The following is a 267,421-nucleotide window of genomic DNA, read 5'->3' as shown; positions in this document are numbered from 1 at the left end:
TTGATGACTACAGCAGCATTGCAAAGAGGCCAACTGACTGGTGACTATGGAGTGATCACCACAGACAGACTATCCTATACTGGAAGCCTTTAATGTGGGTTTGCCGGTTACACTGCAATGAAACACAACATTCAAGTCTTCTCCTGTAATTTCTTAATCATTACTAATCCCAGCTGCCCAACTGTCATCTGAGTGATCCTGGTCACACACCAATTACCTCCTAAGGCTTCATTCCCACACAGCTGTAAAACATGGTCGAACGCCTCTCTGGAAACAAGATGACCAAGAAGATCAAATAGCAGCAGAGCAAGTCTTTAGCAGCGCTCCCGTAGTGAAACATGGAAAAATCTTGACAGAAGAAAAGATACTCTTTAAGATCTGCCAAACATAACACTGCCTTGTAAGATTAGCAAAATGAAGGTCTGGCAGCCAGAAATCACATAAATCATGGTGTTTCAGATCCAATTTCAAACAATAGACAACATGCCTTGCCAACAGCTCTTCAGTGGCACTGCAGTGATTATGTGCTGTGCAGCAAGGGTAGCTACCAAGGTACGAGCCATTAGTGGTAACATTTCCATACAAGTTACCACGGTGGTTATCCATTTCAGTGCCATGGTAACTTACCAGTGTGCAATATTTGTATTTATAATTGTTCAAATCCATTGTGTTTGCATACTGCAGTCTGCCAATGGTTAAGGTTTCTTATGACATGTTGATACTGTGGTTTCTTACAGTATCCTTCAAGGCTATAAACTACCTTCCAAGAATTTGTGGGATAAATACATAAATGCAGAGCAACTGTAGTCAATTTATTTTGCGTTTTATCCCAATCATTCCCTTTGTTTGCTAAATATCTGTGCATCGATAATTATGCTTCATTACACTTCGCTTTTACTATGGTAATATAAGGGATGGTTGTGAGCATAAGGATATAGCTTCAGTATAGCCAAGCATACACACAGCTGCATACTGCAGAGCTGTATAGAGTGGGGCCACAGAGCAGCCTGTCTGACCTCCCCTTAGAGACTAGCCACACCAGGACGATCTCAGTGCTTGAGGGCTGTGGCCAGCTGAAGGAAATCAGAGCACTTCCCTAGCTCTGGTTTAAGGAATGATGATTAGATAACCAGATTGTAAGGCTGCATGAGTGTGCCCGTGTGCATCCCAGCTCTATTAGCATGAGAACATTTTGTCTCCTGAAAAATACCCACTGTCCTATTATTTCCCATCATACGATTATTTGAGGAATAAATAATAAAGATTTTCCCAGTTACACACAACCTGTCCCTAAATTATTATTTGTCAATTACGAGACCAGTGTTTTCAACATGCAAAGTCACATTTTTGACACAGAATGTGATTTGAGTTGGTGTCAGCATCTGTCAATAGATAAATCTGTGACTTAGCTGGGACTGGAGACCAGTGAAGGGAAAATTAGAACAAAGTATATTTCAACACAATATAACTTCTTTACAGTATGACATTTTAAAAAAAGGTATTTTGAAAATGCAGGGTTTGTGTCAGTTTCATTTAAATGATAGATAGGCCCTTTGAAAGTACAGGTCAAAGTGAATTTCAAACTTTCACTCAGGAGCTGAAGGCTGGGCTGCTCTGAGCTGCTCTGAGGCTGAGCTGCTCTGGGACAGTCAATTCTTTCATTTTCTTTGTATCCCTGTACTTTACTGTAGTGAGACAATTTTATCAGGGAGCTGTATACGTATTTATCTGTAGCATTTCTGCTTTGTAAAATGCCTCAGTTTTACAAGTGAAGTTACATGAGATGAGGAGGCTGTGTGGTCCAGTGGTTAAAGACAAGGACTTGTAACCAGGATGTCCCCGGTTCAAATCCCACCTCAGCCACTGACTCATTGTGACCCTGAGCAAGTCACTTAACCCCCTTGTGCTCTGTCTTTCGGGTGAGACGTAGTTGTAAGTGACTCTGCAGCTGATGCATAATTCATACACCCTAGTCTCTGTAAGTCGCCTTGGACAAAGGCGTCTGCTAAATAAATAATAATAATAAAAAATAAATAATAATAAGTTTTAAAAAAAAGTTCACTTCTATTAAAAAAACATGCAACCAAAATAGTTGTGCTGTATGCACTTTTCCAGAAGAGGTTTCTGCTACTTCAGCTATTTAAAAAAAAAAAAAAACATCCCTTTGAAGAAATACAATTTTGAAAAAGCAAACAACCCAACAAAACATCATGCACCCTACAAAGCCATACTTGCTTGCGGCTCCATTTTAAATTGCACCAATATATACCCCCACCTGATTAACCACGAGCAATCCTCCCCAATACTATCAGTTAACTCACAGTTGACTGTATAACAGATTTTACTTTCAGTGCCTAATGATACTAATTAACCTTTTGAAAAGCTGACATAGGGGTTGTGTCTGAATACTTGATGACCAAACATTACTTAACATCCATTTTAAAACAGCACACAGGTTTACAGTTTCAAACGTTTTGTATTGAATCTGGGCAGACTTTGGTATTCATGAGAAAAGTTTCTGTTTTTATATTCTAAAGCTGTGAACAATTCCAACATAAAAATAGCAATATATTTAATGAAAATAGTAATAACAATAATAAAAAAAAATACAGAAACAAAACCCAAAGTTAAATATGCCTAAAAATAAACCCTTACATTCTTGTTTCAATGCATATCAGTAAGTAGAAAATATATCTTAAAAAAATATAAAAGGTTAATTAGAATGTATGATTGTCAACAGTTGAAAATGAACGACTCAAAGGCTTCCAATGGGTCTGAAAGCAATTGAACTTCCTTCCATCTACTTGAAATAGAAGTGTTTTTTTTTTTGACATGAAAAGTTTCTTAAGATGATTTATATTCTTGTTAACAGTTTAAAAAGTCAATTTTGTTCATTGTTTATTATTGTGTTTTAAATAGGTCTCTTCATTTAAAATAATGTCTTACTTGTCATTAGCATAACCATATTCTTACCAGTTCCTTTTTAATGTTACACCTAGTGGCCTCGAATTCCTCCATTCTTCCATTCTCTAAATCCATTTTCTTTGTTACAGGTACATCCCACCAGAGCCTTACCATAAAATTGTATGTTGCCCATTGGAAACTGTGTTGGGCCAGGTGGGGTCCAATTACCTGTAACATAGGAAGTGATCAGGCAAAGAATCAATGCACTGAATAGGCTTCATCTGAAAATACGGTCAACAAAACTGTAAGGGACTTGTGATAAAGTTGTTATGCTATATGTTGTTGGTATTACACCTTAAAGTTGTTTAAAAAAAAAAAAAAAAAAAAGTTTAATGGATACCAAAACTAGATGTAATGAGACCTGGCTTTAATAAAACAAATTAAAAAGTCTTTGGAAAGCGTTTTATGATTTGGGCCCACAGCACGATATCATAACTGCACAGTGAGCTGTTGTCATACACACATCTATACAACCACACCATATAAATATTTATCCACACAGGCATGGTGTCTGTTATTAATATTAATCATAAATTAAGTCTCAGACAGTGAGTGCTGTGTTTCTAAGCCTCTTATGACTATTAAGTCCAGACTGAACTCAGTTCCATTAACACTGACTGGCTACTGCAGCTCTGGTGTGTTCAAAGCAGGATCTAGGAGAAGCATCTGGTTTCCATAACAGATTTCTTCTAAAGCACACATCTGGTTTGCAGAAATCAGAAGGCAACACTTAAGAGCTAATTGCAGTCTGTGAGATCCATGCACTCTAACACAATCAAATAGAATCCACTTGGCCCTTTTGATGGGTTCCCGATACAAATAAATGAGAGAATATACACCTTACATAAAAAGCATTAGTAATTTGAACTTTGATTTTACAATTTTTTTTTACAATTGAAAGTCGCTCTGGATAAGGGCGTCTGCTAAGAAATAATTAATAAATAATAATTATACAAATACCTCTATCTGAACAGCCCCCTGCTGGTAACCTTCTGTGTTGCATGCAATGCTGTTCTGCCCCATTGTCATTTAGAAAATGTGCTAACGACTTTCAGCCCTCTAACTCTAAATAGCTGGCTGGGAAGCTTCTAGAAAATCACAGTTTTGCATGGTGGATGCATCAACCCTAGCATATATTGGGGCTGTCTCATACACTGATGTATTATATAGTTAAAGATGCGGTGGGAAGTTTCTGGATTAGAAATGCTATATTAACACCTTAACAGTGATTGGTCTGTTCAACTTCCCTTGTTTTAGAAATCCATTTTAATTCCACCTTGACGTGTTTTTATGACTCATCAGATTCATCCAGCAATTCAAACATTCAATATTACATTCTGAGGCTCTCTTCACAGCTTCCCTCTGCGTTTTTTTCAGGATGAGACTGGAACATTCCTGCATGCATCCTGTAATGTCCATTAAAGACAAACGTTGTCCCTTTGAGTAACTTCCAGAATAGTGTTATGTGATCTTTCAAGGCTGATCTAAAAGATGACCCTCCATTGACACTATTAAGGATCATTGGTTAAGGCCAAGCATGAGGCTGTGTGGTCCAGTGGTTAAAGAAATGGGCTTGTAACCAGCAGGTCCCTGGTTCAAATCCCACCTCAGCCACTGACTCATTGTGTGCCCCTGAGCAAGTCACTTGACCTCCTTGTGCTCCGTCTTTCGGGTGAGACATAGTTGTAAGTGACTCTGCAGCTGATGCATAGTTCACACACCCTAGTCTCTGTAAGTCGCCTTGGATAAAGGCGCCTGCTAAGTAAACAAATAATAATGTCAAGCTTAGCTTCTCTGGTCCTACACATCACAAATTGGGTTGACGTCTGGTCCCATAACTGGAATACTTTACTTCTCAATTCACACTGCATGATCATTTTGGAATGGCAATCATGTGGTTTCAAAATGTGTTGCCTGCACATTATTTATGTAGTATGGATAAGACAGGTCAGGTTTTTTTCTCAACCGTCTATTTTGTTACAATTCTCTCAGGCTGATACTCAGCCAAGGCAATTTAATGCATTTACCGAAGCAGTTCATGTAATTCTGTTATTTAATCTCAGCATGGCTGTCCGTTTTAGAAACACAGCACAGCACACCCTCGCTGTAACAACCTTCATTAGAACAAACCTGGCCCCTGGACCCCAAATAATAATAAAAAAGATAATATTAACACACACTGTCAACATCCTGGTCTTTACACACGGGAGCACCTCCAGAGTGAAGTCTACTCTTTTGTCTTAATAAAAATTGTGTGCTGTGTAACTGCCTCCAAAACGAAAATCATTTCATGTTTTAATTCTTTAACGAATAGGATAAAGCAAAGGCAGAATAATGCATACAAGAGACAAACAGTTACATGTTATTCTACATTTATTCACAATGGCATCTCATTAACTTACTCCAACAGTGTATCGTTCATTTAGATTGTCCTTTTGCTATAACAAACCCCTCAATATAACGGGCTTGGACCCCAACAGGTTTGTTATAGCGAAGTTGTACTGTATCTCTATTAAAGCCTTGGCTGTATCTTTTATCTTTGGTTAGCTGTGTGTAGTAGCACTAGATTGTTTTTTCTTTGGATCTTTTAACTTGGGGCTTACTGAAACCTAAATATAAACCGTGGTTTGGATGAACATCATGGTGGACGTCATGTGTATATTTAAAAGCTATAACCATGATAACTGGGAAACTTGAACTAAGACCATGCTGCTGCATTCAAGAAAACCATGGTGTTGTGATATGGGGGCATGCTGGGACATGACTGCTCACCAAGGTACACAAACAAGGATTTTAATATCTGGTCTGGTCTGGAACATTCACGCCAGGTTCACATACATGCTATTATGGTGTACCACAATGTTGTCTTACCTTTTTCATAAGGGTCAACTAATCGTTATTAATGCAACTGTCTGATATCAAGCTCTAGAAGTGGCCTGTGCAGTCCTTCATCTTATGTCTGAAAATGCAGTAGTAAATGCACACATCTTTCATTTAAATGAATTTTAAGTGCTCATTTATTTTACCCCGCGATTTTCTCTCCCAATTTAGAACATTTAATTAGGTTCCCCTTACCTCAGGCTCAGGTGAATTGACGGGCAGTGGGCATCCTCTGATCCCATGAACAAGCCAATTGCTTCTTTACACAAGTCAGTGAGCTACTGTAGCACCAGGAGAAACAGTCCTTGCAGTTTTGCCTACCTAACCCGCAGGAGCACCAAAGCCAATGAAAATCTCCCTCTGGAATCCCCATAGCAGAACCTCTGGAAACACAGCCAACTCAGTTATTCAGATTCCCTTAAGCGTGTTTTGAGATGACAGACATTAATTCATAATGATGAATTGCAATACATGATTTATTGTCTTTTCTACAAGTTGTGAGAATCTACTAATGCTCTGATAACAATTAAAGCATTAGTAGATTAGTAGAATTTGAACATTACAGTGACCTCCACCTACTCTTTATGTTGGAATAACAAGGGATTTTACTGTAGCCACACCACATTGCAGAGAGCAAGGGTTGCTATTTATAGCAACGTTAGGAGAGACGACTTCAATGAGCAATCTAATGTTATAGAATGTCCTGAATCTCGTGAGCAAACATAACCCTTTTTACAGGACCCTTATAGATGTTTTCCATAGTAAACTGTAAAGTAAAAGCATGGTAAAGACCACGGAGGTATAGTAAATCAAATAACAAATTAGACAAACCATGTGAAAAGCATAAGGGAAACTGCAAAATTACAGTGCAGATTTACTGGGGACATAGAGTTAATAAAATAAATCTAGTAAGCTGTACTTAGTAATATTATGTATAAAAGAAGCAGACATTATGGTAAATGTATTTAATTTTTTAATACGAACTCCCTTTTTGAAACACAAGCAGGTTTTTAGCCTTGGTCTAACTGATCTATAGCAAGTTGTGACAACTCCAGACTTGAGGGAAAACCATGAGTTCAGTGGGAACCATTCTTTTACTAGCATTTGAAAATAATTTCTTTTAAACTGTCCCAGGAGATCAAATTTCATCCTCAGAGGGCTTGGTCTGAACAATATCCTAGCAACTGAAGATAAAAAAAAAAACATGACAAGTGTTCTTTTTTTGTCTCCTCCATACTGGAAACCCATTCCAATTCTACAATTCACAAGATCTAAAGCTTTATGAGAAATTCCAACTGCCTCTAACATATTGCTTACAGTTGATTCATCCCGCCAGCTGTGAGATACTGTTTTTAGATAAATTATTCAGAAACTGTTTGAGAAAGATCCAACAACCAGAAACCTCCACCAGGATCCCTTCAAGGCTCCACAATCACTCTGAAAAAACGTTTTTCCTGCAAGGAGATTCATGTTTGTTTATGTTTTGGGTGCATGTTTCCATGGAGACCTTGAATTCTCAGACCCCAAATAAATACCATATTTAAAAAAATAAAAAAAGGACAATAACTCTAGCAAGTCTTTTGATTTATAGTTGTTTTGTCTTTTACTTTAATTTCATAGCATTTAAGTGAAGAGCTGCAATAATTTGATTGATTGTGACAATGCCCATCATCTCTCAGGAAGATAGCTATGAATGCCTTCATTGTTTTCTTCAGATAATCCAGCAGGGAATATACTGTGTATCAATATAGTGGCTAACACAGGTTTTCATTGTCTTAAGCCTGTCTTTTCTTAAGCAGGATGCCGAAGCACAGAGGCACCGAGGCTATGGAGCGCCGAGGCACGAAGCCACCGATGTCGGGGAGCACTTGAACACCGAGGGCGCCGAGACACAGAGGCGTCGAGGTTTTAGTGCACCGAGGCACTGAGGACCCAAGGACTCGAGGGTACCACGGGCGTCGAGGCCTAGACACTGGGGCGCCGAAGCACCAAGCACCAAGTACCGAGGGAAAAGCACCAAGGTACTGGGATGTGTGTCTGTGTCTGGGCTGCTTGCAGTCACACAAACAGGAACAGTGAGCAGCTTGCCACTGTGTGGAGTGTAGCCTACAGACAGTTGCAGTGCAGTCACATAACCAGTGCAGCGCGAAGCTTGCAGTGGAATGGAGCACCTAAGATGGCATCTGGACTGAGTGTAGCACACGGCTGGTGCTGCGTGCAGCTTGCTGCGGGGTGGCACAGCCTACAGATATAAAATGCTCAGCAAATACCTGACAAGCAGGCATATCCCAAAAGTATTCTTTGCCGATCATCTTCGAATTGAAAGGGTACTAAGTGTTCACCCAAAACTATTAATAGATCTATAAGCATAATATTGTGCATACACACATTGACTGGATTTGCTGTGTTAGACAAACACTCTGCTTGTTTCACTGATATGAATTAGGCCTTGATGCTAAGGAACTATCTGCTCTTTGGATGACCCTAGACCCTATTAGTTCTGTCACATTGACTTTCATACCAGTACAAATAGATAAAAAAAAGAATATGCCTAAGCCATGCCTTTACCATACCATTGTATACACAGCAGGCAAGAACTACAGTATTCATGGCTGAGACAGCGCAAAAGCTAAGAATGAAGTGGTTCAGCCAGTCATGAACAGAAATGGTCCAGATTACAATTAGTGAAATTGTTGTATTTGCTACAATAGATTTGCATGACAAGAAACCCATCTCTGGAATGTCATACAGGTAGACTGTCCCAAACTCCTTTGGGGATTTTATTAGCTAAAGCATGTGGCTGAGTGAATACCACAGCCCATACAAAATCCATTCTCTTCTGGCTACAGTTTTCTTGTTGTATTTCCCTCGAGTACTATTCAGTGGGAAAGCTCTAACCTTGTGTCTTTGTGTTGAACTGCACTGTGGTTATTTTGGGAAAAAATGACAGAATATAAAAATATTACTGAGCAGTAGTTTTGAAACTTACTGATACAAATACTGTAGGTAGAGAACATAAGTGGACTTGATTATTATAAATTGGCCTGAATTAAATCTAAATTATAGCTCCGTCACAGCTATTATACAGTATAGCTGTATGAATTCAGGCCCCAGTCTCTAATGGCATAGTAAACATCTTTTACTACACTGTGGATAACTGCACGTCTTATTAGGCCTATAAACGTGTTTAATGTGTTGAAAGCCGTAATTTGAGATACACACATATTTCATAAGATGATGCTGCTGCTTCCTAGTCCCTAATCAGCTCCTTTGCTTAAGTTCAACCCCATCTCCGTGGTCTAGCTGCAGTCAGACTATTTAACCTGCAGCATAGGTACCAGGATGTGGCAGTCTATCTTTATTGATGTATTTGAATGTAAAAAAAAAAACAAGTGAAGAACCAAAAGACCTGAACATCACAATACAAAGGAGAGCTGTTATGCTGTTATTTGTGTTAAGAAAATGGATTTTAAAGTATTAGTTAACACGCCTTTAACAGACCACATCTCTTTGATATGGGGCAGTTCATATCAGGGAGAGCACTACACCTTTTCTGTAAGAATCTGGTGTATACTAAGAAAAAACATGTTAGAAGGAATAACTAAGGTGCACACACACTACCCTAACACGCAATGGAATACATTAATAAATACAGAATGAGTTGGATCATCAACACCTTCAATGTCCTCTGCTAAGGGACAATGGTCACCCAATTAATGTCACAATGATCTGTACCATTGGTAGAATGTTGTGGTCAAGTCTTAATGTTTTGATATACAAGTGTCACAATAGTGTACACCATAGCTGTACTAATGTGCTACAATATCAATATTTCTTACAAATCCTTTGTCATTGCTGGTAATGTTGCTGCACGTGCTGTTTTAGGGTAATCTTGGTATAAGGGTTCAGTACCATGGATCTCAGAACTAGCATAAAAATGAGCGCTCAGTACTGGAGATCTGAGAGGTTTGTTTTTTCAATTGCATGCAGGAGCACATTAAATTGTGCAGATGGAAATTTAATTTGATGCAGTCTGGTTCTTCTTGGGACAAGACAGCATGGTTTGGATTCAATTGCTGATGAAAATGTAAACGCAGAGCGCGTGGAAAATTGCTCACTCTGAATCTTGGGTTATACTTTCACCATCCTGTAATGGCCCCGATGATCACTGGAAAAGAGTTGCAAGTGCCAAACTGCAGTCTGACAGTCTGTTTGAATCAACTTTCCTCTGTTTATTTAATCCCCCTGAGCAAATCCATTCAAACTTGGGATGGGTTACATCTGGAAAAATCCCTTGATGCAATTAAATGTATTGCACAGGAAGGAAATAAAAATATTCTTTTTATTGTAGCCAATATTAAAAAAAAAAAAAAAAACTGGGAATAGATTTTAGGAGCTGAAATTACATAGCATGTACAAGCCTTTTTTTATTCGTAGTTTTTTAATTCATAGAGTTGCAGAAAGGCAAGAGTCTATTGCCATCAGCAAACAGCAATCCATATTTCACCAAAATGTATTATGCACATCACACAAGTGTTATTTATCTAATATCTAGATAACCCATGTAAGACAATAGTTCGACAGCTAAATGTAGGTTGTTGACCAAGATTAAACACATTATAATGCTTAATCTGGTTGCATAATCTGGTTGTTATGTGATTTGTATATTATCTAACCACTAATGTTGGTCATCTTGCTTGGATGGTTAAAACAAACAACTTCAACCTTAAAATGTCGGTCCGTCATTATCCTAGTCAGATCCTCTTTTGTTTCCTGGTGAGGGAAATGAGACTCAGTCCAAGTTGATTGGCTGGCAAAAATGGTCTTTCCACATTGCTTTGATAGAGGAAATTACCTAATCAATGTCTAATGAGTAGGTGGTAATTGCAGGCAGAATGGAACTCCCTCAATTATTATACTAATAAAATCTTGGCTATGGTTCTTAGAGGCTCAGAGACAAGCTCCACCTTCAATTAACCATCATGTGCTATACTGTATTCTCCTTTACTTGTCTTGTTTCATTTCATGCATCCTCCACCTCCAAACCACCTTCTCTTTCCAGGCAGGGGGGCTGGCATCTTTACACCATTATATAGCCAGTCAAACTGTACTCCAGCTGACACATCAGCAATGAAGAGGTTAGACCAAGCCCTCCAGGGAATGACAAATGCCAAAAGTGTTCTGTGTTTCTATTCTTCCTGGCAGTACAAGTAAATTCAATCCAACTGATCTAATAACATATCCAGAACCCATTTCACATCTTTGTTATTCTGTCAATTAAAATAATATTGGAGGTTGATGAAGGAATATATACATTGGAATTGCACAAAACCTTTGTTTAATGTTACAGGTTTTATTTAGATTGCAGATAGAACCATTTAATCTTGTTTTCCAAACCAGTTTAATTGTGCAGATGTAATTATTGAATTAAAGTATTACAGATTCATCTATGGTATAACAGATTCATGTATACTGATAGTTTTTAGTTTTTTGTATATACGTAATGTAATATGTATCTAAAAATATTGATTTCAAGCAGATTTAAATAAGCTTTATTTTCAGTGCATTTCTTCCATTCCCCAGACTAGTCCTTGGCGTCATTTTCCCAGGTTTTCTTTCCTCAAGACAGCTGCTCTGGTTCCTATTCCTTTTGCCCTGTTTGCGAATGTCTCTCATTTTGTTAAAGAACACCCTGCAGCTGAATCTGTGCTTCCAACCATGATCGCTATGGAACTGAAGAGAGACAAGGTTTTCAAAAAACCTTCCACAAGCATTGCACCTGTACTCAGCTGGAAGCATCCATTGTGCATGGGATATGCGACTGCCGTAGTTTACTTTAGAAGTACTAAACTATACTTTGTAAGTAATTAACTATAAACTGGATGACTAAGCTGTTTACCAGCAACAAACACATACACTTTTACAAGTTAGTACCTTCTCTTTGTCAGGTCTGTGTCCCACACAGGGCTCTCTACAAAGCTTAGCCTTCACACAGACACAGACCACTCATTTTGACCTGCTTAAATACTTGCTTCCTAATTACAGGCAGGTGTACTTAATTACATTAGTTAATTACCAGGTGATTCTGGCTCAATAAAACAATGGTCAATTAACCCTTTAGGGTCCGAGCTATTTTTGCCTGTTTTTTACAGTCATTAGATTTGTGGCTATAACTCTTTAACTATAAAGGTTCACCTGATCTGATTGAGATCAGTCAATTAAATGGGACTTTATCAAGCAAAATCATCTCATAGGAATGGACCAGCAGGTACCTACTAGCCTCCCAACAGGTAGAGTAGGTCTGGATCAAGCGCTTTAATGGACGTCGGATGTAATAGAGGGTGCTAAAATGTGGTGTTGAAATAATAGTAAAAATGACTTTAATAGTAACACAGTTAGGTTGAGATTAGGTTTAGGGGTAGAGATTAGGTTAGTTGTAGACATTAGGTTTAGGGATACAGGGTAGATTTAAGGGTTAGTAGGCTAGTGAAATGAATAAGCATACAATAGCAGTGGCACTGGAGCAATTTTTAAAGTTGGGGTGCTGAAAGTCATTGAACAAAACTGTAACCCCTGTATATGACAGAAGCCATACAAAGCCAAAGGGGTGCTTCCGCACCCCCAACACCCCTAGTTCAAGCGCCCTTGTACACTAAGCTTTCATAAAAATGTGAAATAGTCTGAAACTCACCCTGTTCAATACAGATAACAAAAACCACAGAAAAAGCGAGATGCTTTTTAGAAAAGAAAACATTATTTATTTTTTGTAAAAATTATTTTAGCATAGCCAGCTTAAATTTGACAGCGTACAATGAAACTTCAACATGTAGGGAACATGGAAGAAAAATTTGCACAACTTGGATAATAAATAAGAAATTAAAGCCAAACATACAAACGGGACCAAAAGCAACCAAAAAAAAAACGACTAATTGAAAGTGCAAAAGAAAACAAAAACAAACAAAAAAAAACATTCAAATTATTCATCCCAGGCACCCTGATCATGTGGCACGATGGGGCTGTTCAATGTGGCTTGAATGGTCCTTGTGCCTTCGATGTCTCTTATTTTGTAACGACTTTGTGTGAAAAGGTTTGTTTACTGCACCGAGGTAGGTCTGTCTTCAGAGCATTCAAGGCTATCTCCGAGGTACGACACAGGCCCGGTTTCTGGGATGGAACCGCATAACATTAACATTTTGATTGGTCCTTGTCTGTCAGAGAAATATGACATCACCACAAGCTTGGAGAGAGAGAGAGAGAGAGAGAGAGAGAGAGAGAGAGAGAGAGAGAGAGAGAGAGAGATTTTGCTGTACTAATATAACAAACTATGGGTGGCTATTACTTTATATAAATGATCATGTTATACATGTAAGAATTGGCTTTCTGTGGTGATGTACTTTTTTCTTTCAAATAGCAGATATATTATAGAATATAGCATATATAATCATTTGCGTATTTTAATTGCAAATATATATCCTGCCCACTATTACAGTGCTGTTACAGGATACATTCATTTATCTCTAATGTAATCACAGTTTCACATATAGACTGCCCTGTTGTCAATGTCCTAAATTCTGGGACACTTTGCTGTTCTGAATTCCACTGAGTTTATGGGATGTTCTGCTCTTACAGATGACAGCCCAGTTTCTAGGTCATGCTCAGTTTACCATAAAATGTACACCAGAATGTGAATTTATTTAAGAGTAACCCTTAGTACATGAATCAAAGTTAATGTATTTTTTTACTCTCCACAATTTCCTTTAAGAAGAAACAGAAATCTAATTTAAATGTTTAAAAAAAGCTTATTTCTTTATTAAAATGAAGAAACTACACTGCACTGAAATATATAGATGAAAATGCAGGTGTTTTCCTTTATTAAAGGTTAATATTAAAACACATTTTTGAGAAGGAACATGATATTCCAAGAAACCTGTCACACGCATAAACAACAACCACAACAACAACAACAACAACAACAAAAATACAATAGAGGCCTATATCAGCTCTTTCACTTGGGTTTTAAGGGACCAGTGCCCTTCAACAACTTAACATGAATATTATTGTATTGTGTTGGTCAAATAGTCGTTATCTATTCAGAGTTTAAATGTGATGTTTAAACAGTTGGACTATGCAAATACAAAGGAAAAAATAAATACATTGTACAATAGTAATGATCGCATCTAGTGAGAGATTACAGACATTCTTGTGCAAAGTCCAAGTAATATGTAAAAATGTGCCCCTTATCCACTAACTGTATCATCCTTCCCACTTGGAAACATCTACACTGGCCATAAAAGGGTTGACTGCAAGAGTGATAGAATGACACAAGTTAATTGTATCAACCTGTATGACCTACGTAATGCCTAGATTGATACTTTGTTGTAGTTGATACTTCTAACAACCCATATGCAGTTGATAGAATGCCACAGGTTAAATGTATCAACGTGTGCCACCTAATAACTGTCTAGATTGATACTTTGTTACAATACATACTTCTTATAGTCCACAGATGGAAATGCCTGACATTCTAAACAGCTTGACATTATAAAGAGGCTTGGTAGTTTTTGATGTATATTCCTAACAATACTACTTGCCTTCAAATGTAATAATAAAAATAAAAAAATAAAATCGATTAATAGCAATATTGACTTAATCAGCCTTTCTTTTTTTCTCCAGCAAATGATGCACAGCACAAAAGGCGATGTGCTAATTGACTAGTACGGCGCTCTAACAGGTTCATTGCACCAGATTTACATAGTGCCCTTTTTAATTCAAATATGTAATTTGTCCCCCATATTGTTCCTTTGTACATTTTTAAAACTGGCATGACCTAGAAACTGAGCTGTCATCTGTAAGAGAACATTCCAAAAACTGAGCTGAACTCAGAACAGCAGACTGGCCCAGAATTCAGGACGTTATCTGAAAACCAAAGTGGCCCAGAATTTGGGATGTTATCTGAAAACCAATCTCCTATCTCCTAATATGGTCAGCTGCCGGAAATACACAAGTAGGACCTTGTTTTAAAGGTCTGAATCTCCTCTTTCCAATGACATATCACACTGTCTCTCACAGTGCCTGAGTAAGGTTGCTGGCAGGATATTTAACATTGGGCATTGGGCAGACCCTAAAAGGTTAAACAATTAACCTTTAATCAATTAAAAATGTGGCAGTGTTAAAACAGCCACAAAACACCTTCCACAGTGTGCAGGGCCTCTGCCCTGTAACAGTAGATGCTATAGACACCCTGCCAAAACAGTCTGTACTTTATTTTGCATCTCTCATAAGAGGAGGCTAAAAGAAATTAACTTGCTTCCTGAAAATATTCAGAAGAAAAGATATAAAAAAACATTTATCCGAGCTGGCATACACATTTATTTGAATGCAGGAGTCTTCAGCTGTCAAAATTCTCTCATCAGTTTTCCAGCTTTACAGCTAATAAAATAAATCTTACCTAATACTAATTGCTTTGTTTTTGTAGGCCTCACTTTCCATATATACAGTAAAACATGCACACATTATAAAGGTGCATTCGACTTTTTAATGGTATTTTATTTGAAGTGATTTATAGTGATTTATTGATTGCTCTTTGCTGATACGGCAATGCTATCACTTCCGGTCAACTTCAAGAGCTCACATGAATGAATATAGTCAGCACTGAAATATGTGTAGTGTTTTTTTAGCTGTGTTTTTGGGGACAGCATTTCCCTGTGTCTGATCAAGGGCCCCAGTACTTTTGGCACAAAAACTGCTCTGCAGTTCTACCTAGCGGAGGCCAATTAGCACTGAACTGACTTATTCCTGGTGGACTGTCCAATCATTACAGTAGCTGTATCTTTCACCAGTCTTATTTTTAAAGTAGACACTCCACCAGTATTGTAATTTTGTATGTATTTGTAGTTATTAAAGAATAAACAAGTATGGGAATACAAAAGGAACAGCCACTTGCAATCTTCCCTAACCTAAAGGAAAATGTAAAGATCAAGGCACAAAATTGATAGCTGTAGCAAAAAATGTAATATGAAATGATTAGGCTGTTTGGACCAGTATCTCGTCTTCTAGTCCATCAGTCTTGAGTAATTATATGGCAAATTCTCTGTCTGGGCCTGTATACTGTTTTATTATTATTATTATTATAAATGACCTGCTCTGTGCAGTTTGACATACAGTAGACTTCAAATCGTAAGCTGCTGGTCCTACAGGAAGTAAACACCAATCTGGCGCATTTCCAATCTCATTCCAGGAGTTTTTAATTGTAAACATAACATCCATCCAGTGTTTTGTCTCCTAAGGAAATTTCAATTAATCAAATTGAAAGGATATAGGGTATATATCAGAGCTGCAATTACATTCATAATGTGTTGTGACTACTGCTATTGACACCGTTTGTTTAGTGTTAGTCCGTTTTGTATGTCTGTTTATTTTGGCGCAAGTGCCGTGTCCTGTTTTGTGTACCGTTTAAAACCTTTTTATTTGTTAATAAACGCTGAGTGCAGCCATTGCACTCAGCTCATCACAACCACTGTCTCTGTATTCCTTCCTGCTTCCGGTCTGACGCCACCCACTCTGGCCGTCTTTGCGACAATGTTGCACTTACATTTTTGCATATGTCTGTAGAACTACTTCTTCAATTGTCATGAAACTTGGTATTGACATTATTTATGATACGTTATTGAGAATATCAGATCATGGGCAATTATGTGGGTGTCTGTCTGTCTGTACATTCGTCCATCTGTACATCACACTTACATATTTGCATATATCTGAAGATCTGTTCGGCAATTGTCATGAAATTTGGCATTAACATTATTTGGCATACGTTATTGAGAGTATCATCCTGGGATATAGAGATATATGTCTGTCTGTTCATCCATCCGACCAGGATTCAAACCAGTGAGCTGGTCTTTGCGGAGTCTTTTGTAACCTACAAAACCAACAAAAAGCCCAATTATTTATAGAGCTTTTTTGTGTTGTGTTGCTAAAAAGTACAAAAAAAAATTAAAATTAGAATCACATCCACATAATTTTCTTTTGGAAACAATTGTACAGTTTGTCCTGGAAGCTACACAGTCTAGGCATGCCATGCTTGCTTGGTATGTTTTCTTAAACTTGAGGGCCTGTGAACTTACATTAGCGAGTTTATTTAAGGATTCCATTAGACAGCATCAGATTTTTTTCAGTCTCCTCATGCCTACAGCAGGAAATCACTGTTGAGAATTGATATAATCTGCTACTTGTTATTATTTTTCCTCTTTCTGGTTGCCATGGAGGGGAAAAACACACAAAAACAGACAAACACCAGCAGCTGGTTGTCATAGTAACAGACCTTGAAAATTGTTGTATGACAATAGTGATAGAATGGCAACAGGATGTGGCTAAAGCCTTGCTTTTTTTTTTAGCTTGTGAAAGCACCAATCTGAAATTTGCAAGATATGATTTCACTGTACTAAACTGTCATTATAATCTTTTAACACATTTGTGGGGCATTTATTCCAAGTTTTTACTCCAGTCTTTAATTAACTCTTATTTTTGAAAGCCGAAAAACAACTAAGTAATATAATTTAACTTTGCATTCTCAAATTGCGCAGTCTGAAGTAAATACTTGAAATTGTGAAAGGGTACTACTGTGTCTCAATTCCAAAGGCCAGTACTTTCTCTGACATAATCCTATTACACACACCATCCTCACAGAAGACCATGCTCCCAGTTTATTATAGTACCAACCCTCCCTATTAGAAAACTATTCAAAACGGACCTTTCTACACATGCTATGCAATGTTTTGGAGACAAGCCAAACTGTCTGCTTCATAGATGATTAGTTAAATGCCTTCAGACTTGAAGTCTGCAAGCCTTAATGAACTTCTACTACTGGCACTGATTGACTAAATGTTTTGCATCACCTAGAATTTTAGGATGTTGACATAATAATAATTAAAAAAAACTATATGAACATAATTTAAATATTTTATTAAACATCATGTAATCAAAGAAACTACAAAATTATATACCGAAAGCCATAATAGTAGTACAGTATTTCCTGTTAGATTTCGAAATCTCAAATTAAATTTTTTGTCAGTTTTTCATTAAGTATATTGAAAACTACGGTATGTAATTCAATATGTTAATGTAACATTATTCAGCAGGTTTCATTCAACATTCAATGAAGCAAAATTAGTTAATTCTATAGTGTGATGTAAAACTTTTGGCCACAGCTGTACATCCTCTTCAACAGGAGCTAGGGTGCTGAGTATCTCTGGGCAGTTTCCAGAGGGTTCTACAGTTGTCTGTGTCTGTCTTCTCTCCAGTAGGCTCAGCTTTAGGCAGTCTCCTACAGCTTTTTTAAAAAAATACTAACCCACAGTGGAAAGATTTTCAAATGTGTATGTACTAATTGGATCCCAATGGTATTAAACAATGCAGACAGATGTAGAGGGTAGCAGTGTGGAGTAGTGGTTAGGGCTCTGGACTCTTGACCGGAGGGTCATGGGTTCAATCCCAGGTGGGGGACACTGCTGCTGTACACTTGAGCAAGGTACTTTATCTAGATTGCTCCAGTAAAAACCCAAACTGTATAAATGGGTAATTGTATGTAAAAATAATGTCATATCTTGGAACAATTGTAAGGGCGTCTGCTAAGAAATGAATAACAGATAACATATTGCAGTATCATGTCAGTACATGTGGACGACAGTAGCGGTGCATTTTCTCATGAATCAGCTGTGCCGCCATTGCTATTTTTCTAATGTTTCTTATTATGCTTCTTCAGAGTAATACACCATTATTTAATGCTAGGTATATTTAAAAACTTTAAACTATGATCCAGTGGTTCTCAAACTTTGCTCAGGGGGAAATTCTGGAAATGTCTATTTTGTAAAACAAGGAAATATGTTGCAGTGGGAGACATGCCTTGTGGTACTTACAGACAATATACTGTTTGTGATTGGTCTGTTTCTCGGTTTTCAGTTTCTGGTCCCTATTCAAAATGGTTTTTAAAAAGAGCCCCACCCCCCCTGCAATAAATAATTAAATAAATAAATAAATAGTTTGACCGCTGAAGAAAAGGAAGCAGCCGATTCAGAAACCTCCTCTACAAAATGATTGAAGCATTTCATTCTCCTGCCCCATAGGAGCCTGTGCTTATTACTAATTGCTGTTTTTATTCACCAGCAATTTAGTGTAATGTCCCTGAGCAAGGGGGTAGTGAATCACAAAATTCCAGCATTTATCAAATTGATGAAAACCAGCTTCAGCCATTTCCTTGTTCATAATGATGTTAGCAAATTGAGAATTTAAATCAAAAGGAATACAGATCCTTAGCTTATGACTTACAGAGCATGGTCAAGGAACATTTCCATTCTTGTGTTTTTTAAAGCTAAGAGCCAATACAGCCTCCCTCCTATTCCTTACATGTGCATGTACTGTATCATACATACAGTAATTACTAGGTAACTACTAAGGTATTTCTATACAATACTATTACATTTGTACAGATATGATACTGACACCTCAAGGTTCTCAAAACAACAGGTTCTCCTCAATAAAGTGTGAGTTTATAACGCGCATTGACAAAAGACATGACTGAAAGATGTGTCTAATTTTAAAAGTAAAGTAGCTTCAGGTGTTATTTTTACACTCCCCTTACTATTTAATGATATATGCAAATTTTCGGCATGGTCATGTTGAAAAGTCATGATTTGGATGGAATGAGGAAGGCTGTTTAATCCTGTTACTTAGGATACTTCAGACAAGCTCAAAGCAGCTCAAAGTCAGGTAATGGCAGCTTTAGAAAAAAAATGAATTACTCAGTATGGGAGACCACCCTTATAAAGTTTACTATGGTAAATTTGCACAGTAATTTGGGAGTTTTCCTGTGCTTTCCCCGTGGTTATACTAGACATTTACCATATACATATGTGCTGTATCATATCGCTATGGGCTTTACAATACTTACATGTGCTTTACCGTGCTTTCACAATCCTTTATTACACTTTGCTGTGCTTTTACTACTACTCAGAATGATTGAAAACACAGTAAACAACAGGAAGGAAAAAAAAACTATTAAAATGACATTTGAAGCTATTTAATCTACACATTTTTTTTTTTTTTTTAGCACAACTAAAATATTAAGTAATGGATGAACAATGTATGATATCACAATTCACTCACCAAGAACAAAGTTAATATGCAATAAATGTGTGGCTAATTTAAAGTAGTTTACCAAATTTGCATACTAATGAACTGTACACTACAGTAGTTTTATTGACAGAAAAGGGAAACGTGACATCTAAAGAAACAGTTTTGTAACATACCACAGAAGCTGCTTTGCACGGTGCTTCAACAATTTATATAACTTTCATATATGTTGTTTTTTTGTTTTGTTTTCAGTTTGTGGTAACATTTCATCTGTGTTCAGAGAAATGCATTGTTTGATTGCTCTTGAAAGTTGGAAAGTTTTTTTCTCCAAGGGCCTATTATATCAAAACACAGCCCTTGGTGGAAGCAGTTGCAATATAGATATATAGATAATATAGAATATAGTTGCAACACTGGTGTCCTGGCAAATTCCCAAGAGTCCCCATTCCTCCAGCTCCATAAGTCATCTGTTTCCTGATGTACATGTGGACAGTACAATGTGTGCTCCTTTGCTGCAACATCTTACACATCTTCCAGTATATTTAAGAAGGATAGATCTACTGCCAGAGGTTCGAGATTTACCAGTAGTTTGACAAAATTTATAAGCTGTATTGTGATCAAGGTTAACAGCCCTGTGACTCTACATCTTATTTTAACAAACTTCTGGAGCATTGGTTGAGTTTTGGCCCTCTGGGATGAGTGCCATTGTGAGCTATTTAAACTACGACCTGCACAAACTTGTTTTCCTTGGAAGACACCTCTCAAAAAGTCCCATGTATTGATCTGTACTGATACAGAGCCCTTTGTGTCCATAGCTTGTTTTGAATCTCCTCCAGAACATTGAGTTATTACCTCAGTTCTTCCACAACTGCTTTGCTGGGAGCCCTGACTGTTCAAGTATTCCATAATTTTCCCACTTCTGGTATTTAGGCCAAGGCCAGGGAGCGTAGCTAGGTTACCGGGAGGTATACATCAACATTCCAAACGCAGACATGCATCAGTCTGAATAATACCCTTTCATAGTGTCAAGGAACAAAATATATGAATTCATTCTCAACAATTTACTGTAGGTTTGGAAAATAGCTTTAAAGTAAAGGGGTGGATAGTGGCTGGATTGGCTGTGTTGGTTATTGAGCTTCCACCATAGGAAATTTGAAATGTGGGGACAATTTTGAGACACTCAATCATTTTGAGGCCAGAAAATGAGGTACTCCAAGAATAAAAAGCTATGCAAATAAATGAATGTTTACCAGAGTTGGTTTTAATTGGAGACTTCGAAAATCAATATATATACGTGTGTGTGTATGTGTGTGTATGTGTGTGTGTAATAATCTAATAGCAAATCCTGTTTAATGTTAATGGTTACTATTTATAAATGCATTAGTAACCATTTTGGTTGGCTAGTAGTACTTAGTAGTGATTGAAGCTAAGAAAATAGTTCCATAAAGTGTCTCCACCATACACACCCATTCATTATATAGGTCTCAAATGTGCAGTTTTGAAAAAAAAAGTTTTATTGCAAACATGTATTTTTAATTTTAAAACATAATATCTGGGGCTGCAGAAGGTTATAAAGAAAGCTCTGTTTACAAGCCATGCTTTTACATCGTCTTGCACTTCCTGGGTCATTTCTAGGTTCTTTCCAGCCAGTATCCAATCACCTGCTTCCCCTATGGACTGATGCTTTCAGCCAATATCACGCTTTGATCCAGAAGACACTGCTAAGTGAAAATGGCTCAGAAAGTTGAAGTGCAAACAGATGACCCAAGAATAAAGCATAGAAACTGAGATCCTCCTTTAACCCAAAATAAATGTGTACTATAAAGTGTTTCTTTCAAAACTGCACATGGGTAACATGTATGGAATTATTGTGTTAGCTACACAATCATTTTGATAGTTGATGAAACTGAGATGTGATGTGTTGAACTGGATGATGGCACATACATTGTAAAAAAGTATAATTAAATTGTGATGTAAGGCTATCTGGGGCTAAAAGTGTAACTATATGGTTATATTGACATCTACATTTACTTCCACAATCCTATAACTGAACGTTAAAAGTTACAGATACATTACAGTTATTGTGTCCAGAATTGTACAGTACAATTTATTGCAGAAGGTAATGGATGCATTATTTTGGCCTCTGGTGTGACTTCTTTTAACCTGCAAGAGACTGCTGTAAATCTTTCTTTAAATATATTTTATTGAATTTAGATTATAGGTACGTGACATAGCTAGGGTTGCGATAACTTGATTTTCTGAAGTATCTCCAAAAACCTTTTTTTTCAAATATGATTCAGAATGGTCTCAAAGCGCACTGCTTGCATCACAGGAATCAGTAACTTTGATCTATGAGGATTTAATGGAAAAACCCTCTGGATGTTATGAAGCAGGGGAAATAAACTGTTGGAAAGTTCGGGTGAGACGTAGTTGTAAGTGACTGCAGCTGATGCATAGTTCACACACCCTAGTCTCTGTAAGTTGCCTTGGATAAAGGCGTCTGCTAAATAAACAAATAATAATAAACTGTGTACTGTACTCATCTGTACTTTTCATTTCATGCAATTTCCCCCTCTCCACCTCCTCAACCACAATCCATTCCATTCTCTTCCTCGGGACGGAAAGCTGGAACCTTCCCTCCAGCCAGTCACTCTGTACCTCAGTTCAATTCTCAGCAATGAAGAGGAGAGGCCAAGTCTCCTAGGGAAAGAGAATCTAGGCCAAGAAAGTATTCAGTATTTTGTATTCAATTGGTAAATTACAATTTTTAAAAAAACGGATCTCTTTACTTGTCTTTGTGCCTCTTTGAAATAAATATTGGCAGAGAGCTCCCCCCTTTGTAGTGATTTAAAAGGGAGACACTTATAACTGGTTCCGTGGTATAAAGGGCCACCTTATAAAGGAGGAGCACTTTATTAGTCAAAGAGAGCCCTTATAACATTTACCTAAGGCACAGCAAATTCTGATAAAGCATAGTGAAAGCATGATAAAGCATAGGCAAACATGGGTGATGAGGAGGAAGCATAATGTTACTATTGTCAGAAAAGACAACATGGGATTTACGTCATTCTGGATGACCCTATTAGTTGAATTAGAGCATCTGTTGTGCCATGTGTCCTCTTTGTATTACATTTGTAAGAGTTGCAGTATGGTGTTGAGTTTGAAATGATTGACGGTCAAAGGTCAGTCACCAATGGGTGTTTCTGGGGTCATTCACTTGAGGATAGTTGCTTAAAAGAGCTTACCTCATAATTCAGGAAGTAATTAAAGCACCACTCCCACATCAAAAGGTCCATGTTTGTTGCCATGGCAGCAGCAAAGCAAACGAACAGGTGGTTTAAAACCTGCAGGCCAGAACTGTTAATATGGAGTTATTAAGACTTACTTGAAGTGAACTTCAGCCAATACAAACACACACCCCACTCCTAGCTGGAGTAAGCATTGATTTTAATTGATTTCACCCCGATCTATGTTCTTGTGGTCATATAAACCAGTGGCATTTAGGAACTGAACTGTCAAAATAGGATTTGCCCCTTTTTATACCCATTTCCATTGTTAATTTGCATTGCTAATGCTTACAAACAAAGTTTAGAACATGTTCACTCACACACAAGTTTTATAATTCTGGTATTTTTATTTTATAATTTTTATGCACCAAAATTGATGGGAGGGCGCATCATGTTGCCATCAATAAAGCACAAATACTACATCGCATGGTATGGTAGACATTGAAAATGGCCCAAGTAGAAAAACCTCACTTATCAGCAGTTCCCATACAACGACAGATTTAAAAAAATACTGTGCTTTTAAGTTTCTGTCCTTGGTATACTTTAAATTTGTGTATTCTCTTGTCAAAATGCAGCTATGCGGTGTGCGTGTGCCCCACCATGGCTTGGTGACAGTGGGCTCTGTACTCAAACTGTTTTCCATAAATTCGGTGTTAGCCAAGCCCGGATTAACCAATGTACACTAGGTGCACTTGCACAGTGCACCCTGCTCAAAGGGGGCCACGGCCACTGATAATGAAAAAAACCACAATATGCATTCAAGCACCTTTCCGTTTGTCCTTCCTGCTGTAGTTTAGTTATGCACGGGAAAATAAAAACGATGGCACTTATACAGTATATAAATATTTTATTCAGAACAAGCTGAAACAGGGGGCGCCCTCCTAGAGACGTCTGAAACAAAATAGGTGTGCCTGATGCTGATGCACACGGTGTTCTTTTACAAAACTCGTCGTCAGATCCAGCAACATGGCAAGTAATGAATGAAAATGTCCGAAAGTACTGGATTGATAAGGGCCCTTCCCTCTGCCAGAACCACAAGGTAGATTTAAAAGCATATGAACGGCAGTACACACGGGGCGATCAGTCTTACAGTCGCTATGTGTCAAAAGATATTTGCAGTCGAAAGTTAATAAATGGAGAAACAGTTACACGAGAGTGGCTTTTGTATTCCCCTTCAACTGCTGCTATGTTCTGTTTTGTGTGCAAACTTTTTTCAGACAAGAAGCATGCTTTTTGCGATGGATTCAGTGATTGGGCCCATTCTACTTCCCGGATTACAGAGCACGAGAATAGCATTCACCACCGATCTGCCATGATCACTTACGTTAATTGATGTCAAGTTAATCAGAGTATTGATACTCAACTGTCACTTCAGTTTCAAAGTGAGAAACAGTACTGGCGAGAGGTGCTAAAGCAAGTTGTGGAGGTAATTAAATAAAGAGGGCCCACGTTTTGTGGTGATGATGAAATAATTGGATCTGTTCATAACAGGAATTTTTGGGGAACTTTGGAGCTGATTTCCAAATTCGTAACTTCCTCGCAAGTCATATTGAGAAGTTTGGTAATGGAGGGTGTGGCAATCCATCAAATATTTCCTCCACTGTGTGCGACGAGTTGGATTGCCGTGGTCAGACCTATGACAATGCTGCCAATATGTCTGGAAAATATTCTGGTTTTCAGGCACGTATTAAACAGATTAATTCTTTAGCGATTATGTGCCTTGTGCCGTGCATTCTCTGAATCTCGTTGGCAACCACATTGCCCAGTGCTGCCTGCAAACGGTGAATTTTTTTGGCTTCCTCCAACGACTCTATGCCTTTTCTGCTGGCTCAACGCACCACTGGAAGATCCTTACAGAGGGACTTAATGAAAATTTAAATAATTGTATTTTGGTACTAAAATCTTTTTCTTGCACTCCTTGGTCCTGCCACGTTAAATCCACAAAAGCCCTCTGTTACAATTACAACAATATACGAGAAGCTCTGGATAAAGTCAGTGAAGACACCACTGAATATTGTGCGACACAAACAGAAGCTCAGTTCCTGCGAGCGAAAATGGACCTTCATGGCAGAGCTATGGAATTGTATCCTTCAGCGATTTCAGTCAACAAGGACCTTGGTTCTGCTGTGCAGCTCCTGGAGTCACAGGTGGTTTTGTATCATAACTCAGGGATCAGTTTGATGAAATGGAAGCATGTGCAAAGTCCAAAGCAACAACTGTATCGCAGGCTTACTACAGTGAAACACATCGTGAGCCAAGACGTAAACAGCAGGCAAGTGAAACCAATACACCGAATGCAGATCTGCGGGGTCATCCATGGCTAGTAACCCAGGGCTACACAAAGGAATCCCAAAATGCTGCCAAGTCTTTGGTGTTCAAAGGAGTTCCCCTGCTTGATAATCTAAGACATGATAAGGCAATTGATGTCTCTGTTTTTTAAAAGTTTAGCCAATAGTCTTGAAAAGCAGATGGGGTGCTTACATTCCATGTTGACCCAGTCTGACAGAAGTACAGCTGACTATGAGATGTTTATAGAGAACATTAAAATCTTGCAACCAGCAAATTGGCCTCAAAGATGCAAAACCAGATATGGTGAAGAAAAAAATTCACCAGCTTGGTAATTTATTTCAGGTAAATACTACCCATGCATGCATAAGTATGAGGGAATATATTGCAAATGTACAACAAATGGATAATAATGCACCTGGAATTCCAGACAAACTTAAACCTCTCCTAAAAGCAATAAATACACTTGTGGTGTCAACAGCAGACTGTGAAAGGGGATTCAGCCACATGAATATTATCCACAGTGGAAATCGCGCTTCTATGGAATTGGAAAGCTTGTTAGCCTTGCTTTTTACAAAATGCAAAATATCAATTCAGCTATACTACTATTGTCCAGCTGTCAGCAGACAGCTGGACAATAGTAGTATAGTTGAACTGATATTTTCAACAAAATTATTTTATTGTTATGCATTTATATAAACAACTTACAACTTACTGCAATTTCAATTGTGTTTCTTTACAAATTCCTTCATGTACCGGGCTTCAAATCAGACTACTACTTCTACTACTGGTACCATGAAGAAAAAAATAATAATACTACGAGTACAACTGTACAATTACTACGAATATATGATAAGAATAAAACTGTTGGATATATAGGGATGTTCAATAACTCTGATCTATAGATTTTACAAGTCCAACCTTTATTTTACAACAGGAGGTCAGGATGGTAACTTTTTATCAAAACAAGACCTGTGTTGTAATGAGACAGCCCATCTCTAGTATGTCCAATAGGAATGCATGTATTTATTTCCAGTCTTTTGGATTGTTTCCAAGTCGCGTCTGGTATGGATTGACATGCAGCGGGTCTGTATTTTTTGGATCCTCTCAGGAAAAGGGCTGTTGCTTCTCTATTGGGCTGTCCTGGATCAAATACAAATAGTAAAGAGAAAATACTGTTCAAAACTGGAGAAACTAAGATGAGTCTGTTTTTGTGTACAAGCTAATACCTTTTCAGCATACAGTTATATTAGGTTTGTTTATGCTACTTGTAACAGGGCGAGGAGCCCTGTACATGTAATTTATTTATTTATAGAACGGGGTACCCCTCCGCCCCTGTGCAATTTATTATTTTGTATTTGTTTTGTGGTGTTATTATTATTATTGTTATCGTTATTGTTATTATTTATTTATTTATAAATATGACGTCAGAACCATGTTTTGTTATTATTTTGTATTGCTTTGCAGCGTGGATCCACATTAATAACCTCGTGCAGGTGACCATCTCCCGAGTTAATTAACTGTTAATTAATTGGGAGATGGTCACCTGTATATAAGCCTGCAGTTCTCCGTGCTCTAGGTGGGTGTACAGAGGAGAACGGGAGAATGGGAGAATGGGAGAACGGACAGGATCATTGACAGCATTTGCCCAGCCTGAAGTGTTTGAGATTTTGTTTTGTTTAGAACTTTATTTTCACTCTGTGATTTTTTTTTTTGTTAATTTTATTTATTTTGGTTTGTTAATAATAAATGGCGCTGCAGCGCCTTTACACCGCAGTGTTTTTGAGTTTGTTTTTCTTCCTGCATTCTGGTCTGACTTCACCGCTTAGCCATCCTGTCACAGTACTGTACAATCTGCTGCACCCCAATAATATCCCTTCATGCCAGTCTTTCTGATTACAGCATCCCTGCCCTTGGAGAATCATCTTGTACAGTCATGTTTAATACAGGGAACCAGCCCTTGCTGGAATGATCAAATATTTACTTCAAGCCAAAGCCCTTATGACGTCATAGTTTAATTACTACCTCAAAATGGTTTGGTTCTAGACAAAAGACAAGCGGATGAATTACTCAGTTCCCTTGTTCTACATCTACATGCAGGTCAGTAAAAGCTTGCCTCACCCTGTCCGCAGGCGTTTCTACAACAGAAGATAATAAAACATCAATGGAGGCTTTATGTGTCTTTTTAAGTGTCTATCTAAACTGTATCTTGGAAAAAGCTCATTTGCTGGTTCAAACAAGATACTTGAAGCATCAGTGATGCTCTTTGAACTGAACAGTAAGTACTGCTTGCTTGGTGTTTTGCAAAGTGCTTGGCTGGAGGTGGTTTCATATTATATTGTATTATGCAGTATAATGGCAGAATGGAGGACAATAAACCTTCCCTGCAGCTGCTGGAACAGGCCCTGCTCGAGTTTGGTTTTGAATTATTTTGGTCATTTTTACTGTATGTTGCAAAAAGTCTCAATATTTTATTAATAATAATACACAGCGGTCCTGATATCACTGTCGTTCCTTTGAATGAAGGTTCTTGCGTTTCAATTGACTTAATAACTTAATTAATAAATAAATGTGGTAACCAAACAGAAGTTAATTCGTACCATTGCAGCATCCCATGTCCACTGCCCTTGGTATATAATCATTGTAATGATGTTGTAGTACCACAGCTGTACTACTGAAGATTATTCACTAAAGGATCTTTTAGGCTTCTCTGGTTGTTCATTAGTTTCACATTTTTTAAATACGCAGTACTTTACAAAACACAGAAAAGTATTCAATCAATCAATCTTTATTTTATATAGTGCCTTTCATAGTGGACCACCATCACAAAGTACTTTACAAGATGCAGTAACAACAAGAAAATCCATAATACTTTAAATACAGAGAGATGCATAATACATGATATATAGTAAAGAACAATGCATAATACATTAAATACTGAAAAATGCATAATACATGATATAGAAGCATAATACATGAAATAGTAGCAACAACACAGCAGCTAATAGCAGATATCAGGCTTAAAGAGCATGGAAAGCAAGAGAGAACAGGTGGGTCTTGAGAGTTGATTTAAGTGAGCGACTGTGGGAGCTTGCACAGTTTGCATTCAACTTTTTCTTTGGTCCCAAACAGCAGAGGGGTTTCGAGAAATTTCTTTCAATACAGCTTATGCTATACAACGCTTTGTTGTTGAGATGGTGAATGAAGAAATTTGCCTCTGGTTAACACAAGTGTTAGCGTATATTTTGTATGTTTCAAACATATTCTACCATAGCACTTCTCTTACACGGTCTTGTACACTAGGTATTAAGTACATATTTTATGAAGCACTACAACTGCTATAGGTACCGCCCCAGTGCTTTTTATAATATACCCTGCTATAGAGTTGCTACGTATAACGATTTGGTTGGATTTGAATACAATAACTTTTGTTTAAGTAATATGCATTATACAAATAAAAAGATCGAATTGTGCATGTGAGTGATATTTAACGTATGCCTTATTGTATTCACACATTGTCAAACAATTTGTTAACAGAAAAAAATAATAATAATAATAAATACATTGCGTGAATGGAGTCTGACGAATCTTTGAAGGTTTAAAACAATCTTCGAATTCCTAGCTACCGAACAAGTCTTCGTTCTGATCTGATGAGGAAACTGATCCTGATCTGTTCCATTGTCCATAGGTCTTGCCAGCCATCTCATCCATTCTCCCTGCTTGGCCTTGGAAATGGCCTTTACACACCTCATCCTCTCCTCCTGCTTTTGCACCTCATTGACTACCAGCTTCCTCCTTTGAGCTGGGGTTGCCTTGTGCCATATAGGAGGAGCTGAACTGAGACCAAGACCCCCTCTTCCATGCTAAACTTGCCCCATAATATCACTGATTCGAAGGGTAGCCTTTGCATCTTCCATGGCTTTCTTTGCCAACAACTTTCTTCCAGTTTTCAACACAGGTGCTGCCTCCCTTACGCATTTGTCGCGTGAATCTACTAATGTCATTTCCAGTCAGACCTTGGCACACTTAAACTCCTCGGTTAGAGCAGAGACTGGTAGCTGCAGTATTCCTTTACCGTAAAGTCCCACTCTGCTGAGGCAGCGTGGAACTCCCAATCATTTCTTGACGTATTAACTGATTAAAGCTTCCAGCTTCTCAACTATTGTCAAAGAAACCTCGTACACAGTCAGTGGCCACAGCAGCCTTGGCAGTAGACCAAACCGAAAGCACCAGAGTTTCAGTTTGCCCGATATAGCACTGCTGTCTATGCTGTCTATAGTTATCAAAGCGTTTCTTTGTTTGACTAACTAATCGCACGAATAAGGTTTATGGACCCCAATTACATAATTTTTATATTTGTATTCACTATTATTAGATACTGTAGATCATCTTTATCAGTACTGATGTTTAAAATTGGCTGTCACTGGCGGTTTGTTTAATAACAGGGAGATTAATTAGAGGCTAAGGCACATTTGGCTATTAGGCTTAATTGATAAACATGCCTTGCACGCTACACTTCAGGTACTCTAGAATTGTGTTTTGTTTGGACTTATAGGCAGTCATTGCCAACTAGCCCTGCGGTGCATGTCTATGTTGTTTAATTGATGTGCATAGTAGGGTTGGCAGAGCGCCAGGTTTGCTGGCTCTGGCTCCGGTAGCTCAGCTCCAGCTCCAGGCTGGCTCTACAGCTGAAAGAGACCCCCTGCTCCAGCTCCTGGCTAGCTCTACAGCTGAAAGAGACCCCCTGCTCCAGCTCCTCGCTGGCTCTACAGCTGAAAGAGACCCCCTGCTCCAGCTCCTCGCTGGCTCTACAGCTGAAAGAGACCCCCTGCTCCAGCTCCAGGCTGGCTCTACAGCTGAAAGAGACCCCTTGCTCCAGCTCCTGGCTGGCTCTACAGCTGAAAGAGACCCCCTGCTCCAGCTCCTGGCTAGCTCTACAGCTGAAAGAGACCCCCTGCTCCAGCTCCTCGCTGGCTCTACAGCTGAAAGAGACCCCCTGCTCCAGCTCCTCGCTGGCTCTACAGCTGAAAGAGACCCCCTGCTCCAGCTCCTCGCTGGCTCTACAGCTGAAAGAGACCCCCTGCTCCAGCTCCAGGCTGGCTCTACAGCTGAAAGAGACCCCCTGCTCCAGCTCCTGGCTAGCTCTACAGCTGAAAGAAACCCCCTGCTCCAGCTCCTGGCTGGCTCTACAGCTGAAAGAGACCCCCTGCTCCAGCTCCTGGCTGGCTCTACAGCTGAAAGAAACCCCCTGCTCCAGCTCCTGGCTGGCTCTACAGCTGAAAGAAACCCCCTGCTCCAGCTCCTGGCTGGCTCCAGCAACCCCTGCTCCGGCTCCGGAGCCGCTCAGCCAAAAAATAGTGCAAACAAGGATGGTATTATTATTTATAAAGTTTTTTTTTTTTTTAATTGATGTTGCTTGGCTACAAATATTCCAAGATGATTAAATGTGTTTTTGAGTAAAAGAGATAAGAATATAGAACTCAGGTTTTAAAGCTTCAATGTTTTATTTCCTTGTGCAAGTTTTTTAGGTATCTGTTTGACGAAATCAACATATTTACAACATAAAAAACATCTGTTTAACCGTTCAAACATAACAAAGTAGAAAATAGTATAACACATAAAGAGAAACAAAAAAACAGTGACATATATTTCTGTTAAAAGTTAGGGGTAAGAATATTAAATATTAGCGAAAGGAACATATTTATATGAGATTATTAATTGGAAATATTAACACAACATATTAAACATAAACATTTTTTACATTTAGTTTGACCTATTATTTTTGTACACTTGTGTGTTCAATTATGGTGCCTTCTAGCAGTTACTCCCTTTGTCTGACACTGAGTGACTTTTTCCAGTTTCCCCTTCCTCAGTCCTTACTCAAGGATAGGTTATGGTTTATCAGAATCATTTTTTCAACATTTGCAGAATTCAGTCTTGTTCTCCGATCCGTAATTAGGTCCCCTGCTTTGGAGAACAGTCTTTCATTTTCCACTGATGTTGTACGAACACAAAAGAAATGATGTGACAGCTGTGCCAACAAAGGCAGTGAATCTTTGCAATTATCCCAATAAGCCAAAGGGCAGGAGTCCAAAGGCTCCCTCTTCTAAGCTGCATACACAGCTTATTTTTGCTCATTGTTTTAAACCGTGGATCGAGGAAGGTTGATCTCTGACAAGGTCTTTCTCTAAGCTTGATAACCTTGTTGAGATTTGACTCAAAAGATATTCTTTCACCTTCAAGCCAGATTCAGATTTAGTTTCAAGCTTTCCAAGTTCTCTGCGAATTCCAACCACTTTATGGACAATAAAAGATGCAGCTGGATACTTTGCTCCAGAGAGAGTTGTGGTGGCTTCCTGGAATGGCTTGAGCATCTCACACACTTCTTCTAGGAGTATCTTATGTTCAGCAGTAATGTTTAGTGCTGGTCTCTTCAGTTTCACAGCTGCAATCTCAAATTGTTCTGCTTGCTGGGCCACTTTTTCAATCATTGGCAAGCTTGAGTTCCATCTTGTAACACAGTCCCTTTAAATTTTCTGTGGTTCAGATCCAGTTTCAGTCAGATACACCTTAGCATAAGCATGCCAAGCACTCAGAGACATCTTAAAAAGGGTAGCTATGGACCGACATCTTCCAGTCAATGAAGATATTTTTTTTTACTGAAACTTGCTTTCCTTCCCTAGGAAAAATAATTTGCTGTAAGCAGAGGTGTAAGCTGTGTGCCAAACAAGAGCGGCGTTTCAACTTCAAGAGACTGCAGCACGTACAACACTGTCAGTGACAGCACATACCACTTGCTTTAAGTTAAAGGAGTCCAGCACATTCTGCACAGAGGAGGCAATTCCCAGTACGGGACTCAAAGTGGCATGTCATTGCAAGAAACTGCTTCTGATTTTTGGTAAAGGTCCAGAGATCAAAAGTAATGGCAGCATGTGATATAGACAACAGTCATGTTTTAAAATACCCACAATGCCTGAGTATGCATTGCTCAACAATGTTCCGGAAACTGTTTATCTTGAGGTATCCTGGACAAAGCAGTTCAGGACCTTTCTGAAAAGATTAAAGTTCCAATCAAACACTTTCTACAAAATCTCTTATGCAAAATGAAAGTTAGAAAATTATCCTTTAAAAACAATGCTTCAATATGATGCTTAGAATAGTTTTATGCAATATAACTATGCTTAACAATAATTGAATTACTATTGCAAAGCTTTGTAAATTTTATATTAAAATGTTAAATGTGATGATAAAATATTCAATAACTGTCTAGTTCTATACTTCTAAAAAAACAAAAGAGATAGTAAACTTTTGAAAAATCTTAAGTAATATGTAACTTGTCTCCTCTTTATATTGACAAACACAGTGTTGTGTTGTATTTTTCAGTTGGTTTACTTTTACTAATGTACAATGTTTAGAGTCAGATTTCATTCCTTTTAAAGATTTTTAAAATGAAATAAAAACTTGAATATGCTTTTATATTAAGTTTCTATACAGTATTGTGTAAAAAAAACAGTTATGTGCAGTTTTGCATAGCCTAACACAACTCAAAGTCACAGATGGGTGTCTGAGCTAAACGGCAAAAGACAGGAAATAAGCAGAGATAGTGTGAGATGGGGGAGGTAACTGAGACAAGATGGATGCGCCCTGCTAGGTACAACGTGGTATGCAACCCCACTTTCCCCTACAGAGGCAGCAGTGTGGAGTAGTGGTTAGGGCTCTGTACTCTTGACTGGAGGGTCGTGGGTTCAATCCCAGGTGGGGGACACTGCTACTGTACCCCTGAGCAAGGTACTTTACCTAGATTGCTCCAGTAAAAACCCAACTGTATAAATGGGTAATTGTATGTAAAAATATAAAAAAATGTGATATCTTGTAACAACTGTAAGTTGCCCTGGATAAGGGTGTCTGCTAAGCAATAAATAATAATGCCCAATGATAGAGTGGAAACCCCTATCATTGGACAGAAGTAAGACAAATGGGAGTGGAGTCAACAATTGTTTACAAAGGTATAAATATCAAACATCGTTAAGTTTTGTCAGTCTTTCCATCTCTTTCGAATTGACTACATGGAGTGCTTTCTAATACAAACATATGTACTGAGGCCTGGCCCAAAGTCAGTTTAAATCATGTGCTTATATGACTGTATGGTATACTTTTCTTGTATAGAAAGTGTTTTTGAATCAAAAAACATTTGTCAGCTTAATTTCTTTCACTACAGTTTTTGTTCTGATGACATTTTCAAACTCCCAAAAGGCATTCCAAAAAGATATTTTAGCTGAGGTCGCAGTATCCAGCAGAAGTTGTACACAGCGATGGAGGTAAGCTCTTCTGTATACCTGCAACCTTACTGTACATCACTACTACCGAGAATCATGTTTACATGCATTTAGATTAAAGTATTCACAGAAAAAGAAAGGCAGAAATCCAGAGCAGTACTGTACTGCGACTGCTTTACTTGCAAAGAAACAAAAAACGACAACTTCCATGTTCCAAAAGTCCACTGAAAATAGTGGAGCACGATGCACATTACATTTTGACCTGACAGAGGCGTTTGTTTGCGCAAATACACCTATTGAAAAATTGGACAACCCAAAGTTACCTAAATTCTTCAGACTGAGTGTAGGAAGTGGTGGAGTGCTTCCTTCATCAGCCCAGCTGAGTGAGACATGAATATTTACCTAAAGACGTTGCCAGTATCACAAGCAGAAGATTGTGGAATTGGTAAAACAGTCTGGTTGCTTGTCAGTGGTCGCTGACGAGTCGACTGATGGATAAAATCAGTATGGGTTACACATTGTATTTGTTTTGCAAGACCTAAATGGTGAACATACATCTGACATAAAACTTAAATCACTCCTCGCAGATACACTTTACCTACAGGCTGTTAATTACAACACCGGGTGCGTTCACGGAGATTATTCTGCGCAGATTGACCAATTTATCAATAAAATCTGTCAGATTCTGCGCAGAATGATCTCCATGAACGCACCCATGTTTCACAAGCTGTTATAAAGTGCTTGAATAACTCTGACGTTGACTTTGATGATGCCAGTGCATTTATCTATATATTTGATGTTTTTTAAAAAAAAATAATCTGTACACATAATTTAGCTATAAAATATTTCCGTGCACATTCCGCTTAATATAATAGTAGTTTACCCGTTTTATAAAGAAAATGTCCGCGATCATCACAGGGTCACATTAAACGTGGTTGAAAACTGCATATTATTATATTAAATTATGTATATGTATTGTGGGCTACAGTTTAATTCAGTGGAAAATGTGCAAATGCAAAACACGTTCTATCAGTTAATAAAGGCGTATTTACTTTTTTTTCACTTCTATACTAGATTTATAACTTTCTCTATAGTGCTATTGTGGATTTGGCACTGAATCAAAAACAGCAAAGATTATTTTTTTATTAACTTATTTTTATTTTATTTTATGCATATAAAACTTAATTCTTAATTCACCGTACTGATTCGCATTCAAGAAAGACACTGAAGTTTCAGTAGAATCTAACTGCAGATCATAGGGGCTGTGCAGGAGAGCTCTACTGACTCGCGGTTACTTTGACTTCCTTCCTCTGATTGAAATAAGAGGTTGGGTCATAATTTCTTAGCAAGTTTACACTGTTATTGGTATTTTCGGCTTCGTTTTTTACAGGGTCGTGTGCAGAATAAGCCTCTCCCTTGTTTCCTCTCGTGTGCAAAATACTTCTGTACTATAAATAAGAGAGAACTGATCATTTGTAATTTACAGTTCGGCTTGTGAGGCGTGGCTTTTAAAACAGGTGACAGCATCATTGCTACTGTAGTACTACAAAGAGGAATTACCTGCACACATACAAACAATTTGCAAATATGCCCAAGTGTCCAAAATGCGATAAGGAAGTCTATTTTGGTAAGACAAATGTTTATTTTGTTTTCCTTTTAGCATTTAAACTAGTATTTAAAAATGATGAAGTATGTGTTGTGTAGTGTTTAGTAGCATGCTTATCTCAAGCAACGTTAAGTTAACCTTTAATATAAGATATACTCCACATATAACGAACTAATGTTTATACTTTTTATATCAATAAATATACATAATATATGATATAAGCAGAACTCTACACACTATATAGTTAAGTATCGTTTCTGACTCGATTTATTGGAATTTGATTTTCTTTTTTTATGTTTACCTCGTTATGTATTTCAAAATGTCATTTTTTATGGCTTTATATTATCCTGCTATTCGTGGTTTTGTTTTCAATACAGGTAATTGGTGTACAGTATTTGTAAAACATGATGGACTTTATACAGCATGCATAGGACTGTTGTTTATCATCAAAACTTCTAAGAATTTTTGCAACAGTACAGAGCACGTTTCTGGAATGTGGTGGGCTGTTCATCGTAAACAAGGCAATAATAGCAGCTATGCATTTCATTAAACCACTGCTTCAGACTTCTGAAAATTATTTTGTCAGATTTTAAAAATAAGTAAGATCTTCTTTATTTCATTGTGATTAAAATGACAAGCTATTTGCTTTTGCATCAGTTCAAACACAAGTTAACATAAAACATGATGACCCTTGTACCTGCCATGAACTGGTTTAGATTTGTGTCCAGCTTGCTTATAATGTGTAGTGCAATCTCCGGCTGTACGAAATACATTTAGCCCATACTGTACTTTCCTAACCCTGATTTCCCCTTTTTTGTGCATTTGCGTTTGTACTTTTATTTTTTATTTTTTTAACAGAAATTGAGTATTGGCTAATCTTTAAGTGCCAACGCCTTTTTTTTTGTGTACTTTGGATTTAAACTGCGTATGTTTATTTTACTGTTATTTATATTGCATTTCTATCGTAATAAGACAGTACAGGACAGACAGAGCATGTGTGCAGATTGTTTTTGTGACCGTTCTTTTTTTCAAATTATTCAAGTTAGGTATTTATGGCAACTGTTTTTTTTTTCTATTTTTCATTGGATCTTATTATTCAAAATACATTCCTATATTATGTTCATAGCAGAATAAAATCTGTTCCCCAGTTACCAAAAACAAAAATAAAATCATTATGTTAACTCACATCCTTTAGCTGCAAACATTGCTGTGTGTGTGTGGTAGCACAGCAGGTTAAACAGGGACTGCAAAGATCACAACATAGACAGCTCTGTTCTCCAGGGAATATAACTGAGAGGAAATGGGCTAATATGAAAGATAAACAGAAGCTCTTGAGGATAATTGCTTGATAATCCTCCTAATATCATACGTTTCAGTTTCCAGACAGTAGTTTTGCTTTTTTTTATTTTTACTTTGAAGATAAAACATCTTAGTCATAATAAACCTAACTTTGTGATGATTAACCTGATCCTTATTTTGGTTTAAAAATTACTCTATATATTAAAGTGTAATTACATACTTATTGTTATTGTTTTGTAAATGGGTCCACTTAAAAGCATTAGCAATCAAGGCTGGATAAGACCTATTAAATGTTCAAAGCCCCAACTACATGTTTGCAGATGCTGACTATAGAGTGAGTGCCATGTGTTTTTTTTTTAAACAGTTAGACTTACTTCAGCAGTATCACAGCTTCAAACACCATTGATTATATTATCCTCCGCAATTTGATCCAACAGCAAAAAATTAAAATATACACAATTGCAAAGCTTTTAGAATTACAAAAATGAAAATTAATTATCATTGTTGTTACTAGGGTGAACATTGTTGTTTAAATAACAGATGGACACCTGCACGCTCCTAGTGCACACTCAAAAAGGAGAAGTGGTCTTCAGAAGAGAACTTCTGGTTGAATCATTTTAAAATCTAGTAACTAAATAAGTCTATTTCATTTGTGGCAAGGTATTAAATCTGTATTCGTCTGAAAATTAAGTTGTGTGTGACATCTGTGGGTCAAAAGTTGAAAACATTTGAGGCACCAATTATGACATCTGGCACTCACTCAGCCTGTGCTTAGAATGCTTTAATCATTCTCCTCAAGATGCTAATGAAACGCGACTTCCTTTCAGTTTACTTTAAGCCATGAAACTAGGGCTCATGGAAGTGGATGTATTGCAAAGCACGGGTGATTGAAGCCTCATTAATGTAAAAGCACCATCTTTCCACTGCCCTGACATTGACACTCCACCCAACCCCAAGGGAGAGTGAACTCTTTTGTAGGAAGAAGGGAGTTCCATAGTTCATATACTGTATCTCTTTACTAAGGCGTTTTATCAATATGCAAGTGTATCTTATGATTTATTTCTAACTTGATGTGCACGCCTTACCCTAGCACTATATACACAGAAACGGGTATGTAAAATCTTACCACACAGGCAGGAAGTGACAAAACAATAAATCAGTAACACATTGAAAACATGTTCAAGAAACAGTGTAAAGAAAAGGTGAGCAACTGTTTAACTAGCAAATACAAAGTGACGCCCAAGGCAAAGTTTGAAGTAATTCTAAGTTTTGCTGCAGTCCTCACAAAAGCTGTACCCTGACGTTATCTTTATTAGAGGCCATTTTAAATAATATAAACAAACACAGTGGTTGAAGATTGATAGCATTCATATCTAGAAAGGGTGTGTGGCAATTCAGATTTCTTCCAAAGATACTGCAGATTGTTTTATGGATGGGTGTGCCTCATAATGGCATATGTCAAACCCCTACCCATATACTACATTTATTTTGGAAAAACATAGCCTTAGGATTCCCACACATTCCCCTTACTAAAGACCTTATCAAATTCCCAGCAAACCAGAGAAACCACTCCCTGTATCAAACCACCAAAGCTGACACCCTTATCACATAAGATCAGTGGCTAGCTCCATATCCATTTATTTTTGAATTCTCAGACAATAATATTCATACACAAATTGCAATGAACAAATATATGTCAGCAGAATACATCCTGTGATTTTAACAGTAGCGTTTAGAATTTTGTAATTGCCAACAGAAATGCTTTCCTGAGCCGATAAGTAGGTTTTTATAGCTGATTTTTTTTGACATTATAATCTGCAAAGGGTTCTTGAGGGATAGTCCCTGGAACTCAATTCCAAAAGGTTTTGGGGATCGATTCTGTTAATTTTTTCAAAATTAGAACTTGAAGACTTATTTATATAGTTTGGCCTTTGCAATTGCCAAGGCCTCTATCTCTTAATTTTATTAGTGTAGTTTTTTTTTTACTCAATATCTACAGTGCTCGGAGGTGTATCTCACACACGAAGAGCTTTATAAGTCTTTTTTTTAATTATTGTTGTTGCCAAGCTTCACAATAATTTAGATGATACTTTTCATTTGGAAAGCTAACTTTGGGGGTGGCATGAATAATCAAATGTGTGGGAGTGTTGCAGATAAAATATTGTGCATTTTATTTGTAATCTATATTCTTATTTTGTGTTTAATCGTACAGCTGAGAAAGTCACCTCCCTTGGCAAAGACTGGCACAGACCTTGTTTAAAATGTGAGAAATGCAGCAAGACCCTGTCATCTGGCTCCCATGCAGAGGTAAGATTTGTACAGGTTTGTAAACTAACACTGGGGGTGATGTTTCAATGTCTCAGTGCATCAGATCATTTGATTAATCACTGATGGTCAGCCTGTGTACTCACACTATCATGCACCCCACCCAAGGTCTCATCTGAAATGTTTTAGTGTGTGTAGTTTTGACAAGAAATATGAATAAAGACGCCTATTTACAAAGCTTTAACTAATGAGTATTCTTAAGTGTTTTTTTCAAAGTATTACTTCTACAAATAAAATTATGTTTGATTTTCAGACCACCATTCACGAATGTTGTTGGCTTTTTGACAACACTCTAGAACATTTTCATGGATGATAACTCATGTTAAAGCTTTGTGAATATGGTCCTTTGTTTCAGGAGATAATTGACCAAAATAAAGAACTGATTAGTAGTAAGGTGCAGTCTTTATGAAGCCTTGGATTAAGAAACAGTTTTCATACACCTATAAACATTCAACATCTGTGATAATGAATCTTGAGTTATGGTGACATTTGTCAATGAATTGTATTTCTTTTAGTGTTGCTAAATCTAATCTACCACCATTGAGTGTTTCATAATTATGGATGAAAGACATGCATAGTTGGCCAAAAATGTACTTTTGCCTTTGCAGCGAGAGGGAAAACCTTACTGTCACAGGCCATGTTATGCTACCCTGTTTGGACCTAAAGGTTGGTTGTTTTTTATTCTCTTAATTATGGAAGGGAAGATATTAAACATTAAACAAAATGCAGTATCCATTGCAGGTGTCAGGTGTTTTGAGCCAAATGCTGCAACATTTTACTGAAACTTGCTGCCCTTAAAACATGCAGGATGGAAGTGTCTGGAAGTTATTTGCTTCTGATTATGGTTTGAATGGAAGGATTCCTGTAGTAATGTGGCAATAAGGCTAGGAAAGTGTGCCACCATTAATGAATCACCCTATGTGATACAAATGACCATGCAGTCCTTTTCAGCTGTGTCACTAACTTCAGATTATAACCAGGACAGGTGGCAAGCTATATATAGACATGGTTTAATCTACTGCTGTCTGATCCTCTGTTATCACACATAGTGATAGTGATATGATGGGCCATGCTCGCATGCCACACTCGGATACTGTAATCCTTTTCACACACAATATTCCTTAAGTTCGTAATTCGTTATTCACATCTAGGTAATGCACACTTCTAGATAATAATGCTCCTTGTTGCCTTCAAAATAAGCACTACGTTTTAACCCTGTAAACCATTACTTTTTTGTATATATAAAAAGCCTACCTTTTTTCTAATTGTAGCCAATAAAATATTTAAGTTTAATGTAAAAAAACAAAACAAAAAACTAAAGGTATTTCAAATCAGCATTTGGTAGTTGCCTTCAAACTGACTGGACCATATGTCATCAGTTTATTTCTTATTTTAGTCACTGAATTTTCCCTTATAGGCATGTAGATCTCTGTCTGATATATAATATATACGTATCTTGTTGTGCTGCAATCTCAGAATGTATTGTCTAAACATGAAAGAAGCAGCTAAATTCTCCATTTTCTTTTCTTCCTTTTCTTCATAGGGTTTGGACATGGAGGAACTGAAAGCCACACCTTCAAATAAATTAGAGTTAAGGTAAATGCTTTGTACCATTGGCAGTGATTTTAAGGGTGTACATTCTAAACCACAAATAAAAAACAAAACAAAAAGAACAATAGTGATTCATGCTAAAAATTACCAACAACAATTACTGTACAAGAATTATACAGAGCCTCAGGTTCTGATGCATGTATGGAAATTGCGTAAGTTATGCCGTGTTTTCATAGGCTTATCTTTTACCAACATACTGTAACATAACATATGTAGAACAATATAAGAACACTAGTATTTTGAAACATAACCACAGTACTACAATGATCTGTTTCTTCATTTTAACCTACTTCAAGAATCCCTCTGCATTGGGCCACATATTAAATATATTGTAAAATAAATAAATACAAATATACCAACACAGGCATTTCCAAGAATAAAAGGCATTCTTTTATAAATAAAGTAACTATTGCCTAGATTATTAAATTACTTGGGTATAACTGGAAAGTATTATCCTATGCACAGTATGAATCACATGTATTAAACAGTTGTACAGTATTTGTATGCCTACAAAATTATATATATATATATATATATATATATATATATATATATATATATATATATATATATATATATATATATATATATATATATTTCAGTGTATCAGTAATGTAGTTGTCATGTCATATGCCAATCTAGCAACCATCTGGCACACATTTATACAGTGAAACTATTAAATCGATCATGCACAGTTAAACCACAAATGTAGCAAACACATTGCATAAATGTCATATGACTGATTAATTTGTTATGCAAATAGAATGACATGTATTGGGGAATGGAAAACTCACTATTCCTGTTGCAAATCAGTTTAAGTCATGATAGGCAATACGGCAGCCCATGGTGGCTGTATTACTTACTGAATCCTTGAAGTTCAACTGATAGAGGATATGTGTACAGTTCGCTATTAATTCTGTATTTGTCTTTCTTTTGTCTAGGTCATACACATAAACCAGCACTGGTAGAAAGAAGGCAACACGCAGCCATCATTTTATTTACTTCTTTAAATATGTTAGCTGCACAATTGGGTTGAAATGTTTGCATTAAAGGTTCTGTTTTTAAAAACTGCTCTATTTTTTTTTTTTAACCAGATATCAGTGTGCAAAAGGGAGGGAGAATGGGCCATACCAAGCACACAGCACCACACATTTTGTCTGTAGGTCCAGTATGCTGTATGCTGATTTTAAAAAGCACCAGAAAACAAAACCCGACACATATGGAATACATTCCACCCTACAAAGACAGTTTTGTGTGGAAGAACATACTGTACAATGATCACTTTATCAAACTAAGCACCACAATCAGCATTTGTGCCAGAATAATTGTTTGTTTGTTTTTTTATTGTTTTGGAATACACACGCAATGCTTACAAAGGGGATTTTTTTTCCCTGAATCACAAAATATAAGAGCTGCCCATGTGACCTAAGGGTGCGGTTTGTTTAGACAAAGACAACTTGCTTCAAACAGGTGCTAGCAGTTCTGTTTGGTATTGCGTGTGAAAGAAAGGAAAACAAGTTCCAATGTGTTTTGCATTTGGCATAATAATGACTATAATTTAAGGCGCTCACAGTGGAACCTTGTTTTTTAGTTAGAATCTTGCTTTTCCCACATTGTAATCAAAGGATCGTCAGGTTGGTCCATTACATAACAAAGGAATGTGTCCCTCTCCAACCTGGTAGTAAGATCAAATGATCAGCATTGAGTCTTGAATATGTTCACAGATCACAGGATAGGGCTGATTGTACCTTCCATATGATACATGTTTATAGCAGCCTTCAGGCATTCAAAAACACACTACAAACCATAAAGCTCATCACACCTAGTGGATAAAGGGGTTTTAGTCTGGTTTTTTTAAATGTCATGCTTCAAAATATAGGTTTCCAGTGCAGCAGTCGAACTAAAAACTCTTTAATTACCAACATTCACAAAACTGACTGGATATCTACTTTACTATTAGAGAATGTCCAAGTGTTACAACTAAGGCCAGCCTATGACCAATGTGTCACCATTTCTGAATCCCAGACAACAGTGCAGAAACCCATTAGAGGTAAAGGTCAGAAAACTGTGTTTTTTGGCCTCGCACCCTGAATAATCAGTGTTTAAAAACAATAAAGTGTCTAGTTAATAATGCTTTTTTTTATAACTATTTGTAAACCCACAAAAAATGAGTCGCACCTCACTCACTCAACATGCTCTCCAGGTGCATATATAATATAGCAGGCCCAGTCACATCAATTAGACCTAACTGGATTAACCATTTGATTAGTGCAGGTAATAAGAAAAAGTGAATCAAACACTCAGGTTTCTCTGCAAAACAATGGAAACTGGAGGTCACTTTTTTATCCTGATTTTTTAAATAAATACCTTTAACTGTTGTTATTATTTCAAAAATGATACACCTAAAATGGTTGCTAACACTTCCTATTTTTAGAAATACTAACATTCAATGTATTCAATCAATTCATTTTGCAGTTTAGATTAAACCACTAATAATGTTATTATGTTAAAAAAACAACTAAAGACTTAAAATGTAAGAAGCTCTTTTGATAACGTCTCACAGTATAAATGACCCCGGTGACTGTCAGCACAGCTTTAAGTGCTAAACCTGACGACACAAACCACAGAGTTTCAGTAGTTCTATAAATTATTATTATTTGTTTAATGTAAACCCCTAAGCTCTGAGGGCTTCCATTTCTTTCCTTTGTTATTTTTTAAAAAACTGGAACAACCATAAATATAAAATTGTTCAGCAGCCTCTCCCTGTGGGAGTTCCAGACGTGCCATGGTGCTTTGGACGTCATGGTAATGGGCCACAACACAGGTCAACATATTGACAGCTGTCCTGCAACTGTGGCATACTACAAAGCTCTATTGTCTGCATGCATTTTTCACCTTCAGCAACCAAAAATATGGGAAGCTAGCCACTGAAGGGAGAACTACAGTTTGCGTCAGATTGGAAAGCCTTAAAATATCTGCCCACCCTGAAAATATGAGGGCCTCAGTTTTTTCTTTTTTTCTGAATTCAGTGTGGTGTGAGCCTCTATATCACTGCCTCTTAACTATTTGCAGGAAATTTAAAATGCCACAATGTTGTATTGTGCACATTTAAGTTAGCGATAAATGGATGGCACACACGTAAAAGGGGGGCATTTAAAAATATGTGTGGTATGTAGAATTTGTTTTAGGTGATAACATCTTAGATGGATTTGCCATTGACAAAGTCCCACAATGTAGTACTAAGTATTTTAGAATGCATGTTTCTGATGAAGCTTTAAGCAGGGAGGGTGTGAATAGAATATGTAGTTGCATATTCGCTGGCGTTAAAAGATCTTTAGAAACAACTGTGGCACTGCTTAGGAGGGGTGTGAAATTAAATCTCTGAGATTAAAACAGATTAATCAAATGATATGCCAAACATTAATGCGAGTCAGAGTTGCTTTATTAAAAAAAAAAATCACGTGTTATGAAAAAAACATCCGATCCAAGAATTGGATTAACTTTAACTTCCTAGAGATTTTGATAAATTACTGTACTCCCTTATAGAGTAAGCCAAGAACACATTTTGCATTGTGAAAAGGTCTAGTTTCCTGATTAGTTAGCCATTTTAAAACTTAAATAGGGTATTAGAAGAAACCTTTAAATAAGTTAAACCTTTTCACTTTGCCAAACAATGCTCCAGTCAGATCACAACCACAACTTGGTACAGCCAGGACTCAAACCTTTGCTCCACTGACTGCATGACTCATCCTGCATTCTATATAGCAATGCCTTTACTAGGTGAGCCCTTGATTTTTGTGGGGCTCTACATCACAGATAAAGATAATTGGAACAGCTGTTTAGAAGTCATAATGCCCCAGGCAACTTACAACATAGTCTAGAAATTATGAAAACCAAGCAAGAGAACAGTAAAGCTATACTTTTTACACACATATTGCAGTTCAGGAGTTTTGAGGTCTAAAATACCATGGCCTGATACGGTTTTGTCTATAGAAATGTACGCAGCTATTATAAATATGTGGACATTGATTTACACTGACAAAGGGTTATTCAAATGAGTGGGGAATTGAATGAAAACAAGCCAGGAGTTCAAAGATGATAGAATGCAAACTACAATAAACCCTTTGCTGCTTGTGACTTTTGGCCGTGTAACAACTGAGATGATGTTATTTTCACAAACAGGACAACCAGAGAGTGCATTCAAACAAGTGTCATGCTTCTAAACCCTAAATGCAAATGTCAGATTATGCAATTCAAATATATACATTTTTTTCAACTTATTTTTGCCTGTCAAAGTCAAGTGTTAAAATATCAATTCCTTGGTAATTTTACCTGGATTGTGAAATTGTTCCACCCTTTCAACACTAACTGTTATTAACCAACTAGCTGCTTACCTTATTGAGTGACGTGATTAGCAGTCTATAATATGCTTTCACATGTTTGCTTTAACATGATTTTCTGCATATGTTTGAACCAGGATACCAGGATGAATAAAGCCTGGTAATTATACCATAGAAATGCTAGGGTGCTTGCTACACATAAGGAAACAGAGTTTCAAAAACCCTGGTTAACACCCTGATTTGAATGGTGAGGTTTATAATGAAAGAACTGTGGTATGCATAATAAAAGGGGCCACACACCAGCATACTTACAGCAGAATCCACATTTCTTTCAAGCATTACCGTGTGTATATTGGCTTGGCACGCAGTTTTGTAACTCATTTATCAGGAGACTGCTAAATTAGCCATAGCCCTCACAGACAGCGGGATGAGATGGGCAAATAATTCTGGCTCTAATGTTTTCAGTGCAACCTACCTAGTTGTTATGTACTGAGTGATGGCAACAGGACCTGTGAGGAAACTCAACCACAATGCTGCACAACCAGCCAAGTAAAATACAGGTGGTCAATTCACCTGGTGAGAAGTACTCTGACAATATAGAAGTACTCTGAGAATTTAACATCTTCTGTTTAAATATTTCCCTAACCTAATCTTATGAATAGTAAAAATAACTAGCATTTCCTTTCTCTAAACTTAGGAACAACTAAAATACAAATATTTCAATCTCTTCATCCTTGATGTAAATCATTTTCTAATAGAGATAGTGTCTACTGTGTGCCATGACCCTGACTTGTTAGCCCTTTCGCTTTTGTCTCGGGATAAATAAATCCTGTCGCAGTCAACTACCAGATGTTAGAGTCATCATTGATGGAAAATCATACTTAAAAATATAGATTTCATTAATACTGCAAAGTACAATCTTCCTTTTTTTTCAAAGATTTTCACTCACTTTATGAATTAATTTGTGTAGAGACACATAACAAAGTTAACTGTCTGTTTGTACATGCACACTTTCAGGCTGTACATGTTTATGACATGGCATCATGCTGGTTGCTTTAACCACAAGGCTACAAAGACTTTGCATGATCACTACAGTCTTTGTTATAATGCAGGGCAAACTTATATTGTACAGCTTAAATAAATAAAATGCAAATGATTAACCCTTAAGCATTTGTCACCTTGAATTATTGTATTGTTTTACATGTGTATAGTTTAACCCCCCCTCCCCCCAAATAAATAAATAAATAAATAAATAAAAAAGCCTTTGAATATTCACCTTTTGTTGGAAAACTTAAAAGTTTTACCTTCTAAAAGTCTTACCTTCTAAACACTTAGACACTCTCTCAGCCAATCGGGTTCTGAGTGCTTATTATGTTCTATAGTAGTTAACGACTGTTCTGAAAGGAAGTTGGCTGTAACTTGTCACATCTGGGCTTTCTTTGAGATGTAATTGTTTCAGTTGATGCTTGTGTGTTCAAGTATGAATTACCAATTAAGGATAGGCAGAATTTGTGCAATGATGTAAAATAGTTTCATTTATTTTGTATTAGTTGTCATGGTTTGTTTGGTTTTTTGACAGTTTTATTTTAGTCAATCGTTTCTTAAAATGAGTAATGCAGGAAGTGAAACACAGTAAGCTTCAGGGTGCAGTATTGCAAAATTCAGTGAAGGGAAAAGCATTTCTTAAAAACAAAGAATGTTCCAGAGGAAACTGTGGCTTCTCCTTTAAGTTACGAATGCAACTCCATTACACCAAACTCCCCCAAATTATCTTACAGAATTTTTTTTTTTTTTTAAATGTCACTGAAAACAATTTAAAATGCTAACTCATTTACCTCTTAAGCACTACTTTATGACTACCCCACCCTTCCCTTTGTGTTTATTTCTCTGCTTGTTTTTATGCTGATATTTCAATTACACCTCTCAGCAGTTCTTTCCTATGTTGTAGTATTATTATTATTTGTTTATTTAGCAGACGCCTTTGTCCAAGGTGCCTTACAGAGACTAGGGTGTGTGAACTATGCATCAGCTGCAGAGTCACTTACAATTACGTCTCACCCGAAAGACGGAGCACAAGGAGGTTAAGTGACTTGCTCAGGGTCACACAATGAGTCAGTGGCTGAGGGGGATTTGAACCGGGTACCTCCTGGTTACATTTTCTTTAACCACTGGACCACACTGCCTCCTCCAAAAGTACAAAAGTCATTCTACTAGTTTGGCTTGCAAGCAGGCTATGTAACCTACAGCAAGGGTACCAGGAGGTTGCAGTTTATCTGTAGCATTATAGATAGCATAATATTGGAAATAATATAAAGTATTGGTCACTCATTTAATTTCCCAGAAGAAACAATAGCAGACCAGTGTGGTTCCGTTCTGCCATGAATCATACCATTGTAACAATCTTTGTTACTATCTTGGTACAGAATAATTACTTTGCCATTGTAACGCCACTACAGTGCTGCTGAAGATCACTTGCAAATGGTTGCTAAAAAGTGACCCCCATCAAGTGGTGTTGGCTGCTGTCCGGTAAGAGCTAAAAAAAAATAGATAACTCGTCCCGTTGTGATGTATTGCTGTATATACTAGAAGGTATACATTTTTATCTCCTAGCTCAAATCCTAGCTCAAGAAGGTACTATACAACAGCTATATAACATATCCACATCCCCCTATATAAACAGAAGTAGCATTACAGGTACCTCCCATTTAGTTAGAGATGCATACAAAATGCACTAGAAAAAAAACCGTAGGAACTGCAGGAAATGTGCGGTGTGTTTTTCAGTGTTTACTGTAACCTGTGCTACAGTTGGTTTAGTCTCACTCCCTTTTTTGCAGTGAATGGCAGCATACCTGAGTGTTTTCCTCAGCACATTTATCTTAACCTGCATGACTGTGTCATCTTGTGTTGATGTTGGCAGAGGCTTGCTTGTTCCAGTGCCTGGTTTCATTGTAGCTCCCTTATCTTCGTAATGTTGCCAAGGACATTGTGTGTTTATATTTAAAGAAAAAAAAAAGGTATGTGAGTGAGGCCTCAATTAGAAATGAGATAAATGATTGGTATTATGCCTTTTACATTATGACTTTTATATTTCAATTAAAACTTTTTATACAAAATGATACACATTTTAACATGCAATTAATTCTGTCTTGAACCCCAAATTATTTTTTTATTAGTTTTTTTTGAGAAAATGGAAGGGGGTTACCAAGAAAAAAAAAAACAACACAAAATGAGAACCAAATAACCAAATAAAGTAATAAAATCAGTGACTGTTGAACACTTTTTTGTATTTCTCATTTTTGTCCCATTCACATGGAATTTTCTCTTTAAAAAAAAAAAGGTTTTTATACTACGGCTTGTCAACCTTATCAAACTAAGCAGCCATTTCCATAGTCCTAGTAATGTGAAGGAGTCTGTTTCCTGGTAACCTGTTTACAATACAGTTTGAACAATTCTGTCTTTCTGGACAAAGCCAAGGGATACTGTGGAGGAGTAAATAATAACCCTTTTTATGAATAATAAATATACAGCAATACATCTCAAGAATATTTCATTAAAACATGTGGAAAAAAAAATATTTCGGTGCCCAGGAATCTTGTGTTTCATCAGTATGATGACGAATGGCCGTGCATCCCAATATTTGGTCATAATAAGCCTCTGCCAACATATTCATGGCATAAAACTGTAACCACTCAAAGCATAAAAGCTGCTTATAAAACAGCAAGACTAAGAGGAGCGATCTCATTGGCTAACAAGTGTTCCAATCTGTGTCACCATACCACCACAGCTTGGAACTTTCATAACCTCTATATCTGATTCATTTTACAACCAATCACAATGGGAGGGGTGAGTTAATAAACACTCCAGGGTCTTGAAATATGGTCCAAAGTCCACAGACCTAGACTGGTTCACTTGGCTTCACCTCATGTCGAACGCCACCTGAGGCATGCCTGTTATGTGTTATTGCTTTTATATCCTTGCCACAAAGACAGCAGTTATGGTACTACAGAAGAGGCAGCCCAATATTTAGACATTTTGATATTTGTCTATTTCTTTCTTTCTCTCCTTCAACCTGTTAAAGTTTATCACGCTTTTCCTACATACTTGAACTATACCTTTACCATACTTCTCTATGGTTTATTGTGCATGTCTATGTGTTGCCATAGTTTCTCTACGTTTATTGCTGTGTTTACTACTTGCTTTGCTGTTACCATGGTATATTTTGATAGGGTGTTTTGCTTTCTTTCACAAGGGCTGATATTCTGATCAATGTTATGTTAGCCTTTACAGCACAACAGCTAAAGCTTCTTGAGAGAAGGACATTCCACAAACCTGCCCCACCTTTAAAAGCCTATCAAATTAGCACATGTCAGAAATGTTCAGAGCCATCAGTTCAGAAGCTTGCCGCAAGACATTTCCATTTGCTATCCTACATCTCTGTATAAAAGATGACTTCAGATCCTGCCTAGGAAATTTCCATTTTAAAAGTACTCATTATTAGGAGTATGTATAAAAATGAACAGGAAGTTCAATGAAATATTTTATGAAAGGGTATAAAAACGCAAGTTAAGGTAGAATAAGTATGGTCTACAAAATATTTCCCTCACCTAAATTCATGTAATTTGGTTTCCAAATGCTGTGTTTATTGTTTTGTTTTCTGTTTTTCATTACATCCCTAAATCTTTTGTTTTTTATTGAGCATGGATCATAGCAATATTTTCTCTACCAAAAACCATTAAAACATGCTTCTAGTTAGGAAAGGCATTCTGTTTCATAAATGTGAGGCTAAATGTAAGAGATTGAGATGTAAGAGGTTTGATTATTAGTCTCACCTTCAACACCTGTGAGAGCTTCCCTGTAATGAAAAAAAAAGTAACCAGATGATAATCATTAAGTCTGTTATGCAAACTGTTGACTTTGTATTGACATAGTAGGTTGATAATAGAGCTTTGCATAAAACTTCCAGTGACATTAACACTGCAGGCCTACGACTGGTTTATGTCCAAGCAATTTCTTTTTTAATCATTTTAAAACCGTGTACAGAGGGCTCCCGAGTGGCGCATCCAGTAAAGGAGCTCCTCGCAGGATGTGCCCTATAGTCTGGAGATCGCAGGTTCGAGTCCAGGCTATGTCACAGCTGACCGTGACCGAGAGTTCCTAGGGGGCGGCGCACAATTGGCTGAGCGCTGCCCGGGTAGGGAGGGCTTAGGTCGGCAGGGGAATCCACGGCTCACCACGCATCAGCGACCCCTGTGGCCGATAGGGCGCCTGTGGCTCTGCAGCGGAGCCGCCAGATCTGTGTTGTCCTCCGGCACTATAGGTCTGGTGGCATTGCTGTGGATCTGCAGTGCGAAAAATGACGGCTTGGAAGGAGCACGTTTCGGAGGACGCGTGTTCCAGCCTCCGTTTCCCGAGTCGGCGGGGGGTTTCGAGCGGTGAGCCGGGGATACAGATAATAATTGGGCATGCTAAATTTGGGTGAAAACCGGGGTAAAAATAATTGGCGACGACTAAATTTATAAAAAAAAACAAAAAAAAAACCGTGTACAGAATCATGAATCACTCTCAAACTCTCAAATGCTATGTTTAAATGAGTTAGCCCTTAAAGCCACTTCTTTGTAGAACATTTGAGACCTGGTGATGAATGTAATAGGTTTCTTTCAAACCCTTCCTGGCTTGTACTTGTACTATAATTGACTCTTCAGCCAGCTGGAGAATAAGTAACAGCACGTCCTGCAATAAAACCTAATACTGGCTCTTCTGAAATGGATATTTCTGATTACTCTAATATTTTTACAAGCAGTCGAGTCCCGGCATGTCTGGCAGATTATAGACCCACTGAAGATGATATGCTACATTAGCTTTAGGTGTAAACATGGTGCACAGGTGTGATAGTTATCATACCATTACTTAACTGATGCCCTTATCCAGGGCGACTTACAATTATTACAAGATATCACATTATTTTTACATACAATTATCCATTTATACAGTTGAGTTTTTACTGGAGCAATCTAGGTAAATTACCTTGCTCAAGGGTACAGCAGCAGTGTCCCCCACCTGGGATTGAACCAACGGCCCTCCGGTCAAGAGTCCAGAGCCCTAACCACTACTCTACACTGCTGCCCTCACATTAATGTTACTTTACACTTCCACTAACAAAATTGCAGCACTTCCTTTCAAGCATCTAATATTGCAATGATACTATGACACTGACATTTATGGTTTTTCATTCACTGCGCGAGCATTTCGGAGCAACCTACAGAACCTGTGAAATATAATTAGGGCTTAGAAGACAGTTACATCATTTGACTGCCTGTTGGTAGTCCCAAACTTCATTAAAACAAACAGTAGTTATATTATTTGGACACTAATTGCGTGCTATACAGACATGCCCAAATATATATTATATATTACAGACTATCAGTCATGGTAACCCCCTTCCATAATTACAACATAGTGTAGTGAACCTGTACCTATACGATACCATGATACTGTAATACATTTACCAGTTAGTCAACCCAAGAGAAAAAGCATTTCAGGAAAATATATACTCATGCATTACACAAAGTGGATGTAGAATTTTTATTGTGATACCTTAAAGATGATAAATCATAAGAAAAGCAAAAACAAAATTCTCCACATTCTTTCTGTCATACTGGTACAATTACAACATGCTATACAATAGGTGAAGGTGTGGCGCATTCCTAATGAAATATCCAATAACTCTCAATCTGGCCCCTTGGCAACATTATGAATATGTTTTGGCTGATCGGGGTTCTGGCTGTCCTGTCATAGCCTGTTTCTGAAGCTATGTGTGATGTGATGTCTACATTGATTAAATCTGAGTTGGTACCAGAACCTAATCGATTTCTTCTAATCCATTGTTGATTAATTGGGCCTAAAAAATGCTAAAAAGTGCAACTGTGCAATTGTATCCCTCAGCATCCCACTCAAAGTGGGAACAGTCTCTCATCATCCACCTCATCATCCTCCCTTTTCAAGGGAGTCCAACTTTAAATGACATCATATCTTTGAATATCACTGTAGCTCATAAAGAAATAAATATTTACAGTTTTGTCCTCAGAAAATATGTAATAACTTTAACCGCACTTGCTAATGCTATTACTGTACTTGCAGGAAAAGGAATGGGTACCAAGAACGGCCTGGCAAAACTACCTACCAATATTTCCTCTTAATAATTTGTCCTGAAATAAAAGTTGGCATGTCTGTTTGATGCTTCTAATTCATAAGAGAATGTGCCAACCTACTGAATATAAAAGACAATAAATGTAATTTACCAGACACGTATGTACTTATCCACATGGAAACAAATCTATGAGAATGATATATCTCTTTATTCATTATTATTTATTTATATTTCATGCAGAGAGGTAGGCAGAGGATTTCTATGATGAATAACTGTTAGCTGCCTCTCGTGGTGACCACTTTTCCTTGCTTTTCCATTGCAGAACAATGTCTTGGAGCAGTCTACCAACATGACTGTCCTCACCACTGTGGCTCCTGCTTGAAGTGCACCCACTATCGCGCCTCTTTTTAATACTGTTAGCTCCCATAGCTGTAGGGATCATATACAGTATCACATTACATTATCAACCTAACTTGCATCTGTATTTCAAGACGAATTCAGTGAGGTAGACAGGACCTAAAAGAAGTGGCCAGACATACCAGGTATCTATAATATCTGTAACATATAAGCTGGAATTGTGTCACATACATTTAAATATGGTCACTTACAGTATGAGGAAAAACTCAGCATGAATTAACAATTGATTTAAACCCCCCAAAAATGTAATTATAAAATGATAAATAATTACAAAAATGTGCTCCACCCCAATATAAGGCGTATGTCCTATTACTGTCTCTATGCGTTATCTTTAGACTGATGTCTTACATAGATTTTTTACTTTTCATTTGAAACAAAAAGTGGATCTGTATTTCATTTATGTAATTGAAAATCCATGGCACTTCTTATTATTTATGGGTCCTAGTTTCTCACTCTACATTTGACAAGCACTAAGATTATTAAATACATCTGGATTATGTCTCGTATACACAGATGGCATGCATTTAAAAATAGTCCCAATAACTGCCGATTGGGGGAGCTGCAGTTCATATGGTAAAGAGCTTAGGTTTCTGAAGTTAAATCAAACTTTCCTTTAATGCTCGATTAAAGAATAAGTAGCAAAGTTCTTTTCAAAATGGCAGCTCTATTGTTACTCTTTAAGCTATATGGTTTTAGAAAATATATCATTTTCTTTCATGAGTTATTTCACTCCGTATTTTGTTTAAATATCCACTAGGGGGGTATTTCAGACAGGGGGTTACAGTACCACCTGCGGTTACAGACTGGGACTCCACTGTAAAAAACATTGGCTATCTGACTACTGCAACAGTAACTGTATGCTTCAACAAGGGCTTTAAAAACAACAGCTTCTGGTATTTTGTACCATGCTGCATAAAAAGAACATCATGTATTTCCTGTTAATGCCTGCTTGGGACACTTTAGCAGTCCTTTCTTTATGATTTCCGAAAGCTCCTCTACTTGATTGTTTAAAAAATGCAGTCCATGAATATTCCCATTCAAAGCCAATTCAGAAAATAAAACGCCAGCACTAGCAGCCATTTTTCTCAAGCAGAGTTTATGTAAACTGGATTTTAATGTATTTTGTTTGTTATATTTGGCATAGTTATATTGGAGGGAACATTCATATCTGGCATATAAAGAAGTATAACTGAACAGAAACCCCCCACCCACTTCCTTTAAAAACTGGCCAAGTCTAAACAGTTTCAATCAATAGCGAAAAGGAGGATTCAAAAACCATGAGCCTGTTGTTGCGAAATTAAAACTTTACTGGGTGAGCCAAAGCAGAAACTCTGTCAATTCTCTGTACCACGTTATTTGATTCGGATACCATGTAGCATTTATAACACTGTAAAAACATGTGCATAATCCTTCATAAACACTTTAAAAACCCACATAAAATATAGGTATTAATACAAAAAATTGCCAAATGTCTTGTCATAACATTTTCTATTACAATGCTACAAAATTGTATTAATGAATAATAGTTTTCTATAAATACAATGGTAAGTGTTAATGGTTGAGTCACAGACATACATTTGAAATGCTGAATTTTCAATGACACTGAATTTGGTTTGTAAAAAATGTTGTGTATTATGAAGCTTTATGAAGGTGTTATGAATGCTATATATTGTCTGATTCAAATAAATAACTGACAACTGTGAATGAAAAAATACAGTGAAAGTGCAGTAAATTGTACAAACATCATTAGAGCAATGGAAGCGCAGTTTAAATAAACTGCACCTTTAGTGTGTTTTTCCTAAACTAGTGGTTGTCAACCTTTTCTGGGCTGTGGACACACTTGGTGTTCAGGACTTAATGTAGGACTTTCCCTATCAACCACTACCAGCAAGTAAGCAGAAATCCATATTGATACCGCAAACTATACAAGTATGGTGATCACCTGATAAAGAACCACACGGTGTGCAGGGTGGGACATGCAGTCAGGGGAGCGAAAGTTTGCATCCTGGATATGCAAAGTGTTCACTAGCGATTCCAAAGGGAGCATTGGCTCTGACGGGTCAGGCAGGCATTCCGGTAGCCACCTCACTGCGATACAGCAGCCCCTAATGGCTTGACATCCGTTGAGCTCACCTGCAGGACTGACCTCAGTCTTTCAAGGACCGGGAGCTCGCCACCATCCACTGTGAGGCTGCTGGGTATAAAGAGGTAATCGGCTTGGCGTGGGATCGGAGGACCCCCATTGACCTTCAGCTCTGCTGAGGCTGTGAGAAGGGAACATAATTGGACATTCTTAATTGGGGAGAAAAAGGGAGGGGGGGAATTGGTCACCCGAAAAATGAAATGCTATTAATGGTGCCTTTGTTACGAATACAATATTTTATATTGTGTGGCCTCATCATTTTGGTACAATTGGGTTAAAATGACTAAATAAGTCATTTTGATAGATGTTGATGAACATGTGTTGTTTTAAATTGTATTATTATTATTTTTTTTGGTATTGAATGTTACATCATATTTTTAGTTAATCTTAGCAAAACTTTTCCTTGCTCATATTTTACTTTATATAAAGTAGCTTATCAGGTTTCTTCCAGATTTCTGGCAAAATATCCCTTCATTCTCAGCTTACTGGTGCACCCCCACGGTTTATGAAATATTGGCAGGGCATAATATTTTAGGGTTGTAAATTGACATTTGGAGGTTGTATCAATTTCTTCAGTTACAGAGGTTTTTTTTATATTGCAACCATATGGTAAGAACTCATTAGTGTTTTTTAAAGTTAGTCAAAGCTTACAAAGGTTCAACCAATTCCATTATATATGGATTCTCCATTTTTCATTAAAGATAAATAACAAACTGCTTTCAGGCTGCAGGTTGTTTTATTAGATACTGTACGGAATGGTTAACGCAGGAAATGAGCTTCCACTTAGTATCCTTAAGTAATAAAAGCTGGAAACTTCCACAGCACAGTGTACAGTTATAATTCTATAGCATAATGGTATAATTCTAAAGCAGATCTGTGGAGAGTAAACCAGCCCTCCAAGCCCCGAGCCTTGTTAAATAAGTAATACCTGGACATGGGGCTGCGGTGATACTGGAGTGTAGCAGACTGGAATATTACTGGCTTCTTTCTGGTTTAGAGAATCATTTTGGTTTAAAACAGAAAGTCAAGCTCTCCCTGCCATTGCCTAAACATAATGTTTTTTTTTCAATATAAACTGAGATTATGTCACATAAATTGAAATATGGTCACATTCAGCATGAGGAAAAAGTCAACATGAATAAACAACTGATTTAAATCCCCCCAAAAACTTGATTATAAAATTGTATCTAATTGCAGGAAGTTCATTTCTATTACTGAAACTCTACGTTTCCAAAGTAATGTTCTCATTTGTCTTTGTCTTTGAGCCATACCTCATCGTAGATCAAGATGAAATGCCACACTGCTGTCCCATATCTAGCACTGCCCACCTAAACTCACACTCTTTGAAGGTTGCACTGTGTTGTTGGCCAGCTTGTTAAAGTGATGGATGGATTCCCACTGAAGTATCCTTCTCTGAAAGCCAAGTTGATCTGCCCAGGCTCTCTTACCTAAGCCCTCTGTCTCACCATATCTCTTGTTCTAGTGCTGTGATGAAAACCACTAGGTATACCATTGGAATATCATAAGAAAGCCTAACAGAACTACCGGATCAGAACCAGTAATGGCAACACGGTCTGCTAATGGTTCTGTTTCTTCAGGGTAATACACTGGTATTATAATGGTATCCTAACCCAATGGTAGCTTTCTTGCATAGGGTTTATATTAGAACTGCTTTTAGTATAACTAACTGCCTCTGAACGAATAGTACCACAGCAGCAAAGTTTTCATATTTTGAGTGATACCACAATGGTAAGAACCAATACACATTGGTAATCTATTGCATGATCATGTAACAATTCTCTATGGACATTTAAATATGCCACATCATTTGTAAAAAAAAAAAAAAAGAGAAGAAGAATCAATATATCATAGGAACACTCAATGTACATTGTTAGTGGTAATTGACCATGTTTAAAATCAACTAAAACACAGAGTTAACGAACTAGCTATCCAAGACAAACAACACATTACTCCAAAACAATAGAATCACTGTCAGTCTGATCCAGAGATGTATGTAAACTATTGGTCTTACTGTGATGTTTATGAGAAACAAGAATTGTATTTGGAAATGGAAACTCATGGTAATGAACATTAGGCATATAACTATTGCATATTCCGCTAAGTAAAACCAAATGATCCCATTTTGAAAACATAGTTGTGAATTAAGTGAATGGTAATGGTGAGCAGAATTTAGGCCCAGCGACAAATAAAACCATTACAGTACAGTATATCAGGTGACATATAGATGGTGTAAAAGAACTTCACCCTCTCGGGTTCGTTGTCCCTTTAAAAACACGACCCAGGACACTGAAATGGATTTTCTTGCGCGGTTGCGCTAATTTTTAATGAAGACAAGAATGAAACAGAAACAAACACACAAAATAAACGCCTAGCTCTGTATGAGCACTAACTAACAGACAGGAACACCCTGACTAACACGGGACAGCTACGCTGTTTCCCCGTCCTTACAAAACACACTGATTTGATACAGCACTTACTCTTTAACTCACGACTGCCAGGAAGCAGAGCACACCTTTCTGCCTCCTTCTCCCTCAGCAGCCCCGAATAATCTGACTGCCTGTCCTTTATACCCTGCACCCGGTTCTAATTTAATAATAATCTCCAGGTGCAGGGGCCCATTAAGATAGAAACAATTAACAAAACACAAAACAATTAAACAATAAACCAACATGCATTTTCACATTTTTTTTTTTTTCTTCAGGGAGGCTTTAACCCCTCCCTGCTATCTCACACATCCCCCCCCCCAAAAGTGTGTAACACTGACGGCCATTCCACGGCCACCTCCTCCCTTAAAACACAACCACCCACCTTCGAGTCCACAAATGTCAATTTTCGCCCTTTTCCACGGGCGAACTCGAGGGTGGATCGGTCCACGTCCCGGCCCAGCCAGGTAGGGACCGCGCACCGGCGACGAGGGACCCCACCGGTTTGTCAGGGGCGACCGGAGCGACAACCTGGGCACTGGAGGTTGCAGCAGCGGGCAGAGGTCTGCAGCTGGGGCCCGGTGCAGCGACGTCCAATCACCCAGGGGGATCGAAGTAGTGACCAGGGGGAGCTCAAGCGACATCTGGGAGCAGCGCAGTGACGTCTTGGTGCTTGGGAGGAGCGGAGCAGGGAACCAGGTGCCAAACTGTGACCGGTTCTGCAGACTCCTGGGCTCCAGGTCTAGCGAAGAGAGGTCCAGGCCAACCAGCAGGGTGTCCAGGAACAAGGGGCGCAGGACTGCACACAGTGGCGCCGGACTGGACCGCAGGGGTGGTGGTCGGGGCTGTGGTGGAGGTGGGCTCTTCACCTCCTCCCCCTCTAACTCAGGCGATGGCAGCTCCTCCCCCTCTGGTTCGTGCGGCAGCAACTCCTCCCCACTGGGCTCTGGCAGTGGCAGCTCCTCTCCCTCTGGCGGCGGCAGCTCCTCCCCTCTGGGCTCTGGCAGCGGCAGCTCCTCCCCCTCTGGGCTCTGGCAGCGGCAGCTCCTCCCCCTCTGGGCTCTGGCAGCGGCAGCTCCTCCCCCTCTGGGCTCTGGCAGCGGCAGCTCCTCTCCCTATGGCTTGGGCGGCAGCAGCTCCTCCCCCTCTGGCTCGGATGGTGGCAGCTCCTCCCCCTCTGGCTCGGGCGGCGGCAACTCTTCCCCCTCTGGTTTGGGAGATTGCGGAGTTACCCATGCCTGCTCTCACTTCTGGAGCAGCAGGTCTAGCTCTGTGGGCTCCGGATCCGGTAGCCCTAACTCCTGTCTCCACCTCTGTCTGCTTTGATCTTCTCGATCAGTTCTTTAAAATCCATTTTACTGGGTCATAGGGGCGCCCACACACGCTGCCACCAAATGTAAAAGAACTCACCCACTCGGGTTCGTTGCCCCTTTAAAAATAGACCCAACACGACAGAAATGGATTTTAAGCGCTGGTGCGCTGTTTTTAATTCACCCAGAAATCAAACAAAACACACAAAATAAACACCTAGCTCTGTACGAGCACTAACTAACACACAGGAACACCCTGACTAACACTGGACAGCTACGCTGTTTCCCCGTCCTTACAAAACACACTGGTTTGATACAGCACTTACTCTTTAACTCCCGACTGCCAGGAAGCAGAGCACACCTTTCTGCCTCCTTCTCCTCAGCAGCCCCGAATAATCTGACTGCCTGTCCTTTATACCCTGCACCCGGTTCTAATTTAATAATAATCTCCAGGTGCAGGGGCCCATTAAGCTAGAAACAATTAACAAAACTGATTAACAATTAACAAAACAATTAAACAATAAACCAACGTGCATTTTCACATGTTTTTTTTTTTTTTTTTTTCTTCAGGGAGGCTTTAACCCCCTCCCTGCTATCTCACAATGGATACATTTCTGACAATATGAACCTTTAAAAACCATCGTATTCTTGTTTATTCTAGAGGAAGCAACACCCATGTATACCTAGTCAGAGTTTAAAAGCATAATCAGATACTTGTTTTGGCAACTCTGTTATATCTTCTTTCCAAGTACAACTGGGAGTTGTTCAGAGACAGAGTGTTCCAATTTGCTTTTCAAAACCAGGGAGTGGATTTGTAAAAATATATATTTCTAGGCCTGCATGAAAAAGAATGTGGGTGACTCCCTTGAAATGTGATAGAAATTATAGGCCTGCTAATTATACATGATTGAGATAGGATCTGGGCCTGCATAATATTATGCAGTGCTGTTGCTAAGGTTATAACCCTCTCTTGTGTTGAAGCACGGAAGTGCAAGCAGTGCAGCCCTATTTACATCCCAGCTACTAGCTACAACAGCTCTGGAGCCAGGTCTGTTTCAAGACAAATAAAAATAAGATGTTTAAGGCTTATTGACCTACCTAAATGAGAGCAGAGCAGTTTTTCTGGCTCAACAATTCTTCTTACCCCCAAACAAACACAGAAGGGTGACCTGGAAGACAGCAGCACTGTACAGCTACGGCGAAAAAGTTTTGCATCACTTAGTATTTTAGGATTGAGACATACTTTAAAAAAAAAAAAAAACTATATGAACATAATTTAGATCTTTCATTTAACACCATGTAATCAAAGAACCTACAAAATGATATCGCAAAAGTCTACCAGAAGCCATAATAGTAGTACAGTATTTCATGTTAGATTCTGAAATGTCACATTTTTCAATGTTTGACAGTTTTTTGTCAAGTGTATGGAAAACTACAAAGCGGTATGTAATTCAATAACTTAACGTAGCATTATTCAGCAGGTTTCATTAGATTTTATGAAGAAAAATGTGTTAATTCTATAGGGTGATGCAAACCTTTGGCCATAGCTGTACATCCAGGCCTGGAGCTCACAAGTTTAAATTGGGGCCTAAATCATAGACAGAATGGCCTGTACAAATTCAGTTGTTTGTTATCCAAGATACCAGATGGTATCCATCTAAAAAGAGATATTTAAATCAAAGACAATGATCCTTACAAACATATCGTGCAACTATAATGGGTGGACATAAGGAGTGACATTTTTAGTTGCTGCACTTTATGAAATCGTTTTCAACTGTTTAGAGTGGGTTTATTAATGTTTAACCTAAGGAAAAAAAAACCCTACCCCAGAAACAACACATTCACATCACCACAGAGATAAAATAAAATAAAACCATACACTTACATTTGCAATAATAAAACCGTCAGATAGTGAAGTACACACAAACTCGGCCAAGAATTTAGATAAGACACAGCTCATTGCCAGTAGCATTTCAAACCTAGGTGAAACCTGCTTTAAATTTGTAATGCAGTAGCTCAGAAGGTAAGTCAGTTGTCTGCCAGAGACATCGTACAGAAAAAATGCATGCAATGCAAAGTTCTGTTCAACTTCACATAAATGCTTGCCCTGAACAGTCAGAAAGATTTGAAAAATGTTAGCATTATTTACTGTGCTTTCACATTGTTCTTCAATAATACATTGCAATACATTTTGCTATGCAAAACATGAAAATGTAACAACTGTGGTACCACTCTATGACTGATACTGCTGTGGCTGCCCTTGCATAACCACTGCCCCTTAGTACAGAAGGCAATAGATTATTATTTATTATTATTAATATTATTATTACTATTTGTTTATTTAGCAGACGCCTTTATCCAAGACGACTTACAGAATCTAGGGTTAGTGAACTGTGCATCAGCTGCAGTCACTTACAACAAAGTCTCACCCAAAAGATGGAGCACAAGGAGGTTAAGTGGCTACACAGTCCTATTGACTTGTTTTAAGCTCTTAAACAGTTGCAGATTTCAACTTAACTCTAAAATGTTACAAATAACTTGAAATATGCAAATTTGTAAGAGCTGAAAACAATTAAAAATATCTAATTAAGCTAATTATTAGTTCAATTAAGGGCTTAGTTAAGTAATTCAGAGTTCAGTTGGAATATAAACCAGAAGACACAGGGGTCCCAGAGGACCAGGGTTGAAAACCACAGCTCTATATATAGCTTTTTTTGGATCCCCTTTGCTGCTCAGAGCACTATTCACATTTAGTATGGGTTTCAGCCCTAAGTGTTTACCAAAAGCTCAATTGAACTGTGGACGAGTACCAGAAGCAAAAGGCAGCCAGACAGAAAAATGGCCACTTTATGAGACCAAAGTCCATGCTGAGCAATTCCTTAGGAAATACTGCCATCTTGTGGTTCTTACTTGGATTTGTTCTCAGGGCAAAATCATTTGAAGCATTTGACAACAGAGTTAATCAATTAGATGATCTGAACAGGGCATTTACATTACAAGATGTAGGCCAGACATATTAGCTTATGAATCATGGATTCGCTTGAATAAACAGGTTATAGATGTAAGTTTTATAACCAACTAACTAAAACAAACTAATCAAGCACACACTTTGTGCTTGAATGCAAGTTCTTTTGATATTATTAGATGATTAATACATACTTACATTTTTAAGTCAACTGTGAGTCCCTTCACAAGGCCACTGGGGTCAATATGTGAGCCGGTCTGACGCATGACTTAATTTATGCAAATAGAACCACCAAGTTGTATTCTGTAATATAAAAAAGCTGCATCTCCCCTTTGCAACTCGGTTTCAAATACAAAATAGATAATTGTTTGCCTTTGACCTCCTTGTGGAATGCAGGGATATTACACCAGGCTTCTCGTGAAGGTTGTCCCACAAAGGACCAGCTTGTAGCCAATCACGTCTCCACCTATGACCTATGCACCCAGCTGTTCATCTTGAATTATTAATGTTAGGAGATCTAAAAGTGCATTTCCAAAGGCATGAGGCAGAAATAAAATATTAGCAAAATGTACATGAACAAAGTATGCCTTTAATTCTTTATGAATAGAGGTCTTTGTTATTTGATTTACATACCAGATTGCAGGCCTTTCTGGTAGTTGATGACCATGAATAAATATCAACAGCATGTACAGAATAGTATAGCTTAAGAACTTGCAATTAAATGTTAATTCACAACTTGATAAGCAATTCTCCAGTATGTAAAAGTGTAACATACAGACTGATGGATGAACGGAAAGACACCTCCCTATATCCTCAGAATCTGCTATTATTAACTTATGCTAAATAATGTCAATGCCAAGTTTCATGACAAGTGTAGATGCAGCTCTCCAGATAGATGGAAGAAAGTGAAGTTGTTACATACAGCCGCCTCCCCTAAATCCCCATTGCAGGGATTTCCTTCCCAGCACGGGATATTAAAATACCAATATTTCATAATGTATCCTTAAATAGGTTTAGATTTAACAGCCTCTCCATTTTGGAGTTAATTGAGCTAAATCTGTCTCAGGAGCCCTTCATTGAACAGCTCTGTTTAGTAAAATATCGGTTTTACTTCCATAAGGAAACAAATAACTCCAAAACATTACGAGACTTTACAAGAGCTGTCAGAGACGGCTTACTGTCCATCTGGCATGTTTACTGTCAAAGAATGAACATGGAGCCAGAGTGTGGTGGACTTATTCTGCTTTAGACGTAGATGCGTATGTGTGCGCCTCCGCTATCTCAGCTTTGCCAGCTTACAAAATGTGGTGTATAAAGGTAATTTCCAGACACATTAACACATGAACAAATTGTACTTTAAAGTAATTCTGAGACATAGCTAGGGAAACAATCTATCATTCATTTTCAGGTAAAAGAAAAACCATTAGGAAAAGACAGGCAGACAAACATTTTTGCTAATGCCTTCAACCAGTGTAAAACTATTTAAAAGAAAATATATGGCATCTGACATTGGTGGTTGAATAAACATCAAGAGCAATACATTTTCTGATTTTTAATAGAAAGTGTTTTTTGTTGTTGTTTAAAACACAATTGAAACAAATCAAAAATATTGAAACAAATAAGTTACACTGTAATAAATGCACTGACAAATAACTTCTACGCCAACATTAGTGTATCTTTGCTTCTTATCAAAACAATATATAAAATGTGAATAATATAGATTTATATATAACTTTCTGTGTTCAAATCCTTCACAACTGTACAGGAAGCAAGTGCAAGCTTAGCGTTCATTATTATTATTTTTTGTGTGTATATATATATATATATATATATATATATATATATATATATTACAGCGTACAAAAATGTTGTCACAGCGCCATTTGGCGATCCGAAATGTTAAATCTTTAGTCGTTACAAATACAAAAAGAGACAGTAAGGCAGTTTCTTTTTTTTTTTTTTTTTAAATGGCTCTGTGTTTCAATAAAGGGAGTTTGCAGGGGGGTGGTGCTGGGCATCTTTTCCAAAAGGCACCCATGGAGACAAACACACTGTGCATAGACATTAGGCAAGAACAGAAAATACTTTGTGCCGTTTCATTTGGCTCTGACCCTCGCCCACTGCAGCTGACCTAAATTCCGGGAATTATAAATAAATAGGGGATGATTTAAGGAAACTCCTGTTTAGGTTACTATAGAAATTAACCTAGAATAGGCTAGTGGGGTTAGAGCTGTACAGTGGAGGTTCAACATTGTTTGTGACTAGAACAAGCAAGAGCCCTGGAAAACAGATCTATACTATAAAAGCATGCTTTTATAAAAAGCTCTTATATTGGGTCATTAAATTTGGCCTGCAACAATACAGCTGTAGCATTACACATGGATTGCTAGAGATTTTTTTTTTTTTTAATTTACAAACATTTTCTATCTACTGTAAATGCAATATGAAAATCATAAAATGATAATTTAAATAATTAAAACTAGAAAATAGTTTCTTTACACATATTGTTAATGTACAAAATGATGTGACTGCCTAGTTGAATGTTTGGTTCATATTATACGTGCACCTCTATAGATGTCCTATTCTGCATCATTCACAACGAGCAAATGTGGACTTTGAGCTGGGGTTCCTAATACGCAGTGGGGATAAAGGAATCCTTGTTACAAATACTAAACGTTTTGTACATATATATGCACATGAGATACGTGACCCTGTTATTGATACAAATCCAGGGAGACTTAAGAAGTGCTGCCAAATCATACAACAGCTAGAGTGGTTAAAAGTAGGCCAATGAGGCTACAATGGGCCACATTTCATTGTCACCTACATAATTAAAATAAGTTTAAAATTTCTGATCAATGTTTGCATATTAAAGCAAAATAAATTCCACAGTATTTTATAATTAAGACATGTTACGTTGTTTCCAGTGGTAAGGAGAGGCCTTTATTAAGCTTCACTGGTCAGTGGGCCCGAAGCCTTACTAAATTAAGAAGGTACTTGCTAAAGCCAAAGTGAGCTTCCAGATGTCTTGCCAACAATGTCTATATAATTAACCTTTTAGTACATAGTTCTGAATTTGTCTTTGTGTGTTGTCCTTGTTTGGGTTATTTTATTTTGTTCTGTGAAATTAGGCTACTCACTGTCCTTTATATTGCACAGCCTACCTTTCTCATTATACTCCCTGACCCATTTTTATAAAATAAACAAAAACAGCCATCTGTTAGAAAAATAGCCGCTTGCTTGATTTATACAATAATAATTATAACAATAATAACAACAATATTAATAATAATTCATAAGAACAGTAATAACAGTATTGATTATAAAACAACATTTCGAACTTGATTGTCTTGTATAGAAAAAAGCATTAAAAACAGCCAAGGCATTGATAGTGAAAAAAGGGAACAAACTGCACTTTGCAGTACTTAATCATTTTCTTTGTTTTGAAATCTGCAATGAAGTTTCTGATGAAAGCAAAAAACAAACAAAAAAAACTCTGCCCAGAAAAATTAGTTCTGCTCGGTCCGGTTTCTGAAACAACTGGGAAAAATAAAACACAGGGATGACATTGGCAAAGACTGACTAACCCCTGAGGTGGCAATCCTCGAACCAGCACCCGCTCTTTCCGATGAAGGAGGCGATGTCTCCACGCCAAAGTCAGACCACTGTGCCAAGGACTGGACATCTGAGTGAAGTGGCACGGGAGGGGGTAATCCTTTCCTTGCTTGGAAATACATTTGTCTTTGATAGGGTTTGTGCATGTTACGAAGACAGACAGATGAAGCTGTAAATTTAAGGCTGAACTGCAAAGTCTGTGGTGTGCTTTCTGATATTAGTGACCAACTGTAAAATTTGAGGGAACAGGTTGAAAGAAGAAGTAGTGGCTAAATTATTTACCCCCCCCCCTCAAAACCTGGGCACAAATACTGTAAAAGTTTGGCATAGATAAATGAACAAAGAAAGTATCCAGTTGATAACCCCTAAAATGGGAGTGGGGGCGGGGAGTGTGCTTCCTTTGTGAGGAAACAAGAAAAATCACGTTAGGTCCAGTGTCTTTGTGTGTTTTTTTTTTTTTCTCTCCCGCTACACACTGCTATCCTTTTCTTGTCTGGTTTCCCAGGTTACAGGTGACACCTTCCCCCTCAGTGCCAGTCTTTATCGTCCTTATCCTCCCCCTCCTCCTCCTCAGAATCTGCGTTGCTGCTGCTGCTACTGCTGATGCTGCTGCTGCTGCTGCTGCTATCATCCTCTTGTGCGCCGTTTCTTTGAGCTGCCTCTGCTCTGGCCACTGCTGCTTTCTCCTCCTCCTCTGCTATTTTCTGCCTCAACGCGGCCGCCTTCTTCTCCTGCTCCGAGTGGCTCTTCATGTGGGCGCTGCGGCTCTTCACCTTGTAGAACACCCTGGGAAATGAGAGCAATCGTTAATAACATTCCAGGCACTGAAGGCAAAGCTCATCTACATAATATTTAGATAAGCTAGGCCATTGTTACAGCCACTAACTGCTTTTCAGCCTCCCACTAGAACTGACAAGCATGAATGGGTATGGAGTTAGCCCTCTAGCCCCAGAAACACAGCACAGCAAGGAGTATTTAACTCCAGGACACCCACCTGCCACATTTTTTGCACGGAAAGATGCTGTCCTGGTCCTGCACTTGGTTGACGGCCCCTGTCTTTCTCTTGTCTGTGGGGGGCGGGTCTGAGCGTGGTTTGGGAGGTGGAGGTGGCAGCCTCGTTCTGGGGGGTGGTTCTTTTTTCTTCTCCATGTTCAGCACCTCCTGACTCCTCATGACCAGGACTTCACTAGCCTGAAGAAAATTAATGAAATGCTTTTAACTTATTCAGCACTGTAGACCATGTAGGTAATATCCACTCAAAAATGATAGTTCACTATTGCAGTACAGGACAGGTCTCTGGGTATATTCCTTTCGTTTTGTTACTTTAAGGTTTAATAACAATTCTTAATTCCTAAAAGCTTTTTTCCCCCCAGACTATTTTGTTTTATGTTGTAACACAGTAGGTTAATTTTCTGCTGAACCCACCTGAGCCCTAAGCTCACATTCTATGTGGCACATTGAAAACTATGTGGGGAAAGCTTGGCTGAGTTGAAGTGAAAACAAAGACGAGTGGGATATTTCTTTTATAGTTACTATTTCTTTACACTAGAGGGCAGTATTCACTAGGAAAGAAAAGAGCCAACCTAATGGTTTTTACAACTACAGTCTTATAGCTCATACAGAGAGGTCTTATCTTTTTTACTCACATTTTCATTAGCCGGTAGTGTATGCGTTACCCTTGCAAGGGTTGAGTCCTGCATACTGTTTGCTGGGTCCTCCCACTGCTTGCTGTTGACTTCCTCTTCCTGTCTAGGAGTTTCCCTCGAAGTGGGACCATATCGCTGGGAGCTCTGTGGGACAAACATGACAAGGTTTTTACTATTAATATTTAACTTTAGCTATATAGGCAACATACATATACCCCTCCACAGATTTAAATAACACATTACAGGTAACAATTGGTCACTATAACTACGTTCTGTGTATGTGGAATAGCTTCACATCAACGTCCTTGCAAATTCGACTTACATCCTTCAGTTAAAGTTTCATTCATTGGGTGTTTTGGACACTTCCTTTCTATTCCTCCCTCAACAGGGATCCTGTTCTCTTTATTGAGAGATGGTATGCAGTCTGTCCATTTGTAACAACTTGAACTAAGAAAACCAGTGCACACATACAGACTTTTTAAAAGTCTTTAAGGTGCTTTGACTGAATTCAGAAGATGTGTGTAATGTACGCTAGATCAGCAAATATGTCTTTATATTAGTAAGCATCAGCGCCACCTAGCACACAGCAGTGTATTTATTCCCAGCAAAACTAAAGGAAACTTGTTTGCTAATTGGTAGATCGCTAAAAGATGCTGGCTCTTACTTCAATAAAGAAACTTTGGCTGACCTAACCTAGGTTATATATATATATCCTGAACTCAGGTGAAACACAGTATTTGAGGAATTACAACTAAAACTGCAAACATCATAAACTGATTAGGGGAATGTAATAAAAAATAAAATCTGAAGCAACTTATCTGAAAGGCCTACAGGTTTGGAGTAGATTTGTGAACACTTAAGACAGCTATCATGTTCACCATGTACAGTGTGACAGACAGAGACACTTTCAGTGCATAAGGGTCCACCATAAAAACAAAAACTGTCCAAAACGAACCTTCACATTGATTTCAGCATCATCCTGTGTGTCTCTTCCATCCAGGATATCCGAGTCCCCGAAAATGAGTGTCCCATTCCGGCCAATCTTCACCTGCTTCTTATAGGTGTAGTAAAACTCCACACACTGCACCACTGTCTTAGTCCTCACCTGGGCAACAAAGAATTGCCATTAAAAGTCTTGCATGTTGTTTGATAGCACAGTCTTGAGATTAAAAAAGACTGAGAGTCATCAGTATCACAAGTGTCCCTCTGTGTCGTCAAGTATGATGGAACAGGAATACTGGGAATTAACATGGGTCATAAAGAGAACCTGTATTTTTTGACTGACTCTACCCCTTAAAGGAATTATCCTAAACCACACTTACCAGCTTCTGCACCAGGAAGAAATCCTTCTTATAAGCTGAGATTCCATTATTGAAATTCCACTTCTCTGAAGATGTCCACTTGTCTGACCCTAACAAGAGGGGGATCACAATTAATCTAACTGGACTGTTCTGTGTAAGGACAACTGTCCTGAAGAGACAGTGTCAATCTATTATATTTGCAACTGCCTGCAATTATGCAAGGTGTCTTTAGTGCCAGCTCCTTAAAGGTGTTGTCATTGTATAGACTAAGGTGAGACTAACAATCTAATTATTCTTCTGTTAAGAATTAAACCTGTGTTGCCCTTCAAATACATTCAAATATAATTGTACTTTAATGTAGATTTAATAAGGTTGCATTCATTTCTATGAATTTATTCAACATGTGGACAACAACTTCACTTTTTAGTTTAAACCAAACTCTGCTGTGGCACCAAATCAGAAACCTCTTAAGGTAAACTTTCCCCTGTGATAGTCATCTAACAGCTTTCACAAAGCTTTCATCTATAGGCTCACTCTTTTATCCCAACCTTGGAACTACAGTGAACGAAAGTAATTTCAGACTGTTATCTGTGAGGGGTCTAAGTAAAATTAGCTTTTGTGTCCTGGTGGACAGTAATCTATATCACAGAGCCACCAATAAGTTCCTGACAAGCCAATGGCTGCATTGGCACAGACGCTAAACTAGCCTGTGATCCTTTTAAAGATTTGATTTATGCTAGACAGGGTCAAGGCATCCAGTGCGCTTGAGGATAAGCTCACACTGCGTCTGCCTGAGCAGTGCGTGTCTGTAAATACACAAAGACTATCATGCCACTAATTAGGCATTTCTCCTCTGCACAAAATGTTCCAAAGTAATCATTTCAACGTATAGTACCTGCATAGTGATAGTCTGCAAGAGGGTGGTTCTTCTGGAAAATTGGCTTCTTTAGCAGCAGCAGCGCCAGGGCTCCCTAAACAACAACAAAATATTCATGATCGGGGCCTGGCGACACTGAGAAACTGTTTTCAAAGTCTCACAAGAGAAATATGAACCAAAACACACACAACTTCTTCAAAATAGACTTTTCTTTTTTGGTATTTTTCAAAAATCTTTTGACACCTGCTTGTGCAGAACACTAGCATTACAAATATGTCTTTGTAAACTAGACAGCACTCTCTCATGAATAACCTGGACTGGATTACTAGTTTATTATGTGTGCTTTTCTCTCAAGAGATTTTCAACTCTTGATTTGATCAGCCTAAACCCAGCCCAGATAAGTCAAAGCTAGATTTATTTATTTTTTGGAGTATTTGACAGTACTAGGGAATCCCCCTGAATTGCAACAACCACCCGCGCATATTTTTTGCCTCACTGTCTTTTTATTAAACTGTGACCTATTTTTCAGTTGTATAAAAAACTACTGGCCTTAGACTTCCCATGGAAACAATATATGTCCACAGTTACGTCCAACACCAAGTGCTCTAGTCACAAGCTGACTGGCCGGTGTCGAAAGCCACAGCAAGGGACTGCTCCCTGGCACAATCCTGGTTGGCTAAAACAATTGTGATTCTAAAGGAGAGCTGTACACTATTTATCGAGCATTTCAATTTAAAGCACCAAGAGAGGATGTGCATAGCTTAGTGGGGATGTGCTTTGCCTAATAAGGGCTTAACCCATATAGACTCAAGGAAACAGGCCACCAGGTTTGTAGACTCTATCACATAAAACAAAAACATGGGTAGATTTAATGAACCTTTTTGTCTGCTGCATTAAGTCGGTCTACAATCTGTAGGATAAAAAACAGATTATGGTAGATTTGTACTGGAAGTGGAAGTGTTGTAATAAAAAAATAAAAAGCGTGCTACTATAACATGGGGAAGCAGGCAGTAATATTTTAGAGCAAGCCGGACCCAAAACAGAACATTGCTTATCAATGTCTGTGTATGAATTATGAGGAGGAGTTTTTTTTTTAATTTTTTTTTTTTTACTAATTTCGTAACAGGACTCTCCTCACACTGACATTTAGTTCCCAGCATGCGCTTCACCCCTTCTGCATTCCAGTCAAAGTATGCACTTCTTCATACAAGGAGTGAGGAGTTTGAAAACATACAGACTTTTGCCAAACCAAACAGATTCTGACAGAGTGCCACTTGTTTAGAGGTTCATTAAAACAGCGTACAGCACGTTCTGAGGTCAAAATACCATCAAGGAAATGCTAACGGTTTTTGCTACGAGGTTAGATACTTGATTACGCTACAATTTTAAAAGGACAAAGAGTACTTAGACAGCTATCCCATTTCACTGCACTATACAATTAGGTTTGTGTGTGTTTAAAATCAGCTAGTGCCTATGAGAATATCCTAATATGTTGAACTCTCAAGAACGGATTCATACTGGTACTGAAAAGTCAGTTGCTGGCGCACATTGCTCACCAGGATGTCCCCTTTAGACTCGTGCAGACAGTGCAGAGCCAGCTCCTGATTGGTCCCTCCTCCACAAAGCGCACTGGAGCAGGCCAGGCTCATCAAGCTCCTCACTGTGAAGAGAGGAAGGAACACGGGCAGAACCGTCAGAGTATGCACACTGGAACACTGCACTGCTTCTTTCAACATTCTGATTGGAAAATCTTTCATTTTTATGAGGATAAATAAAGTACTATATTGCAGTAAATAAATGGACTCTGTGCCCCACCCCAAGTACAAATATTTCCATACATTGCTGTTAATACATTACATATAAAAAACAAGTGACAAGGAAGCAACCTCCACAAGGATTTGCATCTTGTTTTGTCTTTTTAGCATTGAGTTTGTTGTGCTTGGTATTTTTTTGCAGGGTTTTTCCTTACTGGTGTCCTGGTGCGATTGCTTGGTCTCCAGCTCTTGCAGGGGTTTCCAAACCAAGTCTGCCTTGTGCTCGTCCTGCTGTGCCTGCAACCGCTCCCTCAGCTCTGGGATTTCTGCCTGGTAACGATGGCCTATGTTTATCCGTCTGGGGAAAAAAGAAATAAATGAATAATTATACAAGGCCAAGAGAATGCATTATCCCCAAAGCCAAAGTTTTTTTTTTTTAAGCAGCAGACCATGTAAAGTATCGGGATTAGATTTTCAAACAAAACATAATGATGTACTCAAGCACTAAGTGCAAACAGGCTGAGTGAAATGGAGCTATTTATTTTGTAATAACGCTGGCATGAATAAGGGCAGCAGTGTGGAGTAATGGTTAGGACTTGACCGGAGGGTTGTGGGTTCAATCCCAGGTGGAGGACACTGCTGTACCCTTGAGCAAGGTACTTTACCTAGATTGCTCCAGTAAAAACCCAACTGTATAAATGGGTAATTGTATGTAAAAATAATGTGGTATCTTGTAACAATTGTAAGTCGCCCAGGATAAGGGCGTCTGCTAAGAAATAAATAATAATAATGAATAAACAGGGCAAGCAATAAACATGGCAAAGCCAGTGGGGCAGCAATAGAGGGATTAACATTCAGAACCATGTCCCCCCACAAAGAAATACCTGCTCCTTAAAGAGGAAGTCATTTTGAATTAAAAATGTTTTACTGTTCTCTTACATTTTCATAATGTCATAATGTAGGCTATATTAGTATACATCTGCACCACCGCCAAAAAAATAAATAAATAAATAAAAATAAAATTACAGAAAAGTTGTTCCCCCAAAGTGAAAGACCACTAATTGCAAGCATAATAAAAGCGCTTTCTGGTTGTAGCCAGTGCATTTAGCCAGTTGCTTTACAAATTAATTGAATCAATTACTGCTAAGAAACACATATTTTTTTTCAAATAATGAATATTTACAAAACAAGTATGTATAATGATTTTATTTCCATTACTCAAGCAATTATATATATTTTTTTGTAAAAGCGCTGATAATCTGTGCAAAAAACCTTGCAATTTAGTTTGTTCAATGACTAAAAGACACTTACGGCTCTATGCTGACGGGGGTGGCATCACCCATAAGAGGAAGGACAGGAGGAGTGATTTCGGAACTGTCTGTAAACACAAAACAACCACAGACTTAGGAGAGCCGTCAATGGCATTGCGCATAACCCAGGAGCACCAACGAACTCCAACACACTGTCCTGTAAAACTACGTACTAAGAGGATGTGGTACAAGTGTTGAAATACAACTCTGCTTCTGATCTCTTTCATGAACACATTCTGAAGTATAAAATACATGCAAAACCTTCAAAGGAGGGCCAGTAATAATAATACTAGTGCCAATAAGAGTTTATTTTTAAAACCTTGGTTAGCACTTCTTTAAATGTCTGCTGTTTGTACTGTACTGTGCACTGTGCAACTCAGCAGTGCACCACTTGCAGAAATGTATGACATCTCATTTTGAGTTTCTTAGGAGAATAAACACATAAATAAAAATGGAGGACGGAGATGGAAACAGGTTTCGTTTATTAAAAGTAGTGATGGATATGTAGAAATATTTAAAAGAAACTACTGTAGTACCATTTTTTGACAAACTATTGTTACGGATTAAACAAAAGTTTTCAAAAGTATTAAAAAAAACTGATCTACATCACTCTTTCAGTTCATTTGTCAATACCCGTCAAATAACTCATGAATTCAAGCTATTTTTGAAATTACTATCAATGTATTGAACATCTTGTCTCTTCTAAGTACTCAAGAATGATCTATACACACTATCCTTCCAAATATTGGTCATATATCACAATGCTGTCCCAGTTTGAGATGGAGGGTAGTGTACAGGGCAGTTGGCCACTTTACTCAGCAAACACACACTTCGAAGGTGGAGGTACCAGATAATGTGCAAGCATAACGATTCATAAAGTGCTGTAGCCAAAAACTGCTTACAATTATAAAATGTATTGGAATCCTCATACCAACAGTGATGGACTTTATGTGGGATCAGGTGGACAGACACATGATACAGGACTTGCTAGAATACTGTTTTCTGCGAATGGAAAAGTAACGGAAATGGAAGCACCGCAGTGGCCAACTGACTTTTTATAAACCGCATAATAAAGTAAACCCAAAAAGGAGTAGGAGAAGGGCTGCTTACTGGATCTGAGCAGGCTGCGTGTGACAGACTTTGGGGTGGCAGGAGTCGGGGCTGGGAGGCTGTTGGAAGTGGCAGAGGAGCGGATGGTGCTGAAGTAGAGTCCGGAGCCCTCCCGCACAGGGCTGAGAATGGGCGGGGGAGTGTAAGGGGGCATGCTAAAGGGGTTGTCAGCCAGCCGCACAGGAGAGCGCAGGTGGCTCTGGTAGGGGGTGATGGTGGAGTAGACGGGCGGAGGTATGAAGGTGCCCGGCTTGGGAGGGGGGATGAAGAGGGGTTCCGGCCGAGGGCGTCGCTTTGACTTGACGCATGCTTTTGCTTCCTCCTCATTTGTTCCTTCTTCATCCTGGTAAAAAATGTAAAAAATAGTTTATCTAACTATATGTACAGTTTTTTTTAATTTTTTTTATTAAGAATCATTTTGTAATATACTGTCCCAAGTCTGTAACTTAACTGTGGAACAGTTCTGGAACCCAATGGTAAAGGTCTTTCCAAGCCTGTAACTCATTGGTCCCATTGTGGAACGGACTGTGGAAACCATTGTGGAGGCAGGTAGAGAATGTAATCTTTCTTAGTATGCTTCTGGTACATTTTTTTTTCAGTTTTTTTTATTTCTGTTATAAGAATAGTATGAAAAAATGTATAAATAAAATAATAAATGCAGACAGCAACATTTCATGCTATAGTACACTGGTAAAACAAATGTTAAATTTGCAAATCAAGAAGCTAAAGATCTCTGAAGCCACTATGAACAGCAGGCCTTGACTACCAAGATCCTCAGCTTTTGGACATATTCCAGTCATTTTCGTGCGCATGCAACCAACCTCACACATTCAGATAGAATGAAATGCCAGCATACGGGTGAAGGGCTGGAGTGAAGTAATATTTGTTGTGTTATGCACGGCTGAGGTGTGGCTTTCATTTAGTTCTGAGAGAACAAAAGGTGTTGAAAAAGAAGAAATGTAAAGCCTTATTTTGGCTTTGAAACCAGGTTTAATCATCACAGATTTTAACACAGACAATATTAGGAAAGCAACATGACTAACTTTCCAGAAAATGTTATTGTGTAATTCCCAGATATACAGTGCCTTGCGAAAGTATTCGGCCCCCTTGAACTTTGCGACCTTTTGCCACATTTCAGGCTTCAAACATAAAGTTATGAAACTGTAATTTTTTGTGAAGAATCAACAACAAGTGGGACACAATCATGAAGTGGAACGAAATTTATTGGATATTTCAAACTTTTTTAACAAATAAAAAACTGAAAAATTGGGCGTGCAAAATTATTCAGCCCCTTTACTTTCAGTGCAGCAAACTCTCTCCAGAAGTTCAGTGAGGATCTCTGAATGATCCAATGTTGACCTAAATGACTAATGATGATAAATAGAATCCACCTGTGTGTAATCAAGTCTCCGTATAAATGCACCTGCACTGTGATAGTCTCAGAGGTCCGTTTAAAGCGCAGAGAGCATCATGAAGAGCAAGGAACACACCAGGCAGGTCCAAGATACTGTTGTGGAGAAGTTTAAAGCCGGATTTGGATACAAAAAGATTTCCCAAGCTTTAAACATCCCAAGGAGCACTGTGCAAGCGATAATATTGAAATGGAAGGAGTATCAGACCACTGCAAATCTACCAAGACCTGGCCGTCCCTCTAAACTTTCAGCTCATACAAGGAGAAGACTGATCAGAAATGCAGCCAAGAGGCCCATGATCACTCTGGATGAACTGCAGAGATCTACAGCTGAGGTGGGAGACTCTGTCCATAGGACAACAATCAGTCGTATACTGCACAAATCTGGCCTTTATGGAAGAGTGGCAAGAAGAAAGCCATTTCTTAAAGATATCCATAAAAAGTGTCGTTTACAGTTTGCCACAAGCCACCTGGGAGACACACCAAACATGTGGAAGAAGGTGCTCTGGTCAGATGAAACCAAAATCGAACTTTTTGGCAACAATGCAAAACGTTATGTTTGGCGTAAAAGCAACACAGCTCATCACCCTGAACACACCATCCCCACTGTCAAACATGGTGGTGGCAGCATCATGGTTTGGGCCTGCTTTTCTTCAGCAGGGACAGGGAAGATGGTTAAAATTGATGGGAAGATGGATGGAGCCAAATACAGGACCATTCTGGAAGAAAACCTGATGGAGTCTGCAACAGACCTGAGACTGGGACGGAGATTTGTCTTCCAACAAGACAATGATCCAAAACATAAAGCAAAATCTACAATGGAATGGTTCACAAATAAACATATCCAGGTGTTAGAATGGCCAAGTCAAAGTCCAGACCTGAATCCAATCGAGAATCTGTGGGAAGAACTGAAAACTGCTGTTCACAAATGCTCTCCATCCAACCTCACTGAGCTCGAGCTGTTTTGCAAGGAGGAATGGGCAAAAATTTCAGTCTCTCGATGTGCAAAACTGATAGAGACATACCCCAAGCGACTTACAGCTGTAATCGCAGCAAAAGGTGGCGCTACAAAGTATTAACTTAAGGGGGCTGAATAATTTTGCACGCCCAATTTTTCAGTTTTTTATTTGTTAAAAAAGTTTGAAATATCCAATAAATGTCGTTCCACTTTATGATTGTGTCCCACTTGTTGTTGATTCTTCACAAAAAATTACAGTTTCATATCTTTATGTTTGAAGCCTGAAATGTGGCAAAAGGTCGCAAAGTTCAAGGGGGCCGAATACTTTCACAAGGCACTGTAGGTACATTTCTCTTGTTGCTTTGAAACAGGGACACTAAGTGCAGCAACATTTTTCAATCCAGAATACTGGTTTCGCCTGGTGGAAATGGCTCACCTGGTTTGTGCTCTCTGAGAAAGAATTGCGAAGGGATCTCCTGCGGGTGACGATGACAGAGGCCTTCTGTTCGAGCGGCGCTCTATCCAGGGGCCCTGCTCTCTGGCTCCATCCCTCCCCCTCTGCCTGCTCCCTGCCGGGGGATAGCCGGTCCACTCGCCTCACGGGCACGGACACTGGTATCACCAGCGGGACCAGACCCTCCTCCCGCGGACGCTTGGCACTGACCGAGTCTCCCTCTGCTGGGGCCTTCTCCTCAGCCCCCTGCAAACAACAACAACAGAAAGATATGGGATTGTGTTTTAAAGGACCACTTGGTATGGGAATGAAACATCAAAGATATCTTAACTGATGTATTGTTGTTTAGTTTCACTCTGTATAGTTTTCCATTTCATTCATCACATCCTCAATATGGCTCTCAAAACAAACACGCAAGTGCATCAGGTACAATGGAGTTTAATAATTAATCTGTCAACCTACAACATTCTGCCCCTAGCACATGTAAGAAATAACATGGTATTGTGTTATGTCTTACATAGGGCCAGGTTATTGGGTTTACTCCAAGGGCTACTATTTGGAGTCTACCCAGTCAACAACAAAGCACACCCAGGGCATAACCGAAGGGGGAAGTCATATCAGAATGAATGGTTTGTAAACATAAAATTGATACGTGAAATAGATCTGTATCATCAAGGTTAAAACAATGTGGCAGTAAAAAGTTTCAATTCTACTAGACACCACCTTTAATGGAACTTTATTGAGAAAAATCTGACAATACAGTAGTGTAGCAACTAACTATAAATACAAGTGTGTGGTCTGTGTCATTGATGTACTGCAACCAGGGGTTAAAACGATGTGGCAGTGTAAGAGTTTACTGGACAGTGCCAGTAATGGAACTTAACTAAGAAAGTCAATGAATACAGCTGGGTACCAAACTATAACTCAAAAGAGACTGCAGAAACTTAAAAAGTTACGTGCCCTCAATATGGCTGCCACATTAGGTCAGAGGTCAATGTCTTGGTCAGCTATGAATTTAGCATGCAGGGTTCTTATTAATGGTGCAAGACAGTTTTGATCTGTTCAAGATTTTGCCGATTCAGTAAAACTGAATTGAAGGTTAACAAACCAATAAAACAGAATCCGTCAGAAGAACAGGAAATGCGATTGTATCATTCACAGAAATACAGAAGCAATAAAATACAGTCATTTGGATATTACACTGCACTAAGCATTACAGATTTTTCATGCATTGTCTAATGGCAGTCTGTTGTAAGTAGATTTTGCCCAAGGAGTTTTAAAGTTGCAAGATACTAGTACAGTAGCTGCAGTAGTGGCAGATTTGGAAATACATATAGATCCCCCCCCCAGAGATGCTTGATGATAACATTGTGTAATAATTGAATGCTTAAACTACTAATATCTTTATCATAGTTGTTATTTGGGACTTCTGGACCCACTATGATAAGGAAGCACCTAAGTACAAAGATAATACTAAAATATGTAATTGTGGCAGGGCCCTGCGCGTGTAAATAATGTACTGTTGTGTAGATGTATAGTTTAAAAAATATTGAAAGTGTGTACTAGATATGGCGGGGTTTTGCAGTTGTAAAAAAAAGTTGAAAAGTTTTTAATTTAAGTTTGGCTGGGACAGGGTTAAACCCATCTCTGCCAAATCCATGTGCGGAATGTGGCTGGAGCTTAATTGGCTAAGTGATGATCAATTAAGCCCAGCCACATGGTATAAAAAAGGAGCTGGAAAGCCAGTTCTTTTGGTTCTAATTCCAGTAAGCATGCAGCCTCACAACTGTGTGGAGAATCAGGGTGAGTGAACTATGTAGGGATTAATTTAGGGGGCTTAGATCCCACAACAGTTTATTTTAGTGTGTCAGAGAGCAGGTTCCGGAGCAGGACCGCTCTTTTAGTGGGAGCAGTGCTAAGCCAGTGGTTTGGCAAGCTTTTGTTTTTAGCTGTTTTCTCACTGTTTTGCATTTTTTGAGCTATTATTTTGATTACATTGTGTATGTTCTCCTGCACTAGGGCGATCATTGCTGGTACCCTAGTGGCAGCCACCTGTCACTGCAATTCTGTGTATTTGAATAAAACCTGGACGCCTGAGTGGCGTTGTCAACTGCATCCCTCTGTCTCTCTCATCATTCTGCGACACCCACAACAGAAGTAGCAGGTACTAAGACCCCCTGTTAGTCATATACTGAAGAAAAAAAAAAAAATACTCACAATGACCTACATCCTCAGAGTTTACATGTGACCAAGAAGAAATGTATCCTGATTTGGTTAATTGTGCAATTGAATGTCCTTATCATTCTGAGAAACACACAGGAAGTTGCTGTGACTTGGTGAATGTGCAGTGTCTAAATTGCTTGTATTTGTGCATATCCTACAACATGAATGATTGGCCTGGGAAATTCCAAAGTAAGTTAATTTAGCTTTTGTTAAATTTTCACTTTTTTAAGGAATGATTTTGCACAGCTATGTAAAAGGGCAGTAACATGAAGTGTTACTTACCTGTGTGCATTTTTAGTCTGTGGCATCAACTCCATTTCACAATATGACTCATCTATTCTTATACTGTTGGTTCCAAGCCAAGCTGTGATGATTTTCTGACACTTCTTTTTTTAAAGCAATTGTAGCTAACAAAATAATTCCTAATTTTTTCCACACCCCATGCATATGTTTTCTTCATATAGGTCTCAAATGGGAAGTTTTACAAAACATAAAACTAGCCATTTAAAATTATACTAGGTTAAAGAGTTCTCTGTTTGCAGGCCATGATTTCAGATATGGCATTTTCATGGCCATTCACCTGAAGTGTAATTCTCATCCCCCTTCAAGGCCTTCTTTCCCTCGGTAACCAATCAAATAACCGATATGCTTTTCAGCCAGTCCGATACTTTGACCCTGAAGACACTGCTGAGGTGAAATGACCTAGGAAGTGCAAGTACAACTGTTCTCCTGGAAAGCACAGCAGAGATCTGTCTTTAAGCTAGTGTGTTACCAGATGTCATGTTTAAAAGTGAAAATACATATACTTTCATATGCAATTTCAGACCTGTATAGTAACCGGAAGTTCACAACAGGAAGGATTTCTGAAAGCATTTTGCTCGCTACAACTCCATTCTGAAATCAAACGAATAATCTCATTTACTATACATACTGTAAACGTACTGTATCACCAGTGCCTTGCTTGGATAGATATATTGACAGTGTGAAATATACCATGCCAAAATCGTCTCGATTTTCAAAATTATATTAAACACACACTGGAATTTACATAAAATCCTGTTATACAATTTTGTATTGGTCCTACGTTTACTTGCTTGTTCGAAGAACTCCCATTTAAAATGTGCTCAAATTAGCTCTTTTCATCATTGCAACGAGCCTCTGCTACAACGGAGTTCAGAATGCTGCTTTAAACAGCAAGCTTTTGATTGTAAGGATGCATATGCGTAGGAGTTGAAGTCTGTTTCTATACAGTCATAACTGAAATGGGATAAGATTTGCAGAGTTTGAAGTTGCCTGCTGCTTTGGGTGCTCCACGGGTTTAGGGTGAAAACAAACCACTGCATTCCCTAGTTCATCTCAATTATGAGTTTCATAAAGAATAAAGAGCGAGTTGTGCGTACAATTGAAAGTTGTTGTTTTTCCGTAAACCTGTGCATTTTGCTACTGCGGAAATTACCTGACACTAATGTAAGAGTATACATCACTGTGGCAGGGCAGGAGCCCTAAGCATGAAGAGGGTTTTTTATGTAACTGTATATTTTAAATAGTGTGTATTTATTGTAATTAATTAATGAAGTACCTGACGCTCCTGGGAGAGCCTGTCTGCTGTGTGTGATTACCAGGTATGGCATCTAATCAGCAGGTACGTGTGTTCCAGCGGGGCGTCGGGTATAAAAAGGTTCTATTTATTCACCTCAGGGTTGCTGCAAAGCCAGCTAAAGAAACTGAAATTCGCCAATGTGTGTGCGTGAGCGCAAGTGAGAGAGAGGGAACCAGAACCAGGGTTGGATACCAAAGAGTGAGTAATCAAGTCCCAACAGCCAATAGCCGGTTAGATCCCACCAAAGTTTTTGTACACTGTGTTGTATGTACTCTGTGCGCTACCATTGCTAGTAGTGTCACGTGAGCTGTTCAGTGTGTTGATATGTAAATAAATCCTGTTCACCTGCAGGGCACATCAACTTCAACCTCCGTCTCGATCTCCTGCCTATAACTCAGCAGCGAATGCACGCACTCACATGGCAGACGACTACTCTGTCACAAGCATTAATACCCTGCATCTTTCTAAACAAGGGGTTTAGGAGAGCTCCCTAATAAAAGCTGAATCTCAAAACCATAATTGTGTAAATATAGTAATTGTTACAGCTCTGTATAATGTTATTTAAAAACAGGATTCATTTATCTGACTTCTTACATATGCGCCTTACTCTGATCCCACCGCAGTCAGATACGCTACGGACTACTGTATTACCATCCCTTAATAATATGAACACAGTAACATTAAATCAAAAGTTAAGACATGACTTACCTGATTGATTCTGACAGCCCTCAGTAAGGATAACTGTGGCTTCATACTTAGTCTGGGTGTTCAAATGTCTAAGGCCATTTTCTTTTCAGGTTTCAAAAATTGTTTGTTAATGAAAGGTGCTGGTGCTAGTACTGGCAGTCCTACATACCCTAACTTAAACCACTTGTTTTTTTTTTAAAAAATGCATCCGAAGAAGTGAAAAGCTGAAGGTGAAAGTTTTTGAACGAACAAAAAAAATTAAAGAACATTATTGAGTCTATCACATCTGTTAAATTACTCTGTGTAGACCTAATAAATGTAATAATGATGCTAAACTAACTTAACAGCCAAATGCAAAAGTACTAAAAGAAAATTAACTGTTTGAGGTCCCAAACCACTGTGAAACTGGAATAAGCAGTAAACTAGGCGAAGCTACAAAACAAGTAAAAAAGTAGTCGCTCCGCCTCTTCTTCTAACTTGGCAGGACCTCTCGATAACCTGCTTATCCCTAGCGCCTCGTTTGTTAAACTGGTAACATTTTTCATGAAACACCATTAGAGCTGAGATTTAACACAAGATTTAAACTAAATGCAGGGGGTATTTTTTGATCCACCTAACATTGCTGCAGTGAAATTAGGTTCTTTGAAAATCAGGTGTATACATTTTAGAGTGAATGTACTAAAATCCACCACTGTTTAGATAATTAATATAGGAATGAAAGACAATTCTTAAAACATATGACAAAATATAAATAGGACACACCTTTACCAACAAATGGTTGGACGGACTGACGGTATTCGTCATTGCACTGACTTGCATTATTCTCTGGATGCAAGCCAAAAAGGCAGGCACACACAAGTTAGTTCCTATGTTGACACCCACCACTTGAGTACAGAAAGAAGAACTAAAACATGAAGCTTGTGAGAGACAACAAGTTCTGCCAGTTTTAGCAGGGCACTGGCACGGGGAGCCCTAGTAATCTGATACATTTTTTTTCTGAAATGCTTTTAAAGCATTCACTCTGGTCTTAAGTGCACAATATACTCCTGGAAAGGCATGCACTTTTAATAAAGGCATGATTGATAAAAACACAAACATTTCACCAATTAAGTAGAAACACTGTACACAGAACACAGGTGTCCGTTTCTTTGGTTTCTCACCCATTATTCTAGGGCAGGTGCTCCTGTAGATTACCTTTAACTTTTATAAAACTGCACACCTGTGAAACAGGCCTAATAAAGAAAAAGGGGAGTCTATTTAAAAACAGCAAGCACACCGGTAAACTAATCTAATATATAAATACGCATAGCAATGCTCGTTTTCATTTTTCAGCACACGAAACAACTACCCAAGACTGGCAGTCTTTCTGTAAACTTACTAGATAGAAGTTGATACACCATGCATTCTGTCAACACTAACAACATTGGTGCTTTAACAGTGCTATGATGAACATGGATTCAAATGAATATTCACGTACTATTTCATTTTTAATGAGGAACTGGTATTTTTGTGAACAAAAACAAAGCATTCCTGAAGGTATGGGGCAGGGCGCCTCTGATAGAATGGTTTGTAAAAAGGAACTAAAAAGAATAAACAAGCAGTGGTTGTAAAATCATAGATGCACTGTACAGTGAACACAATCTCTTTACAAATGTGCATTGTCCAGTTGGAAACTTAAGTTCCGTATTACAGACTTCCTGCATTAAGAGAACAGCGAACCTTACCACAAGACAGAAGACAATTTATACTGTATTATTACCTTTGCAGTAAATAGTTGTGTATATGTGTAGGCTACACTATAGTAACTTAGTGTAGTAACTTGTATTAAAATGAATTGCAGAAAGCTAACTGAACTATGCCCTGAGGAAAGGTATGTGCAATCCTTGTTCTTTGGTTTAGGTACAATAGTGAGTACACTATATATGACTTCGTAAGAAACATGCTACTGTAAATAGGATGTGTTCATGCCTCTGAAGGCTCATGGACAGAACACACAGCTTTCTAGCACCATTTGTGGCACCAGCAATGGACATGCCTTTTTAGTAACAGCATAAACAAATAGATTTATCATAAAAATCACCTGTTCTGCATTCCACATGCCCGATTTTATTTCAAACTATTCATTCTGTATCTTCCCCATACAATTCAGAGACCACGGAAATGAATCACTGCTACGTTTCTGATAATGCAGGAAGTATACACAAATGGGTTAATTTTTTAATGTGCAATAACTATAGCCAAACATGTAAAGTATACAGCAGCCAGATATCATGGACTGGTTAAAAGCAGTGAACCTTGGAGAATGGGGCTTGAATGCAAAGCTACAGGAAGCACTTGCACATATGCTGCACCTTAAGCAAATATAATACCATTTAAAAAAGTAAGTAAAAGTTATTTTAGTAAAGAAACTGAATTCAAGACACACTTCATACTCTAAAGGCCTCAGAGCAAGCATTTAGTGTACTCCTGTAGGATTCCTTTACAATTAGCACTTTTTCAATAAATTGTATTCCTCTCACACACACACACACATACATCAGCTGTTGTTATGGCTGTGGCACAGCCAAGTGCCAACCAGGAGTTGTATTTTCAAAAGGATTTATAGAACTGTGAGAATCAATTTGTGGGTAGTATTTTATTTTAGTATAGATAGTACAGGTTAAGTGCCCTGTGATCTTAGAGCACTTAAAAGCAGGTGTTCTGGAACTGTACTTGTTGCCTCAACAGCTACTACGGTATATTCTCCTAAAGGCATGGGATTAGATTGAGATCACAGGTGAAAATGTTAAATCTGTTTTTAAGAGCTTGGAACATTCAAAGAATTAAAGATGGGTTAACGTCTGAATTCACAATTTATCCAAAACATAATACAAAACTGAATGTACCGGGCTCATATAATATGCGACAACATTAAGAAAAAAAAACTAATTCTCATATCTAGTAATAAAAAATAAAATAAAAAACATGAGACATTACGCACCTACAGTATATACCAAATATTACAGATCAAAAAATGGAAATTAATAGTTTAATGAAAACTGTATTAGAGGTAATTAAGACCTAGATATTATAAGTTAAGCAAATGAGGTCTTAGTATCATTGTAAAATATATTGCCAAGTATAATCAAAATTGGACAAATGATTTTCCAGATATATGCAACAAATGTATTGGACTTTGGTGAACGTTTAAGGTATTGTCATGCCCATCACGGATTTGGTGTAATAAAAATGGTTTCAGCATAAATCCAGTAATGCTGTATCTATACTGTGCCCGTTTGTTCATTGATAACTAGGCAGTAACACAGGAGAACTACTCATGCCAGCGACCACATACTGTATCTTACAATTTTTGTAAAACCTTTAACCAACAGCTGCTGTTTATGAAGTATTCTGTTTGTGCATATTTATGATCTACCCTATTCCTCTTGGTTTCAAAATGAAATTCCAAACATTTTCAAGTACAGATCTGTGCTTTAATGCTTTATAAGGACGAAAGGCCAGGAGACTGGACAAGAAACAACTGGTATGAGCTAACACAGTATAACAGGTAAACAGAAAGGTGGGACAGAAAAATAAACAAAAATAGCAAAGAAAGAAAGAAAGAAAGAAAGAAAAAATGTCACCTTTACTGCTGGAGGGGGAATGGACTCCATCTCAGAAGCTTTCTGGGCCAAAGTGTGCAGATTAACCTCCTGGGAAACCCTTCTCTTTCTCCTTGTACTCTGGATGACTCCAGTGAGAGCTCCTGTGGCGTCTTCTGTCTTGGGAGCCACTTTTGCCTTGAGAGCCCCGTTTTGGGCAGCAGCAGCAGTACTGGAAGCCTGAGAACCGGGGGCTGTCTTGCTCCACGGGATCAGGAACAGATTCCCTGGCTGCTCTCCCTGGAAGGCTGCTGCTGGAGGGGCGCTCTCCTTGGAGAGCCGCCGAGACCTCCTGGGCTGAGGGTGGTGGTGGGCAGCTAGCTCTGTCTGCTGGGAGCCTCCTAGATACATCTGGAGTTCAGGGTTTAAGCTGCTTTGTTGGAACTGGCCTGGGGGCCCTTGTTGGTGGGACTGAGATCCTAAAGACTGGGACGTTAGCTGCTGCTGCTGCTGAAGGTGATTCTGGTAGAAACTTTCCATTATTTGTTGATTCTGTTGTTGTTGCAATTGTTGTTGTTGCATTATTTGTTCTTGCTGTTGAAGCTGGTGTTGTGTTTTAGGCTGACCACCAAAGCCCATGTTGGAAACAGTTCTGTTAGGCTGGAAGACCTGAAAGTAACCAGGTGGCAGCTGTTGCTTCTGTTGCCCGAAAGCCAGCTGAAAAGGCTGCAGGACCACCGCTGGTTGTGGGGGTGCTGGCCCTTGCTTCTGCCCGTGACGGAAGGCCTGAATCTGGGCTTGCTGCCTGGCCAAGGCCTGCTGCTGCTGCTGCTCCCATTCCACATTCCTGCTTTGAGCAGTCTCCCGGTAGGCCTCAGCTGCAGGGTTTTGAGTCTGTTTCTCCTGCCCTCTTTTGGGCTGCTGTTGAGGTTCTTGGCCTAGTTTGGAGTAAACCTGACTGCCATAACCAGGGACGTTCATATCCAAGTTGTTGCCCACATAGACAGAATAGTTCTGTCCCCAAACTCCGGGGACACCCCCTTGAGGCCAGTTAGCGTTGCCTTGCTCCGGAATCCCCCATTTCATAGGGACCGTCTGCTGGTAGTGCCCCCGAGCCCGGTCCCCCTTTTCTGGGCTAAATATCACAGAGGAGAGGTACCTCGGGGCTTCCGAACCGGATAGGGTTTCTCCATCGCTTTGGGTTGGTTCTTGAACCTGAGTCCCCAGGCTGTAATAAGGCACCTCCAGGGGTTGTGGGGGCTGTGGGCCACTCTGCTCATTGAAGAATGAGATGCGCTTGCCTGTCCTCTTGGCTGTTGCTTTTTGTTGGGGCGTCAGGTTCATGGCGAGAAAACACACACTAACAAAAACTCAAATTTAGGTCCTCACAACAAAATCCTCTATATTTGTGACCAACAGTATAAAAATGGCCTGATAAACTAAGGAAATCCACAGGCTGTCCTCCCCACCCCTGGGACCAAAGAAGGTAGGATCAAAAAAGAGGATGAAGTACAGATGGTAAAGGATTCAACAACCCCCTTTCAGACTTCTGTGGGGCTCCATAGCCACTTTGTGGTTGAGGGATTGAGACCTCTGGCGTCAGTCATGCCCTCCATTCATCAATTTGAACCTGAAAAAAAATAAAGCATGAAAAAGGAGGTTAATCTGCAGTTAAGATTACAGCATTGGTGGTCTCCTGTCTTGCATTAATGTTACTGTATGGTTTGTATACTGTACTGAAATGTCAAATGGTTTGAGAAAATACTTAATCAAATAATATTTAACAAAAAATCCTAATGTTACCAAATGATTTACAATAACGCTTTAAGCTTGTATTACATCAAAACAAACAATACTGTTTCAGTTATTAAAATGCAAGTCAGTTCAATATATTCCTGATTCTGCTGGAATATAGAGCTGTCTGTTTTTTAATTATCTCTCTGTTTATATGTGTGTGTGTGAAACAAACATATTACTTCGTCACTGTTCTTTTGTAATTTCTATACTGTAGATATGACACTCAATAATCTGTGCTACTGAAGGTCCTTAGCAAGTTTCATTACAATTCAACAAGCAGTTCTCCAAACGGACAAAAACCCTCCATTTACCCAGAGATTACGATACATTCAATACAGAAAGTTATTTGTAAGTTTTGTCGCAGAAATACGGAGTTACTGCCACCATAGGCATCCTCCGTACATGAAATTCTCTAGAGGGCACATTACAGTACATACATACAGACTCCACCACTATATCACTAGGGATATGCATGCAGCTGGGGATATTAACTACTGAACCACAATTAATTTAAGCTCCTCCAGGAAAGAGCTGCTGTGTTCCTGATACAATTGGCTGAATGAAGATCAAAATGTAGAAACAAATAAACAGAAAACATAATTATCTGGTCGTAGCTGTAACAATAGTATATGTACAATACATCTTAACAATATACTGGTACCACTTGAGACTTTCATAATATTTACTGGTTTAGTAGTGGGCATTCCTCGTTTTCCCACCGCACTATACCCGTGCCATCGTACTTGTCTTATCTCACGTTCTGTTGGCATTCTAATGCATACTGCTAGAGAAACAGCCACAGAAGGCTGACACAAAAAACACTGAAATCTGATTCCGGTTCTAATCATTTGCTTTGCAAACCACAATCCCTCCCTCTTCTTCTAGATCAGTCATATTCGACTTGCAAGGTCAGGCCAATTATGTATTGCAGAGTCACACAATAAAACCCTTAACGGGCACATGCACGCATTTAAATCACACATACATGCAGTACGTGCAGCAGAAACACGCATATAAACAGATACACGCATGCATGCAGCTACAAACTTGTGTCGTGTTATGCATACTGTAGCCACACTTGACAGCTACATTTGTTTACCTGTACACAAACGCACGCAAGCAAGCTTGCACATACAAATCTCAAAATAGTTGGCCTCTAGTAGCCCTGTCGGATAATACAAGCAATAAACACAAATGCTCGGCTGTCAGATTACATACATGTACAGTGATCTTTCGGCGTTGCATAAGACTACCCAGTCCAAATATTGAAGGAAAAATCGTGAGGTAGCTGACAGTGTTAAGTCTTGTACAAGGGACTTTCCCAAATATGACTTATGTAAAAAGTACTATCCTGTACTTGTAACGGAATATGTTCCCCGCCTCACGGACAGAAAATACAAACAAAAACACTGCTAAAATTCAGAATTTAAATGCACAGTATTATTTAAAATAGTAGATCTGATCGTGCACTCAATCTCAGTGGTAAACCTCTTTGGATAAAAAAAGGCCCAATTTTATAACTACTAATTAGGGAAGTTTGTTGCAACCCTTTGACACACAGGAGAGAATAATGTGGAATAATATACCATGTTGAATTGCAATCAATTTCAACCCTGATGATCTAATCTCGAACGAGTGTCAGCTTCTGATGAAAGAACAGGAGGCTGTAGCAATTAGCAAATTAACAAACAAGAGACATATGCATTATTTTATTAAATATTCCCCAGTTCCTATAACCAGTCAGCTCAGCGCTACTGTGAGATCCCTTTGTTGCAAAGGGATTATCTTGTTACAAAGTACTCTAATGTAAATCGCAAGACCCTGCAGCAACCGTGCAATAAAGCGCGTGGTGTGTGCAATCATGGCGTTTAGTTTACAGTTGCACTCTAGCGCTCCGTCCTTTAAAACACAGAAGCAACAGAAGTACAAAACATGCAAGACATTCGATAATCAAATTATGCTTGCAATGTACACAACTGACCTCCAGATCCTGTTACGTGGCAAATGTCAGGGGCAACGGTTCTTGCAACTTTGCTTCCACGTCCAACTGCTTTATCAAATGCTAAATAATAGCAAAGGGAAGGTTTGAAATCAATATGAGATCTTCATTATTTGTACGCCTCCCTTCTTCTGCCTCCCTGTGAACTGCACTAAAAAGCACTCCACGAATCCACTTTGTAATCCAAAAATGACTGCATACATTGCCAACGTTGACTCATGGTTTGGTGACGTCACACATTTTTTTTAAAGATAAAAGATCCTTATGCGCCTTGCAAATCGGCAGCGAAAGAAAGAAGTAAAAAAAAAAAAAAAGTGGGTTAGCTTGCTTCGGCGTTGCATGTTACTGCCTCCAGATTGCACAACGGTGAAACCAGCTCTGCAACTTCCCCTATGTTCACACTCACACTCACACTCTCACTCTCACTCTCACTCTCTCTCTCTCTCAAAGTCTTGTGATCCATCGCAGTCTGATCGCCACACCTACTTCCACAACCATATTAGGCGCATCCCATCCATGTGGACGCCTGTAAATTACAGTGTAGTATCCCTTCCGGGAAATTCCACAGTCCATGGGGCCACCGGGTGGTGTTACGCTTTGAAAAAAGGTGCGGGGTTTGCATTTTTAAAGCGGTACACACACCGTTTTGTAAGTTGAATTCATCATCAAACATAAATACAGCACAATAATCCTACAGTAAATGACAATATATAGCTACGTTTTATTTCTGAAAAAAAAAATACAAGCTGTATACTATTCAAAACGTGCAGCATTAATTTACTGATAAGAGACTGTAATGCAACAACCTACTAAGAAACAGCTTACTTACCTATACTGGACTCCTCCAACGTTCTCAGAACTTTTAGCTGTAGAGACACAAACTTTATCATTGTGCCACTCAGGGGTGAAATTCTGCCGGTACTCACCGGTACTCAGTACCGGGACTTATTTTGATGCTGGTACTGGGTAATCTGCTTATAATCACTGCCTGTTGATTGGCCGAGCTTTCATTTTGGCATGAGTCACAAATCTCTACCCATTTCGCTTTGTGTCAGTGGCCTCTATACTCAAAAGTGTCGGTACCAAAATGTCTTAATAAGGGACGTTTAAGGAAGGTTTAAGGAATATTTGCAATACACAAACACCCCTTTCCACACTCCAACTATTTAAAAGACAAAAATACTGCAGGTTTTTGCAATACCGGCGATTGACAAAATTCTGACGGTTTTGCTTGTTATCGCCTCATTAACTGGTCATTTAGGAGTTTGAAGTGATACACAAAAGTTTTAGTAATGTTTAAGGAGACTTCATTTTAGCCTAGAGGCGCGCATGACATGTGTGCCTCTATTCTATCTAAGATAAACAACATGTGAAATGAAATGACAACTCTTCCTCTGCTGACTTACAGATTGTGTGAATCGGTTTTCGTTTGCTTTTCCCTGGGAGGAACATCATCTGCCTGTTACTCCCTGTCAATTATACATTTTCTTTTCACTGATTGAATCCTAAATTGACTGATTGTACCGACGGATTTAAGATGAATGTGTGCTCACCGAATTCCCTTATTTTAGGGGATTTTGTTTGTGTATTGCTTCGATTTTCCGACAAAGTGCTAAAAAAATTTGTTTGGTAAAATGTTTACCACAACACTGAAATACTGACACTTTTGAGTATAGAGGCCAGTGTTCATTCGTTGATCAATGAGAGAAGACCTTAGCAGTGCAACGTGAAAACAGCAGTATGGAGTCATTTTGATTATTATGAAGTAATAATTATTTTCTTTCGTGCGGCGGAGAAACTATATTAAATATTCAAAACGAACATTGCTGCACATGAATTTGAAGGCAAAAAGCCACATCAGTGTTCTCCATAAATTACATAGTTGATAAATATTAGAAATAATTATCATAACGCGTTTTGCCTTGCACCGATTTACCACATTTTGCATGAATGTTTCTAAAATGGTAAGTGATGTGTGGGACAGTAGGGATTAACATTAAATAAAACAGGATCAAAGTGCTGCTTCAGATTTTGGTAAGCGAGTCAGAATCGGGATACAGATGTAGGTGTGCTTCACGCTTTTCAAACACTGGCCCAACTTGCAAGGTACATGTTAAGTATAGTGATCAATGTTTTGTTTTGTTGTGATCCTGTTATTTTCTGTTATGAGGACTGTAAAAAACAAAAACCAAAACAGTGAGGTGTTTTTTCTTTGTACAAAGCCCCCTTTTCTAAAACATTTTGAAGAGTTTATTTAAGTTAAACATGAGTTTTCACTTTTTTGAAAAAAAAGGCATAAGTAAACCACAGTAATGATATTACTTTATGAAAATGTGTCTTTTACCACTTTGTTTACTGTACAGAAACCATAATACCAGGGATACTTTTTTTTTTTTTTTTTTTTAAGTCTACTTTTATACTGTTTCTGCCTGGAAAATATTTTTATGGAATAGATCACAGTAATTAATCTATGCAGAAACACAACCGAGCAACACACAGAATATATTATTGTAGGATAAGTAATAAGTAAAAAATACATGCAAGAAACAGGCATATATGTTCTAATCCAAGGCTATTATTGTAGCATGGCCAGGTCCTGTTGTAGGGGAGTACCCAGGGTCTGGAAAGAATGGGGATGATTGCTGAGAATACTATGGAGATTAAAATGGTCTAGTCAAGTACATCATTAGTAGTAGTAGTGCCTGTTACATAAAAAACTGAGGGGTATTTTAGTCCCTATTGTGCATTGTTTGACTTAGACCTTTTTGTATCATTTTTTCATAGCACAGTTGTTTTTTTTTATACCATTTTTTATAATATCATCCCTTTTTTAGGATATCTTGAAACAAAACTCCCTCTCTACAGCAGTTACTGCATAGTGTAATATTTCTTAATGCTTGTCATTTAAGGTTTAACTGAAGTGTTATATTACAGTACATGACAGAGATACAATGGATAAAGAAGATACAATGCTTTCAGTATTTTCAGCGTCCTTGTTTATGGTGAATTGGTTAATTAATCAGTTATTTTTAAGGCTTATTTTGTATTCATAAATGTATCATGTACCGATATGTATACATTTTTAAAGTATGTATTAATTGGCACTCAAACTGTCTCCATTTTTAAAATGTTTACACCTGGCTGTGTATGAGTACCTGCACTTGTTTGTTGAGAATTTCACCCCTGGTGCCACTAAACCAATATAGGCATCCTCCAGCTAACAGCTGCTAGGGACTTAAAAAAATACCAAATTCAACAATTGACCAGAAAGCAAAACATAAAAACACACATTAAAACAGCGAATACCCATCAAATGGTATTTTGCCCTACTGATTTTAGAGGCTGGTGTTTTTAACCTGGGGTTCAAATATATACCTACTGCTTAAACGTTAATTAGTAGCCTTTTTGTTAATAAATACAACAATAAATACTTGCTTGTCTTGATTGATGTTTTGTGTTATTTGCAACCTTCAAACCATTTAATCCACCACTAGAAAAAATAACCTTTAATAGATCATTCACATGCTTCTCTTGCATAAAATGGTCAAGCTACACGAAATCCTAGTCAGCAGTTTATCTTAACCTACTGTGACATCTTTTGTGAGTGTTCACCCCAATTGGTAAGGCTATTTGCAAAACAATGGGGGAAGCTGTTTAGTGTTGTTTATAGGTAGGTTGCAGTGGTTCAGTGGTGTTGAGTACAGTGAATATTACTTGCAGCCGATAATGTAGGAGATATTCCAGTAGCTAGGTTGAACTGTGTAGTTTCAGTCAAGCCAATACTGGTCCAGGCCCTTGCAGGTTTTTTCAGAATGAAACCACAGTGGACAGTGAAACCACGAGCAGTGGACCTCGTGTCTCCACATTTTTTGCACAAAAAGCCACATTATGTTTATTTGTGTGTCTGCAAACAGACGCTTTTCTATCTGCATGTAAATCATTGCTGTATATTTGAATTTATTATTATTATTAGTAGTAGTCCTAGTCGTAGTAGTCGTATGTATTTCTTAGCAGACGGCCTTACCCAGGGCGACTTACAGTTGTATACAAAAAATACATATCAAGAATGACAGTACATTTAATGAGCAAAATAACATTTTGTGAAAAAATGACGCTATGTATTTACTTGGTGCATCTCCTAAACTTTAATTTTCATATTAACGCAGTACGTACTGAAAAATACAAGTCTGTTTCCTGTTTCCTTTTTTTTTTTTTTTACAAGTGAAGTATGATCGCCCACACTGGCTCTGACCGCACCGAAGTACCACAATGCGAAATCCTCACCTTAGTTCTATTCAACAATATAACAAGTCTTTCAAGTTACAATCTATGAGATTAATGATTTAAAACTGCACGGCGGTACGTTTTTGCAAGCATCCAATACCGCTTAAGCAAACTGTCCAATTGATTCATAACCACTGTAACCTAACTGCTTTCTGCAGCACAACAAACTTAAACAATTTTGCAAACACACAATACAGCACTGCTCACTGCTTAAAAAAAATAGTGACGCCAAAACGGCCTTTAGTTCAAATCAGCCGAACCTGCAAGACACCATGTAAAAAATGACAGAACTCGGTCTAGCTCGATCGCTGGACGCATAGAAACGAAACCATGAAGAGTGATACAAGTACATAGTGATACTAGGACTGCATCTCCACCCTTGGCTCACGCATACATTGCTATTTCCTTTTTTCTCAATGTACACTCATTTTTGCAAACACTTGAACATACTCGACTGCACTCTGACACATGGAGAGAACCACGAGGGACAGTTTTTTGTTGGCTGTGATATGTATTTCTTGTCTGTCGCTTGTTGTGGAAAGAAAGTAAAATCAGCTGCTCTTGTCAATTACGCAGTACATTTAATTGAACCCCTCCACGTAACAAAAAGCAACACACTGCCCGAAAGATCACGCACAACATTTAACGTGAAATAAACATTGCATTGCAGTTTCCAACAGATATCTCGCTAAAGAATGTTAACACACTACCTTAATTCCACCTCTGGTCGACGTAAAGTTTACTCCACGAAGTTTTCTACAAACAACAAAACTTTCTTTCCTTTTTTTTCTGGAGTCGTCACTTCCTAGTGTGTCTGCCCATGCAATCCAGTGTGTGAATATTGAACTGTAAATTAACCACACCTCTGACGTCAAGATTCAGGGGGATTTTCTTTCTTATTTGTCTTTGCTATCATTTTTTCCTCCCATTTCTAATTCTAACTTTACTGCGTGCACTTGGATTGTCTTTATTTACTCCTGCCAGAAAATGCAAACAGCAGCAGTGGGCTTATATTTTTACTTGGCGTCATTTCTTTACACGAGCGTTTATATCCATTAAAAAACTGCTTGTAAAAACATAGCCACAGAGAAGATTTCCTCCTGTACAAATATATTCTGTCCTAAGTACTTTAATAAACTGCAGTATAATGTGTTTTTGTTCTCAGAATGTTTGCGTGCATGTATAAATAATGCTCTATATATTATTTGTATACAGGGGGAAGTCAAATGGTCCTAATCTGGTTTCGGTTAGGTTTTAGGTAATTTTTATCTCGGTTTGGTGCAAATGGGAGTACAGCAGATATGATTTGCAAAATGTGTTGGGGGAGTACCTCCACGGGGATTATGGAGGTATGACACAGGCCCGGTTTTTGGGATGGAACCGCATAACAGTCTCGCGTTTTGATTGGTCCATGTCTGTCACATGAATACGTCGTCACACGAGTGGAAAAGCGTGCAGGCATTTTTAACATTGTGATCAGATAGAGAGTGATCTGCTTTCCACAACCTTACCATTAAAATATAATGTGGTATTACACTGTACTGATATAACAAACTATGGGTGATTACTTTATATAAATTATCATATTATGCACGAATGTAAGAATTGGCTTTCTGTGGTGGTGTACTTTTTTCTTTCAAGTAGCATATATCTATAATCGTTTTTGCGATATATTTTAATATAAAACATATACGCTATTGCAGTTTTGTTACAGGATACATTAGTTTATCTCTAATGTAATCACAGTTTTACATATAGACTGCCCCTGTTTTCATTTACGTCGCAAATTCTGGGCCGCTTTACTTTTCAGATAATGTCCCAAATTCTGGGCCGATTTGGTTTGCAGATAACATCCCAAATTCTGTGCCGCTTTGGTTTTTAGATAACGTCCCAAATTCTGGGCCGCTTTGGTTTTTAGATAACGTCCCAAATTCTGGGCCGCTTTGGTTTTTAGATAACGTCCCAAATTCTGGGCCGCTTTGATAACATCCCAATTTCTGGGCTGCTCTGGTTTTCAGATAACGTTCCGAATTCTGCATTTTCGAATTCAGGCCAGTTTTTGAGATATTCTGCTTAGCTGACAGCCGAGTTTCTAAGTCATGCATGCACAGACCATAAACGGGACCGTTAATTCATTTAAGAGTACATGAATCAAAGTTAATGTATTTTTTACTCTCCTCAGAAAACATTTAGGAACATGGTATTCCAAAAAAAAAAAAAGGTCATCTCATTTGCTTATGTAATGTCCATCAATATATAGTGAGGCATAGGGGTTTATCAGAACTTCTGGGTTTAAGAGACCAGTGCCCTTCAACAACTTCAAATAAATCCTATTGTATTGTATTAGTCAGCATTTCCCTTATCGCTTCCTGATCATTTATACTGTAGGTCAGGGGTTTTCAACCTTTTTTTGAAACTGTACCCCTTCTATCTGGAGGTTTCAGCTCGAGTACCCCTTTACAATTTTCGCTCAACTGAACGGTACCTCAGTTACAATAAAATGGAGAATAATCTGATGACCCCCCCCCCCGTTTATTTAATAAATCTGGGTGACAAACTGCTGGTTTAGGACAGAACAACAAACAGTAAGCTTAATTCTTAAAACTTTTAACTACAAGTATTTGGATGCACAGAATTAAAAAGACAAGTATTGGGCTAGGAGCACACCTATTTTTTTGTAACTTTGACGGCCTTTTGTAAAAGTTTGAAGGCCTTTTGATACCCAGCATACACTGCAATACCCAGCAAAGTTATACACTGATATTCTGATAGCACAGCAATTCAAATGAAGTTTGTAATTGGTTGTGTTCCTCAAATACACAATAAAAAGTGATATTTATAGGGTATAGTTATACAGCGATACAGTGGTTTCGGACATCTAAGAACAGGTACTGCGAGCATCTGGATTCATACCCAGAGGTACTCTGTAGCCTCCTGGGACATTCACAGCTTGTTTGACACCCTCTTGTAGTTGCCCATTTCTGCATATAAAGCAAAATGCTGTTTGTCAATCTCTCTTTTTTCTTATAAATCAGTCTTTGCAAGAATCATTCCAAAAACACTGAATCAGTTAGGCACTACCAGTCTGACACTACAGGCCTTTAAATTGCAGTACCAATTTGCAAGTTGCTAAGTGGTTGCGTTCCTCAAATTTGCACTGCAAAGTGATATCTTAAAGAATAGGGTATATAGTGCTTTTTTCCGATACACTCAGGCTGATACTGTGATCACAAAACACTTGGAATGGACTTAAATTGGTGCTTCTGTACTCTCTTTAGATGCACAACAATCTTAGCTAAAGAAAATGGGTTCCTTCGAGTTCGTAAGACCCACGACCACCATTAGCTGAGCCTTACCCCGATGGTGTTTTTATAATGGGATTTGCCATAGGGAAGGGGGTGGTCTCTTATCGTACCCGTATCTCCACGACCCCTGGGCCAACAAACTCAGAAGGACATTCTTTGCGTGCACAAGAGTCTTAGCTAAAGAAATACATCAGCCACGGGTTCAAACGCCACCCCACCTCCAGATGGTGGGCGTTGCCCCAAAGGGGTTTTATAATGGGATTTCCCATAGAGATTTTTCAGGGTGCTGTATCTCGGGTTCCGGGGGTCCCCAAGACTTGAAAATCAGTATGGAGGTCCACCTTGGAGCCCCTGTCGATCCCTCCAAGTGACGTGTCCCCAGCTAGAAAGGACACCAGTTTAGACTTTTTTTGCCAACCTGGAGCTCAAAAGCTATTGGAAATGCAACCTTGACATGCCATCATGCTGAAAATGTGAAAATTTGTTGAAAATGTAGCATTTGAAAACGGGTGGCTCCCTGTGAAAGAGGGCCCCCAGACATGACCCTAGGAAGTTCAACCCGGTTTCTAGGTCCCGGGGTCATAGAGATATGACCCCGAAAAGGGTAGTTTTTGGACATTTTTGACAGGGTGTATCTCGGGTTCTGTAGGGGTTAGGAACTTGATTTTTTTTTTGCGTTGGGGCCCCATGGGGCCCCACACAAGGAGTCACCATTTTCATGGTTCAAATGCCAGGACGGGTTGGCAAAGTGAATTTTTTCGTCATGACATGAGTTTTTGGGTGAACCACCACACCTTTTTAGGGGGTGGTTTGGGGTGCTCCCCTGAGTCTATATCACTTTGAATGGTGGTTCTACGTGCTCGGGTTCGAGAGATATGCCTGAAAATGTGTTTTATAACACTGCCATAGACATGAATGGGGCTGAATACCCTAAAATATATTTTGCAAAGAATTGCTACGGTGGGTGTATGCGTGCAGGGGTTGCATGGTGGTGTGTGCGTGCAGGGGTTGCATGGTGGTGTGTGCGTGCAGGGGTTGCATGGTGGGTGTATGCGTGCAGGGGTTGCATGGTGGGTGTATGCGTGCAGGGGTTGCATGGTGGTACACGTGTGTGGAGGGGAATTGGAGTTCAGGTTTTGCGCACAAGAGGGGCGGGGAAAAGACTGGGAAGGGTAGGGTAAAAGAAAAATTACTACAATCATTTATTTTCACTTTCGACTCCCAGTCTCCTTTCCCTCACTTTATGATTTTATTTTGTGATTATTTAATTATTGTCAAAATAAACGGCCTTCATCTACTCACAGTTGCAGTCTCATTCCTGTCCAAAAAGAACCTGAAACACTACAATATACTGATGGACGTTACATAAGAAAACGAGATGTCCTTTTTTCGGAATACCATGTTCCTTCCCAAAAATGTGTTTTAATATTAGCCTTTAATAAAGGAAAACGACTGCTTAAATTAATTTTCATGTATCTATTTCAGTGCAATGTAGTTTCTTACATTTTTGTTTTTTTCATTAAAAAAAAAGATTTCTGGGGAGAGTAAAAAATACATGAACTTTGATTAATGTACTAAGGGTTACTCTCAAATGAATTCACGATCCAGTTTATGGTAAACTGTACATGCATGACTTAGAAACTCGGCTGTCAGCTGATTCCCCAAAACTGGGCTGAATTCGGAAATGCAAAGCGGCCCAGAATTTGGGATGTTATCTAAAAACCAAGGCTGCCCAGAATTTGGGACGTAAATGAAAACAGGGGCAGTCTATATGTAAAACTGTGATTACATTAGAGATAAACTAATGTATCCTGTAACAAAACTGCAATAGCGTATATGTTTTATATTAAAATATATCGCAAAAACGATTATAGATATATGCTACTTGAAAGAAAAAAGTACACCACCACAGAACGCCAATTCTTACATTCGTGCATAACATGATAATTTATATAAAGTAATCACCCATAGTTTGTTATATCAGTACAGCGTAATACCACATTATATTTTAATGGTAAGGTTGTGGAAAGCAGATCACTCTCTCTCTGATCACAATGTTAAAAATGCCTGCACGCTTTTCCACTCGTGTGACGACGTATTCATGTGACAGACATGGACCAATCAAAACGCGAGACTGTTATGCGGTTCCATCCCAAAAACCGGGCCTGTGTCATACCTCGGATTATGTGTTCGAAAAGGGTCCACAATGGGGGGTTTCCAATACATAGCGGAGGTTTTTTTTTTCAAATGGATAGGCTATATATCCTGAAAAAGATGAGGGATGTTGCACTGTAAATTAACATTTTAAAGCAGCAGGATTTACGACATGGTATAGATGGACTTCTCCAAAGCAAAATGCTGCCTGAAATGAGCTTGTATCCAGTGTTCAGAAGCAGTCTTTGGAGACAAACGGACGTGTGTCTAGGAAGGGCTGTAATTACATGCAAGTCCTGACCAGACTCTTAAATAGCTTTTTTTATATAAGGCGGTAGCTGTTACACGATGTCCATTTACATATTTTTGTTTGTTTATTGTTTTTGTTACGCTTTTTTTAAAACACAATTATTTAATACAAATGATAATGAGGATGGTAATTGTACAACAATATTATCGAGAAACAGTCGGTCACTTTGTGCTGTAGTTGAGGTAAAACTGTTTACTGACACTGTCGAGTCAATAAACTTAGCAGGTGGATGTGGCACCGATTTATGGACAATGATTGTCACCATGGTTTGTAAAGGACACTGTAGCAGAAACCACAGCCACGTTTTATTGCAATAAAAATATGGGCTGCATTACAAACATTAGAACACAACATGTAGCAGAAGACAGCCTTTTCATTGGGCCAGGCTTGTTTTTTTTCTTCCAACGCAGCAATGGAGAATGACTAACTGACTTTATCATCACATCAGGAAACAGTGAGAACGTGAATAGCATTTAGTTCGGCGTGGAATCAGCAGACCACGGGGAAGGTGAGAGAGAAAACCACTGTATGCAGGGAAGTCTCACGCATTCAGCGTGACTGGGACTAACATATTAGCATGTTATCTCATTCTCTCACGCATTCCTAAACTCATCTCACGCATTATGAGTAAAAACAAACAAACAAAAAAAAACATCTATCTATCTATCTAAGTTTAGACCCTCAGGAATAAGAATGAAGAGGCCTGCTCTGCGGAGCTGCTGCAAAATATGAAGAAAAAAAAAAAGAAATCACTATTTTAATGATGTCAACATTTTTGTAATTATATATATATATATATATATATATATATATATATATATATATATATATATATATATATATACTGAAAATCAATAAAAAATAAGTCATATTTTTGCAAGCAAATAAGTTTTCTTTGATTTCAACTTTGTTTTAAATCACAGATATACATGGTTTACAAGACGTGTCAATGAAAAAATAAAATTACATCAACTTGTATACTAAATAGAACACTTTTTAGGCCTTTTCCAATGTTTAGCCATTAGAGCGCTTCATGACTTCATAAATTCTTCTTTTAAACACTATAGATGTGCTTGTTTTGAACAGCAAGCATTTGTAAAGACATTTTTTAACTAGAAATGGTAGCTTTTGTGAACAAAAACAAAGCATACCCGGTAGCATAATCCAAAGGTTGTTGCTGGTTTAAAAATGAAATATTTCACTGTTCATGCACCTAATTCAATTTACTTCTATTCTATATAGCTTTAATATATTAAGTTATGAGCATTTATTTTTTATTGTATATCTCACATGGTGTGCAATTCTGAGTTCTGGTTGCTAAATATAATCAGAGATAACACTATCCCATATCATTGCAGTAGTTCCTTTCTATAAATTATTATAAATTAAAGATAATTCCCATTAATTTATTGTAAAAATAAAGAGGCTTTATTTGTTACTTTGTTATTTTCATGCCTCAGTAGACAGGGACATATGTGTAGGTTATTTGAATCTGATTATTCAGTCACTATTGCTCTTGTACTGTAGATTGTGCTCCAATGAGATTCGACCACACATCTGAATTTCCTGCACATAAACATGCAACAGTGCATTTCATGTTGGCCTTCGCGCAATCACAGCTAGTAAGGCACTTGCTTACTAGACATAAACAGCTTTTTGGTTTGCATCCTTTGGCTTTGCATCTTTCAGCAACATGACAGGGGTTAGTTTTCCATTGATAATAGTTCGCCCATAAGATGTTGGATCAGGGTAATGAGGAAAAGGTTTCTGACCCTGTTTGCTTACAGCTATCCAATTAAGACTATGCAGCAAGTGTAATGAAAATCCTCTGTAGGTGTCAGATTTAAAACAAAGTTGAAATTAAATTTTGACATTATTATTATTATTATTATTATTATTATTATTATTATTATTATTATTATTATTATTATTTTGTAGTAGTTGTAGTCATTATTTGTATCATATTAATAACATGCATGTGAAAATATTATCACATTAAGTGTTTCCTATACAATATTAAGCAGTGTGCATTTTAAACTGGTTCGATTAAAAACCTGGACCGCTGGGTGTCCCCAAGCGCCAGAAACGAGAGGCCCTGCCTTAAGCAATGACAGCACACCAGCTGGAAAGTCTCACTCTTTGGCCTGGAAATCTTTCTCTATGGGATAGTCAACACTTGGCATCTCTGTGCATGTCACATGGGATTTAGCTTCTGTCTGGGGTATACGATGTCTAACCAACATATAATGATTAAATATTGACTTATTTCTCGTATATGTCCTGTTTCTTTTTTTTAACGTGGTATTCAAGTAACAAAATATAGCTGTTGTGCGTTGCCACACTTCTGTATTAGATCACAACTGCAATACCTGTACAAACCACCCAGCTGACGCGCATATGACATTGTGGAATACTGGCCTTGGTACAGCTGAAGAGCGCCCTACAGCAGGCCTCTGACGGAGCTGGAAAATCAGCACGCAGAAAACATTTCCGCGTCTTGCGAAAATGACACAGATTCGAAAAGTGGTATTGAATTCCCGTCCAGGTAGGAGGTTTTCACTTGCTTAGTTAGCTAAAGTCAAGTTTTGATTAAAATATTACGTACACAGTAGTATCTGCAGACGTACAATGTCGATATGGCATCAATATTATTTATCCCAGCAGAAAAAAACGAACAAACAAACAAACAAACAAACAAAAAAATGTAAATATTAGCAGATAAAATAAAAATAAAAATCCATTGAATTGTGAAGTGGCTTGTTTTCCAAATTGAAGCAGTATTTGTATTACCTTTGTGGAGCACACGCGGTATATTTGCCTTCACCTATCGCGATTAAAAAAAGAAACAAAAAAAACAGCATAACCAGTTCAAGAAAAGTGCTTCTCCAGTCCCCGCCGGCTATAACTTATCCCAGAGTGTATTGGTCGGTTATAGATATATATAAAAAAAATCCAATGTCACGTTCAAAAAAAAAAAAAAAAAAAAGTATTTATGTATTGTTATTCATACAGTGCAGTATTTTTTTTTTTTTTTTTTTTTATCAATGTGTCTCAACATGTGTGTTTTTTTTAAAGGGAAAAATGGGGAACCTGTTCCAGAAAATTTCCGAGTTGAGGAGGCATGCTTGCCAGCTGACCTTAACCCAGGACATGTGCAGGTCAGAACGCTTTACCTCTCTGTGGATCCCTACATGGTCAGTATAGTTTGCTTCAAATTACACTTAATTAATTTTACTGTTCCTTACCTTTTATTACATTTAAAATCATTCCAGATGGTTGTTTTTGCAATTACTGAAATACTGTGCTTTTTTTTTTTTTGACAAGTTTGTGCATAACAGATGTGTTAACTGCCTGCTGTGGTTGTAGAAGTTAGGGCCAGCACCATCTAGTGATCAGCTGTTCTTTTGTACTACTGGCATACATATCAGAGTACTAGGTGGTGCTGGCACTTACGAATATGAAGACACTTCGGCTGACCTAGCTATGTTACATACCGTATGTTTATGGTAGGCAAGTAGAAACGAGAAACAACGCAGTGCTGGTTAACACAAAAAAATATTAAAATGTATTTTAAATCTTTAAGCAAAGCTGCAGTTTCCACTGGTGAAAACAATGGAGATCAGGTAGCAGCATTCAGCCCTGTTTCATATTCCATCTGTGGCCAGCTGTGTTAAAACGATTGTGTTGGCAGATGGTTTAAGCTGATATGAAGTCATCTGCTTATAGAAGCTGGTAACCCCCAGAACTATTCATTTGCAGTATAAGTGAACGGGGAAGGCATTTTCAATAAGCAAGGAGTCGACAAAGTGTCCAATAAACATTCACGACAGCAGTAAGAAACCGCTGGTTTTAGAAAAAATGTTGTTGAACAATTACACTGACTGGCTATTTGAATTGCAGGACCGTTCCATGACATTTTAAATATGTTACATTGGTTGAGTCATCAATATCAAACTACTGGCAAACCCAAGACTTTTTGATCTGCGACTGTATTACGATAGACTTTTATGTAGGGGCCCAGTATCTTAAAATGTAACATTTGTTTTGTAGCACAGGAAAATTCTACAGTAGTTGCAGGAAACAACAAACGTTCTGAACATTTCTGTAAACTAGTCATTATATATTTTGTATTAGATAATACTGCTATACATTCTCTCCAGCTGTTTGTGAAGTTGCGCTCTAGCTGGTTAGCGGTGAAGAGTATGCAGATTTAATGGTAAAGCTACATGCATCACACAATCATGTTCAATTTTACACTACATATAACTATTTAAAACTGTATATACTCCTTGTTGTCTGTTTATGCTTAGTCTGAACTTGTTGCAAGTAGGTGGTTAGACATTCTTAAAACTTAGTTCACCTTAAAGGTAAATACCTTTTTAAATATGTAAAAAAATGATCCCACTACAGACATAATTCTGAAAGCACTTGTAGAAACAAGGAGGAGGAGAACATACTGTATAACCTGTAATAGCCAGAAAAACAACAACATTGTATTTGTTTCACAGCGCTGCCGAATGAATGAGGACACAGGAACTGACTACCTGTCACCATGGCAACTGTCTGAAGTTGTGGAAGGAGGAGGTGTTGGGATAGTGGAGGACAGCAGGCACGATTCATTCACAGAGGGAGACACCGTGGCCTCCTTTTCCTGGCCGTGGCAAACCCAGGCAGTTTTGGAGGGGAAACTACTACAGAAGGTTCAGTAAAAGTTACCAGTTTTTAGAAGTCTGTTGCAAAATTGATGTTTATCTGTGGTTGAATTGGTTTAGCTCATTCCAATCCCCACTTCCTAACAAAAGTGAATGTTGAAAAAGACCTGAACATCCCCTTCCCTAGCCTGATTGGCTTCCCTATACATTCTGCTAAAACAATGTCTCTCCTTTCTAATCTGCTTATGGTAGATACTGTGGCTAGGCACACTTGAGTACAGCCGCCCCCAATGAGAGTGCAAAGCATGTGGGCTGTTAAACAGATTGTCTGATCTTAGATTTTACATAAATTACAACAGGATAACACCAAGCAACTGAAAGCAACAAAACTGTGGAAGACCACTTGAAGAAATTAACATGGTAATTAATAGATATCAGTAACATAGTAATAGATGCCAGTGTATGCTGGTTCAAACCATTGTAATATATCTGGATCTGTATGTCAAGCTATGAGAACGTTCCCACTGTGGTACAATGGTTCAGAACATTGTAGCTGCTAACTACTGTTATTAAATTTAATTTGGTAAGGGCATGAATATAGTGTGACTCAAACTGGTGATCCTTAGTTTTTATCGAAATGTGTTACTCATATAGACAGATTGAAAGCACGGCCATGAGCAGTCTGAAAATTATTTTAGTTCATTTCAAGAGAAACTCTTTTATACTTCAACCTTTTTTCAAATAAAATACATCGATTTTTATTGTTGTTTGTTCGTGTTTACCTTCCTCTTTTGTAATGTTTATACTGTGAATAGCCTAATTAAAGAGAGCTTGTTAACTTAAAAATAAGATATTTTTTAATGAATTGTTAAACAGTTTTCATACACTTTTCAGTGGTGTATAATTGAAATTTTTGTTGTATATGCCACAGAAAAAAATGAAATGTCCTCATGTTTCAGCTGGACCCCCAATTGGTAGATGGGCGCCACTCCTATTTTTTGGGTGCAGTGGGCATGCCTGGGCTTACAGCACTACTGGGAGTAAGAGAGAAAGGTCACGTGACTCCAGGAGCCAATCAGACCATGGTTGTCAGCGGTGCTGCTGGAGCTTGTGGTTCCCTGGCCGGTCAGGTAAAAAGGATTCCTTATTTATCTATTTTTAAATATACAGAGGACTGAGTGGTTTCCTGAAGAGTTAAAGGCATGTGCTAGGCAGATAAAATTGCACGTCTGAGTGAAGACCTATGGTAAATCTGGCCCTTTTAGTTTAACCCTTCTTCAATAAATGTTTGCTAGGGCCGTTTAATATTATTTACATTCTAAAGTACTTGCCACTTTACTTTTCTCCATTTCTTTGCTCCCCCTCTCAGATCGGCAGGTTGGATGGCTGCTCCAAGGTGGTGGGAATCTGTGGCTCTGATGAGAAGTGTCAGGTCCTGGTGTCAGAGCTCGGGTTCAATAGCGCTATCAACTACAAACGGCAGGATGTGGCTGCCAGGCTTAGGGAGAGCTGTCCAACAGGAGTGGATGTTTACTTTGACAATGTTGGTGGATCGATCAGCGACACTGTGATAGCACAGGTAAAAAGAAACTGCTTCATGGTAACAATTGTTAAAAAAAAAAGAAAAAAATAATCATAAACACTTTGTCTCACAGAGTCCCAGTTCAAATCGGTTAGATTTCGTCCTCCAGCTGATCGAAACAATTTTCAGGCTAAATGTTTATTCAGTTTATTCAGTATCACTATACTGTTGTACTACTAATACTACAGAAAACCATTTGGTAACTTACAGCGACCTCAGAAAGACTGCTTCGGATTACACCGTCTAAATAACAGCTGATGGATATTACAAGCCGTCTTTGTGGGCTGCTTTGTAAAGTTGCAGTTTGTCATAAGGTCGGACTCTTGGCATCACAAAGAGCTTTCATTGTATTACGGGAGTGCACATTTAAATAAGTGCTTCCCAAATGTGCTGACTGGAGTGTGTTTGATTGACTGCCCTGAAGAGTTATTCCATGGTGTTCTCTAGATGACTGAAGGTGGTCATGTGATCCTATGCGGCCAGATCTCTCAGTACAACAAGGACGTGCCCTACCCCCCTCCATTGCCCGCCAGCACACAGGAAGTGCTTCACACCAAGCACATCACCAGGTACATCATACAACCCTACGATACAGTAGCCTGGTAACTTTAGAACGCAGACTGGGTTGTCCGTCATTGCAGTGAGATGCAGTAGTATACAGGTTGGTTCAAAATGTGTTCTTTGCTTGTGCTTTATAGGTCGGTTTGTAATATGCAAATACATCCTTGTACGAAACCACTTCCTTTGCTGTAGCACAGTTTTACTTTAATGGTCTAGCTGCATTCAGGCTGAAATGAAGGTTGAATTTTTTTAACACAGTAAAAAGCAGCCTTTATTTATCCTTTTTTTCTACAGGGAGAGGTTTACAGTGCTGAATTACACAGAGAAACATGAAGCAGGGATGCTACAGCTGAGCCAGTGGGTCAGAGAAGGGAAGCTGAAGGTACGAAATGTTGGACCACAACATGTCTGCATTGGACCACACTATCATCTTAGCGCACTAATGTGTTAATTCAACACACTGCATAGGCCTAAAGAAGTCTGCTGTTATCTTTTCTTTAGGTCTTGGAGACTGTGGTGAAAGGGTTGGATAACATGGGTGGTAAGTAAGGGTTTTGAGCTCTGAACATAGTTTGATAAATACTTCTACTTTATTAGTCTTCCCTTTTGGGCTTCTAATTTAAATGGACAATTCAGTGTGCCAGGGCAGGGCTCTTTTACCTCTAGTCTATTTCTGCTTTAGTTATCTGGGGATATTTGTGTCAATCTATGTATTTAGTTGACAAGTTCATTCAAAACAATGCAAATGAAACTGCACTAAACACAATTTTAAAATACCATTTATTTTGTGTATAAAGTAAAAAGAATATATATCGGTATATATTAGTCAGTCAAAAACAAACTGAGCTTTAATTGGGTATACCATCAATGGTAGCAAGAATTGTAGAAGAAAGAAAGACCATTTATCATTCTCATTGATTTAATTCTGTTTCTTTGCAGTGGCTTTCCACTCCATGATGAAAGGGGGTAATGTGGGGAAGCAGATAGTGCATGTGTCCGAGTAATGCGGCAGCACCCCCTTGTGGTGATGTGGAGACAGTTCATCTGACCAATGTGATTAACGTGATCCCTAGTATGGTCCAGATTTGTGAATCTTTTCTGCAAAATACTGAGCCCCAGTGCCTTTCAGGTGGACGGTATTATTATCTGAATAATGCCAATTTGTTTCCTATACTCTGTCATTGTCACTTCCAATTTGCTGTATCTGCCTGGTAGTCTCACTTCCTTTCACTCCCTATCCCTTTTTGCATTTAGCGTCAGTCTCATCTAATCAAGATGCTTTTTATTGTCTCTTCATTTTCACTCCTACTCCCTCCACTCTCAACCTGACGTGGTGCAATTTTTTAAAATCTCATTTTGATGCACAGTAACATGAAACAACTCTGACTACAGGTCTACAGACTAAGGTGTGTGCACTATGCATCAGCTGCAGAGTCACTTACAACTACGTCTCACCCGAAAGACGGAGCACAAGGAGGTTAAGTGACTTGCTCAGGGTCACACAATGAGTCAGTGGCTGAGGTGGGATTTGAACCGGGGACCTCCTGGTTATAAGCCTGTTTCTTTAACCACTGGACCACACAGCCTCCTACTGTTCTCACACTAGTTAATTCATAAGAATTAACATAACATTCTAACACACAATTTAAGAAACAACCTGTACCAAGCTTTTAAAATCCATTTCTTACCTGTTAATCACTGATCCGTTGTATTTCATAGATGCAGACATTTATTTCAAAGACAGTACCTGCTACTTCCTGGTAACTATCACTTCATTTGCTGTGGTTGAAGATCATTCCAGTGGTCTCACTGCAGTCAGACCATGTGACCCATTGCAAGGTATCAGGATGCAGCAGTTTATCAAGTGTTGTATATTAGCATTTTCTGAATTAGTCCAAATAAATAAATTATGTGATGATCCAAATCTGGGTTGGTTAGGTAGATACAATTTGCTCGTTGCTATTTCTGAAACCAATGCTTATTTTAACAACACATCATTATATATATAAAAAAGGAGTATTTTATCAGTTTTGTTGATGGCAAGTGTAAACCATGATGAGTTAACTGTCAAACTGAATACATTATTAAAACCTGTGACTAATAACCAACTCTACTGTGAATGATGCCGATAGGCTTGTTGCCAATTATATATGTAAGCTACAGCCACACAAGCACTGTATTACCAGCCTATGACACAACATTAAATAAAAGATTATGGTGCTGCCACATGTCCTTTGTAATGGGTATGGCAGTGACAGGTTTTTTTTTTTTTTACTGAATTCAAGCCCATGTAATATCGTGATAGACCAATGAGGAAACATGTCTAAAACAATAAACCATTTGGTTGGGGCCATGGCTTGTCTTTAATGCATTGAAAGTTTGAAACACTAAATATGCTGTGGCAGGAACGGCTGAGTGGTCTGACGTCACGGCAGAAGAAGGGACAACAAAAACAAAAAGGTATTGTGCAGTGGCGCGGGCGCCGTTTTATTTAATGAATTCAAAAAAATAAATAAAATATTTAAACAGAAAACAGTCGCTCACAGAGCAAAATAAATAGTTAAACAAAACAAAATCACGAACACAAAATAATAACTGCAACACAGGTCAGGCTGGGCAGATTGCCTTCACTGTTCCTATGTTTACTTTCTCTCTCGTTTCTCCGTGACTCCTCTCGCACACTCTCCTTATGACACCCACCCTGAACTGGAGAACTGCAGGCTTTTTATATTCAGGTGACCATCTCCCGATTAGCAACTAAATTAATCACTTAATTAATTCGGGAGATGGCCACCTTCTGCACGAGTATTTTTCATTACACCTGGCAGAGGACGAGCACCGATCTCGCCTCTGCCAGGACACGTTTTAAAAATAAACAAAACAATAACAAACATACGGCGCTCGCCGTCATGCATACAACAATCAAAATAAACAAACACAAAATAACACAGGAGCGGAGGGGGAACCCTCGTTCTAAAAATAAACAAATCAATGTACAGGGCTGCTCGCCCTGTTACATATCCCCCCCCTTGTGCAACGCACACATGGCCCCAACGGCCACCTCCCCCCTCAGTCTCAAAGTCCCGGACGAGGGGGAAGAGAGTTGCTTCTGGGGGGTGGCCATGGTGGAATCTCCGGCACCCCCCAATTCTTCGTGGCCGGCAGCTCCCTCTTCTGGGGCTCCCTCCACACTCTCTCCTGCCGCGAAATTGCGGCTGGGGGAGCTGGTCTCCTGACCTTCCCCCTCCTCTTCATGGCCAGCAGTTCCCCTCCGTGGGGCTCTGACCACACAAACTCCTGCCGCGAAAGTGCGGCTGGGGGAGCTGGTCTCCTGACCTCCCCCCCTTTCTTGATGGCCGGCAGCTCCCCTCCGTGGGGCTCCGACCACATGACCTCTGGCCGCGAAAGTGCGGCTGGGGGAGCTGGTCTCCTGACCTCCCCCCCTTTCTTGATGGCCGGCAGCTCCCCTCCATGGGGCTCCGACCACAGTGTAGGGACCCCAGGTGAAGCAGGATCCCTGGCGACCCCAGGCGACGGCAGCGGACCCTCGGGAGGCGACGGCAGCGGCAGCGGACCCTCGGGAGGCGACGGCAGCGGACCCTCGGGAGGCGACGGCAGCGGACCCTCGGGAGGCGACGGCAGCGGACCCTCGGGAGGCGACGGCAGCGGACCCTCGGGAGGCGACGGCAGCGGACCCTCGGGAGGCAACGCAGGACCGGCAGCAACCCTAGGAGACGCAAGGGAGACACAGGCGACCCAAGGCGATGCTGACGGCGGGAGGGGAGCCCCTGGCCATGAAGGCGGCAGCAGGAGCTCCACTTCTCCCAATGGTGGTGGTGGAGGTAGAGGTAGCTCCTGCTCCTCTCCTCCTGACAGTAAAGGCGGCAGGGGCTCCTCCTCTTCTGGCGGCCAAGGCGGCAGGGCTTCCTCCCCTTCAGGCGGCCAAGGCGGACGGGCTTCCTCCCCTTCAGGCGGCCAAGGCGGCAGGGCTTCCTCCCCTTCAGGCGGCCAAGGCGGCAGGGCTTCCTCCCCTTCAGGCGGCCAAGGCGGCAGGGCTTCCTCCCCTTCAGGCGGCCAAGGCGGCAGGGCTTCCTCCCCTTCAGGCGGCCAAGGCGGCAGGGCTTCCTCCCCTTCAGGCTGCGAAGGCGGCCAAGGCGGCAGGGCTTCCTCCCCTTCAGGCTGCGAAGGCGGCAGGGCTTCCTCCCCTTCAGGCTGCGAAGGCGGCAGGGCTTCCTCCCCTTCAGGCTGCGAAGGCGGCAGGGCTTCCTCCCCTTCAGGCTGCGAAGGCGGCAGGGCTTCCTCCCCTTCAGGCTCCGAAGGCGGCAGGGCTTCCTCCCCTTCAGGCTCCGAAGGCGGCAGGGCTTCCTCCCCTTCAGGCTGCGAAGGCGGCAGGGCTTCCTCCCCTTCAGGCTGCGAAGGCGGCAGGGCTTCCTCCCCTTCAGGCTGCGAAGGCGGCAGGGCTTCCTCCCCTTCAGGCTGCGAAGGCGGCAGGGCTTCCTCCCCTTCAGGCTGCGAAGGCGGCAGGGCTTCCTCCCCTTCAGGCTGCGAAGGCGGCAGGGCTTCCTCCCCTTCAGGCTGCGAAGGCGGCAGGGCTTCCTCCCCTTCAGGCTGCGAAGGCGGCAGGGGCTCCTCCCCTTCTGGCAGCCAAGGCGGCTCCTCCCCTTCTGGCAGCCAAGGCGGCTCCTCCCCTTCTGGCAGCCAAGGCGGCTCCTCCCCTTCTGGCAGCCAAGGCGGCTCCTCCCCTTCTGGCAGCCAAGGCGGCTCCTCCCCTTCTGGCAGCCAAGGCGGCAGGGGCGCCTCCCCTTCTGGCTGCAACAGGGAAACCAGCAGGCATGTTCCCTCTGCTGGCAGTGGTGGAAGCGGAACCAGCAGGCATGCTCCCTCTGCTGGTGGTGGTGGTGGTGGGGGGAGCGACCTGTCGTCCTCCCACGGAGACGGAGGTGGCACCAGCAGGTATTCTCCCTCTGCAGGCGGAGGTGGGAGCGACTCACAGTCCTCCCAGGGCGGTGGAGGTGGAACCAGCAGGAATGCTCCCTCTGCTGGCGGAGGTGGGAGCGGCTCACAGTCCTCCCACGGAGACGGAGGTAGCACCAGCAGGTATTCTCCCTCTGCTGGCGGAGGTGGGAGCGACTCACAGTCCTCCCATGGAGATGGAGGTGGAACCAGCAGGAATGCTCCCTCTGCTGGCGGAGGTGGGAGCGACTCACAGTCCTCCCATGGAGATGGAGGCGGCACCAGCAGGTATTCCCCCTCTGCTGGCAGGTACCTGGGCTGTGGACCTTCGGCCTTCCCCTTCTTGGGCCGTGGACGCACCGACTCCCCCCTCTCGGGCCGTGGACGCACCGACTCCCCCCTCTCGGGACGTGGACGCACCGACTCCCCCCTCTCGGGACGTGGACGCACCGACTCCCCCCTCTCGGGACGTGGACGCACCGACTCCCCCCTCTCGGGACGTGGACGCACCGACTCCCCCCTTTTAGGCGCAGGACGTTCGGGCTCCTCCCTTTTAGGCGCAGGACGTTCGGGCTCCTCCCTTTTAGGCGCAGGACGTTCGGGCTCCTCCCTTTTAGGCGCAGGACGTTCGGGCTCCTCCCTTTTAGGCGCAGGACGATCGGGCTCCTCCCACTCAGGCGCAGGACGTTCGGGCTCCTCCCACTCAGGCGCAGGACGTTCGGGCTCCTCCCTTTTAGGCGCAGGACGTTCGGGCTCCTCCCACTCAGGCGCAGGACGTTCCAACTCCTCCCTCTTGTCTCCCCTCCAGCAGCTGTAATCCCAGTCTTCAGGGAGGGGGCAATTAACTGGGAAATGCCCCCGCTCCCCACAGATGCAGCAACAACTCAGCTGGCTTATGCTATGGAGGAGGGCTTCCCAGCTCATCTCCTCCTGTGCCTGCTCTTGTTGCTGCAGCGGCTGCTGTCTCCTCATCCTCCTTCTTCCTCCCATCTTCCTTCCTCCCATCCTCCTCTTCACTCTCCACACAATCAAAAAAACGAAAAAAAAAATGAAAAAAAATGCAGTACCCTACTTCTGCCTGCGTCCTGGAGGCGCTGCGATCCCACGCAGGACACCACGTGTGGCAGGAACGGCTGAGTGGTCTGACGTCACGGCAGAAGAAGGGACAACAAAAACAAAAAGGTATTGTGCAGTGGCGCGGGCGCCGTTTTATTTAATGAATTCAAAAAAATAAATAAAATATTTAAACAGAAAACAGTCGCTCACAGAGCAAAATAAATAGTTAAACAAAACAAAATCACGAACACAAAATAATAACTGCAACACAGGTCAGGCTGGGCAGATTGCCTTCACTGTTCCTATGTTTACTTTCTCTCTCGTTTCTCCGTGACTCCTCTCGCACACTCTCCTTATGACACCCACCCTGAACTGGAGAACTGCAGGCTTTTTATATTCAGGTGACCATCTCCCGATTAGCAACTAAATTAATCACTTAATTAATTCGGGAGATGGCCACCTTCTGCACGAGTATTTTTCATTACACCTGGCAGAGGACGAGCACCGATCTCGCCTCTGCCAGGACACGTTTTAAAAATAAACAAAACAATAACAAACATACGGCGCTCGCCGTCATGCATACAACAATCAAAATAAACAAACACAAAATAACACAGGAGCGGAGGGGGAACCCTCGTTCTAAAAATAAACAAATCAATGTACAGGGCTGCTCGCCCTGTTACATATGCCAATATGAATATTCTGCTTGAAAAGGAATGCATTTCAAAACACCACTGAACACAAATTTTTAAAAAAATTGTTTTAATTAAATTCTGATTCACAGCACTGCATAACCTCACAGTTTAAAATACACACAGTGGAGTATTAATTAAAAAGAAAACATTCCTTTAACATCCTTATCAGTAAGGGGACCATACCTTTAGTATAACAGCTGGGTTGAGCCAAGGCACTAGAAGCAAGAGTACCAGACATTACCTAGCAGCATCTGGTTACTCAAGCCCTTCCTAACCAAGTTATTTATATTATCGACAGCAGCAGAAAGAAGAATACATAGAAGAGAGATGCAACACAACACTTGGAGGGGAAATAGTAGGGACAGTGAAATTGTTTAAACATATATGTGTACCAATATTATTATTTATTTCTTAGCAGACGCCCTTATCCAGGGCGACTTACAATTGTTACAACATATCACATTATACATTATTTCACATCATACAGATATCACATTATTTTTACATACAATTACCCATTTATACAGTTGGGTTTTTACTGGAGCAATCTAGGTAAAGTACCTTGCTCAAGGGTACAACAGCAGTGTCCCCCACTGGGGATTGAACCCACAACCCTCTGGTCAAGAGTCCAGAGCCCTAACCACTACTCCACACTGCTGCCCTCAGAGGCAGAGACAGTAAATGGCGAGCGAGTGAGTAGATGTTTGCTTATAGTTGGATTACCTTATTGTTAGATACGTTGAACAATGAAGTCTTTTCATTTTGAAAATATGTATATATATGTTATATTCACTTTCAGTAAATCCCCACAGTTGTCATTAATGTTGGGGAGGAAATTCCTTTTTTAGGGTCCAATGCACACTTTGTGGTAAACATAACTGCTTTAAATATGTACTTATCTTCTCCAAACCATTAACAGACTCCTAGCCTCATACTGACCTTTCAGCATTCGGGTATAATCCTGCAATTTAATGTATTTTCACTCTCCCCTAAAGTACAGTAATGCCTGTTCAGGAGGCTTGCCAAGGCTGCTAACCACCAGGGGGCACCAAAGATATCCTACTGAACAGTTTACTGCTGGGGCAAACATTGTTATTTAAAACAATTCTCCCTATAAGACTATTTGTCAAAGTAATTATGCAATAATATACAAAATACATTTTTATCTGGTTATTTAATATAACACATTCTACTGTATGGCAGTGTTTTTCTTGATAGCAGTACACTGCTATAATGTACAGCTATGGCCAAACGTTTTGCATCACCTAGAATTTTAGGATTGAGAAAAAAAAATCTATCTATATATATACAGTACTTTCTGTTGTTGTTTTGCATGCTACAAACTCTGAAAAAGGGATTTAAATGACTGCTAGTAAACTATAATGCAACCACGTTAAAGTGAACTCTTTGGTATTTACGATGAATAAGGATATGATTGTCACGGAGGTCACAAAAATCGTGAATTTGAACAAGTCAGTGAAATCGTGGAAATTGATGTAAAAACACATTTGGTTAGGCACTGCATTTATTTCCTTTAAAATACATATATGTGAGTGGCTGTATTGTTTGGTTGTGTATGCACACAGCATTTACATGTAGCTCTGTATGTCAACGAATGAGATTTGTATTAGCTGAGCGATCATGTAGATGAACAGATCATATGTTACTGTAAACTCTCGGTTGTGATCTTTACATACATACACCGCTTGTTAATTTATTATTTTAAACAAAGTGGGCTTGCATCTTTAAAAAATATTAATGAAATTCCTTGAAACTTTTTTCATACAATGTAGCTAGTGTACCCAAGTAGTCAGTTGACAATAAACACTTGCTTTCTCTAAAACTAAACATTGCTAGAACAAAATACTTCAGATTGCCGTTGAAGATCTTTTTTTTTATTTCCTGCAAACTGTAGATAAAACGAGGGGTTTATCTGTTTCTGGACTTTTTTCAGATCTTTGTGATGCCCCGTTTCTTGCTGCCTGTGTGATTTGGCCGGTAAAATGTCTGTGTGGCCGGTGGACTTTTCGATCCACTAGCCATGGTGGCTAGTGCATGGAAAAGTTAATTTCAAACCCTGTAACATTATTCAGCAGGTTTCATTCAACTTTATGAAGCAAAATTAGTTAATTGTATAAGGTGATGCAAAACTTTTGGCCATAGCTGTATATTGTTTTTCAGACAAAGATTGATATTCTAACATTGAAAAATCAGGTTCGTTTCAGCACTAGTTATAGTTCTTGTTGTGCAAGGCCAGAAGAAAAGTGAAACTGAAAACCAGAGTGATTTGGCAAGTTATAGGTATGCTGCACTTTTAAATACAATTATAATTAAATATAAAAAAGTTCATTTATATTGTACAGTCCTTCACTTTCCAGATTTCATTAAATCATAGCAGCTCCTACATATGCAGTTTCATTGTAAGGGTACATTGTGCTAGTAGCAGAAACAGGTCAGGTCACCTTGCCATGTTACGCCAAGTCCTGATATCTATACCTTTCCACCAGGTTCTCACCAGTCCTCACCTCTAACCACCAAGTCCAAACGGCCTCCCAGTCCTCTTAACTGCAGTCTTCTTTCCTGTCCTCCACGCTAAACACAAAATGACTGCATTGCCACCAGGCCCCATATTTAGCTGGCCAGTCTTCAAGTCATCTAATTAAATCCACAATTATGCATAGGGTTTCTGATTTTAGGGTTAAACCAGATGTTACCCCAAAATTGTTAATATATATAAAAAAAAAATCTCTACAATTTAATAATACCGTATATCCTCAAATTAATCCACCCTTGAATAAACGCTGCACTCAGTTATCAGTTTTGTAATAGACACCACCCTCGAGTAAACGGTCCACTCAACAAAAAACAAATAGAGGAAACAGATTTGCAAAAGGTTGTGACCCTCAAACCGTGCTAACTTCCAATAAACGCCACCGCTGAAAAGAAGGTCGCCACCCTCGAACCGTGCTACTTCCAAAACCGTGTAACTCCATAAATATGTAAAGCCTTTTATTATGCGTTTTTCGCATATATCAAATTCCACTAACAATAAATACTTTGTATATTGCAACAGGTTGCCAACATTTGTAGAGCAAAATAGGTTTTATGGGTGTGATTCACCAAATATTTTGGTCGCAAATATTTATGGCTTTACAGCAAGTGCCAACCTTGAATAAAAGCATCAGCTGTTTTAGGCAGTTTTACACAGATGCATTTATTTTAATTTGAAGAGATACGGTAAGTAAAATGAAAGTTTGGTGTTTTATTTGCTAACAGTTTTTTTTTTTTTAAATTGATACAAACTCAAATTCTTGTGTGTGATTAAAAAAGCCCGATTTAAGCCCATTTTTAAAAAGAAACTTAATGTGTAAAATTGTCGTAAATATGCAGTACGACACACAACCACCACAAAGTAGTCCATACTGTTGTGCTTACAGGCACATTTGGTCTCAAACATATCACCTGTTGGGCCTCAAAGATTTCAGAATTCCCAGATCAGCATGATTCCCTGTAAATCACATAATTCCACATGTGCTACAAATTCTCATATATAAAACACAATAAAAAACAGGGTCTTCTTTATCATTCCTGTAGAGTAAGGAGTCCAACGGACACAAATCCCTTTACAAATTGAAATATGTGCGTCTTGTAAGATTGAGAATTAAATTGACAGACAAAATCTATCAAGATGGCTGGCTGCTCTTGATGAATTGCCGGAGACGTGGAGGGTGGCAGGTCCAGGCATATCGGATCAGCAGGAGCCCCAAAACAAGGGCCCATGTGCGCAGGGGGGACAGCAGGCAGGCGGTGGTTCCGTAGGTCTCCAGTAGAAAGTAGCAGGAGTATGTCTGCCAGAGTAAGAGTGCCAACATGACCACGTTCACCATCAACGACTGCACCCTACCCGCCCTCCGGAAATGAGTCCGGAAACAGTTCCCCTGGCAACGCAGATACATGCTCCAGCAGAGGTAGCAGGTCAGAGGGATGTTAAAGAAGACTAACTAGGATGGAAAACAAACTCACTTTTAGATTAGTTTGTTCACCATACTAGATTATGTTATTCTTTTTGCAATCGGTGAAACCAACGAGCCACATTCAAATCATACGTCAACTACCGACTGTTGCCTGGTTACCTACTTATAGTACAGTTAGAAAGAGACTCAAAATCTCTTCCTGGACAATGCAGTGGAATAAGCAAGCAATAGGGCTTTATAGTTCATACAAAAAACATTTAAAGAAAACTGACTTAAAACCATACAAATATAACACTGAAATCATGTTTTATGCTATTAATAAGGAATGACTCTGGAAGTTATTTTGTCATTCCTCATTATTTGTTGCATAAAACAGATAGCTTATTTAAAACAAAAAAACAAACAACCTAAAAGGTTACAGTTTTATACGGTAATCACAACTGATTTCTTGGTGACTGCCATGCGTACACTGTTTTATCAGAAAACATATTTTGTTGATTGCCTAGCACTTTAAATGTACCAGATTCTAATTGATTTACACTGCATCACAGTATTTAACTTGGGCCCCTTAAAAACTTACTCACCTGTAGAACACCCACTACAAACGTCAAGCTTCCTTCATGCAAGTGTCCTTCAATAAACACCCCGAAAGCAAAACAGGCCCCACTGTGACCGTCAATCATCTCTCCAATGAACCAGGGACCTGAAATGGAAGAACATTCAATCCCAGCCAAGTTGTTTATTTATACAATTACACAATAAGCAGTACATGCCAAACCCATATTATCCTAGTATAAATCATCATGATACATTTATTAAATATAGTGCTTTCATAATACATACATAAATAATAATAACAATGAAAACATTTCTAACTTATTTTAAAGAACTGCAAAACAATATACAATATATTACTTTTGCTACTATTTCCTGGTCAGTCCTTTTCACTTTCTATTAAGTCTTTCTTTGGTTTCTGCCCAAAATGATAACACATTTGCCAGTTAATCCTTGATGTTAAAATGATAGTCTATTATGAATGAACTACTGTACTTACACATGTGAACAGTATCAACAAAACGTGTTACACTACACTTTTTTTTTTTCTAATATCAGAAGTTTAAGAAAACTAAATCTTTGTAACGAGGCGAAGGAGATCCAGTCTGTGCATGGTTGTCCAACACTCTTATCACAGCTATTTTATAATGGGGAGATGCAAGGGTAAAATAAAGAAGCATGTGCACTGATGTTCTGATTCACTTCAGCAATCTCCCTGCCATTGAATTCCAAGGTTATAGAGTTGTATTTAATCTCACCAAAGGCAGTGCAGAGAGTGAAGAGCAGGCTGGAGTAGTACAATGTGTTGGTTTTACAAAAAAGGTGTAGAGACAGCCTTGCCTGGCAGGCAAACCCTGAGGAATCTAAAAAACAAACAAAAACACCACAAGATAGGAATTCATTCAGGAGATAGGATATAATGTACAAGGAAAAATACTCTGATAGAACAATGTAGATTTATCCATAAATTCAAAACACTAATGCTAGAACTTATGGCAAGCAATTGTTTTGACAAGAACTGAGAATTGTCTTCAGTAGTTTGAATTGAAAATGCATTTTTGTTATTTGGTGGGTGAAGTTTTGACATGCTACGTAAGACAGTAAAGGTTTAAGCATTTAACAGTAAACAAAAATAAAACCCTAAAATGGCACAGTATTTATCCAAAATGATACTGAAATGTTTTGAGCGAGTCTTTTATTGATTTTTAATACATTGTAATTGAATACTGCATCTATAACTTTACATATTCACAACAGGGTCAGGCTAAAGAGTTTCCAAACCACATTCATCTAATTGCAAACGTAAGCATGATGTGTTTGTGGTGTTATGTGCAAAATGCTGCTAGTGGTTTGAGTTCAGCTGAAGATTGAGGAAACGAGCATTTGGAAAACTATGTTCCATATTTCCATACATTTCGGTCACGTTTAATTTTTCATTTGTTGCAAAATGGCATAGCAGAAGCAGAAAACACAACAGTTACACTTGCAGAGTTAAATGTGAACTGTAACCAGCTCAGCTACTTGCATTGTGCTTTTCAATGTGTAGTCCGGAAACTATTAACAACTTCCTCAGAACAACAACATGGCAGTATTAAAAAAATGACTGTTCCTCTTAAAACTGTTGTGTACCTTAATGTCATTTCTTTTAGTATTCCTATAAAGGGGGGCTTTTTCACAAACACACAGCACACTATGTAGCCAGGTTATCCATAAACACAGAGTAAGGACCCCATTCCTGTACAGAGAGCTGAGAGAGAACCTGTCCTTACCTTTTAGTGCAGGTGGTCCCAGGTAACGAAAGGTAACAATCAAACCTAGGTTAACCAGTACCAGGAACACAAAGGTGACTCTAGCCTGAATACAAACAGAAGCATAACATAAATTCTATGACACAGGGATTACTTATTACAGGATGTATATCTTGGTCATTTAGTCCTGTAAAACTAAAGCAGGACTGAAAGAGAACTTCAGACCTTGTGTCAATGTCTTTGCAACAAGTAAGGTTTATCTGCTCTTGGGTTTACACTACAGTGCTTATTTCAAACAGAAAGACAGACTCTGCCTCTGGCTTCTCTTGACTGACTCATCGATTTTTTAAAAGAATACAAGACCGTTTACCAAGGTCTTTCACAAAAATTGTGCAAACCTCATTAAGTGTAAGAAAAAAATTAAAATCAATAAAAATCATTACTCACACTTCATAGTTATGTGACTTTGCCCACTCACCTAAAATAGTTAATAATCTGGACATTTTACATGGTAAGTTACTGTGGTAAAAGACAGAGAGGCTCTTACCAGAATGTAGTGGTCAGTCAGGAGGATGAAGGACTGCAGGAACCCGAAGCCCAGAGACGCATCATTTTCCAGGGTGAATTCATGGTGTCTCACTGCTGACCTGCCAGCAGCATCCTAGGAAAGAGGGAGGAGAGGGGGCACGACAAAGTCTGTTCTGAAAATCCTAGAAAGCAGGGCAGGGGATACTTTATTGTATAATTTTATTTACATTACTGCACCATTACAAGCAACTTGGATCCTTCAGTCTTACATTTCCAGACGTGAAGGAGGTTTTTACAATCTTGCCCCGACTTGCATTAAACTGTGTTTACCTCAACTTTGACCTCAATGTTGTGAAGTCCTTTCGTATATCTCATAGGGTCCCATTTAAGGGTGAAAAGAGGTCCTTTCACAGGCCGTGCTTCCCCCAAGAGCTTCCCGTCAATATGCACATAGACAGCAGTGATCTGGGCTGCCGAGAAGGCTAGAATCCTGCCAGGTTTAAAGTTACAGAAAGTGTCACATACATGTGATGTAGTTACACACAAAACGAACTTTCAGGAAAATGTAAAATTACAGGTACCCGCTGGGAGATATTATAGCTAGTAGTGCTGCACGAACAGATTTTTCTGATTGATCTCTCCACAGAAACCAGGTGCTGATAATCAGGTGAGGGCAATTGATGTTGATTAGGCTGAGTTACCATTCCAAGTGAAGAAACTTTTACTGCTTTTCTTGAGACTGTGGAGAACAGCAACCAAAGCTGTTTCTTAATTTGTTTTACTTGGAATGGTAAATCAGCTCAATCAACAGCGATCACCTTATTGTGAGAACCTGATTTCAGCTCTAATAGCTAGCTAGCGGACTAAACTAATTTGATTCTGATACATGCTGTAAACATCAAGTTTTACACCTCAAGTTAAGTAGTTCTCTCTCTTATATGTTCGTAAAACTGTAAATGTGACAGGCTATTCCTTTGCCGAACGAGGACGGGAGCTTCCAAGGGGCGGAGCACAATTGAATCGAGCGTCGCCCGGGGGGAGGGAGGGTTAGGTCGGTCAGGGTGTCCTTGGCTCACCGCGCACCAGCGACCCCTGTAGTCTGGCTGGGCGCCTGCAGGCTTGCCTGTAAGCTGCCCGAGACCTGTGTTCTCCTCCGACGCTGTAGCTCTTGGGTGGCTGCATGGTGAGTCTGCAGTGTGAAAAAAAGCGGTCGGCTTGACGGCACACGCTTCGGAGGACAGCGTGTGTTCATCTTCGCCCTCCCGAGTCAGCGCAGGGGTGGTAGCGGTGAGCCGACCGTAATAAAATAATTGGTCTTTCCAAATTGGGAGAAAATAATAAAAAATAATTGGCAACGACTAAATTAAAAAAAAAAAAAAAACTGTAAATGTGACAATTCTGTGTGTAACAGACGGCAGGAACCTCCCCATATCCACATATTCTTTAAGTAAGTTTCACACTTGAATTAGCCATGTTCTGGATGTGAGGCTGCTTTTTAAACAGCAGGTACCTGATGTGCGTGGAGCTCTGGATCCTTCCTAGGGGCTCGACCGCTGGGTTGGTATATTTTGCTGCCTTGGGATTGGTGATCAGGACAGCCGGCCACTCTTCAAAACTCAGGTCTGAGAAGCTCAGGAGGTCGTGATCAAACGCCAGGACACGAAATCTATGAGAATCAACACAATCATGCTCCATTGACATTTACATTGAGGATGAAATGAATCACATTGTCCGATAAATCTGACAGTTTTATGATAAGCTCCCATGTATTTAAGGAGTAATAACCAAGGCTTTAAAACAATCTCACCTTTAACTATAACAACTTTCTTGCCTAAAAAATGTTCTGTAAAATCTGGGAAGTACATTTTTATTGAAATGGGTGAAGTCTATTTATCCTGTCCACAGCATTGCAGGTTCACTCCCTGTGCAGCATTATTTAATGTTACCCCCCCTCCTCAAGTTTTAATGAATAAAATGTACTGATCATTTGTGCTGCACTTCTGTTGCATTGCACTTCAATAGGTCACAGAGAAAGCAAATGATTATTTAGGCTGCTATAGTACAAGACCTATGTGCAGCTAAACGAGTTTCATGTTTCTGGTGGGGTCCTAATACCTGTTACACAGATGAAACTGGTCTCACCTTCTGCTGTCCTTCCAATCAGCGAGCTCTAGCTCCAGAGTACCCTGTGGATGCCGGCTGTGCAGCACTGGCATCAGCCCTCCAAGAGTGTGCAGGTGCCCACACAGGTAAGCCACTGCTGAGCTGGGAGGGCAATACGAGAAGGTGTTAAGTCCGAGGAGACTTACTTTGATACACCACCACCAATATTACGGCACAGAATTATTCTACTGCATTGCCCAATTGATTAATGACTTAAAACCATGTGAAGAATATTTAAAACAGTGATTGTGCTGAAAAAGGCGCATGTCCAGCTTGGTAGCGCCTGCAGTTCCACCAGTTTAGAGTTGGGGACTCTATAGTGTTTCTTTTTTTTTCCAATTCAAGAGTGGGTGAAATCATAAAATTTGCTCATAATATCTTAATTTTTACAGTAATAAAAACATTTTAATGTTTGTGTACATAGGGTGAGAAAATGTTTCTATAGTTTGAAGTGGACCTAATTAAGCTGACAGAAAAACCTGGAATGCTGCTATGCAATCTTCAGGTATTGCGAGGCTTAAACTGATTTGATTGCAAAAGCCTGTGCATGCTATGATAAATGCTGTGATAAATGCAAGGTTACACCAAATTTTAATAAAGTGCATCAGTACTTATAATCTAGGCTTTTCTTTAATAAATAGATTTTTATATCAGACTAATAGTTAAAAAATATCAGTTGTCATTGAAAGTATTAATTTGACTAGTAGCAGTACATTCAGACATTTAAATTATAAATAGAGTATCTTAACCCATAAGGTGTTCTACTGGGCTCTACTGTATCTGGGGATAGGTAGGTTGAAAGTGTGTATAGCAATGTGTGTGCGTGTGAACACACTGTATGCTTACCTCATTATTTGCCGTATCCCTGGGAACGGGGAGATAATGGTGGATGTTGTATAATGGCCAAACCAAATAGACTGGTTACTATTAAGGCTCTTGGACTCTAGAATTGACAGCTCGTCCATTCGAGTCTGAAACAGAACAAAAACCCTTCACTGTTTTATAAAATCACAACTTGCTGCTTAATTTTGGACAGGAAATGAGTAGACAAATCAGTCCTGACCTGAATCTGTGATGGGAATTCACCTTTGATTTATGATTTATTTATAAAAAATATCAAAACATACAGTTCTGAACAACACAGGATAAAGCACATGTATTGTTTGTTGTAGAGACTGCAGGGTGTTCTGTAACACTTTCAATCCTAACTATATAAAGCCTGATTAAAAACAGCTTCTACCTGGTCTAAAATGCCAAAGAAATTAAACGGTCTCTTGGGTCCAGGGGTGAGGGTGGCATCAACACAGATGAAAGAGTAACTCCCAAAGGGAGTTTGATGAATGTAGTGGAAGGAGCCCTCTTTCTTGGTGGCTGAATATTTCCTGCAAATCCAATACAGACAGACATACTGCAGGTATTCAACACAGCAGACCAGGTAACCAGGTAACCAAGCCCTGTCATGGGTAATCAACAATATCATTTTTATATGATATATTTCCATGGAACTATTTAATTAGGTATAGTAGAGTTTAATGTGTTCATGTTTAGTGCAAACAGAGTTCAGATCACCTCGGCTAGGATCAAATTTATGCATTAAAAATATTTATTATTTTGTGTATTTCAGCCCCACGGTAAGTATATATTTAAAAAGTTGTTTGGTTGTACTATAGTACTGTATATTAAAAAAAACAACTAAATGTCAGTGTATACAGTAAGTTTTACTTCTGTGATTAGGCAAAGTAAAAAAAATGCTTTACCTGTAATAATTGTTGACACTTTCAAGAGATATTATATTGAAGGCATCTAAAAAAGAGACAAAACACGTTACATTGGTATTGAAGTAAAGAATAAACCGAGTACAGTTCAGGGAAGCGCTGTTTTCAAAACTCTACACCAAGCAAGGTTAATAAGCTTAAGGAGCACATCTTCAATTATTCACATTAGCCATATCTGGAGGGTGGGGGTGTTACAAAAAAACCCAAAAAAAACAGCAACTTGAACACTCTGCTTCTCTGACATGGAGTTGAGAGAGAGAGCCTTGTGATGCCTAGCTTTTAATTTGTAGGTGGCCTAAAAGAAGCAATCCAATATGAAATCATTGGCTGTGCTGAGATTTAAACCTGACTGTCAGACCATAACTTAAACCAACAGACCAGTGCTCCAAACTGAAGAGGGTGATATTTGTAACAAAAACAACTGTTGAGGACACAAGGCAATACCACGATTACCCAAATATTTCAAATGATACAGACCTTCCTATTTCCCTATTACAAAAAAGCATTGATTATTGAGTCAACACTTAATCAGTCATGTAGGTCACAAAGGTTTACAGGTTAGGAAATTTCCCCCCTGAATGCATTACATGTTTTCACTGGCCGCCATTTTGGACCAACGTGCACTGCCCTTGAGGCACTGGGGTTAGGAGAGAGGTGTAGCCTGCATTACCGTGGTTCCCCCTTATGTCTATCCACTTGGTTCTCTCCAGCACCCTCGACCTCTTCAGGATGTTGTGGTAGGCCTGCCACTCCACCTCATACTGCTGGGATCCAAGCTTACTTGACGTCTTTGCGTCTGTCAGGTCCCCTGATGAGGAAAAAAAACAGAGCCATAAAAGCAAAAAAAACAAACAAACAAAAAAATACTGCTTCAGTATTTTTGTGCTTATTAACACATTTATACACTCACACAATTTGTTTTTGCATTTTGGCTTGCCATACTGTGGAGCTCCATGAGATGTGGCTCAGGAGCCATTAGTTGGAAAGCACTCACCAAGCTTGTTTAAAGGGATCATTGACATATGGGTTCGAGAACCCCCCTTGGTTTACATTCTTTCAGGCTACCCTGAGTTTGCCTTATGAGGTGGCTGCCACTATCTACAAGACAAACATTAAGGTCTGGTTTCACAGACCCTGATTAGCTCTAACCTTGAGCCCCTTTCACACTGGCATGCTCTACCTGGGTCGGACCCTAACTGGGTCACGGCCCAGTGTCATGCGGGTTGGCTACGTGATTTCACACCGCTTTTTGAAGAAACAGGGTCGACCTGGGTGACACAAGCAAGTACACAATGCGTGTACGCAATGCCCCAGAAGCAGCAACGTTCACAGGACCACCTTTTCATCTGTTCAGTTTCTCTGGATTGAATCATCGGCCCAAATGTAGATTAGAGCAAATATTTCTTCATCTCTGCTGCAATCTGTCTCATGGTGTATCTCAATCAACAGAAATATGGCTAAACAGAATAAACAGAAACGTTCCTTGCGGAAGTGAAACCTTCACGCAGGCGTGGCTGTTATTTAGTCCGCTTAAGAACCCCCATCATGCATTTTGTCTCGTTAGACCCGGGTCAGACCCAGGTATGTCGTTTCACACTACGCGGGACTGTGACCCGGGTAGCCAGAACCCAGGTCAGGAGCACCATGCGAAAGGGGCTTTGGACTACTCAGTGTTAATTTAGGTAAGGTAATCCCAGATTACAACTAATCAGGGTTTGTGAAACTATCCGTAAGACTCCCACTGCATAGCAGTTTGAGTTTAAGAAACACATGAGAATGTGTTTCTTACATACATATAAAAGGATGAGCTGGGCAACAGCTTGTCAGCTCATTATGTCAGAGCAGTACTTTGTGCTTTTAGTGTTGATAGTTTCATTGTGACACCAACAGCTTTGCTTTTTATTTATTTTGTATGTTTAATTGATTGAATCTATTTTTAATAAACTATCCAGGTGAAATGAAAGCAATTGCAACACTGAGTAAGACTTGTAAACTGTGGTGCCTTGAATCTAGTCCAAGTACAGTACCAGATAAAATGTTTTAAAATGAAAACATGCTACTTTAAAAAGTGCACATTAAGACCTATATAGTGAATGGAAGTGCATAACGGGTAAGATTTATATAGTTAGCTACTACTAACACACCTTACAACGCACCTGTTGCCAGAACAAGGGCTGGTTTAATGACATCTATAGTTTCCGAGCAAAATTCCTCAAAGTCGGTAATTCTCCTGGGGTCTTGAAAGCGGCTGATGTGTATGTCGGACACCTGTTAAAAAAAAAACAGAATAGGTACGATTCACGCATTCATTGTGATTAGCACCACTAAAGTGGGTGCCACAATGTGCGTGGAGAATCCACCCTTGTGCCATTGCAATAAGCTTTTAGCAGCACAGGAATCAATCAATCAATATTTATTTTATATAGCGCCTTTCATAGCAGACCACCATCACAAAGCACTTTACAAGATAGTGAGGAACAATGCATAATACTAATACATTAAATACAGTGAAATACAGGGTATAGTACATTAAATACAACAGTAAAAAAAAACAATGCAGATACATTAAATAAAAGGCTAGGATGTGAATTCTAAACTGGATGCGTGTGTCAAGCAGAATTATACGAATAAGATGGAGTGAAAACCCTGAAATAGCAATTTAGACAACAGCTTTGAGCGCATTAAAAGCAAGAGAGAACAAGTGGGTCTTGAGAGTTTATTTTAAGCGAGCGATTGTGGGAGCTGCACACACTAAAGGCTTAGCTGGGAGAGTGTTCCAGAGTCGGGGCCATGAAGCTGAAAGAGCGCTCTACGAGTGTGGTGCACTTTTCCTTGGGTATAACAATCAGGCTGCATGACATTTTTTGCACTTCATGGATATGGGACAAACGTCCATTGGTATTTTTACAAAATGAATAATGTACTAGTTGTACGCGGAAATGACGAAAGCAGGCGTGTATGGGTGCGTTGTTAAATTCATCGGTGATCTCCATCGCGGAGTCGGAAGTGATCACTTGGTGCTCATCGGTGTGGGGAATTTAACAAACGTTTGGTGAATCAACATAGCTGATAATAATACTAAAGGTTGCTGCTGCGGCATGCAAGGCTGTGGTTGACCTGTGCGAGCTGAAAGCTTATTGGGACGAAGGTTTAGTTATCTTTAACCGACTAATTAGGAGCTAGCTTGTTGTTACATTAAAATGTAGAAAGCAGCTAGCCTGCAACTGTAAATATTTATAAATATGAATAAATTAATGGATACACTCAAATACAGTTCGCCCACTTTTCGCAACTTTCTGTTCTCCGTCTCTCATATCAATTCTTGTACGTCACCAGCTCAGTCGGCTACTCTGGATAAGTTGGCAAATGTGATATTGTTTATCAATATGTTTATTAATGTTATTATATACTTATTAAAAATACACAACTGCATACCCATTTTCAAAAGATTTGGGCGTCTCTGAATCTACAATTACATTGATAATAGTATCTCCGTACAAGGCAAACTTCCACAGTGGTAGTGGCCATTTTGGTTTTGCTACAGTTCACCGACTCTCGACCCTGGTGAATCAGCAGCTTCAGCTGTGACACACCGGTGAATTTAACATCAGTTCGTTGAACAATTCCTGGTGAATTTAACAACTGTTTCGTGAATCCGCTTTACATCGGTGCATGGAGCGGTGCATTTAACAACGCACCCTATTGTGGCACAATCACAGCCCTGCCTAACCCCCACAAACTCACAAGTACAAATCGCTTCGACACATTGCTTCATCCAATAATAAACAGAACCCATTCATATCGACCACTATACAATACAATGTTGCATACTATCTTAGGTGTGTATTTCAATAGAGATCACTATTTGTCAGTCCTTTCAACTTGACAAAAATAAAATAAAACAGGGTAAATCTATACAATATCTTATATGTAGATTTACCTGCACAAACCAAAATATGTTATCCATCTCCGCTCCAGGATATGGGTGGGTGTTGTAAAAGATATCCCCATGATGATTCCTATCATTGGAATTGCTGTTGTTAATGCTTCTTTTGGGGTGCTTTGCGGTGTTGTAGTTTTCCAGAACCAAGGCGATTACCAAACCTGCGACCACCAACCCAATGAAGATCTTGAGCATTTTGACTGACTGACTGACAGACAGGAGAGGGACTTGAAGCATAGGAAACGTTTCAATTGATTGGGCATTCCCGTTTCCCTGAACAAATCAAGGATAATAAAAAGAATAGGACAGACTCCCATAATCCTGTGCGTTTTAAATCACAGGCGCCATTATTGGAGCCCATTAGTGTGTAGAGGTCACACGGAAAATATATGATAAAATGCAAATATATAATTATATATATTTGTAGGCTATATTATCTGATATATTATCGTGCATATATTTGTAAATTAATACTAAAAAAGCATAATACTACACAACTCGAATGTTTCTCTATTTACTAAAAAAAAAAAAAAAAAAAGATGTCTCCTTCCTCAAGACACTTCCACGACTGTTTAATCTTGCCACACTGCCGCAAAACGTCGCAAACTGTCTCCCTTACAGCAGTCAGTCGTAATCGTTTGGTAGCGCAAAGTACGGTAGAGCGAAAGATGGCGGAAGGTGAAGAAACAGCAGTTCGGCAGCTGAGGATGGTATGTGAAGCTGGTTTTGCATTTTTTTAAATTTACAAACTAGTTACATTTCACCTGCATCGTTTTCACTACGAGAACTTAATAGACATCTGTCGTGTACCTGTGTGGTGTTATTTTGTGGTACGCGTTAGAAAGCGGTACACACTCTGATAATCCAATGTGATTGTTTATTTATGTACAGAGGGGTTTTGTCAAACTTGCCGTGTGTTATCAATTATGAAATGATTTATTAATAACTTATTGAAGTTTCCTTTTTATTTATACAAGTAAACATTACTTGTTCAACCCTCTTTAGCTGTCAAATAAGTAATAGCTATAGCTTCTAATATTAATACTGTATACTAATACTATACATGTTTTTGACCAAGTTCGTATATTCTGCAAAATAGATAAACCTTTTTGTTTTTCAAGCCAAACAATTTTTCTTTTCATATGAAAAACATTACACTGCCTTGTTTTTCAACCCTTTTGAGAGTTTTTTTTTTTTTTTTTTTTTTTTGTGCTTTTTTTAAAATGTTTTATGATTCTGCTTCAATCCTGTCGACTGTCATTGGTTGTCAATAAAACTGAAATAGCTGTGGTACTACTGTGGGGAACAGTATCGGTAATAATTAGGAAAATGTCATATATATTACATTTAAATGTTTTATATTTGTGTCTACGTTCTAAGTCGTATTGTAATTTATCAATTAATCTTTGTTCAGTAAAACAGTTAGCATAGTTTTAATCGCTGAAGAGCTTCCAATTCAAATGGAAAAGATTGTATTTCTCTGTATTTATACGATGCTGAAGTTGGGCTCTTATTCGCATTCCAGCTTCTTATTCGCGTCTCGCAAATGTAACACACATTGAATAAGTAACTGGGGTATTTCAGGGGTTAAATCGCTTTGGGCCACTTATTGCAAAGTTGATTCTCTGAGGGGACGTGATCCATATGTATTCTTCCCTGTCTAACAATTTGTTTTCCTTTTTTTTAATCTTGTCTAATAATCAATTTTTAAGAAATGCAACCTATTTTAACCAACTGAGTTCAATGTCTTTCCCATTTAAGTACACTGCTATGCAAAGGTCTTAGATATGTTGCATGTTTCTACTCTGATGCGTTATGAGCATCACCAATTTACTCGAAGCCTCCACTAGTGTTTTCTAGGAGAGACATTGAGTAAAATAGCTCGCATCACTCGATTTTCAAGGTGTGGTATCTGATGCATAATCAACAAGTACAGAAAATCTGTAATTGACAAACCCAGTACTGGAAGACCCAAAAAGCTGTCTAACAAGGATGAGCAATACTTTAAGATAATATTTTAATCAAAACTTTACATGACTTTGCATAGCACTTAGATTTGCATTATCTTTAGTGAATACAACTATATTGTCATTTTTCCAAACAGTATATTATAGGTAGCTTACCCTTTCCCGCAACTGAACTTTCGACAGCGACAACTCCAGTTGATAATTGTGTTGAATATATATATCTCTTTCATACATGTATGTGGATTTATTATTAATTGACTTGCTGCCCACATCGCAACCAAGATATGTAGAATATCTCTTTCATACATGTATAGGCCTAATCAATCTACATACCATGTCGCAACCAAAAATGCGTTGCATACTGGAGTGCTCAGAGAAGCGTTTCACCCACGTGGATTTGCTTACACTTATATAGTACATTACTAAGGCCCTACCCATTTCATGGACGTGAAAAACGTGACACAGACCGTGAAATTCATTCTTTACCGTGAAAATTGTCTAATTTTGTGTACTTTTACCCAGCGCTTCAAAAAGCAACTTTACAGAATGACTACACTAGGATAACTTCTGATAAAGCTCAAAGCTGGTTATTTTCAGATTTTTCTTCCCATTACTGCAGTACCTCTACTAATGATTTCCATTACACGAGAGTAGATGTTAAACTTCATGCTGATTTGAACTCAGCTCTCGCCAAGATAAGCACCAACTAAGACATAGCTTTACAGTAAACTAATGTGATCCATCTGTGTCTCCATCCAGACCTGCCGATTTAGCTACAATGCTCCAAACAATTTAAGAGATATTCTGAGATTTAATAAAGGATCCCTCAATCCTACAAGTATCTAGTCTGTAGTAGAGAATGTGAGGCAGGTGAGTAATTAATAAGAAGTGGTGGTGCTGTCTCAGTACAGGGCATTGGGGGATTGCCATGTTCATATAATTTTCATGACAAATGTTTTCATGGAATGGCCCACCTGGTCCCAGTGGATTAATAAATTAATGTAGTTGAACCTGCCGCCTTTCCCTTTCAGAAGTGGCAGGAATCTCCGGTCTGTGGTCCTGAGCTGTACCGCTACCTAGCGGAGCAGGTGCCCCGGATCTATTGCACTAGTGAGAAGACTAAGGGACTATCTGAGGAGGAGGAGGAGATGGTGGGGACCACCTTGCTGCGGCCCCTGGAGTGGTATCTGTTTGGAGAGGACCCCCAGCTCGGCCTGGAGAAGCTGCAACAGGGCAGCGGCTCCTCTCAGCTCTGTGGCAGAGTCTTCAAAGAGGGAGAGACCACTTACACTTGCAGGTGAGTCACCCTGGGGATCTGCTAAATTGAAGTATAGGGTAATTCAAGTGGGGAGAGTGTTGATACATAAACCACATGTGATGGACAAAAGGGTTCCAGAGTATCATGTGTGAAAAAAAGAGCTCTTGCCCACGTGATGAGCATAAACATCATTGACATAAAGGTTTGATCACCTTCCCTTGGTCTACTTGACCTGGAATGACTGTAAAAGGGTGCTGTACTCTTCAAGAAGTGTTTAGACTATGAGCATTCTATCTTATTAAATCCATCTCGGGTGTTGACAGTAAGTGTCACATTGCAGTCTAATCCAACACCTCTACAAACTGGCATTCTGTATAATTCTGCATCATTTTTGGGTCCAGACCAAATCCTTATTGAATTGAATGGTTTCATACCCTCTAAAATCTGGAACCTTTCCATTCTGGCAAGATTTTTAAGTCTCTTCTACTTAAAATCAGTGTAAATCTGACTGCTTCATGTAATTTTTCTTTTCTATGTTTAAAACTAGTATGAAAAACTAAATCAAAGGCAAGATGTTGCATATATACTTGCATGTCCCACGGGCGCCATTCTCAACTTTGCAGTTGTTAAATAACTGCAAATAAATGTGTAAATATCCACACTACGAGCTATCTCTTCAAAGAAAATAGGCAGGTTATAAAAAAAGCTGAATGTTTACCAAAATCAACACAAAAAGAGGTACTGTAAGTGAAAAATTCAAAAACGCAAGGCAAACCGTTTGACATTCTGAAGAGAAAAGATGCCTACTTAAAAACAAAACTGAAAACCTGAATGCCAGCAGAAAGTGCTTGAATCCATTATGCAGGTACAGTACGAACAGGTGAACATCTTTCTGTGGGAATGGTTTAAACAGGCTTCTTCTAATAACAGGTAAAGATTTTGCTGAGGCATTACATTGTTTTATTATACTGTGTATGTAAAGTTGTTTTTGTAAAGCGTTGAAATAATTTTGTCATTTGACCTCTTTTTATATACATTATTAAGTTTTTTACAGTAACTCTGTAATCCAGCACACTGTCTAATCCGGCACAATTTCAGTCCCTAGCGACATCAGATTGTGCAGGTTTTACTGCATAAGGAGTTTGCGATATCGGACAACAATTGTTTGATAATTCCTTGTCATCCTTCCAATTGGATATGCAGTCTTATTTAACATTAATCTATATGTCCTGGATGAAAGCCATTCGAGTTTTAATCGGTCTGTATCATTGTGTACATTCTAATATCTGTAAAAACTAGTGTTGCAATTAAACAAGCATTGCTTGATGGCTTTCTGGTTTTCCATTGCTGCATGTGCAGTGTGTATCTAAAGCTTGGTGCAATTCCCCATAGTCACTTCAACAAACAGAAGCAGCTGGTAAAGAAGCATAGAGAAGCCACTTTTTTAACATTACCTGCTGTCATTAATAAGCTTGTGTCCTGTTTATTGTCTTTTAAATTAGACATTTCATCTAATATTTTCTTAGGACAAAGCATTTGTTTTGGCTGTCCTCTAAATAACAGTGACTGATGACTAGTATTACAGTTTGTTACACTTATTGACTAATGACAAGCCCATGATATTTTTGATTATAGAACTAATACACTACAATAGTTTGGTCATCAAAATGGGCTTGATAGTAGTTGATATTAACTTTACATGTTTATGCAATAACCCTTTTGTTTTTGGATACTGGGGAAATATTTGTGAGTACACAGTTCTAACTGCACTCTCCTGTCTTATATTACAGGGACTGTGCTATTGATCCCACATGTGTGCTTTGCATGGACTGTTTCCAAAACAGTGTTCATAGGAACCATCGCTACAAGGTAAGATTGCTGTCCATGGTGCAGCCAATTCTTCTTGTGGCTTTAATTGGTATTAAATATATAGCAAAATAAACATGTCTGTGTTACTGTAAATATTTTGTCTGTTATACTCCAGGAATGTTTTTTTACTCTTATTCGTTCTGTATTCAGCCTGGTCCTCTAATGGAATACATATGCTTAGTGAAATCTTTGCTTTTAAATGGCGTCATTCCAAAACACTAACTGTACCTAGCCTCTCCCTGGATTTTCTCATTTCCTGCACTCATGACTCGGGTCAGTCATCGCTGCTACTACAACTATTAATACCTCATAAACCATTTTGGCTTGCAACTTAATGTTTGGTACACAGATGTGCTCATTGGTGCACAGTCACATTACTGGTGTTGTCCAGCAAAAATATAACCTTTTCACTGTCACATTATTTAAATCAGTGGACACCCTAATCCTATCAATGATACAGATCTATTTCATATATCCATTTTACAAACCATTGGCTCTGATATGACAATACACTTGGATTATGCCCCCAGGGATTTTGTTCCCAAACACGCCCATCAGTTAATTTTGTTTCTAATTAATTTTCTTGTATTGTAGTGTTGCTTTGTTTTAGATTTTTACTTTTTTTCATCTTCAATAATTGGATATACATTTTATTTAGTTTGTGTTTTAAGCTGTGGCACAGGAATGGTTCTGCTGACTATCATCGTATTGAATAATTAAATATGCAAAATAAAAATAATTGATAAAAAAAAAGAAACTTGACGGAGTAGAGAACTACAAAAGAACCAATTGAATGGAAAGGGTTAAAGCCTGGCACATTGTAATCATTTATGCATTTAATGTTGTCTAATGAATCCTAAAAACTCTTTGGATCCCCCCTTGTGATTGACTCCCTCGCTAAAAGCACTTGTGTTTTATTTCCTCCCCTAGATGCATTCGTCTTCTGGGGGCGGTTTCTGTGACTGTGGTGATATGGAGGCCTGGAAAACAGGGCCGTCATGTAAGAAACACGAACCTGGAGCAGAAGGAGATACGGACATGGTGAGAGAGTAGAGGAAATGGGGGACGTGTGTGAGTACATATATATGCAAACATATTCTCCAACCCCCAGGCTTCAGCTGTATTTTTCTCTTGGGTAAACATATGAGACCCGTTGCTCTCTTTTATACTTCAAGGGAACAGACTATTTATTCTCTGGGAAAATGCTGACACGTAAACAACATCTGAAAGTGATTGAGATCCAGAAAGCTGTGGAAGAAAAAAGGCCAAGAAAAACTGGGCTGTGAGTAAGTCCAGCCAACTTTTGGTTGTGGCGTCAAATTAACTGGTTAGTGACCCATGTAGGTAGCTTCCCGGTAAGACTTGATAACTAGGAATCATTACTGTGTAATCACAAAAATGAACGCATGTGCGTATACTTGAGTATACACTGTTTTCTGGGGAACATGTTCTTGCTCCTTTGGTTTCTTGTATTAGCCAGTGCCCCCATAGCTGAAAATAAGTGCAAGACGCGATCAAATTAGGTGATTTTCTGATAGATATTCACTTTTTTCTTTTTCACACAATTTTCTAAAATGAGTACATGTGCTTGAATGCAGAGTTATCAGCATAACAACATATGTTCTTATTTGCTTAATTATAAGGTAGAATCCAGTATTTCTCCTCGGGTCTGTCCAGAATATACTATTATACCAGGTTGCAGCTGCTTTCATAAAATTGTCTGGGCTTGGTTCAACTCACAACACATTAACCCTCAAGAATGATATCCGCAAAAACACAATTTGTGGGGAGTACAAAAATGTACTGCATTTCATTATACAGTATATAAGTTTCCTTTATTCTCACTTTGTTCAGTTTTCAGTTGTTTAGAAATCCCAAGAGATGTTTCATTACCTGGAAATTCTGACACCCAGAGAATTAAAGCAGTATCATTTAGTAACCTTGTCCAATACTTAGTTGAAGACTACCGCTCAGTAGTACATTTATATTGTCTGATATACTTTTGAGAACCACTGATTTAGCAGATGCTTTTATCCAAAGCGACTTACAGAGTAGTGGTGAACTATGCAATCAACAACTGCTGCTGCAGAGTCACTACAATAGGACCTCAGTTCTACATCTCATCTGAAGGACCCCTATACCAAACATCCTTACCTACTGAGAATGCACTTCACCAGCTGCTGCCCTTTGTGCTTTTCCTCTTACTAAATACATCAGTCAGCCACTCAAGATATGATCTCCAGAGCGCCCATTTAGCAAACATCTAACCTGTTTACCCCAGAGAGAGGGAAGCTTGTCTATGTGCCTTCTTTCCATAAACTGCAGGTGTCTCTTTTGAATTGAACCAGACTGCTCTCCATCTCCCACTAATCTCATTGCCACGCTAAGGTCAGAGCACAATTGAGCGCTAATAAGCACTAATAAGTATTGAAAGGGTCACGCAATAAGACAGGCAAAGCTTTTAATGTATTTATCTTTGTTTTCTTGTGTTAAAATATGTTTGTGTGTATAATGTATCTAAACACAAGTACACAAATTGTATATGCTTCCAGATTTGTTTAACCTTTTTCAGAAACTTATAGCCAATTAGCTTTAATTGACTTAATCCTACTAGGATCATCAAGCGGTAATGCCTAGTGGTTAAAGAAAATATTAGTAATAGTACATTAGATCGAGTTTTAAACATACTGGTAGACTTCTGCATTTGAAGGCACACTTAATGTCTTGACTGAAATGAGACTCTCGGTTCACTTTTCCTGGTCAACAGTAAAAACAGTATTCTGGCTCAAGGGATGCAATGAATGTATCTTCCTCTTCCCAGTAGTGTTTGGGGGATACGTGCTTAGAGAAAGTACATGTACAGCCTCTCCCATTTCTTATCTGTGTATACTACCAGGTCATGGCTCAAAGACAGAACATAATACCTACATGTGGACTCAAATCACCCGTTGAGCATGTGGTAGCCTTGCATGTATATTTGTTATATCCATACAGAACTGCACTTTGTTTTACCCCAAGCTCCCTGTGACAGAACACACAGGGAAATAGTTTTCCTGGAAGTAGAGAGGAAGTGTGATAAAATGGTTATTACTACATTCTTGGGATTTCTTTGGCATCCTGCCAAGAGAACTAGTATATACACTGGTATGAAAACCAGATGTTTTCTTTTCCCATTGAAAACTTTTTTTGAAAAAGTTATTTTTGTCTTGATATTACTTGTAGGTATCTATGCAAAACATACAACATAAGATTATAATAACATAATTTCATTTGCTCTTGTAAGTAGGAATTGATGGAAACTCACAACCATTTTGTAATCAATACTGTATATAAAAATTAGAAGTAAAAGGCATTAAAAAAATTATGGGGAAAAAATGTGGTTGAAGATGCCATGCAGTTTATCAAATAGTAATAAACAAAACTGTGAAGTCACGGTTTTTGTCATTGGCAATAATCTACAGTTAAAACTAGGACTGTAACAAAGGGTACATTTTGGCCTTAAGGTTCAGAACACATTACTGAACAAAGGTTCGAACCTTTGATGGTACTCATTTTGCATAATTTCCTGGTGACGTCACCATAGCTACTAGTTTTATATTTGATTGAAAATCCTATTATCCTAAAGGTAATCTATATAAATGGAATAAAACATTCCTATATATATATATATATATATATATATATATATATATATATATATATATATATAGAACAGTAATCATGTTTTTATAATTAATTAAAAAAAAATACACGTTTATGTAATCGATGCTGCTTGTGATATATACAGTAAGCTTGCATTGCAGCAGCACCTTATTGCAGCCAATTAAAAGAACTGCAGTTGACTTAGGCAAAACAAAGCTTTATTTAACAGTCACTTTTTTCCCATTGTTATCTGGTACAGTTTGCTCCACAGCCATGGAACTTATCAAGCAACACTTATTTGGCACTACTTCCATGTAAGGCTGCAAAAATATCTTTTAATAGTTTAGACATTTACACAGTGCTGTTCTCGTACAATGGTGCTCCCTTGTGGGTTGTGATGGGTTGTGTTTGTGTGCGGTGCAGGGAGCAGAGAGCCAGCTGGAGGACGGCCTGATGGAGAGAGCACGAATGCTGTTCCAGGTGCTGTTCAAATATACTGTTGACATGCTGGTGTGGGAGGAGGGACAGGAGCTGCCTGCCGAGCTGCAGCCCAGGTACACTGAAACATGCTTCATCCCGCAACCTGTTTTATTAGTATTATTACTGGATCCCCTTTATTGTGTTAAAAAGTCCTTTGGTTCTTAATGTGCTGTTGCTTGACCATTGGAGTGAGGTTCAACTGCACATTTGAAGTGATTAAGTATCAGGAAGCAGCAGCACTTTTTCTTTTGAAATATCTGCAAATCGAAGTATACAAAATCTATAGGGTTCCCAATTTGAAATTGAACACATACGACACTGCAAAATGTATGCATGACCTCCAGCATTTAAAATTCAGAGGAGGTGTTTAATTTTTTTTCTCTATTTAGGCATATTAAGCTTTAAGACCGCAAGACATACAGGTTGTAACCCACATTTTAACAAATAACATTTAAAAGTAAACACTGACAAGTGGGGCACTGCGGTACGGTATTTGGTATTGTTCATTGCAGTTTAACATTTTCGTAGATCTCAGAACGATCTCTCGGAAGACTACATTTTGTAAAAACTGAAACAAAATGACTTTGTACAAACACAGGTAAACAGATTAATTTTTTTCCCCCAATGATGGATGTCCAGAGTTTTATTTTGTGTTTCTCATTCTGCCGTGTAGTGTGAAAGAAGACACTTATTACTGTGTGCTGTACAATGATGAACACCATTCCTATGACCATGTGATCTACACCCTCCAGAGGTCAGTTCAGTGTGACCTGGGGGAGGCACAGACCCATACCAACCTCATAGACAAAGAGGTGAGTGAGCAAGCAGAGGGGTGACACAGCAAGCTGTGCAGGACCTCTGTGCTAGGAAAACAAGGCTTGGTTTGTGGTACTGTGATTAGAAAGTGCATGTGTTAGTAAAAGAATCTTGAAACTCGTTTAAAAAAACAACTTCAATTTCAAGCAGTCTAATGCAATCTAGTTCAAAATATTTTACAACAATTTTGTCAATGTATCATACCATAAGTATCCACAGCAGCGGTCATTACTTGTAATTGATCTTGTCTTTTGTGAAGTGCCCTTGACTTCAGATCTGGTCAGTTTTTTAGCATGTCATGACAGTAATGCTTAATGTGGCCCTTACAGGTTTAACAACATTCTAGCAGGGAGTGTATGGAGGTTTTATGGCTGAGCTCTTATTCATGTGAGCAGACCCCAGAGCATGCAAAATTCCACTCAAGCCACACTTCAATAAATACATATTACCTTTCCTTCAGGGTCGCAGAGCTGTGAAAAGGGGGACTTTGCAGGCCTGTCAGGAGGCAAAGCAAGCCATCCAGGTGAGTAAAAATATAAATTAAAAACTTTGATCTTGCTGAACCTGTTTTTGTCTGTATGATCTCAATTATGTGTTGTACAGTTCAATAGCATCTAAAAGACTGGTTTATATACAGTACTATCTGTTAGAATACCCCGTGTCTGTTTATCCCTGATTTACTCGGGCTGTTCTGATGCTTTTTGGGTGGGAATTGCAGCTGCTTCGAGGGTAAGAGGCAGGACGTCATGTGGTGCAGAGAATATGAACACCTGGTTTCTGCCCTTTTGTTTACAGTCCAATTCAGAACACATCTCCCTGCAGCCTCTGCGAGTGGAGATTCTGCACTCCGCTGTCATGGCTCACCAGAGCTTTGCCCTGCGTCTTGGGACCTGGTTCCAGCAAGTTGTCAACTATTCAGGTCTGCTCTGTTTTGTAGATGAATTTGTCTATTTATAACGAAGTATTATTTTTTTCCTATATTGGTGAAGTCCCATTATAATCTAAAATCTCAATAAGTAATCCCTCAAGTGATTGAATAAGAATATGCGTACTTCATAGAATAAAAATATTGCATCATTTGATTTTATTCTTTAGCATAATCTTGGAGGGTTCTGAGTAATGCACAGAGGGTTTAGGATATATCAAAACATGAAGTTCTCCCTCCGATGAACACTTCATCAAATTAACTTTTTCAAAAAACATCCCTATTATAAGTAATTAAATAATTTCAGTGTCTAATACAGAAGTAAAGTCATTTGAACAAGCAGCCTGCCATGTTGAGTGGAGTTCTATTTCCTAGATCACTTTACTGATCTTCAATGTTTAGGTCTTTCACTTTGATTTTGTGTATATATATATATATATATATATGTGTGTGTATATATATATATATATATATATATATATATATATATATATATATATATATATATATATATATATATATATATATATGTATATGTGTGTGTATATATATGTATATATATATATATATATATATATATATATATATATGTATATATATGTATATATATATATATTCTGTTTGTCAGTATTTCAACTCTTCTCTCTCTTATACTTGAACTTGTGCTGTATATACAATGTCAAATTCTGTTCAACCATCCAAATGATGGTTTGGGTTAATGTTTGAACTTGACTTTTTTGTTTTTATGAATCCCACCTGCCTGCTCTATGATAAATGTATCTGCTGGTTAGTATTTATTTACCTGTTTAGAGTTAGTTTCTGTGTTAGACGGTTAGGAACTGTTTTATATAATAAATAAGTCAGCAGAAGTATGTCTGTAAATATATATGTCAGTATATCTGTTACCATCTTGTCAGAATAAAATGTTTCTTTCCTGTCTGTTTCCCAGTTGGCTTTCGGCAGGTGTTCTGTCAAGTGTCCCTGCAGGCAGCACTGGACCCTGAGCTGCACTGTCTGATCAGCAGGCTCATGCTGTGTGATGCTAAACTATATAAAGGTTAGTATTAATTGGGTCTTTTAACCCTTTGCGGTCCATTTATTAATCGCGCGTCAGGCACGCCAGGTCTAATTAATTTTCACACGCGCAGTTAATTTTATACGCGCTGTTTAAAAGTATTTTTTTTCACAGTCAAACAGGTTTAAATGGCCCTGCATATCAACAAAGCACACACTAGGCATCTCCAGCCCCGCCCCAGCCTTTTGTTTGCTATAGCGTTCAGCTGTGTAAGAAATAAATAATAATAATAATAATAGTCGTACATACCGATCGATCATCTCCAGATCACTCGTTTTATCACCAAACTCCTCAATAATGCGATCCAAGTCATTATTTTATTACTATAACATCTGAAAAAAGCTCTGCAAATGTCCATGATAGTCTCAGTGTCAATGGACATTTGGACGCCCATTATCTGATACCTGATACCATGTATGACTATTCATGAAATACGCCTTTTTTTTTTTTTTTTTTTTTTTCCGACTTGTCTCGGCTCCTGTCGCTACCACTCGGCAATTGAATGGGTTTCTCGGCTTTTTCCGGAGAAAAAACGACTAAACACCCGTTTATTGCGTTGCTATAATGATGTCGGACCCAGTCCGACAAAGGACCTGTGAGGAATAATTGCAATGTCGGACCCAGTCCGACAATGGACCGCAAAGGGTTAACTCAGGTTAAATCCTGAATCAAATAATGGACAACACTATTAGGTTACATAGGGGTCCCAAATGACAGCAGCAAGGGGAAAGTTACCACGAAGGGCCGATGGAAAAGGGCCTCTTAACATGGGGGTCATGGGAAAACGTAGCCCCCCTTTCTTTGTGATGACATTCATTTGGTTCTTTACTAGGGTTTTTTTTTTTTTTTAATTAGGGATGCATATTTTTCAAGTCCTGTGCTACAGATAATATTGTGCTTTGCAATACCTATGCACTTCCTGTGTTGTAGGTCACATGGTCTGATTGCATTGTCTCAAGAAAGTATGATTAGAACGGTTTTATAACTTGGAGATTTATTCCTTCAGGAGCACGAAAGATTGTTCACGACTTGATTGTCTGCAGTTTGCTGATGGAAACTGAATATAAGCGTCTGTTTGCTATTGAGTTTGCCAAGGTGAGTGGGACCCTTCAAATATAAATGCTACATATTTCAGTTCTTGATTTTAACACTATTAACCTATTTGCCTGAATAGGATCCCACAAGCACCTACTTCATAGTATACATGAGGTGGAACTTTTGTTTGTACTGTGAGTTATAAAATCCCTCATTTCATATTTCCACAGAACTACAAGCAGCTCCAGGAAGACTTTATAAATGACGACCATGAGAGAAGTATTTCGGTGACAGCTCTGTCTGTCCAGATCTTTACTGTCCCCACGCTGGTAGGAGTGATAGTATTTCAGTATATTTCTAACTGTACCCCTATATCTTTTAATATAGCTTTGGCTATGCCTAATCATTTTTCACATGTGCACCAATTATCCCTGTATTGTGACCTTTCTCAACAACCTCAAATCTTTGTGTGTTTTCTCGAAATTAACTAGCTTAAATTTTACAGGCTAGTTTTAAAATCCCTGTTCAAAATCATTTACAATAATGTTCTGCGATGTCACATTTAGAGCTGTACAATACACCACAATATCAAGGTGCCACCCATTTCTCCCACGATACAATGTAACTTCATTTTGGTTAGTTTCATCCTCCCTGTGACAAGCTACTCGTGTCACATGTGTGGGTAACCGCCGATATGCAAGACAGAGAGACATGGGGGTTGGGTTGAAATGCCGCTCATGCGCAGGATTTATTAACACAAAGGAACAGAAAGTAAAACAAACTGTTCATGTGACGCTACCAACAATGGTAATGCACAGAGGACACATACAGTAGACTAGAAAAGGCAAAATAAAACACAGTACAAAAACTACAAATAAAAGGTGCCACACAGGGTGAGCGGTAGCCTTATTGAACGAGGCGTCCCGTTCCAGGAACCTGCTACACTATGTAACCCTCGCTATACATTACTTGGGATCAGTATCCCCCGAAACTAATTTACTTATGAGTCATACGACAACTTCTTCATACGGCCTTGGCTGGGCATTGCCTTCACAAGTACCGTGTTGCAGTTTCAGGGTTGCGTAGCTGTAGTTCCTCATGTGCAGAGCAATCGCCCTGCTACACTCCCCTATGCACTTTCATTTTCTAAATCTGTCATCTCCCTGTAGCTCTTACTTTTGCTCATTTTGTCTCTGTGCCATTGTCTCTGTTTGCTTTCCCATTGACATTGCCCTCCTTCTCTGCAGGCCAGGCAGTTAATTGAGGAGGGGAACGTGGTCAAGGTGATTATTGACACTGTGATGGAGATGCTGTCTGAGCACCTGGATGACAATAACCGCTTCCACTTTCAGGGGTACAACTCTGAGAGGTTTTTCAGGATACAGGTGGTCTTCCACGATCTGAAGTAAGTGGACTTTTTAGAAGAGAACAAAGAAAACAGTACAAGCTTCTAAAAGGTTTCCATTTAAAGAACTACAAAGAACAATGATTGTTTCAGATTTTTTTAATTAAACATTGTGAAAAAAAAAAATACATTGTGTAGATAGAACAGCTTCATATATCGACAGCTTGTCCCATATTGTGTCTACCTTGCTTCTAGTGTCTGGAATCATGGGAGAATCAGAGTTGCTCAGCAAGCTATTGTTGTGTCTCCTTAGGTACATTCTGATCAGTAAGCCAACCATCTGGACTGAGAGACTCCGGCAACAGTTCCTGGAAGGTTTGAGAGCGTTTCTGGGAATGCTAAAATGCATGCAGGTAGGGACCTTCCTCCCAGTCTCCAAATTGCTTTTACTTTGATTTAAATGTTATTTACAGAGGATCTCAGCATGTTAACCTATTGTTAGTAGTTTGGAGAGAGTGAGTCTCATGGCATTTACCAACAAAGATGTTATAAACCAGGAAAGGGAAGATCTTTCAGGGATTATTCCATTAAGAAACCCTAATTAATGACAGCCCCAGGTATTTTTAAACTGCAGGTAGCTTGAAATATCCTTGCCTGTCATTGAACTTGACTTTGTCTGCAGAACTCAAACTACCTAGCACTGAACAAAACTTGCTCATTCTATTCAAACCCTGCCACAATGTGACCTTTCAACTCTATGAACCCAACCTACTCTATATAGGCAGGACCAGCCAAGTTTGTCACATGATTTGAATAGAATGAGGAGGTCTGTTCAGTAATAAGCAATTAGGATTTCTGACAAGCTCGCAGACAGGGTAAAGACAGATATTAAATAAAATACTAAACTCAATATTGGATCAGCAGAAGCCAAAACCAATCCCAAACATCATAAATGTCAAGGGAGGTGAGGACCTTTGCTGCTTGAGTACCGTACAGTTGCCTGTGAACTCTTATAGCATTGCTACAACAGCACCCAAGAAAGACACAAACCTGTTTCTGCTTTACAGAACTAGGACAGATGCCATTTTTGAACATCTTATTTTGGGTTAGAGAAGATCTGACCTAGGGGTTCCATGTGTTTCAGGGGATGGAAGAAGTAAAGAGGCAGTTTGGGCAGCACATAGAGGTTGAGCCGGAATGGGAAGCAGGCTTTTCCATTCAGATCCAGCTGAGACACACCCTCTCCATGTTCCAGGACTGGTGCACAGCTGACGTGAGTAACCACCAGTGCCACCAAACATGCATATCCACCCCATTCATACCCCGCTGTTTGCTGAATTTACTCTTACTCGGAGAACAGCACAAGTTATGTCAATATCTTGCTTTCTCTGATAAGATAAAAGTAGCTCATTTTGCATTTAATTGCTTGACAATACAGGGTATTGAAAACTACACATTGATATCTAAGGGAAATCCTAGAACAACCATTATCCTTAGCATTACCATGACCTGTGACTACCGAACAAACACAGCTTCCCTTTTAAAATAAAACTAGAATGATTCAAGGCAGACTTTTAAACCGGTCACTGTGACAGACACTAAATTGCTGTTTTGTTTGAGCTAGATATTGTAGCATTTTGTGTAATTAAGAAAGTATATTGAGATCTCCAGCTAAAAGTTAATTAAATCTGGACTTTTGGTTGCAGATTGGTCACGTATCCCTCCATAAAAGTTTAAACACATTGAAGACTTGATCTATATCGAGAACAAATGCACCTATACTGTTCTAACTGTATAATACTTGTCTAACTATTTCTGCAGGAAGAGCTGCTGTTGCAGGGCTACAAGGAATGCTACAACACTTTGATGTCCTGTACTAATCAGCCATTCAAGAGTGAAGAAATAGACACCCACATGTGTAACCATGTTCTGCACTGCAAACCATACAAAGTGTCCCAGGATCCTGTTAGCATCCACCTCCCAATCTCCAGGCTTCTGGCTGGTGAGTGCCACCTGTAACACTCAATTCCAGATTTACAGGAACTACACGATAAATCAGCGTTAATTTTTTTTTTTTAGTAGACCTCAATATTCTGGTATTTTGTATGACCTGTATTGGGTTGTTTGGCTTACCCTCTTGCCAAGGACACTGCTGGATCAGTATACTTCTACATCACATTCAATGTATTAAAATAGAATCTCTTGTATAGTGATATATTTATATTATGAGGACTTAAGGTCTCCACACACTGGACATGATGTGTTTTGTCCTGCGATAACATGGTACTTTCGCTGCTACACTACATTTCACTCCACTGGTGACAGGCGCGTGCGATATGCAGCTAATAAAAATGTGGAATACATAATGCTTTTCAAAATACGTATTTCAGTAAAAAATAAATTTAATCATACACACCAGCTATGTCCAGTTCCCTGGAAATGGACTGCTTGATGTTCTTTATAATTTTTGTGTCCTTTTATTGTACAGCTCCGGTTATTTCTTTACTAAAGGCGCGCAAGAGAAGCTGTTCCTCATTGGTCAGTTCTCTAGCTGCCACGCTACAAAATCGCAATTTACGACATTCACTTGTCGCATGGTGTCCGGTGTGTAGAGGCCTTTACTCTACAACTTATAATAAAGCATATAATAAACACAAGGTCATGCATCAAAACCAGAATATACGGCAGAATATATTGGTCTATATACAGTATGTTTATCCATGCCTTTCATGTTGGTGTTTTGTATACAGTACTGTGCAAAAGTTTTAGGCAGGTGTGAAAAAATGCTGTAAAGTAAGAATGCTTTCAAAAATAGACATGTTAATTGTTTACATTTATCAATTAACAAAATGCAAAGTGAGTGAACAGAAGAAAAATCTACATCAAATCAATATTTGGTGTGACCAGCCTTTGCCTTCAAAACAGCATCAATTCTTCTAGGTACACATGCACACAGTTTTTGAAGGAACTCGGTGGGTAGGTTGGCCCAAACATCTTGGAGAACTAACCACAGTTCTTCTGTGGATTTAGGCAGCCTCAGTTGCTTCTCTCTCTTCATGTAATCCCAGACAGACTCGATGATGTTGAGATCAGGGCTCTGTGGGGGCCATACCATCACTTCCAGGACTCCTTGTTCTTCTTTACGCTGAAGATAGTTCTTAATGACTTTCGCTATATGTTTGGGGTCGCTGTCATGCTGCAGAATAAATTTGGGGCCAATCAGATGCCTCCCTGATGGTATTGCATGATGGATAAGTATCTGCTTGTACTTCTCAGCATTGAGGAGACCATTAATTCTGACCAAATCCCCAACTTCATTTGCAGAAATGCAGCCCCAAACTTGCAAGGAACCTCCACCATGCTTCACTGTTGCCTGCAGACACTCATTCGTGTACCGCTGTCCAGCCCTTCGGCGAACAAACTGCCTTCTGCTACAGCCAAATATTTCAAATTTTGACTCATCAGTCCAGAGCACCTGCTGCCATTTTTCTGCACCCCAGTTCCTGTGTTTTCGTGCATAGTTGAGTCGCTTGGCTTTGTTTCCACGTCGGAGGTATGGCTTTTTGGCCGCAAGTCTTCCATGAAGGCCACTTCTGACCAGATTTCTCCGGACAGTAGATGGGTATACCAGGGTCCCACTGTTTTCTGCCAATTCTGAGCTGATGGCACTGCTGGACATCTTCCGATTGCGAAGGGAAGTAAGCATGATGTGTCTTTCATCTGCTGCAGTAAGTTTCCTTGGCCGACCACTGCGTCTACGGTCCTCAACGTTGCCCGTTTCTTTGTGCTTCTTCAAAAGAGCTTGGACAGCACATCTGGAAACCCCTGTCTGCCTTGAAATTTCTGCCTGGGAGAGACCTTGCTGATGCAGTATAACTACCTTGTGTCTTGTTGCTGTGCTCAGTCTTGCCATGGTGTATGACTTTTGACAGTAAACTGTCTTCAGCAACCTCACCTTGTTAGCTGAGTTTGGCTGTTTCTCACCCCGTTTTATTCCTCCTACACAGCTGTTTCTGTTTCAGTTAATGATTGTGTTTCAACCTACATATTGAATTGATGATCATTAGCACCTGTTTGGTATAATTGTTTAATCATACACCTGACTATATGCCTACAAAATCCCTGACTTTGTGCAAGTGTACCTAGAAGAATTGATGCTGTTTTGAAGGCAAAGGGTGGTCACACCAAATATGGATTTGATTTAGATTTTTCTTCTGTTCACTCACTTTGCATTTAGTTAATTGATCAATATAATCTATTAACATTTCTATTTTTGAAAGCATTCTTACTTTACAGCATTTTTTCACACCTGCCTAAAACTTTTGCACAGTACTGTATTTATGTATCTTATTGAAATTAGTGTGCATGTGTTACAATACTCTGTAAATAACATTGAAATCAAACTGAAAGGTATTCAGTGTCTGGGAGTTCCAGGTTTGATCATATATTCTGCTGTTGTTTGCAGGTCTATATGTCCATCTTTGCAGAAGCGGTGCCATCAATAGATTGCATGAGTACCTGCCTGCGGTGAGTACCCTGCTAGGTGTTTAAGTTGCTACCAAGACAGACTCTGCTGATCTTCATTAATGCCAGCCACAGCCTGTGCAGTATACCGATAATGATTTCCATCTTCCCTTTCTTCACACTGTATCTCACAGACTTAGATGGAGGTAATTGTCAAACTTAACACCTGGAAGTGGGGCATGCAAATTGAGATCTTTCTTGAACCTAGTATGGTACCATAAATCGTTTTAAACAAATAAAAACATGAAAAACATATTCGCAAAAACATATGCTTCTTACCAGTTCTTCGTGGACTCCACACAACAATGAAACCTTTCCGCAGTCGGGCTAGGAAAAACATGGACAAACTGCCCTCTTCTCCCAGAAGGTCATTTTATATCCGTGTGTAATGACACCAATCCCACCCGATAGTATAAAGGGAAATGACGCGGAAGGGTCAGATGTCCTGTATTTTTACTTGTTTCGTAAGGCTAGGAAGCGTGGACGTAGTAGTAGTTACGTTTATTATTGCAATATTCTTTTTTTTTCTAAATCGAATTTCCTGCTGAAAGTATACCCACTTGCATTCTGTGGTGGTCCGTCTAAGCATTTGGGGTGCAGAAGAGACAATGGCCATTTATTTGCTGTGCAAGCCCTCATATTATCTATTGGAGGAGAATCTTTTGCCAGCGGTTTTCTGCTTTTGCACACTGCTATATTTAACCAGAGAGTATAGCTGTACTCCATGGAAACCGTACCGTACTTCCAGTTAGCAGCATGGCTGCTGAAAGGCACACATTCTCAGAATCAGGCATTGCCGAAACAGTAACTGAAGTTTTACTGGCAGCAAAGAAGAAACCTACCCATGAATGCTATTCTACAAAATGGTCAGAATTTGTGACTTTCTATATCTTTCTGTTTCTATATTGCTGCTGGGATTTCTGGAATTCCTGAGACACCTGATTCTGTGCACTATTGATCTACATATCTAGGACCAAATCCCTTCGGAATAGTGGTCAGCTGTTCATCTCATTTGCCCCTCTTCTTAAAGGCAGACCAGTGACAAAACAGGCGATAGCAGCATGGCTTAAGGACAGTATCAAGCTCTGTTACGAACTTGAAGGAAGCCTGCTAGTGAAGCACATTAAGGCTCATTCTCTCAGGGGTGTGGCTACTTCCTGGGCAAATATTAGGACTGTTCCTATTGCCGATATCTGTTTGGCTAACTTTCATGAAACGCTAACTTGGATGTTTCCATCTCTCACCAGTTTGCTTACACGGTTTTATCCACTGTAGGGGATAAGTGTTAAACAGCATTCACATTTCTCCTTTTCACCTCCCTTTCTTTTTATTCTTTGGTATACGGGGGGTTCCATTGTTGTATGAAGTCCACAAAGAACTGGTAAAAAGACAGAAATTACCTGTAAATGGGGTTTCTTCCAGTTCAGAGTGGACTCCAAACCTGTCTTCCCACCCACCTTCACCCGCGGGTTTTGGTGTATAGATAAAATACAGGACATCTGACCCTTCTGCGTCATTTCCCTTTATACTATCGGGTGGGTTTGGTGTCATGACGCACGGATATAAAAGACCTCCTGGGAGAAGAGTGCGGTTTGTCCATGTGTTTCCTAGCCCGACAGCGGAAAGGTTTCATTTTTGTGTGTAGTCTACCCCAAACTGGAAGAAACCCAATTACAAGTAAATTCCGTCTTTTTTTTTTGTGTGAAGTCTACATTGTGAATGGAAATGTGGAATTTCTAATTAGCTGTACAATATATAAACGTTTGCCGAGATTGTTAATGTAATAAATAATGAACAATGTGTTTGATTTTCAGGGCTGTGACATTGCCTACATGGTGGAATACCCACTGCGCTGCTTGGTGCTGGCAGCACAAGTAGCAGCTGAGATGTGGCGGCGAAATGGACTGTCTCTTGTTAGCCAGGTAGGATACAAGGGAACTGATAAACAGTCATAAAATACATTGCAAATAGTAGTTTGTGAGAATAATGTACATATATACAACTTTTAAATCTTTGCCTTTCAGGTGTACTACTACCAGGATGTAAAGTGCAGAGATGAAATGTTCGATAAGGACATCATTATGCTACAGGTATATTTTATATTTAAATGGATTCCAAAGTGACTTGACCAGTTCAGGGATTTGCAATGGGGGAAAAAGTATGTGGCATAAAGCAAATGAAACTTGGGGTCATATTCAACAGCATGCTCCTCCACAAGTAGCCAACAGTTAAATGTGTTTATTACTGTCCACAGATTGCTGCTTCTAAAATGGACCCCAACCATTTTATGATACTAATTCTACAGCGGTTTGAGCTGTTTGAGTTTTTCAACCGGAGTACTGTCAGCAGAGATAAGGTGAGTAGTAGAGCCAAGTGAAGTGATTTACATTTTACTAACTTCAGCATATGTTTGGTAATAATTTATATGTATAGGCTAATTTTTTAACATTCAATGGGCTACTTTTTTACTGACAGACTTCACACACACACACATACAACCCACACGGCGAGATAATCATGTGGTCTGCGTATTTGAGTGAGAAAGTGGTATGTGAAGTGCATTTCTCTTCATCCTAAAGTGCATTTTCCCTTCTCATGTAGGAACTTGTCAAGCAGGTAAACCGGTTGACAGAGGAAATGCTCCATCTTCTAATCATTATTTTAGGTAAGCCCAATATCTGTTTAAGTCCATGTCTTTGAATTCATGTATTAAAAAAAAAAAATATATATATATATATATATATATATATATATATATATATATATATATATTACTCCTGTTTGTACTCATTGTGAGATGTTGTACTAAAATATTACCAACTCAGAACCTAAATTCCATGAATCAACAGCATCTAGAGCAAATTTAACTTCAAAACCAATGATGATACTGACAAAGGCTCAGTTAAAACAGAATTTACAATTGAGTGTTTAAACCTATGGATGAATCACCTTCTGCTCTTTACTGCCCCCTGTTGTAGGTGAAAGATACATCCCTGGGATCAGCAATGTGACAAAGGAGGATGTGACAATGAGAGAAGTAATCCATCTGCTCTGCATTGAGTCCATGGCACACAGTGGCCTGGTCAAAGCCTTGCCTGACAATGTGAGACCCTTGTGTTTTATCCCTACTTCTTTTGAACCTTTTTATTAGCAAGGACCACAATTTCAAGTTGTGTGGTTCAGAGGAAACCACACAGTTTATTTGTTTTATAAATAGAATATCACACCCTACTGAGCTTTAATATAGAAAAAAATGCTAATTCTGAATGGTCTGCCATAATCTGTTATGCACTTATTCTGGTTTAGTTATTTTTCCATGACAACTTCAATAGGGTTGCTATCCTCTACTTAACAGTGGAACAAAAGCTTAGTAATTGAATTTATTTTTATATTGTAATATTTAATTACGTGGCTAATTTAAAATTGAGAAGGCTTTTTAAATGAAATGAAAATGTACTCACTGTGTTATGTTCTCATGGAGATAATAGCAGGTTGCACTGTTATCTTTCCCATAACAGGAAAACAATGAAACTGGCCTGGAAAATGTCATCCAGAAAGTAGCAACATTTAAGTAAGGATTTTTAGTTTCCATTGCAAATCAACTTATTTTGTTTTGAGATATTTGTTACACAATATATAGATTCTATTAACATTCCTTGTAGAGTCTTTACTAATATTCTTATTCACCCTGCATACCTCCTATGTAAAGCAAAATAAATGCTCCCTTTCATCTTGTACCTGTCTGTTTGTCAGACCATGCATTCAGGGTGTGATCATTAATTTTATTTCTTGTCTAGGAAACCTGGTGTCTCTGGGCATGGTGTATATGAACTGAAGAAGGAATGTTTAAAGGAGTTTAACCCTTTCTTCTACCACTACTCCAAATCCCAGCACAGCAAGGTAACTTTAAAATCATCAATTGACAAAGACAGGCCAGTATGCAGAATTTCCTCTAATAATACTGGGCATGGTCAGTAACCAGTTAAAGTAGCTGTTATAGGGATCCTTGCACCAAAATGAACAGTATTCTGAACAAGAAGCTTATAGGAATTTTAATCCATATTTGTATCTATTTTCTGCACTAACATCACCCCTGAGACTGATTTTGATTTTGTTATTGTTACTTTTATTTTTGAATGCAACACAATAGATTCAAAGTCGCAGCCTCTTCCTGGTATCATAGGTCACTTTTACTCCATTGGTAAGAAAAGAACCAAAAGATCTTCAGTACTACATACTACAGTGTTAAAATTGCTAATGCTACTACCGGTAAGAATAGAAAATCGTATTTTAAACCCTTACTCGACACTCCCTTAAAATAACTAAAAGCCAATACATTCTTATTGTAAATCTTACATTGAAATGCAAATCTTTATTTTATTTTTGAGGAACTGTTTTTAGCGTTTATAATGCTTTGCCTTCGATTTTCCTAGTTGCTGGAATTATGGGCCAGTCATATAGTTATGAGTGTGGAAGGATGTTCTAATGGTCTTGCAACCAGGAAACTAACCAGGCTACAAGCAAGAGCATTATGCTGCTCTTTAATGAATGCACTGGTGGAGTGTTTTGCCTCTTGTTGGCCGCATGGTTAGTGTCCTTTGTCGTGCTGTGGCTCTGTAGGGGTTTACTGAGTATGCACAGTTGTCTCCCTCCTTTGTCTAAATTGGAATAGAGGTTGATATGCTTTTTTAAATTCAATTCCAGGCAGAAGATGCACAAAAGAAGAGAAGAAAGCTGGAGAACAGTGGTAAAGGTATGAAATAAAAAGTTGTTCCAAGTTCAAGCTCCCTATTATGTTGGATGTAATTGGATAAAATGATCATTAAGGATGACTATTTTATTAAGTCACATTCAGGATCCATGACTGCAGGGAGCTGTGCTTACCGATAAATCTCAATATTTAACCATAGAGATGTATTGTTTCACAGTTTGCAAATACATGGGGAATCAATTCAACTGTATCACAGGGAGATGTTTCCAGCCTTTTACATTTTTCATATTCAGACTAGTGACACTCAATTACATAGGGAATTAGTAGCCTGTTAGGAAAGAACTTCTGCTTGTGGTGTCCCTTATCTTTTTTCCCTGTTATGTATTCATTTATTTATTTATTTATTTATTTCTCCAGCTCTACCTCCTCCAGACCCACCCGAATTCCTTCCTGCCTTTGCGAACATTGTGAATGTGTTGAACTGTGACGTTTTGATCCATGTGCTCCGAACAGTGCTGCGGAGAGCAGTGGAAACCTCAGGGAAGCTGTGGACTGAAGCCATGATTCAGAGGGTATGAAACAACTTTGAGGTGCTTTGCTAGATGTGCACATGCAAGAAATGTAGTTTCAAACTCCCTAAGGTCATCCCTCTAACTTCAGTGCCATTCCATTAAAATGGTATGTTAGGATTTTTTCGGTGAATCGGGGTCTATCGTTATACACAAAGTTTGATTATGAAAAAGTCTTGCCCATAGTGTGATATTGATGACTTATGAAATGTATCAAACCGTACATGGGTGTGTGAAGAATACAGATCTTTACTATCGCAGGCGTTAATACATTTAGCTATTATATTTGACATGTTGTCTTCTCATTCCATTTGGTTTATTCTGGAGCACTTAATATACATTGCCTGGCCACTTTATTTGGACCCTTCCCTAAACATCGTGTTGGGCCACCATTTTTCCTAATCACAGCCTTAACATTACTTGGTATAGATCCCACAAGATGCCTTCAAAGGTGTCTCGAGGGATGATCATCCATTCAATCATTGATATTTCATGCAATCAAGAGAGAGGCAAAGGATCGTGGTGGAGAATGCATTGTACAAGTTCATTACAAGCATGCTCAATTAGATTGAGATCTGGAATTGTGGTACCCATGAAAGATGCCTGAATCTTATCTCATTGAAAGAAGCCATTTTGTTTTCTCCCACTTTAACAGGTGCTCCATCTGATTGGTCAAGGGTTGCTAGAGGAAAAGCAACAGCTGGAGGCAAACAGGGAAGAAGTAGCCTTTGACTTCAGCCTCAAAGCAAGAAGTATGTTTTTTTTTTGTGCCAGTTCATTCACTTTGGAAATAATTTTTCATGTTCAAAGAGCAATCTTGTGTGAAAACCTTTGCAGTGTATAATTTGTGCAAGATTAGAGTTGTTTGTTTTGTTTCTAGGAATTGAACACGGCAAGTCTCTCCTGACTTTCTTAGAGAAGCTGAAATTGGTCCCTCCTTTGGAGGCGCAGAAGGACATGATCACCTGGACGTTGCAGGTAGAAGCCAGAGCCCTTTTCTTTTTCTAACTGGCTGCCCGTTAACCCTATTTATGTCCATTGGCCTTATTCAGTGTTTATTTTTTATTGTATTTTTTATGTTTATATAGTTTATAAACGTTCTAGTCAAAAGTTTACATACCCCAATGGAAATTTATAATTTCTAGAAATTTCTCAAAACAAAATTATATGAAAAATCTTTTTGTAGCAAGTTTTGCTTTTGTGGGTGAGAAAAAGTTACAAGAAATATTTATTTCAGCTTTTTTTTTTTTTGCAAAAATGCTAATTCAAAAGTATTCATACCTTGACAAGGAAAATGAAATTAATAGCTAGTTGAGGCACATTTAGCAATAATAACCTCTTTTAAACAATTAGGATATTTGTCAATGAGCTTTTGGCATGATTCTTTAGTGATTTTTGACCAATTTTCAATGCAAAATTGTTCTAGTTCATTCAAATTCCAAGGACTTATCTTGTGCACAGCCTTCTTCGACTCATACCAAAGATTCTCAATTGGATTTAGATCAGGACTTTGACTAGGCCATTCCATGTCCTTGATTTTATTCTTCTTTAACCATTCTGAAGTAGATTTTGATGTGTGCTTTGGATTGTTGTCGTGTTGGAATGTCCAGTTGCGCTTTAAACCAAGTTTTGTAGTGGAGGGTTTCAGGTGACTGGACAATATCTTTTAGTATGCTATGGAATCCATTTTATCATGTATTGGAACTAAATTTTCTGTGCCAGTAGAGGAAGAACAGCCCCATAGGAGGATATTACCACCTCCATGCTTGACAGTAGGTATGGTGTTCTTTTCTTTGTACGCCTCACCAGAGTTTCTCCAAATGTAACGACTGTCAGCGTGACCAAATAGCTCGATTTTTGTTTCATCACTCCACAAAACCTTTGACCGAACTCATATCCATCATTCAAATGCTGTTTTGCAAACTTTAAGCGATTGTCCTTGTGACGTTTTCCTTGGCCTGTAACCATTGAGACCTTCACCATCCAATACTCGACCTCTGGTTGAAATGGAAACCCCAGCCCCACTTGCAGCCAATTCACTTTGAATATCTCTGGCAGTCAATCTCGGATTGTTACTAACCTTCCTCACAATTCTTCTATTTGTTCTTGGTGCTTCTTGGAACCTTCTTTCTTCCAGACCGAGGGAGCATTGTGACACTACCGCGAGTCTTGTACTTCTTGATAATAGAAACAATAGTTGAAATTGGGATACGCAGATGCTTGGAAACCTTTTGTATCCTTCTCCAGCTCTGACAATAAATCAGGTCTTCAGGTAGCTCTTTACTTTTTCCCATATTGACTTATTGGTAATGACAGAAGTCATCCTATGCCTAACCCTTTTATACTCCCTAAGAATGTTCACCTACAATCCAGCATTTTCTTGACTTTTCTAGAATTTGGTTCTGCAATTTGGTTATGTTGAAATTTATAGCACCTTGTAGACAATAATATCATAACATCAAAGGGTATGAATACTTGAAATTGAAATTAGCATTTTTGCCAAAAGATTGCTGAAATAAATAATTGTAGACATCTATTTCTTGTAACTTTTTTTTCCTCATCCACAAAAGCAAAACTTTTGCTACAAAAGATTTTTCCAAAAATTATTTTGAGACATTTTCGAGAAACTGGAATGTGATCAAGAGGAAGATGGATGGTCACAAGCCATCAAACAAAGCTGAGCTGCTTGAATTTTTGCGCCAGGAGTGGCATAAAGTCACCCAACATCAATGTGAAAGACTGGTGGAGAGCATGCCAAGACGCATGAAAGCTGTGCTTGAAAATCAGGGTTATTCCACCAAATATTGATTTCTGAACTCTTCCTAAGTTAAAACATTAGTATTGTGTTGTTTAAAAATGAATATGAACTTATTTTCTTTGCATTATTCGAGGTCTGACAACACTGCATCTTTTTTGTTATTTTGACCAGTTGTCATTTTCTGCAAATAAATGCTCTAAATGACAATATTTTTATTTGGAATTTGGGAGAAATGTTGTCAGTAGTTTATAGAATAAAACAAAAATGTTAATTTTACCCAAACACATACCTATAAATAGTAAAACCAGAGAAACTGATAATTTTGCAGTGGTCTCTTAATTTTTATATATATATATATATATATATATATACATACATACTTTCAACACAGAGAATCCGTGTGGCAATGAATGAATGATGATGATTGCAATTGAAGATGATTTATGAACTGTGAAGGGCGCTCAGGGCCCGATGACTGTGGTGGTGACTCAGGGCCCGAGTGAAAGATAAATTTAGCCGGCCTCGTCCGTGGGTGCCCGACGGCTGGAAATACAGGAACAGTTACATGCATCCCAGTGCTGCATATAGAAAGTGGCTATGAGCCACCTCCCCCCCAGGACGAGGCACGCTGCAAGGTGGTGGCTGGGGAGGATGGAGGCCGAAACAAAAAGAAGTGACATGAAAGAATAACAGACAGAGCTTTTATGCGCTTGCTGATGACGTATTGGTTAGGGGCGGATTCTCATGTGCAGAAAAGCAACCAAGTTTACAATTCTTTTTCTTTTGTAGATGTTTGAAATAGTGAAGTGTCTCCGGGAGAAATCAAGCCCAACTGCAGCAATGAGTATTGAAACCACCGACCCAGGGGAGGTAATTTTTATATATATATATATAAAATGTGTTTTTATTCAGAGTTTAAAAAGGCAGTCGAGATACCACATCCAGGGGATTGAAATAGACATGTGAAAAACTCTTTACAGTACATCCCAGAATTTCCTATATTAAAGAAGAAATTTTCCACAGCCTGTGTGGTTTACACCACTGCCCCTGTTGCTCTCAGAAAGAACCTTGGGTAAAACACTGATTTGTCATGTTTTTTTTTTTTTTCTTTGCTGTAGAGCATTCAGGACAAGGAGAAAGCAGAAAGGAAGAGGAAGGCAGAAGCTGCTAAGCGGCATCGACAGAAAATCATGGCCCAGATGTCTGCCATGCAAAAAAACTTCATAGAGTCTCACAAGATGCTGTATGAGAGCACACCCCAGGCCCAGGGGCCAGGAGAGCCTTTTGTACCTGAGGACAGGTGAGAGCCCTGCAGAAACTGACTGTAGTGCTGACCAACATAGAGGACTGTCATCCACCAGGAGAAACTAACAAAGACCTATGTCTTGGAAGAGTATACTAAACCATTGCAGTTTATTGAAACAAATGGTTATGATATTTCAGCAGTCTTTTAGTCCGTGCAGTTGTTTCGCAGTGTCCCTTACTTTATCTTTTGCCATTGTATGAAGTGAATGCTGCTTCTAAAATGTACAGTGAAGTATTACACCTCAAGATAACTCAGTGTAGCCTGGGCATCTACAGGGTGTAAGTCAAGCATCATAGACATCATTTTATAATATTGGTTGTCTCTTTTTTGTTTCTTGTGATATTTCTTTAAGCAAAGAGGAATGACTTCAGATCATTTTGATGTGGTGCAAATAGTCAACTGTTAATAAAACAGAGAACATTGGCATAAAATATGATATTGCCTGTGATAACTGACTAATGGAGCATGCTGTATATTGTACCCACTCTTGCACAGTAGTTTTCACCATGCTCTGTTGTTTACAATGCATTCAGCTTGTTTTAACACACTTCGACACGCTGTACCACAGAAAACCTTATGATGGGAAACTTGTTTTTGTGTCCCTGGCAGCTCTGCAATGATCCTGGGAGAATCCAGAGTGGCTCTGGGCCCGAAACGTGGTTCTGGAGTTGTGGAGAGAGAAGCTCTGACCTGCATCCTGTGCCAGGAAGAACAGGAGGTCCGAGCAGACAGCACGGCCATGGTTCTGACTGCCTGTGTACAGAGATCTGCTGTACTGACCCAGTGCAGGGGCAAAGTTTTACCCAACACAGGTCAGGAGTGGAAGATTGAAAACAAAAACACGCTAAATTCTTATATTTATGAGAATGAGTGAGGGACACGTATACAAATTATACTAGAGCTGTTTACATAAGAATAGTTGATTTATAACACTGATTTAACTGAGTTATTCAGTCCACATATTGGCAGCAATAATAGTTAACACACATTGGAATATTTATATTAAATAAGGAATACAAGATAAAATCAACATTCAAATCTCAACTTCAATTTTCTCCTAATATGGTCTGGATTTAGTTCCATCATTTTAATAGTTACTAAATTGACCTCAAAGTTATTGCATGGTGAGTGAGTACATGCTGTGCTTTTTGCGATATCATTTAAAATGGAGCAATGTTTCTGGCACTATTCTTTTCCATTGTAGACTTGCATTCATGCCCAGTATGGGCATTTTGAAAAAACGTGAATGCATATTATAGGGCTGTTACACATGAGGATCACAAATGAAGCCTAAAGTAAACAACACAATTGAAGGTAACAGTACAGAATCTTTGAGTACCAAAAAGTTTCAATTTTAAAAATGTTACCTTTTGAGAAAACAAAATCTTTACATTCTGCATTGAAATGACAAGGATTCCAATTTTTTTTTTTTGCGTGTTTTTTGTGTTTATATTTTTTAGAAACCTTCGAACCTCTGTTTATGCACCCGGATCTGGCCTGTGGTACACACACAGGAAGCTGTGGACATGTCATGCATGCCCCCTGCTGGCAAAAGTAAGTCCTACATGAACTTGTTAAAAATAAACACTTTTACCTTTCAGACAATGGATATAACTGGATATAAGGGTTGCTCATGAAAGTCATCAATTATTCACACATTAACTTTTTTAGTTCATTCTAAGACTGAGATGTTCTGATAATGGGTCCATGCTCTTTTTATTTGTCACATTAATTCTTCTTTCTACATTATAGACATAACCCTGTCATGCACACAGCTGTTTAAATGTCTTTACAGCATCATATGAGGACATGTGCATGGAAGGGTTACATATACTTGTGTACTGAGACCACAGAAACCAGTACTACTTGGCATAATTCCTACACTAGTGTACCTTGAGTCCAAGGGCTCTGTATTTAATATGTATTCTGCAATTTCACATTACATTGTATTACTTATATATAAAGAAAACTGAAAGTGCTTTTATACCAGTAAATATTCATTTTAAAAAGGTAATTACGTAAAGGAAGATATTTAAAGACATTTTGAAAAGGTTTAGTTTTTTTATTTATTGTTTTTATACACGTTTTGATTGGTGGATATGGAATGTCACTTGATGACCGAGACTTCTTCCATGGCCACTACAATACCTGGTAGCTCACTGCAGCCGAGCATGTTTGGGATGAAAAATGGCTGGATGGCGGATAGGGAATAATTGTGAAACCTATAAAGACTTCTTGTTTCTGCACTGGCTTTAAGATATGGTTCACATTCTACCTGTGTCTATTGGAGAGTGGTATGTTATCTCTCTGTATGTCTCCTCCATGTTAAATCGTGTGTTGTCTTGTTTCCAGGTATTTTGAGGCAGTTCAGAACACCACCAGGAACCGCCTTCATGCAGAGCTGATCTTTGACCTGGAGAATGGAGAGTACCTGTGTCCCCTCTGCAAATCCCTTTGCAACACAGTCATCCCTCTCATTCCCCTGCAGCCACTCAAACTCAACTAGTAGGTACTCTGGCGATGTGCATGCAAACACATGATTGTTCTAGTGGGGGGAGAGATTCTACTTAAACAGAGAGGTTTTACTGTGTTCCGGCTTATAACAAGAATGCAAGGGCAACTCTGGCTCTTCCAGACCAACCTTAACTTATCTATGCATGTCACATGTTAGCATCTTATTTTATCTAGAAAAATGCTTATCCAGTTATAATGGTTAGGACATCTGAATCTGGTGATTATAAGGTGATTATCTGCCGGTCTTTACATACACGTGGTATTTACAGCTGTGGTCGGGGATGTACTGTACTTTTTGTTCACGTTCTTGTTTTCCTTTTACAGCGATAATGCAGAGTTAGTGGGACAGCTTCTGACATTCCCCCGATGGCTGGAGATTGTCTTGGCCAGGATAAAAGGGCTAAAGGCCACATCACAAGCCAACGGTCAGTTTACACCAAAATGAGTGGAGCACCCCTGATGACTAACCTACATTGAAAGGGTTAAAAACTGGGAATACAACACAGAAAATACACATTGTGTTTCTTTCAGCCACCTTCATTTTGCTTGCTGTTAGAACAGTTTATTGTTGGATAGTAATGAGTAGAACAGCTGTGAATATCACCTACGTCCCCTTTCAAGCTTTGCTCTGTGCTGATCCTTGTTAAGGTATTCATATTTTTACATTCAGGGTATTTGTAGTGAAAGTTATAGACTTAAGATTTTGGTATGTGTGAATTATGTCTTCTGGTTATATAACACACTCTTGGAAAAATAACTCTACTACACTAAGTGATGTAAAATCCATTCCATAAGAATTCCGAATTCTGCTACTGACACCGTACTGTGATGTGCCTGTACGGTTTGAAAAAGTTTCTAAATGTATCTGACTAGACAATGGAGGAACAAACCGTCCTTTAAAATAATAAATATACTGTAAGTATCAATATAAAACTTATTGTAGAAATAGGTTACTGGCTGGAAATTTGTGTTGACCCTTTATAACTTCTCTTCTGTGTGCTCTTATATAGTGATTCCATAATTCTAGACAGTAACCTCCATTTAAGTATTTTATTTAATACCTGATGCATTTAAAAAGTGTGTTTTATATTTAAAAAGCACAGTAAATCCAATAAAAAAAACACCCTAGTTCAATAACTGTGTTTCAATTCTTTTAATTTGTAGACGACAGTCATGAAATGGCAGAAAATCAATTTTTTATGGAAAGTCCTGCAGATTTTAGATCTATCCTGAGTTTTGGAGTCCAAGCAACGTAAGTAACCAATTGTAGGACGTGGGTAAGGATTCTGTTTTCCTGGACATTTTTCATCAGTCTGTCTGGAGCCAGTTTTGATTAAATACTGACAATTGGAATGTTAGTAAGTTTCATGAATTCTCATCAAGGTGATCAGATTTTATAATTGCACTGAGGAAAGCACTAGTTTGATTTCCTCAGTGCAATTAATCTCCATACTTTGGCTGATTGATCTCCATACTTTGTCAAGTTGGGTCTTAAAGGATCCAAGTGATTCTGCCTCAACAGCATGACTAGGTAACCCACTCCATGCAACTACCCGTTGCTTTGGAACCTGTAACAAAATTCTAATCGTGTTCCTGTTAGTTTAAATTAGGGTGTCTAGAAATTTTTTAATATACCTTGGCATCTAAAATACTCCAACAAATCTACACAAGTATAACTCTTAGCAGTGCCCAACACTTAAACTAATGCCAGCACACAAAACTTTCCATAGCCACAAACATTTCAGGGTATCTTGTTTTTATCTTCAGTCAACCACAGTTGTAAAGGTTTTAATAACTGGAAGTACAGGTCAGATCTTCCTGGCAGTGGAAGTGATTAAATGAATCCCTATGTCAGTGCAGTTCAGTGCTCATTGGTGCTAAACAGAGAAGCTGGTGTCTGAGACACTGACATCCAGTGTCATTCTGGGCACCTCACCAGAACATCACCGGTGTGTCATCATACAAGTCTTGCTGCATTGTTATAGATTCGTCATTGACTTTGATCAAACTTTTCTCCTTTAGAGCACAATACTCAGAGAGCATCAATGAGATGCTTGTTGTGTGTGCTACAGCTGCCTACAGGGTGGGGTTAAAGGTCGATCCAAACGAGACAGACCCCCGAGTCCCACTCATGTCATGGAACACATGTGCCTTCACTATCCAGGCAATAGGTGAGACATCCATGTTTTTTGTTAATCTTCCAGTAGATATTACCTTATTTTAATATTCCTTCCTTGAATAAAAAAATGCCTAAATAACTTTTTTTTTTACCCCCTAAACAGAAAATATGCTTGAAGAGGAGGGGAAACCTCTATTTGGATCTCTGCAGAATAGACAGGTAATGTGAACTCTTGACCTATAAGAAATACTCTTATATGCAAGGCTGTAGGTTGTGCTTCTTTTCTAGTCCAGTAAACTGTCATCAACATTTCTTGTCAAGGCTGTAAATACAAAACTAGTGCTGTCAGTATCATGAAAAAGTTGACCATAGACGCATGTAAAATGCATACAGACAGACGAACATATTCATGTTCCCTCTGAGTCTGATACATTCATTTGAATTGTTCTAAAGAAAGTATTTATCTGAGTTTCATCACAATTGAAAAAGCTGTTCTATAGATGTCTGTTAATGAAATTGACATACAGATGGACCGACAGATAGCCTCCTTATATACTGCCAGAATCAGATACTATCAATTTCCAGGAGAAAAACAATATTCATTCATACATACATACATACATACATACGTGCAGAGGATAATAATAATGTAAACTCACTCCTGATGACCTACTCAATATAAAGACCAGCTCACTGTTAAAAGTATTTCCTGTCAGTAACTTTAATTGGAAACTATTCTCTAGTTTGCTCCCTTTTGATGCCTGTAATTAAGGGATTTCACTGTTGTATATAATTCATTAATTGTGTTCAGGTTTTCCAAGACATTTTAGTCAAATGTAAGAAACACTTGTAGAACTGTACCAATGAATAACTCTTATTTTTACTTTCCTATTTAATTGCAGCATGCTGGACTGAAGGCACTGGTGCAGTTTGCTGCAGCTCAGAGACTTACCTCCTCACAAGCTGTAGTTCAGAAGCACTTCACTCATCTACTCTCAGGTGCTGTACTGTATTGCCGTTTAGCCATTCAAGCAGTTTTTGTTTTTTAAAAAATGACCGTCTTGAGCCCAGGTTTCCTTTAGAAATAAAACTAACATCAGATCTCCAAGGTATCTAGTCACTTGACATGAGGTATTTTATTTATGGTACACACAGAGCTTTAAACCAGTCAACTATGTACAATTTAAATTCAAGCACAAAGTTTAATATTCAGAAACAGCAACACTACTGCTGAGTATTTGGTATACACAGCAGTAAGCATATTTATGAATATGATATTAGAAAGGTTCAATTTTGTACTACAGTGTTATCTGATGGACGCTTTTAAGGGTGACGATCCCTGGATAGATTAATTATGTAAATTCCCGCCTGCCTCATTTCTCCCATTAAACTTGGATTGTATATGTTTTTATGGTAACAAGTGAGGTTAAGTAGACAAATATTTTGTCTAGCTTAGTAATTGTATAGGGATGTTCCTTTCATCAAGATTAGTATCCTTTCTGTAATTACATTGATGTGAATAGGATGCTGTTGATTTTAATAGGGAAAAAACATTTGTGCCTTAATACAAGAATTAAATTAAGTGGCTTAAATGGACGACATGTGGTATTATGATGGCTCAGGCTCAGTAACTTACAGAACGATGTTGTAGTCTGGTGACGGTCACCTTTTTTCTGAGAGAATTAAGCTGCTGGAAGCAGTCCTGCATACAACATTAAACATGATCTCATCTTAAAAGTCCCAATGAAGTAATCAGTGCATTAAAGTTCAATCAATTATGTTCACGCCCGATGAAGCTTTTCAGCGTGGATATGTGCAATCTGATTATTTAACTTTAAGATTTATAGGATAGCTTATTAGCCCTGTTTAAACATGTGTAATTTCCCCCTCCCCAGGTTTGATACCTGATTTACATGTTGATGGGACATCTTCAATCCTAGATATTGATCTGTTTCATCTTTTGGCAAGTATTATTATTTAATTTATTATTTTAAGTCTTTTTCACAGGCTACTACTATATATGCTGTTTCTTCTAACCTAGGAAACTGGAATGGGTAAAAAACAAAAGCACTTCTCTTGCATAAAGCTTTTGGGGACTCTTTGTTCTATTAGTTAATAAGTTGTGTGTAGAGTGTATTATTGCATACTCTTGCAGTGTAACATTTTGAACCAAAGTGGTAGAGAGGGATGCTCAATAGTGGCGTATCAGTATTTCAAATCCTTTGTTACTACACTTTTTAACTCCATTTTCATACCAAGAATCAAAACAGGTTTGAGATTTACATGCTAGTTTTACTGTCTGGTAAAATCTGAATTGGTTATTTAAAATTTAAATAAATAATTCACAACCTTTCTGATAGTGATAGAAATAAGCCTTGGAGTATTTAACAAGATAGCACTTGTATTCACGCTGTATTGAAAAGCATCTTTGGTTATACTTCCTATCCCAGAGCCATTGTGAGATTTTTACCTGCATGGGAATCCATGTAACTAGCTGTCTCACAGCTGTCCATCCAAACCATGCATCATGCAGTCTGTGTACTATCTGGTCTTATTACTACGCATTGTGGCTCTGTTGAACCATAGTCGTCTCTATCATCTACTCCACAGTCTACTATCTAAGGCCTATTCTTTATCTCTCTACCTCTCCACTCTAATTTATATATCCTATTAAATCTATTAGTCATGTAATCTATTAGTTTACCCAGGTATGCTGTAGGTGACTGTCTGCCCCTTTTATCTCTCTACTACTCTTTTTTAAATTATTTTTTTAAATCTGAAGAGGAATGGCACAAACTCATTTGCACACTGTTTTTGTGTATGTGTCTCAGGTGGGCCTGGTGCTTGCGATTCCAGCACTCTACCAGGAGGAGGCGGTGGACCTGCAGCCTTCTCCCATCAGCTCAGCCTACAATCACCTCTACATCGTCCAGCTGGTCACCATGGCACACGTGGTACAGATCCTGCTGTCTTCTGATGGTAAGTTTTAAAATCGAATGAGTTGCTGATATAGTCCTGAGCACTCCATCAGGCTCGGTAAAATCTAAATACCTCCTTTATGATACATTTCATTCTAGCCCGACTTAGTCTTTCCTGTTCATTTGAAACCTCAGTTTTACACCTTGTTCTTGGCTGGTAGAGTCACTTGCTAAACTGATTCAAACCAAGGCTTTTTTTAGGATTTTAGCTGTATCAGCTGTATGCATGTGTGTAATTTTTCTATTATGTTTTTTTTTAATGATTTATAGATCCCCCAGGGATGCTGGGAGAAGAAGAGGGGGAGGAATACAGATCAGCAACAGAGCTGTACCAGACCCTAGTACAGTGTACAGAGGGGTGAGTGTAAATAGAAAGGATGGTTCATTTGGGCAGGGTGGCATTGTAGATTTAACCCTTTGCGGTCCATTGTCGGACTGGGTCCGACATTGCAATTATTCCTCACAGGTCCTTTGTCGGACTGGGTCCGACATCATTATAGCAACGCAATAAACGGGTGTTTAGTCGTTTTTTCTCCGGAAAAAGCAGAGAAAACTATTCAATTGCCGAGTGGGAGCGACAGGAGCCAAGACAAGTCGAAAAAAAAAAAAAAGAAAGGCGTATCTCATGAATAGTCATACATGGTATCAGGTATCAGATAACGGGGCGTTCATAGTAAACAAGCTGGCTGAGTGCGTAAGCGCACAGAGACTATCATGGACATTTGCAGAGCTTTTTCAGATGTTATAGTAATAAAATAATGACTTGGATCGCATTATTGAGGAGTTTGGTGATAAAACGAGTGATCCGGAGATGATCGATCGGTATGTACGACTATTATTATTATTATTATTTATTTCTTACATAGGTGAACGCTATAGCAAACGAAAGGGTGGGGCGGGGCTGGAGATGCCTAGTGAGTGCTTTGTTGATATGCAGGGCCATTTAAACCCGTTTGACTGTGAAAAAAAATACTTTTAAACAGCGCGTATAAAATTAACAAATAAAAAGTTAATAAATGAACTGCAAAGGGTTAATATATTAGGATGTAAAACTATAAAAAGCAAACTACAGTAAGTACAGAAGTACAGACGTGCTCAAATTTGTTGGTACCCCTCCACAAAAAACGAAGAATGCACAATTTTCTCTGAAATAACTTGAAACTGACAAAAGTAATTGGTATCCACCATTGTTTATTCCATATTTAATAGAAATCAGACTTTGCTTTTGATTTTTTATTCAACATAATATTGTAAATAATAAAACAAATGAAAATAGCATGGTCAAAAATGATGGGACCGCTAACCTAATATTTTGTTGAACAACCTTTAGAGGCAATCACTGCAATCAAACGTTTTCTGTAGCTCTCAATGAGACTTCTGCACCTGTTAACAGGTAGTTTGGCCCACTCTTCCTGAGCAAACTGCTCCAGCTGTCTCAGGTTTGATGGGTGCCTTCTCCAGACTGCAAGTTTCAGCTCTTTCCATAGATGTTCGATAGGATTCAGATCAGGACTCATAGAAGGCCACTTCAGAATAGTCCAATGTTTTGTTCTTATCCATTCTTGGGTGCTTTTAGCTGTGTGTTTTGGGTCATTATCCTGTTGGAGGACCCATGACCTGCGACTGAGACAGAGCTTTCTGACACTGGGCAGTACGTTTCGCTCCAGAATACCTAGATAGTCTTGAGATTTCATTGTGCCCTGCACAGATTCAAGGCACCCTGTGCCAGGCGCAGCAAAGCAGCCCCAAAACATAACCAAGCCTCCTCCATGTTTCACTGTAGGTATGGTGTTCTTTTCTTTGAAAGCTTCATTTTTTCGTCTGTGAACATAGAGCTGATGTGACTTGCCAAAAAGCTCCAGTTTTGACTCATCTGTCCAAAGGACATTCTCCCAGAAGGATTGTGGCTTGTCAATATGCATTTTAGCAAATTCCAGTCTGGCTTTTTTATGTTTTTCTGTCAAAAGTGGAGTCCTCCTGGGTCTTCTTCCATGGAGCCCACTTTCGTTCAAAAAGCGACGGATGGTGCGATCAGAAACTGACGTACCTTCACCTTGGAGTTCAGCTTGTATCTCTTTGGCAGTTATCCTTGGTTCTTTTTCTACCATTCGCACTATCCTTCTGTTCACTCTGGGGTCGATTTTCCTCTTGCGGCCGCGCCCATGGAGGCTGGCTACAGTTCCATGGACCTTAAACTTCTTAATAATATTTGCAACTGTTGTCACAGTAACATTAAGCTGCTTGGAGATAGTCTTGTAGCCTTTACCTTTACCATGCTTGTCTATTATTTTCTTTCTGATCTCCTCAGACAACTCTCTCCTTTGCTTTCTCTGGTCCATGTTCAGTGTGGTGCACACAATGATACCAAACAGCACAGTGACTACTTTTCTCCATTTAAATAGGCTAAATGACTGATTACAAGATTGGAGACATGTGTGATACTAATTAAAGAAACTAATTAGTTTGAAATATCACTATAATCCAATTATTTATTATCTTTTCTAAGGGTACCAACAAATGTGTCCAGGCCATTTTAGAATATCTTTGTAGAATAAGCAATAATTCATCTCTTTTCACAGCTTCTTTGCTTTATTCTACGACATACCAAAGGCATGCAAGTATACATGATAAAATAGCTTTTAATTTCATCACTTTTCAGGAGGAATGAAGCATTATTTCAATGAGCTGTAAGGGTACCAACAAATTTGAGCACGTCTGTATATAACAGTCGTTGTAAATGATGTCTCCTGATTTTGTTTGTGCAGGCTCAGTGGTGATGTTCCAGGCTGGTGTCTGACAGACAGAGTAAGGAGAGGGGTGGCCCAATTCCTCCGCTGTGCCGGCCTTTTCTTCAGCTGCCTTACTGGAGTTCCCCCACCCGAGGTGCTATCAAGTAATGAAGGTACAGCAACTCCTATCTTTCTAAGACTATTACTAGTCTTCAGTACTGAAGTTGACCCCCCTAATAGAGTCCCAGGCTATTTTGTTTCACAGCGTATTATGGAAAGAGCTGAATAGACTTGTTTCCACTAAGAACCAAAACAGATAGGAGGATTAATAGCCGTCTTACAATGTTTAGTCTGACAGAAGGACCTAGTTATGCACCTCATGTTTAATATTGGCTTTACGGATCATAAAATCTATGTGCTGATTGAAGTGCAAATGAAGATCTGAATAAATCCAATTTCATTTAACATTTTTCTTGATATTGTGACATTTTGGGCGAGTTTAGAAAGGTTGACAGTCAGTTTGTGTGAACAGCAATGTAATACCCCTCCTTTTTGTTATCTGCCTTTTAAAATTTGGTTTGAATAGAGATAACACTTGCTAGTAAACCAATTAAGGAAAAAATGGCCCTAAAATTGGCCCAAGAGACGAATTCATGGAGGAAATCAACCAGTGTATGTGCAGAGTGAATGTTTTTCAAAAGCGAATGGTTTGCATGGTATATCTCTATGTATGAACATATAGTATGTGGGTGTGGACATCTGAGCATAATTATTTGGCATGTTGCTGATGATGTGCCATGTCCCTGTGTTGCAGTATCTCTCGAAGGACAGTTGGAGGCGCTGTGCAGTTACTTGGCTCTGCCCACTAACCTCTTCCAGCTCTTCCAAGACCACAAGGACACTGTGATTCCATTATTGCACAGGTACCATGTTATGCCTCTACTCTTCCCAGTGTTGCTGGGAAGTGCAGTGTCTTTACTATATGTCTTTATCATATTTTCTTTATCGCACACAAAAGTTCATAGTTTTTGTTCATGATGAATTTGCTACCGTGTTTCCAGGTGGTGTGGCAATCCAGCAGTTTCAACAGCTCTAAATGATACAAGTTCAGTGATCAGGTGAGTGAAGATCTGTCATACCCTACCCAGTGAAAAAACAATATTTTAAGAGATATCCTCTTGGATGCATTTCATTTAATTGTATTATTTTTATTGCTATTTTAATATGTTTCATAGCACATATGTAGACAAAATAATAAAGTTAAACACTGCTATTAAGTCATATAGAATCTTAAGTTATTTAAACATACTATTCTGTTGACGTACCGTTTTGGGGAGGTGGTGGCAACACAAAACCAGGTCAGGCGTTGCAAAATTGGCTTGCTTATTTTAGTTTAACCAGACCATGAAAATTATGCTTGTAAAGGAACTTAGCCAGGCCAAAGGATGTAATGTCTCGTCTGTTTTCCAAGCAATCGCATGAGATATTTATTGTAAATAATAAAATCTAATTGTAAATGTGCCAAATACATATTTTACGTCGCAAGCAAAATAACTTTTAATTAAGACAGACTATGGATTTGGTTAATAAGAAAAAAACAACTTCTTTCTATTCAGGTATCCAAGGAAACGGAACAAGTTGGTAGAACTTCCAGAGGATTACAGCTGCCTTCTCAACCAGGCCTGTCACTTCAAGTAAGTGCCTGTCCTGATCTGGTAGCAGGTAGTGAGGGCTGGTAGCTGCATAGCTGGTACATAGGGCAGTAGTGTGTATTTATATAACACAGTAATAGTTGGATGTCAGTGGTTGGAATGTACATTTATAGGGTAGAATGTAGTGAGCTGACATTCAGTTGTAGTGCAGAACATTATGAGGTCCATTTTAATAAGATAAACAGTAGTGGATCTAAATACTTTTGATTGCATTTCAACATAGATCACTTTCCATTTCCACTAAGTGATGAATATAGAGAGGTCAGTGCAGGGATGGAAAAAAACACCTATTGCATATCAGTTTGATCCATTCGTGGTTTTACTATGAGTTTTTAATAAGACACACCTGAGCTTGTTACCTATACACTGGGGCTAATCAAGCACATATTAAAACCTGGAATGGAGTCTTATTTCCATCCTTGTTAATATAGAACCCCTGGGGAAAAACAGAAGCAGGTTTATTAGTTAAAATATCTGCTTCTGTTTAGATCAGTACATCAGGTCAATAGGTTTGAGCATACTGGGCAATTGTATAAAAAAGTATTATTAAATACTGAAGACCAAGACCTCTAAAACAAATAGCCTTAATAGTGATTCAATACCAACATACAGTACTTTAATTTCAGACCTGTGTACAGGTAAATGAAGGATAATTCTACCCAAAACAGAAGACCAGTGAACTAATACTAAAACAACAAAATTTATACAGTACATTTTAGTATATCTACTCTTCATCCATTATTCAGGATCATTGAAATTGTCTCATGTACTCTGTGTTGTGCAGGTGCCCCAGGTCAGCAGATGACGAAAGAAAGCACCCCACCCTGTGCCTGTTCTGTGGGGCCATGCTGTGCTCCAATAGCATATGCTGCCAGGAGACTGTGGATAGGGAGGTGGTGGGAGCCTGTGCGGCACACTCAGCCAACTGTGGAGCTGGCGTGGGAATGTTCCTCAGGTAGGCATGGAGCAAGCTAGAGTGGTTCTTTCTTATTGCAATTACTCAAATATTGTGTGTTCGTTCTTTATTAACATGCTTTGACTACGAGGTCAGAAGATGCTCTTCGGTTCTAGTTGTCAGTTATATTGGTTAGATTAGGCAAAGTGTCTTTTTATATTAGAAAGCACCAGCACCCGCTAATACACACCAGTCTGTTGCCAGCAAAACAAAAGGAAACTTGATACAAAATTGCAGATAAGGAGATTTTACTACCTTGGCTTATATTTAAAGCACCTTAGCACAGACTCAACAAAAAAATGTAAAAAAAGCATTTGCAATAAGAACCACTCTAGCAAACATCATAAAAAGGTGACTGAAAAGTAATGACATTTAAAGCTGCTCACTTTTTATTTAATTTATGTAAACTCAAGAGATAGTGAACCCTAAATTAATTCAATATGTTATTTATATTCTGTTAATTAACTGTTTATTTGAGGACATTCTGTATTCCTTACTAAATGGGGATCAGCAGTGTAGTTTAATTACACAATTTCTGAACGTTGTTTTTCATTTTTCATTGATTGAGCTGGACCCTAGATTGTGCTTGAGAATTTCTGTTTAATTTAACAGATCGACATAGCAGCCCTAACTTTGTGAATCCTACAGTGCAGTCTAACCTTGAGCACCCGTTCACATCTATAGCAGAAATGGCTTCCTAGCTTATCTACTCTTAGAATATTATTGTCTGCTGTGCTTTTACAGAAATAATATTCTGTAACACTTTATGAACAGCAGATCATTTGACAATGTATAATCTGCTTATGTTACAACAGTGACTAGTAAAACCTGTGGCACATTTATTTTGTAGCTAATGACTCAAGCCTGTTGATTATTTAACCATCCTATTATCAGCAGGATTTGCATGTTGCAGCATTCAATGGTAATCCAGCATATCAGATAAGTCGAATAGTAGCCTTTCTCCTTTGGATTCCAGACTTTATAATCAAATTGTAAACCCTGGCTGTTGCTAATATACAGTGTATGATTTATACTCTTAATTTCCCTCCCCAGAATCCGGGAGTGTGAGGTGGTACTAATGGGCAGTAAGACCAGAGGCTGCGTGTACCCAGCGCCTTACCTTGATGACTATGGTGAAACAGACCCTCAACTAAGGTACGAGTAATTGGGTATTAGTTTAGTTTCAGTTTTGATCTAATTTCTTATTTATGAGATCTCCTACAAATGAGATTGCGAATGAAGATTCAAGCTGAATGAATTGTACCCTTTTCGGGATTAATACAGAAATGAAAGCTCACTAAAACTACACTCAGTAGGCTTCCTACAGTCAGAACGAGTTCAGATGAGTACTGCAAAGCAGTATCTTCATTGCACACGCTCGTTGTTAATACTTCTGTGAACATCCAGCCCAAGGCATTTAGTTTCTGGTATTTATACTGATCCTGTACCTGGTTTTGAGTTGCTTTTGAGTTTGTCTAGATAACCCTAAGTTCTGAGACTGAACAGCTGCCCTCCTTCCTGCCAGCCCCACAGACAGAAGGTGGGGCTGGGAAGAGTTAAAAGGTCACATTGTCACATGATTTGATTGGAATATTCAGTCCTGACCCTTAGAATACTCCAGACAAGGTTAAAGCAAGTTCAAATCCAGGTAAAGGCAGATTTAGCAAAAAAAGTATAATGATTCCTAACACCATAAAATAGTAAGAGAAATTGAAAAAATCAATTACAATGAAATTTACTCTCACTACCTGAATTGTTTGTGAATGAATCGTGCTTACACTGGCAGACACTTTGCAATTTGCACAATAGTACATTTCGTATTGGTAACAGAGCTCTGTATTTGTTTTACAGGAGAGGTAACCCCCTACATATTTCTCCTGAGCGGTACAAGAAACTTTACCAACTTTGGCAGCAGCATTGCATCATGGAAGAAATCGCTCGCAGCCTGGAAGTAGTCAACGTCATGTTTGCTTTTGACTGGCAGATGCTCTAAGGAGAAATGCCAATTTGGCAGTGCTGGTGTGGATTCTGTGGCAGTGCTGAAGACCCCTTAAGCTTCACCCTTCCACACATTAAAATCCATTTTAGGAATGTTGGCTACTGGTTGCAGCCTTCAGGACGAACCGGCTGTTCTTTAATTTCTGTCCAGGTTACAGAAAGTCAAAAGGCTGTGGCTGTCAAGGGAGAGAAGGAAAGTACAAAAACCCAGGCCGCTTTTTTGTCAGAGTTCGCGTAAATTGAATTAGTTTGGAGGCTTCAATCAGGGGAGGTGGAGACGAGTGGCAGCAGTTTCACTGAAAGCTGAAATGTCATGGTTAAAAAATAGTGTGTGTCTCTGTGTGTGTGTGTGTATATATATATATATATATATATATATATATATATATATATATATATTTATATATTAAGGTTGATTAGAAACTGTGTTTACCACATTAACACACCATATCACTGATGTGGTAAAGTTACTTTCTAATCACCCTGAATATATTTACCTGCTTTTCAATTAAAATACTTCACTTCTCCCCAAGGGTTGCACAAAAATGACTATAGAAATATACAGAATGAATGAATGATGCTGTTGCACAATATGAACCCTTACAAAACTGTTGCAGCAAAGAGATATTTCCCCTGTAAGTGTTCACAGGCATAATTATTAGTCATTCTGAACTTTTTCATTCTGATGTTTAAAGACGTACCATAGTAAAATCTTTGTACTGCAGTGCTTCCAACTGTCTTAGCACTTGCAAAATGTAGTCAAAAACATGCAGGAAAGTGCTTGCTAACAAAAATCTGTTGTGTGCTGTCTGTATATATCAGAATACACTTTTCTATCTATCTTTTAAAATGGATCCTCTTCACAGAAATAATGTACTGTAGTCTTTAACTTCCATAGGTCTTACTCAAAGTATGGTTACCGTGGTATCTGTATTAATTCACTAAATTAGTAATACAATCGTTAAGATCTAAGGGAACTTGAATGATAATTTAAGAGAAATCTCAATGCATATAGATATGTAATGTATTTCTATTGATAGAAATATGTTTTAATTGTATTCACTCTTAAAGGACTAACTGCAGTTCTGTGCGTTTAACACTGACTTCAAGGTGCCTTGAATATGTGTTCACAATTAAAGTTAAGGTGTTTGCAATAAATAAACAAATGCCTCCTTTGAGATCTTCATAAGACAATTCCACCCTCCACACTGTTCAGTACATACCTAAAATGGGAATTGGGAATGAGTAGCCCTGGTGAGTGTTCATGATACTTTCAGCTTTTAATGTACCATACATTTTATTTCTCATTTATTGTGTGTTTTTGTTTAGTTTTCCTTTTGTGTTTTAATTTTTATTTTATCCGTAATGTTCAGATACTCAGGAAATGTGTACAATATGGTAATCTTTCTTGAATAAAGTACTGTTTGCTGAAAATTATACTTTTAGAGAAAGGAGAAAGAAAGATCTTAAAATGTGTATTTTGTTTTTGATTAGAGCCCAACGGCTACATTTTGTTTTAATCAAACAATCACCACTTGGCATTTATTGGTTATGTAATGTTTTAATGAAATCAGTGGTTCTCAGCCTTTTGTTAGTACTGACCATACAAATTGCAATACGTTTAGGGGAACTCTGCCCCCTTCCACACACAAGGTAGAGCATAGCACACATTTACAGACTTCAAAATAACATTTTACTTAGTTTGCTTTAAACATTTAAAATATGCTGGGAACAGAGCAACACGTAAATTAATTTTGAAACGGGGCATCTGCAAACTGCTTGGGAACGTGGTGACCTGTTTTTTCCTATGGTGGGTTGTTGAAACACCCTATGTAATCATTCTTATAACTATATATGCTTAATTTGTATTGATCTGCTGTTAAAATACACCATTCTTGTTGAATAATTAAAAAATAGCCTTTGATCACTTGCACTTTCCACTTTTGATTTACATGTGCTTCTTTCTCATTGCTGATTGCTCATTTATTAAGCACTCCTTAAAAAAAAATAACATGCAACAGACTGAGAACCGCTGAGCCAAATGACATATAAAATAAAAACTTTATCTTGTATAAAAAGTCTCTGTTTTATTGACATAGTTTAAAGGTGTAGTTCTAGGTCTTGCCATTCATAAATACCACCACACTTTAACTGTAAATTAATCATTCCCCCTGGACACGGGGGTGGGGGGTGGTAAAGAGTCTCCAGAATATTAGATTTCGGTTGTCTGTGGGTGTTACAAGTATAAAAGGTGAAGTCTCTTGTTGGTCATGTTTATCTTTCCTGTATTCTGCTCCACTGGTTAACTGGACCTTTTTTTATATCTTGGTACTTCCCTTTACATTTTCTGTTTACACATTTATACAGCGAAGAGTAGGTTTCTTCTCTTTCCCAGAATCCTACTGGAAAATGGCAAAGGGTCCACCTCTAAATATGTTTGTAATTAAATATGTATCCCAAACCGGGACCAACCACCGCACAAATGTGAGACGTGGAAGTTAAAGTAGTCGATTTAACTTCTGTTTTTATGGCATAGCATTGTAAAACATGATTGAGAAGGTTGTTGGAGCTCCACATTGCTTGTTTGAGGCGGTTCAAATGTTTCTGCAGCAGTTTGACATACTTTTCCTCTATAATAATTTTATCTAATAAACTAATGGTTTAATCTTTAACAAGATAAAGCTGCTAGGCATTTAACGCTATATGCAAACAAGAGTACATTAACATTATAATGAAGATTTTTGTTTTTGTTTTAATGCAATGTGGACGTTTGTAAATTTCTTTACTGCCTTGTAATCGGATGTTCGCTGTATGACAGATTGGAAGTGATGTATGCACTGAAAATCACGTTTAAATCCAGATTAGTTGCCACTGTGCCTTTGGCCAGGAGATTCTAGTGCTTTTATGCCCTGTGTATCTCTCAATTAATGGCAAGGTAACTGGAGAGGCATTATCCCAATCCATTAGGAAATGAAAGTGGACTGACGAAGGAGCACCAATCATAATTGCTTGAGTGCTCTCGTATAGAGGAAGTTGCGCCTGTCATTCAGTCTGCTGTATGAGGAGTCTATAACACATTTATTATAGCTTCAAACATTATGATTTTCAGTTAAAGGTAAATAAACACATTTAAATATATTTTAGTAACATCAATAGACTCTATTACCACCGTTTTTTCACCTTAGAGTATTTATACTGGTAGATTCCAGTTATTCAAAGGATCTCTGATATTTACAACAAATACAAAATACATGTAGAGTGTTTACCAATACCATATATGGGAAGATCCAGCTGTTTTTACAATTGTTTTTACAGTGGATGTTATAAAAATACAACAGCTGGAATACATCAACATCAGCCCTTAGTTTCAGCTCAATTTTCAAACGGGTTGGATTTTAGCACAGCTCAAACAGTGTATATATTCAACAGTACAAAGCTTTTTCTTAGCCATATTAGATGGAGTGTGTGATACACTTGAAAGTTTTGTCAAGCTGAACATATCTCAACAGCAGTTCAGAAATACAGAATATTTTCAGACTGAAGTCACAATTTGCTTTACCAGTCTCTATTCTGTTGAACAATGTCCAACATTGTGTTTTAGCTTGGTGTGAGGGACAATGGTGCCAGACAATAAGAAATCTACATTATAAGATATTAAAGAGTTGAAGCAGACTATATCAATTAATATATCTTAAAAATATGCCGGGGTCGCAAGGTTTTAATTTTAAAATAGGGGTGTTAGTTTATACTTGGGAATGTTTGGAACCAATCAGGAAAAAAAAAACTCATAAGAAGCCTAGCAACATGTATTTGTTTATAAAACAGTTTGCATACAGCATGTAATATTATATAGAAAAGACTACGGAAAAATAATGAATGTGAAATAAATTGACCTACCCTGTACACTAGGCTAACACTGTATTTAAAATGGTTAGAATACATTCTAAATGTTTCACACTTGACTAACCTTCAAAAGTCTATGTTCTATGCAATTTGTATTTATATCTTCTATGGTGATTATATGCTTTCCAATTGAGTTCGCTTTTAACCATAGTTACAGCTGGGACAGGGTATAGCTGAGGCACAAGGAGATCAAGTTATGTCACGCACTGTACTCTGAACCCCATCTCCTGGGTCAACCTCTGCTAGACCAAACTCTCTAAAAAACCTGAATACCGTACATTGAATACAAAAAACACAGGGTGGTGATAAAGTTATTATGCAAACTTTTTACAGCTGTCCAATGAAGCCTGACAGGTGAAGGTCACTCCTGAGGTTATCCAATAATGTTGCTTGAGCATTTCATTGATGAAATGCTTTGGATATTAAAGTTTCTGAAGAAGGTAAGCTTTTGTAACAAAACTAAGACATCCAGTCCAAATTGAAAAGCAGCGTGGCAGCATTTCCTAAAGGGGAAAAGGACTAATTATGGTCAAGTAACACTCTGTTGGGCCTGTGTGTCCCAAACACTGGAAGGAAGACCTGGAGGACCCTTAGGGCTCAATTTTGTTGAAGGCAAAAATAAAGGCAATGTGCAAACTCAAGAGCATCTGTGTTGCTTCCTGCCATATCCCTCATATTATAATTTTGAACAGAGCAAAGCACGATTTGGTTAGCGCCTGTCAATCTATGGAAAGTGGGAAGCAGAAATGGTTAACAAATCAAAAGAAACTGACTTTGCCTTTAATGTGGAATATTTCTTATTGCACGTTTTCTGTGATTTTTTTTGATAATAAAATAAGCATGAATTATTATTAATTTTATTTCCTATGCCACATTGCTAATCGGTAAAAACCTTGGCAAACTAGTTTCTTAATTTCTTAATGTATTGCCTGTTCAGTAGCTTCCCTGCGATAGTGTTTGCTCTTTGAAAAGACCTGATTAAGAAACCTTTGCCCAGTTCAAAATCATTCGGTGAAAATGATAATGAGGCCACTCCTCAAATGTTTGTCCGATGCCTGGCAGCAGCACAGCCGTAGAAAACCGGGGCGCTCGTTTGCGCCCACCAAGAGCCCATAATCAGGTGCTAACGACCTGTGATCAAAATTGGGCCCTTAGTGTTCAACAGAACCTTCAACTCAGGGGTTGGCTGGCAGTGGGGATTTGTTTAGGGGGCACATTGTCAGGCCCATAGTCTGCAGTAGGAACGTCCATGTTGGGGTCCTCGTTCCCTGAGCTGGCATTGATCTGGTTGGACTTTCCCACGTTCTTGATGATGTTTAAGTTGGACCGGGCTGTCTCCACAAAGCTGTTCTCCAGCAGCCAGCCGTCTGATTCAGAGTCAGGGTCTCCCTGCCGCAGCACGTTCTCCATGGCCGTCTGGAGGTACCGCACCCCTGTCAGGACCGAGAGCTGTGAGGAGACAAATGGGGGGCTAGTGAGGGACAGCCCAATAGGATATTATTGAGGGATGCCCACAGGGTGGGAAAATGGGGGAAAGGTAAAACAAAATGAGGTTTACATCTATATCAAACATATATTCAAACTCTTAAGAGCTTGCGAAAACATTTTGATGACATTCAATTTTGTTGTTCTGAAGTATCCAATGCCATGGTGAATTGGTGATATTTTCAAATAATAGCTTTTCCAGAAACCACATTGACCTTTTGAAATGTTCCCACTGAATATTGCTGCAGATAAACTGTGAGGGCCAACAGGGGACAAATAGGGGTTAACGCAGATAGAGCTGAGAAGAGATAAACTGTGTTCGTGACAGGAGAGGAGAGAAGAGAAGGATTTAACTGAGGATTATAGATTACAGAGAGTGCATGAATAAATACACTAATTAGGAATGTGGAGAAGAGGTACTGTCTGTAGTACTCATACACATACACTCATATCTGTGGTATACCGATTTAGATTATACAACAATTTTGATTGAAACAATACATTAAACTGTGCTTGCAGCAATGCTTTCTGCTAGTGTTGCACTTGCTTGGTCAGTTGACCTGGAGGGGGAAATTGTCACCATCCCTTCAATGGCTTATTTTCTGTCATAAGCCAACCAACTGCTTCCCCTATTGATTGACATGCTTTCAGTCAGTAAGTTGCTTTGACCCAGAAGACACTGTTGAGGTGAAATGACCCAGGAAGAGCAAGTGTAACAGATCTCACTAGAGTACAACATTTTGAAATGCAGATATCACTGTTTCACATTCAAAATGGATTTGAAATAGATAGCGACATGAATCTTTTGACAACCAAGTATATGCAAATAACTTATAAAATGCAAATAATTCATCACCTCACTGAAACAAAGTATATTTTAATCAAATATGTTGCTAAATAATACATTTTTAACACTAAAATTAATCCAGAAATCACTATGAATTGCATCATGAACAGGAAAAACAGCATCCATGTTTGGTGTGGGCACTTTTACATCTCATCTGAAAGAAGACTGAACTTCAACATGGTACGCTGGAGCTCTGATAGCTGGAGTGTGTTCTTGTAACCCCACAGGTTGATAAGAAAGTGTGACCTTTTTGCCTTAGAGTCAGTGAGCTACCATTACTTCTGAACCACTAACCCAGCTGTGGTATGATTCAGTGGTGTTGTATTACTGTTTCTACTTCATTCCATTCTGTAGCCAACTAAATATTTTTCAACATAAATAATATTATCTACAGCCTGTTGTACCAGTGTTTCATAGTTTTGGTCTCTGAATCTATACCATTGCCTCTGGTCTACAAATAGACATATCTACAACATTCAATGCATCCTATTTGTGGTATAGGAATAACCTTCCTAACTTAAAACACTCAATCTGAGATAAAACTAACAAAAAACAAATCTACATCAGTGTTCCAGTGTGATCACACTTAGAGTATACTTTTGTTATTGTGCAGAACCATTGCATTCCCTCTGTATAGACACAGAAGTAATCAGAACCTACCTCGAAGAGCCATATGATGAGGACGGTAAAACCGATGGACTGCATGATCTGAGTGTAGTACTCGAGCAGGGCCTTCCGACAGCCCTTCCGCCACACGTTCAGCTCTTCGCTCTGGAAATCGTAGTTGAAGTGTGCTGAGTTGTTGGTGAGCTGGTTTTGGATACAGGGCCGCGGGGAGTTGATGTTACAGCAGCTGAATGGAACACCGTCTATCAGGTACTTTCCATCAACGTTGCTCTTCAGTCGGCTGAGAACAAGGTGAAAGCAATGACAATCTACTGAACAGGCTTTTGTTTGAGCACAGATGCTACGTAGGCCTCAAGAATAAAACAAAAGCCTTATCAACACTTAAAAATGAATTAATTAGAGTGCCAATTGTTTTATCCCAGTTTTTCTTTGTAATTTAGAATTCTTTTTTAATTAAATATATTTTAGGCCGAAGTACAAACCATAAATTTGAATATCAAGACACCCAAACTGAACACATTTTTAATTGGCTTACATTATTGAATACAAAGCGTTATGCTAGAGAACAGTACAGACAGTTACTTGGCTTCTACGTATGTAAGGATCTTATAAACAGGACAATTGTGTTGGCTGGTAAATGTCTGCAGGGTTCCTACCCCATGTAGGCTTACACAGGAAGGATTCTCTAGTTGGATATTACAAAATGGTAACACGACCTGAACTGAATTTCCCCAGACCAGCTAATCCATTTGATACAAGGGCCATAAGCTTATCACAGTGCTTTCTATGCTAATTTGAAGAAATCAAATAATAAATCAACTAAGTACAGGTAGAGTCTTTGGTAATGTTTTAATACAAATACATTTTAATACAGGGAGGACTTCAGGCCACAATCATAGCAGAAGATAAACAAGAAGACTACTCACTCTTGGACCTCCTTGTTGGACATATCCAGGTACCTTATACTGATCCACTGGATCTCAAACCAGTCTCGGAAGCCATTATTTCCACAGCACTGAAACTCAATCTGCAGCATATCGATGGTCCTCTTCAGGAAGCACCTTCCAGGAGTGTCTGTGTCTTTGTAGAATTTGAGGGCTTCCTTCAAGCCTAGGTACAGGGACTCCTCCAACTCATTCCTCATGGTGTAGCACATCAGAGCCCCCACCAGGATGCAAAACGTGAAAAAGAAGGTGCAGATGATGTAGGGTAGCATGAACAGTTTCCAGCGGTGGAACTTGTTGGTGTCCGAGCAGTCATAGCAGATCTTGCCACCCAGGAAGTTAATCCCACAGGCGATGACCCCCACTGCAATCAGCATGTTGGGGACTGAATGGACCTCCCGGTTGGCCATCAGTTCATTTCGTTTCCGGATCTCGATCTTCAGGAACAGACCCAGGCTGAAGAGGATGATTCCCGTGACAACAGAAATCCAGTTCAGTATCCATAATACCTGGGCTAGCTTGTCCCGCTTGTTCTTTGTGAATTTAACTTTTAGGACAGCCATTTTTTTCAATGGGAACAAGGAAAGGGAGGGGTGGAGGGCAGTAGTGAGCCAGGGGGAGGAGGGAGGGGATATGATCTATTTTCTAGAGAGCATCATAAGAAGCTTATGAGGTATTTTTATATATCCAGAACAATTGTAACCATGGTTTCAAATTGAGTCCTATTGAACAGAAAAACAGAATATGTTTTAACTTATCTTCGTTTCCTATCTTCCTACCTGAATCTGTCTACCTAGGATGATTTTCATATATTTGTATAGTGGTGGTTACGACTCACCCCATCTTTCTAAGCTGCAATGGTTTTTATTTTCAATATCATTTTGAATAAAATAGTCCCACTGCTGTCATTACAAAAAATTGCATTCACAGTTAAAGATATTTTTCCATGAAGAGACATTTTTTCAAACTGCACCAAAAAGTTTCTTATTCACTTGGTATGCTAGAAAAAAATACAACAAACTTCAGCAAGCCTTTTAATAAGACCAACCCTGAAGATACATATAAGTAAATACATTACCTTTATTTTTAAATGATGGCCATGGTCAACCAAAGCTCAGATTCTGGAATATTTCCTTGTGGATAGAGGTATATTTTACTGATAATCATCCTTTAAAATGCCAGTGGAGCAGGACTTGAATCTTTAGGGTGTCAGAGAGAGAGAGAGACGATGGGTGCTTGGAAATGGTGTCCATGCCCCTACAGCAACCCCTCCAACTAATCCCCTTAACAGCACTAATGGATTTAAATAAATGCCTTCTACTGTAGCTAAATCCCAGAGCAACAGACAGTCCTCAGTGACAGGATAGTAATACAGGTAATTCTGTGTCGGTTATATATTATAAGTACTGTATCTCATAACAACTATTGTAAATATAGGTAGTTGAGGCAATCACAGAAAATTAGTGAGTCAGGAACAATGAGAATTAAGCATGCCCAACAATGTTGCCTCTTGAGAAAAATATCTTTGGAGGAAGTTAGAAGCTGCTTTCTAAGGTTCTGTCTATAACGAGGCTTACAGAGATTGAGATGAACTCGTGAATGCAGCTGTTTTTGTTCCCCCATGTTTCTTAATTGAATGTTTAGTTACCGCCATGGCCACTAGGGGTTCTCTGTCAGAAAATGGCATGGAACCCGATCTGTATAATTTTCCCTGTGGGTGGGATACCACAGTGCTCCATTACTGACATCTAGTGTCTGTTGTAAAATACAAAACAGAAATGGTGCATGGCAGATGCACCTTCAGGTTTTACAATTGGTATGGTACTTTATTGAAATACGGGGTAACACATGCACACTTGTACCCAGAGCTTGACATGAATAAAAAGTAAAATGTTTTTTTTTGGTCAGGTTTTAGTCTAATTCTTGGACATAGTGCTGAGTGACCAATGTAGATGTTGCTACTCCTTACGTACTTGTGGTCATGGTGGTAACTAAACATTTCATTTAAAAATATTTGAAAATGAATATAGATTCTACAGAGTTTAAACAAATATAAAGCTTTAGTTAATCTCAATCTCTACTATTACGCTGAGTTTGAAGATCTGTTCTCATTGTTTTGCAAGTATGACAATAACATACACATCCCGCCACAGATGTAAATTCAAAACTAGAAATACCAGTATGATGACAAATGTGATGATCATGACATAACACCATGCACTGAATAGTACAGAAAAATAATTAGCAATGAAATGTTTAATCAGAATTTGATAAGTGATTCTCCAGAATCACTTAAAAAATGTAAGAATTCTGGAGAATCACTTATCAAATTCGGATTAAACATTTAATTGGAGAGACAGCTCATATCCACAGACTCTGATACTCTCAATAATTTAAGTTAAATAACGTTAATATCAAGTTTCATGACAATTGTTTCAGCAGTTCTCTAGCTATATACACTAATATAATTGTGACATACAGATGGACGACTGTAGACAGACTGACATGGCCCTGAGAATAGTTTAATCTATACTCTATTCCTGAATGGTCTATACTATCCCTGTACAGCACAAGTACATGTCCACATCACAGCCAGATTACTGGATTATGAGAATCCAAAGAAGATTTTCTCCATTGTAACACACAGCTTCGACATGCCTGAATCCAGCCAGCAAATCCTACTGTAAAAGGCCTCTGTGTGACCTCCAGAAAACATTTTTGAACAAACCTCCAAACCCTTTTACACATTTAATGACTGTTTTACAAGGATTTAGGATGTGATGACTATTGGATTAAACTATACGGATTTGCCAAGAAACATGTTAAAGATTTAAGCACCAAAGACTTCAAAACCGTAGGCTAAGGTAAGTTAATTTATTACAGTACTTTGGAGTTAGTAGTGTATGTTTAGCATAAATTAAATGTGTGTTTCCAATAACGAATGGGAAACTCCAGCAAATCTTGGCAAAGTTATCAAAGCTAACTGTCAGTTAGTACAAGTGGTCTTGTGATGTGTTATTACCAGTGGCCATCGGATAGAAAAGAACTAATCTGAAGAAACACTTATTCAACAGTTTGTCTACCAGTCTACCAGTATTGTGTATTTGAGGTAGGGGTGAAGTCATGGGAATATACAGGTGAACTGTGCTGCTATTGCTCTTGCAGTATATGGCTCTAGTGTATTACAGATATAATTAGTACACCAGAATATGGTGTATTTCAGTAGAAGGTTTAAAGAGGATTTAAAGAGGGATGTCCTTTTACTTTTTAATCCTACGAGATTCAGGTGGTCCTTCAACTTTTTTTAGTTTCCAGAAAATTGACCAGTGCGTTGACTGAATTACTTTTTATGTGGGTTCTACAATGGAACTTACTGGTGCTTACTGGGGAATGACACTGGCCTCTGTTCATGCCTTCTTGTGATTGATGCAGCTCCTGGACCTAGCAAAAAAAAAAAAAAAAAAAAAAAAGTGATGTCATGAATTCCAGGCTTCAAATAGAAGTCTCCGTCTACACCACAATCTGCCTTGAATGGCATTGCAGTAGGGACATTATGATACATGTCAGTGTAAAATAAAAGAATAAATGATGCTGGTTAGGAATGATTTCCATTACACGAGAGTAGATGTTAAAACTTCATGCTGATTTGAACTCGGCTCTCGCCAAGATAAGCACCAACTAAGACGTAGCTTTACAGTAAACTAATGTGATCCATATGTGTCTCCATCCATTTACGTTTCCTTCCATATGATGATGTAGATATCCTTCAGTCTGGTGTTAATGGCTGAAGTGTAATGCTGGCTCCAGGGATCAGCTTATTTTGCCTCCCTGGCGCATCAGCACACACAACGGCTGCGATGCTGGCTCCGGGGATCAACCACAGTGCGGCCTCCCCAGCGCATCAGCATGACAACCGTCTGGATTGAGCTAAGTAGGGTACATCTCTGGGGTTTTCAAGTGGGCACCTTCCATCCTCAGTGTTTCGTCGACTAGCCCACGACACCTCAAGAGGGCTCGACGGTGATTCTGGCGTCCCAGCATCACCCCCCTCCGTCCCCCACTCAACTCAGCCCAGCTTACTTACCTGTACATCAGCGTTTCTTTCTTTCTATTGTGCTTGAGATCCCCAGCCAAAATCTTTCAGTCTCAACCACAGCCAGTTGCTGCTCCTCTCTGCTGCTTCAGATAAGTTCTTCACTGTGCGACGCAACTCTTGGCCACTGAATCCGACGTCTCTGAGAAACCGGGTTGTAGAGTGTGCCACAAATCCTCGACAACCCACTTCCACTGGGTAAACCCGAACTCTCCATCCTCGCTGTTCCACTTCAGTGGCTAGTTGAGCATACCGCAGTTTCTTCCTCTAAAACACCTCATCTACAGCATCCTCCCATGGCACTGTTAACTCTACCAGGTGAACAAGGCGTGCTGATCCAGACCACAAGACAATATCTGGTCGAAGGTTAGTGATGGCAATCTCAGGTGGAAAAATAAGCCGTTGACCAACATCTGCCAGCATTTTCCAGTCTCTAGCAGCTTCCAGTTGTCCTGGGCGAGGATTGGTTTTAACACCTTTTCTTGGTGGTTGCTCTCCTGGGCGGAGGAATGTTGTCTTTTGTGTGTAATGTTTTGATGGAACAGGTGACAACTTATTGGTCATGTTACGCTTGTCTTCCAATGCTAAGGCCAAACATCGCAGCACCTGGTCATGGCGCCAAGTAAACCGTCCTTGGCTAAGAGCCACCTTACATCCTGTCAAAATGTGCCTTAATGTTGCAGGTGATGAACACAAAGGACATGAGGGATCCTCTCCTACCCAGAGGTTTAGGTTCTGTGGTGATGGGAGAACATCATATGTTGACCTGATGAGGAAACTGATCCTGCTCTGTTCCATTGACCATAGGTCTTGCCAGCCAATCTTGCGTTGTTCCACACTCTCCCATCTCATCCATTCTCCCTGCTTGGCCTGGGAAATGGCCTTTATACACCTCATCCTCTCCTCCTGCTTTTGCACCTCGTTGACTACCAGCTTCCTCCTTTGAGCTGGGGCTGCCTTGTGCCATGTAGGAGGACTGAAACCAATACCCCCTCTTCCATGCTGAACTTGCCCCATGATATCACCAATTCGAAGGGCAGCCTTTGCATCTTCCACAGCTTTCTTTGCCGTCCACTTTCTTCCAGTTTTCACAATAGGATGCAAAAAAGGGATCACCTAAAAAGAATTGGAGACAAATGTTCTTCAGCCAGAAAATATAACCACACAGTGCATTAATCCATTTTCCTTTTCCAGTTACTGTAGACAATTATTAAATGGTGAATTTTTCCAGCATCCCACAATGGTAACACTTAAGAGAGGAATGTTATGCAAATTATGTATTTACTGTACATAGTTAATAGAGTATTAATACTTGTATGAGTACAACCACACGGTTTCGTTTATAATTGACTTCTAATTGCTTTGTATACCCGCTGTGGAAACACTAAGTGACTGGTACAAGGGAATTGCAAAACTGACTAATAACAAGAGTCACGTAACAATTACTAGTAATTATGAGTGTCTGTAAAATTGTATCGCAGCTGTAATTAAGTACTACATTACCAGCTGATCCATTTGAAGCAAACAAATGGCTGAGCATGTATTTGTAAAATGATTACCTTCATTATATCATTTGATTTAAAGATTTACCACAAATGCCTTAGACAGCAGTACAGGTAAAACCACTCATCACCTGACAGCTGCTTAGTTGCATAACAGCTTTGAGGCTTTAGAAATTGAAATTGCAGGTTGCTGCATTACGACAATAGAGTGTTTTTGGATCATTGATTTTACTTTTGTCACAGTGTGCTTACCAATGCTGTAAAATCCATATTCTTTATTAACTTTATTCATGTGATACACATGTTTTTGTTGTTTCTAATTTGTATATTTGAATTATTATTATTATTATTATTATTATTATTATTATTATTATTATTAATAAATAAATCTTATTTTACAGTATATACCGTAATAGTGACATGGCCTGGCATGAAAGTGTCTTCAGGAATATCTGTTAATTGACTGTAGAAATACTTGAGGCACAATGTTTGATACAACAGAGGATAATTTAACTGCATGTGTATAACACAGGCTTACAACTGACAGTTAAACGTTTCAGAGAATTATTTAATTGTTGTTCTTTCATTACAAGATGTTGCCTTCCATGAAGGCCATTGCACACCAACCCTTTTCTGAAGGCATATTCCATGGCTATCCAAGGAACAAACCACAAGTCAAGGGGTCATTTTCAAAAGGTAATAAATGTGCTTTCTACTTCAATCCTATGTGCTTTCTCAAATTACTTGATAGTCTGGCCATTTTATTAGGAACTGGGCTCCTTGATTACTATGAAGAGCGAACAAATGCCATAGTTTATTTGCCTGCACTTGCACCCTACTTTCAAGACAATATTGCACTTGTCCAGCATGCCACAATATTAATAACTGACTGGATGACCATCATTCTAGACACCTTCTAGCACATTGTGGAGTCTATGCTGCGTCATGTCAAGTCTGGTAACAGTGGACCAACCTGATATTAGGTACAAGTCCTAATAAATTATATGTAAGAGATTTCACATGGGTTACCTACTGTAGATACTGTTTGGCACACTGACAGGGAGATAGTAGTTACTGTGCAAAATGTTGCATTTAATAATATAAATAATCTTAGATTATCTTTGCTGATTAGGCATTTTTACATTCTGTATTGTCAGTTTCTGTTTTTACAAATGTTTAGTCTTTTCCCAACTGGTCCTGCTTCCTGAAACACATTGCCCTGCTTGTTAACTGTACGTTTTCTTCTCTCTGTAAATACAACAGTGTTTCCATTTGCAAGCTGGGTGACCAGTGGGGCCATGCTGGAAGTCATAAGTTTGTTAACTGGGAAGTGCCTTTCACGGCACCACTTTGGAGATGATAAGATAGTCGGTCAGGTCAAAGATTTTGTGTGGGAGAAGCGCTGGTGTCTGCTAGTTGAGCTGCAGGATTCGTCTGGATTTTTCTATTTGTGCTGCTACTGTCTGGGCACATCTAGAGTAGTGAGAGCCATCTCCCTTCCCTCAAAGGTAAGAACAACAAATACTCCCTCCTTCATATTCCAATGATACAGTCCTCTCCTCTCTACTTAAGGTCATCTGTTTCTGCTTGAATTGTCTACAACTCATTTCAGATCGCCTGAGCTCATCTCACTGCTTAGCTCCCCACCTCTGCTGTTGCCTCTGCCTTCTGTACTTTCACACACAGTTCATGTAGGCAGTGCACAAGATTAGGCCACAATTTTCTGTTTATTCTTTTTCACTCGGTTTGATTTCCCCCATTGGAACTGAGACTATACTCTGTATGTAAAAATGATACACCCTTGAAGGGTTTAGTATACTGGAATTTGATACTATAGACTGTATCTGTTTAATGCTTTCAGTTGCGTTTTCCACTAGAAATACTAAATCTGCGGAGTGGAAGGTGTTGCCACCAAAACAAAACGGGGGAATCCACATCCTAGCCTAGCAGTAGATATTTAATTTCTTTCTCATTATATTAGGTGAAATGTATGGAAGTAATGGGTGACAAATGGTTCAAAGATACTGGACATCTTCACACAACCTTGACATGCTTTGCTGGTGCTGCAGCACTGGGAACAGACCAAGGGGACATTCTGCTGCTGGATTTAGCTTTAGCTGATAAAAAACACTACAGGACTGAGAAGGAAGCCGCTGGTAAGATTCATAGTACAATGTTATTGTCAGGTAGTCAAGTTTAGGGTTCTAAAATGAACTGAGCATTTCAGTGGTGTTGAACGCCCCTTTCTGCTCTTTTAAACGTTTTATGAACACATACTGTAAACCCTACTTGAGAAGCATCATTGCAGTGCCAAGAAGATAAATCCATAACACTTCTATGGTAGTTGTTGGCTAGAGCGCCCTCTATGAATTGTGGTGGTAGTGTTAGAAACATGCCATCCATCACCTGTCAAGTTTCACTACTGTCTGCAGTGAATTGTTTTCTGACCAAATCTGCAGGAGTTGACTGTATATCTGAAATGATATTCCATTTATTTCTCACTATTAATAATCATCTACTTGCTGTTACTATGTTCATCAACTGTATTTAATTTCTAATGCTGTATATCAATTTACAGAGTACAAGCTGCTGGCTGGTTTTGATACAGGCTATGAAGCTGAACTGAAAAGAGCACAGCTACAGGAGATACACCCATGTGTTCGGTTGCACATCCAAACAGGGGCTTGTGCCACGTCTCTAGCCTTTATCACACACACTAACCAATTAGTAGTTGGCTACTCAACGGGGATCCTGCAGTTTTGGAACCTGCTGCACCTCCACATGGAGTAGGTGTCCATTTAGTGTTTTGGTAGGTCAGATGATGGCAGGGTAGCTTCCGGGCAGAAGGTCATGTAGGCTCAAATATGTCCAGAGGATAGCTTGGAAATGCAGCCTTTGCCAGCTCCCAAGTTAATTGCAGTTTGAGACCAAGTACTCATGTAAAACATGTATATGATTAACTTCTTTGATCTTTCCTTAATAATTCTGTGATTTAAATGAATAATGTGGATTTATCTAAGAAACCAGCATACATTTCAAGTAGACTAAGCAATCCAGCCCAAAATAAAACCCCAAAACACATTTAAAAATGACTTCATACACAAAACCATTTGTTCGGTTTATAATATTAATATTCTTCGTAGTGTTTTCTACTTGTAGATAATTGTGCTTGTCTTTTACCGACTGTCACTTAGCAGGTAACTGGTAAATCATTTAATTATGCTTAATCATTTTATTAATAGTAGGAGAATACATTTAAAAGGGATAGATCTACAACAAGCTGCTTCCAAAGATATCCTTCCCTTTTTTCAATGAATTGAAACCTTGCTAGACTATCCAGGGGGACATTTAGCAAGGAACATTTTGTTGTAGCAATAATGGAATGAATCCATGACAACAGGGTTAACACCCTGAGGAAAATATGTAGTTCAGAGGTCAAATCATATTTGCAGATCTTAAAGACCCCAGAACAGAATGACACCCATGCTACATATTGATGTCAGCAGACTGTTAAAAGATTTAGATGTATAGCGTTGAATGTGTTGGGTTTCAAGATGTATACCTTTCTTATTTAGCAAATGTCCTCTGTTTTTTAGTCTTATGAGCATTTAGCTTGGGGTGAGAGGAAGACGATGAAATATAACTTAAAACTGTATTATATTCTCTGGCACAGGTTCCAAATTCAGTTGGAATCAGAACTGTCTCCAATAGACGCTTTGCAGTTTCAAGAATCTTCAAGCTCTAACATACCTCGATGCTTTCTTTGGGTGATTTCATCCCAGCCATGCAGGTACATTTTATTGCATTGTCTGGCTGCTGTGGTACAGCTTGGCTTGGCATGTTTTTGTGAAGGGACAGCTATTCTGTGTATTTTTGGCCTCACAGATACCTCTGTTATCACTCTGTTTGCCATGCGGTAATAATGGGGACATTTAAAAAAAAATGCAATTACAAGAAAGAGGGTTGGGGAAACGTACAGTTCATTTTCAGTACTGTTAAAGTCATTAGTGCAGGTACCTGCTTTTTAGAGGTATCTTGTCATTAACTTTCTTTGGTATTTTACATCCTGTTAACGTGGGAAAACCGGACATAGTACAGTTTCAATAAATACTGTCACAAAGACTCCCATTCACACACAGCAAAGCCTCCTGTGGGAAAGAAATGTAACACTTACTTATGCTTTGTGTATCTCCAGAGGAGGAGCCACAATCAAGATTAACCTTCTAGAGCTGTTATTTCGTGAGTACAGTGCTTCGGCTCAGGTCCATTATCACGTAAGTTTAATCAAAATATCACTTTTTTTAATAATAACAAGTAGAATCCCCCGCCATGCCTGTAAATTCAGAATTAGGGCTCTCAGAATAATGAAAAGCTCGATGACCATGACGTGTATCAACAGTATGTACAGAATAATATACAATAAGAATTAGCAATGATATGATTAATAACAATTATGCTAAATAATGTTTGTGACTACTGCCACTATTCCCCACATGCACATGAAATTCACAACTTATTTTATGATAAACTTTGGGTGAATCTGAAACGTCCAGTTATCAGATTGACTAATGTCACTGATAACTTCACTGACTGGAAGTATGAATATGAATATACTTCCAGTTCCCCCTATCTGATTAAATAAAGGATTTAAAACCCACATACATGTACTATACTGTATATTTCACACTGGCTGACTGAAAACGTGTTTGTTAGAACCTGTCGTAATGCATTATCACCACAAGATGGCAGGCTTTTATCACTGCCCCAGTCTCATTTCATTAGCTCTTCCATAACTGGTGTAATACATTTTCCTAGGATTTTCTCAGCTGTCAAGTGTATCACACACAGCAGTTGTGCGATGGAGTCGAACCCAATCCCTCGGTATCTTACTGTCGCCTTCTCAGCTGCCACACCATCAGGGCTTGTCAACCAAACCATTTATCAAGCTCTCTGTCACAACACAGAGGTAAACCACTTCATTATTTAAACATCCTGAGAGCCTAAATACAACAAACAAACAAGAAGCTTACAACTAGAGGCTGAACACATTCAGCACAGAATAATGTATTAATTAGCATTTTTGGATTAAAGTAAATATTAACCAGCAGTGATATTAAGCTCTCCTATACAACCCCCTATTTGCAACCCCCTATTTGAAACCTTCTGTTGGGGTGTCAATACAATACAATACAATACAATACAATACAATACAATACAATACAATACAAGTTAGACTTGTATGATGCCTTCATGTAATGAAACTCCCCAAGGCACTACACAAAACATTATTACAGTTAAATAATACAAATGAAAAACAAAACAGGTTGACAACAAACAAATGAACATTAAACTAAAGTGAAGCCACCTCTGAGGTAGAACATAATTGCCAATGTCAAAAAATTATTGATATAGTAAATTAAAATCCCACATATTTTGGTGTATCATTTTCTTAGGCATTGCAAGTTGTCTGGACCTGGGTAACCTTGCTGTTTTTACATGGGAAGTAAAAAAGATGGAGCTGGCAACCTTCATAGCTGTGTTTAATCTTAGCCAGTTACAGGAGGACAGACCAGAACCACTACGGTAAGGGATCATTCATTCATTAACATTGTGATGAATGTGATTCTTGATTTTAAATATATATGTACCAGTTTTTTATTTTAGCCGTCTTAGCATACTTTCAGTAATGATATAAACAATCGCAATATTATTTCACAGTGTAAATGGAACATTACTGATATTCCAATATTGTCTTTCAGGTCAAACAGTGAGCTGGAAAACTGCCAGCATTTGAAAGTCTGCAGTTCTGGGAACAGAGACACTCCAGTACTGGATATCGTTGTCTATAAAAACTTCCTTTGTCACACATTTAGACAGCCGGATGCAGACATGAACATTGGGAACCAACTTGGTCTCCTTGTATTAAGTTAGTTACTTTTAGATTTCTTATTTCTATATTTTTGTTTTGCTTCAGAATGTTCCCTTATCTCACGATCTCTAGTGCTGCTGTTAGTTTTGGCCAGAACCAAACTTTATTAGCACACTTGTATGTTTTAGTAACAACTCTTCCCACGTATTCTATCACAGAAACCATTTAAACTACAGACGTCCCCTCCACAGGGTTTATGAAATAGAAACTCATTGTCAGTGACCATAACAGCAGATCCAGGTAGACGAGGATTAGTTACTGGTAATAATAAGACTTCAAAGAAAGAATATGCCTTGACATCCAAGTCATGTTCAATTCTGGGTACCACGTAACTCTACAACAGTAATTTTATGATGATTCTACCAAACTGACAACAGCATTTAAGATACATACTTCATATTTGCAGGGTGATATTTAGACTTTGTGTGAGACTTAATCAATTATTAATCAAGTTTATCTATCAGTCTGTGAAAATAATGGATGCTGTTGACAGTGGTGAACACCTTTGAGGTTCAATTGAGTCCACTTTACAGGACCAAAGCACATAAAACCTTTCCATTGTCTCTGAAATTAAGATAGTATGCCACTGAGGTGAACCAAAATGCACATATCTGTTTAGAGTTGGTAAAGAGAACCTGGTATCAGTATTAAACAGTTCTTCATAAAACAAGCTTCTTTTTACAGATGCAGCCACCTTGTTTGTGCACGGATTTGAAATTCACGGGCTCCCAGCATACCACTCAGAGGTTAGTATTTTATTCTTATTATTACATTTTTACAATAAGTTTGCCGTTTTAATATAGGGCCTATGTAATAGGGCTAAGGCTGTGCGTGAACCAGACATCTTTTACAAAGATTTAAGTCTTGAGTTACTTGTTTTTTATAATCCTAAAACAGTGTTGAACATTTTCATGAATAATAAAGTATATTTCATTCAGAAAAACACAATTTTGTACAATGTCAGCCCATAGCCCATGGGTCTTCTCTGTGGTTTCAGCCCCTTACTATAAAGGGTTTTAGCATGGAAGGATCACTGGGATATCTGAGTAAGCTCATTGAATACTCTGAGAATCAAGCCACAGCGCATGTATGTCCACAGGTGAGCATTCTCAAGCTAATGAAACTGGCCAAGACTAATCTGTGTGTAGCTATTACTTAGAGTTAGGTTTGCGCTTCCTAGATCATTTGACCTGCAGAGTGATATTCCCCCTTCTTCTTCAATGTCTTCTTTCCTGTCATTAACCAACCAGCTGCTTCCAATATTGATGGACATGCTTAGCAGGCATTGCCATGCTTTGACCCTTAAGACAGTGCTTAGGTGAAATGACCTAGGAAGTGCTAGTGTAACAGCCTACCTGAAAGTAAAGCATGCAAATTGATATATTTGTTTAATCTGGTATAGTACCTATATATATATATATATATATATATATATTATTTCTGCATAACAAATAAGAGACATTATGAGTAATTTCAACAGGAATAAAAAGCTATATTTAAGTTTTATCTTTAACTAAGAATGTCCTTACTTTTGAGAAGGCAAATAATATCTAACCATATTGTAGTGATAATTAAAGTGTGCGGTTCATTAAAGAGTTTGTAATTGCAGTTATTCAAATACTGTGGATTTTCTAAGTCGGCCTTAAGTTGCCTGTGATTTCAAGATTCTAGATATATATATATATATATATATATATATATATATATATATATATATATATATATATATATATATAGCTAATTTCCTTTAGTTTAGTTTTGCAGGCAATAAACGACTGTGCAGGACATGTTGCTGGCACTATAAAGACACTTTAGCTGATCTGGTCTATATTATAATGTCTATGGCACCCAGTTGTATCAGCACTTGCATCATCTTGTACTTGCACTTAACTGCTCCACACTTTGCTGTACTTCTCTGTAATGTGATATTTTGTACTGTGATATTTTGTAATGTGATATTCTGCAACAACTGTAAGTCGCTCTGATTAAGGGCATCTGCTAAAAAATAAATAATAATAATATGACAGGCAACTATAACTAAAGAGAAGCTGCTTAACCCCTTATCAAAGTGCATTAATACACACACGCACGCACGCACAGAAAACACACACACGCACGCATGCACGCGCGCACACACACACACACACACACACACACACACACACATATAAAAACAAGAAAAACACATTAAGAATGATTTCAACCATCATGAAAAGGAACAGAAAAAATGACATGTAATTTAAGCTAATTGCTGTTTAAGATTCATTGTGAACAATCACGTGTTGGACCATGCATGCAAGTATTTGACACATTGATTTACAGGATGACGTACTGGAGTATCTGCTGACACAAGCACTGACAAATAACAACATTAGGATCATTATTAGATGGATGAAGAAGCTCTCGACAGAAGGCAAGTGAACTGCTCTGAAAACACTCAGTACGGGTTCTTCAGGGGCACACATCACACATCACTGATATGTAGGAAGACTGTCTTTACTTCTAATGCTAAGATCAATTTTGAAGACAATGAAATAAATACTTAAATTGAATTTACACAGCACTTATTTGAAATGAATACTATTCCTACCATTTAGATAGCATACCTGAACAGGAGTGAATCTGTCATGCTACTAATATGTTTTAGAGGTGTGGTATATGATGGTGTGTCCAATAAAAAACTATAGTAGACAGACTGTAACAAGAAAGCAATATTTTGTAACAGTATCCCTTCATTTTGCAGCTTTTCCAAGCTTTTCCCATGGTTTTACTATGCATTTGTATAGTTTATCATGGTTTGCAAGGTTTTTTAATATGCTTTACCATACCTCTCTGGGCTTTACAATACTATGTTTAACCATGCTTTCACTGTGCTTTATTACACTTTGCTATGCTTTTGGTATGGGAACATTTAAGAGGGATGTAGTTTGAAATGTTATTTATTCTTTCACCTTTCCTTAGCCTTTTTATGTTGTTTGTAATTATGTTGAGTGTTTATTGGGCTCTGTTCATCTAATATTTAGTTATTGTCACTTTTCTCTCTGCCTGTCTTTACCTGTCTGTTTACTGTTTGAAAATGTCTAAATGCCCAAAACTCATTCCAGTAAAATACTGGGCACAGTGGCTTGTCCCACATATCAAATAAAATCAAATCAAAATTTATTTATACAGTGCCCTTCATACAGATGTATCTCAAAGCACTTTACAGGACAAAAACAGTCGAATTTATAAAAAACAAAACAAACAAACATGTCCGTTTGAAAAAAGTTTAAGAAATATAAAATGTAAACATCAGTGACTAAATTAAAATATATATATAAAATTCAGATAAAATACAAACAAATACAGCAATAAAAACGAATCATCATATAATCACTTCCTCTCTAGTAGAGTAGGTTGGTGTGTCAGAGTTGAAAGGTCACATTGTCACTCTGATTGAATGGAACGAGGAAATCTGTTCACTGCTACCCAGTTTGAAATAGACAACCTCAAGGCAAGTTCCAATCCAAGTAAAGACAGATATAGATACACAATGAGTGCTTCAGGACAGAAGCACTCAGAATCATTGCAAACACCATAACAATTCAAAGGAAAGGTGTACAAATAAATACGTTGGAATTGAATCAAACTATGCTGTGTAAAACTATGGAAGAAAATGGAATAACTATCTGAATATGAAGAATAGCCTGGAGAATATTGATGCATTTGTCATTTAAATTACCTTTAAAAAAAATGTATATTATGTTTTAGTTCAAATCAAATCTGTGTTTGAATTTCTTAGACTGCACTGTACGCACTGTACTCTCCTGGGTTCAGAAGATAGTAGACAATGGCAAGAAACAGCTTCTTACACTATGTAAGTATCAAGTTCAGAAAATATATACAATATACAATATTAGCACACTTGCACATATCCACCATTGTGTCATCTCTTTGTCGTGTCTTTCATATGTTTAAAGGGATACTTACTACATCTGTTTTCAGAATATTTAATGTATCACCTGTTTAATATCCTTGTATGGTGATCGGTATGCTTCTTTCTCTATTACTGTTCAATATTGTTATTTATCAAGTTTACAGTCATTTTTCAACCTACTTCTATAAAAGACCAAAAGCAATATTTCTGAATATAAGTAGTTTTAGAAATGACCACTAGGCATCTGCAACTGTAATTTCTTCCCTGGTCTACAACTGTGATTGTGGTAAAACGTTCCCTTAAGCTATTCATAGTTAAAAGTTTGACTCATTTCTGTAGACCATTAATATTTTCTCTAGGCAGTTTTGTGTTCAGCTACTACTACTACACATTGGCTATAGTAGAGTAACATAATCCAAGCAGCGGTTTAACACTTTGCATTGTAAGAGGTGAAGGACAATCTCACATATACCTGCTTGTTTCAGGCTTTAATTCCTGCCAAGGACACTGGATGTACATGGATGAAAAGTCCTTGGATCTCATGGGTCACGTTCTACAGGTTCTGAGAAACATTGTGATAATAATTGGGGTACTGAGGCATCAACCACAGTGCCAACAAGGTAAAGTAATAAAACACAAATTCCAGCAATATTTAAAAGAGAAGCTTAATGTCCTCCCAGAATAAGCAATCTCTGACCAGAGTCTGTCGCATTGACTTTTGTCCAGCTCTCTGCTCAATGAGAAGTAGGCGATTATTGACATCTTTGTCCAGTCGGCTAAATACATTTTCTGTGTAATCTAAAAAAAAAATAGCTAACTGATCCCCTAACCACATCCAAGGATCCAAATAAATCAGCAGCAACAACTTGGTTTGGAAGCCCCACCATTCTCTGTGTAAAAAAGCACCTCCTACCCTGTGTCCTGAACCTTCACCTAACTTCCAATTTTGTCTTCTTGTCCTGATTTTAAAATATGTTTTCCTTCTCTTTATCTGAATAGATTCAGTTCAGTTCCCATCCTTATACAGTAATAGCCAGCCTACAGTCACTCATTACTTTTTATACTGGAGTTGAGTCGAACTGCCTTTCAATAAACTCTCCTCAAGGCTGCGATTTATTTTTAGTCATTTTGAAGCTTCCCCTTTACCTTTGTATATTTTATGTGTGTTTATACACAAAATCATAGATAAGGGAAGCATTGATTGCAGCAAAAACAATGTAGTCCTGATCTTTTAAATATAGTTCATATTTAATTGTGGTTGACATGTTCCCCTTGGCTTCAATTTTAGATCAAGTGCATTTGGACCAGGAATATAGAGTGATTAAACAACATATACTGTTTGCACATGTGGTACACTGGTGCTACCTCACTGGCCTTCTTCCAGAATCATCTGGTAATTATCCTGGTTTCTTTTTGTTGTTATGCTGATATTGTTATACAGATAGTTAGGTAACATAAAAGACATTGAGTGACCCCATTGTTGTATGGTTGGGTCACTGCAGGCAAATCGAGTGTTTAAATACAATTGTGAGTTGTTTATTTTCAGACCTATGTGAAACCGCTAGAATATCTCAGCTGTGGAGTGAGATGCAGCAATCTTACACTGAGGATCAACAGAAGTTGCCATGGTAGCTAAGTCATTATTATTTTTTTGGTTTGTGCATAATGTACATCTATGTCTGTTCCAATTCTAAGGAGGTGAATTGGTATAACTTTATTTTATACCAGAAACAGAAATGCTTTTAAAATCTCAAACAGTGCCAGATTTAAATCTGCACCATAAAACCAGTCTGTAAAACTCAATCTCATTTCAATATCAAACTGAGGTTGCTGCCAGTTCCATCTGCAGTTCACAATCAAATCTGCAACCAAAATTTAGAATAACTGGGGCTGCCAAAGTTCAAGTTGAAATCGATTAAATCTGAATCTGCTGCTTATGGAAATTAACAAGTCTGATTTCAAATCTCTTTCAAGTCAATACCAGTGGCAGATAGGAACAAGGCAATGTTTTTTAAAAGGTACCTAAAGCTAGAATTCTTGCAGTGGTTTGACCAACATCCTTTTATTTCAAAAGCCTAGTGCACGTTGTATTTTATATATTTTCAGTTATTTATGGCTAATGCTCAATCACATATTTAGGAACAATTGGAAAGATACTGGTTTGCTGATCCATGGTATTGTGTCTCATATCAACGGGCAGTATGGCAACATCTGGAGTCAACATGACAGGCAATATGACTGGTATCCACCTCCAAGCTTTCAGGTACAACTGTACAACAGTATCTGCTCCTCTCAATGCAAATTACAGGTATCATAATAAAGGAGGCTCTTAAATTCGGTCCTGTTCAGGTTTTTACTTTGTGCACACCCTACTGTAAAATTGACTTGTCTGGTGATGATCAGCATTTCTGGCTGCTTTTTCTGTCAGCATATGAATCAAAACCCCATAAATCCTGGTTCTTGCAGAACATAAACAGAAAGCTAAATACATAAAAACAAGCAAGACCATTTCACATGCTGTACAATATTGATATTGATAAAAAAAAGATGGTTGTCTAAAAGAACACAATATCTTCATAGATGTTTTCTACTGTTTTATTCACAGGCTGTCTTGAAGCTATTCCTGATTCCCCGTGTAGACACGGTTTTAGTTAAATCTCTTGTATCCTTTTTATTGAAAACAAGGAGTGCTCACCTTCAAACCTGAGCTCATAACCTGAGCTCAAACCTGAACTGTTGCATCCTGGCTAGAGGCTGCTAGGTCTGGTTATTTGTTACCAAGACGCAGCAGCAACTTTTTATCTCCAGTGTTGTCTTTGAAAAATACGTTGAAGTATATTGAAGTATAAATACGAGCAAAGACTTTCAACAGAAAAAAGGGGGACAGGTGATAATATTGCTTGTGCTAATAAGAGGTAGGAAATACATATTAAACCATGGATAACACTCTGATAAACTGCTATAATGTCTTTTATGTTAAGGCAACTTTGAAGTGCGAAAGGAGTGAATGGAAGTCAGAAGCACTTAAAAGCTGTAAAGCTAATGGGATTTATGGCTAGTGTCGCAAATGTTATATTCCTTACGAGCCTTTGACAGTTTCTTTATTTTCTGCTGGATTTAACACATTTTCTCCATCCTGAGAAAGAGATTTTGAAGTCATTTTCAGTAGCCTTTAATGTGCCACACAGCTTTTGTCAATGTATCAAAGGATTCTGGCTCTTGGATCACAAAAACACTACAGTAAGATTCCACTTTTAATATTTATGTCTTTACATATCTATAAAAGAAAATGTTGATGTAATTAACTTACCAACCAAAATTGCTAAAATTGTAACTGAGGGTTTGAAACGATAAGTTTGAAGGCAGCACAGCTGTAAAAATAATGCTCAGACTTATGAAAAAGGAAAATATACCGCTAATAATATTAAAATTAAAGTTTTTTTAAACCAACATTAAATAAGTCGTCCTTGTGTCCACCCCTCTGATGTTATGAGTTCTCCAGTTTGAAAACCACAATCCTGTTGCAATACATTACCTTCTGGTTCACCTTGTTCAACCCACCTACCAATCAGGAGAACATCATTCTTGTTGTTAAGCCAATTGCTTTCACTCATCAAACCTAATTAACAGACGTTACCAAGCTATTGAACTTTGGAGGTGAGGACCAGTCTGGACAGTTTTTGCCTGAGCCTCACCAGTAGGGGTCACAAAGCAAAGTGAGGTGAACAATTCTCATATTATTTTCCTCTCTATACCAGGGGAAGCACAAAAGCTAATACAGCACTTCCTGCGGTCTCCCAGCCCAGATCGGCGACTAACTCTAGACTCCAACAGTACTGTTATTAGCCGAGGATCCCTAACTGTTATGTTTGTAATCAAAACCCCACATGCAGAAAACAACCCTCATCACTTCCCTAACATTAACAGAATGTTTCATAAGAACATAAGAACATAAGAAAGTTTACAAACGAGAGAAGGCCATTCGGCCCATCTTGCTCGTTTGGTTGTTAGTAGCTGATTGATCCCAGAATCTCATCAAGCAGCTTCTTGAAGGATCCCAGGGTGTCAGCTTCAACAACATTACTGGGGAGTTGGTTCCACAATTCTCTGTGTAAAAAAGTGCCTCCTATTTTCATGAATGATGCAGGTTGCAGTGGATGTGCTTCTGCACCCAGGGACCATGAGACCCTGGCTGTCTTGGCAGCATACCTGGATTATCAAAGCTTTGCTTAGGGATGGAGATCCTTGGGCTGCACTTCAATACATCAATTGGAACAAACCAGCCATTGAGAAACCAGAGGACCTCAAATTATATATAACTGTATTTCTCCACAACAGGTAAATTAATTGCCAGATTCTGCTTAACCAGTGGTGTATAATACTAGAAGCACAACTAAGAGTGTTAGAGCATAGTAAAATCATACAGTACGGTAGAACACAAGCATGCATGGGAAATCCCGTGTAAGAACCTTTAGCACAGACATGCTCTATTACTCTACTTTGATATTCTGCTGCTGTTTTCTTTACTGTTACTTTAATAGTTTTTTGTCATAATAATATCTTATTTGTTTTTAATTGGTCATTTATGTCAGCCAGTTATCAAAAGAAAATGTGTATACTGTACATATATAGTAAAATGTATAATATAGTGTTCCAAAAACACCTGGTGTCGACTCAAAACAACAACGTTCCCCTAAAAAGTAAGTGATGTTTCACGCACTTGTGAAAATAGCTCTACAAAGTTCAAGCCCTCATATTATAAAATGATTTATTTATAATTAGCTTACAAAGAACTGCATTCCTTACCTTATTGTACATTCTTGCATTGGTTCACCTTGCTTTAGATGTGTGACAGAAGCTTGGAAACTACTGATACAAGAATCAAGCGAAGAGTTGAGAGACGGCCTAGTCCAGCTCTTCCTTCAAAGCTGTGTTGAGTTGGGACTCTTAAAGGAGCTGCTGGCTTTCACCCTAACACTGGACCAGGTTTTTATGGTTTTTAAGGTTTTTTTTTTAATCTTGTTTAATGATCACATGTCCCTACATTCTCTCTAAATTAATAGAATAAAAATAAATACAAGTAAAGCCACCATTTTATATTCACTGTTAAAAATGCCTCATATAGAAATGTTTTTAAAAAGTTTTACCTGGGGACTTGTCCATTTTACTGCAATTTTAACAGTGTAATTATACCTGAATAAAAAACCTTTTTAAATGTCCATATTTTAAGGAAACGAAGCAGCAATATGCAGTAGAAATTACCAGAATGAAAGAAATGTGTACTGTCACTCAAGAAACGCCTTCTCCAGAAATCTGTATTCAGAAGCTACTGTGCCCCAGAGGTAAGCCTTAGAATTATTATTTGGAGGTCAATTATTTCCTTGAAATGAAAAGAAACCATCAGATGCCCCAATCACACCTGCAAATACACTGTCTATGCAAACAAAGTGACTTTCTCATTATTAGGATTAGTACTCTCTCTGTCTCACCCATCTGCCTGCGTGTCCTACTTACATTTTATCCAATTTTCATTAAACTACACATTTCCCTTTCTTATTCTGTACTATTCTGTATGTACTGCTGGTAAACATCATTGTCATAAACGTTTTCGTCATACTGACAGCTCTAATTGTGAATCTACAGCCATTAATGACTAACATTGCATTTCTTTGCATCCAGGGTACAAACCAAAGCCTTTTTCTGCCTGTCTGTACAGTGCTAGTTCCAGTTCCAGGGAAGCACTTTCTCTTGAAGGATTTCTTTCTTTGCTAACTGAATCAGTGGTAGATCTACAGCAGACACCCTCTTGTAGCAGGTACCACTTATATGCTTTTATAATAACAGTACATTGATGAAAAAGCCAGCACCAGGTCATTTACTGGGTGATAATGGAACAGACCTGAAATAATGCAGTAAAGAGCAGTATCATGTGTTGCTATATATTTTAAGGTCCGTTATCAAACTGCATGAATGCATTTTTTAGAAAACGACTGTAGATCTGAATTAAACAGAAAGTACCTTTTTTGTGGTGCTCAACTACCACTGCATGCATAGACCCATTTGGTTACATTGGTATATTATTCTGAAAATGTACTGTATTATCAATATTTCATGATAAAAAAAAAGAGAAAAACGGAAATATTCTTAAAATAATTCATGAATCTGAATAGGTCCGATATCTGAATTTTGTCTGAAAATTAACTTGTTATTCAAATGACAAGCTTTCCTTATACTGGTACTTAAAATATATGCTATCTCCTTTCAGGCAGACAAGGAATGCAGTTTGGCCAGATCTTGTGGAAAGGCAAGAGGATGAAACCCAAATGCAGTGCCTGTCTCTCTCTACCCAAGCACTGAGACAAATCACTCCAAGTCCAACAGCGACAGACCTTAGCAGCAGGTTTAATTCAGAAACAAGTGAACAGGAGGAAGCTACTGATGAAACACACCCTACAGAGGTAAATAGAAACTGATACCCCATTCCTTAAGTAGTAAATAAACAAGGAACATATTTGAAGGCAAAGTAGCTTCATATGTTTTGTTAAGTCTGTGTTCAGGTGATATTCTAGTTCTAGTTTCCTGCCATAGACATATTTAATAAAGGCTAGATCAACAAAATTGTTAATAAGCAACAGCACCTTCTGGTTAAAAACAAACAAACAAACGAACAAAAAAAAACCACAATACTTTAGTAATTGCAATAACAATTGCATATATCATAAAAGATTATAATAAAGGTAAAAAAATAGTTAATTCTGAAGCTATTTACTATTTTAAATGGTTGTAGCAGACACAATAATTGAATTAATCTTACATTTAAAGCACTTGTATTTGTTATATATGTCTGAAATGTTATAGCAAACTCACATTTTTCTATTAAATGTACTATACTGGAAGAATTTTTTTTTCTGGTAGTCTTCCTTTGTACTTTATTTCTATCCAGCTGTTTTCTCTTTTTACTACCTGGAAGTAAAACAAGCTAAAATAGCTTTCAGGAGACACTTCAACACATATTGTTATCAGTGAATAGTGGGCAACGGATAGTAGTAAATCCTACACTGTTTATACCTGCTCCAAGCATATTTATTGTATTGATAAATCAATGTGTTGTATTGTAATTATAGCCCTGTGCTAATACAGAAAGAAGCTTTGTACAGTAACGACTTTGTACAGTAACTCACACATGCACCATCTTGACACTAATTTCCTGGACAGGAATTTCTCTAACGCAATTCAGGGATCAATCCGAAGCTCTATCGATCCATGTGTCTGATGAAATGTATTAAACAAAGGTGACATTTTCAAAGAGGATTTGCTGACTAAATCGTTGCTAATAAACCTCTTAAAACGCTATTTACATTTCTTGCACATTCACCTAAACACCACTTAGCATAGCAAAACAGAACAAACATTGAAGGTAATATACAAATGCAGATATACTTATGAAAATTATAAAGGTGTATAAATGTACTCAGAATCCTGGCTGCTACCACTTATTTCTTCTGGTTCTCTTTAGTGCCAGTGTTACAGTAGGGTGTTGTGTTTCCTTGTCCTTGCCGGATGTGCCTTCCCTGTTCACCAAGGGAGATGCATTTGTGTGCCCAGGTCTGCTGCCTCTTCCCTTGTCACTCTTGATGGTGCATTCCCCTCTGTGATACGGTGTTGTACAGTGTTTGTATCTGGGTCTGGTTCCTGCTGGGAGGTTTGCAGCTCTTGGACTGCTTCTGTAGGGTTGGTTCTTCCTTTCTTTCTTCCTCTGCATACTTGTACATAGTGGCTGTCTGCCAGTGGTGTGGAGACCCCTCTCTGAGGCATACATACCTCTTGTATGGTTGCCAAATGTTTGACCTCCGCTAGGTTGGCAAGTTGTTCCTCCAAAGCAGTGACCTGACTCATGAGCTCCTGAGGTGTAAAATATAATAACATTTGGTGCATGTGGATTCTCCTTTCGAGGGCTCGTTCAGGTTGATCCATATTTTGCAAGCTATGCATTTCACCAGTATTGGTTCCAATTATTATAATAAAAACAAATTGCAAGTTGTGTTTCTGTGGTGATTCCCTTTGATGGAGTCCCCCAGATTGATTCAATTTAATCTTACTGCCCTTCAGTCGTAGTGACCGCCAGTCATCATATCATATAACAATCATATACAAATTGTAACAGATAGGTAATTACAGTGCAGTAAACATACCTGTGTTTTAGAAATTGAGCTCTGTGAAAGAATATGAGCTGCTTAGCCAATTAGGAACACTTCTTTTCTTTGTCTCATTCTAAAAATGTTTTATCAGTTAGAAATGGAAACTGAACATTATGGTCTGGAGTGTATTTCAGTGAGAATTGTCACCATAAACCCACCATTGCACCTTCCTTAATGACGTTTGCTCTTAGCTTGTAATATCTCCTTAGTACTTTCCAGGAGACCGGCTGATATTTCATGATTATTCTTGAAAACTCCATGGACATTCATAACTGAAAGAACATGTGCACGAAGTAGATCATGACATTTTAATTGTTCTATTGTTCACATTAGGGAGCTTGCTAAGTTCATGCTTTTTCTTTTGCAGAAAGAACAGGATAAGGGGCCTAACTGCATAACACCTTCCATTTCCAAAGAAAGCCCTGAAGTAAGCAATGGAGTTTGCAGCTTGCAGGTTTCTTTGGAGAGCTCTGACTCAGTGCTGGACAGTGACTCCATCTTCACGAGTGAGTGTATACCTGAAATTGAACCAGGTGATGATCTGGAGAGTGTGAATGAAATAGCAGAAGATGACCAGAAGCTCTTGGGATGCCCTGACCTGCTTTTAACCATTGACTGCACTACAAGTTCAAGTGTCTTGAACAGCCTCGATAAGGACACCCAACAAGAAATGATCTGTAAGTAAGCATGGAAAGATACAGCAGGAAACTGCTTAAAGAGTAATGATGCTCACTGTCATTCTGAATTGTGATATTTGCAACTACTCAAATACATTACTGTGTTTAAAGAAAAAAAATATATAATGTCTATGTTAGGTGCTTTAAAGCTGATCTAGTTGACCTTACAGGTTTCAGTGTCAGGCAACTAGAACTCATAGTCAAAGCGCCTTAACCCAGTATTTGAATAATTGCAATAAGAATGAAAGCAAACATCTAAAAAGGTTAAGGGGGCTATTAGTTGGGGATTTTATATGAATATGTATGAACTCTGTATACTGCTGCACAGTAGCAGTTTAAAAGAAGTTCACAAAAACAGGAAGCTCAATACAAAGGGTTATGTTTTTTTCAGAAATATATTGTCTATACGTGCATGCAGTCCTGGTCTCATACAGATGAATACATCAACAATAAATACAGTATACAATCAATTCACGCCATTCTAATACACCAGAAGCTGTTTCACTATCGTAACCTTGGAAAAGCATCATTTGTGACATTTCATTATTATTTTTGAATGTATTTTACTAGGGAGTGCTCTTGAGGAGATGGACTCTGAGCAGACTTGCACAATAGTCTGCAATCAGCTGGCAACAGGAGGGGGAGCTACAGACTTGGCTATGGATATGACTCAGGAAGATGGGGAAAGGTAAGACTGAGATTGGATTTTATGCACAGCCCCAAATTGCATTCTCCTGAGAGGAGCTGTGCCCCATATGATATGAAAAAAAAAAAACATTTTAGAAAGCTTTAACACATTATTTAGCTTTGGAGAATACAAAAACACCAAAAAGGTGTAAGTGGCCAGAAAGCTTCCAAGAGATTTCAAAATCTAACATGAAATACTGTACTAATGTTATGGCTTCTGGTAGTTTTGCAATATAATTTTCTAATTTCTTTGATTAAATGATGTTAAATAAAATATTGAAATTATGTTCATATAGTTTTTTTTTGTAATTATTATTTCTCAATCCTAAAATTCTAGATGATGCAAAACATGTGGCCATAGCTGTACGTTGCACACTCTTATAAGCTTTATTTTAACAATATATTTATCTTGAGACCTCTTGTCATGTCTCATACATAGATATATGACCGTCACAAGCACTGGCGTGTTTCTTTTCTAGGTGGTTGAACGTAATGAACTTGCATCCTCAGTTTTATAGCAATGAAGATAACCAGAGAACATTTCTTACCTGCGATAGCCCAGTGGATAATGACATCTTTCTTTCATCAGCAAAAGGTATTTACATGCAAAGTATACCTTTTATATTTGGAAAGTACTTTAAAATTACACTGATTTAAAGGTGGAACAGACCCTTAGCTACTTGGTAAGTGAATTCCTAGTCATTCACCAATGTGTTAATGCATTGTGGAATCTTTCGAAGTGTAAATTAAAACATAAAGAGTACATGGTTTAAAATGCCATAGTCTCACAGTGAAGTAGTGGTAGTAATGCTAATGCTAATGCTAATGCTAATAATACACATTGATGTACACACAGTTAATAAGTTCAAATGTTGTGTGTTCTTCTTAATATCTGAAGTGCAAATGGATTACAAGTCTGCACATGGAGGGAATACGAGAGTGATTGGGGAAGGGTCAGAGGACCCTATGGACACTGTTGCATTAGAGGAGAAAACTGAGAATGTTTCATTTTCCCAAGATACGCTTTCAAGCTGCAGCTGCTCTTCACAGTCATTTCTTGAGCTGGAGCCTCTGCAGGTAAACCAGGGAACATTGCTGTCCTCCAAGGAGCTGCAGACAGGTGGCAGCTGCTGGGGTGTATGCCATTCTGTGCACTGTTGCTATGCCATTTCCTTAAGTATACCTTTTTTTACACAGTAGTCATACTCAATTTAATACTACATCTGAAAAGATAACTTTTAAGTTTAATTAGACACATTTTTTTGGCTTATGTTATCGTACGGTTTTCATCCATAGAATGAACCACAACAATCCCTCTATAAATACATTTCCATTTTTTGTTGTTCAGTTCTCATGCCCTCTACATACATACTATATTTAAAATAATTTATATGGTTTGTTTGCTAAAAATGCTATCTTTTTTTTTTATTTCATTCTGCTAAATAGAGAGCAAAAGATTTCACAAGTCAAGAAGACATCACAGAGGGGCACAGGAAGGAGATCCCTGAAGTAGTTGACCAACCAGAAATCCTCACTTCCTGTGCGTTCACTGAAAACATGCTGAGGTACTTTTCAGATTGCCTGGAAAGGAAAAACCAGGAAGATAATAAAGATGAAAACATACCAGAATCAAAAGAAAGAGAAGGTCTTCTTTCATTAAGCGGTGAACATTTCCAAAAGGAAAAGGAGCCTAAACAGAAAGGCACAGCGTGGTACAAAACAACTTTTACATCACAGAATACTTCCCTCTGTATTCCTCCACACAAAACTGCTCAACTAAAGAACCCACAACTTGCAAAAGGAAACCCTCCCCGAGTACCTCAACACATTCCCTCCAAAGCAGTGACGGACAGGTCTCAAGGTGGAAAGCCACAGAAAAAAGAACCAATATGCTTCAAGACAACGTCAGGCAGACTGGGCCCCTGGAAGCTGGGAAGTTGGTGGAAACAAGCATTAGAAACTAGACGAGCATCAACGGGTCTCCTTCCAGATATTGAAATGGTTTCTAGTGCACCATACGGTAATAATATTTCACTCCACCCTTCCTGTCATCATGCTAGCTTCACTAACATTTGCAAGTAGATTATGTTGCGCTGTATGAATTTTACAAGTGCTTGCTTTTCAGATTTAAGGATTGTTCATTATAAACCAGGACCCTCGATTCCCTCCTCACTTATCCAGAATACATTTTTCTCTTGTTTTTTAAAGAGACATCTTGCTTGTGATTGTAGTGGATAGTATTAATGAAAGTGGTTGAAGTTAGCAAAATAATTCCATAAATCTTACCTGCCAGACATTCTCTATATAGTTTTCAAATGTGCAGTTTTGAAGAAACACATGTTATAGCAACCATGCATTTTATTTAAAAATATACATATATAGATCTGAAGCTTTTTTGTACTATCAGGTAGTCTTGCATTTCCTCTTCAAGAAATGCTTTCATGTCATTAACCATCCAGCCCCTATAGACTGACATGCTTTGGATCCAGTATCATGCTTTGACCCTGAGGTGAAATTACCTGTACACAAACTGAAAAGCAAACACAGTTTTCCTAATTTGTTACTTTATGGTACAACACTTATGGTACAACACAGATGTAAACAAACTAGAAAAGCAACAAGGTATGCTTTCTGATGAAGCCAGAAGGCTAGACAAGACCCAAATTGTTCCAAATTACACTACTAAGAAAATGACAAACTTGATCTAAGGAAAGTAATTCCGGATTTAATTTTAGGTTAAAACATACACATTTTGTCATAGATTGTACTTATTACATAAAAATAATGAACATTCATGCAGTTCATAGGGTATATTGTAGCATGCAGTTAAATATTCATGGAGACTGAGACTCTTCCATGAGAACTGTGTGTTGTTCAGTGCCATTCCGTTTCTGCGCAGGTATTACTGCTACACGTTTTCTTGGCACTTGCAAATGCCTGTTAGACACTTTAAAGTTATGTTGCTGAAGGCACAATTTGATATGAAGTGTTAATTATATTTAACAATTCAGTTACTATTGCATTAAATACTGTAGGTATGGTAGTCTATACATTGCATGTAACCTTATCAGAAACAATTTTAGTTAGTCCTTCCTTTATTCTTTTTTTTTTAAAAACATGTACAATCTTTATTCTTTTCCTAATTAAATCTAATTGCATTCCATGCCTGGGAACCATCAGAAAAGGTATCATTATTGAAATATCTCGTTTAAACAACATCTGTACTCATAGGCCTGAAGGAAACATTTTTCGCAATTATCCCAACATTTGTAAGGGTAAACAGCTTTGCAGGCAGTTGCTATAAAACAGATTAGAGTTTATGCCACAGGTATAGATCAGTATGCGAAACCTATTTCTGAAAAGGTTAAAGTCCTCAATGCAATGTTATATTATTGTTTCTGTTAATATTGAACATAGTGTTTTGTTATTGAAAACTAGGGCTGCACAAAATTAGAAAAATACAAATACCATATACAATCTGTTTTTATTGCTGGATGTGAAATGTGGCTAATATTTTTTATATTTAATTATTTATGTTTTTCAACTTCTATTAGACTCCTGGGTATTTTTAAATGAGCTCTTGCACCCATCATATTAATTTGGTCTTAAAGTAAAATTATGTTCATTTCCAGTGAGGTATATAGTTCACAGACAACAGTAAATTACCAATGAGTTTAATGAAGTGTTTTGACAGTAAAATGTTAGAGAGAGAGATAACTTGGCAATAAAGAACATTTCTCATCTTCCATTTTGAATCTAATTTACCCCATCACATAACAAAAGAAACCAGCATGAATATTCTTAAGGTATTCGCAAATAAAACATTTAGAAAACAATACTGTATAAAATATTGACCCATTAGGTCCTGTGTACAACAGAACTAATAAACCTTACCGACGTATCACAAGGGCTTAAGATGTATCTTCCTCATCTCTCACTAGATGGCATTATCAAGTACAATGGCTCCGTAAGAAGTTCTCAAATGTTTTTGCTCAAAGGCCTCTTTCAAAGGAGATTCAGTCTCCAACTGAACACTATGAAAATCACCCAAACACTGTACTGTGTAAACAATACAATGGGGTGGGGGAGATGTCTGTCACTACACAGTCACTAAATAGAATTTTCTGTAGATACCTGTGTTCTCAGACCCCAATTTGTGTATCAGTGCTCTAGAAAGTGAGTTCTCAGTATACTCATTTCTCACCCCTACTACCTGTAAAATTGAATTAAGCTGTTTTTATTTTCACTTTCAGTGTAAATGGGCCCTGACTGCCATATAACATCGGCTTGCTGTAATAGATCTCAGAGCAATTTAGGGACAATGAAATAATTCTTCCTTTCTGGGCAAGGCAAACTCAAACTACACCATTACATATTCCCCTTTAGAAGATGAATGGCCACCATTACCTCTGGAGACCATATCAACTTCTTGAGTCCATGCCCAAGCTGTCATTGCTGCAGAATGGGGGCCAGCTTGCCACTTGTGATAATGGGAATTAATGAGGATTACATACTCGTTTGGCATTATTACAAACTGTCGATGTACCACTATTGGTCCAAACTAATCAAGTTAATTAAATCCTAAATGCTGTAGATAACCAAGTTAAACTTAGCAGAGGGATGGACAAGAGCTGTGCAAAAAAAAAAAACAGATGGTAGGAGGCACCTTTTTTCCGTTTTTTTCCACTACCATCTCTGGAGACATTGCAAGACTGAGATCTTGTCCTTACATCCAGAACTGATTACTACAATGCTCTGCGTGCAGGTATTCCAGCTGATACAATATATTATGTATATAATAAGTTTTCACAAAAACAAAATCAGATCAGCAGATTTCCATCTTGGCCTCTCTTCATTGGCTGCCAGTGCATTACAGAATTCATTTTATGATTATTCACATGACCTAGAAGGGTTCAAATGCAATGGCACCACCCTAATTAAAGAATTTTTGCTGCCCTACAGCACTCTCCATGCCAGTTCTGTCGGTTGACTTTTAATTATCCTGTTTGGACGGTTATGATAGCAGTCACTAATACTTATATAGTGTGAGAACCTTGGATGAAAGTTGTGATATCAATGGAAACTTATTGTAATAAATGCTTAGTTTACCAGGAAAGGTTTTACAGACTAATTATTAGATTATTGTGGTCCTCAGTGGGTCACCTGGTAAAAACCTGCCACTAGGAGGCCAGGTGAAGACTTCCCAGTCTGGCTCTTACCTCCAGGTTACAGTAACCTCACCACAGCGAGTGATTGGGAATTGTGTTGCAGTGGTAAGTCAATAATTGAATTGTGCATCACAAATTGGGTACAAAAATGTATCAAAAAATGTATAATTAAAAAGATACTGCCCTATAGCTAGTGTGTGCAGGCAAGGGATGTGTCACAATGATCGAGATGGTCTCTTCTCATTCCCAACAACTCTTACAGTACGCTCTTATTCCGATTCAAGACCCAAGGCAGACATCAAACTTTCAACTATAGGGGTACAAATCAAAACATTAACGTTTGATGTCTTGGATTTAAAGAAAAAAGAACAGTGGAGTACAGGGTGTGTAGATCCAATTTGCATTTGTGTCAATGTACAGCAGGAATAATTCAGATAACTATCACCAGACCTTATGAGGAACTTTGAGCTTCTCTGTATTACAGAGTTGCCTTTCGAAGTCCATTACCCAGTTATGGACATATACTGCAGTTGGAAGTAGGAAAGGTCTGCGGTTTATAAAATGTGATACTTTTGAGTTCTCCATAATCTCTCAATCTAAGACTCAGTGGAGGTTTGAGGGGTTATACAGTTCATTGAATAACTGGCTATTAATGGCCTTAAAGAAACCAACACTTTTTTAATAGTTTGCTTATAACAAAATAAATAGATAGATAACTCTAAGGATATTTTTTTAAACCCAAACTGTACTGCTGGCCTTTTCTTCTTTATAATAACTCTCCCAGGAGGTAAGGTTCATTGTAGCTGCCAGTTTCATGTATATTGATGAAGTGTCTTATTAAGCAAGGCTGTATTAATATGGATGAAGCAACGTACTAGCCACTAGGAATGCTAATCACATTGGTTACTGGAAGCAATAATTGCATGGCGTTCATACAACTCTGTCTGCATTCCATAGCTAAGGTGGGCTCAATTACAGCCCATTGTGCAATAATGTGATGGAGCCGAAAGAGATGGTCATATAGCTGAATTTTGATGACATTATTGTACTTGAAAGTAGTTCATACTGATATGTTGAAGGGCATGGGAACAGTGATGCTTAAACCTCCCAAATGAAGTGGATATATGATTAGAGAGCTTACAAATAAATGGTAAAGACAACTTTACATGTCATTGTGAGGAACTGCTTTATCCATCTTGAATGTGTTATATTATATTTAGCGCTTCTGATTTTCAGTTTTAACTGATAAAAAAACGATACAACATCCCCGATACAAAAAAAAAGGAATCGGTGTATAGTCAATAAACACTGGAAAATACTAGAAAAACAGTGGAAATGGTTACTCAATTTACTTTGACCACCCCTTTCCCATTAAAAACAAACCAAAGAAAAACTACCTTTCCCAGTGCAGCTGGGCAATGTCTCTCCTTATTGACTATCATTGATTCGTTCTGAATACTTTAGTCCCACCCCAACTACTGAGTGGCGGCACATTCTTACATTTCTATTGGAGACTCTGCTTGCAAGATTTTAGATTAGATTATAATTAGGAATGGAGGTTTGTTCACAGGATTTAATGCTGTATTACAGTTAAGATACAGAGGATTTAAAACAGAATTGCAAATTGTGGTGAAATATAAAAAAAAATGCCTACACACAAACACCCCAGAAGAATGTGCCCGTGAACATAAGGATTTCACTGTGGAAGACAGCAAAGGAAAGAAGGTATAACTTAAGTGTCCATGTGCTGTCGAGTTACTACTATACATATTTTGACACGAAAAAATGCCCAAGCATTTTGGAAAGTAACCGAAAACAATAATTTCATGCAGTATATAAAAAGCAAAAAACCCGAAAAAAAACGAAATATATGAAACTCGAAAATAGTTTAAAAAAAAAAGCACCGACAAATGAAATTAATAAAAACTGAAAAACAGAAGCCTGAATTATATTTAATATTTAATATGATTTTTTTCATTTAATGCAGCGAAGTCAGATAGACCTTATTGTATCTTTTTTTTTTTTTTTTTTTTTACATTCCAATACTTTTCTCAAGGTTATACAATTAAATTGCAGGATGTTAGTTGCTCATTTATATGCTGGCTTAAGAGAAGCAAACCTCCACGATTTAAAGGTTTGGTAGCTAACAAAATAATTCCATAAACCCTTCCTGTCATGTACTAATATTATTTTCATTTTAAAATACGACACTGCTGAGGTGACAAATGACTTAGGAAGTGAAACAGTAACAGACTTCCTAAAAATAAGTTAAGCTAAACGAGAACATCCTTAGTGTAGTACCAGATTTCATGTTTAAAAATGTAAAATGTATGTTTGCTAAAAGTGTTTCTTTCATAATTGGACATTTGAGACCTATAGCCCAGAGAGCATAATTATGGTAAATTAGTAACCGGTACAACTAGTATATTTACATTTTGAGTGAAAATATAAATATGCATCAGGCTTTGCACAGCAGCTGCTCAGCAGCTCAGCTTGGCATCCAGCATATGTCACACTTGTTTAATTCTGTAAACCTGCAGTGACCGCTCCCTTGACTTCCTGGCATCTGTTACCTGGAGAGTTTGGAAGCCTTGTACTGACACTTCTCTTAGTCACCAATGGCTGAAGATATATTGCATTATTTATACCCAGATCAATTTAAACTTGGGGTGTCCAATCACAGTCCTGGAGGGCCACCACTCAAGGTTTAACAGGTAAAATTAGACAAGGCACTACTTCACGGTCTGGATGGAGGTTAAATTGGTTCAATTAAACAATTTAGAACTGGGTTAGAACAAAGACCAGGACTAGACTGGAAGGGCCAACTTTGGCCACCCCTAATTTAAACAAGCCAATACATTTTTAATAAGCTAACTGCAGCAATTATATTTCTTCACACACAGCTTTCTCAACCACTTGCAAGGTATCTTACAAAGCTATAGGAAACCACAAGATCCTTATACACATTATCTGCACAATAATCTAAAGAAGTTGGAACAAAACTACATTAGGGAATAAAATGTTTATCTGCTTGTATAAAACTGTCAAAAAAAACTACTGAGAACAAACAATTAGGTGCATGTCCTGAGTTTGATAGTTGTAAAATGTTACCATATATATTTTTTTTAATTTTATTACTCTCAGAAAAAATATTCTTTGCACTGCAGAACAGTGTGTTTAAAGTGATGGGTAAGGTTGTACGGTCAACAAGCTGTCCAGCATTATTAAAGTCTTTAGACAGCAAAAGTGCATAATAAAAAGCCATCTTGATGACAGCCAGCCTGTTGCTGTCATCTCGATAACGCAGCTGTGTGTCAAATGTGAGTCAGGTGCAGACCCCAGCCTCCAGGTGCGTTGAATCAGAGTCTCATCTGCTTCAGGAAAGGGCATTTATCAGGATCTGTCATATTCCATAACTAATGAGGAGGCCCTCTTTTTTTAATTATAGTTTAATGGGACCACTGGTATAGTCTCAACAGATGTCATGCAATTTAAAATGCAAATCGCAAATGAGTTTCCTCTTGATTTTGATAGTAGAAACACTATTTCTTATTAGCAAATATATTTCATAATCTCTTAACTCACCAAATTGTTGCTGTAGATTTATTTTTAAATATCAACATATAGTAGGGTCAAGACAGAAAAATAATTATGTTCAGACCTTGCAGCAATTGGAAACTAAGACTTCCAGGTTCAGACTTTTTAATAGGTTTCTGTAGGTAAAAATAGGTAAAGCATCCTGCTTTCTTTCATCTCTTGTCTGTGGTTCGTTAAAGGGGTACATTTATATAATTTACAATTCCCTAATATTTAGTGTCTTACCTGTTTAAAATCCTAATATGTATATTCTTGATGAAGCTCTATTGTTTTCTGTTTAAGTTATTATTTGACATGCTTACTAACTATTCCAGCAAAAAATTCATCCAGTAAAAACCAAAATGTTTAGGCTTCTACCTTCATCAGTACAGTATATTTCCGAATTGTGCCTTCATCAGTGTACTAAGATGACACAACTATAGAGAATCATACAGACCACTCATACTAGGATATTAAAGAAATTGAACAATAGGACAATGTATATAAATTATCCCTTTAAGCAAGAGCAGACCCAGCTAGTTAGAGATATGAGACCTAACCAACCAGGAAGTTTCACCTGTTTTAGATAACGGGGATAAGATGATGAAGAGACGATCCTAGACTTTTTGCCTCCCTTACCCCTGACTCGGTGACTCACCCTGCACACCACACCTCTGTGCCTTTACAAGGTGAGCCTCTCAGTAGTCCAAAATTAGACATTCATTGATCTAGGTGGTGACATTTGGAAGGTGGTATACTAAGGAACCCTGTAACTAGCTGAAGGCGCCAATAGCAAAAACGTTTTCTATGCATGTTCTTGGAAAAAATGACACAAATCTATTTCATTTTGCAATATAAGGAACTGCAAATTCAGCAACTCTTCCAAATTAGTTCAAATACAATCAAGAGTTGTTCTTGCGCAGCTAATAAAAGATCATCAGCGCTGAAAATTAAAAATTTGAAACAGTTGCTGCAGGATGCATTACAAATAGGTTTAGTGGGGCTGTAATTTTCAAACAATTGTATCCTAATTTAACTAAAGCAAGCCATTATACCTCTACTAAACCAAAAATCTGATAATATTTTCAGATCATTTAATAAACATTGTATGTCTTTTAATACAACCTTGCTTTATGGCCATCCCAGTGTAAAGACCATTTCTCAATTAGACTTTTTTTTATGATTTACTATTGACGGAGAAGTAACCTTCAATATTAGGTCACCCTTGTATTCAATATTAAGGCCACCATCTGCAGTCTAAAAATTATCAAACATCTGTTAAATTTGCATTTTAGACATATATTTAATTTGAAAATGTTAATGTAACAAGATGTTACTCATTTTATTTGTATATACTAAAAACAGTCAATTTTGTTTGCATATAAGATATAAAATAAAAACAATCTAGAATGGTTAAACGGTTCAATAAAGTGTTAAATACATTGTCTAAACTAAGAATTTGTAAAAAATCCAGTTACATGAATTTGTTACAAAAAAATCTATGTCCCTTAGTACCAGGTCCACCCCCCTTCTAAGGCCACATTCACAGGGAGTGAATCTACAGTGATGTGCAGGATAAATGGGATTCACACAATTCAGAATGAACATAAAAAAAAATAAAGTTGTTACGGTAATGAGAGTATGGTTATTACCTTTGATATTTAAATTTGTAATACTGCAAATGAGTCCTGTTTTACACTCTGGAGTGCTTCAAAGACCTTTAATGATTCAGTGAGGTGAACCCTTCCTGTGACTTCAAGCAGGCGGTATTTCTCTTCTGCCCATTAAGTAGCCCTTAAATCCATTTCGACCTCTATAGCCTTTCATAGAACAGTGCTTTTTATAATGCTCAGTGAGCACGTCATCCTCCATCTGAACGTACAACGTGTTTAGGTTTGTACTGTCAGTGGAAGAATTACATCTTTTTTAAATGTATGTAATGAACTGCCTTGGAGAAGTCCCCATATTGCCCTTCTAGCAGGTCTCAAGCCTGCCTTTTAGAGCAAGCGAGGGAGTAGTTCCATCTCCCTGCCCGTCCGATCCCTAACATCTCTCTTTGAAGCTGCCTTCGAAACCGCAAAGGTGCCCTATGTCGATATTGCCAACACTTTCAATAAACGCATTTCATTTGTGAACTAAACTTGGTTCAAGCCCAGGCTTCCAGAAAAGGACTTGCACGCACCTGCTTTTCTGAGCATTAGGATCTAAAAAACAAATAGTGAAAGCAGCAGTCAAATGATTGATTGCGTCACAATAATAATCACTGTGTGATCATCCTGCTGTTTAACAGCTGTGTAACTGTTAATTGTCTACATGTGTAATAGCTGATCGTCTATCTTCTCTGAAAAGAGCTTGGAGGTAGGGGAGCTCTGTACAAACCCATCATTATAATTATAGCATTAATATTAAACTGTATTTTCTTTTCTTTTTAGCCAAACATATTCCTCATGCTACAGGAAGACAGCACCCCCACCATCATGGCATTTTCTCCCAGTCTGCTCTGAAACAAAGCGCCGAAAAGAGTGAAGGGAGGCAGGTAATGACAAGACCGTCATCATTTCATTCATATGATATATAAATCTTTTTTAAAACTAAACTGGTTGTGCCGCCATTTTAAAGTCGGTTTGAAGCATGTATCATTTGGTACTGCACATTAAATACAGCTTTCATACACAGGTCCTCTTTCTTATAAAGTACTGTATTAATAAATAACGTAGGCATATCATAAGGTAGTGCTGTGCAAATAAGCTGAATATTCAACTCTGCAGTATTTAACACCTAAAACAACTAGCTGCTAGAGCAAAGACATATCAGTTTGAGATTGACACAATTGTCTACTATGCAGAAAAGACTGAGGATAGAGTGAAGAGCTGTATTTTAATTTTAAAGTTACATTATCATAATTGGACAAAAGTCAATGTACTGCAAAACAGATACAGTACTTTGTGACAATCCTGAAATAAGTCTTCAAATACAACTTCTGACAAAGGCAATATAATTTTTTTTTTTTGTGTGTGTTATACCAAAACTGTATTGGTATATTTAATAGGCTGTCACTCCATATGCAAAGTACAGCCCTTTGTATAGAATCTATTAAAATGCAGGACAACTATTATTAAAGTGTGTTCATTGTGCAAACCAGCAGGAGGCTCAGGCACTGCCGCAGGTAATGCAAACAGTAATTAATCAAACAGGACTGGAAGTAATTATGAACAGGGCATATCTGTTAATAAATAAGTCCCAAACCATGTGTTACTGAAAATGAGGGTTGCTAGGTTGAGATATGAACATTTTAACTTTCACGACATGAATACTGAGTGTGTTTATGCTGAATTTTATATACAACGCAGGTAGTGTAATATATAATTATGCAAACATCAGTATCTGTGAGATTAAAATGGGTTTTTAAAATGGCATTGAACACTTTTTTTTTTTTTTTAAGCTTATAAATTAAACATATCGCCGCTGATGTAGTCTGGTGTAGCATTACCCTGTGGATATTTCCTTTTGTAAAGTAAAGCTCTAGGGATCTAATATCCTGATTATATTTTGCATCTTTTAATATTAACCATTCAAGGTGTAGTGTCCTGTATGGTTTGGAAAATAGTTTGTTACACTAGGATTTCAGATTGAAATATAATTTCCTGTAAAATGTAAAAGTATATCAAACACCATTTTGAAAACAATGTTGAAAGTGGTAGCACAAGTTGCCTATTGGCAGCACACGTTATGTAAGTGCAAGCAGGTGGTGGGATGGAGGAATATTGTATCCTTACAGATAAAACTAACTTGGGGAATGCAATCAAACAAATATTACCTATTAACCTCTAAACTGGTTAACCACTGCCAAATGCCTACAGTAGGTTGTAACAGCTTCTTATAAAAGTACCATATCAATGTGGATGTCTCTGGGGAAGTGACCTTAAGGATTAAAAAAAATAAAAACAGGCATTGAAAATTTTTAATAAATATATAAATAAATAGGCAAAAGTGCAAAAGTGTATTTTCTGTATATTGTAGAAATCAGGCTTGTACCTTCAGATGGCAGCATTGTCCAATGGATGGCAAACATTCACAAAGCTTTTATGGCTTTTTCTCACAGACAATGTGCATTGGGAGGCTGTTAACTTGGCAGTTGACAGATACGATACCCTTTACTTACTAAAATTGTATACATTATGTGTGTAAATCAACAGAAGTTGCCAGCATCATCCAGTATAGTAGATGGACTCTGGCATAGAATAAACCATGTTCAAATTCAACTATTACCAAAGATAATAAAGAAGATATGGTCCCTTAACATTCTTTACCCCTCTTCTCTATTCAGATTTTCTATACATTTCTATTATCGCATTTTGTTTCTTCTTTTTGTCTGATGAAGATCATTTCATATGTTATCTGAATTCCCACATAAGAATCAATGGAATGTTAGTAACAACTTATCAAATAACTTGAGAGACTGTATGGTGTCGTATATAACTTTTAATTCTACCATATGATAATAAGAACAATAACTATACATACAACTTTTAAGTCTTTGCCACTTCTTTCCAATCAGCTACTCACTAAACATTGGCCTCAGTAAATCAGAATACCACAGACAATTAATATCGATCTCTAACACAAGCTTAACTCATCCAGTCGTTGCAGTAATAACCATAAGAGGCTCACACTGCCCTGTTCATGTGTTATTGGACCTGCTTGCATGTGTACTTATATAGACAATGGAAGACTCTTCCACACACAATGGAAGACTTATTTTTATTGCCAATTCCATTACAGAACTCAAAGTAGCAGTCAAAAATGTTAGCTAAAGCTTCCCCTGTAGGCTTTATGATGCTGCCTGCAGAATTATTCATAATTGAGTTTTAACTTTAATACAAAGCTTTGCTTTGTCAATGAAAATGGCTTTATATACAAACAATATTGTAAATGTATTCATATTGTCTTTACAGCTAAAATGATCATTTGTGTAGCTGTTGTTGCTATGGGTATTTGTGTGGAGCTATGATGCCTGCTTTAGACCAGACTTAATAGAAGCTTATTGAACCTTGGAAGGCTACTCAGATTGTGTGCAAACAAGTGCCACAAATACACTTGGGGCATTTAATTTCAGATTTTTCATTATGTCAAAGTAGAAAAAGTAATGGGGTATTTTATTTTGTTTGGAGTCTGTGTGCTTGCTCTTTGAGCAACATGGGATAATTAAAATATCAATAGAAACTAAGCTAGCAAAGCAGTTCATCTGACCAGGATGTATATAGATATTTTGTTGGGACATGCTTTTGAGGTGACAGGAGAAATTAATGACAACTATTTGAGCCATTTAATCAGTGACATTTCCCAAGATGCCTCTTTCCCAGGCCCCACAAGCAAGATTAATTGCACAGGATATTTCAATCCCCAAATAATATCAAAACAATGAATTATGTGTCTGGGTCTGTCTCTGTGTGTGCTCTTTTTCAGATGGGTAAAGAAGAACTGGTTCTTAAGAAAGGATATTGTAAAGTCTATATCCACAAGACCGGAAAGTACCATGGTTGCCATGGTTTCTCACAGGGCAAGAGTGGGGCCAAAGCGAAAAGACCATGAAGTCATAGAAAGCACTATCAAAACTTGTCTCTTTATAAAACAATTAATTGAAAACCTATGTGAGAGCGTCTTGGTTTACTGGATGGACATTGAGTTTGAATCCACAAAGTTATTTTTATTTTAACCCAAATTACTACCCAATTAAATTTATTTTAATGTAGTACGATTGAAATGTTGCTCTAAATTAAGATTGCATTGAACATAGAGAGTTTTGTGGTAAAATACTTTAATACAAACTTGAAAAATAACAAAATAATTATTGAATTATCACATCTGTTAATAATGGGTAGGTGTTAAATAAAACTGTCTTAGTTAGCTAAGACTAATGGTCTTTGTCAGCACTCTGAGAGGCTGTTTCAGGGGTGAAGAACTCTGGTCTCCCCACGGGGCAGACCCTTCAGAGTGGATGCTCATTGGTAGGTCAAGCGTGAGGAAGTTCACAACATTGCAGCTGCTTGTGCCTTCCCATCTCTATCGCAAACAGATGACTTCAGGCCAGCCCTCAAACATGAGTAGGCATGTTTTTTACCCTGTCCTCACTACCTGTATAAATGCACAAGCAGCACACGTTGAAACCACGTGATTGCCATTCACAGTTATGTTTTGGTTTCACATTATGGTTACATGTTATTTAGGTGATATGAATAGGGCATTAGTGTAATATATTAAAATATATTGATAATTATTGACTGCTGAGGATCTTTCAGCCATTCAATCGGTTTCCTCTGCTGTATTCCACGACACATCAACCGTACCGTTAAGTGTGGCAAAACTAACTAGGAAAAATGACACAACACACACAGTTAGAATATATTGTATGGCTATAAATTAGAATATCATTTTTTTTATCCCTCAGTATTGTAAAAATGCTTCTGCAAAATACACTATTCTCATTGAAAATACCATCAAAGTTCAAAGGTTCAAAGTTTACAATGTAACATTGTTTTTGTGTGAACTGTTAATATTTCTGAAGTCTTGTTCTACAGTATTTAGATATTAAATTTGATCTTTAATGTATTCATTTTATTTATACATTGGCACTTTTGGCAGTATTGTATTCCATTAGTCTTTAATAAAGATAGTAGAGTTTAGAGTGTCTAAATGTGTTATTTTACAACCTACTAGTCAATTCTTGGTCGATTCTAAAAAAAACCCAACAACCTGAATTTCATTTGAGCTGCTCAAGTCCTGTTTTTAAAATGTGTATTGCCATTCAGTGATATTATTTTACATTTTTATTTCACAATTCAAATTTTCCGTGATTACATTTTCTAACCCATAATCCAATTTCAGTGCAAAATAATTTGATTAAATTAAAACGAATGCATAAGAGGACTGAGTTTGTATGCAACTTTTATATGTGCTTATATAACTTTTTACTTATATATACTTATATATACCAAGTGTGAATGGGTCCTAAGCTTTACATTTTACTGTACTACTCTTATACTGTTCAGATTCCCATTTACTCCCTCAGAAGTTCATAGTGAGTCACTGAACTGCCAAACTGTATACATTCCCCATGTCTTAATATACCACATAGAAAGTGTCTCATTCATATTTAACACCCCTGAGATATTATTTATGACTGTTAAATAATTAAAAAGCAGAAACTCCTCTCTCACATTTTAAAATAAGGGTGTGATTTCCCCCAGTCTGCTGCTTGTGACCCTACAGTACATATTAAAATATTCTTATTGCTCAGCTTACTTTCTTATTTACATTTTTTAAATTAATATATTTTTTGCTTTGTAAAACGGTTGATGTTTGTTAACACAGTCTATTTTGTTAGCCGTAAACTAGCGCATAAAATATTAAGGTCCCATCAACACAAGACACTTCTGCCCTTCTCCGCTTCCCAGTCAGCATTCATTGACTGCCAAGGGAGTACATTACATTTTCTTTTTATTTGAGCTGAATAACTTGACACACTTTTTCATTTGGCATACTTTTTTGCTCCCAAAGAGCTCCCTTAGGATCCCCAGTACACAGACCACACCAACATTATTTGAAGGTAGAAACATTTTAAAACTTCGGTCAGCACTGCAGCCCAACATGCCAAATGCAGACAGCATCAAAGTTGCTGTTAGGGTATGTCCTTTTAACCAGGTAAGAATACATCTTTATTTTCACTTTTTTTTTTTTTTTTTTGGCAGCTGTGTGTCAGCCTGTACATAGATAGGTTTCTGCAGAATCTTTTCCCCTGTTTTTGTAGTATTCTCAGCTCATGGGTTTTCATGTTGTACAGTATTCTTTTATCAAAAAAATTCACTGTATAGGCACTATTAACAATCTGAACTCAGAAGAACTGAGCTGAGTTGGTCCATTTCTCTAGAGAAGTAAAGATTCTAGGCAATAGGCTAAATGGATGTTCCAGTACTGTGTATCAAATGCAGGCATAAGAAAACGTGATAATAATAATGACTTGAATCTCTGTTGATCAATTGTCTCTGACAAAGACAGCTGGGTTTCTAAGTAAGCGTGACAGTTTAACATTTTTCACACGGCTATTTTAGTATTGGTATGCATTTGTCCTGACTTATATAAATAATGTGCAGTACCAATTGTTTGAATTCCGATCAATCCAGCAGGCATATAGATCAAACTGAGCAATCCACTATATTTTAGATTAGATATTTAGGGCTCATTATACTAATGGGTCTGTTACACAGGTTAGACACCAAAATTGCTAGATAATGGTTAGGCAAAATATCTGCTAGTGTTCACATTACGTTCACATTACGACACATTTGTTTTTACCTGGGGGTACATTGGATGAAGAAAGAGGGTTGATCAAACTGTTTGTAAAGTACCGTAATGCATTGAAGTCCAGTTAACAGGACGTACCTAATGGCATTGAGTCTGTCGTTTGTAATAGCTGCTGTCAGAAGCTGCCTGCCATCAGCAACTTGAAATAATGGAAACCAGTAAAAGAGCTGCCTTTGCAAAAAGGTGCTGACAAGCAGCATTTATCAAATTACCAGCCTCCCTCTCATCTTTAACAAAACCGTTTGAAAGAACATCAGTTAAACAATGACTTCTTACATATAAGTTAGATAGAATTTATCTTTAAAGTATCTTTTAAAGCTGTGTCTTCTTCATTGCATGATATGGGCTAATTTCGCTTGTAGCAATGGATGTATATGTGTATGCCTTTAGATTTCAACTTACACTCTAATAAAAAAACAGAGAAAGACAAGACAGCTGTTTCAGTAAAAGCCTTACTTTTAAACAGTTTTTGATTTTTTTATTGAAAGACTCACTATCAGTAACTGATACTTTCTTTCTATTACACCGTGACACTGTGCTGGCCTGGCATTTTCACTCTTAAAAAAGCATGCCACATTATTTCCACAACATATTTTTAAAAGCATGCTGCACAGTGCTACTGTATGTCAGCAATGTGCATTGTCAGCCTCCTTTGGTATCTGATTCTGACATGGCAGAGTAGTGTAAGTGTGCCAGGGCAACATCAAAATAAAATATTTTCCACAGTAAAGTATAAAACATATGCTGAGAAAATCAACATAAGAAAAACAAGACCAGTGACAATAAGACAAATAAGAGATGTAACAAAATGGATTTGAATCTTGGGTTTACATTCTACTAAGCTACCATATGCACAGTATACTTGAAACTGCCACCTGTTTCCAGATTGTCTACCTGCTCTCACCTCTATTCTAAACTAATACTGTACTGACGTTGATTTCTCTTGTATGCTATGCAAGAGGGAGAAAGTTCTGCAATGCAAGTGCATTGTATCCATGCTGGGCAGCAGTACTCTGGTCACAGACCCCAAAAACCTCAACAGCAGGAAGAGTTTTCATTTTTACCATTGCTATTGGTCCCATGATGAGTATACTGAGAATGAACAAGGAGTCCACGTTTCTGATGGTCATCACAGCCGATATGCTGATCAGGTTAGTGAATACACCCAGACAGTCCACCTTTATAATCAAGTCGATGTTTAATTGAGAACTACACATTGTACAATGGTATTTAAAAATGAGCAAGATGATGTACCGGTGTAGTGTAATAATGGTCAACCAACCAGGCGTCTTGTCCATGCCTTGTAATTATTCCACGAAAAGTACTTACAATGGTTGGTAAAACAAATTACAAAATAAAAAAAGATTAGCTTTGGTGCATTGACATTTTTTTTGTTCTGTTGGGATCCATTTACATTTCTCAAAGGCTGTCACTTCATTATGCAAGTCATCACTTTTGATATTGGTAATTTATGCAATGTTAGATGCAGAAACACCAGTAGTCTGTAAGGTGTTGGATATTGTGACTAAAATATTTTGCAACTGGGAGATGCAGATTTTATATATTACAGAATACACCTCTGAGAGGGATAAAAAACATAAGAAACACCTGTGATTTATAGTAGGCACTACACAGAATGATACTCAGTTTCTAACCTACTATTTCCTCATATTATATGTTGCTGTTTCTGTTAATCCTCCCAGGCTAAGGTCTTCAATGACCTTGGCAGAACCATTCTGGAGAATGTGTGGAGAGGATTCAATGCCACCCTGTTTGCTTATGGGCAGACTCTATCTGGAAAAAGCTACACCATGATAGGCTATGGGCAATAACAAGGGCCTGGTGTCCATGATTTGTGAGGAGCTGTTCAGGGGGATCAGAGAGAAGCAGAGCCCTGAGAGACAGTTTCACGTGAGTGTCTCTCACCCCTTCACATTGTCTTGCCAGTAGGCCTCTGAGGTCATGGACATTAGTATTCCTTTTTACTCTGTGTACAGCACCACAAAGTGATGCTTTATACCCTTTTATCTATCTATAACTTCAAAAGATACAAACCTATTAAGAAATTACAGGTTGGTTTGAATCAATCTCTGTACAGCCACAAACAGATGGTTGATGCAATCCAGGGTGATTTCCCACTGCTGTAAAAATGCATCCCCAAAGTCAAGTAAACAAGCGCATCAGCTATTACCATCAATGGTATACTCTATCCGAGATGCTTGTTTAACAGTCGTTAAAGTTTATTATAAGTTTAGCCTCATATCCCATTACATGTGTGCTCCATCATTCTGTTGATGTTTCTGATTAGATCATTAGTTACCAGATACAGTGTATTCTTTAACAAGGAAAAAACAAAGCACTTTTTATACGAATACCTACAGAATTAGAGGATGCATACAGTGTACTTATTGATAACAGCTCCCCCCCACAATGTAGTTTGATGCATGCTGTAGTTATTGCATGATAATTGGTGAATGGTTGTTTTTTTATTTTAAACGTGACTGACTTTTTATTCCCTTCCTTTTTAGGTCTATTTCAGCATGTTCGAGATTTATAATGAGCAGGTACTGTGTGCACAGTGAAACGTTCTCATCTTCACTTCCAGACACAATTTACAAAATACATCAGCTTGTAAATAATTCTGTTTATAAAATACTGTGCTGTATGTAATACAGTACATAATGACCCCTGATTCCCTATGTTGGCTACTTCGTACAATATCCTTTTAATGATGGTAGTATTCAAGCAGCCTTTGTTCCATTGCTTACTAACTCCCTCGTTTGACTGCCAGCTCATGAGTTCTCACTACCAGCTGTCATGTGAATTCAGTGCTGGGATTTTAAACTCCACAAGCTTTCTGTCATATACTAAACATTATGATTTGGAAACCAGTACATTTTAGAAAACATATTTAGAAAAATCATAATGTTTTTTGTGTGGTGTATGACATCTCTGAAGCACTTGTTTATTATTCTCCTATTACAAACCCCATCCTATTTTTCTACTGTACATAAGCCACCATTTCTTGATTATGGAATGAATCTTCATTTTAATTAATTCCAATAATATATATATTTTTTATATAATATATATAAAGTTGAAGGGTCTTATTTTTTAAAGTGTTTCCTCCAATCTTTAATTAACTTTTTTGAAAGGAGAAAAAATAATGTTGGGATTATAAAATGAAAATGAAAAACAAAACACCATCAGAGTGCTTAAGAACTTGGATTATATTACTTAATTGTTTTGTTCTAGTTTTGTAAAATTACGTTTGACCTCTTTAAAAAACATAACAGTTAATTAAAAACTGGAGTAAATGCACTGAAAAGCAACTATGTAGTTTCAAACAACATTTATCGTTCGCCCATCCCACTCTCCCCTTACATTTTATTGGGCTTTTCCCAGATAGTGCTGACTCTTTCTAAGTTGTCATTTGAAGCTATGTACTGCTTACTCTGGTGTGCAGCCTTCAATGAGAGTGCACTTGCTTTGAAGGTTCAAGACCTGTTATCTAAAGTTCGAAAGCCTGGTGGTCTGCGGGTTCGAGAAGGCAGGAAAGGATTTTACATTGAATGCCTCAAAGCAGTGTCTTGTGACAGCTATGAGAAACTGGAGGCCCTGTTGCGGGAAGGCATACGAAACAGAAGCACGGCTGCTACTAATATGAATGCAACAAGCAGCAGGTCCCATATGGTGATCAATCTGTGCTTTAAACAGGTAAGGCAGCTATCTGTACATTTTGATACAGGGATAGCCCTTGAACATTCAATTTCCAAAGAGGACATGTTCATATGCCAAGAAAGGGGGATTACTGTTAATAAGGGTTTAGCTGTCGGCTACAGCACGGGATGAATGCCATTGGTCAGTGTAAAAATTTACGTCGTTAACGCTGTGAAAATGTGTTATTTTAATGCGAGGCCTGACCTAAATGTAAGGGAGTGAAAATCCATATGCAGAATGTGGTCAGGTTAAATTGGTTAATTGATTGCCTATTTAACCTTGCCTGTTTCTACTCTGAGTGTTCTTTTATATATGTGATTAAATCAGCAAATAATTAACCTATTTTTATTCCACTCTAATAAGGTCAGGCCTCCCATTCAAACAACACATTTTCACATGTTTTACTACATTTATGACGTGCAGGGCCTTGGCCTATGACCAAGGCATGTCACAATACAGTATTTCCACTGGCTTTTGTAATAGTTAGCGTTCTCAGTGCATAAGGGTCCACCATTAGTTTACTGATCTCAATATGCCTGTTGGCTGTGTCATCAACATACATCTTACACAGCAGAATTTATTTTTTACGTTTGCATTACATTTGATTAATGACAATTTGTTCACACTTCCTTACTGCATTGAATCTAGTGGATATATATCATAAGAAACTGTCAAGTAGACAGGTTTCTGCTAGTGCCTTCTTCACAGTACCAATTTAAGAACTGTTTAATAAGTACACTTCTTATTAATCATCATCCAATGATTTATCAAGAGAGCGTTGCTATGGTTTCTACAGTACATGCATGTGGCATTGAGCCAAACAAACTTTATTAATGGTGCTAACATCAAAGAACAACATTCAAAAGGTAAACCTTTTAATTTCTTTGGCTACAGAATTTCAACATGAATAAGAAGGACGGTAAGTGAATGTTAAAGATAATTAATTAAAATGTCATTTGAAGCTACATATAGTACCTACTAATGTCCATAAAACAGATATGAATAACATTATATTCACAAAGCTTGGAAGTTAATCAATAAAGTATTCAGTTCTATTTCTGGTAAGATTTAAACATGTTCTAATTGCTATCCATTCTTATACACATTCACAAGGAAGCTAACAGAGAGAGCTATTATATCTGTGGCGTGCCCTTTGTAAAGTCAAAATCCATTTTATGACTTCATGCACAATTGCTAAGATCAATCTATGTGCTGATAAAAATCATGCCAAAGCGCTGTGTCGACACAACAAAACTAGGAATAAATCATTCCCTGGACAAAAGACTCTTTGGTTTACAAAATGTAATGGTTACAAATGGTGCCCCATAGTTTGCAAACTACAGTTATAAATACTTGTCTCGAGCCTGAGCAAAACTATATCTATAACTATAATATATAACTGCAAGTCTATAAGCATTTCTGTAATGCAAGACAGCAAGGAGAAATGCCTCTGACCTTGCTAATAGTTTTTTTTTTCTTCTTTTGCCTTTGGTTCAATAATTAAGGCTGGTTTTGTGTTTATCCACTCATGAGTCCTCCTATACTCTGTCCATAAAGTTAATGCTTTATTGTTTATTGCCACTACCCTTACAGTGCATTGTAGCATTCGCATTCTTTTGACTCTATTCTAGAAGTGTTATTTTCAGTTCTGGGCTGTTAACATGTTAACATGAGTGTTCAGTGCTTGTATTTCTGTATCTGGAAGATTGATTGAATAGTGTCATAAAATACAGAGATAATGTTTGTTATAAAGTGGTGCTGTATTTTTTAAATCTATATTGTACTTTTACTGTTTCTTATCCTTAAAACAAAACTACCAAGATAAAAAACTATAAAGTTAAAATATGTTTGATGGATATTTAATAGCTGAAGCAGATGCTAAATTGTATCAAACTTCAGAGAAAGAAAAATAATAAAGCAAACAGACTCACACTCAAAAATCACCTTACTACAATGTCTAAACAACTACTTCCTGTCGCAGGGGCATTATGGGTACTCTAGTGTAAAAAGCTAAACTAAAAGTAAGTAAAACTATAAATGGTGTACTCTATTGCTGCAGTGAGTTGCCCAATGTTTGCTATTTCTGTTCAGGAAATATTACTGTAGACAGGAGATAACGTTACATTAAAAAAGGTTAAGTTGATTCAATAGCAAATTGACTTGACACAGTTATCTGTGCTTTTAAAATATAAAGGATCAACTGTGCTTCCCCATTGTCTATTTTTAAGCTAAGGCAATGGCTGGTCCAACTTGGCTGAAGCATGGGTAATAATCTCATAGATATACAATCATTAAGTGACATTTCCAGTTAAAAGCTTGGACATTTCTAGCATTCAGCCTATTCAAACACAGGAACTGAAGAACATAACATTGATTTGCTTATTACTTTACTGTCTGTCCCCTGCCTGCTCTCCATACAAATATTAAATCAAAGAACATATCCTATGAACTCTTGGGGAAGCCATGCAACACACTGCTGTTGTAGATTCTGACCCATGTGAGATGTGGCTCTATAATTGTTCGTAAGGAGCCCAAAGATTTTTAGAATGTTTGATCATTGGTTTGCTCCCAGCCTCCCACCTGTTACATTTTGTGCCAAAGTAAATTGCAGTGAGGCTATTAGCTTGCCTTTTGATGCTTGTTAGCTGTATCACATGTTTTCAGTTTAGCAGTGGACAGAAATGACCGTGCCCCTAAAAAGATAACAAGACTGATTGCTGGACGATGGTCAGTCAGGTAAAAACAGAAGTCACATAATAAAGCAGTTGCCAGGCTAATTTGGCAATTGATTATCCAGTTTAACCTGACCCCATTTTCACATGTTTTTTGGCCTAGGGATAAGGACTTTAAATACCGTTGCTACTGTACCTCTACTGAAGTCCTGCACTGGCAATACGTCCAATATATCTCATGTCACACCCCCTGTCATGCTTTAATAATTAATTATTCTATGAGCTTAGCCAATACTTGGTGTGTTAAAGGGTTAACTACAGGTATAAGAGATGAAACTTCCACCACAATAGACTAGGTAAGCACTTAGAGAAGTGTGGAAGTCATAACATTTCAGAAGTGAGTTAGCACAGATTTTCCATTTAAATAGGTGGAACGCTTCCTATAAAATGACTCCAGTGAAAAGCTTTGCACAAAGTGGATGATTGATTATCATTGCAGCTCTGCATGCCTAATCTCTCACCCAGGTTTAAACCAAAGAGCATTGCCTGAAACAGTCTGAGATTGATCTAGTGGATCTGGCTGGCACTGAGAAACAGAGGAATTCAGGAAGCACATCAGACAGATTCAACGAAGCAAGAGCAATCAACCTTAGCCTCACCACACTGGGAAATGTGATCAGGTAACATGGGGCCATGCTGCCTTAATGCAGTATAGAAAACAAATAACATTTACATTTCCCCCCACTTAGTAGCTGCAACTGTCAAAAGTAGTAAATGTGGATGAGAATTATACAGTTTATCAGCCGTTTATTTTACATACCATTGACCCTACTAATAATGCTCTACTATTCTTTCACTCTACTTTATCATCCATAGCTTCAACAAGGTAAAACTTTATGAAACTACACTGATGAAGGCATAGCTGAAATTATTTGTCTATTAATCAACGTGACCTACTGTAGTTTCTTAATGTTTTATTTCTCTCTTAATGGTTCTGCAAAGTGTATTTATTTTGTTATATAGTTAAGCTTATAATACATAAGTCATGAGTTTTTACTATTTGTCTAAAGCTACAGTCAAACTTACTACTATTTATCTGTTTATCCATAGGGTCCAGGAGTATCTACCCATAAACCTTATACTGTATGACTTTGCTCATAGCTACTCTTTAGTTGCTCTTGTCTTTGAGAATGTCCTGGGTTTCCACTGTGTAGGATTGGGGATATATATAATTAAGCTATAATTATTATTATTATTTTTTAAAGCAGCAAGAAATTTAAGTTACTTTTTAAATTATTTTCTTTTTGAGAAAAAAACTAAGTTTACAATGTAGCTGAGATATTGAAATATTTTTTTTTATTTTATAGATGAAATGGGTAGTTATAGAATAAATAGGGTGTACAAAAATAAATCATGATCTTATCCCATGTATTATTCACAGTATTTGGTTTCCAGTTCTTATTTTGTTAATGTGTCCGTTGTAAAAGTCTGGGAATTGTTTAAAGTAACCGTGACTCTTATATACATTTTGCTTCCAGGCATGCATTGCCTTAGAAAAGAAAACCATTTAGTAGATTTGTTTTCATTAGTTGTTTGTGTTATTTCCATGATTTTAAGTTACAGCATCACTCTATTCTCTTTAGTGCTTTGTCAGACAAGGCTTTGGGCAAAAAGATCCATCACATCCCATACAGGAACTCAACTCTCACCAGGCTACTCCACACAGCGCTGGGGGGAAACAGCAAAACCGTGATGGTGAGGAAATACAAGCAGCTGTGTTTGATACCCTACAGTGTCCTGAAGTAACATAAACAGTAGAATGCTTTACCACTTGCCTTCCGAGAGATTACATTTTTTTTTAAATGCATTGATTTGCCAGAGAAAAAGTCATAAAGCAGTGAAAATGTTCTTGCAATAGTTGACTATGAGATATGGTTGGAGCCTTTTGATGTCAATAGTATATCTACTGGTGCTCCACAACAGGTGTGACATACTGTATACCATTCTCTTTCTCTGTTATCTACTGTTGCTACTTGGTAAGTTCAATTGATTTATTTTAAACTTTAAACTTTGGGTGCAATCAGCAACCAATGATTGTTATCAATTAATACAATAAAGAATGCATTGAGAATAGGTCCCTGTTTTCCCTTGATCGAAAGCAAGAGGTATAAAAATGTGGGGCTCCAAATTGGGCAACAGGGCGAAATTAATGTTAGTCATTTACATACAATACAAAAAAATCCTCACACAGCCAAAAAGCTGCCTTGCAAAGCACTCTACTGACAAGAATCTAAAATGGGGCAGAAAACGATTTTTGCTTTGTTCAGCACAAAAAAGTATATCTGTACATATATTAATTTTAAAACTTGTGGCGACTATTATGCTTCATGTTTAATTAGCATTCATCTGTATCTTTTAAGTGCAAATAAGTAAAGACAGTGCCTAGAAAAGTTTCCATCTACTGCTTTCATTATCTCATTTTGACAAAAAAAGTCTTCAGAATAGAATGTCTACTTCCATAGAATCCTAAGTGATTAAAAAAAAAAAAAGGAAAAACTGACATTTGCTGTGGGGTAAAATGTTTTAGGTTAGTGTAAGAAAAATACACTATACACTCAAGAGCTTGGTAGAATGGTAGACTAATCCCTCCTGGTTTGGAGAAAATGTTCTGAAACTTGCAGGAGCTGATCTGTGTCATTCAAGATTAGAGATTAGATATCCCCAATTTACTAAACTCACTCTACCTCTGTATACAAAATGCTGCTGATTATGACTGTTATAGGCTAAGAATTGCTGGCAAACTAATGTAAACTTGTATTTTTTTCTAGATTGCTACAGTAAGCCCTGCACATATCAATTATGAAGAGACTTTGTCAGCTTTACGTTATGCAGAAAGGTATATTTTGTGGGTGTGCATATTTACTTGTACAGTTTATTTATTATGTTTTAATCTAAATAGAAACCAAGACTAGGGATGTATTAGAGTACTGCAAATACTAAGGATATAAACAGCTATAGTATAATGACAGTACTGGAGGGACAGCCTAAATGCTGTCAGCTTCAGAATTCTTTGTGTAACATCCTGAGGTGGGTGGTTTGGCTGGTGTGGAGTGTTCCATTCAGTTAAAATAAAAAGCAGTGAGAAAAATGAGTTTTAAACCCGATTTCCTTGTTCAATCCTCTTTGATACATTATTACAAAACAAGCAACTTTAATAAAAATATAACTGATGTGTTTTGTGTGTGTGTGTGTGTGTGTGTGTGTGTGTGTTTGCATTAAGTAACTGTAGTTATTATTTTTTGTTATTTAGTTATTTTAAAAACAGTGACCTCAGGTGGGGGAAGGATTTAACCATTTATGTAGGACAATGTAAATAATACTATCTAATTAAAATTCATTCTTTGCAGGAATCAAAAACATGACCTTATAAACCAAATAATTCAGCTAAATACAGTTTTGTATGGTCTGTTTTTCAGCTAGGTCTCTAGTCTAAATGATTTATCTGCGACATACTGGTAATCCATCATACTGTATCAACCAACTTGTAAAAAAAGTCCCATTATATTGGAATAAATGCTTTTTGGCTCACCCTTGCAGAATTTGTTTGGTGGTACCGGATATTACAAGCCCCAAAAATTCCATTACATTGAAGCAGGAGTCAATCTTTCTAATGCCGGCCATCTGGCTACATGCAGCAATGAGTTATAAAGATCATTACTACAGGTTGTGCAGAAGTTGTATACACCAGCCCTAGCAATATATGTATTCTGTTTATACTACTATATAAAAAAAATGCTTCTTTCCTTTCAAATCCCATTTCATTAATCTGTAGGCTACATAAAAATATGCCACCTGTCTAAGTCAATCCTGCAATAGTTTCTCTGAAGAAAAAGTTTTTTTTCAAGCATAGATAGCAGCAGAAGAATTTATGAAGAAATAAGGGGTGTTTTATGCAAGCCATACAGATTCCATAAACATTGTTGCTATACAGTATTTATCATGTTGCACTGTACAGTATACACACAGACTGGTCCTAAAAATAGAGATGCTACACAAGATGACAGTCAAGAATAATTATGGGAGCTAAATCCAGCTTTGTTGTGCCAGCTCCCATTTTGACCCGTCAGCCTTTTGTACAGAGTTTCTGTGGGGTAAAATGCTTTGAGTGTCTTTGAGAATGAAAGCAACCCAGAACAAAGCAAGCCACAGGGATTCACTTAGCATGCCCCCACCACCACACTCAACAAAACTCTCTTGCTGGCCAGGGATTCCTCCAAGGTCCATGCCAGAAACTTGTTCCTAAATTACGGGGACAAGCATGACTGGTCGCCCCTAAAATGAGTCAAGTAGTTCTGTTGGGGAGCATTTAATCTGTATTAGTCACATAGGCAGGGAAGAGAAAATGTAGAATTAGTCAAGTTAGAAAACAGGATTAAGAAGTCGGTGAGTATAATGTGTTAAATGTTAACTGTACTTGAGGTGTGTATTTGTGATGATTTCTTTAAGTGGGAATTATTTTCTGGTGCAGTGCTGTTTTTTTTTTATCAGTGTTATCTTTAATTTTAATAATGCTGTTCTTTGGCATTACAAACCGTATCCTCAGAGAACGCACAAAACAGCACTCTTAAAATGATCCAAAGATGTATAAAAAAAAGGCTGCACATTTTTTTTTCAGAGCAAAGAGCATTATGAACAGAGCTGTAATAAATGTGAGTGCTACAGAGAGGCTTCTCAGAGATCTTAAAGAAGAGAATAGCAGGCTGCAGGCAAGAATCACAGACATTGAAACAGCAGGAGCAGTTGAAGAGAGAGGTTGGTGCAGAGGGCAGTGCGTTTCAAAAAAGTTCAAATCAATTCTAGTAACTTCTGTGACAGATTTGAAGGCCTTAGGCACATCTATTGTACAAAATACTTATAAACTATACTGGAGAAATAAAACAACTTTAATAATAATAATAATAATAATAATAATAATAATAATAATAATAATAATAATAATAATAATAATAATCTGGAACATTTGATTGTTTAATTCAGAGACTCTAAGGAGGCTGATTTTGGAGAATGAAATCCAGTTAAGAGAGATACAGAAGTCCTGGCAGCAGAAACTGGAGGACGCAAAGAGGGAGTGGGAGCAGCAGTACAGCACCCTGGCATTGGTGACAGTTACTGTAGGGGTATTTAAAATTGTAATAGTCTTTACAGTTTGAACAAAGCAAATGCACACAAGACATGCTGTATATGTAGTTTTTAAACTTTATAAAGGAGTGATAACCAAGGCTTTTTTGCACACACATTTTTACTAGTGTACATTTTGTTATGGACCAGTGCAATACAATAGACTCAACATTCTGTTGCTTCCTGATACTGAATCCCTTCCTGTGTTGTAGGTCACTCCAATGATCTAACTGCAATCAGGCTACAGGAAGTGATTAAGAACTATAAACAAATAGTGCTGTACCTAAATCTACACCCAGCAAAGAATTAAAAGATTTTAACAGGAGGTCATTGATGGTAATGTTAATAAAATACAATTTGAACATCAGGGGCGGTGGACAAGTGCAGTGGATGTAAAGGTGTTTATGCATTTCAGGAAGAAGAGCTAAAGGCTACCCTCCCTTATTTGGTCAATGTCAGTGAAGATCCCCAGCTGTCTGGAGTTCTGCGGAAATTCATTAAAACTGGTAAGGGACAGAGTAGGATGAAGTCTCTCATTGCGGGGTTAAGGTTATCAGATTACTTGGCTATTTCTTAATTTATAAATGTGTTGTGTTGAATTGTGGTGCTTATGACAGCACAACTCAATGTATCCTTAATAGAAAGTATCACAAGCAATAGCAAAGTGAGCATCCCTACATTTCCTACAAACATGACTCAAGGATATCCTGAAGGGACCAGCCTCTTTATGAAGCAATGCAGTCTTTATGCCCATCCAAAGCCTTCACTTGTGCCTAATTGTTGTCATTTTGTGGACAGCGGCCTGTTGTCCACTGAGAGTTAAACTGAGACCACCCAGTAGATTTTTCTGGTGGCCTGAGCTGGAAGGAACATTAAAAAATGTAATAAGACAGTCCCAAGTGGCTCACCAGATAAAGGCACAACAGTGCAGTGTGCGAAACTGCCAGGGACTGTTTCTACTCACTGCACGACAGTGGAGCCTACTTACTAGGTGCCTGGCAAGTTCAAGTAGAAACCTTCAGGATCTTCCAGGGGCTGGTAGCTTGCTCACGAGATTCTAGGTGCAAAGAGGCAACTGACTTGGGATAGGAAGAAGCCCTTTGACCTTCCGTTGTCCTGAACTGTTGTGGGGGGTTGCTACGATGAGTGAACATAATTGAACATACTAAATTGGGAGAAATAATTGGGTTAAGTTAAATTTTAAAAATAACATATACACAGAGTTAACAACCCATTTATCCTGTAGAGGGGCCCAAAAAAATAATACAGTCTCTAAAACTAGAGGAACTGGTCAACTCTTTTATGCAGTAAAACTGATATAAAACTGCTATTTTTTTTTAAAACTGTTTATTTTAAGAACAAGATACAATTCATTATTATTATTATTATTATTATTATTATTATTATTATTATTATTATTATTATTATTACTACTACTACTACTACTACTAATTAATCATTTAGTAGACACTTTTATCCAAAGCCACTTATAGAGTGGCCACTTACCATGGTTTTACGTCTCATCCGAAGGACGGAGCACAAGGTTAAATGATTTGCTCAGGGTCACACAGAGTCAGTGAGTCAGTGGCTGAGCATGGATTTGAATTGGGAACCTAAGGTAGCAAGCCCTTTTCTTTAACCACGGGACCACCCGTGGTTATAATCTAAGTTATAATCTTCAGAACTGGTAAATAGTACTGATGTTCAGCTAACCGTATTCTTCATCCTAGTGAAAAGGACTATTTAAAGGAATATTTGTGCAGTGTTTATCTAGCCATAACTGACAAGGCTAAAATAATGCATCATAATTTTAGCTCATATTTAGCACATAGCTTTGCAAATATACTTTATCAAAGGATGTGGATGTTCTTTAATTACTTTCACAGTTCAATTAATATACATTACAGAAGTATAGAAGAAGAAAGAGGGAGATGATATTTAAAGGGTTTTCTGTGATGATATCAGAGAGCCTGCAGTGATCTGTGTGCCAGTTCATTTTCTTTCCATTGCCATTTCACACCTCATAATAGGCTATTCATGAAAATGTCACATTTCCTACCTTCACAAATGCTTTGATTTATAAATGAACATAAAGGCAGCTATGTCTGAATCGGGAAACCCATATTAAATAGTTTCCATATCTGTACAGCAGAGTACAGTACAGAGTGACTAAAACTGTATGCTTTGATTTCATTAACAACATATCTATTGAATTCTGTTGATCAGAGCTATGGACTGTGCAATGCTCATTGTTTCAGTGAAAGGGAACTACAACCGGAAATAAAAGTTATTTCTTACCAGAGTAGTCGCTGGTATGTTCACAAAAAAATAATTGCAAAGGTCTTTCAAAATAGTCTTGAAATGATGTGAAAATTAATTAGCATTGTGTAGTCCTCGACAGAGGTTTACTGTGGAACTGGATTCAGAAAAGAATATGCAGCAGTGCAATTATATAATAGGGACACATTTACTGTAAAAAGCAGATTACAGAATTTGCAGAACAATGTTATGTTACACTGCTCAGTTTTACAGAATTTTTGTAGAGTTCTCAGTTGTCTTTAGTACTTTTCACATTTGATAAACGTTTTATTTACTTAAAAAAGATCAAACTCCATGTATTTTTTTCAGTTGAAATGGCCTGCTTGCTTTTCAGAAAATTGAAAACCTCAGACATACCAGAGGAACATCATAGTAATAATATAAAGCATTGTGAATCCATGATCAAATGTGGCAATGGCAAAGCATGGCAAAAGCAAGGTGCATAGTTTTAAAATAACATGCCAAAGACATCTGTAAGAGTACACCAGGTAGTGTCCTCAAGGTACTCACTCAGTAAGCAATAAACTGAAGATCTGAGCCCCCATTCCTCGGTTTTAACCAGGATTGTACACTGCCTACAGTACAATGATTGCATGGCAATGACACATAGACTCCAGCGAAGAATAAAACCTACTGCCTTGAATAAATGCGCATTTTACTTCCAAAGCATTTCAAACTATCTGTCTTCATTATTGTTTTCCACATTCCATTTGTCTGACATTGTCAAAGGCAGATCCCACAGCTGGAAGTTGGCAGGTTAAGAGGTACGTCAAAGAGGAAAATAGCCTAACATTTGTGATGTTGAAAAGCACATCATCATTTTTCATTGTTTGTATTATAGGCATTACGTCTGTAGGAAGGATACCCAGCTCTGAGGAGGATATTGTGATGAAAGGCCTAGGGTAAGTAAAAAATTCAAGAGCCTGACAGGGAGTTCTCAATCTTGTCTGGTTACTCTACACATAAGATTAGAACTAAAATAAAAAAGAATGACAATGTTAAAAAAAAAAAAAAAAACATTATGCATTTCTGCCATTTCTTTCCTTTTGCAAGAACTCTATCTCCCAAAGGCCACTGCAACGTTGCTGTACTTTGACTCTTCTCCAACCAATCACTGCTTTTCCTATCAGTTACGTTTGTTAGTTATTTTACAGTGGAAAAGCTGGCAAGTAGATTAAATATATGCAAGGAGCACTTACCAATTGCTACAAAAAACATGCGTATAAGAAATCAGAAGAATGTTTACCATAATGTTTAAGTCTTTCATTGAGGAAAATACAAATCCTATAAAATTATTTTGTTTGCTGTATGGCCCTATAGTTTTTTTAAAAAATCTTATTATGATGTTTGCAGTCATTCTTATTGTTCAAATACTTTATTTGTTAGATTTACCATCTGATTAATGTGTACTGTTTCCATTACAGTATTCTAGATAAACACGCAGTGCTAGTGAACTGTGATGATAAAGTAACTATGGAACCCCAGAAGGGTGCAAGGATTCTGGTAAACGGAGTGCCGCTACTGACCAGGTCTCAGCTAAAGCATCTAGTAAGTGTCCCAAATATCTTCCCTTTGGGATGGTACTAAGGGTTTTTCCCAATGGCACAATCTTACAAAAGCTGAGCAGGCAAAGCTGAATAGCCAGTATGCTGCAGAAATATTCCATAGGGACCGTTAGTGATCAGAACGTCATTTCAACTTCATTGTTCATGTAGAGTTTTGCAGAAGTTCTCATTATGTGTTGCAAAATATATTTTACTTTACAGGAATAACTTAAGAGGTCATTTATACAATTGATGTTACAAAACTTTAAATAATTTATATATGTTCATGTAAAACTGTATGTGTGAATATTGTAACCCAGTATTATCCATCTATAAATATATGCAAAGTGTGATATACATACAGCCACCCACTGTAATGCACCCTCAGCTGGTCATAGTAATACAATGAATAACTGTACAACAGACTTGGATTCCCATAATCCATAGTTGTCTTGCACAACAAACCCTCTACACACATGCAAAATCATAATGTATTGGAAGAACTCAGTCTTGAGCCATTAGCTGTCAAATACATTTTTAAAAAATTGAAAAGAAAGACAAAAAAAAGAATCCTGTGGTTGTAGAGTTTCCCCATGGACACAATCAACTGGTCCATAAAGGGTTAATTCCAACTTCAGCTGTGGTAACACATTGACTGATGACATCATTAGGGTGAAGTACATGATAATGGATCAATTTGAAAAAGCTACAACGAGGCGCAAATCAGACAAGTTCACTTACAGACCTTCCAGCAGCTAGAATTGATTATATGCCAGCATGATCACATCGATGAGGACAAATAGGTCAAATCAGTCCCTTTAATGCAGAGACAGACACACACAGACATACACACACACAGACAGAACACTCCAACACAGCATTTGTTTGTAGGGTTTAAGTGCTTATAGTACACCCATAAAGTACCACTGATGCCTACAGTCTGAAATTTAAAGTAATCAGAATCTTGCATCTTTAAAATACAAGCCATCAAGAGGGTGATTTTTTGACAATAATTTTACATCCAGTTGGTTTTAGGATTATAATCAGTGTTTGTGACCAAATCCCTTCAATTAGATTAATGGCAATGCAGTGTATGTGTACCATGGGCAAGGGTAGGGCAACTAAAGTAGTATCAGCCATTGATAGAATGGTACCGCAACATTTTCATATATAGGCATACCAATGGTATTAGAATGGTATGAACCAATGCACGCTGATAAGGCCTTATCAGGACTGTGCAATGTTTGTTAAAAATCCATTGCATAAATGCTTGTTATGCTACAGTCAGCTAAGGGTTCGGCCAGGACACGTTTGTAAACGAGATGGCATCTTCTCAAAGGGACTAGCCGAGTAAAACAGTTTACACTATAGATCTATTAAAAGTCATTGTGTGGGTTATTTGGGTGTTTTAGAGGAATGGTTTGGAAAAAAAATTCTTAAACATAATAAATAATCTGCAATGGGCACAGTAAATGTTTACCTGTGAAAAAAAGGATTTTAGGAAATTATAAATTCATAACATAACATAAAAAAATCTATTCTTTCTGTTTAACATTTTATTTTCAGTATCCAGTTATTTTCTCCTGTTTTCTAATTATGTTCCCTCCCCGAAGTTACTCCCCATCTCAGAACTGAAGGTCAGTGAGCCAATCACATCTTCAAACCCAGGTGCTCGACAGCCGATGTCAGATCACAGGGGCATCTAGCCCATAGGGGCTACCGTAGAGCAGCAAGGCAAATTTACAAAACTGTGTTTCTCATTGTTCTCCAACAAACAGGACAGAATTATATTTGGATCCTGTGTGTTCTATCTATTTGTGGGCTTTCCTCAAGAACGCAGCAAAAAAGATAAAATCCACAAGTATGGAAAGGATTTTTTCCTGTCAGAAATTGCCTCAGACAGAGAATTTGCTCAGCTATCTAGATAAGTAAAGTACCATTTGTTGTTCTGATTTCATTAACATGCATTTAAAACTACAAATAGAATTTAGTAACCACTGAATCAAAATTCACACGTCTTAAGAAGCACTAACCAAGATTTTAAAATACATTTTCCTGCCTGCACCAAAAATAACGGATCCCTCTTTATTTCTGTTGAGGATCTTTTGGTTACGCTTTAAAATGTAGATATCTGAAAGACAATGCAGTCATTGAAAAGTTGTTTCTGTTTTCTGGATCCCACTCACTTCATGTTGGCGTCACTGTAAACTCCTCTAATCAATGCAGCTTGCTCACAATGATTACTGGGTTACTGTACACACTGAGTGAGTCTTTTCAAATATCACCTTCTGCAGCCATTATCATGCCCTATCTGACTTCTGTTTTTATTCCGACCACAGAGGTTCTCAAACTGGTGTCTTCAAAGGTTGCCCAGGGTGTCTCCAAGACTTCTATTTTGTTATATATAATTTATAATGTATTGTACAGAAAAATAATGTTATATTCTTTCATCTACAAAAAAAACACTGCTACAGTACAGTTTCTTTCTAGTTTGTGGCTTGTCTTTTCCTCAGTTTTCAGTTTGGTTTCCTTATTCAATTTGAGTTTTTAAAGAACAAAATAACAACTCAAGCGTGCTTAAGACACCTTAAATTATTACTACAGTACTTTGTTGTTCTTGTTTTGTAAAATGAATTGGTGTTTTCTCCATTGGAAGTAAATGCTTAGAGCAAATATACCTTGATTACTGGTCGGGCAGCCCCCTATCAGATCTACAAACTGCAATAAACATTTGCTTCTCTCCATTTTACGGTCAACTACTTTGCATAATGTGTCTACTTTTTTCTCCATAAAGGCTTCAAAAGCCTGGTGAACACCATCAATTCATTCCCTTACTTTTTATATTGCTCTCTATAAACTGCTTTTTATATTTTTATTTATAGAAGAGTCATCCCAGTATATTGTTGAGGGATTTTTAAAACAGACCATTCTATGTGCATTGTCTGATAACCCTTACTGCGTTATGCCATTATATGTATAATGATGTACAACCAGTATATCTAATGGACATATGCCAGGGTTACTATGACACTTTTATCCCATTGAAATGCAGGGTTTTATCACAGATTAAGAGCTTGAATTTTAAAAGTGATGTGCTTTCTTGATGTACACCAACATTAACCACAATAAATCTGTCCCACTCATAAACCTGCCTGTTTGGACAGATGCCATGTCTAGTTTCTCTATAAATGTTAAACATGCTGACATTTAGCAGGCATTTCTGATAAGCAGAAAGAAAACATAGACCCTAACCTGACAAGAGTGTTCCATGACTTCACCACCCTGTTGCCTGTGTTCATGCAAGCTAACCAAATAAGCCAATAACTTGGAAAGGTAAGATGAAAGGCAAAAAACACAGATAACATAGCATGAAAAATGGATAAACAATGTTGGAAAAAACTGTAAACCTGAGTAAAGATCAGTATCAGAAGTTTAAAGAACACAACTGGCCAGGAATAATCTTTTAATATAAATGGTAAACATCAGCTCCTGTGAAAATATATAATTTGCTTTGTAAAACTTTTTTTTTATTTGAGGTTTATTTGACGTCTCTAAACTTTATTTTCTTCCTGAATGCACAAATGTTATGGGCAATGGTGCTGTACTAGGCAGTGGTAACACAGTTTGTAGAACGGTAGCACAGTCTTAAAATATTTTGGCATAGCGATAATATCAAAATGGTATGGGCCAACAATATATTCTACAAGTAATCTATTGCAGTACCATCAGTACCAGTGTGTTGCTGTAGGGGGCAGCAAACTGGTAACTCCCATGAAAAGTAAATGTACGTCAACGGATTGGCTTGACAGTTGTTTGTTCTGATTGCCCACTACTACAGTCCTCAGTGAAACATAACTCAGTGATTGTTGTGTTACAATATGTTATACAGGCAACACAGAACATATTGCCCTTTGCTAAAAGAGCAACTTTAATGGTTCTTTCTATCTTTAAAATGTCTGTCTGTTTCAGAATATTTCCTTTGAGCTGGAAATAAAGCACTTGGCTTTTATGGATGCCAGTGGAGGAGAGCTAGATAAGGAAGTGATTGTGAGGGTGAGAAACACCAATAATCAGGTAATTCTATTATCAGCAAATTAAACCCTGATGAACCACTGTAAATGGTTCCTGAATGATCAACAAATGTAATTTAGAAGTTCCCTCAATTTAAGTTTAGTTTTATAATAGTACCCTGTGGATGGATAGCGTTGCAGTCAAGGCTGGTTACCAGCAGCAATAGCAAATGCAAGAGTCAGCAGAGGCAGCTATGCGCTGTGGAGCACACTTATTTTACAAAACAAAAATATGAAACAAAGAAATCACCCGAGAACAAGCTGTCACAGTGATTGACGCAACCTGCTGCTCTTGCACGCTGAAATGCTGTTTCCCAGCTCTGTTTTAATATGTGCTCAAGCTAAATTGGCAGTTAAATAACTAACTTAGACTGACCACATTCTCACATGTCCCCTCCAATTAGGTCAGACTAAACAGTCCAGCCACCTTCCCACATGGCTAACTTGTCAGTCTTTTGTTGAGTTAACTGGACACTGCAGGGAAATCCTTGTCTAAACCCCTGTGGTATTTTTCAAACTATGTAGGGTCATAAATAAAGGGACAATGAATGTCAAAGTCTTAATCATGATGAAAACAGTACCTCCCATTCATGAAGTATAATCTGCATATTAAGATATTGGTCATATTGTAACTTTAGTAGATTATTACATCCCTAAAAAGGATTTAAAAATATTGTGCCTAACAGACCACACAGCTGAGTCATACTGTATGTCATTCTAGATGACAGGAGCAAAAGCAGTGAGGTTGACTTTGATAGACGTTTTACGCAATACCTACCCCAAGGACAACACTGTAAAATAATTGCTTCAACAATAAGAAAATCACAGTTATCAAACTACAATAATCCATTGGCAACCCTCTTTGTCAGCTGATTAGTGGAGGAGTCAGCAGTATATTGAAAATAAAGGTAATTGGGCCTACACTCAAAAAATGTGTCATTATTTCATAGGACCAAGGCAAGAATGTCTTTTAAAAAAAGTCAAAAATCAATATGTAGTTCTTTGAAAGAAATATGGGTTTTCTTTTTAAAGGTATGGGTTTGGTCAAAGGAGAGGTTTGCTGAATGCATGCTTTTAATGGAATATATGTATAAGAGAGACTCTCAAGAGAACTTACAGCATGATTTCTTCAAGGACCCAGTAGAGAACATCCATCTGGGGAGGTAAGACAAGCTTTCTTACTTCCAGCAGATCAGTAGCATGAAGAAATTGAAAGCTTGATCGAATAGCACCATAAAACAGGAAGATGATACAGGTTATAAAGTGGTGCTATATGTTTGATCGAATTTGCCCCCCAAGAACCTGTTAACTGCTCTATAAACACAAGCTGTCAAATTTCTCGGTTTCAAAAAAGAGGGGCTTCAAATACTGGCTACTTCCCTAAGGGAGATAGCCAGTAAAATATAAACTTTTAAATTAATACCACAGAATGTATATGAAACAAATTAATTTGCAGTAGATAATATTATGACACATGGCTACTCTTAACCATAACATATGGTATTTCATATAGAAAACAAAATAAATACACAAATAAATCATTTGTACCTAGTACAACAGGGCATGTTATAAAAAAAGAAAAGAAAAGCGAGTTTATCTTACCAGATTTTCTGAAGAACAGAAAGTATTCTAATGAAAGGGTGATTCTTACCCAGTTGTAATGTTGCAGTGTCAATCGGAAATATCTCTGAGCTGGTAATGTTAATGTCAGCTCCTTGCAGAACTTCACAAGCATATGCAGTAATTCTCCATTTGGTTAAAAAACTAAAATCCTGGATTATCATACATTACAAAATGGCTTTAAAAGAAATAAACTAACAAAGGTACAGAACAAAAACCTCCTGCTTTGGCTTCTTGAACTTTTACCTTTAGATTTTTAAAGGTACTAACTAAACTTTGGCATGTGTTTTGCATGCAGAACTAATAAAGAAACTACCTGTTGCATTAAAACAACCCTAGCCAGTGCAATTACCTGTTAAAGTAAAGCACACCTGAGAATTCAGCATGGCATGGTTTTCTTCTTTGTTTTTTAGTGCTCAGGTGTGGCATGAATCCTTGGCCTACTGTATGAGGTAGGAAGAGCAAGTCAATGCCAGCAATTCTCAGGGTGATGAAGAGGCGATTGTCCATGTTAAACTACTGCCCTGTAATGCTGATGGAGTGTAAGCTTGTTTTTTAGCTTGTGTTTCTTAGTCAATCATATACCCAATTCTTAGTATGTTATACTATATATATATATATATATATATATATATATATATATATATATATATATATATAAGCAAACATTCATATTAGTATTCATATTGGCTGTTTTCTATAAAAGAGCTGCTGCAATGCAGTGTAGCCATTATATATAGAAAGTATTCTATTTTATGACACTACGACTATGGTTTGTGCAGGCTTGTTGCCAAAAGAGTATAAAACTAGATTAATAGTTACATTAACCGTAAGTTGCATGCCAAATAAAAAAAATAAAAACCTGTCTGACAATATATTCGCATGAAAATAATTCAAGCACATCTTTTTATCAGCACATTAAACACGTGTCCTGAAATAAAATAATATCCTCTTAATTACTGCATTCTGAGGTATGATTCCACTCCAATCACAATGGGAAACTATATGCCTCAAAGCAGTAAATGCAGAGTTTTGAAAATGTCTTGAAAGCAAGGAAAGATAACACCGTTCCTGCCCAGTTTTTCACAGCAAGAAAATTACTCATGTCATGCATTTGCCCACTGTGGAAAATATTTACTCTAAAGGAGGAAATAAAAAGAAATAGCATATATACATCTGCTTTTAGCATTAACACAGACAGACCTGCCCATTGCAAAACGAAGATCAAAGTCGAACTTGCTCCTATCAATACAAAATCCCTGGTACAATGTTTTATGCATGAATGGTTTGTGCCTAATGGAAGTTCCATATTCAGTTTATTTCATACAAACCAAATGGTCTGGATTTGCATAATGTCTTTGCACTGGAGGTTTTGATTTTGACCTAGAAATGTGTGCTGTTGTGTAGTGATCATGTGTTCATTGCTTAGGTAAATCATGTTTGTATGGATATGGAGGTCAGGATGTAGACAGGTGCATCTAGTATTAGGGGTCCACTGAATACTGGAGTAAGAGATGCTATGATGTGATTTTATACACAATATACATTAAACTGCCACTCATGATTTGTGTTCGTCTTGCTTTATTTAGAAACTAGGTCTGTATCACAGCTTTCATCCTTTAGTCTGACATACTGTATATGGTACAGCTATTACATTTAATGATGAAACATCCAGTCAAATATTTTAAAAGCCATGATGTAAACAAAAAGGTCATCAGGTTTCGACTTTGTTTATTCTGTGTTGTTTTTTAACGTTAGGTCATTTGGTTGTAGGATGTCCAAAATGTTTAGTTTAAATCAAATGGTAAAGGCCATGTGTTAGTATGATAAATCATACGCAGAAACAGAGACACAAAGATATCTTGGTATTAGGATTGCCAAAACTCTCCATCATCTATATTTTAATTAAACGCAGTTTATAATTTATTTAGATTGCTTATAACATGATACATCTTATTAAAACACATAGCAGTATGGAGTGATTGGCCAAAAAACTGTAGATTTTCTAGTATACACTGTATGCATGTGGTCACATGACATGTCATGTCATGATCCACTAGTTGTGCGAAGCTAATCTGCAACAATCACGGGAAAGCAGAATGATCTCTGTCACTACACACATGATAGTGCAATCAACTCGTCCATTAATGTGGTGGCTGCATTATTGACCAACGTGCCTATCAAGACAGTCCCCCTTGTGTTCCAGGAATGTTTGTTGAAAACTAAAAAAGGCCAGCATTGGAACAATATTTTTTCTAATAAACAATAAGTGCTCTTCAGCCATTCTTGGCTTTGTGGCCCGCGGGTCCTCCTGCATGTCTGTTTCATGTCTCCTCAGCCCGCTGGGGGAGGAAGCCGCTGTTATTGATCTGGAGGATCTCCTGGGGAGACGGATGGACTTTCAGGTGCAGATTAGTCAGTGTTTGAGAGTGAAATGGATTAAAGAACAAAGCAGCAGGGGCATTCAGATCGGGTGAGGATTTACTTTTATCTGTAAACCAACCAGGATATCATAAAGAGCCTGGAGCATCTGAGGCAATGGGCCAATTAGTTCAAATATGAAGAACATATTGTTTTGATGTTTGTCATCAGGCATTACCTAATCTATGACATAGAGGGCTTAAAATCCCTTTAAATCCTGGTTTCTTGAGAAATGTAAAGAAACTAGGACTTCAAAACAGTATTGTATTAAGCAGCAAGCATTAAAGATTTGATTTTTAAGGATTTACTTTTCTTTTTGTTTCAAGTATAAAATGTATAAAATAGCAACACCAAACATAAAAGCCAGAGCTTTCTGCACATCAAGGTCAGAAGTCAGAGAAATGTTATGATAAAATGTCTTGACACACCAGTCTCACTCATTGTATTTTGGGGGGTTTATTTATCATGACTTTCTCCCTGTCAAAGAAATGTTGATATCGGAATGTCATTATTTTTTAGTCCTATATCTGTATGGATATATAGTTGCAATAAAACTCTCTGCCGGGCACTGATTCATGACAAAACTGTCTTGCTCTGGCAGCATGAAGAAAATCACTCCTGATAGGCTCTTTATTACTCTGCCACAATCTATAAATTATTGAAGAAGTGAAGAACATGGCAAAAAAACCTGTGATACTCTACCCAGAACCAAGAAGTTAAAGGGATTTAGAAATTAAGCAAAATGGTGGTTCAGGCAGGGAACTCACTTTTAATCATAGAACAAACTGTGTAAACAATACTTCCAACTATCGGCATTGAAGAGATTTAAATCTTACCGCAATCCATTACATCCCTCCTGTGTGCCACAGTTCGTCTCCTCCTGCTCCCCAGCCTCCCCTTGCTGTTTGGCTTTGTCTAACGGAGAAGGCAGCTATCCTGCCCCCCTGCCCATGGCTTCCCTATGGTCAGCCTCTCCACTTATCTGTAAGCTCATTTATGGACAGGTGTACCTCAAAAGGCCAAAGAATGTAGTGAACAAATATTGTAATAGTGTTGTCTAGTCTAAGCTTTAATAAATAATCAGAGAAATTAGATTTCTGAATGAACTGGACTAAAAAGTGAAATTTAATAATTGTGTTACATGGAGGTAATAAATATCAATATAATAAAGGGGGGTACAAAACTAAAACAGGTTTACGAGAAACATCTTGGCGTTTTAGTAGACTAGTCACCATCAACAACCAGACAATGTAGGGAGGCAATGAAAAAGGCAAACAGAATGCTGAGTTACGTAGGTAGGTTGAGGGTTAAAAGGTATGAGTTATGAAGATAGGTTGAGAGAACTGGCTTAATTTAGAACCAAAAAATGGATAAGGAAGACTGTCAAGGAGTTAAGGTTAACCTTCGTAAATATTTTTTACAGCAGCACAGAGACCATGGCCAGAAGACACAGTTGGAATTGAGCAGAGGCAGACTTAGAACAGAGGGTAGGAGACACTTTTTGCACAGAGAGCGATGAGTGTATGGAATGTGTTACCAAGCCACATTGTTGCTGCCTAGAACTGACTAGACAAAGTTCTGGGATCAATCAACTGCTAGGAACCGGATGGACTAAATGTCCTTTTCTCATCCGTAACTTTTATTATGTTATGTAAAAGTAGAAAGTTCATTAATGTATGGTACATTTCCGTTGTTAAAATTGGACACCAGCAATGTCACAGTTTGTTGGCACAATTCCTAAACATCAGAGGTTCCTAGTTTGAACAACCAGCTCACATTACATTTTTGTAATTTTGTAATCTGCAGATTTCAGATATATGAGCTCCCAATTGTGTTTTACACAAACAGCAGCTGGGGAAATATTAATCCGATATTAGCCTACTCTGTGCACGTCACCATCCAGCATGTCACCATGGACTTTCTAAACTACTTGAAAACTCATGCCATCATACTGGAGCTCTTTGGACTCCAAGGTCAGTGTACTTTTTTATATATATATATTTCTGAGGAGCTGTGCAAGCACTGTGTAGACTATACACTATCTATAGTGCTCAGTGTATTTTAAATGTATAAATCATTGTGCTGAAATAACACTAATGTGTTTTGGATAGGCTACACATTACATTATTAACAAAAATATAAATCTGTACAGAAAGCCTATACAGTATACAGTAGTAAAATCAAATGAACACCTAGCACATTTTCTTTTTACTTTAGCCTATAGGCTACCGGTATGGTAACACAAAATAAATCATGATGCTAAAATAAAATGTTATTTTAAATTGAAACTAAATGATTTAAGCATTTGTATTATTATTATTATTATTATTATTATTATTATTATTATTATTATTATTATTATTATTAACATGGCAGCCTAGACACAAAGTAGATCATGGTACCACATTGACAAGTTATGATACTTACAGGAGGACAGTCAATTCTTGTTAATATGAATTATAAAGGACCAGCAACACATTTTGCATTATACCATTAATTCGTATTATCATTAGTAGCCTATAAGCCAAATATATACTGTCTGTTTTTATTTAAGTTAGTCAGTGGTGCAGTGCTAAATTGTGCACAATTACAAACCACCTGCACATTAATAGAATAGGTGTGTTTCCTATTCCTATACAGATGCTCAGAATGAGCTGGAGGGGTTAGTGGCAGTGCAGTCTATTGCTCCCAACATGTTGGGGAAACCAGAAATGTCATAGAAATTTGTAAGTAAGTACACCCTGCTTTTAGGGAAAAGTAGGTATTTGGCTGTTTGCCTCAAAAATCCGTTGAGCACAACTGGCAATGCACGAGAAAAAAGCGGACTGGGAAATGCCTGCAACAATTGCGACTGTTTAAAACATGCTGCGACTGTTTAAAATATGTTAACAAACTGATGCAATAGTCGCAATTGCCTGCAGCTTTCATACATCTCGTTGTAGTATTTGAGAACCCTCATTTGCACTATCATGACCCCTTTTTGCGAATTTATGCAGGAACACCCATAATTACATAGTCATCAAAGGCTGAACCACAAAGAAAAACTGCTGCCGCAAAGCATTCCCTAAAAAGTCACAAATAACACTGTGCTTGTCTAGCGAATTTCATCCAAGACTTCCAACTTGTTTGAGATGATTTTGTGACACTTTAATAAACCTACCCCTATGTCTTACCTTTCTACTATTCTTTTAAGGTGAAATAATTTTGATTTCACTTAATTCCTTAGAAATGCATCATCTCTGCTGTGAATTGTAGAATTGTAGTCATGGGCAAGATGTGATCTTTCATTAAACCTGACAAAGAAAATACATTTCCCAGTTTGCACAGTGATAGTTTAAAACCAATGATATCTGATACTATAATAGGTTAAATAATGTTCAAATTTCACCTCAGCAGTGTCTTCAGGATAAATGCACTGCTAAAAGCATGTCACACTGAAACAACTGACATAACCTGAAGAGCAGGGTTTAGATATGGCATCATCCACCCATCCTGATACTAAAGCACATCTAAAACCAAAACAAGAAAGACATGAAAGAATATTGATGAAAAAACACCCCAAACAAGTAAACTAGCACAGTTCTAGAGCTGTCAAAATGTCATTGTTGCTTGATATTACTTTTTACACTGCATGTTTTCAATTTTCTGTTGTTGCTCATGCTGTTTTTGTTGACACAGAGGGCTGTCCTGAAATGGATGCTTCATATGCTGACATCCCGCTTTCTAATGAGGGGACTGTTTTGCTGGACATGTGCTACCAGGACTCCCAGCAATCATGCACATCAACGGTATATAGTTGCTCTTTGCTTTTTGTTATTAGGTGTTTCTGACAATGATAAATCACATTTTTGAGATTGTAAGAGCCTGGAAAAGCACAGTGAAGCATTGCAAAGAGAAGTTAAGGTATGCATGTTTCCACTAATAATTTATTAAATTTAGATTGTTTGGCTTATCCCTTGTCTATTAATACACAGATTTACCATAGAGTGCGTCAGTAATTTATTTGGATAATCTACTACTATACCTACTCAGTTCTAGACCACCCATTTTATTTCTTAGGATGGTAGGGGCATCCCCGTGGCAAGGTGGTGGTCTTTGGTGTATGTCAGAAAAAAATGTTTTTGTTGTTCCTTCATACATTTTAGAATTCTGGCAATGACTTCTCAGAACTTCGTGAAAGATTCTTACACTTGGAATTAGAATGTGACAAGTTGAGAGGAGAAAAACGGGTCTTGAAGACTGTAAACTTTGAAATGAGTGGGGAAATGGAAGAGCGAGCTAGACAGGGTCCAATTCCAGGTAGGTTTAGTGGTCAAAACAAGGAATCAGCCAAGAACAATCCTAGGAGTTGTATGCTTTGAAGTACATTTGTTTATCAATGTTTTATGTATTATTTTATAAAGTGGAATGATTATAGTGTTTTCCCATGTATTTGGGTGTAGTTTGCTCTGAAGACTTGTATCACAGATCCTATGCCACGTGTCTTTAAAGCTTTAGGCCATGGACACATATGTATATTTTTCATAAGGTTGAGGGCATGATCATTTTCTGTCTTTTAATAAGCTTCTCATTCCAAAATGCAGAATAAAATGACGTTAAAATACAGATATAAGAAATAGCACAAAAGCAGAGATTGAGTGAGGATTGCATTGGATAGCGGGGCACAAAATTATTATTTCATTATTCAGATTGAACTCTCCACTGAAACCAGGTTCTGACCACCAGGTGAGGGTCATTGTTGTTGATTGATCTAATTTACCATTCAAAATGAAACAAGTGAAGAAACAGCTGCTTGGATTTGTGATGATTGCTGTACACAGGAAATCCAAGCAGCTGTTTCTTCACTTGTTTCATTTTCTGTGAAGGATAGCAATCATCACAACTCCAAACAGCTGTCTCTTCAGTTGTTTTACTTGGAATGATAAATTAGCCCAATTAACATGAATTACCCTCACCTGTGGGCAGCTTATACGAATAATCGGTTCGTGTAGCTCGAGTATTTGATTGACTTCCCCTACCAATACATCAGCATTGTAGAATCACAGAATATGTTAGCTGCCAGGTCACAGCTTTGAGGACCATATACTGTACCCTTTTTTGCAGTACTTTAGTAAAAAGGAATAACTTTATTCATCTTCACACAAGTAACTCCATCTGTTTCTTTGCCACAGATAATACCTCTATCTCAGAGAAATTATCTAACGACAGACTGAGCGGACGATCTGCCTTTCCGAATTTTGATGCCGAGTTCGCCAAAGCACTAAAGAAGTTTTATTTTGGAATGAATGGCGTAAAAGGAAAACTAAATCTTCTGAAGGAGATACGACCTTTGGTAATTTCAAACAGATTTTCTCTTCCCTTAGTCCTGATGTTATGTGGTAAAGCAGAAGAAAAAAAATGCAATAACAATCTAGTGATGTATTTTTTAAGCACACATATCCTGGGGCCAGAAAAACCTTGACATGCAGTTGTCTACAGAAAATACGTTGACATGCAGCATCTGGAGTACAACATGCAGCCGTCTCTCTTAGCAGATATCCCTATAAGGCAGAGGAGTTTGTCAATGTTAAGCATTATATCACACAGGATATACACTACCCTTCTACGTGTTGGAAGGGACAGATGAATAAATGGTTTTTGGTGGAGAATTTGTTTTACTAAGACTTGCTTAATAAATATCGTGATATCCCTAATCAGAAAATAGTATTCAAGACTTTAATGAACATGTTGTCTCACAAGTACAATGGCAATTCAAATTTAAAATGACTGGGATATTGTTTTGGTCTCCCATTGTTTTCTATGGAGGTAACTTGCATTACAACCTTCTTTAGGGAAAAGGTTGAAGTAATGGTACTATTTTAATTGGTTTATTTTACTTTCTGTCCCCAGGATGAATATAACATTTGTTCCTTGCAGTATTTTGTTGATGAGAGAATCGAGCTGATTAAGGAGTTTGGGGGAGACCTTGAGGGATGTGTTGGGAAAATGAAAAGTGACGTGGAGAAGATAATCCAGAAAAAGAAAGAGATCCACCTCGCACTTTCAGCAAAATAGATTTTACATGCTAGATCGGGCAAGCAAATACTGTAGATCAGAGATCTACTGGAGAGCTACGGGGTCTGAATTTTGTTTCAACAGAGCTCTCAATTACTTAATTAAACCAATTATTGATTTACTTAGTTAAGATTAACATGTGTTCCAGATCTTTAGCCACTGATGATGTAAAGACACCTATAACGTGCCTCACAGCACACCCAGGGCGTGCGGTAAGAACTGTCTTACCAGGCACTCTGTCATGGGTTATTTCTTACTTGAATAATGCATGAATTCTGTAAAAAGTACCATAACATTGTTGGATGTAACAAGTATATTGATCTGTAGCAGAATTCGTATATATTTAGCATAACATACTTTTTTTAATGCGAAGTGATATTAACTGTAATATGTATATATAGAACTTGCTGGTGTGATATTAATATATCCGATTTGATTAATATATCAATGAATTTTTTTCTGTGCTTGAACTCATGGTAATGGTGGTAGGGATGATGATCATTATTATTATGATGATTATTGTTATTATTATCATTGATGAAGAAACACATGAGTTAGCTGAGTGCGTTATTGTATGAAGAAGACATTAGCCGAAATATTTGTCAACTGTACTTAACTTTCTTTCTAGTTTTTAACTGAGAAACAATTCCTATACAAGCTGTAAAATTGATGCTGGACTACAGCCATGTATTTCTAGTTTTTTTTTATTTCTTTTATCTTTGTTCTGCTTTAAACAAAATGGAATATAACCACACATGTCCAGATCTCATTCTTGAATAGATTGTATTGCTTGTGTGACACTGGCCAAAAAAGGTGACCTGCTATTGGGCTGTAACTTACTGAATAGTTGAGAATGCTTAAGCTCTCTAATTTTCTCAGCCAGTCGTGTATAAAAATACTATAGAGCAAGTACAGCCAACAGAGTTAAAAACAAGTGACTGACTATGAAGATATTTAAAATGACAGATTGGGTTACGGATTACTCTACAATAGCTTGAAGGAATAACTATATACCATAAATTACTTTTTTCATCCTTGTTAGTGATTCACATTTCATCATAAGACTTTCATGGCTGACTGAATTCATTGGGTTGACAAGGTAAGTAAATCTGACAGAGCCAGTCGTGTTTTTGTATCCAGCTTATTCGTATGAGCCGCTTTTCATAATAATATTAGAAATAATTCCATGCATCATTTTCCCTTAAAATGATTTCCCCCCCTAATATTAGTATACACTATTATGTAGTAGTTGCAATCAGAGCATGTTAAACAGTATATTAATTTATAAACCTGATCAAATAAGTGTAGCCCCTAAGATTACAATATCCAGTATCCAGCCCTCAAATACCTGCATTTAGGACTACATTTAACAGCATAGGGATTTCTAAATGGAAAGGGGATTCTATTCAGCAAAGAAAGCACACTAATAAGTGGTGGAATTAAAGTGTTATTGGTGCTAATAAAGGTTACATAGTAAAAATAAATTTTATAAACACACAGTTTTCCTACAGTTTTTTTTAAAACATGTTTGAAATGTGTCCTGCTTAGGTCTTTGTGTGTTTAGAAAAATGTTTTTATTAGTTTGATGCCACCAATAATTAAATACGTTTTGAGAACAGGAGCTGTTCCACACTAAATTGACACTAGTCTTATTGGTCTGGATAATTAAATAGTATTGATTTGAAGTTTCAAACTCTGAGCCACTCCATTTGTAAACCTATTTTCTATGAATAGGATACACATCTTATTAACATTTGTACCTAAGTTTCAATATTACCTCATCCTGCAAAATCCATCTCTAGTTTTGTTTTAATTAATATATTTCATTTTATTTGTATACATTTTTGTATATTTTATCTGCAGATTAGTTATTGGAAAGGACTAGGCTTGAAATATAATGAAGAGGCTGTGATATGATACTATATTTTAAACTTTCCTGAGTTTTCTGATTAAGTTGTTTAGATGTATATGGTTGATAAAGCATTTAGAAACGCAAAACATGCAATAACGTACTTGGTCATTTTTGTATATGAAAGTCAGATAGGAAAACAGTTGCTGTTGACTGGAAAAATGAAAACATAAATTAACCTGCATTAATCTACAAATAGAAAAAGCGTGGCGCTGTCCAAGGTGCTGAAATGGCACCACTGCTTGAAGTTTGTATGCAACATACGGCTGCAACATAAATATAATTCAAGTCAGGTTTTAATTGCATTATATATATATATATATATATATATATATATATATATATATATATATATATATATATATATATAGAGAGAGAGAGAGAGAGAGAGAGAGAGAGAGAGAGAGAGAGAGAGAGAGAGAGAGAGAGAGAGAGAGAGAGAGAGAGAGAATTATATTTACATTATGTATTTAATACTTGTAACGTCTTTGTGGAAGACTGCACACGTTTTTGGAAAGGTTAAGTGAGTATATCTGGTAATGTAATATTCAAACTCAATATATTTACTTATGCTGTGGTTATAAACAGTATTCAGATTTATAATAAAACATACAAAATAGTGCTTATAATATGAGCACGAAACAAAAGTCATATATAAAAAATAGACTATATTTAATGCACTTAACAGAATAAATAATACTGATTGAAATACATCCGTGATACAATTGCACATGCTAGTCATCACATAGCTCTACATTACCAGTTACTTTCTGTATGGTTTACTTTATGCGTCAGTGTGTCAGTGCACACTGCGCAACTGCCGTTTCTCTAGGCTGAAAAAGAGAATAAAAATGGCTCTCGATAATTTTCTCTTTGCCCAGTGTATACTTTATTTTTTGGCTTTTCTCTTTGGGTTTATCGCCGTAGTTCCGTTATCTGAAAACGGTGATGATTTCCAAGGGAAATGTCTGCTATTTACTCGGGGGATGTGGCAGAACGAGAACATCACAGTGGAGAAACAGAGGTTTATTGTAGAGGAATGGGGGCCAGAATCTGCTTGTCGTTTCAGCACTTTCGTTGGGATAGTGTCCCTCATTGTATCTGCAGTACAGGCGTGGAGAATACTATTCTACCTCTGCAAGGGTCACGATGAGTGAGTTTTTACTGGGTTTATATCACACTTTTGTTTTTTTCTATCAATGGTGTGTAATTAATGTAATTAGAGCAACAATTGTGTGTCGTTGCATACATTGTAAAAATCACTATAAAAAACGCATTTCCCAACAAAATATAATTTTTTTTTAAATAATAATTTTACTATTCCTGACGCAAATCAATGTCTAGATATATTTGTTAGATTTCCAAGATCGTATGTGAAATACTACGTGTATATTTAATACATTTAAAAATAAAAAAATAAAAAAATAAATAAATAAATAAATAACAGTGTTTTCCTTTCCACACTTAGATATTTTAAGTTGGGCATATAGGAGCACATTTTATTCATTTTTCGTGTCTAAGGGACAAAAACCAACATAATCACAGTTTATGTAACTGCTCCACCCAGAATCAACGCCCTGAGTGGGTTCTGATGAATATCTAACCAGCAAATTGGTAGACATTAAATATACATGCATACGTTTCAGAAACGATTAATGGATGTAATTTATAAAGACTTGATGAACAGGGAGACATTTTAGCTTTGGCTTTCGAAAGACAGATTTCATCCCAATTAATCATGCGTGTTGTACTGCAGAGAAATAAAAACACAACGAGGGCCTTGACAGATTTCACTATGAGTAGTCATTCATACATTTATAACAAAATGTGATGTTTGGGAATATAGTACAATTAAATAGATGAATCTGAAAAGTGCAATATGACCTATTGCTCAGATACATAGGTTTTGCTAAGGTACATTAACTTCTAATACTATGTTATTCCTTATTGTATCCATGGGTTTCAGGGTTCTCTATTCTCTGAATGGTTGTCCAAATAGAAAATGCAGGAGGGATGCATGTGGTGGGCAGCTATCTTTCATTAGCATCATCATCACAGTAGCTGCAAGTGTAGCTGAATTGAATCAGGTCTGTGGGAAAGGTCATGGTACTTCTGCTGTGCACTTCCATTATCTGTATAGATATAACCCTTTTAATGCAAAACTATATATTTAGGGATGTTTAATATACATCCTGTACCAGAATACATCTTAAATAATTTGAAATTGAATAAGGTTCTTGTCTTATCAACAATGTTTACTTAGTTTTGCTAAGATTTTAGTCTTGAGTCTTCAAGTCATGAATGCTGTTTAATTAACCTAAAAAAAGTAGGAGCATGTAGACTTACCTCACAGTGTTAAATTTGCAAGCAGGTTTCAGTGGGGAAGGAGTCAAACTATTTTTGATGAATACAAACAAACTGGTCTGTAAACTGAAATGAAATGAAGATGAATATTATTCCTTACAGTACATTAGTCAAATTATCCTTGGGTGTGTCAATTATACTGTTTCTGTAATTGTAGTAAAGGGCACAAAAGGCTCATTCACTTTTCGGATCAACCTAAAAATATTTTTTTAATCGGTACACCAAGCACCCCCCAAACGCATGTATGGAGGGTTCACATAATCTCACATTACACAAATCATTACATTAAATATAGATTAAATAAAGACATGCTCAGTAGGATCCACAATGTATGACATGATTTTGCTCTGCATGCAATCCAAAGGGTCTGTTTGTGGCTAGGGGTCGATAAGAAAAGTTTGGAAAAGACATATTTAAATTCAAGGCACTTGAATGAGAAATATAAAAACCTTAGTGGTTATAAAATTACATTCCTCCCACACAGCTTTGAAACACATGCAATTTCTAACCTACTTAGTAAGAAAGCCAAAGGAGATGTTCTGGTTCTCTGATTTGTGAAATAGGCATGTTGGTGATCATTGCTCTGACAGATCTGCTTGACAGTGCAGTTAATTATGTTGGTCCCTTGCTCTTCTGTGCAGTGTCAAGTCTTTTACATCTGCCCAGAGAAGAATAATTACTGATACAGCTGTTGTTGTGCTTTTCAATGAGTCTAACCTCTAATCTTTCTGTAATTACAGCTCCTTCTTTTATGCCTTCGTAAATCTGCTGGCAAGTTCCTTTGTGGTTTTTGTCATCTTTGTTGCCAGCACAATTGTCAGCGTGGGATTTAACATGTGGTGCGATGCCATCACTGAAAATGGAAGCATGCCAAACAGGTCTGTAGCTTTTCTTCCCTTTGCTGGTGTCAATCTCATTAAAAATTCAATGCAGCGACTATACTTTGATGTCCCATGACAAGTAATTTGTTGGACCCAATACATAGCTGAAATGCCCTACCTGCTGCTGTCAAAACAAATGGTTTTAGTTTTATTTAAAAAAAATGCCAATATACTTGCTTGACCTGGTTGAAAATATGTATTGATTTGTTATTGTGTAAGCTGAGATAATGTGGGCATGCAGATTGCAGCTATTCAGCCAAAATTAAATGGGGACCAGTGATAACATTACTAGTGCTAATAATGACATTAACAATACAATCTTGGTTCACTTGTTTAATGATAACCAAAACATGATTTAATCATACCATTTGTACCTTGGGTTTGTACCTTGGACATCTGTCTCTGAACACTTTGCACACACTCCAGGTTGTCCCTAGGTCACTCTTCCACAGAAGCGTCTATGGATGATAGTTGATAACTCGTTTATAATATTTCCCTCTTTGTTACAGCTGTGAGGAGCTGCAGGATACTGATTTGGAACTACATTTGGACAACTCCTCCTTTTATGACCAGTTTGCCATTGCACAGGTTGGTTGGCTGTACTAAACATTTGTATACACTGTCAGATAACAGGGTAGCATGAAAACTCTTGCTTTTTTATATTCAATGCACAAACTGTCTTGTGTTACTGCTTAAATGCATTCCACTCCAATTCCAGTACCAGCTAGAAAATCAATTACTGATTTAGTGCGAAAATTTACAAAATGGTACTCCTAGTCCCAGTCTCCTTATAATGAAAAATGGGTTGAAAAACAATACCTTAGCAAATTAGTAAAATCTTAGTATCTAACTTGTCCTAAAATTTGAACTCCTTACCAGCTCGCTGTAAAGAGCTTTCTGATATATTTGCCAATAATGAAAACTTACTGCTAAACCTATTAAGCACAATATCACCATTTCATATACATATGTCTTGTCTGTGTTCAGAGTACTGATCAGCCACTTCATAACCATGTTGTATTGAACTAGTTTTGCATTTTTCATACTGTGTTTGGAGATCAATAGCTTCAATTCACTTGTAGTAGGCCTACATGCACAAGTACAGTATTACTTTTTGATTATAGTACCCTATTAGTTTGTCATTTAAGTTACCTTTTCGGTGTCTTTATATTCAGTGTGGACAATTACATCAGGACTGTACCTGTAGTGTTCTTTGTTTAGTCTGTTGGTTGCTGTTTGGTTTGACTTGAGAGGGTCTACTGAATTCTGTCAAGGTATCCTCAAACACTTTTGAACGTATATCAGACAGCAAATCAAAGTGTGAGATTTTTATCAGCTATGATCCAATGATTATTCAGTAGTTCAGGACAAACCTCACAACACAGACATTTGAGTTTAAAGAAAAATGTTATTGATGATTAAGTGATGTACAGACGTGCTCAAATTTGTTGGTACCCTTACAGCTCATTGAAATAATGCTTCATTCCTTCTGGAAAGTGATGAAATTAAAAGCTATTTTATCATGTATACTTGCATGCCTTTGGTATGTCATAGAATAAAGCAAAGAAGCTGTGAAAAGAGATGAATTATTGCTTATTCTACAAAGATATTCTAAAATGGCCTGGACACATTTGTTGGTACCCCTTAGAAAAGATAATAAATAATTAGATTATAGTGATATTTCAAACTAATTCGTTTCTTTAATTAGTATCACACATGTCTCCAATCTTGTAATCAGTCATTCAGCCTATTTAAAGTAGTCACTGTGCTGTTTGGTATCATTGTGTGCACCACACTGAACATGGACCAGAGAAAGCAAAGGAGAGAGTTGTCTGAAGAGATCAGAAAGAAAATAATAGACAAGCATGGTAAAGATAAAGGCTACAAGACCATCTCCAAGCAGCTTGATGTTCCTGTGACAACAGTTGCAAATATTATTAAGAAGTTTAAGGTCCATGGAACTGTAGCCAACCTCCCTGGGCGCGGCCGCAAGAGGAAAATTGACCCCAGATTGAACAGAAGGATAGTGCGAATGGTCGTAAAAGAACCAAGGGTAACTGCCAAAGAGATACAAGCTGAACTCCAAGGTGAAGGTACGTCAGTTTCTGATCGCACCATCCGTCGCTTTTTGAGCGAAAGTGGGCTCCATGGAAGAAGACTCCACTTTTGAAAGAAAAACATAAAAAAGCCAGACTGGAATTTGCTAAAATGCATATTGACAAGCCACAATCCTTCTGGGAGAATGTCCTTTGGACAGATGAGTCAAAACTGGAGCTTTTTGGCAAGTCACATCAGCTCTATGTTCACAGATGAAAAAATGAAGCTTTCAAAGAAAAGAACACCATACCTACAGTGAAACATGGAGGAGGCTCGGTTATGTTTTGGGGCTGCTTTGGGCCTTGAATCTGTGCAGGGCACAATGAAATCTCAAGACTATCAAGGCATTCTGGAGCGAAACGTACTGCCCAGTGTCAGAAAGCTCTGTCTCAGTCGCAGGTCATGGGTTCTCCAACAGGATAATGACCCAAAACACACAGCTAAAAGCACCCAAGAATGGATAAGAACAAAACATTGGACTATTCTGAAGTGGCCTTCTATGAGTCCTGATCTGAATCCTATCAAACATCTATGGAAAGAGTTGAAACTTGCAGTCTGGAGAAGGCACCCATCAAACCTGAGACAGCTGGAGCAGTTTGCTCAGGAAGAGTGGGCCAAACTACCTGTTAACAGGTGCAGAAGTCTCATTGAGAGCTAAAGAAAACGTTTGATTGCAGTGATTGCCTCTAAAGGTTGTGCAACAAAATATTAGGTTAGCGGCCCCATCATTTTTGTCCATGCCATTTTCATTTGTTTTCTTATTTACAATATTATGTTGAATAAAAAATCAAAAGCAAAGTCTGATTTCTATTAAATATGGAATAAACAATGGTGGATGCCAATTACTTTTGTCAGTTTCAAGTTATTTCAGAGAAAATTGTGCATTCTTCGTTTTTTGTGGAGGGGTACCAACAAATTTGAGCACGTCTGTATGAAAGAAACAATTTGGCATCAAACCTGCTTGGTTTGAGGGTCCACCCATGGCTGTCTGGACAAGGCAGGTGACCCCCATAATAGATTGTACCTAGAAAAGCTACTGGGGTGGAGATGGGGAGGCAGATGGATACAAAATTAATCTAAGAGAGGAGGGTAGTTACATGGGTATTTATATGTTTTTGATAGGTTACATTGAGATGATGAAATGTGTAGTGGCCGTCCCACCTCCTGAACTTTAGTTAACTTCATATCATTAAGTTTATTGTGACCTGTTAGTTTATGTGGCTGTACAGTATGTCTGATGCCGTCTGTAACACATTGGTCCCTGATTCTGAAATCATACATTTAAAAGCTTATCATCTTCATTTTTTCTGAGTTCCAAGTTCACTCACTGCATCACTTATTATGTTTTTTAACCTTTTTTTCAGTTTGGACTGTGGGCTGCCTGGCTGACGTGGCTGGGAATCACTATCCTTTCTTTCCTAAAAGTCTACCACAATTACCGACAGGAAGACCTGCTGGACAGCCTGATCCATGAGAAGGAGCTTCTGCTGGGGAGGTCTTCCAGACGGGGATCAGATCTGGATGACAAGAGTGGCATGATCTAATGTCCACCTCTTTGGAGTTCCATGTTATTTACATACTTCCTTGAATTGCCTGTGGTTCTCCCTGCCATAGTTACTTAGATATTTGAGCACAATTAGGTCTATTCCAGGCTGGTTTTGGGTGTAATCTGATCCTTGTGGGGTATATCTATAACATTATAATACCACTGAACCTCAGCAGAACCTTTAGCTGGCCACATAATTGCCAACAATGGCAAGAGATTGGGAGAACGTTGGTAATGATAAGGTACCATGGTACCACACTGATTACCATTGTCTACTCATTCAAACCATTTGGATGTATGTCAGTATGGATACTATGTTACCATTACCCCTTAGTACAAAACCATTGCATTGCCATTGTAGATAATTTTGTAATACTGCCTTATTTGAGCATGTCTCTTCAGTGAGAGCAGCTTTCAGTAAGATGGAACTGCTCCATCACACCTTTGTTGCTCCGAGACAAATGTCGCTGAAAGTACCATGCTAAGAACTCAGTTTTCACACGGGAATGGATGGAAGTCATTCTTCACTAAACAAATTATTTAAAAAAAATGTTTTAATGCCTGCGCATGGTTTCACAGACGCTGATTAACACTAATCTTGGACTACCCAATTTAACCTTTACTCACTTATCCCTTGACTGACTCGGTCATTGAAGATTCATTTTTTGAGTCACAATTGTCATTTCCCTCAACTTCAGGTGGTCTTCAGTAGCTTGGAGAAGCTCTCACTGCGATTTCCCCATATAGGTGCTCTGGCCACATGGGAAAACCACTTCAGCTTCCGCCTCTTTACTGCTGCTAGTAGATGCCTGTGGGATCTAATTATTGCAGTTACTTCTTTAATAGAGCTGTTTGTTTTATGTGCGGAATATGCTATCAGTAGGATGCTTCTGATACATCTGAAGTCAAAGGCTTCAATTCTTAATTCTCTTCTTGCTGTTAGAGTCCAGTTTTCCCATCCGTGCAGGGCTGTTGAGAACACAATCGTTCTAAGAAGTTTTATCTTGGATGTACTTGAGATGTTCTTGTCTTTCCAGATTCTGTCAAGTTTTGCAAGTGCTGCTATTATGAGGGCAAATCTACTTTAGATTTCTGTTTCAGATTTCCCATCTTTTGTGGTGGTGGCTGTGAGGTATTTGAATGAGTCCATGTGTAAACTTCTTGTTCAACATCAAAATTTTCCATTCCATAGGCAGTTGCAGCATTGTCTAGCCTTGTTGATAGATCTGCTAACTGTGGTCTTATTACTCCTATCCAGTCGATATTGTCTGCAAAGCTACAGATCTTCCTACCTCCAACTGATACTGTCCCTTCAAAGTTTGAGGGCTTCTGACATAAAATAATCAAGGAAAAGGTTGAACAGGCATGGCAACAGGAGACATCCATGTCTTACCTCCTGTTTTGCAGAACCAGTTACTCAGCGTGTCACCAGCAAGATATGCACTCTCTGCATTGTTGTAGTTGGCTCCAATGGTTGTTATTATTCTTTTGCTAATGTTAAGCTTCTTCATCACCATCGATAGTGCGTTTTGCCATACACGATCACATGGTTTATTGAAGTCTATAAAGTTGTGATGTAGTTCCTGTTGGTGTTATATGTGTTTTTCATTCAGTATTCTCAAGCTGAAGATTGCTTCTTCTAGTCCTGAAAGCTGCTTTTTCTTGTAAGTAATGCTTCTAAATGAGGCTTAGTAGAACTTTGCTTGGGTGACTGATTAGCTGACAGGGCGGTGGCTTTTGTACTGGTGAAGGTTCCCTTTCTTGGACATTGGAATCACAGTAGATCGTGCCTATAGGTTAGCCACCTCCCTGACTTCCAGGTAGTGTTTCATATTTTGTGAAGTATCAATGGTGACATCTCCCCCATTTTTCAGCAGTTCTGCAGGTATGCTGTCTATTCCTGCTGATTCACCAATTTTCGTGCTGCTTCTTCAACTTTTTCTCTGAGTATGGACAAATCCTTAGGTAAGTTCATAATCATTGCTAATCTGGGTCTGTGAAACCAGACCTTAATATAAAAAAGTGGTACAGTTTAAAAGGTGTACATAAATGATAGCCAGGGTATGAGAGTGCATTACATACTCTGTATATCAAAACAATTTGAAACAGTTGACCATTGAACTTAATGCCAGCGAAGGCAATGGAAATGGAAGTTTGTAAACAACAAAACTCTATAAAAAGGCATCGTAGTTGGCTGGACCTTACGCGCAATACATGCCATCCTTTCTGTGTTACAGTCTTTTGTTGTCAAACATTTTGCATGCTGTGTGCTTTAATGGAAGCAATGTTATATATACAAATTTGAGAGTGGAGTGTGTTCATGCCTACTTCCATTAGCATTGCACGCACTCATTGTTAATTAGTTTTGTCTCATGTATTGCATAGATTTGAGCAGATTAGTAACCTAATGCTTTGATAGATTATTGTTCTGGATTTCAGCCTGCTTCGCTAATGCTATCACCTTAAACCTGTATTTTCCAACTAGGTGATGTCCTATAACATTCTTAAAAACATGTAGATAAGGAAGAGATAGAGATGGTTGTGTACAATTGTGTGCGGCTTACTTAAAGCAGTGTTATAGGAGGCTGTGTAGTCCAGTGGTTAAAGAAAAGGGCTTATAACCAGAAGGTCCCCAGTTCAAATCCCACCTCAGCCACTGACTCATTGTGTGACCCTGAGCAAGTCACTTAACCTCCTTGTGCTCCGTCTTTCGGGTGAGATGTAGTTGTAAGTGACTCTGCAGCTGATGCACAGTTCACACACCCTAGTCTCTGTAAGTCGCCTTGGATAAAGGCGTCTGCTAAATAAACAAATAATAATAATAAAGTGTTACTAACTTGTAATATATAAATATTTTAACAGTCTCTTCTAATTGCTTTAATATTAGTGTATTCAGCCAAATGATTAGGATTGTTTCACAAAAAAGGAAACTCATCTTGAATCTGGCTTTCCTAGCGTGTTGATGTCCAAGTGGCTTTCAAAGCACATTCGTCAGATGCTTCCACTTCCTTCTTGTGCATACTAACAATGGAGACATGCCAACAATCCTTGAATTATTACGTTTCATTTATTTTGTGGTATTTTTTTTTATTAGACATCGTACATCTAACCCAACTTTCCATAAGCCTCAATGCTCTTCCCTTGACTCGAGGCACCAGGTCTTTAGCCTATTATTATTAATTTCTTAGCAGACGCCCTTATCCAGGGTGACTTACAATTGTATTGCATTATTTTTTATATATAATTACCCATTTATACAGTTTTTACTGGAGCAATCTAGGTAAAGTACATTGCTCAAGGGTACAGCAGCAGTGTCCTCCACCTAGGATTGAACCCACAACCCTGTGGTCAAGAACCACTACTCCACACTGCTGCAGGCTACATTCCAAAAAGAATCCTTTAAAGGATTCACACTTCTCTACTAGACCATTATGTACTGCATGAATGATGTTTTCCTGAGATTCCTTGAATCACTTCAGAGCTCAATTTACTGTTCACTCAGGAGTTATACAGACTCTTCAGACACCATTAGCCTTTCTCTAACCCTATCTTTTAAAATAAGAATAAAAAAAAAAATGTAAAGGCACTTCTATTAAAAGTGACAATTGTGTAGATTGTAATAAGATGCACAAGTATGCACTTTAAAAGACCAATAGACCTTGTTAAACTTGCTGCGGATTTTATGTTTTTAGTGTAGGTACTGAAGTGTTCTTTCAATGTGTACAGTACTTTTATCCATGGGAACAGCTTTTGCATTGTATTGCTTAAACCTATATAAAAGCAAGGCTTCCAGATATTGTGCTGTTAACAGTATTAATTGCAACTCAGTATGGAAAGATAATTTGTAATGGATTATTAAAAGTGTTTTGTGTCTTCTTATTGCTCTCTAATTAAAAGCATAGATATGAATTGGCATAATATGTCAGTGTTCTGGTTCAGACCTTACTGTCTCCCCAGGTCTACCACACACATACTATTATGGGGGCTGTACTGGGAAGCAGTCTGTTATTTCAAGGCTCATCAGTAAAAATGTTTTGCTTGTTTATTATTAACATGGGACCAAATATTCGAATGTCTTGCGTGTGTCGCAAGGGGAGTTAAATAAAATGTTGTTCCTGTTATTAAGCAGTAGTATAATAGGAAGCAGTGGTATTTAAAAATAACAGAAGCCAGTTTTCACTTCATGAAGTAGGCTACAATATTTGTTTTCATTAAAAACTTGTTGACGCTTGTTGTCTTCTACTCATTTAATCAAAGTAGTGTAGGAATTTGCTTGTATCATTCAAGACGTTTTTCAAATCAAGTAAGCTTATTTCATTTATTTCATGTATAAAAAACTACAATAGAGTCACAGTCGTTCTTTCGCAACCAGTGTCATCTTTATGGCACGTAAATGGTAAAGTAATTAAATGTCCCTGGCAGTGGACTGTCTCTGTTTAGCGCATGCAAGAACTTGCAGAATGGATAAAATTGTGTTGAGAATTGTAAGAAAACACATTTGAGAGCAAAACATTTAATGACATTTTTAACTTGCATAGCTGAAGAGGTGCTGGGGCTATGCCTTGTCAAGTTTTATACCTTGATGGTTATATACCTCGAGAGAGTTGCGGTTGATTTCCTGTGTTAATTCATGTTAATTTATTAATTTCCGCAGTGCTGTGATAATTGCAGTTTCTCCACAACTATTTTAGATTTCACTCACTTGCAATTTTACGCAAAACATTCGCAACGCAAGCAGAGTTGCGAGAAAGATGCGAAAATTTGCAAGACCTTTGACTGTGTGCCCCATGAACTTTCTACATTAGAAAACATGGGAATCTAAATTAACCAGCTACATCGTTACTGCCATTTTTTAATTATTGAATGACATTTACCTTAAGGGTACCTCAGAGTTAGAAAGGTGTATTTACCTAACCTAACAGTAATTATAAATTATAAAAAAAGTTTGTTAAAACAATTAATCACTTTTGACAGATGAACATTTATGAGCAAGAGATATAACCTGGATACAAAAAAGTGGTTTAAAAACAGATAACTGATAAATTAACAGATACATTGAGGATATATATATCTTCAATGTGTATATATATATATATATATATATATATATATATATATATATATATATATATATATATATATATATATCAAATATAAGTAGTAAGAATGCATTTCAACAGAATCTGAAACTCAGAAGCAGACTATATCTTATTTTCTGACATTTTTCCTTCTAAATCATAATTTTATGCAAATGCAAATCCATTATTTGTTTATAGTATACAAAGACAAATAAAACAATTACATTTGGTTGTTTAATAGTGTAAAAGCCTCTCAAGCTTATACAATTTGGTGGTAGTAGCTTACAAACATAATTCTACAAATCTTACCAGTCACTATAGGTGCAGTTTTGAAAGAAACACATGTTATAGTAAACACATTTTTTTTTATAACAGGTACTACAGCTATGGTCAAAAGTTTTGCATCACCCTATAGAATCAACTAATTTTGCTTCATAAAATTAAAGGAAACTTGCTGAATAACGTTACGTTAACATATTGAATTACATATTGCTTTGTAGTTTTCCATATTCTTAATGAAGAAGAACGTACAATTAAAAAATGTGACTGTCACAAGGATGGCTGTAGTGGTGACGTCAGACCCAGAACAGAAACACGCAGAGTGAATATGGGGTGAAGCTGAGTCGCAATGGCTGCGCTCAGTATTTATTAAAGAATAAACGGATGGTGAAACAAACAAACAGACTTTTAACAAAACACAAAACAAAAGGGCACAAGGGCCAAAACAAATAGACAGACAAACAAAAGATGGACGAACACTAAAAAACAAGTATCGTGCTGGTCTTCAAGCACGCGTAGCAATTGTTTATTTCTATTTTAGATTTTACCTCCTCTGTCTCACTCTCGTTCTCCACTCACGAACACCCAACCCCATGTGTGTGAAAACTGGCTCTATATATACAGCTGTGCTGGGATTCAATTACTAAGCATGTGAACTAATTATCTGCAGGTGAAGTGATTGTGCAATCCCTGTGCCTAAATACAACTATATATTTGAAATCACTCATGCTAGACAGCCCCATTATATCCCATGCACCAATACAAACACACCAACAATAAAACACCACATAAAACATAAAACATAAAATAACACACGAGAGGGGCACCCCGTCACAGTGACATTTCAAATTGTAACATGAAATACTGTACTACTATTATGGCTTCCGGTAGACTTTTGCGATACAGTTTTGTAGTTTCTTTGAGTACATGATTTGAAATAACAGATTATTATGTTCATATAGTTTTTCTTAAGTTATTTCTCAATCCTAAAATTCTAGGTAATGAAAAACTTGTTTCGGCTTCACCTCCTATGTTATATCACCTTAACTCAGTGTCAAAGCATGTTACTGTCTGCAAAACAGAAGAAACTGGTTGGTTAATGACTGGAAAGAAGGCATTGAAGGAGTAGAGACAATTTCACTCTCCAGATCAAATGACCAAGGAGGTATGCACAACAACACAAGTATCACAGAGGTTTCATTATCCTAGTGTAGCACTAGATGTCTTAAAATAAAACAAAACTGTTTCTTTAAAAACCACACCTCTTGTGACTGACTGATAACAGATATTTAGTGCATGAAAGTCTATAACAGGTAAGATTTATGGATTTGAATAGAATCAGCACTCAGGTGCTCACTCTATGATCTCAGTACCCAAGGGGTTGTATTCATAGCTTTTACACCAGGTTCACAACTTCTTCAAATTGGTTGGTGAGCAAATACCGCAGATGAGCCTTCTACCTAAAGCCTTCTCTACTGCAGTCTGCACCCACTGACCATGAGGTCCTTCTGCTCAGCTGATAAAGACAATCAGTAACTGAATGCTAGAAAACAAGTTCGGATGCCTTTCTCACTGGAAAAACGAACATAATATGATAAAAAAGGAAAATGAAAGAAAACAAAATAATTCATCAAAAATATTTACATTGCCATGGTTACCACATTATGCTTCTAGTACCATTTACACAGTGTTTTATACTAGTGAAAATTAAGAAATGCTTTTTTTTTTTTGACCAGATTTCTGAAACAGCAGAAGAATTTCAAAATGTCCTGAAACATAAATTAAGTTGTTTGCTTCCTGAAGCCTGGCTTTATGAGAAAAGCCAGAGCAAGGAGCGTGGAAAGTCTCACATTTCATTTTTCACGCTCTTGCTGTCATTGCCTTGTGAGCCACATCCAACAACTCCAGAGGATTTGCTTCATCTGAAGAAAAGAGACAATTAACATCGACTCCAATTCTTCGCACACTTTCAAATGTCTCCTCTTGTCAGTGCAGTACAGTACGACTCCCAGCACAGACAATAAAACGAAGATGCAAGCCAGCAGGGCAAAGTACGTTCTATTGGTCGATTGGTCATAAGCTGAAAGGAAATGAATGCCAATAAATAAGCAAGAATAATACTATTAACATCAGAAGCTTATACAGTGTTCCCCCAGTACTCCATGTCTGGGAAACAGTTGTGGCTAATGGAAGTAATCGCTATCACTATTATATAGTCTAAATAGCACATTAATTACATTGGGTATGCGTCTGTTAGAAAACACCAAATCAGCCCACTCTGCTTCCAAGACATGAAGGGTTGTGTTGGAAGAAACAGGGCTTGAAATACAGCATAGCATTCTTAAGTGCAGCTTTCTTAATTATCATTGTCATTGAAAAGAACAATACTTTTCAAGAAGCTCTTTCTATTTTGTTGCCAAAACAACCAGAGCTCCCAGCAATATGTTTACATAAACCCCACAGGTAAAAGTATAAAAAAAAACAAAGTCAAATAGACACATATTTCAGCTAGTGCCTTCCTCAGTCTAATAATTAGGAACTGCATGTGGTTATATTTTGATGTCAGTTAGGGAGTGATGGCTCATCCTTGTGAGAGCTATATGTAAACAGCACCAACATTGTGATTAGTCTGCTAATGGTGGGTGATCAGGAGAGGGTAAGAGGTGTGAGGTATGTGGAAAAACATACAGAATCTTACAAAAGAAACTTTAGGAAAGAAAAGACAACTCCTAAAAATACATACAGTTATAAAACAGTACAATGAAGAAGGCACTGGCTGAAACATGTGTCTACTTGACTAATTCTGATTGAGTGTTGTGAAGTTATGAATGAAGAACAACACATTGCAGAGTTAACTGTGAGACTAATCACTGTGGACTACAAATGCACACAAGACATGATGTAGCCAAAGCAAAAGAAAAAAAGAGCTGAAAAAGATACTTGTAATGGGGTACAAATAACCAACAGACAAAAACAGCTCAATTGCAGAAAATATAAGATTAATTCCTTCCAGGAGAATGAGCAACAAATGAAAATCTAAAACAAACCAATTGTCAAGGGAGTGCTGGAATTCAAAACACAACACATAAACTTCTTTTTTATGAGATGCACATTGTCAGGGTGGGTTTAGTAAAGCGTGTCCTGTTTTTATTAGATATCTGAGGTGTTGGCTATTACGACTTTCAATTGAACAACTTTACATTAGTCAGTTTTAGTGTTTGTATAATGAGCTAATCGAAGGGGTAAATAATAGTGTGACATATCACATTTAAGGCCTTAAAAAAACCAGCACAGCAGGGAATGGTTATTTCAAGTCTTCTTGCCACTTGTGAGCCAGAGAGGGATGCTACAGATTCTCTTACATAAGTGAATAGTTGAATTGTGCTCTTCAAGCTCTTCTGTAGCAAGGTTTAAGGGAGGTTAGGAAACTTGTGTGACCGAGTAATTGTTTCACAAGCTTCCAGCTGAACCAAAAAGGTGGCCACAAAACCCTGCCTTGAGCTTGCATGACATTCCTATAACCCTTTTGTTAGCCTCAGAAAGCAAAATAGAATGTTCTCTTTGACATAAAGAGATTGTTTGTAATATATTAAAAATACATTTGTATTCTTAATAATGCCACTTGTTAAGTTTTCTTTTGAAGCACATCTTGAGAAGCAGACTGTTTTGGGGCATTTAGCTAACTTAAGATGAGATGGTTTGCTTGGTAAAGCATGCTGGCATACTTGTACTATACAAGTGAATGTGTACATATAATATTGTATAGTATATTAAAAATGACTGTCACAAAGACGGCCGGAGTGGGTGGCGTCAGACCAGAAGCAGGAAATAAACAGACAGAGATGTGTGGTTTGGTGAAGCTGAGCGAATGCTTTCGCTCAGCATTTAATAAACAGCACAGAAAATAAAAGGTTTGAAACAAAAAACAGGACACGGCACTTGAGGCCAAAAAAAAAGGACAAACAAAACGTACTAACACACAAACGGTGGATGCACAGACAAACAAACAAACACGGTGAGTGAAAACACTATTTTTACGTTACGTTATTTTACTTTATTTCTCCTCCTCCTCCTCCTCTCTCCCGTTCTCCACTCACCGAACACCCAACACCGAGTGAAAGAAATGTGCATCTATATATACTGTTGTGCTGGGATTCAATTACTAATTAATTATTCACTTGAATCCCAGCACGTGAATTAATTCTGTGCAGCCCCGTGCTCACATATTACATTTAACCAGCACGTGAAGTGATTTGTGCCCTCCTCGTGCCTAAATACAAATCTACATTAATAAATACACGTGAAACACAGACCCGTTTATATCCCGTGTACCAATGACTATACACCAACATTAACACACGCAACATACAACACATAATATGCACACAGGGGCGGGGCACATTGCCACAATGACATAACGGTTAGTGGTGAGATAAATTAGTACTGTAATGCTACTCTACATATTTAGACTATCAATTCCACT

The 267,421-nt window shown here is 38.0% G+C and overlaps 9 protein-coding genes and 1 pseudogene across 17 annotated transcripts in view; 6 read left to right on the top strand and 4 right to left on the bottom strand.

The window, feature by feature from the left end:
- The first annotated feature begins 35,288 nt into the window (after window positions 1–35,288).
- On the top strand, window positions 35,289–41,729 carry LOC131697578 (cysteine-rich protein 1). The gene is made up of 5 exons (XM_058987495.1): window positions 35,289–35,447; window positions 38,938–39,032; window positions 39,659–39,716; window positions 40,594–40,646; window positions 41,603–41,729. Exons 1-4 carry the CDS (start codon window positions 35,408–35,410, stop codon window positions 40,632–40,634), a joined length of 234 nt encoding a protein of 77 aa, XP_058843478.1. The 5' UTR covers window positions 35,289–35,407; the 3' UTR covers window positions 40,635–40,646; window positions 41,603–41,729.
- Window positions 41,730–62,964: 21,235 nt separating this feature from the next.
- Window positions 62,965–85,325, bottom strand: LOC117422244 (mitotic deacetylase-associated SANT domain protein-like; the record flags this gene model as incomplete). Its single annotated transcript, XM_058987494.1, has 12 exons — window positions 62,965–65,828; window positions 66,037–66,233; window positions 66,689–66,832; window positions 67,644–67,793; window positions 68,011–68,099; window positions 68,885–68,960; window positions 70,423–70,526; window positions 70,836–70,978; window positions 71,932–71,998; window positions 73,041–73,383; window positions 75,846–76,109; window positions 83,997–85,325. Coding segments are annotated over 12 exons (3,165 nt in total), but the record flags the coding sequence as incomplete, so codon positions are not given.
- A 14,632-nt stretch (window positions 85,326–99,957) lies between these two features.
- On the top strand, window positions 99,958–106,947 carry LOC117423030 (prostaglandin reductase 2). 2 transcript variants are annotated; one of them, XM_034038384.3, is made up of 9 exons: window positions 99,958–100,348; window positions 100,879–100,961; window positions 102,312–102,503; window positions 103,415–103,585; window positions 103,825–104,034; window positions 104,485–104,606; window positions 104,893–104,980; window positions 105,100–105,139; window positions 105,538–106,947. In XM_034038384.3, exons 1-9 carry the CDS (start codon window positions 100,309–100,311, stop codon window positions 105,600–105,602), a joined length of 1,011 nt encoding a protein of 336 aa, XP_033894275.2. In that variant the 5' UTR covers window positions 99,958–100,308; the 3' UTR covers window positions 105,603–106,947. The 2 variants fall into 2 exon arrangements, with proteins under 2 accessions (XP_033894275.2, XP_033894268.2); XM_034038377.3 differs by having other exon boundaries at window positions 99,961–100,348; window positions 100,879–100,997.
- Window positions 106,948–111,352: 4,405 nt separating this feature from the next.
- Window positions 111,353–126,356, bottom strand: LOC117422132 (transmembrane protein 62-like). The gene is made up of 14 exons (XM_058987489.1): window positions 125,986–126,356; window positions 124,202–124,313; window positions 122,716–122,853; window positions 122,028–122,073; window positions 121,511–121,652; window positions 121,117–121,241; window positions 120,250–120,372; window positions 119,618–119,773; window positions 118,438–118,597; window positions 118,127–118,240; window positions 117,601–117,685; window positions 116,590–116,694; window positions 115,861–115,979; window positions 111,353–115,303 (listed from the first exon to the last, which is right to left on the bottom strand). Exons 1-14 carry the CDS (start codon window positions 126,223–126,225, stop codon window positions 114,986–114,988), a joined length of 1,983 nt encoding a protein of 660 aa, XP_058843472.1. The 5' UTR covers window positions 126,226–126,356; the 3' UTR covers window positions 111,353–114,985.
- Window positions 126,357–126,414: 58 nt separating this feature from the next.
- On the top strand, window positions 126,415–171,351 carry LOC117963909 (E3 ubiquitin-protein ligase UBR1-like). The gene is made up of 47 exons (XM_058987488.1): window positions 126,415–126,698; window positions 128,987–129,252; window positions 131,004–131,082; window positions 132,013–132,123; window positions 135,148–135,278; window positions 135,878–136,016; window positions 136,481–136,543; window positions 136,816–136,939; window positions 137,895–138,002; window positions 139,027–139,115; window positions 139,286–139,384; window positions 140,303–140,460; window positions 140,714–140,813; window positions 141,545–141,673; window positions 142,222–142,402; window positions 144,866–144,927; window positions 146,739–146,846; window positions 146,949–147,014; window positions 147,179–147,280; window positions 147,526–147,589; window positions 147,903–148,027; window positions 148,443–148,495; window positions 148,722–148,824; window positions 149,629–149,677; window positions 150,053–150,207; window positions 150,860–150,956; window positions 151,085–151,182; window positions 153,752–153,832; window positions 154,081–154,262; window positions 154,878–155,080; window positions 155,729–155,822; window positions 156,621–156,773; window positions 157,107–157,207; window positions 157,947–158,034; window positions 158,805–158,953; window positions 159,065–159,120; window positions 159,804–159,900; window positions 160,797–160,864; window positions 161,733–161,880; window positions 162,150–162,237; window positions 164,645–164,781; window positions 165,423–165,531; window positions 165,670–165,726; window positions 166,225–166,302; window positions 167,105–167,275; window positions 168,329–168,430; window positions 169,127–171,351. Exons 1-47 carry the CDS (start codon window positions 126,528–126,530, stop codon window positions 169,266–169,268), a joined length of 5,334 nt encoding a protein of 1,777 aa, XP_058843471.1. The 5' UTR covers window positions 126,415–126,527; the 3' UTR covers window positions 169,269–171,351.
- Window positions 170,592–178,361, bottom strand: LOC117422679 (photoreceptor outer segment membrane glycoprotein 2-like). 3 transcript variants are annotated; one of them, XM_058987491.1, is made up of 4 exons: window positions 178,158–178,356; window positions 177,062–177,801; window positions 176,169–176,415; window positions 170,592–174,625 (listed from the first exon to the last, which is right to left on the bottom strand). In XM_058987491.1, the coding sequence occupies exons 2-4, from the start codon at window positions 177,640–177,642 to the stop codon at window positions 174,347–174,349; spliced, it is 1,107 nt and encodes a 368-aa protein (XP_058843474.1). In that variant the 5' UTR covers window positions 177,643–177,801; window positions 178,158–178,356; the 3' UTR covers window positions 170,592–174,346. The 3 variants fall into 3 exon arrangements, with proteins under 3 accessions (XP_058843474.1, XP_058843475.1, XP_058843476.1); XM_058987492.1 differs by having other exon boundaries at window positions 177,062–177,535; XM_058987493.1 differs by having other exon boundaries at window positions 174,415–174,647; window positions 178,158–178,361.
- Window positions 178,362–179,713: 1,352 nt separating this feature from the next.
- On the top strand, window positions 179,714–217,977 carry LOC131697577 (protein ELYS-like). 4 transcript variants are annotated; one of them, XR_009307391.1, is made up of 33 exons: window positions 179,714–179,943; window positions 183,268–183,370; window positions 183,938–184,182; window positions 184,656–184,830; window positions 185,253–185,460; window positions 186,348–186,464; window positions 186,870–186,948; window positions 187,490–187,640; window positions 188,128–188,257; window positions 188,434–188,600; window positions 189,288–189,349; window positions 189,601–189,702; window positions 190,926–191,016; window positions 192,385–192,459; window positions 193,005–193,139; window positions 193,808–193,912; window positions 194,066–194,147; window positions 194,659–194,782; window positions 195,125–195,181; window positions 195,616–195,759; window positions 196,667–196,857; window positions 197,364–197,505; window positions 197,750–197,861; window positions 198,199–198,334; window positions 198,785–198,977; window positions 201,085–201,394; window positions 201,965–202,082; window positions 202,561–202,676; window positions 202,980–203,158; window positions 203,528–204,101; window positions 211,412–211,514; window positions 213,258–213,361; window positions 216,292–216,304. XR_009307391.1 is itself a non-coding variant. In XM_058987487.1 (32 exons), exons 2-32 carry the CDS (start codon window positions 183,268–183,270, stop codon window positions 216,415–216,417), a joined length of 4,482 nt encoding a protein of 1,493 aa, XP_058843470.1. In that variant the 5' UTR covers window positions 179,714–179,943; the 3' UTR covers window positions 216,418–217,977. The 4 variants fall into 4 exon arrangements, 3 of the variants coding, with proteins under 3 accessions (XP_058843470.1, XP_058843468.1, XP_058843469.1); XM_058987487.1 differs by lacking the exon at window positions 211,412–211,514 and having other exon boundaries at window positions 201,085–201,223; window positions 216,292–217,977; XM_058987485.1 differs by lacking the exon at window positions 211,412–211,514 and having other exon boundaries at window positions 216,292–217,977.
- A 495-nt stretch (window positions 217,978–218,472) lies between these two features.
- Window positions 218,473–250,488, top strand: LOC117422086 (kinesin-like protein KIF28; annotated as a pseudogene).
- A 990-nt stretch (window positions 250,489–251,478) lies between these two features.
- Window positions 251,479–261,812, top strand: LOC117422087 (transmembrane protein 179-like). Its single transcript, XM_058987484.1, has 4 exons — window positions 251,479–251,846; window positions 253,798–253,935; window positions 254,448–254,526; window positions 257,400–261,812. Exons 1-4 carry the CDS (start codon window positions 251,545–251,547, stop codon window positions 257,577–257,579), a joined length of 699 nt encoding a protein of 232 aa, XP_058843467.1. The 5' UTR covers window positions 251,479–251,544; the 3' UTR covers window positions 257,580–261,812.
- A 936-nt stretch (window positions 261,813–262,748) lies between these two features.
- Window positions 262,749–267,421, bottom strand: part of c15h14orf180 (chromosome 15 C14orf180 homolog) — a 24,158-nt gene continuing 19,485 nt past the window's right edge. For all 3 annotated transcript variants that reach the window (XM_058987482.1, XM_058987483.1, XM_058987479.1), the window contains one exon: window positions 262,749–265,018. In XM_058987482.1, the coding sequence (XP_058843465.1) occupies window positions 264,813–265,018 (206 nt within the window). In that variant the 3' untranslated portion in view covers window positions 262,749–264,812. The remainder of the gene's footprint in view (window positions 265,019–267,421) is intronic.

Source organism: Acipenser ruthenus, chromosome 15 (genome assembly GCF_902713425.1).
Source record: "Acipenser ruthenus chromosome 15, fAciRut3.2 maternal haplotype, whole genome shotgun sequence".
In the NCBI taxonomy this organism is placed as follows: Eukaryota; Metazoa; Chordata; class Actinopteri; order Acipenseriformes; family Acipenseridae; genus Acipenser; species Acipenser ruthenus.
The sequence above is the reverse complement of the archived record's forward strand: the minus strand, read 5'-3'. Positions and strand labels throughout refer to the sequence as shown.

Bases quoted from the DNA above. Each gene is read 5' to 3' on its own strand.
- LOC131697578 (XM_058987495.1), top strand. From the start codon at position 35,408: ATGCCCAAGTGTCCAAAATGCGATAAGGAAGTCTATTTTG. The intron at 35,448-38,937 runs GTAAGACAAATG...TTAATCGTACAG, and splicing joins CGATAAGGAAGTCTATTTTG to CTGAGAAAGTCACCTCCCTT. The intron at 39,033-39,658 runs GTAAGATTTGTA...TTGCCTTTGCAG, and splicing joins CATCTGGCTCCCATGCAGAG to CGAGAGGGAAAACCTTACTG.
- LOC117423030 (XM_034038377.3), top strand. From the start codon at position 100,309: ATGACACAGATTCGAAAAGTGGTATTGAATTCCCGTCCAG. The intron at 104,035-104,484 runs GTAAAAAGAAAC...GGTGTTCTCTAG, and splicing joins GCGACACTGTGATAGCACAG to ATGACTGAAGGTGGTCATGT. The intron at 105,140-105,537 runs GTAAGTAAGGGT...GTTTCTTTGCAG, and splicing joins AGGGTTGGATAACATGGGTG to TGGCTTTCCACTCCATGATG.
- LOC117422132 (XM_058987489.1), bottom strand. From the start codon at position 126,225: ATGCTTCAAGTCCCTCTCCTGTCTGTCAGTCAGTCAGTCAAAATGCTC. The intron at 124,314-125,985 runs GTAAATCTACAT...TTTTTTTAACAG, and splicing joins ACATATTTTGGTTTGTGCAG to GTGTCCGACATACACATCAG. The intron at 117,686-118,126 runs GTAAGAGCCTCT...GTTTGTATTCAG, and splicing joins TGACTGACCACTACATTCTG to GCTAGAGTCACCTTTGTGTT.
- LOC117963909 (XM_058987488.1), top strand. From the start codon at position 126,528: ATGTCTCCTTCCTCAAGACACTTCCACGACTGTTTAATCTTGCCACAC. The intron at 131,083-132,012 runs GTAAGATTGCTG...TTCCTCCCCTAG, and splicing joins ATAGGAACCATCGCTACAAG to ATGCATTCGTCTTCTGGGGG. The intron at 153,833-154,080 runs GTAATTTTTATA...TCTTTGCTGTAG, and splicing joins AAACCACCGACCCAGGGGAG to AGCATTCAGGACAAGGAGAA.
- LOC117422679 (XM_058987491.1), bottom strand. From the start codon at position 177,642: ATGGCTGTCCTAAAAGTTAAATTCACAAAGAACAAGCGGGACAAGCTA. The intron at 176,416-177,061 runs GTGAGTAGTCTT...CCTTGTTCTCAG, and splicing joins TCCAACAAGGAGGTCCAAGA to CCGACTGAAGAGCAACGTTG. The intron at 174,626-176,168 runs GTAGGTTCTGAT...GTCTCCTCACAG, and splicing joins TCATCATATGGCTCTTCGAG to CTCTCGGTCCTGACAGGGGT.
- LOC131697577 (XM_058987485.1), top strand. From the start codon at position 183,268: ATGTTGCCTTCCATGAAGGCCATTGCACACCAACCCTTTTCTGAAGGC. The intron at 184,183-184,655 runs GTAAGAACAACA...TCATTATATTAG, and splicing joins CCATCTCCCTTCCCTCAAAG to GTGAAATGTATGGAAGTAAT. The intron at 196,858-197,363 runs GTAAATTAATTG...ACCTTGCTTTAG, and splicing joins ACTGTATTTCTCCACAACAG to ATGTGTGACAGAAGCTTGGA.
- LOC117422087 (XM_058987484.1), top strand. From the start codon at position 251,545: ATGGCTCTCGATAATTTTCTCTTTGCCCAGTGTATACTTTATTTTTTG. The intron at 251,847-253,797 runs GTGAGTTTTTAC...CTGTAATTACAG, and splicing joins CTCTGCAAGGGTCACGATGA to CTCCTTCTTTTATGCCTTCG. The intron at 253,936-254,447 runs GTCTGTAGCTTT...TCTTTGTTACAG, and splicing joins AATGGAAGCATGCCAAACAG to CTGTGAGGAGCTGCAGGATA.